General features: G+C 44.8%; 2 protein-coding genes and 1 long non-coding RNA gene across 3 annotated transcripts; 1 reads left to right on the top strand and 2 right to left on the bottom strand.

The window, feature by feature from the left end:
- Positions 1-444: 444 nt before the first annotated feature.
- GPR75 (G protein-coupled receptor 75) lies at positions 445-2,285 on the bottom strand. Its single transcript, XM_045011216.1, has one exon. It carries the CDS (start codon positions 2,145-2,147, stop codon positions 495-497), a length of 1,653 nt encoding a protein of 550 aa, XP_044867151.1. The 5' UTR covers positions 2,148-2,285; the 3' UTR covers positions 445-494.
- A 33,350-nt stretch (positions 2,286-35,635) lies between these two features.
- On the bottom strand, positions 35,636-265,900 carry PSME4 (proteasome activator subunit 4). Its single transcript, XM_045009566.1, has 47 exons — positions 265,673-265,900; positions 227,122-227,262; positions 226,425-226,541; positions 218,829-218,873; positions 215,865-216,014; positions 210,926-210,989; positions 210,166-210,240; positions 199,234-199,356; positions 188,468-188,560; positions 186,489-186,754; positions 184,594-184,780; positions 182,663-182,752; positions 180,793-180,857; positions 180,550-180,700; positions 176,794-176,892; positions 176,245-176,314; positions 175,589-175,656; positions 174,758-174,973; positions 171,611-171,768; positions 170,078-170,173; positions 145,978-146,033; positions 135,629-135,685; positions 135,298-135,353; positions 135,117-135,215; positions 126,734-126,796; positions 126,463-126,558; positions 125,627-125,758; positions 124,435-124,644; positions 123,503-123,639; positions 115,504-115,557; positions 114,510-114,639; positions 112,398-112,479; positions 110,598-110,751; positions 108,795-108,864; positions 106,142-106,267; positions 104,317-104,469; positions 97,491-97,595; positions 89,834-89,925; positions 88,666-88,797; positions 86,438-86,646; positions 85,970-86,055; positions 66,865-66,993; positions 64,938-65,093; positions 47,381-47,543; positions 46,291-46,424; positions 37,928-38,066; positions 35,636-37,339 (listed from the first exon to the last, which is right to left on the bottom strand). The coding sequence occupies exons 1-46, from the start codon at positions 265,879-265,881 to the stop codon at positions 37,932-37,934; spliced, it is 5,499 nt and encodes a 1,832-aa protein (XP_044865501.1). The 5' UTR covers positions 265,882-265,900; the 3' UTR covers positions 35,636-37,339; positions 37,928-37,931.
- On the top strand, positions 46,422-61,167 carry LOC123366279. Its single transcript, XR_006578009.1, has 3 exons — positions 46,422-46,765; positions 46,868-46,984; positions 60,672-61,167. It is a non-coding gene; the product is annotated as an uncharacterized LOC123366279 (long non-coding RNA).
- Positions 265,901-275,245: the final 9,345 nt, after the last annotated feature.

Below are 275,245 nucleotides of genomic sequence, written 5' to 3'. Positions count from 1 at the left end.
AAACTTTATATTTAAATTACCAAGATAAATCCTTAAGCATCACCCAATTCACTGGAAACATGGTTTTCTACGTTCTTAAAAATACAGCAAATATATAACAAACCATAATGTTGGCAAAGTCTGTTTTCTTTACATACTTTGCCACATGATGTAATAAACCTACACTTTCAACACTTACAGTGTTCAGCATAAAATTTAGTAACAAAACCACCCTAATATAACTATTCCAAGTACAAATCTAAAAGATGCCCTTTTTATTAATGGAAAATCATACAATTTCAAGAAAATATCATGGAAACAGCATTCTACTGCTTAGTTCAACTCTAAATAACTGAATATTAACAATAATAGTAATTCATAAATTGGCAACTGTATAGCAAAATCAGATATAATACTATACCTTTGAGTTTAGAATAATCATTAACAAAAACAAACAAGGGGAGACAGAGAACCAGATGAAGTGTGGACAAGTTTCTCTGACATCATCCTCCAAGTTAAACGGAGGGGACAGGAATCTGTTTAGCTGAAGTGCTGTCATAATCTCGCACCAAGTCATTAGTGGTATGATAATGCATGGCAATATAGGATTTGGCAAATCCAAAAGTAGACTTTACTGGCTGTAAGCTATTTGGGGTGCTCACTTCCTGGGAAGGGCTGCTGTTATAGATGCTGTAATAAGGTTCAATGCGGGTATTCATGGGGGTTGAGCTGCTCTGTGCGTAGTGCTGATGTCCAGCAGAAGCCTTGGGACTCAACACACTTTCCTTAGAATGACTAGGACCACAAGCTTGATCCACAAACTTTTTCTGAGGTTTTGGAGACAACATGTATGCCGAATTGGTTTCATGATGGGATGACTTGTTTCTGTTGACTTCCAAGCTCCCTTTGCCCATGGCTCGAAGCCTTGTCTTCTGCTTGCAGCAGAAAAAACCAAGGGCTAAATATTGGAGACACCAAAGGACTCTCCTCCTAAGTCCAGCACTGTTCCGGGAATATATAAAAGGATTTAATCCAGATTTGAAAAAAATGAGGGTAAATCCACACAACTCGAACTGGTAGAGGATGAAACTACCATTACTGGACAGCACATCCTGCACCAAGAAGATCCCCAGGGGGAGACAGCAAACTAAGACAGAGAGGACAATGACCACACACGTCACCACTGCTTTGGAGTCTTTAGCTGTGGACAAATTGACTGCAGACACCAGTTGGAGTCTGGTGGCTGCTGGAGCTGGCAGCTGGCTGAGATTCTTACTGTAGCCATGGGTCTGGACATGCTGCAACTTGTTGTAGTTCTGGTTCATGTACAAAGCAGGCACAGCACACTGTACCCCATCCACCCCTCCTGAAGCAGGAGGTCCAATGAAAGGCTGGGGTCTGGAGGCATCTACTGTGATGATGGGGGGACATTTCCTCACTTGGGCATTTCTCCTCAGTGCCTGGGCTATCATGATATAGGAGACTGAGACCACAGCTACACAGCAAATGAAATCACTCACATACAAGTAGAGGATGATCTTCCCTTCGCCACTGATCAGGCTGGACATGGGGAGGCAGAGGCGGGATTTACGGGTTCTCAGGGTGGCCAAGGTAGCCAGGGTGAAGCTGGTGGCCCACAAGAGCAAGGTGAGCAGGAGAGTGCAAGGGAAGGAGGCCGTTCGGTTGGGCTGCTTCCCCAGCACCATCCGCAGCCGGTGCAGGGCAATCACAGCCACTGTCTTGAGAGACATGATGATGAAGCCAGAGCTGGTGAGGTGGAAAGTGAAGCAGAAAGCATCAGGAACACCATTCACAGAGTTGAAAAACAGGACGAAGGCAAACATGGGGGCAGTTACCCCACAAATGAAGAGGTCGCAGAAGGACAAGTTGAGGATCATAAAGTCAAAGTTAGTCCTGAATTTCCTGAAGGCTGGGTCGAAGAAGGACAAGAAGACAATCAGGTTGCCATAGGACCCCAGGCAGAAGATGATGGCCAGCAGAAAGGTGCAGGTGACCAGTGTAGCTGTGTGGATGATCTCCTGGAGATCCCCCTGGAAAGAGGAAGAGGTGGAATTCCCACTGGGAGAGTGCAGCAGCTGTAGAGAGGTGTTGAAAGGATCCAGGCGCCTTTGTTCGGCCCAGTCCTGCAGCCTGTCTGTCAGGTTCATCTTCACAAAAATAAACACACTGCCACCCCCAAAAGGGGAGTCCAGTGCCTCAACTCAGAGGTTTGGGGCAAGGTGAGTCCATGGTGGATGAAGCCTGTACACACCTCCACCCAAAGAAAAAAACGTCAGAGCACAGAGATTAGCCTACAACAGAGCATGAGTCACTGAATGGCAGATGTTAGGAATGAGAGGGACCTAACAGGACACACACCTCATCCCCTAGGGGCTGAGGCAGGGCTCGTCCCTAAAGTACAGGAGCCCTCCCAGTCAATAAGGCATTTACAGAGATGGGACCGGGCCAGAGAGAGACCCCAGTCCCTGCACGCAGGGCAGACCTCCCCCGCTTGGTAAAAGAAGGCAAAGGCCCCAGTCAGAGGGCTCCCCCCCCCACCCCCCGCCACAGGCTCCTTGGTGAACAGGGCCATGTCGTCCCCCCCACCCCTCCCCGCTCCTGCAGCGCGGGTACAGACCCGGAGCCGCTGGGGCGGGGGCAGCGCTGCCCCGCTTGCCCCTCTCCCCCCCGCCCCCGGCAAAGGGAGTCGCTGAGCCTAGGGGGCGCCGGCGCCGGGATAGGGGGCGGCGCGCCCGGCTCCTGGCGGGTGGCCCCGGACTCCCCAGCCGGGGCCAGGCAGGAGCAGCCGGCAGGATGCACGCAGGGCCCCTGGCGCCCGGCCCCGGCGCTCCCTGCTCCGCAGGTGCCAGCGCCGCTGTGCGCGCCCCCCCTGCCCAGTTGTTTTCTCCTCCCAGATGTGAGCGCCCCCCCCCGGGCGCCGCCATCCGGGCAGCCAGGCGCGGGGACTCGGGCCGGTTAGTCCGCCCCCGCGGAGCCCCCTTACCTCGCTGCTTGCGGCGGCTCTGCCCTGGCTGCTGCGGCGGCGCCGGCCTGGCCCCCGGGCGGCCCGGCTCTCCGGCGAGCGCGGGGCGGGAGCCTTCCCCGGCTGGGCTGGGGGACAGGCGGCTGCTGAAGTCATCGCCGACGTGCGGGAGCGGATCAATCCCCTCACTGCCACCTGCAGCCAGAGCCTGGCCGCGCGCTGCACCCCAGGGCACGCACACACTGCATCCCCATCACACACTGCAATGCACAACTGCACCACAACCACATACTGCATCCCCTCCACTTACTGCATCCCCATCGCACCCTGCAATGCACAATGCACCACAACCACACACTGCACCCCCACTACACTCTGCAATGCTCAACTGCACCTTGCAATGCACAACTGCACCACAACCACATACTGTATCCCCGCTGCACACTGCAATGCACAACTGCACCACGACCACACACTGCATCGTCACTGCAAATGCTCAACTGCACCACACCATACACTGCACCCCCCATTGCACATTGCAATGCTCAACCGCACCACGACCACACACTGCATCCTCATTGCACTTTGCAATGCACAACTGCACCACAACCACATACGGCACTCACACTGCACCACAACCACATATTGTACAGCGGGAAGGATAGCTCAGTGGTTTGAGCATTAGCCTGCTAAACCCAGGGTTGTGAGTTCAGTCCTTGAGGGGGCCATTTAAGGATATGGGGCAAAAGTCAGTACTTGGTCCTACTAGTGAAGGCAGGGGGCTGGACTCAATGACCTTTCAAGGTCTCTTCCAGTTCTAGGAGATAGGATATCTCCATTAATTTATATATAGATTTTTACCCCACTGCACCACAACCACATACTGCATCCACGCTACACCACAACCACACACTTCACCCCAACATACACTGCAATGCACACCTTGTACAACAACCACACACTGTACCCCACCGCATACTGCAATATGCACTGCGCCACAACCACACTCCGCACCGACACTGCACCCCTACTACACCGCAGTGCTCCATACATTGCAACACACCCGCACAGTGCAACATCACCACACATTGCAATTCACACTGTACCACAACTATACACTGCACCCCCCTGGCATGTGCACACATACTGCAACACACATACTGCACCAGCACGGCACACTGATAATGCACCACTACGACATGCATAGTGCACCATCACTATATGCTGCACCACTACTGCACACACATTGCAACGCAACTGTGTGCACACATGCATGCATACTGCACCCCACAACTGTACCTGCACATATGCATACTGCACCACAACAGTGCACACATTGTAACACAACCACACATTGCAACACCACACCACACACTGGTACACACTGTGTGGCAACCACACACAGATCTACAAATGCAGCAACCCCGCCTCACAGAGCCACACAGACGTACGCTGCCATATACAGAAAGACAACCACACACAGCCCCATCACCCCACAACACAGCCCTGCAACCCTGTAATACGAGAGAGGCACTGTCACAAGACACTGTAACATAACCATACAACACACACATGAAACACACACAGAAACATGAGAAAGGCAGCAGCATCACACACGACTAGCACACACAGCAGCACAACATACAAATAGCAACACAGAAGAAGCACTACTACCACACACACAAACTCACAACAAAATACATCTCCAGACCACACAGTGTGTGACAGCAACACACACACACTGCTGGTGACATGGCAATGCATAAAATGCTACAGCAACAAAGTCTTAGAGCCACACATTGCGTCAGAGTCACAGCAGCACTCCCTATGGCTGCCTCCAGACTGGCAATTTTGGGGAAAAGTGTCCCTGTCCTGTGGATAGTGAGGTCTGTGTACTGACACTGTCTCCTTGTTACATGGCTGTACAGCGGCCAAGCAACAAGGGGCTCCAACCCTGGATTGGGAATCCTAGGCGTTACTGTCATATAAAATAAAATAACAACAACAGTGGGAATGCTAGTGTAGGTTGCCTGCTACCATTGGAAGCACACTGCCATGTAATCCTGCAGCTCTAGGTGCCATAGTGTTAAAAACGGGCCAGATGACGCTACGGATTCCACTGCTGCTACCAACCAGTGAAGAGCTCCGGTCTGAATTTTATCAGCATAGATTCAGCCCTAGTGTAGCCAGGACAAAAGTGTCTTTGCAGTGTTGCCAACTCTGGTGTTGTCTTTTTTTCCCAGAGTGATGGGATTTTTCTTAGAACTGGGCTAGTCTTGTGAAGAGGCAAGACACTCCAGCCCTCTAGCAAATCTGAGCCGGAGTGGCTGCCCATTCCACTTGCCTGCCGCCTGGGAAAACCAGAGTTATGGAAGGCAGAGCAGTCTCTCCCCCTTCCCCACTTGAAGCCATTCACAAAGGGGTGGGGGGGGGAAGAAGGGAGCAAAAGAGTCCGGCAGCTCAGGACAGCTCCATTTCCTCCTGCCCCCCCCCATCCTATGAGCAATACGGATGGGATGGTGCCCCCCTCTCCATCCCTCTGCAGAGAGGCACAGGGGGTGAAGAGCCCCATGGAGGTCCCCCCCCATTCTGGAAAGGGGAGATGGGACCCAACTTGCAGCCTCTCCCCCAGCCCTGGAGAGGAAGATGAAGAACCCTAGGAGGAGCAGAGGTGAGGCTGGGCAGGGGGTGGAGTGAGAGCTCTGTCAGCAGAGGCCAAAATCCCCTTACCAGATATATCTGGCAGCGTGGGCAGCACTAATTGTCTCTCACACATGGGGTGGGCAGGGGTTGTTCAAAAATCAAAAGACAGACCAAAAAACCCACAATATAGTAATTTTTTAAAAAATCTCATAAATTTGGGGTCCAATCTCATGACTGTTTGGGGTCCAACTCTTGTGCTTGGCAATAGTGAACCTTGACACCTGGTTTCAGCACTGGTCAGCTTCCTAGTCTTGATATAGCTACCGTGTCCCAACAACTCGGTCGCACAACAAGAATCCACGTGCTACAAATGGAAAGGGGGAAAAGACCTGTTAGGAATAGTACAACTGGCATCTGCTAGGGTGAGTGTCACACTGCAAAAGGGGCTTTTAGGGGTATTTCTGCAGAAAAAGGTTTGGTCTTAACCTGTGTTAGCTGAGTTGGGTTAAACTAGCGGTGAAGACACAGCAACTCGGCTTTTAACTCAGTTTAGCAGCTCAAGTTAAACCCAATGGGGCAGCTGCTAACCTGAGATAAAAGCTGAGTTGCTGTGTCCTTGCTGCTATTTGAACGCATGTTAGCTAACCCAAGTTAAGAATGCACCTCTTCTGCAGTGCAGACATACCCAAAGTGTCTGCCCAGGATGAGGCTCTGCTGCATGTTTGGTGTTTTAGCCTATAGCAGGGGGTGGCCAACCTGTGGCTTCGGAGCCACATGCGGCTCTTCAGAAGTTAATATGCGGCTCCTTGTATAGGCACCGACTCTCGGGCTGGAGCTACAGGCACCAACTTTCCAATGTGCCGGGGGGTGCTCACTGCTCAACCCCTGGCTCTGCCACAGGCCCTGCCCCCACTCCACCCCTTCCCCTGGTCCTGCAGTGCCCTCACTCCTCCACTCCCCCATCCCTCGCCTCCTGCACACCACAAAATAGCTGATCAGGAGCAGGGGCGGCTCTAGGTATTTTGCCGTCCCAAGCACGTCAGGCAGGCTGCCTTTGGCGGCTTGCCTGTGGGAGGTCCCCGGTCCCGTGGATTCGGCGGCATGCCTGTGGGAGGTCCGTTGAAGCCGCGGGACCAGCAGACCCTCCGCAGGCAAGCCACCGAAGGCAGCCTGCCTGCCGCCCTTGCGGCGCCCGGCAGAGCACCCCCCGTGGCTTGCTGCCCCAAGGACGCGCTTGGTGTGCTGGGGCCTGGAGCCGCCCCTTATCAGGAGGTGTGGGGAAGGAGGGGGAGGCGCTGAGTGGTGGGGCTGCTGTGGGCGGGAGGCGCTGGGAGCAGGGGCGGAGGGGAACTGATGGGGGGCTGCTGACGTATTACTGTGGCTCTTTAGCAATGTACATTGGTAAATTCCAGCTCCTCCTCAGGCTCAGGTTGGCCACCCCTGGCCTATACAGATGAACCTACTGGATACCTTCCCTCCAGCTAGGCGGAGTTGGAGGGAAAGGCATGGAAAGTGCTGTATTTTACTGTGGTTAATCTCCAGCCAGCGGAGGGCTCCATAATACAGGTGAACAGGAAAAAGAAATAACAGCCAGGAGTCAGAGGGCAGCAGGCTTAGGAGGATGCCAGCTAATCAGAGGCAGAGTGTGAGCTGGAGCAGCTGGCTAGCGGAGCTGGGACATAGGTACCGGAACTAGGAATGCAGGGGGTGCTGCTGAGCCTCATGACTTGAAGTGGTTTCCTTCATATACAGAGTTTACAATGTGGTTCAATGGCTCTCAGCACCTTCCCTATACAAATTGTCCAGCACCCCTGAGCTGAGAAGAGAGGCAAAGGTGGGACTGATAGGGGCAAGCTGGGTAGGGAAGCAACCTGTTGCTGGCAGTTGTAGTGGCAGCAGCATGCAAGCAGGAGGCATGGGATGGGCAGCAGGAGGAGGAGAGTGCAGAGCAGAGGTTCTCAAACTGGGGGTCTGGAGGTTATTACATGGGGGATCATGAGCTGTCAGCCTCCACCCCAAACTCCGCTTTGCTTCCAGCATTTTTAATGGTGTTAAATATATTTTAAAGTGTTTTTAATTTATAAGAGGGGTCGCACTCAGAGGCTTGCTATGTGAAAGGGGTCACCAATACAGAAGTTTGAGACCCACTGGTGTAGAGAGCCCCAATGAGACCCTGTTCCAGTTACAGCCCTGTACTGGGAGCTGGGCTGGGCTAGAAACCATGGGTTGATTTTTGTTGTAACCGTTGACATCACTGTGGTATTTACACTTCTTCCTTTTGCTAACCCAGCCAAGTAACCCCATTACGTATTTGAACTACTTGAATGTCAGTGGTGACCCTTGAGAGCTGGAACCTAGAGAGCCTGGTGCTCAGAGTGCCTGCAGCACTTGCCTCTGGGCTCATGGTACACAGAGGAGTTAGCAGCCACCTAGAATGGAGCGGTGTGCACAGCACTCAGCGCAACCCCTTGCAGCAAAGTGGGTGGGCTACACTCTGTCCATTGCCATTACTATCTGCAAGTTTCTACATAGCATGATGCACTCTCTCTTCTTCCGGCCAGGGCTAAGCAGGTTTCCTGCTTGCTTTCTGACAGAAAGTCTCCTGTTGTTTCTAACAGTCTGTGAGAACACTTCTCTAACATTCCTGTATATTTTGGACACTGGAGTAAAAAAGTCTCTTTCCCTTTCAATCTCGTCTCTGTCACTTTGCTCAGTTGTTCCCCTCCAGACCTGTACTGCATTGGTTTCCCCCAGTTTCCATCTCTAGTTTGCGTTCACTGATTGTCAGGCTGACCATATTTTCCCAAAGGGAAAATGGGACACAGTGTGGGGCTGGCCTGAGCCCCCCTCTTCTCCCCATATGCGGGCTTGGCCAGGCCCGAGTCCAAGCCGCTCTCCTGAGCTCTCCCTCCTGTGTGGGGCTGGCCTGGCCCATTCTGCTCTCCAGAGCTCTCCCTCCCATGTGAAGTTGGCATTGCCAATTGCCCCTCCACGTCTTCCTTTGCACCCCACTTTTTTGACAAAACTGTGCATTTGTCTGGTTTGCTCTTGTAACTGATGATCAGTTGGCCAGCGCAAACAGGACAAATGCCCAGTTTTGCAAAAAAAAGGTCAGGACAGCCAGCCGGGACAGAGCTTAAAAAAGGGAGTGTCCAGGACAAGATGGGATGTACAGTCACCCTACTGACCGTGTACTTGGCAGTTCTAGCAGGGATCTGTAGTAACTTAGATGTTTGTTTTTGATCTTTTCTTCCCAGTGACTCATATTGTTGTCTCCATATCAGCATCATAGCAACAGTCAAGCATACAGCCTCACACAGAAGGTCTACCTCAGCCGCACACAGACACACACACAGACACACACACACACAGTCTCTGTCAAAGATCTCCCAGCTCACACAGAGGGCAGCTCCATAATTCAGGGCTGCCTGTGAGGTTTAATGAGGCATGTGCTATAGAATGCAATGCAGGCTGCATATCAGTTGCCAAGGAAACTCACAGGATGTACATCCTAGAAGTTTTCCTGTGGGGAAAGAGGAGTCAGTTAAAGCAGCTTGGGGAAGTTTTGCTTGGAGTGAAATCAAAGTCCCAGACTCATCTGGAGAGTAAAATAATGGCTGGATATTTAGTTTGAAGGCTCGTTTGTCCCTGAGCAGTGGTCAGGCTGTGGGAGGACTGCTGAGCATACAACACAATAGCATCTACAGTTCTCAGGCTACATGTTGTGGGTAACAACAGAACCCTTATTTCTGATTGTAGTTAAGGTTGTGGTTCCTTAGCGCATGACTATTCACATTGATGGGCCAAAGTAACTGGCTAGTTGGGGTTTTGGGTGTTACCACGTGCACCAACTCATGAGCACTAAAAAGAGAGGAGAGACCCTCTGCTCATTGTGTTAAAACAATTCTGCTGATGTTTTAAACCAGGATGAGGAGACAATACTGGGCATGCCTGACCTCAGAGCAGCACTTCACTTTCCCCCTCTCTTTTCTTGGATCCTTAATGTAGGAACTGCTTTTCATAATGGGAGGATACTGTAACAAAGCAGCCTTTGGCGGGACACTACTGAGAGTATCAATTCAGGACAAATTGCTTAGAGCAGGGCAGTCACAGCCCAGGGCTGGGGGTCCTGTGCACACCAAACCAGCCAAACAGAGAGGACTCCGGTTTTACCCCACTGGCTAACCAGAAGTCATACAAGCAATTCCCTTAGACACTCCAGTTTCCCAGTACCACCACCAGCACCACTCCTTATGGGGGATGAATAGTTATGAAAACCAATACCCCAGTAAAAGAAAAAAAAGGTTCTCCTGATCCCAAAGGATCAAGCCCCAGAGCCAGGTCAATATACCAGTCAGATCTTACCCACAAATCACGCTGTTGCCAATCCTTTAGAATCTGAAATCTAAAGGTTTATTCATAGAAAAAAATATATAGATGAGAGCTAAAATTGGTTAAAGGAATCAATTACATACAACAATGGCAAAGTTCCTGGTTCAGGCTTGTAGCAGTGATGGAATAAACTGTAGGCTCAAATCAAATCTCTGGAGTACCTCCACAGCTTGGATGGGTCGTTCAGTTCTTTGTTCAGAGCTGGGATTGAAGACAAGATGGAGGGGATGCAGCTGCCTTTTATAGTCTTTTGCCATGTGGCCTGTGCTTTCTTTGTTTCAAACACAAACTGCCCAGCACATGGCTTGAAAGCCTCAGAGTTCTCTCCATAGGCATGTCCCTACATGCCTTGCTGAATCATAAGGTGTATCTGCCTTCTCTCAATGGGTCAATTGTATAACTGGTGGTCCTTAGTGGGCCATCAAGCAGGCTAGGCAGTGCTGATACCAAACTGTCTGAGGTGTCATCCAGAAGCACAGCACAAGTTTGAAATACAGACAGTATAGAGTCAATACTTATAACTTTAAATACAAAAATGATACATGCATGCAGATAGCATAATCATAACCAGCAAATCATAAACTTTTCATAGACACCTTACTTGACCTCCTTTGTAAAAGATTTGATGCAACTATAGGGCCTTGGTTGCAACAAGGATCTATACGGTCACAATTTATGTCAATAACATCACAGATACATTTTCCCAAATTGATTTTTAACCATTTCTCCTCCTTTTCTTGGGTCACTGAGCCCTAGACTCTAAGCAGGAAGTTCAACAGGGTACCAGTAGATAAGGTATTGATACAACTTCCAGGCAGCTGAAGGGCTTCAGTCTTGTGCTTTCCAACACACAATGTAGCCTGCTAACTCTTGTTCTGGTGTGGCTCTATTCCATGTTATTTTAGTCTGGTGTTTCCAACATATAAGTATCAGTTCTTATTGTATTTGCACGTGATGGTTGAATTCTACTTTCAAGCCTGGCTCAATTTTCTTTTCCTGTTTGGTGTTTCTAGCACACATTTACTTTGTAAAGACCTATAAGAGTTTTATCTGTTTCACCCCAACTTGCAGAGACCAGTTAATTTACTAGAACAGTAATATAACATCTAATATTGTTTTCAAAGCACTGTACTCAGTATTATCAGAGCTCTACTGAGAAGGCTCCTCAGCCCTATGTAAACCGTTAAAAAAGGATAATCTGGTAGCAATGAAAATGTAATTTATTTTGCTGTCTGTATAAAGAAGCACTAACCTGTGCTGTACGGCCATTTGATGGGCTAGCAATTAGAAGCAGGCTCTCAGACTCCCTCATTCTGAGGTGGGAATAGAATAGCAAAGTTTGGGGCCAGGATTATCTGACATGTTGGATCCTGCCTTAAAGCACCATCCCACGTCCTCAAGTGCAAACACTCTGGTATACAATCATGGACACACCACTGTTGTCACCAGTGCAGACCCCAGAGTTGTCGAGAGAGAGAGAGAGAGAACTTCAGCCTCCAACCTCCCAACAGTTATTGCAGAAAGGGAGGCAAGCTGCTTGTTCCTTTCAAGCCTAGCGATCAGTTTCCATCAAGCTATATTTTCAGGGCTCTTGTGAGGAAAAAGGCTAGAAATGTCCTTTCTTTAAAAAATGAAAGCAGAAATTGTCTGTTATATTTCTAGCTGTTCTCACTCTGCTCCACGGCTATTCTCAGATACTCACATGCCTACACAAAGGTGTCCACTCAACACCTGAAACCACATCTACAAATCGAGATTGGACTTTTTTTTTTTTTTAAAGATATGCTCTAGGAATTATTTTGCAGAAGTTCTATTACCAGTGTTATACAAGAGGTCAGACAAGATGATCACTATCTGTCCCTTCTTGCCTGGGAATCTATGAATATTCAAATCCATTCACTGGTTCCCCCTGAATTTCCCCCACTCCCATCAACATTATCAGAATGATCATGTCTCCGACAGTCACTTTCACCATCTTGTGAAGCAGTCAGGTTGCAAAGGCCATAATGTTCTCTCGTGTAGTCCGTCATTTTGACTATGATGTTTTCATGATCTCCCTTTTTGTGGATTCTGGAGTGATTCTGAAGTCCAAAGTGTGATTCGTATGCTTGTGAGTAGATCGGGCAGACAGAGTCATTGGTGAGCATCTTGGTAGCTATTGCAGTGGTATGATCCTTTTCTCTTGTAGCTAACAATCAATTATTTCTGTCCTGTTCAAAGGCTTGGAAAGCTCTGAGTGGTGTGTGTCGCCATGCTGATTTGTTTGACACAGCCTTCTCGAGATTGTCCAGTTTTATTGTATCAAAATGTATGATGTTCTTGATGCTGTCCCTGTAGCGCTTTCTGCGGTGGCCTTGATTCCGATTTCCTTGTGCCAATTTTCCATAGAAAATTTTTCTGGGGAATCAATGTCCAGGGAGCCTAAAGATGTGTACAACCCAGTGTAGTTGGGCTTTTATCAGCATGGCCTCGATGCTTGTGGCATTTGACTTTTGGAGAACCTCATGGCTGGTAATTTTGTCTTGTCAGTGGATCCCCATAATGGCAGAGACTGCATGTGGAAGGCATCTAGCTGTTCTAAAAAGTTTTAAAATACTTTCATCCCCATGTGTCAAGACCTGAAGAGAAAGTGTTGGAATGGGAACCAGCAGCAGCACATGGAATGCGAACTTCTCCATGAATCTGTTCCATTTTTTCAGATCGATAGTGAGAGGAAAGCCATCTTTTGAATGTCAATGGGGTTTGTGGTCCCAAGTCACGTAAGTTATGTCTACACTTAGGGCAGCATGTAGAATAACAGAGACTTGGTGGGATAACTCACATGATTGGAGTACTGTCATGGATGGATATAAACTGTTCAGGAAGGACAGGCAGGGCAGAAAAGGTGGGGGAGTTGCGTTGTATGTAAGAGAGCAGTATGACTGCTCAGAGCTCCAGTATGAAACTGCAGAAAAACCTGAGTGTCTCTGGATTAAATTTAGAAGTATGAACAACAAGGGTAATGTCGTGGTGGGAGTCTGCTACAGACCACCGGACCAGGGGGATGAGGTGGACGAGGCTTTCTTCCAGCAACTAACAGAAGTTGCTAGATCACAGGCCCTGGTTCTCATGGGTGACTTTAATCACCCCGATATCTGCTGGGAGAGCAATCCAGCAGTGCGCAGACAATCTAGGAAGTTTCTGGAAAGTGTAGGGGACAATTTCCTGGTGCAAGTGCTGGAGGAACCAACTAGGGGAAAAGCTCTTCTTGACCTGCTGCTCACAAACAGGGAAGAAATAGTAGAGGAAGCAATAGTGGATGGGAACTTGGGAGGCAGTGACCATGAGATGGTCGAGTTCAGGATCCTGACACAAGGAAGAAAGGAGAGCAGTAGAACAGAGACCCTGGACTTCAGAAAAGCAGACTTCGACTCCCTCAGGGAACTGATGGGGAAGGTCCCCTGGGAGAATAACATGACGGGGAAAGGAGTCGAGGAAAGCTGGCTGTATTTCAAAGAAACCTTATTGAGGTTGCAGGAACAAACCATCCCGATGTGTAGGAAGAAAAGTAAATATGGCAGGCGACCAGCTTGGCTTAACAGTGAAATCCTTGCTCGTCTTAAACACAAAAGAACAGCTTACAAGAAGTGGAAGATTGGACAAATAACCAGGGAGGAGTATAAAAGTATTGTTCAGGCATGCAGGAGTGAAATCAGGAAGGCCAAATCACACTTGGAGTTGCAGCTAGCCGGAGATGTTAGGAGTAACAAGAAGGGTTTTTTAGGTATGTTAGCAACAGGAAGAAAGTCAAGGAAAGTGTGGGCCCCTTGCTGAATGAGGGAGGGAACCTAGTGACAGAGGATGTGGAGAAAGCTAGTGTACTCAGTGCTTTTTTTGCCTCTGTCTTCACAGACAAGGTCAGCTCCCAGACAGCTGCACTCTGCAGCATGGTATGGGGAGGAGGTGACCAGCTCTCTGTGGAGAAAGAAGTAGTTTGGGCCTATTTAGGAAAGCTGGACAAGCACAAGTCCATGGGGCCAGATGCGCTGCATCCGAGGGTGCTAAAGGAGTTGGCCGATGAGATTGCAGAGCCATTGGCCATTATCTTTGAAAAATCATGGCGATCGGGGGAGGTCCCGGATGACTGGAAAAAAGCTAATGTAGTGCCCATCTTTAAAAAAGGGAAGAAGGAAGATCCAGGAAACTACAGGCCAGTCAGTCTCACCTCAGTCCCTGGAAAAATCATGGAACAGGTCCTCAAGGAATCAATCCCGAAACACTTAAAGGAGGGAAAAGTGATCAGGAACAGTCAGCATGGATTCACCAAGGGCAAGTCATGCCTGACTAACCTAATTGCCTTCTATGACGAGATAACCGGCTCTGTGGATGAGGGGAAAGCAGTGGATGTACTATTTCTGGACTTTAGCAAAGCTTTTGATACAGTCTCCCACAGTATTCTTGCCAGCAAGTTAAAGAAGTATGGGCTGGATGAATGGACGGTAAGGTGGATAGAAAACTGGCTAGATGGTCGGGCTCAACGGGTAGTGATCAATGGTTCCATGTCTAGTTGGCAGCCGGTATCAAGTGGAGTGCCCCAAGGGTCGGTGCTGGGGCCGGTTTTATTCAATATCTTCATTAACGATCTGGAGGATGGTGTGGACTGCACCCTTAGCAAGTTTGCAGATGACACTAAACTGGGAGGAGTGGTTGATACGCTGGAGGGTAGGGCTAGGATACAGAGGGACCTAGACAAATTAGAGGATTGGGCCAAAAGAAATATGATGAGGTTCAACAAGGACAAGTGCAGAGTCCTGCACTTAGGACGGAAGAATCCCATGCACTGCTACAGACTAGGGACCGAATGGCTGGGCAGCAGTTCTGCAGAAAAGGACCTAGGGGTTACGGTGGACGAAAAGCTGAATATGAGTCAACAGTGTGCCCTTGTTGCCAAGAAGGCTAATGGCATTTTGGGTTGTATAAGTAGGGGCATTTCCAGCAGATCGAGGGATGTGATCATTCCCCTCTACTCAGCACTGGTGAGGCCTCATTTGGAGTACTGTGTCCAGTTTTGGGCACCACACTACAAGAAGGATGTGGATAAATTGGAGAGAGTCCAGCGGAGGGCAACAAAAATGATTAGGGGGCTGGAGCACATGACTTATGAGGAGAGGCTGAGGGAACTGGGATTGTTTAGTCTGCAGAAGAGAAGAATGAGGGGGGATTTGATAGCTGCTTTCAGCTACCTGAAAGGGGGTTCCAAAGAGGATGGATCTAGACTGTTCTCAGTGGTAGAAGATGACAGAACAAGGAGTAATGGTCTCAAGTTGCAGAGGGGGAGGTTTAGGCTGGATATTAGGAAAAACTTTTTCACTAGTAGGGTGGTTACGAACTGGAATGGGTTACCTAGGGAGGTAGTGGAATCTCCTTCCTTAGAGGTTTTTAAGGTCAGGCTTGACAAAGCCCTGGCTGGGATGATTTAGTTTGGTTTGGTCCTGCTTTGAGCAGGGGGTTGGACTAGATGACCTCCTGAGGTCCCTTCCAACCCTGAGATTCTATGATTCTATGAATACAGACACAGCATACCCAACTATCATGGATATAAATAACAGTGTAGCTGGGGGAGGCACTACTTACTGAGTCCTGACACGCCTGAACCCTGTGGGTATGTAGCCTACACAGCTCTCTACACACGCAACCAGTGCCTCCCCTGTCTACGCTCTTATTTTTAGCAGTATAGTGTCCCACTTCTGGAGTCTTGCCTCTCTGCAGTGAAAGGCTCTGGAAGGGGAACGCAATGGGGAAAGGCTTCAGCAGCCAGTGCCTTTCCCCGCTGCCTCCCCCTTGCCAGAACCTTTCACTACCACATGTAGCTACACACCACAGTGTGGATGCAACCTGCTTTTCACTGTGGTATGTAGCTACATGCACCCTACATGCCTCCACAAGTGTAGACACGGCCTTAGACACGTTTGAAAATAACAACCTCTCATCTTTAACAAAGAATCCATCTCTGCTCTGTGCAGTGTCTTGAGAAAGAGATGTACAAGCGGACTATTCGTGTGAGCAATCACTACTCAGCATGAATAAAGCTTACAAATTTGGGACCCTGATGTTTGTGAAGTGCTTTGAGACTCTCATATGGAAGGTGCTATAGGATTAACTAATTAAGATTATAATTATTAAATAATCAAGATCATAATGATTGTAATTCTATTGAATTAGAAGTGATTCTTTAGTCCTCCAGATTATGTGTCTAATAATTCTATTCTTTATTATAGTTTCAACCAATTTGCCTGGTACTGAAGTTTGGCTTTCTGGCCTTTAATTTCTAAGATCGCCTCTGGAGCCTTTTTAAAAAATCAGAGTTACATTAGCTATCCACCCAGTCATCTGGTACACCCCTGACCCTCTCCCATGCACCAACCCCTTGCCCCAGCTCTGATCCCCCTCCTGCACCCCGGGCTCCTCAATTCTGGCCCCACCCCAAAGGCTGCACCCCCAGCCAGAGCCCGCACCCCAACCCCCAATTTCGTGAGCATTCATGGCCCCCCATAAAATTTCCATACCCAGATGTGTCCCTCAGGCCAAAAAGTTTGCCCACCCCTGCTCTATTGACACCTCAATCTGGGACAGTTCCTCAGATTTGTCACCTAAAAAGAATGTCTCAAGTGTGGGAACCTCCCTCACATCTTCTTAAGTGAAGACTGATGCAAATAATTCACTTAGCTTCTATTCAATGGCCTTGTTTTCCTTGAGGGCTCTTTTAGCACCTGGATTATCCGGTGGACCCATTGGTTGTCTGGCTGGCTTCCCACTTCTGATATATTTAAACAAAATTTGCTGTTAGTTTTTGTGTCTTTTCCTAGTCGCTCTTCAAATTCTTTTTGTTCTGCTTAATTAGTCTTTTACACTTGACTCGCCAGAGTTTATATTCCTTTGTATTTTCTCAGTAGGATTTGACTTCCAATTGTTCAAAGATGTCTTTTTGTCTCTAATGGCCTCTTTTACCCTGCTGGTTTTTTTTTTTTTGGTCCTGTAGGGGCTCAGTGCGGGGGCCCTCCCACTCGGGTCCTCAGGAGGCAACCCCGCCTCACTACATCACTGATACATCGGCTGCCGTGGGGAATGAAGCGGTCTCCGCTCGCAGCTGGGACCCAGACCTGTGCTCAGGCTGGGCAGGAAACAGTCAGTGGGCCTCAGCCCTGGATCAAGGCGGGGCAGCAAAGAGTCTGAGGCTCAGGTCTGTGTGCAGGCTGAGCAGCAAATAAGCAATCAGTTAGCCCAGGCCCTGGATCCAGGCGGGACAGCAAAGAGTCTGAGGCTCAGACTACTGGCCTGTGGAAGGGGAGACTGCCACCCCGAGGTTGGGCTGGCCGGGGGGACGCAGGCCCACCCACTCCACTGTGTCCTGGCCCAGGGCCCTACCAGTGACAAAGTGCTTTGTCACTGGGTCAGTGGGGATCCACGCCACAACACGCTGACTCACCCTCTGTTAGTGTTGTGGCCAGACAGGGGTCTGCTACCCCAGCCCACTTCCACACTCCCCTTCTTGGTGTACCTGTTGTTTTGAGGAGGGGTCGAGGTTGACGGTGGCTTCCAGGACCATGAGCAAGTCTTTGGGGGTCTGGTCCATCGGTCGTCCGAACCAGTCATCTTCTCCTCTGGGGTCAGGTCTGACGATGGTCCGGTCCAGTTGTCTGCTTCCTCCAGGTCTGAATCAGCTAGCGGCCCCCGGTGGTCCAGGCCAGTCCTCTGCTCCCTCATCACCCTCTGCTGCTTCCCAGCTCGGGAGGCAGCAAGAGGCGTCTGGTCTTTCTGGTGGTTGCCTCCCTACTGAGCTTTCTGGGCCGCCTTTTATACTTCCTGCCCATCCCTCCCACTTCCTGCGGGAGGGGCAACTAGGCCCTGGTTTCTCCCACTAGGGTTCAGTGCAGGGGCCCTCCCACTCCGGGTCCTCAGGAGGCCACCCCGCCTCACTACACCCCCCGCCCTTAAGTCCAGCTCCCGGTCTTCAGGGCTGGGCTCTTGGCTTTCCCCTAGGGAGGACAGAAAGTCCGCATTAGCATTCTGTTTCCCCACCTGGTATCGGATAGTGAAGACATACTGCTGCAATGTGAGGTACCATCTCATCAGCTGAGCATTGGTAGTTTTCATAGTACCCAACCACTTTAGGAGCTCATGATCGGTTATCAGAATGAAGGGTTTCCTGAAAGGGTAGTATCTGAGGGCCTCAATCACCCATTTGATGGCGAGGGCCTCCTTTTCTATAACCGCATAGTGGCATTCTCTGGGGAAGAGCTTCCGGCTAATGTAGAGGACAGGGTGCTCTTCCCCATCCACCTCCTGGAAAAAGACTGCCCATAGCCCCACCTCTGAAGCATCTGTCTTGACCAGGAACTCAGTCAAAATCAGGGCTGAATAGTACAGGTTCCCGACACAGGCTCTCCTTGAGGGTTTGGAACACCTCTTCGCATTCCACCAACCATCGTACTCGACATGGGCTGTCCTTAGTTAAGGGACATGAGGGGAGCCACAATGGATGCAAACTGGGGGATGAAGCATCGATAGTATCCCGCTATGCCCCAAAACTGCCGTACCTGCCGGCTTTGTAGTTGGCACTGGGCAGGCCTGCAGGGCTTGGACCTTTCCTACGAAGGGCCGTACAAGGCCTTGCCCTAGGGTATATCCCAGGTAGGTAGTTTCCTGCCATCCAATCTGGAATTTCTTTGGGTTGGCCATGAGGTCTGCTTTCCGAATGGTCCACAGGACTGCCACTACCCAGAGTAAGAGTTCTTCCCAATGATGACGATAGATAACAATGTCATCTAGGTAAGTAGCCGCATAGGCTATATGCGGACTCAGGAGGTGATCTATCATGCGCTGAAAGGTAGCTGGGGCCCCACGAAGGCTGAAAGGCATCCAGACAAATTAATACAGCTCCGTTGGAGTGGCAAACACCATCTTCTCTCTGGAACACAGGTCCAGGGGGATCTGCCAATACCCTTTTGTGAGATCAAGTGTGGTGATATAATTGGCGGTTCCAAGATGGTCGAGGAGCTCATCAATCCAGGGCATTGGATAAGCATCAAATTTCGAGATCACATTTACCTTCTGTCAAAGTTAGACTCAGGACACTCAGTTTGTCAGACCACTCTGTTTTACTAGCACAGCGCTCTGCTAATAACACCCAGATAATGTGAGCACCATGCAAGACACAAACTATCTTATTTATACAGATAAAAGGGCGGGAACTAAACAAAGGGACAAAGAGAGCAAAACTATAAAATTTACCTGGGGCACAGCATGCACATCCTGCTTCCTTACCAACTCTTATCGATCTAAGGCTAATACTTCACCAATCGCCCTTAAGTGGAGTAATTGTTTTACCCTATGTCTGCATTCCTGACACCTGGTTTGCAGCATTTAAGCTCTTTTGCTTAAAGGTACACACAGCATTTCTTTAATCCTTTCTATTTTTACAATATAATTCATTCTACTTTCACAATCCCTCCTTTTGGTCAAGCTACGCCATGACCAACATTTTACTGGGTTCCATATATTAACCATTCTTTATCTCTTTGTTCATCGGCTATATTCGAAATTATTATATTAGCACTCTGTTCTGGGGCAGTCACCTGGGTGACATCACTTACACAATTCTGGATATAACAGGAGATTAACTGAAAACAAACAAAAATCATTAGGATTCCAAAAAGGATAGTCAGGGCTTCCTGAAACAACCAGTTTTCTATGCCAGATAAATTGAACAGGTTACTTAGCCACTTCCATAAAGAACTTGGCTCTTTATGGGGAAGATATGTGATTTGTTCTAAGTGGCTAGCGCGATCTATTACCTCATTGGTGTTGTTTTCCAATGACAGCACAATACCTTCCTTTGGCCGCCAGCACTATGTCCAATGCCTGACGGTTTTGGAGGGCCACCTGTTGGATCGCCCCTGTTTCTTTGGGCAGGGCTCTTAAACTTTCTGCAGTTTTATTTGCCATTATTTTAACTACTGCTTGTAACCTTAGGAGCCTTTTTGCATGGTGTATTACTCCCCCAAGTGGGATAAAGGAACTGCCAATAGTCTCTTCCCAGGTGTCATTGCTGTTCCATATTGTGTTAAACGGACGAGGTCTGAGGAATTGAGTGGGATAGCCAGGACAGGAACCCCAGTTTGAGAGTGGGCTGGGATGTGGCTGCAGACCCAGCATTTAGAAATATTAAGGGTCTGAGCTATCCACACTTGCTGCTGGATAAAAGAATTGTCATTGTGGATTCCCCAGACCTTAAGACACCAGCAGCCGAGGAGCAGGCGCCACCAGAGGCACATGTTAGAGGCAGGGCCCTTCTGGTTCTGACAACCTCAACTGAGGGAACTGCAGTCACGGTTTTACATCCACCAGGCAGCGGGCGCTAGGCTCGCTACTGCTTCTTCTTGGGCCTTGCTTTAGGTCATCATTTGCTTCTGGCAACCCTTATGAGAGCGTAGATTGTAAGGTATTGCAGACTCTTCCTTTATGTCTTCTTGTGGAGTCAAAATTGACTCTGCGTGGTCCTGAGGTGATGGTTGGTTCGCTGGGGGTGGTGCATTCTTACACTGTGAAGCATGTACCCACTCTGCGATGCCAGACAGTTTAACAGCCGTCTGGGTAGTAAGCAGTACCTGATGATTCTTTGATGCTCTTTAAGTCTCTTTGCTTCTTTCCTTGACTCTGGCTATAACAATGGGCCTTCACACCTTCTTATTTCCTGATGCATACATTCCTCATTCACACAAACAGATTGAGAATACAAACAGCAGTATTTTATATCGAGCAAAAATGGCATTGCAAATTAAACCTTGCTAATTTTTACAATCAATAACCAAGACAATTTACACTGAGACCCAGGCCTTCAATGTTTCTCTAATTTACTTAACATAGACACAATAGAGAATCCTGTCTCTTACTAACTAAATCTTAAAACAAAGAGTTAGAGAGGGCCCAATTTGTAATGCATATGGGAAAACAGAATCTTATAGTCCCAGAGGGTCATTTCTTTCTACTATTCAAAAAGGGTGGCTAGCAGGATGAAATCAAATCATACATTAATTCTTATGGGACATTATAAAATCCTGCTCCTACATATCCCTCTTTTGACACTAAGATTATTAATCGCCAGCGTCACTTCTTATTTAGTCCGCGTAATAGAAAATACTGGGAGGTGATTTGGGCCTGTGGCTCTAGCTTTGCATACATTTGTTTTATCCAACAGCACATTCCAAACATTTCAATTAAACACATACACTTTAAAACCAAAAACAATTAGGGCTAGTAACATTAGTATGCCAGTAGTTGTGGGAGACTATTCAGAAAATATGTTATACCAATGGTAAGCTGTTATGTCTTTCTGCAGTGGCAATTCTTAACATGTCCCCATTTGCGTGTATAATATGAATGGTTTGGTTTTCCACATTGTTTTTTCTAGGAACTATGTTACCTTTTTACCTTTTAACAGGTGATTGGTAACTTTTTTGCCATTCAATGCCAAGATTGATAGAGAACTCAGCTAAATCAGTGCTCACAGTAAGCTGAGACTTTCTTTTTTTGTTGTTGTTGTGGCAAATAGTAAATGTGATTATTGGTAAACACAGTACTTGTATTACATTTACATTTGTCTACTGGTGTGTTGCTAACACTTTTTAAACACTTTTCCCCAAGAATTAACACATACACATAGCCCATTATACAGTACTTTGGATTTTCTGAAAGACAAAAATAACATTTTTCTACCCCTTTTGGGGTGGCATTGATTATTGCTTAAATATTCCGTTCTTTTACAAATACCCTTGCTGATTGCAGGCAAAACAGAGCAATTACCCCCATATTTTCCTGTGTTTTTTGTTTTATAGGCAGGCCAGGTTTTAATGGCTTCTACTTTTTAAGGGTTATGGGAAAATTATCCCACTGTTTAGTCATTAAATTCATGAGGTGGTGTACCTCAGTTTTTCTTCTTATATAGCAGACCAAGTTTGTAATGTTTTTCCTGCTGTGTTAAGCTTTAAGTTTATTCACAGGTAATAGCTGAGAAGCATCATTACCATATTACCTTAAAGGATTTTTCCAAAAATCATACACACTATACGTTGTTATGGGGGTACTTACTAACATTAAATTTATTTCAATGTTTAAGATTAACAATAACATTAGCGTTAAATCTATTAACGGTATCTTGTTATACCATGCCTTTTATTTAGGCAATTTGTTTGCTGACCAGGTATGTTTTTTATTTGCAGCTTCTTTTGTGCTGGCAGTTCTCACCTTTCTTTATCAGTTAGGAAATTTGCATCAACACAGGCTTGGCTTTTGGATTCAAAGCCATCAGCAGAGCTCAGAGACTCTGTCTTAGTTAACACACATATGCCAGCAATGCCCCTCTGCTATGTACATCGGCCAAACTGGACAGTCTCTACGGAAAAGGATAAATGGACACAAATCAGATATTAGGAATGGCAATATACAAAAACCTGTAGGAGAACACTTCAACCTCCCTGGCCACACCATAGCAGATCTTAAGGTGGCCATCCTGCAGCAAAAAAACTTCAGGACCAGATTTCAAAGAGAAACTGCTGAGCTTCAGTTCATCTGCAAATTTGACACCATCAGCTCAGGATTAAACAAAGACTGTGAATGGCTAGCCAACTACAAAACCAGTTTCTCCTCCCTTGGTTTTCACACCTCAGCTGCTAGAAGAGGGCCTCATCCTCCCCGATTGAACTAACCTCGTTATCTCTAGCCTGCTTCTTGCTTGCTTATATATACCTGCCCCTGGAGATTTCCACTACATGCATCCGACGAAGTGGGTATTCACCCACGAAAGCTCATGCTCCAAAACGTCTGTTAGTCTATAAGGTGCCACAAGACTCTTTGCTGCTTTTACAGATCCAGACTAACACGGCTACCCCTCTGATTCTTAACACACAGGGATCTGAAAAAGAAAACACAGCCTATTGCGGCTCTTTTTGGAGCTCTAATAGGATTTTAATTCAGTAGCATGTTTCATTTGTATTTCTTTTACCCCTTTTTACAATATACACTGCACATGTCCTAGGGAAAATGCACATTCCTTCTATACTATAACTTTTTTAAAACATTAGCCATATCAATTTTTACATAAGGTGTAACGGTTTCTTTTGTTCTTACACAGTTTTTAAGTACCCTTATCAAAGTGACAGTCTGATTACACAGAGCCAACTTAAGGCTCAGTGTTTTTAACATTGCTTCTTTTTTGTTTTGTGCACCTCACCTCTGCTGTTGCTTCAGAGGGGCACTGTTAATTTCTTATTCTTTCACTACAGCTCTTATCTGCTATTGTTACAAAAAACAACCAAACAAACAAAAGACTCCAGAATCTCTCCCTATTCTCCTGATTTTGACTGCCCTATTGCAGCCATGACTTGGTCTTTATTTAAAAACATTTTAAATTTTGTAAAGAATCAAGTTACCCCTTAAGGGTTAAATGCTAAATCCCAAAGCCAAACAACACTAATTAGCTGTGTCTTGCAAAAAGGTCTGTCAGTTTTGCAACTTTGAATTTAAGAGTCAAATGAACTTTTAGTGGCATTAAAAACAAAAACAAAACCAATTTATCTTACACCTACAAAACAGGAGTTTTACAAACCAGATGTGCTGATTTAGATTCTTAGAACTTTACATATTTTCACAGACAAATGGATACATACACATTTTCTTTTCCTTAACATTCCTTTACACTGTTTTTTTTTTCATAGCTGTATATATATTTGGATTATTTACAGGCATTCTTTTGGAAAAGGGCCCATTTTCCCTTCAGAATGGCTGCAAAGAAACCAAGAATTCTCTCTCTAACATGGTCCTTTTTAACATTTTCACAAAGTTTAACTGCTTAATTTTCTCCAGCCTCTGTAGAGTTAACTTTTTACTCTCTTCCCTTAAATCACTTGTTTATCTTCCAAAATGACACCTTCATGAACTCAAATTTAACTATTTTAAGTATTGTTCCAGGGGTTCATGCCTGCACTTACTGCTTTTCTTACTCCTGACACTATGCCCTTAGGGCTTCCAACCTGTTTTTCAGTTTCTTTATCTGTTGCTTGCCTGCTTGTCTGGGCCCAATCCTGTTTTTTCCAATGAACCAGTTGTGAGTGGTATTGTGGTCATTTCACAATTTTGAAATAAATGTTTAAGGAAAGGGACCAGGAAGGGTGGGCACTAGTTGAGGAGCCCACTCTCCTTGCTGAATTGGTAGTGGAACACTGAGGCAGACAACAAAGGGGAACAGAACAAGGGGCTTTTTGTCCTTTTTACAAGGAGATGGGAGTATGAAGGGGGTTGGATCGATCCGGGGTGGGGTTTTATTGAGAACGGGGTAAAGGGGAGCGCTCGGTCTGGTGGTGGGAGAGGAGGCTTTTAATAAAGCTTTTAACTTATTATTTGAATATTTGAGAGAGGCTAGTTTTGATTTTGTCCACCTACGATTTGCCTCTTCCCACCACTGCATGAAACAATTAATCTCTCCTTTAGCCAATTTAGTTTTAGGTTGGCCGAGTTTGTCCTTTAAGGCCTCCACTCGGTCTTTGTTCCAAGATTTTAACAGTGGCCACTGAGTTTTGGGATCCTCCTGAGTTAGCCTAGACCATTTTTCCAGAAATTTACAGGAGTCCGGACCCATCCTAAAATACATAAAATGAGCCAGCGTTCGTTTAGGGAACTGTCCCGACTTAGACGTCTGGTTACCCATACAGGAGGACTTCACACACCAATCGCACAAGAAGGAAATTCGGGTTCGTCAGAGTGATGCCCAGTGCAACACACAAAAGGAGCCCACAGGCTACTGCCTCAATCGCCCTTGCTTTCACACCAAAGGTTTTACCCAAGGTGTGGTGCGGCTGCGATTGTGCAGAGTTCACTCACTCGGACCGGGGGACAGGAACCCCTTGGTCGGCCAATCGCTGGATGGAGACGGCACCCAGACTCAAACACTCCACAGGGAGGACGGATAGACACAGAGACAGGACAGTCCTCAGTCCGGACAAAACACAGAAATAATTACCTGACCAGATTCATGATGTCAGATCCCGGGATCCCTACCAGAACAGAGTGGGAACCAATAGGTTCGATGGCGTAGACTTCACTGTGGTCATGCGCCTTTCCGTTCTGGTGGAGGACCGCTCGGGCCAAATGCCCAGGTGCCGGCTGCCACAGTCGTCCTACAAAAACGGTCAGGAATCACACGGCCCCAGTGAAGACGGTTGCCATCTCGGTGGAACCTCCAAATTGTCAAAGTTAGACTCAGGACTCAGTTTGTCAGACCACTCTGTTTTATTAGCACAGCGCTCTGCTAATAAACACCCAGATAATGTGAGCACCATGCAAGACACAAACTATCTTATTTATAGAGATAAAAGGGCGGGAACTAAACAAAGGGACAAAGAGAGCAAAGCTGTAAAATTTACCTGGGGCACAGCATGCATATCCTGCTTCCTTACCAACTCTTATGGATCTAAGGCTAATACTTCACCAATCGCCCGTAAGTGGAGCAATTGTTTTACCTTATGTCTGCATTCCTGACACCTGGATTGCAGCATTTCAGCTCTTTGGCTTAAAGGTACACACAGCATTTCTTTAATCTTTTCTATTTTTACAATATAATTCATTCTACTTTCACACTTCCAAAAGTTGATACAGAAGCAATAGCTCCCATCAGGTTTTGGGACCAGTACAATGGGGCTGCGCCACTTGCTTTGCGACCGCTCAATGACTCCCAATTCTACCATAGTTTGGGTCTCCTTTTCCACAATCTCTCGCATCTGCCATGGGAAGGGGTGGGTCGCTTCTTGGACCACCTGTCCCGGAGTTGTCTGGATCGTGTGCGGTATGACGGTGGTCTGGCCAGGGCACGTGGTGAAAGTCTTCCGGAAGGCTTACAGGAGGCACTGAGCTTGTTTTTGCTGATCAGCCGACAGCGTGTCACCCAATTGAGGCTCCTCCGTCTTGTCCAACTCAGGCACTTGGGGCCCTAGGCTGGTTCGGGTGGGTAGGGGCTATTAGCAATCCTTCCCAGGCATGCCAGGGTTTCAAGAGATTCACATGCTACACCTGTTTCTTCTTCCTCCAGTTGGGATGGTGAACCTCATAGGTGACAGGCCCCACTTGACAGACAATTTCGTATGGGCCTTGCCACTGAGCCAGGAGCTTTGACTCTTCTGATGGGAGGAGGAGAAGTTCCCAGTCCCCGGGTGCAAAGCTTTTTGTTCGTGCCCCTTAGTTATAGCACCACTCCTGGATCCCTTGGGCTGCCTGAAGATTTCCTCCGGTGAGGGTCCTGGCTGGGTAAAGCCAGTCTCGCAATTGAAGTACATATTGGAGGAGCCCCTAGGAGGTTGAGGGGGTGTATTCCCAGGCCTCTCTCATCAGATCCAGTACCCCATGGGGCTGGCGTCTATACAGAGTTCAAAGGGGAAGAACTTGGTGGATGACTGGGATGCAACGCGGATGGCCAGGAGCAACGGCAGAAGTAGCTGGTCCCACTGTTGCAGTTCTTGAGAAGGACATTTCCTCAGCATTGTCTTGAGCATTCTATTAAAGCGCTCGATGAGAAGCCTTAAAAAATAACATTAGTGTGACAAAGTATCGTTGGTAACATTTTCAAACAAGGAGACAAAGCTGTTAACTTTTCCTGCATGGTGATTCCCCAGGCTGCAAAAGCACTCTGTTTTGCATGGACCTGCTCAGAGCCTGAGAAGCACACAGTGTACAGATTGGCTGAGACAGTGGCTTTCCGGAGTCCCCTCACCAACAGAGGAGGAGGAATCAATACTCCTTAGTTAGATTAAGACAAAGGGTATTTCTACATTTAAAATGCTACAGTTGCGCCGCTGCAATGCTTGCATGTAGACATGACCCTATGCTGATGGGAGGGCTTCTCCTGTTGGCATAGGTAATCTACCTCCCCAAAAGTATCTAGGTCAATGGTAGAATTCTTTTGTGAGCCTAGTGTAGTGTTCTCTACACTGGGTTTGGTTGGTATAGGTACATCTCTCAGGGGTATGGATTTTACACACCTCAGAGACACTTAGCTCTACCAAAGCAAATTCCTAATGTAGACCAGGTCTAAGGGTACGTCTTCACTACCCGCCATATCGGCGGGTAGCAATCGATTTCTCGGAGTTCGATATATCGCGTCTCATCTAGACGTGATATATCGAACTCCGAACGCGCTCCCGTCGACTCCGGAACTCCACCACTGCGAACGGCGGTGGCGGAGTCGACGGGGGAGTCGCGGACGTCGAGCCCAAGCCGTGAGGACGGGTAAGTAATTCGAACTAAGGTACTTCGACTTCAGCTACGCTATTTGCGTAGCTGAAGTTGCGTACCTTAGATCGAACCCCCCCCAGTGTAGACCAGGCCTAAGAAATGGCTTTACAAATATGAAAAGCAGGAACTGCACTGAGGGCCTGGGAGTCTTTTCGTTGACTTCAGTGGGCATTGGCTGGGAGCTAACTACTAAGAGAAGTGGGTATTCACCCACGAAAGCTCATGCTCCAATATGTCTGTTAGTCTATAAGGTGCCACAGGACTCTCTGCTGCTTTTACTAAGAGAACTGTTCTAAATGAGTGAACTTTTTCAGGTAGTGAGAAAGGGCCAGATTCTGATACATTTACACTGACCAGTGCCTCACTCCACCAATAATTCCTCCAACGTCAATGAAACGACTTGCAGGGTAAGGTGCTACCTAATGTAAGGATACCAGAATCTGGCACCAAGACCTCAGTTAAGTATGTGCAATTAAGCACAGCTTGACTTTAAGTGTACGAGTATTCCCTATGATGAGGTGTTCACTTCCCCTCCCTCCCTCTCCCTCAAAGGGATGAAGGTGGCTCAGAAGGAGCTAATTAACCTAGTAGACTGGACCTGGGGAAGCCTTAGGCTTGACTGACAAGCACTAATTGAAACTGGAGCCCATCTGGGCAGGAGCTTGTCTAAAGCCAGGACATGGGAATAGAAGTGGCTGCAGCATGGAGATCTGCAGTTACACTCTGGACCTGGTGAAGAGAGAAAGAGGAAACCCAGTGGGGGAGTGGAAGCCCTGGGATCTTGACCCCAACGGAAGGGTTTACCCAGAGAGGTAGTGGTGAAGAAAACCTGCAGAGGGTGGAGTAGGAAGATGGACACGGCAGAGGATTGAGACAGTGCAAGCCTTGGCTGACAATTGTAGGGTCCCTGGGCTGGAACCTGGAGTAGTGGGCATGCCTGGGTTCCCCTAACAGCCTCTGGGAAAGTGGCACAATCTTGAACGGGAAGACTGCCTGGAATGGCACCCAGACAGCTGGCCGAGTGAAACTTCGTTACCTTGTAAGGGGAAAACCTATGTAGTGACCTGGCCATAGGGCTGAGTCACGAAGAGAAAGTACTGTGATTCCTAGAGCGCAAGAGGGGCCAGGTCACGAGTGAGTGAAGGAAGAAGGCATCCAGATGGACAGAGCTAATTCCCAGACACTGCCACTGGGGGATGCCAGAGCAGGGAATAGATCTCTCCCCTCCCCCATTACAGTCCCATTGAAGTCAAGTAGTCACATGCTTAAAGCTAAACACACACGTAAGTGCTTCACCGAATTGGGTCCTATGTGCACAAATATTATGATAAAATCAAACCAACCCTCCCCCCGCCCAAAGGTGGAGCATATTTCCAAAATGTTTTCTATATCAATTACATTGTAGTATTTAAACTTCGAAATACCCTGGAGTGTATTTAATAAAAAGAATGAAATCTCAAATAATATGAAATGGCATTGCAGAATCTGCTATTACATCTTTACTGTGAGCTGGAAATTAGCCAAAAGGGTGAATTGGTGAGGGTCCACTTGACAGCATTCAGTATTAATACTTTGCATTTCTTTAGCACTTTTCATGCAAATACGTCAGAGCACTTTACAAACATGAATGCAATCAGCCTCCCACCACCTCTGTGAAGACAGTTCATTATCCAAGGTTACCAATGGAGAAAATGTATCTAGACGGCTTAAAAAAATACCTCAGAAAACTGAATACAGTGTCTCCCTCATCTCGCTGTATCCACCTATTGTTGTCGCTTGTCTTATACGTATGTTTTGAGCTCTTCAACTTTTTGCTCAGTTTTGTACAGTGCCTAGCACAGCGGGGTCTTGGTCCATGACCTGGGCTCCTAGGTGTTACCACAGGACAACTAACAAACACAAATCGTATCTCATCCTTTGAATGCTACATTAAGTTACTTGCCATTCACAAAACATTGTGGTCAGTTTTCAAAGTGACTAGAGATTTTGGGTATCTCAATTTTTAGGTGCCCAATTAGACACACTTAAATGGGCTTCACTTAAATGGGCTTCATCTGCAGGAAATGCTCAGCACCTGCTCTCTGAAAATAGGCCCCCTCAAGGGGTCTCAAGTTAGGCATTCAAAAATTACAGCACCGAAAGTCATTAGTCACTGAAAACATATGGTAGTAATACACCCTAGATATTAACCAACCAAGATATTATAAAACCAAGAATATGGCAAATATTTTTGTTCAATAAATTTATGACTCAGTTCACCAGCCTGGCCAATGCACATTGTAGGCTAAATTCTCTTTCAGCTATTTTTCTATTGAAATTAATTATAGGGCTGTTCAGCAATGAGATGTCAGTCTCCTCCTGGAAAGGGCCACTGGCCTAGCCATTCTTATTAAAAGAACAAGAGACTCTTCTGGCCTAGGTGCTTGTTTCATGTTGCTGTTCTCAAGATATGCAGAATGGGGTTGCCCAAAGCATCAGTCGTGTCTTATTGCTTCAGATTATGCTTTTCTCAGCTGTCTTGTCTCTTGTTGATGTTCCTTGATCATGGTTCATTTATCTTCCTTGGGTGAAATCCTGGCCTCACTGAAGGCACTGGGAGTTTTGTCACTGACTTCAATGGAGCCAAGATTTCACCCCTTAAGTTTAGCTATAGACCTCAGAGAACACAATTATTGTATAATTAAACACAACTGAAAAATCATTCTCTGATCTTTTACTAAATGCAGAAGGGAGTTACTGCAAAGCGATTAATAATGTTCAGTTTCAGAGCCATTTAACATGCCTGGGGACTAACAGGATGATTCTGATAAATGCAAGACCAGGGGTTGTTTGTGCAAAACTTACAGCAGAGTGTGAATATTTTTGGTGCTGCTCAAATAACTTCTTTAAACTTTTCTTCTGCTATTATTCTTACAACAGCGTGGAGAAAACAGCTGGGTCACAGGGTAGGGCCCACTGTCTGGAGTTAGCAGACCTGGGTTCTGTTTCTGAATGTGCTATTGACTTACTATGTGACCTTCTGTAAGTTATGGAAACCCTCTGTGCCTCAGTTTCCCCATCTGAAGAGTGGAAATGATAACTTGCCCTTCTTTGCAAAGTACTTTAAGGTCTAGGGATGGAAAGTGCTGTATAAGTGCTAAATATTATTACTGGTCATATTTTCAAACTTGGGTGCCTACAATCAGGCTCCTGAATTCCCATTTGGGCACCTACACAAATGGGTTACGAAAAGGCTGCTCAGCACTTTGAAAACCAGGCTATTTATTTAGGGTAGGGGTTTTCCAAAGTGCTTAAGAGCTTAGGAGCACAAGTCTCATTGACTTCCTTAGTCACTTAGGCATGTCTGAACATCCAGCCCAGAGATGCCAAAATATGGACGTAGGAGCTTAGTTTTAGAAACCGTAGTTCGAAATTTTTTGACCATTAGAGGTGATCATGAAGGGTTAAAGTTTTGTGAACTGGACACTTTCTCAAAAGGAAAAAAAATGTTTTGCTAAAGGTAATAAATTAATTAAAATGGAAGATCTCAGAGGAGAGAGATTTTTTTCCAGTACTATTGTTACCAAAATGTAGAAATATACCTCTCTGGGCATAGCGCAAATGTTTCTAGTAGAAGTGTGGCAGCCTTTTAAAAATTTAAGTAGAAAGTTGTGTGTTCAAATGCTGTTTTTAATATCAGTCACCAAAATAAAACAAGCAGAGCACAGGACTATTGTACATAGTCTGCTGAGCTGCTATGAATATTACAGAATGTGGCATGCACTAGATAGAAGGGTCATTAGAACTCAGGTCTTGTATTTAGGAAGTGAAGAGATGAATTGAGGCAAAAAGGATCTCCATGGGAACAAGAAACAACATTGCACAATCCTTTTACACTGGCAACCTAAGTCTCTCGCTAGTCCTCCCTTTTAAAGAGAATGGCTGACAGCAAAATCAATTCATGTCTGTGAGACAGGAAACATGATAGCAATAATTTTTGCAGCATCTTTCATGAGACATTTGGATATGAACTCATTCTTTACAGTATTCTTAGAACATCCCTTGAAAATAAGCATTTCTAAAATATAACTGTCTTTAATCCTAACATTACTAAACTTCACACAAACCCCCTTTGGTAAACTACTACTCTAAGAAACTCGATCCCCAAGGCAGCTTTTCCAATGCAAGGCCAAGTCCTGTGAATATTTTCTGCACGAGGTTGGGTATTATTTTTTAAAATAATTTTAAATATCATTCCTCTTTATAACAGAGTGTGAGTGTTTTACAACTTTACTAAAAGAGCTTTAGACTGGAGCAGAAAAATATAAATGAAAGTGAAATGAAAATGAAAATAAATTAACTCAGCTCACCACTTGCAGAATGAAATTAGAATCATAGAATATCAGGGTTGGAAGGGACCTCAGGAGGTCATCTGGTCCAACCCCCTGCTCAAAGCAGGACCAATCCTCAACTATTTTTTTTGCCCCAGATCCCTAAATGGCCCCCTCAAGGATTGAACTCATAACCCTGTGTTTAGCACCACTTAGTTTTTTTAAAATTGACAAACTGCTATTAAAAGAATATTACAGAGGTTTAAATAAACTGGGATTCTATCAGAGAGGCAGTAGAACCAGGCTGAGTTAATTTGGAACCTACATAAGCAAAACAATGACCAATTGCATCTGGAGAAAAGGGATATAGGGGAAAAGTACATGAGAAAAATCTGGGTCTGCATTAGAAAAATCCACTGACATGAGCAGCTCCCTTGGCCATATTGCTGAAACTATGGAATGTTGTCATTTCGATCCTAAGTTCTGTCATTTTCATTGAACTGCTCAGCCTCTTGAAGTTTAACATGGCCCAAACTCTACTTCAGTTTCTTTATAGTAAGAAAGAAGCTGGGCAGAGTCCTGAGGGTCTCTCTTCAGACAGAGACAGCTTCTCTTACTTCCCGGTGCGCTATATCTGTTTGAAATTTGGCAACATCCCTTGATGCTGAGTAGCCTATGAAGGAGATTGGTGCTCCAGAGAATAACATACTGAAGTGTGTCCAGTATCCACCTGCCTGAAGTTGAACAGAACTAGGCAGATGAGTAGTGGGCCTCCCAGGCCTATTTCTGAACAAAGGGCCCAGGTGCATTCATACTGAGGGAAAAGTAGGACCTATTCCTTGACCAGGGCTGCCCTGTTGCTTCAGATCTTATCCCTGAAATAAGAGAAATCCCTTCTCTGGTACCTTTTCTGTGGGTAGTGATGAAAGGAGCTCCTGCCTGTGCACAAGGGCTTGTAGTCCTTGAATTTTGCCAGAGGGTGGCATAAATACCTTGGCTTGTCTGTGTTTTTGGCTGCCCGATAGAGCTGGGTAGGTGAGGTTCTGTGGGCTGCAATGCGCAGGAGGTCAGACTAGATCATGAGGGTCCTTTCTGGCCTTAAAGTCTATGAGCTCTTCCCCAAAAAGGATTCAGCTGGAGAATTCTGAGGCACAGAGGAATTGCTGTAAAATAATGAGTCACTGTCCAAAGTTTAAGATAGAGTTGGTGCCTGCTACTCTAACTTCCATGGCTCTCTCACTGGCTGCATCCTAGAGTCTATTTCAGACTTCAGAGAGAAATTGTTTATAGCACTGATATGAATTTGACATGATTGCAGATGTGGAGGTTTTTGTGTCATTGCGTCAGAACAATGTGGCTGCAGTGAAACGTGGTTGCCAGAGAGGCTTTAGAGCCCACTTCAAAGTCCCTTTTATCTTCTTTACTGTGGGGTCTTTGGGGAAGAATCCACCTCAGCTGGGATGTTCAAGTCAGGGCAGGCAGGGAGCAGTTGTGGAAGAGACCTCTTCTGCAGATCCTGAGAGGGTCTCCTTGCAGATGGAGCAATTCAGCTTTCTGCTCGCTCTGTTTAGCATGCCCCACCATGGTTGGGAGGAGACATAGAAGGCACTCTGGAGAGCAAAATCCACGAAACTTCTGTCCCCTAAGGGAGAGCAGAGACCAGGGGAAAAGACATTGCTTGCTACTGCCCGAACAATCAGCTTTAAAAGCTAGAATGGCAATGATAAGGTGAGAGCACTGAAACAGTCACTCAGAATCTGGCTTAAGTGCAGAAGGGCCAAGCCCACAAACAAGTGAACTGCCTCCAGTATCTGAGAGAAGAGAAAGAATCTAAATGTCTCAGACTGGGGGATATGTTGGGATTCAAAATAATATTTTATGGCTGAAACTGGTGGAAGCTAGTTAGAAATATGTTGGTGATTATTAGCTTTGGAATATCTGATTTAGTTGGGGTTGGTCCTGCTTTGAGCAAGGAGTTTGCCTAGATGACTTCCTGAGGTCTCTTCCAACCCTAATCTTCTATATGTTGCTTGAGGGAAGCCACAAAAGAAAATTTTAGCAATGAACAAAGATGGTACCCCATGAAATGGTTCCATAAGCTAATGTTTTGGCAAAACATATTGTAGTTAATCATTGGCTGTGTGTGTTCTTTCTGTGTGCTGTCCCAGCTCTGCGCAGATAGCCGACACAGCAGAACCTTGATCAAACTTCCCGCAAAGATCACAGACCTGTTTCAGTAGCGAAGGTGCTTGGCCACGGTCCTATAGACGCTATAGAACCACTAAGACATGTATGCCTATTACAATGGACCAGCTCAGTGAATGGCAGGACTTTCCATTCCCCCCTTGGCCTGCCAAAGACGCCCTCTAAGATCTCTCTTTATACACTGATACTACCCAAGTTATGTATTGCCCCTCTATCATCATTAGTTCACTTTTTACCTTGTATATGTTGGTTTGATCAAAACATCTCTATCCACCACCCTGTTACCCTGACTTTATCTTTAAGAGGGGTCAGTGTATCCTTGTATCATCTTCGGGAAGTGTGTTTACATGATAACCTTGTATTGGGGTGTTCTGGTACTACCCTTCTGGAATGTATTTGCACGAGTGTCCTGTGCCTGGTACTTTTTAGGAATGTCTGTGTTTTTGTAATGCAAGCCCTGTTCTTGCCAGGTTCTGTGAACTTGCAAGCAAGCTTGTTTTGTAACAGGGCCTGACTTCTGCTCACAATCTGACTTTTGCTAACTTCGCTTTACATCAGCAAGGCTTGACCACTACTGTAGTTCAGGCTTCAGGCCTCATACCAGGCCTCTTATACAAGGCCTCATATTTTAGGCTCTCTTTGTACTACACATATCATGCCCCAAGCCTAGGAGAGAACAAAATTAAAATGAGCCATGGAAGAAATAGTTAGACAAATTTGTTTGCACAATCACAAGTACATTTTTATCCTAGGGAATTTTCAAGTTGAGCAATTTACTATGGATTTGCAGAGCTCACCTATCATGGCCAATGCTAGTTGCTTATTAACCACAATACAGTTACTATTATCTTTGAAGCACAGGGTCATATTCTCAGCTTGCTTTTTATCCCAGTTCCATAATCTGGCTACAGTTTGCTATCTGAGAATGGGAATTCTCAACTGATGTAAAGTTGGTGGATCTGGCTCCTATGTCAATTGCCCTAAACCCAACATAGGGGGCATAGCAGAACTCGCTGCTTTCCTACATCAATTCTCAGCTGACGTGTTGTCCTTTAAACAGCCTAGTTTATTACATGTGCTTTCTACAATCTTTAGTGCTTTCAAAGTTAATTTTTATGCTATTGGAGAGATCTGAATTTCTTTGACTTTAGACAGCCGTTTGACTAGTGAATTCACTGTTGTGAAGGTAAAGCCTTTGGCCCTGGTCTCATGAGAATTCACAAGCTAAGGAGGGTCAGGCATCATTAGCACATCAATGCAAGGACAAAAGAAAACCTAAGGTCAAAACTGTAGCAGTACCGATTGAATATCTCAAGTAAGGTATTAAGGGAAATTTGCTGTTGAAATGCTAATTCTAGGAAATGTCATAAAACAGAGGTTGTGTCCACCTGCGGTTAAGTATTCCTAAAGAACTTTTCTCAATAGAATGGTGTTGATCTCAGTATCTTGACCAACTTCCATTTGTGTGATTACCTTGTGCCCACTTAAAATTATACCCACATTTCAAATGAATGCAGTATTATTCACTTGCTGTCTTTAACAGTGATGCTGTGTGATGTTAGAACAGATGCTGTGTTCTATCCCTGAGGTAGTGCATTTCAGTAATGGGTAAAGAGACTATTGTTTATACACAAAATTTTAAAATGGCAACCTACAGGCTGCACTACATAAACAACCTGAATTCACCTGAATTCCACAATGCATATAGATCTGATACAAAAACCCCATAGAAAATTGGAGTAGACAATCCTAAATTAGACTCGGAAAGTAGTGAACTTCTGCTCAAGAAAGACAAAAAATGCAGATGTTACAAACAATCCATTTATTGGGTTTTAAACTAGGTACACAACTGAAATAATTTTGGCACTACGCTATACAGTGGTTACATCTGTGTGCTGACACTTAGTAAATACTGTACTAGGAACACTGCTGTGCTTTAAAATTGTATTGAGTTACTCAATCAGCAGGTAGATATTTCAAAACGTATTGTAGTGTTCCTGTAAGGAAGACTGTACAGGTTGTGTGAAAGATGAAACACATCAACTTGTGAACTATTTCACTGTAGGAGGTACCTTGCATTCTGTAATCTTATCACATCAAAACATGTGATGTTAGCATTTAGAGATGGCCACAAATGTTGCATTAAAATCCTCTGTAGATGTAGTCATGAGATAAATGAAAACTAAAACAAAATAAAATTTCTACCTTTTAAACAAGGAACAATATTTTGCTAAAGAAAATAATTTAAAAAACACTAATGGCATTTGATTTGATACAAAAGCCAGAAGCACTATAGTATTAACATTGAAGTGTGAATTTTTACAAATTAATCTCACAATGATGTTATGTAAAAGGTTGCAAACTGTACAATGTCTTCCCAAAGCAATGCCTCTACAATTTATACAGTCTTTTACATCTATGTAATACATATTAAACATGTCGTTAAATAGCCAATAGATATCAGTCTCTGAATAAAAGTTGCAGGCAAAAAACCAAAACCAAAAACAGAACTTTCACAATCTTAGCAGTCTTCCATTTACGCAAGGTATGCTTCTCCAAATAGCGACTAATAGTCTTTTTAATGAGAATATTCTGTTAAAAAAATTCAGTGCTTTTACACACTGCACTTACTCTTCAGTCTCTGAATTAAAACATTGCTTGATAGCAAAAAATTCATATCTATGGGCTCTATTCATCTGAAAAGATCCACCGCCTTCCACCCGTAGGAAGCTGCAGATGGTCATGGGTTTAAGTTGTGCACCTGGTCAGATTACCTGCTAAAACTTGGCCAGACCATGGAAATTGCCCCACTTTCCATAGTACTGATCTCAGCTACAGAGGACAGAATGGATATTTACATTTCCATAGAAGGTAAGATTTAAAAGGGTAGTCCAACTCTCAGCTGGATTAAATGGTACAGCGTTTGTCACCTAACGGGTACTTGAATGCAAGCAGTGAAAAAAAGTCTTTTGAGAAAAATAGATTCCTGGCCTCTTGTCATGGGAGTAGGTGGGTTTGAGGTTCATAGGTACCAGCTCCTGCAGGTTGATCAGATAAAAATGTCAACCAAAACTGGAGCACTTCTCTTAGAATGTTCAGACTTGCAGTTGTGTGCTCTGCAAATGCACTGATGTAAAAAATGACTGGGCACATGGAATAAGAAAGAAAAAGGAGGAGATGGGAAGAGATGGGTGGTGTAAGCCAGTGAGTAGAGAGTGAAGGTGGTAAGGTTGTATAATGCAGGCCCATGACATTACGCTTTGAAACAAGTAATGATCTGGCCCCACAGATGCAGTAACGGAAAAACACAGGGTTCCCATAGCTACTCCCTGTGAAGTTGTAATTCGTGATGAATAGAGCTCTGTTAGAACCTAATATTTGTATTTAAAAAATGGTTTTGATTAGGCATCACAATTTCCAAGACTAAAAGTTCCATACACAATAAATTAGTTTTGAGTTTCCTTTATTTTTGCAGAAATGTTTCTAGGTCCTCATGTTTTCCAAGAAGAACCTGAAATAGAAATAATTAAAAACAAGATTATATCTTCATCCATATTCTCGTGATACTGCAAAAAAGGATGATTAAAAAATTCCCTTGCTGGCTGGCATAGTGGTCCAGTCACAACACATAGCATTCCCCTGCAAGAGATCAGGGTTCAAATTCAAGTCTGATTCCTTGTTCTGCAGGTCAACAAGTACCAGGAACACCGTGAATGTGGTATGCTCAGTCTCAAGGTACCTTGTGTCTCTCTAGTGATGCTCCTCTGACAGAAATGCAGAGGGCAGTTTATGGGCTGAGAAGGTTTGAGAGCAAAGGAAGTGTTGATAAAACTTCTTTTCTTCTGAAGTCCTAGCCTTTTAGTTTACTTCATTCAAACAAAAATAAGGGACTACACAATAAAGATAAACAGCAGGTCACTAAAAGCAGAGTTTTTAACCAACAGAAGATACCCCACTGAGCACTGATAGTGACTTTGTTTGGAGGGAACATTTTTCCCTGGATCTGGGACCTTCTTTCCTTCACTTTGACTGGATGGCTAGAGTGGATATCATAAAATGGCAGTGTTTTCTAATTAAACCAAAATAAACACAGCCTTACCTATTTAAGCATAATAGCATGGTGATACTAAGAGGTCTGTAAGGACAAGCAGCTGGTCATCAGTGAACTGCTGTTTGTGCTCCTGCCAGTTGTCATGGTGTGTCCTCCGGAAATTGGACAGTGTTTTCTTTACTGTCATCTGTATAGCAGGCAACAAAAAATAGATCTGTATTAATTTTTGATATATTTTAAAAACTGTTTCACATCTGTGGAAAGTCTCCCTAACTGGGGTAACAAATAGTCAGATGTAAGAGAGGGTTACTCACCTTGTGCAGTAACTGAGGTTCTTTGAGACGTGAATCCCTGTGGGTGCTCCACTTTACGTGATTGTGCGCCCTGCGCCTCTAGTCAGAGAATTTCGACAGAAATCTTGGCTGGGCTGCACATGCACTCTCCCCGTCTCGTGCCTGCAGCGGCGATTAACTAGTGCTGTGCAGCCCCCGCACCTCCCAGTTATTTCTCTACCGCAGAGGAATTAACTGGAACTCCAAAGCAGAGGGGAGGAGGGTGGGTAGTGGAGCACTCACAGGGACAACCATCTCAAAGAGCCTGTTACTGCACAAGGTGAGTAACCCTCTCTTCTTCGAGTGGAGTCCCTGTGGGTGAGCCACTTTAGGTGACTGTAGAGCAGTTCCCCTCAGGGGAAAAGAGGTAATTTGGAGCTAGGTCTGAATGGATAATAAGAAGGTGTGTCCCAGGTGAGTGTCAGAGGCTGACACCTGATCGATGATGTAGTGTTGAATGAATGTGTGAGGAGATGTCCAAGTAGCTGCGTTGCATATGTCGGTAATAGGCACATCATGCAGGAAGGCAACTGATGTGGATCCATATCTTGTGGAGTGTGTTCTAACCCTTGAGGGGGATTGTAGGTCATGTTGTCAGAAACAGAGCTGAATGCAATCTGAAATCCATCTGGAAAGTCTCTGCTTAGAGATGGGTTTGCCTTTGGAGCGGTCCGAGGTGGAGAGGAACAATTTAGGAGTTTTCCTGAATGATTTGGTCTGTTCAAGATAAAAGGCTAGCGCCCTTCTAATGTACAGGGTGTGGAAAATCGCTTCTTGCCTGTCCTTGTGAGGTTTAGGGAAGAACATGGGAAGATGGATAGACTGATTGATGTGGAAGGAAGAAAGGACTTTAGGCAAAAATTTGGGGTGAGGTCAGAGTGACCTCGTTTTTGAAAAAAACAAAACAAAACATATAGGGTGGTACAGCCATAAGAGCAGAAATTTCTTCTATGTGATGGTGACTAGGAAGGCCACCTTCATGGAAAGATGTAGAAGAGAACATGTGGCCAAGGGTTTGAATACGGCAGTTGTGAGAGATCGAAGCACTCAAGTCAGATCCTACAGGGGCGTTGGGGCTCTGAGTTCTGGGAAGAAGCTGCGCGTTCCCTGGAGGAATCTTTTGGCAATTGGGTGAGCAAAGACTGAAACGCTGTCCACTTTGTCACAGAATGTTGTAATGGCTGCCAAATGCACCCGCAGTGAACTCACTGAAAGGCCAGATTTCTTCAGGTACAGCATGTAGTCCATTACCACTGATATGGGAGAGGTGGTGGCGTCGATTTGTTTAGGCACCACAACTGGAATCTCTTCCATTTATGTATGTATGTAGCCTGTGTAGTGGGCCTTCTGTTTAGCAGAATGTCTTTAATATCCTCAGAACACGTTATCTCCTTGCCATGGAACCATTGAGGAGCCAGATATGAGATGGGGCGACTCCAGGTTTGGATGCAGAGTCTGACCCAGGTCATAAGAGAGGAGCTTTGGAAGAAGTGGGAGGAGACACGGGGGTATGATGACGTCTTTTTCAGGTATGGGTACCAGGTTTGTCTGGGTCATGCTGGTGCTGTCAGGATGACTTTGGCTTGATCGATTCTGATCTTGTTCAGGACGCTGGACAGCAATGGGGTGGGAGGAAAAGCATACAGGAGGGGTACATGCCACGGAATGAAAAATGCATCATCGTTGGATCCTGATCCCAGACCCACTCTGGGACTGGACATTTGCTGTTTCATTTTGTGGCGAATAGGTCTATCGTGGGGAACCCCCATAGTTGCAATTTGATCTGGATCATGCAGGTGTTGATTGCCCACTCGTGGTCATTCGAGAACCTTCGACTTAATGTGTCGGCTGTGATATTCTGAGACTCCGGCAGGTAGGTAGCTGATATGGTGTCTTTGTGTTGTATGTACCATGTCTAGAGTTTTATGGCCTCCACACATAGGGAGTGTGATCTTTCTCCTCCCTGTTTATTTATGTAGAACATGCAGGCTACATTGTCCATCATGATCTGTATGTTTTTGTCTTTGATCAGAGGCATGAAATGTGCACAGGTATTGTGAATTGCGCGTAATTCCAGTACATTGATGTGAGTGTTGATTAGGAAGGAGACCATCTTCTCTGTACTGTGAGCTTGCCTAGTTGGGCACCCCACCCTAGTAGAGAGGCATCCGTTGTGATTATCAATTTGGGAGAAGGCTGAAGGAAAGGAACACCTGCACAGTCGTTGTGTGGGTGAGTCCACCATTGTAGTGAGTCCTTGACCTTCATTGGCATACTCAGAAGTTTGTTCAAATTGCGTTTGTGTGGTGTGAATACCATCTTGAGCCAACACTGCAAGAGCGCATGTGCAGTCTGGCATGTTTCATCACGTATGTGGTCACTGCCATGTGATCTAGTAGCTGAAGACAGGTCCTTGGGCTGTGCAATATCCTTCGGCTGTGCACCAAGGTATTGATGAGGTTCGTTAGAGAAGTGAATCTCTGAAGAGGTAATGATGCTGTTGCTTCTAGAGAATTTAGATGCGCGCCGATTAAGTCCAGTTTCTGGACTGGCATTAATGTGGAATTTTGGACGTTTATTTGTAGACTGAGACTGGTGAAGAGTGACATTGTCTGGTGCGTGACTGTGATGGCTTCTGCCCAAGTGTGAGCCTTGATTAGACAGTCGTCTAAGTAGGGGTATATCATGACCCCGTGCTTGTGAAGGTGGGCTGCCGCCACAGCAAGGACTTTGGAAAATACTCAGGGGGCCATGGAGAGGCCAAAGGGTAGTACTGTATATTGGAAATGGCCCTGTCCTAGTACAAACCGAAGAAATTTCCTGTGCATAGGGCATACAGAAATGGGAAAATATGCATCTTTCAGGTTGAGGGCTGCAAACCAATTCCCTTGTTCCAGTGCTGGAATGACTGTAGCTAACACAATCATCCTGAATGTTGTGTTCTGATGAATTTGTTTAGCTTCCTGAGATTGAGGATGGGTCTCCATCCTTCAGACTTCTTTTGGGTTAAAAAAATAATGAGAATAGAATCATAGAACTGGAAGAGACCTCGAGAGATCTAGTCCAGTCCACTGCACTTGTGGCAGCACTAAGTATTATCTAGACCATTCCTGACAGGTGACCATTCCTGACAGGCAGAAGCCCTTCCCTCTGTGATGTACCAGAACTGTCTACTGCGCCCAGTTGTAGGAGATGCTCCTCCTCCTGTCTCAAGCAGGGCTCGTGAGAGGGGTCCCTGAAGAGGGACAGGATGGGAGGGTGAGGAGGAGGGATGGAGAGGAACTGGAGGGCATAGCCAGGCTTGATGATTTCCAGTACCCATCTACTGGAAGTGATGGTTCGCCGGTTTGGATAGAACAGTATTGGGCGATTGGTAAAGGGATGGCTGATGGGAGGTAGTGTTGGCAGCAAAAGTTGGAGGGAGGTCTGGTAAGCCCTTGACCAAGCCTTCAAATCTGCTGTTTAGAGGTTGATTGTTGAGATGTGGTGGGTTGGGAGGAGCTTAGTCTACGTCTGGACGGTCTCTATCTACACCTCTGGTTATTGTATTTCTTGGCCGCTGTGTGTACGATGGCCCTTGCCACGGTGTCAGTAGAGTCCAAAGAGGCTTGGAGGGCAGTTCTAGCCAAGAGCGGAAATGAGCAATGTAAACTGCTCTCTATTGACTACATACCAGAGGACAAAAAAGTCAGAAAATCTGGAATAGTTTGTATGGTCATACTTCGCCATAAGTGCTTCATAATTAGCGATCTGGAAGTGTAGTGTCACTGATGAATAGGCCTTGCGGCTGAGTAAGTCCAATCTTTTCCACTCTTTATCATAAGGGGTGGTTCTAGAGTTGTCATAAACAGATAGTTAAGGGTTAATGTCTCTTTTACCTGTAAAGGGTTAAGAAGCTCAGTAAACCTGACTGACACCTGACCAGAGGACCAATGAAGGGACAAGGTACTTTCAAATATTGTTGGAGGGAAATCTTTGGTTTGTGTTCTTTGTTTGTTCTCTCTTGGATCTAAGAGGGGCCAGACGTGCAACCAGGTTTCTCCAATCTTTCTGAAACAGTTTCTCATGTGCAAGATAGTAAATACTAGCTAGAAGGCGGATTAGTCTTTTGTTTGTTTTCTTTATTGAAAATGTGTATTTTGCTGGAAGGATATGTTACCTCTGTTTGCTGTAACTTGTACTTATGCTAGGGGGGAGGGAGTCCCTCTAGTCTATATAAGCTGAATACCCTGTAAGCATTTCCATCCTGATTTTACAGAGATAAATTTTACTTTTTCTTTTTCTTTAATTAAAAGCTTTCTTTTTAAGAACCTGATTGATTTTTCTTTGTTTTAAGATCCAGGAAATTGGGTCTGGACTCACCAGGGATTGGTGGGGGGAAAAGGGGGCGGGGGGGAGATGGTTAATTTCTCCTTGTGTTAAGATCCAAGGAGTTTGGATCTGTGTTCCCCAGGGAAAGTTTTGGGGGAACAGGAAGTGTGCCAGACACTGGAATTTCTGGCTGGTGGCAGCGCTATCAGATCTAAGCTAGGATTTAAGCTTAGAAGGGTACATGCAGGTCCCCACTTTTGGACGCTAAAGTTCAAAGTGGGGAACAAACCTATGACAAGAGTAATGCTGTTTGCCCCGTTCGTTGACTGCATCAATTACCAATGAATATGTCTGAAGGCGTGTGAATAGAGATTCCATCCCTTTTGAAGGGATGTAATATTGTTTGTCCGCTCTCTTACGTGTGGGTGGGATAGTATTAGGGGTCTGCCAGATGTTTGTGGCAGGTTCCATGATTGCTGAGTTAATCTGAAGGGCAATGTTGGAGAAAGTGACGTGAAGTATATCCAAGAGCTTGTGACGTGACTCGGAGATCTCCTCTAGGGTTATCTGGAGTGTCTCTGCTATTCTTTTGAAGAGCTCCTGGAAATTCCTGAAATCATCTCCAGCAGTCGGCGTAAGGGGTATAATAGTCTCACCCAGTGACAATGAAGTGCAGGTGTCAGGAGCTGCCTCCTGAGCTAAAACGTCTTCCCTTTCTTCAACACTCTGTTTGGGAGGGGCAGCTGGTAGCTCTGTAGACTGTGGTGAAGACTGCCTATGTACCTCCGTGGTGCCACTTAGGGATCTGGGGTAAAACAGTCTATAAGCTGCCCATTGGTCACAGAATGCCCACTGAAATGGGAAGGGAATAGGTGGGGGCTTCCAGGAGTAAGCATACCACCCTTGAAATTCAGACCCTGGCAGAGGCTAAGGGCATTCCTGATGTGCGGACCGAACACTGCCTTGCATAAGTGAAGAGTGTTGGGAGGAGAAAACTTCCAATCTTCTTCATCTTCATCCTCCTCGCTAGAGAAAGGAGAAGCGGCTGTAACTGGTGGAGTGAGTGGTAGCAAAAGTACCGAAGTAGTATCGGTACAGAGGAGAGATGATTGTGGTACTGGGGCAATTGTCAGGTTCTTCGGAGCAAGGAACTCTTGAGGCTGTGCTACCAATGAAGGCACCTGTGTGAACGGTGGTACAGAGAATAGTGGGAGTACCAGGGGACCTTGTGGTACCAGCAGGAAAGGAGCCGACAGTGAGCATGCTGAGGATGGTGTGGCAATCTGCGGTGCAGTGTCTGTGCTACTGAACAAAGGGCCAGCAGGTGGCACTATTGCCTTTTGTACTGCAAATTTGCTTGTTACGGAGCACTTTGTCTGTGCTGCCGGTGCCAAGATGGAGGAGGTGGTCTTCTGTCTGCCCTCCTTCTTAGAGCCTGCCTGCTTAGTGTCTGTGGCTCTGATGGTACTGGAGATCCCTGCCGACTCAAAGGTACTAAGCCGTGGCATGTTCGGTACCGATGTGGTGGATGGAGTTGGGGAACATTTCCTCTTTGATGCGGTCTTGGTAAGGGGAGTGTTAGCTCTCCTCTCTACATGTCCTTTAGGAGATAGGTCCCTTCCTTTCAGGGTGAAGGAGGGGGGTCTGTCAGAAGCTGCCTGCGGTGATAATGAAGCAGGAGAAGTTTGCGAGCCCGAGCCTGAGGTGGGACGGAGAGACTTCTCCATTAGGATAAGTTTCAATTTAAGATCCCTCACTTTCCTTGTCCGGGTCTTAAGACTGTGGCAATGGGTGCACTTCTGGGTCACATAAGTTTCCCCCAGGCACCAGACACACTGCGAGTGTTCATCAGAAAGCAGAATTGCCTCGTGACAAGAGAGGCAGTGTTTAAAGCCAGGCGACCCTGGCATTGTGAGGAAAAATAATGTCCCTTAAGAGGATGAAAGGAACATTTTTTATTTATTTTTTAACGGGGAGAAAAAGAAATAAAGGGTTCTTAACCAACTAACCTAATTACACTAAGCTACTTGACTAATTTAATTCAACTACATCTGAGGTAAAAGTGAGAGAGCGCACTGCTGGAGCTCCAACTCGGACCAAGGACGGCTGAGAAGGAACTGGTGGGTGAAAGGGCTGCACAGCACTAGTTAATTGCCACTGCAGGTGCGAGACAGTGAGAGTGCATCTGCGGCTCAGCCAGGTACTGCTATTGAAATTCTGTGACTAGAGGCGCAGGGCACACAATCACCTAAAGTGGAGCTCTCACAGGGACTCCACTTGAAGAACAACAGGTAGTTCTATATTTTGATGACACTCCTAAACTAGCATTTGTATACGTTTAAACAGTTGGGAAGTCTGGAATGGACCCCCAAAAGTTCATCCAGTCCAGGTCTGTCAGACTGTAGAATTTACAACTAGTTTTAAATTCTAATATAATTCTAATATCTCTAGATCAGTGTTGTCAAGGCTCTTACGTATGGTGAAAGAACCTTTGCCAGTTGGTTTTTTTTTTTGTTTTGCCAACTTTGGAGCCCTATGATAAATCCTTATTAATCTTGATCTTCTTCCCGCCTTTCCATTTTCAATCTTGTTCATGCTACTGTAGGGGCTCAGGCTCTACTGGGTTTTTCAGTGCTGGACAGACAGATGGTAAAAGGCTTAAACAATAATTTTTGTTCAGTCAAACACAACTTGCAAAATGGGTGGAGATCAAACTTTTAGTGTGTCACGTTCCAGAGATATCGTCTATTATTCCAGAGATATCGTAATTTTGCCTTTGAGGTGCACCAAATGAGATATATTAAATAATAATAGGATTGTCTCCTATTATTATTTAACAGATCTCATTTGGTGCACCTTAAAGGCAAAATAATTATATACACTCTCCAGATTTAATTTTTGTAATCCAGTAAAAGTAAGCCCTAGCAGAACTGGTTAGCTCTTTCCAGGAAATTCCCCTCCACAAAGTTTAAACACTATAGTTAATAACAATAGTATAGTTGGAGTGCTAGCAACAGCTACAATAATTCCTTGCTTAACATTGTACTTATGTTCCTGAAAAATGCGACTTTAAGTGAAACGATGTTAAGCGAATCCAATTTCCCCATAAGAATTCATGTAAATGGGTGGGGGGGGAGGGGGTTAGGTGCCAGGGAAATTTTTTTCACCAGACAAAAAACTATATATTATATAGATATATACACAGTATATATTTTAAACAAACAATTTAATACTGTACATAGCAATGATGATTGTGAAGCTTGGTTGAGGTGGTGAAGTCAGAGGGTGGGATATTTCCCAGGGAATGCCTTGCTGCTAAATGATGAACTAGCACTCGGCTGAGCCCTCAAGGGTTAACACGTTGTTAATGTAGCCTCTCATCAAGGCAGCATGAACAGGAGGGAGGGGAGACAGCATAGCAGACAGAGAGAGACACATACCTTGTGTGTGGGAGAGAGAGTACAAGGAGAGTAAGGGAATTTCCCCATTATAAATAAAACTCTCAGCTTTCTACTTAATGTATTTTTGGCTCTAGTGTAGAAATGACTGAGGCAGAAATAGAAATATGGCAAGGAACTGGCATGCTTTCATAAGGTGCCTTTGAGTTAAAGCAGGTTTGGATTTAGCAAAGTTATGAACTTTTGAAGAAAAAATGTCACACTGTGACACACATATTCCTTCACAGTCTTTCTTCAGGAAGCTAATGTAAGGATGATAGACATGTTTTAGATTAAAGAGAAAAAATAAATAGAATCAGACTATTTTTACCTCAATAGGCTGAGGATCGTTAAGGTGGGCACTGAGGTCCATCAGAAGCTGGGGCATCCAAGTGGGCACATCATAAGGGCTTGACAAAATACATGCACTAAGTCCAAGCACACCAGCATGGCGCTTAACCAAGTCTGCAATGAAAAGACCGTAATATACATGTGGCAGGATACAAATCTCTCAAAATATGTTTCCATAACACAGCCAGACTTGAAACTTCACTTTCAGTAATTCCAGCTATTTTTAACTTATGAAAAGTACGAAAATAAATACACATTAAATGTAAGTTGTCATGAGCAGTAAAGTGCAACTAACATCCATACTAGGGGAATTCTTAATCTCCACCTCTTATATCCATTACAGGCTCTTGTGAAGAATCAAAAAGGAGAGGTTATTTACCAGTTCAAGGGCTGCCTCTGCTAATCTACACACAGTGGACTCAAAAATGCCTACATCAGTGTTCTGTAACTTTCTGGTAAACTGTTCCTATTGGGGCTCATGTAAATACAGTCTAATGCCACTGAAAGTTCTAGGGAGGGCAAGCTCTAACTTAGTTCCTTTCTCTGGTGCCTCACAGGTGAAGGTGGATGAGGAGTGTGACTGCTAAGACAACCCTCAAAGAACTACACTTACTGGTAAAATAACCACTTCCTCTTTGACGAGTCTCTGAATACATGTACATTCATGGAGACTGGTAAGCAGTACACCCTAGGTATAAGAATAAACCACAAAAACCTATTAATCTAGCCATATAACTGCTCTGTAGTAGTATATTGTTATTTAACATTTGTATGTATCAGCACCCAAAATACCTAATTGGGATTGGGACCCCCCCATTGTGCTAGGAGCAATACAAACATACACGAAAAAAGTCAGATCTATAAACAAAACTATTTTGTCATGATGGTTTATAAGTATTATAAAATATTTGCATACACATCAGATCTGTTTCTTTATGTATATTGCTTGAAGATTCCTCCTTAACTGCAGAGCCTATTCTAGCCATCTGGGTTGTCTAAGGATGATGTAAATAAAGTAACAGAACCAGTTTTTTAATGTACAGTTTGCGTCTCTGAAGCAGTGTCTTTACCTGCGGAAGGAATGGTATCCACCACTGTGCCAAGGTCTCGCTTTCTCTTTTTTGGTAGTCTTGTCTTGCAGAGCTGTTCAAAGTGAGCCTGCACAGGGCTATCCATAGTGAGGAAGTTGCACTGTAGCAGACCACTCAGTGTGGTAGCAGCCATTTCTCTCACCTAGGAGCAGAAACATCAGCTACATCAATTTCTACAGCAAACATTCATGGCTGACTTTTATTACTGCCCTTTGGACTTATCAGCTGGATTACCTTGCCATACTGTGCTTGAGAAAGGTCTTTCAAGTTTTTATCACCTCATCTTAGTAGGTCATTAAATACAATTAGTATATTAAAGTGTCACATATAAAGCAATAAACAATATTCATTTACAATTTTAAAACTGTCTTTACACAGGTAGACAAAATTAGTGATCCATGACTGCAGCAAACAATAAAATTTCAGTGTCAAACTTGTGTTGTAAGCTAAAACAGCAACTGATTTTGAATTCTGAAAAATAGTCATGTGTGATAAATATATAATCCAGAACAATTTATAATAATGCTACTGTGCTTTTATAGAGAATATAAAAATAGTACAACTATTATAGAGATACCTGCTTTGTCCATTAATGAAATCGGTACACTAAGATCAGTTTACACAGGGGAAAGTATACCTTTATCCAAAGTGTTTTATTTCTTTCCTTGCTACATATGAAACCTTTATAATCCATAGCATAGGATGAACATCTTGGAGGTATGCAAGTTTAAGAATTTTTATATTCATGATATCCATTATCCTAGTTGAATCTTGGGAAATTTACCAGGCCACCCTGTATTAAGACTGAATTACCACAATACTCTTCATAATGCTGTAACTCTTGCTGATGTTTATAAGCAACGTTGGGTTATTAGTTCTGTAGCCTTCCAGTATTCATTTTACTGCCTTGAGCCTTGGTCAATCCATCAGTAAGCTGGCTTGTAAAAATAGATACGACAGAGACATGCACCGCTCTTTTGTAACTAAGTTACCAAAATTACAAGCCAAATCAATTTCAACTAATTATCCACAAATTCACAATGCTACAATCTTTTTAATAATTTCACCAGTTTAATTATATTTGAAGACAATTAAATTACCGTTTGCTTACAAAAACAGCTACGCCTAGTCAGTGTTACTACATCACTCCTAACAGGCCATTAAAATCAGTGAAATACACACAAAAAATTAATAAATTGTAGAAACATAGGTTCTGCCTTGTCATCTTAAATTTGGTCCGGTCATAATAGGCCCATTGCTATTAAAAACCAAGGTGTATGGGCTGACCATAAGAACATTTTTACATTTAAAAATCTGAAAGCCCAATTAGCTTATTAAAATGTTGGCAGCAGTTGCCTCATTTACTGATAAGTACATACTGTTACACTTACACTAAACAGAACACACATCTATCTAGAGTACAAACACCTACCAACGCTCTGAATCCAATGTAGCAGATTATAATAAATTACATCCTTGAACATAATGTTCTGAACCTCCACAAAGCAATAAAGTATAGCAGCAAGTGCTGTAATAATTAAACATAGTAAGTTAACAATAGGCTCTTGAGACTTCCTTCCATTTACATTTCCACAGCATATTATTCAAATGTGATCTTTGTTATTAATAGTGTAAAGTATGAAGTGAAATAGTCTGCCAGTACTGTTTATCAGCAATTTATGAGCCTCTTAAGGACTAAGCTATTAAATGAAACATGAAGTGCTAATGCAAGTCCCAGAATAGGTGGAAGCCTGGCTGTAAAGTGAGCAGGCTCACTAGGTAACTAATCATTTTCATCACTGTTCACTGTATTAGAATCCATTTTCAATATTAATCAATCTTACGAATGGCAATATTTTGCTGCAAGAAACACCTAGAAACAAAATCCTTAAAAATCACATTAATAAGGTATAATTTTATACATATATACTGCAATGCCCATTAACATCTCACATAGTTAAGAATCTATAAGCCATCAGGCCTATATGATGATCTAAAAGCTACAGAGTAGAAACATATTCAGTGGAATACTTTCCCATGCATCAGAATTTTCTAACTACACTTTTTTGTAGAGGAGTCAAACTGTAGCAGTTGGCTTTCTTGTTCTAAAAGTAAGTAATAAGTGTTTAATGACATAATGAAAATTAGAACAAAAAATTCAGACCACAATGAAAAGTTTTAGTGGAGTACTCCCAATGCACTATTTGCTGTAAGAAGCTAAGACGCAAGTTTCTTAAAAGGGAAATTGCATTGTAATAAAAAGATTTTAAGCAGTACATTTCACTATATAAATTACAAAAAAGAAGTAAAATATGAAGCTGCCATTTTGACATTTTCCTAAAGCAGATCAGGACTGAGAAAATTAAAGTCCCATTAAAAAACTCTATAAATTAGATTCAGTGTTGTAAAGGTAATAGGTAATAATTGGAGACATACCAATCTCCTAGAACTGGAAGGGACCTTGAAAGGTCATCTAGTCCAGCCCCCTGCCTTCACTAGCAGGACCAATTTTTGCCCCAGATCCCTAAGTGGCCTCCTCAAGGATTGAACTCACAACCCTGGGTTTAGCAGGCCAATGCTCAAACCACTGAGCTATTCCTCCCCCCTTGTCTTACAGTACATTATGTACTTTTTATATGTTTTGGTTCATTTAACAGCTGTTTTAACATTGACTCCATGAACAACTAATGAAACATCTTAACCCTTTAAGGGACCATTTACCCAGACTAGATGTTTCAATTTCACAGATTTTAATACCAGAATGGATAAGTTATAAACAAACTAGGCAGCTGCCTAGGGCAGCATATTCTGCCTAGGGAAACTGGGGCCAACCTGAGTGGCACTGCAACACCGCATGTCAGGTTACAATGCCATTAACTCAGATTTGGCCTACCTGTCCCTCCGTCATGATGGAGGTGCGTCTTGTCTCACTGCACACACCCATACCCCAATTGAGAACTTCTGTTCTGGGAATAGGAGGGGGATGGCAGACTGAACTTTTGCCCAGGCCAGCAGACTGTCTTGAACAGTCTTTAAAAATGGACCATGAAAATGATCTAGTTTGCCCTCCTACATAACACAGGCAGCAGAACTCCAAACGCTAATTCACATATCAAACCTAATTACCTGTGGTTGAACTAAAATCATTTGAAAATTACAATTAAGGACTTCAAGGGATAGATAATCTACCACATCCCTTGATAAGATGTTCCAATGGTTACTTGCCCTCACTGAAAAAATCTGTGCTGAATTTCCAGGTTTTTTTTTTAAGCTAACTTCAGCTTTCTAGTCACTAGATTTTTTTTTTAAATACCTTTGTCTGCTAGATTAAAGAATCCAGATATTTTCTCCCTGTAGGTACTTTGAGACCATGATCACGTCATGTTTAAGCTTCTCTTCAATAAACTATAGACTGAGGTCCTTTAGCTTCTCATTGTAAGATGTATTTTCCAGACCTCAAATAATTCTTGTAGCTCTTCCCTGAATACTTTTCATCTTTTCCCAACATCCTTTTTAAGTGTGGACACCAGAAGTAGATAGTATTTCAGTAGTGGTCTCACCAATGCTACAGGCAATATCACTTCCCTACTTTTACTCTATATTTCTCCAAGGATCCTGAGCCATGGTATTACACTAGAGTTTATGTCCCTTTGGTCATCTACCATGATACCTAAAAAAGATACGGTGGATGAGGTAATGTCTTTTATTGGACCAACTCCTGTTGGTGGAAGGGACAAGCTTTCAAGTTTCACAGAGAGACCATCTCGGGCCTTGTCTGCATTACAGAGTTTTGTCGACGCGAGTTAAGCCGACAATCAAAATGGGTATAATTATATTGCTTGTGCATGTTCACACTACGCTCCTTCTGTCAGCAGAGTGCATCCACACTTGGTACTGTAGCATTGACAAGAAGAGCAGTGCACGGTGGATAGCCATCCCATTGTCCTACTTGACACCTTCTGCAGCTAGGAGTTGTGGGATGGCGAGTTGATCGTCCCATGATGCAGTTCTTTCTGTCCCAGCATTCATGGGCTTCCAACTGCATTTTGCGGCATTTTTCAATGGCCCGTTTATTGTGCACCCGCCATCTTTGTGTGAAAGGATGGATCCCGCACCGTTCTCTACTGTTGTGGTCATTGTTATGAATACACTGCAGATGGTCATGCAGTACATCATAAACACCCAATCTGAACAGGAATCAGAGTTGCTTGACCTGCTTGTGTGTCATGGAAAGAAACACCACCAGATTACTTCTGGCATTCACGGAGCAGCTGAACACAGTGGACTGTGGAATGCGCCTTTGGCAGACTAAAAGTACGCTCGTGCTGCCTTTATGGCAGGTTATACGAAAACGAGGAAAACATTCCCATGGTCATAGCAGTCTGCTGATGCTCCATAATATTTGTGAGGCTAAGGGTGAAAAGTTTCCCCCGAGATGGAGCAGACAGATACCAGCGCTATTAGAGGGGCACAACGGGGGGCTATTCGAATCAGGGAGGTTTTAAAGCAATATTTTGATAATGAGCTTAGTAATGCAAGTCTTTCTATACAGCATTCTGCCATGCTTTGTTAACTTGCTGCCTTGCATGAAAATTGTGATGATTCCTGACTGGGATTTGTAGTCAGCAAATGATCACCACTATGTATTATTACCAACAGCAACCACCACATGAAGGAGACAAAGAAAGACTGGTTATCTTTCAGAGAGTTTGTTTTTATTAAATACCAATTAACAACACACATGAAAGGCTTGGTGGGAAGGCAGACAAAAATGAAGGGCAGTACAGACTCTCATAGCTGTGTGTAAGTCCAGCTATCATTTTGGAAGCTGACCGATGGGGGTGGCATGAACAGGGTACTGAAGTGTTCCGGGAAGTTGCAAGGAATTTGTGGGAAGAGTTTGGGGAGGGCATGGAAAGCAGTTCTGTATCGGCTGGGGTGGGAGGGAAACATGCATGTGTTTTGCCTGGAGAGTGATTAGGGACTTCAACATCTCTGTTTGCTCCTCCATCAATTTTATCATCTGCTCCTGGTCCTTTACAATGCACTCCTCTCTGTCCTGCCTTTCCATTTTAAATTTTTCCTTCAGGGTCTCTCTCCACTCCCTCCGTTCTCTTTTTATGGCTTCTGAGGATTAAAGCACCTCTTGGAACATGTCCTCCCTGCTCCGCCTTGGTCACTTCCTTATCTGTCGATGTGTGAATGTCACATCTGTGTATTGTTTCTTGTGCTTCTACAGAAGTATGATTGTTAGTTCACGCACAGCAAAGAAGTAAAATACATCTCTCTTAACATAACAAATCACTTTCTCACTGTCCCTGGGTGGAGAAGAGGTCCTGGCTCACCATGGTACTAGACAACCCTGTCAACTGTCCTACCTTGTCGTCCAACTCAACCCCCTTGTCCAGCACTTTGTCCTTGGGGTTGAGTTTGCTGTCCGTTGTCTTCAGGCCCCCTCCTCCCTCTGACAGTATCCCTAGGTCTCCTGCCAGTGGAGGTGGGGTCGCTGCCGAGGTGGCGCCCAGCTCCTTATAGAAGCGGCAGGTCTTCGGTGCAGCACCAGAGTGATGGTTTGCCTCCCTTGCCTTCTGGTACACCTGCCTCAGTTACTTTATCTTCACACGGCACTGATGTGTGTCCCGGTGGTAGCTCTTATCCAACAAGCCACGAGAAATCTGCCCATAGGTATTGAAGTTCCTATGACTGGAGCGGAGCTGGGACTGAACAGCCTCCTCTCCCCTAAATGCCAGCAGATCCAGCAATTCAGGTGTGCTCCAACCTGACTTTTGTCAACAGAACTGTGTAGTATAGACAAGGCCCAGGACATGGGTTTTATGGCCCATTACAACAACTTGTAACTCACCTTGCTGCCTAGGAACCCGCCATTGTCCTGCGACTGCAGAGGTGTTAATTGACCATTTCATTTTAAGAGGTAATCTACAAAGTGCTTATGCTAAGTCTGTCCCACCTTGCATTTAGCTTGAACATGCTAGACTCCTTTTCCAAACCTGAGGAAGAGCTCTATGAAGCCTGAAAGTTTGTCCCTTCAAGCAACAGAAGTTGGTCCAAAAAAAGATATTACCTCATTCACCTTGTCTCTCTCATGTCCTGGGACCAACACAGCTACAACAAAACTGCAAACGTGAGGGCTGGGCGAGAACTGTGGAAGTGATTCCTGAGGAACCCATCAGAAATACTAGAAATTTAAGAAGTCCATTAAGAGAGAGGCAAAAGAAGTGACGGGAAAAACCATCAATTTTAGCATTTTTACTTAAAATAACCTGAAAATCCACTTCAGAACTAAGAACTTGTCTGTTACGTTTCAGCCCAGAACAGAGAGACAAGGTATACAGACTATCAGAAATGAGGTTCTATACTGAAATCACCTTCTCATTAAACATAACACGATGAAAGCAATGCTATGGTAATTACAGAAACATACTGGAACTTGCCAATTCTTATAATGAAAAAGCAAGATTACTGCTACAGCAAAGTAAAGTTTCCATGGTAACAACATGATTGCAAGAGATTACTACACAAAATAGCTTTTGCTGATTTCTACCTCAGTAGTTCAAGGACATATGTTTTATCTAATTATTTGCAAATCTATTTAACTATTAAAAGTGAACAGCAATTTTTGTAAATTATGTAAACGGGGGATTATGTGATGAATGCTTTGATTAGTAAGGATAACAAGTTATCTAGGCTCACAGCTCTTGTTTTACTGTAATACTATAACATGTCGTGACATGACTGGTACCAAAGAGACCTGCTGGAGAATGGAGCCAGTGCACTGGGAGCAGAGGGTTAAAGTGCTGCTCTTTAAATACAAGGTGCAATCTCGCACAATTTAAAATATTCATTCTGTATTTATGTTTTAAAAATTTCTTGCAATTCACTTTTCACAGCTTAGATTGTCATAATAGTGAGACTTTTCACCCCAATTTTAAACAGATTTTACACAAGAGCATGACACAAGAGGGACCTCTTGCCCTTCCAGGAAGAGAAACACGTTACATGAAAATGCACTTTTAGTTAGGCATTATGGATAAGTTGTCCTTTGCAAATAAGACACAGAACGAAGTGGTATTTGGGGACCAGAGGTGAAGGGGCTCAGTTCTGGCTGAAACATTAACATTTCTCACTACGATTCTGCACTGTAAATTATATATATACACACACACACTATATATATATATATATATATATAAAAAACCCATGTGATTTCATAGAACACTTTTAAATATATCTAATACATTATTGATATAATGTTAATTTAAAAAGCTTTACTGAAAGGAAGAATTTCACAAATTAGAAGACCTGCTGATAAACACTCTTTGTAATGCACCTCGCATTCATGCCCACTAGTGTTCTCAAGAGCACACATACATTAAAATCACCATTTGAGTTTGACTTTCTTTGGTTTGTGCATCCTGAGCATTAGTAGTTTCCTAGAAGCCAAATTTCTCAACATTTTTAAAACACAGAGTACTGCTTTGATGGTCAGAATACTTACGGCCTATCTGTTCTCCAATGAGATGCTATGTTTACTCAAATCAACATCTGGCTTTTAAGCTGGATGCATTTAAGTTACTTAGGAACTTGAAAAAAATGGTTACTAATTTTCTGTAACTGTTGTTCTTCAAGATGTGTTGCTCATGTTCATTCCAACATAGGTGTCTACTCGCTCTGAACTCTGCTGCTGGAAAGTTTCCCTCTCAGAGGTATCAGCTGGGTTGGCTCTGGTGCTCCCTGGAGTCACACCTCAGAGTTGTGGTATATAGGGTCCCACCGACCTGCTGCCTCCTCAGTTCCTTCTTGCAAGCTAACTCCAACAGAAGGGCAGATGGGGGGCGGGGGAGGAAGAGGTTTGGAATGGACATGAGCAACACATCTCGAAGAACGGTAGTTACAGAAGACTAGTAACCGTTTTTTCTTCTTTGAGTGCTTGCTCATGTCCATTCCAATGTAGTGACTCCCAAGAAGCTGCACCAGTGGAGAGTTTGGAGTTCATTGGCACACTAACTGTAACACTGCTTGGCCAAAAGTCACATCGCCATCACCCAGCAAGCTAAAGACATAGTGGGATGCAAAAGTGTGGACTGATGACTATGTTGCTGCCCTACAGATGTCCTGAATCAGAACTTGGGCCATGAATGCAGCCGATGATGCTTGAGGCTCTTGTAGAAAGGGCTGTCAGTGGAGAAGCTGAGACCTTTGCTAGGTCGTAGCATGTGCGGATACAGGAAGTGATCCATGATGAGATTCTGTGTGCTGAGACTGGACGGCCTTTCACTCTGTCTGTAATGGCTATAAAGACCTGAGTGGATTTCCAAAAGGGTTTAGTCCTTTCTATGTAAAACACTAGTGCACACCTAACACCCAGTGCATGGAATGTCTGTTCCTCCCTGTTAGCATGTGGCTTCTTATAATGAATAGGATAGGAAGATATCCTGGTTACTATGGAATTGTGAGACCACCTTTGGCAGGAAGGCCGCGTGGGGCCGCAGGTGCATCTTGTCCTTGAAAAAGACTGTGAATGGTGGTTCTGAAGTAAGGGCTTGGATCTCTGAGACCCTTCTGAAGTAATGATGGCCAGGGAGGACACATTCCAGATAGAGCAGAGAGCACACTGCCAGCAGTTCAAATGTAGTAGAACCCCTGGCCCTCTTAGCTCTGGTGGAACCTCTTCCCCTGCTCCCACCCTTAGAAGCAACTGCACCTTCTGGGCCAGAAGTTGCTTGTGAGAAAGTCCTTGAAGAGGGATGGGAAGGAGGTGAACAACTGACTTGAAGGGTATATCCTAGTTCTATTGTGCATAGCACCCAGAGATTTGAAGTAATGCAGGCCCACGCCTGATAGAAGCACGCTTGTAATCCTAACCGGTCCACAAATACAGGAGAAATCAGATCCACACATTGTCTTGGTACATCCCATCAAAAGTCCTGCTTAGACCCCACAGATTGTCTCAGGACGGCACAGGGGAGGGGGGCACTGGAGGAGGAAGAGGGAGGCAGGCACCAGGGCAGACTAGGACTGGGACGGAGGACTTCTCTTATAGCCTCTACTCCATCTCCTGCTGTAGTCTTGTCTCTGCTGTGGTTGGTGGAAGTGGGCCGTCGATTGGGGCTTAGAGTGCTTCCCAGCAGGAGCCGGTATATGCAACCCCAGGGATTTCAGGGTGGCTCTGGAGTCTTTCAGACCATGCAGCTTCAAGTCCATTTGCTCAGAAAAGAGCAACTTGCCTTCAAATGGAAGGTCCTGCACTGTCTGCTGCACCTCACAGGGCAACCCCAAGGACTGAAGCCATGAGCTTCTTCTCATGATCACAGCTGAAGCCATGGATTGGGCTGAAGAGTCTGCCACATCCAAAGCTGCCTGAAGGGGACTTCCTTGCCACCGATTTCCCCTCTAAATCTAGGGCTGAGAACTCATCTCATGACTCCTGAGGCAAAAGCTCCTTGAATTTTGCTATTGCACTCCAGGAGTTGAAATCATATTGGCTCAGGCGGGCTTGCTGAGCTGAAGGCCGCCAGTTGAGTACACCTTCCTGCCAAAAAGGTCTAGTTTTTTGCCATCTTTGGCCTTGGGAGTCGGCCCTTGCTGACTTCGCTGCTCACGCTCATTTACCACTGAAACAACCAACGAGCCTGGTGGGGCATGTGTGTACAGAAATTCGTACCCTTTGGGAGGGACAAAGTACTTTCTCTCCATCCTCTTTGCAGTAGGTTGGAGGAACGCAGGAGTCTGCCTTGATGGGGTCCATAATGGTATCGTTCCAAGGCAGAGCCACCCGCGATGGCCCTGAAGCTGCTAAGATGTCTACCAGGGCATGGAAAGATTCAGAGATCTGCTCCACCAGGCTACGCTCCTGAGGAGCTCCTGGTATACCCTGTAGTGGTCCTGGGAAGGCTCCATACTTGTCCCCGCCACCAACTCATTGGGGAGGATGAGGATGCCTGTATCAGTAGGGGCCTTGTTCCTTGCCCTCTGCAGTGGCTGGGTCCTGTGGTGCTGGTTTTGCAGTTCGGTACCAGGCTCGGCACCAATGCTTGGTCCTTGCTCCAAGGTAGCTGGTGCGGGAGCTCTTAACTCTGATACAACAGAGTACGACCTCTGGGACTGTGGACCCTGAACTGGCTGAAAAGTCCAGAGATTCAAGAATGGCCACTGTAGTGGCATCTACCACTGCACCGGTGGCCAGGATGTTGGCAGGATACCCTGATTCATCTCAGCCATTGGGTATTTCCGATTGGAGTGGTGTCTGCTCCTGTGGGAGAACGGTGCCGGGAGGGAGGCGACCGATGCTGTGACATCATGTCCGGCTTGTCCTTTGATGGCACCTGGGGTCTTGGTACTGCGGCGGCCCTCGCCTCTGGTACTGCCAGTGTTAGCTCCCAAATGGTGGGAGATCGTGGTACCGGGATTGACATTAACTCCCTCGTTGCCTCAAATGCCTCCGGTGTGGATGGTAGCGTCAGGGCTGTCGAACTCCGATGACTCACTCTTGGTGGAGAGTCCAAAGGTGCTGGATTCAATGGCGCTTTTCTCTTGACTCCAGCCTCAGTACCTTATGCACTGCTGGTGTCTCCGAATGGCCGGGCACGAGTCGCACTCTGTCAGCATCAATATGCCCTGCAGACCTGGAGGTTGGGGAATGCTCCCAGGTCAATTTTTCTCTGATTCTTACTTGGTGTTGGTGACAGAGAGCAGTGTTGAGAGTCCTGTGCCAGAGTTGTCTTCCATGGCACTGGAGAGGAGTGTCAATGCTAGGAGTCCCAGCCCATAGTGGAATGGCACTGTATCACCCTTAAAGACACCAGGGCACTTCTTACTGAAGTGAAAGTATTCAGTGTTGGGTCAACATGACACAGCTCCGAAGGGGGACCAAGCGCTGCCTCTATAAGGAAGAACTTGATTCTATTGTCCCTGTCCTCCTTCATTCTGAGCCTGAAGCTCTTGCAAATCGTACAAAGCTCCTGAACATGAACCTCCCCTAGACACTTGAGGCAGCTGGAATGCAAGTCACTAACCAGCATCGGCTTATGCCAAAACACACAAGCTTGAACCACGGGGACTGAGGCATACCCGGTGCTGGGGAAGGGCTAACCCCGCTAAGTGGGGTCCGCTGCTAACTAACTGAAACTCAAGATAAAGAACTATTTATAGATAATCAACAAAGTCGACAGAGAGAGGTCCTTGCAGGAAAAACACAAGGACAAGCATCAGTTCCAGCGACTGTCATGGGCAGTAAGAAGGAACTGAGGGTGTGGCCAGGCCCTATATACCAGTGATATGAGGGCATGACTCCAGGAGACACCAGAGCTGACAAAATGGATACCACTGAGGGAAAACCTTTCCAGCAGCGGTGCTCGGGGTGAGCACACACCTACATTGGAATGGACATGAGCAAGCACTTGAAGAAGAAAGATTAATTTTGAGTCTGAAAATTCAGTCCTTTGACCAGATTTGACTCAGGCCTGGTCTACACTACAAACTTAGGTCGACATAAGCTGTGTTAAGTCGATCTAATAATTTATATGTCTACACTACCCAGTCCCTTTTGCCGACCTAAGGGGTCCATAAAATCAACTTCTGTGCTCCACCTCTGTGAGAGGTGTAGTGCTTGATCTGACATCCATGCGTCAACATGGAGATAGTGTAGACACTGCGTTGTGTAATTTGAATGAATTGGCTTCCAGGAGTTAAAGCCCCAGGAACTTTTGATTTTTCATTTCCTATTATCAGCATGGAGAGATCATGTGGAGAGCTCATGGAAACTCAAGGCCTCAAATGCACTCCAGCATGGAGTACACAGGAGGTGGTGGATCTTATTGCTGTGCGGGAAGAATAGTCTGTGTAGGCAGAGCTCCGATCCAGCAGAAGAAAAGCTGACATCTATGCCAAGATTGCGCAGAGCATGGAGGAGAAGGGCTACACCAGGGAAATGCAGCAGTACTGCATGAAAATAAAGGAGCTTTGACAAGCATACCAGAAGACAAGGGAGATGAACAGTCGTTCTGGTTCTTCCCCACAGACATGCCGCTTTTATGAGGAGCTGCATGTGATTCTCAGCAGCGAACCCACCACTACCCCAAAACGCTCCGTGGATACCTCCCAGGAGCCCGAGGTGACCTCAGGCAACAACGGGGAGGACACTGTTGACAGGGAAGTGGAGGATCTATTCTCCCTGATGGCCAAGAATGTTTTTAACCCTGGAGCCCATCCCTTCACGGGACCAAATGGCGGCAGAGCATGATATCAGGGAAGGCAACTTTGGTGACTACACATTGCCAATCAAACTGTAGGGGTAACATGCTATTACTTTTTATGTTTAATCTGAACAATAAAGTAGGTGTAGTGGGTATCGGTGGCCACTCCAGCTATGCGGAAAGCGCTCTCTGAAAAAGACTGTTTGTGTGCAGGGAGATGGCCCATAGAGTGTTCTAGGAAGCTTTCATGGAGGTACTGTATGCTGCAATCCTTTGCAGAAGGTTTCTGGGAAAGGCTGCCTTATTTCATCCACCACGGTAGGACACTTTCCCATGCCACTCCAGTACTAACTCTGCTGGCATCATTGCAGCACACACCATTGCAGCATAAGGACCAGGTTTGTACCCAGACGATTGCAGCATCTGCTCCCTTGCCACCTCTGTTACCCTCAGGAGAGTGATATCACATAGGGTCACCTAGGGGAAACGGGGGAAGTTTTCAATGCTAGCCCTTAAGCACAAACAATTCAACAAGTAATTCACTATCCCTCCTCCCACCCCGCATCCCCCAGTGAAATCTGGTTCACACAACAATGCTTTCCCAAATGTGCTGTGATTGTGGTTGGAAGGGATCACCACGTATTGCAAGCAGCATTGGAAGAAAAAAAAGAGTGTGTGTGGTGGCTTCCTGTTTATCTCCCTTCCCCCCGGTGTCACTTTGGTAAAATAACCCAACTATTTGGGGAGCTTTATACTGGTGCCTGTCCTCAAGCATCATCCAGGTTGCTAAGGGAAAGGAGGCTTTTCTCAAGTTCCACTCTGTGATTCCAAGGATGTGTCACAAAAGCAGCAGCACAACACCTCTCACCATTCCTTGTGGCCGTACTCACCATGGCTAGAGCAGCAAACCTACTCTTGCAAGAGCTAGCAGTTGTGATTACACTGCAGCTTGCAGTGAAGTGTACTGAGGGGTATTTTTTTAATAAAAAAAATTAACCTTGCATCAGAAACAATGTATGCATTGTCAATACTACCCTTGTGCTTTGCATTCCTTGCAGCTGAAACCTTGTCCATCGGCGCATCCTCCACACCGTGACAAAGACTTTCCCAGATTACAAGGCAGAAAAAGATGACTCGGGAGGACATGTTCAATGAGTTAATGCGCACCTCTGAGAGTGATAAGACAGAGCTCCGAGCATGGACGATTACACTGTCTGAGAACCTGGACGTGGACAGGGAGGACAGGAGAGCATGCAGGGAACAAGAGCGTGTCACACAGAAAGAGATGCTGCAGATTAAGACGGAGCAATCAGACATGTTAAGGCTCAAGAAAGGCAGATGGATGCTAGAGTGCCTATGCTGCCATCAGCACCCAGGTCTACATCCTCCTCTCCCAACCGTCCTATGAGGCGGGAGAGGTGGGGAGTTTGGTATCCATGGCACTCAACACCAGGAGAGGGTACAAGGACCAGGAGGCGCCCATTCCCACACCTTTGATGGTTATTGCAGTGCAAACTTTCCTTGTCCCCTCCCCCCCACACCCCCCCAGTGTTATCAGCCCTTTTGTCCCAGGTTATCTTACTTTTCTTAGCTGTCTGTGTGTGTTTGTGTGCATAATAAAACTTAACGGATTGAGGAGAATAGGCTCTTTATTCATTCAACACACAGTCGTTGGTGGGGTGGAGTTTACAGGGGAGAAAATGCAATGGAGGGGGCAGTTTGGTAAGAAACAACACATAAGTGTCACATTACTCTGGCTCATTGCTGAAACTGGTTTTCAAAGCCTCATGGAGACACAAAGCCCCTCCATGTGTCTGGCTGCTCAAAATTGGCTGCCAGACAATCTGCCTCAAACCCCACCCCGGCAGAAACTTTTCTCACTTTGTTTCACAGATATTATTGAGCACACAGCAGGCAGCAATAACAATGGGGATATTGCTTTCACTGAGGTCTAACCTAGTAAGCAAACAACACCAGTGACCTTTAAACGTCCAAAGGCACATTTGATCACCATTCTGCACTTGCTCAGCCATTGGTTGAATCGGTCCTTATCACTGTCCAGGCTGCCTGTGTACAGCTTCATAAGCCATGGGAGTAAGGGGTAGGCTGCATCTCCCAGGATCACGATTGGCATTTCAACATCACCAATGGTTATTTTGCATTTTGGAAAGAAAGTCTCTGCTTGCAACTTTCTGAACAGATCTGTGTTCCTAAATATAGTTGCGTCATGCACCTTTCCCGACTATCCCATGTTGAAGTCGGTGAAACCACCCGTGATCCACCAGCTCTTGTAACACCATTGAGAAGTCCCCCTTTCAGCTTATGTACTCTTTGGGAAGGTGGTCTGGTGCCAACATAGGGATATGCGTTCTGTCTATCGCCCCACTGCAGTTAGGGAACCCCATAGTGAAAAACAATCCACTACGTCCTGCATGTTGCCCAGAGTCACTATCTTTCTTAGCAGAAGTCTGTTAATGGCCCTGCAAAAACTTGGATCACAGCAGATCACACGGTAGATTTATCCACTCCAAATTGGTGCTCCATTGACTGGTAGCAGTCTGGCATTGCAAGCTTCCACACAGCTATCGCCACTCGCTTCTCCACTGTCAGAGCAGCTCTCATTTTAGTATTGCTTTGCTTCAGGGCTGAGGAAGCTCTTCACACAGTTCCTGGAAAGTGGCCTTACACAATCAAATGTTCTGCAGCCACCGCTCGTCTTCCCATAGCTGCATAACAATGCGGCCCCACCTATAAGTGCTTGTTTCCTGGGTCCAGAAATGGCACTCAACCCTGTCAAGGTGTTGCGTGACTGTCAACAGCAACTGTGAATTGCTCCACTCTATGCCTTCCAGCAGGGTTGGTTGCGTGGCATCACACTGCTCCGCATGGCGGCTCCTGAATGGGCTATGTAAATACTGCATGATAAGGCGCAAGGTGTTTGTAATGCTCACAACAACAGTGTACAACAGAGCAGGGTCTATGCTTATCATGCTATGCATCCGTTCGGGTAACCCAGGTTTACGAACAAAGATGCGAAAAAGGCTTGGCTCGTTTGCCGCTGATTTCAGGGAGGGATGGAGGGAGGGAGGGACGTAAGTGCATCATGGGAGGCTAATGCCATGTTCCCATAATCAACTGCGCCAATGTTTTGGTCTCATAAGGCATTGCAAGCCCAACCCAAAATTCCACTTAGCTACGTGCACTGTGGGATAGCTACCCACAGTGCAGTGCTCCATGTGTCGATACAAACCCTGCTAGTGAGGATGCACTCCACCAACACAATGAGCGTAGTGCTGACACGCAAGATCAGCTTACTTAAATCAGAGGCTCGATGTCAACTTAACTTTGTAGTGTAGACCTGGCCTCAGTCCGATTATACTTCTGGAAAATCCTAGTAACACCGATAATCTCACAAAACTAAAAATTATTTCAACAGTGGTGATAAATGGAAGATATTTAAAGTGCATTTATACTCTGAAAAGAAACTTTATAAAAAGGCCATTGTGAAGTTATGTTTCCATATTTCGGTGGCTTCCATAGCATATTTTTTCCATTTACAAGGTAAAAAAAAAAGTTTCTTCTAACATTCAGTCCTGCAGACTCAACCTAGAATCTGAGTCAGGCTTGGGTTTTTTGTTTTTTAAATTACTCATGCATCACACCAGTAATAACAGTTCTGCAAGACAAATTCTGCCCTCAGATGTGTGCAACTCCATTGTCTTCAAATTATATCTGTGCTACTCTACTGAAGACAATCAGAACTGAGGGCAGAATTTGGTTCTGCAATAGGAACTTACTTCTGATGTATGAGCCTAGACAGAATCCAGTTCACTTGCTCATAATACTGCAGAGCCAGTATTGCCAACTTAAGTCAAATGTAGTAAAAACTTACTTTTGTCACTATAATCAGCTGATGTGAATGAATACACACAGGTACATCAAGGAGTCCGGTGGCACCTTAAAGACTAACAGATTTATTTGGGCATAAGCCTTCGTGGGTATAAAACCTCACTTCTTCAGATGCATGAAAGCTTATGCCCAAATAAATCTTGTGGCAAATTGCCGGGACTATTATGATGGGTCCCGCGCTTTCTCCTCTTGTGGGGGTTCAGGGAGCTGTTTCTCACACCTGAACTGGGGTATCAACTGTCCCACTAGTGTCCCAGAAAAGGGGAGTGGAGAGGGATGGACCTGGGCCTGCCCTCTACTCTGGGTCCCAGCCCAAGGGCCCTAGGGATAATTATGAACAACTTGAGCTAGCGATTCCTTCCCCTGGGCTACTTCCCTCTCCGGCCCTTCAGCTTGTGGGGCTTCCTCCCCTCTCTCTGCTTGGGCCAAGTTTCTCCCAACCCCTTGTGTCTGTAGAGTCCCTCTGCTCTGCACGAGCCGGGCTTCCCTTTACCTAGGGTCTAGGTTTCTGGCCCGCCACAGCACTTCTCCAACCTGCTCTCCGCTCCAACACCAAACCACTCTGCTTCAACTCCTTCAAACTGCTTTCCTCCAAACTGCTCTCTGCTCCAATACCAAACCACTCTGCTTCAACTCCTCCAACTGTCTGACTGAAACAGGGGTTTTTTAATCAGGTGACTGGCTTCAGGTTCTCTAATTGGCTTAATTGGTTTCAGGTGCTCTAATTAATCTGTAGCAGCCTCTCTTCCCTCTACAGGGAATAAGGCTCTCATCATCCTGGGGCTTACATATCTCCCATCCATCACTCTCCTGCTGCCCTCTGGCCGTGCTATATCACAATCTGTTAGTCTTTAAGGTGCCACCGGATTCCTTGATGTTTTTGTGGATACAGACTAACACGGCTACCCCCTGATACTACACACAGGAACCACCTGCTGAGTAAGAAAGTGTTATTTTTACATAATCAGATTTTAGAGTGGAAATGCATTTTAAATGTGAAGGTTGGGTTTTCTACTAATAACCATGATGTCCTCAGTACTGTAATGATACTATCTCTGTTCCAATTGTATTTAAAACAGGACAGAAATCATTGTGAGGCTTGTGCCATTTTATTATTGCTAATGAAATGCCTTCTGGAATAATTTTGTTTTCCTGTTGAAAGTAGAATTTTATATAGAATGCAATTCTATACAAGTTAGCATTTTTAATATATTCAAGAAATTAAACAAATGCATTTTCTATTAGTGCTAACATGGAAAACTTTCTATTCTTTGTATGAAGTTACACAGTAAGAGGCGAGAAACTAGATATATAAAGATAAATATAAAAAACTTCAGTTCTGCTTCTTTTATTCACATTCAATGTCTTTCACTGAAAGTCAAAATACATGGGAATAGGTATAACTTCATGTTTACCTCAAGCTGTTCATCTTCCAAAAGCTTTATAACCAACCATCTTATGTCATTGACTGCTTCTTCATTGTTGAGGACGATAAAGAGGTTATAAAAGACCATAGTTTGGAGGTAGGTCAGTATTGTGTACTTCGCATGCCAAGAACTGCTTCTTGCTGTCTGTAAAGCAACAAAGATTAAACAGTTAGAATTAAAAACAAGTGCATGTAGACAAGCCATTTGATTTATTCTAAATATTGTCATACCCCATTACTTATACCTTTTGTGCTACTGTAGCAAGTTACTCATAAAAGTTGTTTCCCTCCTTATAGTTAGTTAGCTTTGTTTTGTTTTATGTTCTTTTAGGCTAAATTTCAAAAGCATCTAAATACTTAATATTTGTAGTACTGGATACAGAACTGAGAAACTAAACAGATCACACCTTCTAATTTGTTCATGACTTCAGATACCAGCCTTTTCCAAGTGGCCAAAAAGGTTAGTTATGCTCAACTTTGCATTGCAATTGTCTGTATAGTGGACTTGAACTATGAAAAAAATGCTTGTTACTGACAAAAGATATAAGCAATGGGTGAAAGTTGAAATAGTACCACCCCTTTGACTGCATCCATTGCTGACACCCATTTTCAGCAATGGGTGATTTTTCTAGAGTAGAAGAAGGTTGAAAGATTCAAGGAAAAAAATCTATTTGCTCTTTTTTTTTTTTACTTGTGCATCTGATAGCACTTTGTATACAATCAGTTTCTCCATTTCTCTGTATAGTCTGTTTTCCTTTTCATTTATGTGGGTCTTTCACAAAGTTATAAGTGGGACAGACATACATTTTAGCAGAAAAATACCATTGTAAAATCACAAAAAATAGGAGGGGGACTCAAGAGAACATGTCGCATTCTGAAACTACATTTCACCTTGTTTTTGAGATAGAATAGCTTTCCAGTTCACGACGTCTAAGGCTGCGAGTCTGCCACAGAGGTCCCCAGAGCCCTCTCCCAGCACCAGCAGTTCCCCTAGAACCTCCCAAGATTAAGTCAGGGGTATATAGTACAAGTCATGGACACGTCACGGGGCTGTGAATTTTTGTTTATTGCCCGTGATCTGTCCATGACTTTTACTAAAAATACCCATGACTAAATCTTAGCCTTAACTATGTCCCTTTCAAAGTGACATTTTTATTTTAAGCCGTCTTGTTACTAAACCCTTACTTATTTTTATTTCTTAAAATAAATTTTACACCCCATCTGGGTCAAATATTTGACAAATAAAAAAATAAAACTGGGAACCGAGCTTTTTTGTGATAGTATTTTGTTAGAAACAAAATGTGAAACATTCATGTATTCTCCCTTTACAGGATTTATACTCATAGGAACCTAAATGTAAATTTAAATATTTTTCTGCTTAAGATAACTATACTTTCAAACACTGGGTTTAATTTTTAGTGAGCAAACAATCCTTTCTTTATAAAGATTCCAATACATTATTAGTATGTATTTCTGCTTGGCAATAAATAAATAAATAAATAAATAAATAAATAATTGGAAGCTGATACAAAAGCCAATTTACAAAGTTCATTCTGTTCCAGATTATTGTTCCTGATGACCAAACACTAACATGGAATTTATTACACAGCAAAAGCAGTCAGCTTTTTTTACTGCTGCCTTTTTGGCTGGTGTACTGCAATCAAGGGTTAGTAACTAAGTACTTAAACATTCATCATGATTTTGGTGATATGTATGCCACTTCAATATAGAAATGAACGAATAAAGTAGTTATACTGGCAACAGTATCACTATACAGACTGCAGAAAACCTTTGTACATGTAGCACTGTCAGGAAATAAGAAATACTTTGTTTCATAATTGCTAACTCAAGTTACCTAGTATTAATAAGGTTTTAAAGTGATGTGCATTCATTTAAACAATGTAGATCAGACTCACTTGTTTTAGCACCTGGAGTACCAAAGGCACTTGTTGAGGATATAGCAATCCCTGAGACATTAGTGATAAACACATCTTAGCATCTCTTTTGAGTTCATCATAGCTATTGTCATTTTCTACTGGTGCAATCTACAAAATAAGAAGAAGTCAGGAAGAACTAAATATTTATTGCTAAAAAAAATCCTGAAAGAAAGAAAGAAAAATAAATAAAAAAAACTTCTTTGCATGAAATTAATATGTTATCCGAGGGGGAAAATATTTGTTTCAATAACTCAGTAGTAAAGATTAAAACTGGGTCAGTCATCAAGGGGTCCTATTTACTTCAGAGTGTGTCTAGGAAAGTTTAAAATTTCTATATTTTAACATGTGCAATTTATCTACCTATAAATGCTCAAGTGGTCTAAATTTGTTAAGTAAGGTAAATGAGTGTCTTTAAGATGTAAGGCAAAAGTATGAAAAAAAGTTTTTAACATTCAAAGGCAGGATATAAAGTAGATGGCTATTTAAACAGAGAGTTTTCCATACCCAGTTAAGTTTCTCTTTCATATCCTCTAAGCCAGTCCAGACACTTGTGTATAATTCCGCCCTGCCAGTAGATAAGCACACAAGAACTTTTTGTTCAGGTCACTACCTGTATAAGAAGGGTTTGCTAGCCCACAGAGGTCAGCTGTTGCTGTCTCCAGCAGTAGAGAAGTCCTTTGCGGGTTGATAGAGGAAAGATGGACCTGAGACTACAGAACTCTCTCAGTCTGGGTCACCCGCAGTGTGGGGTTTTCCCTTTTAGGCTGTCTGCTGAGAGGTTCAATATGTCCTACTCCCACCTCTGGGAACTCAAACTCCTCAGATACCAGGCTGTTTCCCTCAGAGGCTCTCTCCTTTTGCTTTGTACAAGGTTTGGAATGAAAATAATGGCTGAATTTGAAAACTGCTAGTTGCAGTACCATTGGCTAAACAGATGCACTAATAATTCACTTGACTGAGAAAAGATGACAATGTTTTAAAGGTTGTTCTTACATATGGAGGATCTCTTTCACTGAAGATCTCTGACACAGAAGAAGTTATTCACCTTACGCAGTAACGATGGTTCTTCGAGATGTGTGTCCTTATGGGTGCTCCACTGTAGGTATGTCTGAGTCCCTGCATTGCTGATTGGAGAACTTTGGTAGCAGCGTCCATTGGGTGTGCTGCTCCACGAGACTAGCCAGCATGTGGGGGTAACCGTCCTCAGTTCCTTCTTTACCATGGAGTCATAACGAGAACTCCGAAGCAGAGGGGAGAAGGGTGGGTTGTGGAGCACCGATAGGGACACACATCTTCAAAGAACCATCATTACTGCACCAGGTGAGTAACTTCTTCAAGTAGTGTCCCTATGGGTGCTCCTGTGCATGTGACTCCTGAGCAGTACTCCTTTTCGAGGGCTGGGACTTTAGAGTGGGGTCAGTTAGAGATGACAGTACTGTGGAGCCAAACATGGCATCAGAGGCAGAATCCAAAGTGATCGCATAGTATTCTGCAAGGTGTGGCCTGACGTTCATGTCTCCGCTCTGCAGATTTCCGAGACAGGGACATCCTTGAAAAAAGCAACAAATGAGGAGATCGATCTTGTGGAATATGTCCGGATCAAGTCAGGTGTGTGTGTGTGTCACATTACGAATTTGGTAGCACTGTCTGATGCAATTCGAGACCCACTTACAGAGTCTTTGGGCTGATATTGCTGAGCTCTTGGATCTTTCCACCACAGAGAGGAAAAGTCATGGGGACTTCCTGAAGGCCTTTGTAGAATGCTAGAGCTCTCCTAACATCTAAGGTATGTAGTATAGCCTCCTTATTGTCTTGGTGAGGCTTGCAGTAGACGATTGTAAGGTTGACTGATTCATGTGAAAAGGGGCGGTTACCTTAGGGATGAATTTTGGATGTGGCCTGACTGTAACCTTGTCTGGAAAGAATACTGTGTAGGGGGGATGTGCCATCAAAGCTGCTATCTCCCTTATTCTTCTAACTGAGGTAATTGCTATCAGGAAGGCTATTTTCACTGATAGGTACATTAGTGAACAAGTGGCTGTGACGGGTTTGATCACAGAAGCCCCCTTGGGACTGTCACCTGATACGCTGAGACTACCTCTAAGCCCATTTTCTCTGCCAGTTTGGGCCTCCAGAACCCTGCCTTGTTGAGCCAGACATGCTAGTATGCTGCAACACAGACGCAGGGTCTGAACCACATGCCCCAAAGGTGCAGACTTAACTGAAAACAGCTTAAGAAGTGCTCCTGTCTCCAGCATCCCGACCCCCAGCTCCCAATGGGCTCCAAACCCCAAATAAATCCGTTTTACTCTGTATAAAGCTTAATCAGGGTAAACTCATAAATTGTTCACCCTCAATAACACTGATAGAGAGATATGCACAGCTGTTTGCTCCCCCAGGTATTAATTACTTACTCTGGGTTAGTTAATAAGCAAAAGTGATTTTATTAAGTATAAAAAGTAGGATTTAAGTGGTTCCAAGTAATACAGACAGAACAAAGTAAGTTACCAAGCAAAATAAAACAAAAAACATGCAAGTCTAAGCCTAATACATTAAGAAACTGATTACAGATAAAATCTCACCCTCAGAGATGTTCCAATAAGCTTCTTTCACAGACTGGACTCCTTCCTAGTCTGGGCCCAATCCTTTCCCCTGGTACAGTTCTTGTTAGCTCCAGCTCAGATGGTAACTAGGGGATTTCTCATGACTTGAACCTCCTTTGTTCTGTTCCACCCCTTTATATAGCTTTGGCACAAGTCAGGAATCTTTTGTCTCTCTTGGTCCCCACCCCTCCTTCTAAACGGAAAAGCACCAGCTTTAAGATGGATTCCAGTACCAGATGACATGGTCACATGTCCTGTGAGACCCCAAGCCTGCATTGCTCCTGGCCTGACTCACAGGAAGTCTTGCAAGTAAACAAAGACATTTACAACCAATTGTCCTAGTTGATGGGAGCCACCAAGATTCCAAACCACCATTAATGGCCCACACTTTGATACAAGAATGAAACATTTATACAAATAGGATGACCACACTCAGTAGATTATAAGCTTTGTGATGATACTTTACAAGAGACTTTTTGCATGAAGCATATTCCATTTACATTATATTCACACACGTTAGCATATTTTCACAAAATCATATGGAGTGCAACGTCACAGTGGCCATGGGTTCAAAGTGGGGCCTAGTCAGCCCTTTCAGTACCAGGTTTAGGTCCCACGAGAGGGTAGGAGTTGAGATTGAGGGAAGAAGTTTATTATACCCTTAAGGAACCTTTTAGTGGTTGGGTGCGATAGTACTGAGTACCCTTCTATGGGTTATTGAAAAGCTGTGAAAGCTGCTAGATGGACCCTAAGAGAGCTTAGGGACAATACTGACTATAAGGGTCATGTGGAGGACTTTCTACTGTGTATTAGAAAAGACGGTTACTCACCTGTAGTAACTGTTGTTCTTCGAGATGTGTTGCTCCAATCCATTCCAGTTAGGTGTGCGCGCCGCGCGTGCACGGCTCTTCGGAAGATTTTTACCCTAGCAACTCCGGCGGGCCGGCTGGGCGCCCCCTGGAGTGGCGCCGCTATAGCGCAGAATATATACCCCAGCCGGCCCGTCCACTCTTCAGTTCCTTCTTGCCGGCTACTCCGACAGTGGGGAAGGAGGGCGGGTCTGGAATGGATTGGAGCAACACATCTCGAAGAACAACAGTTACTACAGGTGAGTAACCGTCTTTTCTTCTTCGAGTGATTGCTCCAATGCATTCCAGTTAGGTGATTCCCAAGCCTTACCTAGGCGGTGGGGTCGGAGTGAGACGTGGCAGAGTGTAAAACTGCTGAGCCGAAGGCTGCGTCGTCTCGAGACTGCTGCACCAACGCGTAGTGGGAGGCGAAGGTGTGGACCGAAGACCATGTGGCCGCTCGACAGATGTCCTGGATGGGGACATGGCTCAGGAAGGCGGCAGACGAGGCTTGCGCCCTCGTGGAATGAGCGGTGAAGCGGCCCGGGGGCACGCGAGCCAGCTCGTAGCATGCTCTGATGCATTGAGTTACCCAGGAGGAGATGCGCTGGGAAGAGACCGGCTCGCCTTTCATGCGATCGGCGACTGCTATGAAGAGCTGTGTAGAACGCCGAAAAGGTTTCATCCGCTCGATGTAAAAAGCGAGCACTCTACGGACGTCGAGGGTGTGTAGCTGCTGTTCCCGAGGCGAGGCATGGGGCTTCGGGAAGAAGACCAGGAGAAAGATGTCCTGATTGAGGTGGAAAGCCGAGACCACTTTTGGCAGGAAGGCCGGATGCGGACGAAGCTGCACCTTGTCTGCGTGGAAGACGGTGTATGGCGGACCTACCGTCAGCGCCCGGAGCTCCGAGACTCGTCTGGCCGATGTTATGGCGACGAGGAAGGCCGTCTTCCAGGAGAGGTAAAGAAGAGAACATGTGGCCATAGGTTCGAATGGTGGACCCATGAGTTTGGACAGGACGAGGTTCAAATCCCAGGTTGGGGCCGGACGCCGCACCGGCGGGTACAATCGGTCTAGGCCTTTTAGGAAGCGGGAGACCATCGGATTGGAAAAGATGGAGCGACCTTCCAGAGAAGGACGAAAAGCGGACACCGCTGCCAGGTGTACCCGCAAGGAGGAGACCGCCAGACCTTGCTCCTTAAGGTACCAGAGGTAGTCCAGGATGGTAGGGACGGGGACGACGAAAGGGTTGAGTCCTCGTTGGTCACACCAGAGCGCGAACCTCTTCCATTTCGCCAGGTAGGTGGAGCGAGTGGAAGGCTTTCTGCTCTCAAGCAGGACTTGCTGCACGGCCGCCGAACAGTCCCTCTCTGCGTGGGTCAACCACGCAGGTACCAGGCTGTAAGATGGAGGGACTGCAGGTTCGGATGGTGGAGTCTGCCGAAGTCCTGCGTGATGAGGTCCGGCCATAGCGGGAGGGGGATGGGATCCCGAACGGAGAGCTCGAGCAGCAGGGTGTACCAATGCTGTCTCGGCCAGGCCGGAGCCACGAGTATGACGGTGGCTCGATCCCTCCGCAGCTTCTGGAGCACTCTGTGCACGAGCGGGAAAGGAGGGAAGGCATAGAGGAGGTGAGTCTGCCAGGGATACAGGAAGGCGTCCGACAGAGAGCCCGGCGAGTGACCCCGGAACGAGCAAAACTGGAGACACTTCCTGTTCGCCTTGGAGGCGAAGAGGTCGACCCGGGGAAACCCCCACCTCTGGAAAATCGTATGTGCAACGTCGGGACGAAGGGACCACTCGTGGGAGAGAAACGACCTGCTGAGATGGTCGGCCAGCGTGTTCTGCACTCCCGGAAGAAAAGACGCTTCTAGGTGAATGGAGTGGGTCACGCAGAAGTCCCACAGGAGGATCGCTTCCTCGCAGAGGGGGGAAGAGCGGGCTCCGCCCTGCTTGTTTACATAGTACATCGCAGCGGTGTTGTCCGTGAGTACTGTTACACAACGGCGTTGTAGGTGGGAGCAGAAGGTTCGGCAGGCGAGGCGGATGGCACAGAGCTCGCGGACATTGATGTGTAGCGCGAGCTCCTGGGGCGACCAAAGGCCTTGGGTGTGAAGCTCGCCCAGGTGGGCCCCCCAACCGAGCGCTGAGGCATCCGTGGTCAGCGTGACGGATGGGCGATGGGGATGGAACGGGACTCCCGCACACACGACCTCCGGGGTGAGCCACCAGCGGAGGGAGTCGAGGGCCGTCCTGTTGACCGTGACCACCATGTCGATGGGGTCTCGATGAGGCTGGTACACCGTCGCGAGCCAGGACTGGAAGGGGCGAAGATGGAGCCGCGCATATGCGGTGACATATGTGCAGGAGGCCATGTGACCCAGAAGGCGCAGGCAGGAGCGCACTGTTGTGGTCGGGAAGGCGACGAGATCTCGGATGATGGAGGCCATCATCTGGTGCCGGGCGCGAGGAAGAGAGGCCCTGGCAACCGTGGAGTCGAGAACTGCTCCGATGAACTCCAGCCGCTGCGTTGGGAACAGAGTGGACTTCTCGGTGTTGATGAGAAGACCAAGGCGCTGAAAGAGAGACAGAATTTCTGCCATCTGTTCTATCACGAGCTGACGGGACTGAGCTCGGACCAGCCAGTCGTCGAGATACGGGTAGACGTGCATCTGACGACGGCGGAGGGCTGCTGCTACGACTGCCATGCATTTTGTAAATACCCTCGGTGCCGTGGAGAGTCCGAATGGCAACACGGCGAACTGGTAGTGGGCGTTGTTGACCACAAACCGAAGGTAACGCCGATGAGGAGGATAAATCGCAACATGGAAGTAGGCGTCCTTCATGTCGAGGGCGGCAAACCAGTCTCCCGGATCCAGGGAGGGAATAATGGTCCCCAGGGTGACCATACGAAACTTGGGCTTGAGCAGGTATTTGTTCAGCTCGCGAAGGTCCAGGATAGGACGTAGCCCGCCTTTCGCCTTGGGGATGAGAAAATACCGGGAGTAAAATCCCCTGCCCCGCCTGTCTTGAGGCACAGCTTCTATGGCCCCCACGCTCAACAGAGTCTGAACCTCTTGCAAGAGGACTTGCTTGTGAGAGGGGTCCCTGAAGAGGGACAGGGAGGGTGGGTGGGAAGGCGGGGGCGAAACAAATTGAAGGCGGTATCCCGACTGGACTGTTTGAAGCACCCAGTTGTCCGATGTTAAGCGGGACCACGCCGAAAAGAAATGGGAAAGGCGGTTGTAAAATAAAGGGGAAGGATCCGGTAGGGAGAGTGATGGGCCGTCCTCGACCGCCCCATCAAAAGGCCTGCTTAGCCCCCTGAGGGGCCTTGGAAGCGGCCTGGCCCTGGTTGCGGCGGTTGCCGGACGGACGACGGCGATTTTGGGCCGGTCGTCGGCTGACATAGGGGCGATAGCGCTGTTGGTAGCGGGAGGGCTGCGGCCGGAAGGGCCTGCGCTGCGTCGCCGGCGTATGCATGCCTAGCGTGCGGATGGCAATGCGCCCGTCCTTCAGGGTCTGGATCCGAGAATCTGTCTTTTCGGAAAACAGACCCTGGGTGTCGAAGGGAAGGTCCTGGAGGGTATACTGCACCTCCGGCGGCAGGGTGGAGGACTGCAGCCAGGAGATGCGCCTCATTGTCACGCCGGATGCCAAGGTCCGCGCCCCGGAGTCCGCGGCGTCGAGGGCGGCCGTAATAGATGACCGAGAGGACTTCTTTCCCTTGTCAAGTAAGGCGGAGAACTCCTGGCGTGATGTGGAAGGCAGGAGCTCCGTGAACTTCGCCAGGGACGTCAGGATGTCAAAGACGTACCTGGCGAGGAGGACCATGATGTTTGCGATCCTAAGCTGCAAACCCCCTGCGGAGTAGATCTTATGGCCAAGCAAGTCCATGCGCTTGGCGTCCTTGGACTTAGGCGCAGCGGCAGGCTGGCCGTGCCTCTCGCGGTTGTTAACAGATTGGACTACGAGGGAGTCCGGGGTTGGGTGGGAATAAAGGTACTCATAGCCTGATGGTGGGGCTGAGTACTTCCGCTCGACCCCGCACGCTGTGGGTGGAATGGAAGCGGGGGTCTGCCAGAGCGTAGTGGCGTTTTTTTGAATGGTCCGGACAAAGGGTAACGCCACGCGGACGGGAGCGTCCGCACCCACCACGTTGGTGATTGGATCCTCGTCCTCTTGGACCTCCTCGACGGGAAGATTCATGGACGCCGCCACCCTGCGAAGCAGGTCTTGAAAGGCCCGGAGGTCAATGGGCGGGGGTTCGCTGGCCGCAGCACCTGCCACCGCCTCGTCCGGTGAGGATGACGAAGATGCACCCTGCAGAACCGGCTCAGGCTCCACGGCCGGTGGCTGAGCCTCCTCCGAATCGTGGGGCATGGGTGATTGGCGGGCCGGATGAGCAGAGGGCTCGTGCGGAGGCGAGGGAGGCGGCCGGCTAACAGTCGCTTCAGGAACCTTGGAGCCGGTGGTCACATCCCTCCTGGGAAACGGGATACCCTGCCCTTCATGCTGCCCCCATGGGACCCTGTGGTGCCGACGGACTGAACCGCTGAAGGTGGGAGGCCCTGCACCGACGGTACCGAGGGTCGATACGCAGAGCGCCGACGGGACGGTGACCGGGAGCGTGGGCTTCGGCGGTGCCGGGAGCTCGACCGGCGCCGGGAGCTCGACCGGGAGCGGGATCCGCGGTGCCGGGAGTGACTCCGAGAGTCGCGGTGCCGAGACGACCTCCGACGGTACGGTGACCTGGATCGGTGCCGGGAGTGCGACCGGTACCGAGATCGAGAGCGGTACCAGGACTCAGACCGGCGTCGGGATGGCGCTCGGTGCCATGAAGAAGAGCGGCGACGAGATCCCGAACGGCGGGACGGGGACCTGCGCCGGGACCAGGACCGGGACCGTCTTCCATGCCGCTTGTCGATAGAGGGTGGTCTTGTCATCCTGGCTGGCTTGCCCAGAGAGACAATGGCCCGCACCGGCGGTGCCGGGGGCCGGAGGCTCGGAGCATCTATGAGCCTGATGAGGTCTCTCGGAGGAGAAAGTCTCCGGCGTCGAAGGCAGCCTTGGCTCAACCTCGGTTGGTGCCGGGGAGCGGGGCGGTGCCGGACTCGACGGCGCTTGCGGAGCCGGAGTCGAGGGCTCAGGGCCCGCTTTACGCACTGCCTCAGCCACTCTCGTGGCGGACTCTGTGCGTGCCTTCGCTACAGCCTTCGCCAGTCTCTGCTTGCGTGAAGGCGAGAGCGAGCGGTGCCGGGTCGTCTTAGGCGGCGGTTTGGGTACCGTGGCCACGGTGCCGGAGCCGGTCGGTGCCGCGGGTGCACTCTGCACCGAAGAAGCCCTCGGCGCCGGCGCTGACGGTGCCGCGGGCTGGAGGGACGCTTCCATAAGGAGCTGTTTGAGGCGACTGTCTCTGTCCTTACGGGTTCGCGGCTTAAAAGCCGAACAAATGGCACACTTGTCTGTGCGATGTGCCTCGCCCAGGCAACGGAGGCAGGAGCCGTGAGGGTCACCCACTGGCATAGGCCTCTGGCACGCGGCACAGGGCTTAAAGCCCGGTGCCTTGGGCATGAACCCGCACCGGGGAGGGGAAGGGAGGAAACACTCCCCCTATCCTTATCTAAAACGCTAACTAACTACTAAAACTAACTATACTAACAGTGAAGAACTATATACAACAACAAGTAGAGAGAGCTAGGGATGTGGAGGACTACTGAGCACTCCACAGTTCCGACTGCCGTCACGGGCGGGAAGAAGGAACTGAGGAGCGGATGGGCCGGCTGGGGTATATATTCTGCGCTATAGCGGCGCCACTCCAGGGGGCGCCCAGCCGGCCCGCCGGAGTTGCTAGGGTAAAAATCTTCCGAAGAGCCGTGCACGCACGGCGCGCACACCTAACTGGAATGCATTGGAGCAATCACTCGAAGAAGAACCTCTTGTACTTCCTTTGAACATCAACTTTCTAGATGCTGGAACCATGCAGGAGCCATGCTTTGAGGCAGAGAATCCCAAAGTGAGACGTAGGGTACACCCTTTATCTTGCGAGAGGAGATGTGGAATGGTTGGAAGGGAGATTGGAAGGCACATCGCGAGCTGGGTCAGGTAAGGTACCAGGTCTATCTTAGCCAAGTAGGAGCAATCAGGAACATAAGCTTAGTCCCTTTGGCAGTAGAGGAAATGGAGGAAAGGCATAAAGAAGGTCCTTGTCCCAGGGGAGAAGGGCATCACCCAGAGAGTGCTGTCCTTGAGCAGTAGCGTGGCCACTTCTTGTTCAAGGTCTGTGGATGGTGTTCCCCATCATGTGAAAAAGTCATGGAGTAATGATGGGTGCATCTCCCACTTGTGATCGTGCATGAATTTGCAACTGAGGTCATCCACTATCAAGTTCTGTGCGCCCAGGAGGGAAGCCATGGACAGGTGGTGATGTGAGAGATGCACCAATTCCATAATTTCATTGCTTCTGTGCATAGGGAGGGTGACCTGGCCCCTCCCTGGCAAATGTAGTATATGCAGGCTATGTTGTCTGTTAGGATCTTTGTATGTGATCCTGCTATCAACGAGAGGAAATAGGTGAAGGCATGCCTGACCACTCTCAGTTTGAGGAGACTGATGTGTAGAGATATCGCCACAGGTGACCATTAGCTAAGTGATGCACCAGTAGTAAGGAGCGATGATGGTGACATCTGTGAGAAGGGGATTCCTTCGCATACATTGGCTAGGTTCTTCCACCAGTCCAAGGAGTTTTTGATCATGGTAGGTAGTGACAGGGGCTTGTCCAGACTGTCTTTGTTCAGCCTGTAAACTGAACTGAACCATAGTTGGAGGCATTGCATGTGGAGTCTGGCGTACAGTATCACAACCGTGCCCACTGCCATATGCCCCAACAGTTGGAGGCAGAGTCTGGCTGGTACTGGAGGACTGCACTAAGTCGTGTCTATGAGTGAGACCAGGGAAAGGAACCTGTGTTGAAGTAGGAAGGTTTGGCCTGTAGAGCATCCAGGTCGAGCCCCATGAATTCCAGGTGTTGCACTGGCATGAGGGTCAACTTCTGGGTGGTGATCTGAAAGCCTAGTTCTGTAAACAAATGTATAGAAGTGTTGATGGCTCAACGAGCCTCCTGGAGCGATCGGGCTCTGAGGAGACAATCATCCAGGTAAGGGTATCATTATCCCTTGTAAACGTACATGAGTGGCTACCATTGAGAGAACTTAGAAAACAAGGACCGATGAGAGTCTGAAGGGGAGGACTCTGTATTGGTAATGGCGTATCCCAGAATGAATCTGAGAAATCGTCTGTGAGATGGTATTATTGAAATGTGAAAGTAGACGTCCTGTAAGTCAAGTCCTGAAAAACAGTCTCCCTGTCCAGAGATGGAATGATCGTCAATAAGGTGACCATCTTGAACTTCTGAGCTTTGACAAACTTGTTGAGAGCTCTGAGGTCCAGTATGGGTCTCCAACCTCCCTCCCTTTTGGGTATTAGGAAATAACAAGAATAGAACCCCTTGCCTTGTAGATGTGAAGAACTGGTTCTATAGCTCCTAACTGGAGGAGTCGATCTATCTCCTGTTGCAGCAGATTCTCATGAGAAAGGTCCCTGAAGAGTGACGGGGTAGAGTGTTGTAAAGGGGGTAGAGAGGCGAAGTGGATGGAGTACCTGGATCAGAAGATCTCTAGGACCCATCTGTTCAACATTATGCGTTTCCATGCATTTTGGAACCCTGCCAAATGGGTGCATGGTCATAGACAGCAGTGGGGAGTGGTCTTGTGGTGCCTCAACCTGCCCATCAAAAGTGGTGCTGAGAGGCAGGGGCTGGGTTGAAGATTGTGGACCAGATGGCTTATATGTTTTGGGATTTTTCCCTTTTTTCTTTGTAGCTCATAATGGTGCAGTGAAAGGAATTGAGATGAATAAGGTCTGTGTTGGGATTGGGGGCTAAAAGATCTCTTTTGTCCCAGCATGTAGATTCTCAGCGACCTGAGGGTGGCCCTGGAATCCTTTAAGGTGTGGAGGGAGAGGGTGGTCTCTCAGCAAAGAGCTTCACGTCCTCCACTGTGGTCTGCACCTCCTTTGGGAATACCAATAAGTGGAACCATGACACTTTGTTTAATCACCACAGCCATGGATCTGGCTGCCATGTCGGCGGTGTGGAGGGCCAACTGCAGTGATGTTTTTGCCACCAGTTGTGACTCCTGAATGATGGCCTTGAAGGATTCCCGATGACTCTCTGGCAACTTATCAATAAAGCCATTCAGTTTATTGTAATTTGTGTAATCATATTTTGCCGTGAGTGCCTGGTAATTGACAATATGAAACTGTAAGGTGGCTGAGGAAAAAACTGTTACCTACCTTTTCGTAATTGTTGTCCTTTGAGATGTGTTGCTCATGTCCATTCCATTCTAGATGTATGCACACCCATAGGCACAGCTGTTGGAGACTTTTGCCTTATTGGTATTCGTAGGGTCAGCTGTGGTGCCGTGTGGAGTGCCATGCTCATGCATCGGTATATCAGGTGCTGACGGCCCTTCACCCTCTTACTTCCCTCTTGCTGGCAACTCACAGAGGGGGCAGGTGGGCGGGTAATGGAATGGACATGAGCAACACATCTCAAAGAACAACAGTTATGAAAAGATAGGTAACCATTTTTTCTTCTTGGAGTGCTTGCTCATGTCGATTCCATTCCAGGTGACTCTCAAGCAGTATCCTTGGAGGTGGGCTTGGCATTCACAGATGTGCAACTTGTAATACTACTCTACCGAAGTTGGTGTCATCTCGGGCTTGCTGGGTAAGTGCATAGTGAGATGTGAACTTGTGAATGGACAACCAAGTGGCGGCCCTGCAGATATCTGGACTTGGCACATGGACCAGGAAGGCCGCCGCTGAGGCTTGCGCTCTAGTCAAGTGGCGATTAGAATCGCTGGTGGAGGCACTTTTGCCTGATCATAGCAAAATCGGTTTGGTCCTTTCGATGTAGAAAGGTGGCGTTCTCCTGATGTCCAGGGAGTGCAACCTACATTCCTCCTCAGACTTATGAGGCTTTGGGAAGAAAACTAGCAAAAATATGTCCCAGATTGTGTGAAACTGTGAAACCATCTTGGGCAGGAAAGCCGGATGTGGCTGCAGCTGGACCTTGTCCATGAAAATTACCGTATAGGGCTGGGTCTGAGGTAAGTGCCCTAATCTTGGAGACCCTTCTGGCAGAAGTTATTGCCACCAGGAATGTCACCTTCCAGGAGAGCAGAAGAAGGGAACAGGATGCCAAGGGGTCAAAGAGAGCTCTCATGAGCTGCACGAGCACGAGATTCAGGTCCCACCAAGGGACGGGTTCCGGACCTGGGGGTAGAGTTGCTCCAGACCTTTCAAGAAATGGATAGTCATGTTATGAATGAAGACCGACTGCCCTGGAATGCAGGGTGAAAGGCCGATATGGTGACCAGGAGGACCTTAACTGATGAAAGGGATAAGCCCTGGAGCTTGAGATGCATAAGGTAGTCCAAGATTGCCTGCAGTGAGGCCTGTTCAGGCCCAGCATGTGAATCATTTCCATTTGGCCAGGTAGGCTGCTCTAGCGGAGGTCTTTCTACTATCCAGTAGGACCTTCTGGACGTGGGCTGAACACTCCTGCTCTTTAGCATTCAACCATGCAGCAACCAAGCTGTTAGGTACAGAGCTGCTAGATTCGGGTGCAGGAGCCTGCCATGATTCTGGAATAGGAGATCCAGCCAGAGGGGCAGCTGCAGTGGGGTCATTACCGACAGGTCCATCAGCGTGCTGAACCAGTGTTGGCGAGGCCAAGCCAGGGCTATCAGGATAACTTTGGCCTTGTCCTGCTTGATCTTCATGAGAACTCTGTAGGAAAGCGTACATCAGAGCCCCCAACCACAGGAGTAAGAAGGCATCCAACACCGAGCCCCTGTCGATCCCCCAAAATGGGCAGAACAGGTGGGATTTCCTGTTCTGGTGAGTCACGAATAAGTCCACCTGGGGAAATCTCCATTTTCAGAAGATCCTGCTGACCGTTTCGGGGTGAGTGACCATTCGTGGCGAGATAAGAAGGCTCTGCTGAGGTGATCTGCTAATATGTTCCTGGTACAGGGGAGCTTCGCTGCCACAAGATGAATGGCATGCTGCACACAGAAGTCCCAGAGCCAGAGGGCTTCCTGGCAAAGGGCTGACGACCTGGCTCTCCTGTGTTTGTTGATATAAATAAAACATCATGGCGGTGTTGTCTGTCAGGACTTGAACCACCTTACCTTGTAAGTGGGACTGAAAAGCCTGACAGGCCAAGCGAACTGCTCTGAGTTCCCTGACATTTATGTGAAGGGAGCGGTCGACCCCAAATCAGCTTGTCCAGGTGGGCTCCCCAGCCCAGGTCCGAGGTGTTGGAAACCACTTAGCGATAGGGATGGGGCCTTCGAAGGGAACTCCCTGCAACACTTATGCGGGGTCCAACCACCATGCCAGTGATGACCAGATGCGGTCCAGCACCTTGACTACTGGTTTCTAGGTTTTGCCTGAACACTCATGCCAGCCACGCCTGCAGCAGCCAGAAATGGAGCCGGGCATGACAGACCACGTAGGTATATGCTGCCATGTGACCTAGCAACTTTAGGCAAATGAGAAATCACATCTGACATAGCTCAGAAATGGGCCTCCAAAAGGAAGGCTCTGGCCCATGTGGAGTCAAGGACTGCCCCGATAAACTCTATTCGTTGCACTAGTATGAAGGTCAATTTCTTTTCATTCACTAACAGGCCCAGATCATGACAGGTAGAACACACCAGATAGAGGCTGTTCTGCACTTGGATCCCTGATGAGTCTGCTCTTGATGAGCTAATTGTCCAGATAAGGCTAGTCCTGGACCTCTCCCCCGCAACGCATCAGGTAAACGGCTACCGGGGCCATGGATTTTGTAATACCTGCGGGGCCGTGGAGAGGACAAAGGGTAGTGTCGTGAATTGGAAGTGGTGCTGGCCCACCAGAAAACCAAGGAACTGTGTGTCCTTGGAAGATAGAAATATGAAAATAAGTGTCTTTCCAGTCAAAAGTGGCATACCAGTCTCCCGGATCCAGGGAGGGGATAATGGAGGCCAGTGAAACCATACAGAAGTTCAACTTCTTGAGGTATTTGTTGAATTGCCACAGGTCCAGAATGGGTCTTAGGACCCCTTTTGCCTTCCGGATCAGGAAACAGCGGGAGTAGAATCCTTTCCCCCTCATTTCCTGAGGGACCCACTCCATTGCCCCCAGTTGCAGGAGGTTGTCTATCTCCTGAACGAGGAGTTGCTTGTGAGAAGGGCCCCTGAAGAGGGACGGGAAAGAGGGGGCAGTGGGGAGGGTGGCTGAGAATTGGAGGGTGTAGCCCAGCGATATAATTTCTAGCACCCAATGGTCCAAGGTAACCCACGACCAGGCCGAATGATAGGGACAGAGTCGTTTGAGGAAAGAATAGGGCAGATCAGGAGAGTTGACTGGGGCATTGCTCTTGAGTGAATGCTGAAAATGCACTCTTCTGGCCCCTGTGGTGTTTTTCCAGACCAGGTTGCGTAGGTGAACCGGAGGAGAAGGGGCGGTGATGACTAAAACTAGTGTCTCTATCCCTTCTTGTAGACCCCTGTCAAGACTGCCACGACCTTGGTGGCGGTGTGGCCGGAACTGCTTCCTCGCCAAATGAGGCTCACCCTAGTGAACAGAGAGTGGCCCAAGTGTACTTCAGTCCGTGCAGCCTCGCATCCATTTGCTCTGCAAAGAGTCCAATCCCATCAAACGGAAGATCCTGGATCGAGGACTGCATCTCCTGGGACAGGCCTGTGGTCTGAAGCCAGGAACTGTGCCTCATGATCACTGCTGAGGTGACCACTCTGGTCGCCGAATCGACTGCATCCCATGCCATTTGGAGGGGAACACCGAGCTGCTGTTGTACCCTCCTCAACAAGGACACATCCTGGGGCATGGAGTCCTTAAACTTATGGAGGGAGTCCCATAAATTAAAGCTATATCTCCCCAAAAGAGCCTAGTAGTTTGTGATTCTGAACTCGAGACTGGCCGTTGAACAAATTTCTCTCTCGAAAAGGTCCAGTCTCTTGGCCTAATTTTTAGCAGTGGAACTAGATTGCCCTTACTTGTCTTTCTCGTTGGCCACAGAAACATCCAATGACCCCCAGGGCGGGTGAGTGTACAAGTATTTGAACCCCTTCGCTGGGACAAAATACTTCTTTTCAGCTCTCTTGAAAGTGGGTGGCTCTGGAGAACAGCCACTTCACTTGCCTTCTGTGAGGCTCTCCTGGCTGGCTTGCCCTCGAAGGGAGCCTTTGCCAGGTCCATCGCCCCCTCTGGTGCTTGCTGTGCTGGGAGAGTCCTTTGCTATCTGGGCACTGGGAGGATGTTGACACTGCCATAAGTCTGGGTCCCCTAGTTCTCCCCAGAGTTGGTGGTGGATCCCTTGGGGGGGGAGGGGAGACGATATGAGGTCCCCCGTGGCTCTGGTGTGGGCAGGCGGCCCGAACACAGCCCTTTACCCAATGCCCCTTGGTCCTTCTTGCTTGGTGCCAGGTCCTGCTTTTTAGGCTTCTTTTTGGGCACCGGTGAAGGGGAGCGGTGCCGGGTAGAGCCTGGTGGTGGGGGTGCACTATGCACCAAGGCCGAAGTGCTGGGAGTTTCATCCAGCTGGGGTGGCTCCAAGGCTGGGAAGAGAGCAGCCTCCATGAGGAGGGCCCTCAAATGAATGTCACTCTTTTTTTGTGACCTGGGATGAAAGTTCTTACAGATACAACACTTTTAGCTGCCATGTGTGTCACTAAGAGGAATAGGCGCAGGGCTTAAAACCTGGCGACCAGGGCATGCCCCGCCTGGGCAAGGTCCCTTGCTGGGACCTTAACTTCCTAACTATAGTACTTAACAGCTACTTACTAACTACAGTAAACAAAACTATTTATAGCTGTAATACATGAAGTCGGAAAGATAAAGAAATTGCTGACCATTTGTGAGGCAAGGGAGAGAGGCGCTTCGACCAACCACCATGGGCGGTAAGAAGGAACTGAGAGGGCACAGGGCTGGTGGCGCCTGATGCCAGGGTTTGCCACACAGTTTTAGCCAGATCTAAGATGGCTTCATTGATTGGGAGGGCGATCTTCAAGGAGGATGAAGAGTGGAATATACTGATGAGCTGATGGTGTCTTTGACCTCCTCCAGTGGTATGTGGGGGGATCTGCTACTCTTTTTGCCAGCTCCAGGAATAGATGGAAGTTGTCTGCCATGTACAGTGGTGAAGGCATGGCCGCTTCGTCTGGGAAAGAGGAGGACATGGTTTTAGGTGTTACCTTCTCCTCCGTGTCCCCTTCTTATTCCTCTGTTTCCTGAGGCTCTGAGGCCCTTGAAGCCGTGGTTGAAGGAGTGTGCCTGGAGGATTGCTGGGCAATGCTTGAAGCTCATGAGGCAGGCAGTTGTTGTGCTTCCCGAAGGGCCCAGTATGGCCATTTTGGTGGCACAGGGCCTGGTGGAGATGCCCATTGGTGGCTGTACCAAGATGGTGGTAGTGTCATCTGCGGGTACATTCCTGAATCCTGTTGATAGTGGGTCTCATATGGAGCTTGGGAGGAGTACTGTGAAACCTCCTCAGACTAACTATCCGACCCCTCACTTGACAGTGGAGGGACATGTTATGATTGTGGGGATATGCCCCATGCTTGGCAAAGGCTCAGCCTTGTGATATTAGCACAGAGGGGCATCGAACTGGGTGCGTGTATCAGGCCCAGGTAACTGACCTGGGGAAATTCTGCTGGAATCTATCAACCTGATGTCGGTATAGATGGAGACCTCATCTGTACCTGTCTCCCTGGTGCCGTGTGGGTTATTGTCGCTGGTGGTACGAACGTTGACTGTCAGTATGCAAATTTTAACAACAATTCTCAATTAAAAGATTTGGCCAATGTAGTTTCTTTCTCTTACTGAAGAAAATGTATTAGACTTTAGTATATCACATTTTCTGATGTAACCAAACACTTTGTATTCTAAATTGAACAAAACAAGTATCTGCATCTCAATCCAACATTTCCGCTTGATATCAAATCAGACCATCTCATGAAAATATTAAACACAACAATTCTGGCCACACAAAAAAAAAAACACAACAAGACAGAACATAGAACACACAACATAATTTTTTGGTGCTGGTAGTGCCAAGGATACTGAGCGAGATGGCAAATGCTTTCGGCTATTCCTAGGCTTGTTGAGGGGACTTCCCACTCTCTTTTTTGACTTGTGAGAGGAGTCCCCAGTCTATTTCTTCACCCCATTATCTTTCAAAGTCAAAGGTTAAGGGGAAGAATCACGCCTGCCGGAAGGTAAGGGTCAGAGAGTTGCCTCCATAAAGATAATTTTTGGGCAAAACTCTGCCCTTACGGGATCTCTGCCAGAGCTGTCTTTTAAAAAGACTCTCTGTCTAATTTACATTCAGTATGCTGGAATTAATGATGAATCCCTTGTGAATTCTAAATTGAATGAAATTTGCTGTTCTTTTTCATAGCCTTAACAGTTGTGAAAAAGCCCACTTTGTTGCTTTTTGTGAAGAAACTGCTGTCTATGAATTTAATTTGATCTTAATATAACTATAGGGACTGTTTCCACCACTGGAGAGAAAAAAATGTGAAGATGGTGATATTCCAAGTCTAAAGGTACTTGTGTCTATTCACAGTGACTTATGTCTCCACAGTTAGGACAGAAAATTCTGTTTGATTTGGGGATGTGCAGAAGAAAGAGGGAAAAGAGAACAATTAATAAACAAAGCCACACTTAACTGAGAAAGCAATCAGTTTGCAAATCTGTATTCTTATGATTCAGGATAAGTGCTACTCACTACAGAGAACTACAGACAGGCTGGACAGTATAATCTAGAGAAAGCCTGCTAAGAAAAAAAGGTTCCTTACATCAACTTCACATTTTAGGCCAAAGGCCAACTGCTGTCCCATTCTATGCAGTGGTGGTGAAATGAGCTGTCTCAACTTATGGATGGTAGGAGACTACAGGAGCCCACCAAGACCTACAGAATAATTCCATCTTCGAAAAAATAAGATTCTCACACCTGCCAACACTATCGTGTTGAAGTAACAGCAGAAGAAAACAGTTTAAGTGACTACACTCTGTAATCTTTTAGAACACTGCAGCTCAACAGCACTGCATAAAGAGTTTCTGAAGTATGAAACTGAATAGTGGTCTGCTGGACACTGCACTACTTCCTTTACCAAGTGTCCCCATAATGTCTCTGCATTCAGAAACTCTGGCCAAGTTCTGCCTGTTCACTGTAAGAGCATACACCTGAAGAATATCTGGATCTCTCTGCACTCTCTCAGCATTTTGAAACAGCTCAGGATTCCTCCATAAGATCAGTCATATATTTCTATGTGCAAGAATGGGAGGATGTATCAGAAAAAGGCTAGATCAATGGTTCAGAAGTACACTATCAGTTTCACACATAAGCAAAGGAGGATGTTGGGGCAGAATTTGGCCATTCATATATATGCACAGTTTTCTATTTAAAAAAAAATCAATTTTAACATTGCTTTTTATTCATTTATTTTTATAACCTGTTTTAAACCAAATGTGACTAAAAGCTCAGTAATTAAAACGGGTACCTTGAAAAACAAAGGTAAGAGTTGGAGTTGTTCTGTGACAGCTGTGGAGAAGGACCGACCTGCACTTGCCATCAACCACTTCAGGACTGTTTATAAAAAGACAGAAATACTTACTGAATAACAAGGTTAACAAGCAAAATGACAAATGTATGGGCCAAATTCACTACTGGCATATCCCACCAGATTTCCAGAGGTCAGTGAAGTTGCATCAACAGTAAGTTCAGCCCTGTATTCTTATGTTAGAGCCCATGAGTTTTCATTAGAATAATTATTATTCAAGATATGGTCATGTAATTTGGACTAAGTTACACATTAACACAGTCCAACCTACAAGAGGTACAGACACCTCTTTAGTATAAAGCAAATGTAACAAAGGCACATTGTAAGTAAGCCACTTGCAGCACTCAATCATAATTCTGTGCAGCCAAACATATTGTCTGTTTTCACAAGTTAAATTCCATAACTCACTGGTTTTCAAGAGTTTAATGCCCTGAGTTCGCTCATCTTGTTCACCAACTCCATTCTCTTCCATAACGTGGTTCTGAATTTCTTCATCCACTTCCATAAGAGGTTTGAGTTTTTCATGTATTCGTGTAGTGAACTCATGGACATGAGGAGACTTTGTTGGAGCAGTATTTGGCAAGGAAACATCTATCATGAATATGTAGGTCAAAACACTAAAAATAAATAACAGAAAGAAACCAGTTAAATGTGTTCAGTGGCTATTTGCTGCATTTTACTAGTTGAAATTTAATACTTTTCTGAAATTTAAAATTTCTTCCTGTAGACCACATAAAATAAATAAAACCAAATGCTATCTGAAACAGAATGCAATATCATTAAAAGCAGCAAAGAGTCCTGTGGCACCTTATAGACTAACAGACGTTTTGGAGCGTGAGCTTTCGTGGGTGAATACCAACTTTGTCGGTTGCATGTAGTGGAAATTTCCAGGGGCAGGTGTATATATATATGCAAGCAAGAAGCAGGCTAGAAATTACAAGGTTAGTTCAATCAGGGAGGATGAGGCCCTCTTCTAGCAGTTGAGGTGTGAAAACCAAGGGAGGAGAAACTGATTTTGTAATTGGCAAGCCATTCACAGTCTTTGTTTAATCCTGAGCTGATGGTGTCAAATTTGCAGATGAACTGAAGCTCACATCTCAACTGCTAGAAGAGGGCTTCATCCTCCCTGATTGAACTAACCTCGTTATCTCTAGCCTGCTTCTTGCTTGCATATATATATACACACCTGCCCCTGGAAATTTCCACTAAATGCAGCCGACGAAGTGGGTATTTACCCACGAAAGCTCATGCTCCAAAACATGTTAGTTTATAAGGTGCCACAGGACTCTTTGCTGCTTTTACAGATCCAGACTAACACGGCTACCCCTCTGATACTTGCAATATCATTGTGATTCAGATCTTTGCCTCAATTTACGGCATTACACCATAGGAGTAAAATGCACCAAGACAAATACCCTCAGTATACTGAGCCGCTTCACTATATATACACACATCTATACCTCAGTGAAAACATGAGGAAAACTATTAATTGAGGGCTTAAGAACTGTTTTCACTTAATGAGAGAGAAAGTGAAAGAATCAAGGGGGGAAAAATGCTATGGCTTCTACTTTTAATGAATTCACATTTGTCATCTTTGACAATGTCTATCTATGGCATTTGGAATCTTATTTGGCCTGTAGGTAACTTGATATCCTGTAGTAGAATTATTTTTCTTATTTCCGACAAACATGCTATTTTGCATACTGTACATGAAAAGATATGCTGTTTACTTATAACTCTTTCTGGAAGGTTGCAAACTGTGTAGACACACAAAATGAATCATACAGTAATAAATGGTTTAAAAAAAACTGGCTATGTTTAGTCTTGAGAAACAAAGACCGAGGGGAAACCTGATAACAATCTTCAAATATGTTAAGGGCTGTTCTAAAAAGGATGGTGATCAATTGTTCTTCATGTCCATTGAAGGCAGGACAAGAAATAATCACCATAATCTGCAGCACAGGAGATTTAAGTAGATATTAGGAAAAACTTTATAATCATAAAGATAGTTAAGCACTGGAATAAGCTTCCAAGGGAAGATGTGAAATCCCTGTGATTGGAGGTTTCTAAGGACAGGTTCGTCAAATACTTGCCATGTATAGTCTAGGACTGTGTATTTGGTTCTGTTTCACCATGTGGGGCTGACTAGATGACCTCTCAAGGTACCTTCCAGCCCTACATTGCTATGATTCTAGATTATTCTATGACTATAAAGATTTCTAGAAAAACCCACTCTAGCACATCTGAAACCCATTATTCATTAGTTATAGGTTCTACTTGTTACAATTTAATAGACTTTCACTTAGGCGCCTAGATGGTTTTGAAAATTTTACTCATTTGGTCTGGCTGGGGTTGGGTACAGTTCATTTGTTTCTAGAGGTTTAGAGCTCTTCCAGTGTGAAAATGAGAGGTCACTTGAGAATCAAGACATCACCTTATGTTTACAAAAAGTGCCTTTTAAATAGCAATTTATGGGTACGTTATTTTTGGAAGATATTATTTATTTGTATTCTGGTAGTACACACATATGTTCACATACCTAGGAAGACAGTCATCATCCAAAGAAAAAAAATAATACTTGAGTATTCAATGCATATGAACAGAACAAAGAAAGTTCTTCAGAAGAGAACACTAACCTTCCAATTCTTTCTCTGACATTTTTGTAAACCTGGGTGAGTTTAGGTTCCAAGTACTTTAGTAACCTGTGCAACAGCTCTGGTACTCTCCATTCTTGCTGTGCAAGGCCACCTTGCAATACGTAGAGTCGGCTAGAAATTGGAACACGAAGGCTTTAGTTAGCTTTATGGTATTGACAATTGCAACTTATTTTTTTCCAAGTCTTGTTTTTAATGATTTACATACATCCATGAACTACAGATACACAAGAGTATAAAAGCTTTTCAATCACAAAATGAGAGTAACGACTACAATACTGCTGTTACGTCGACACCACAGTTCCACAATAGTTATGGGTCTCAAACTTATTTAAATCGCCCCCCCCTTTCTTTGTGTCTGTAGTCATTCACGCCCCTCCCCACCCCCACTACATATACTGCCACCCAACTCTGAAGGCAGAGTGGAGAGCAGCGGCTGCTGGTCAAATGCCCAGCTTTGAAGGCAGCTACATGCCAACTGCAGCACAGAAGTAAGGGTGGCAATGTGAAAAGTGCTATTGACAAGTATCACTTTTCAGAGCAGACTTAGAGGTAAGGGTGCAGCAGTGCAGAATTAAGGGAGGAAATGTGAAAAGTTTTATTTGTCAATATCACTGTTAATAGCAGACTCAGCGTCCCATTGCCACCCTTCTGTGCTGCTGCTGCTGCCGCTCCGGGGCTGACCTCTTTATCCCTACCTCCCGGGTGTGCACGGCCCTTCTGCATGAGCCCCAGCCATCAGGGGCTGGCAGCCAGAGTTCTTAAAAAAAAAAAAAAAAACCCCAAAAAAACACACACACACAGCTAGCACCTTCCTTGACACATTCAGGAGATGCGCTCCATAGTTTGAGAATCGCTGTCCTAACTGAATCCAATTAATCATAGTGATGTGCTTTAAGCAATGTTTTTCCCCTCGGGGCCCTACTGTACCCATGGGGAACTACGGATAGGAGGGGAAGGGCATCACAAGGAACTACAACTAAGACAGATTCTTGTGTGGGATGTTCAAGTATAGGATTAGACTCTGTGCCCTTCCACCCACCTTGCAGTGGCCAATCACAATATACTCTGAGTGAACTTTATCCACATCTCTTACATTTGTTCATGCTTTACCCATCAACTCTAAAGCAGTTTGAAGGTAACATTTTACCATGCATCTACAAATGATCCTCCTTCACCACTCAAAGGAGACTCCAACAACAGCTCAAATAACCAGTGCAGTTTCCGAGGATCTCTGCTCTCCTGATAAAGAAAGTTACAAATCAGTAACTGGAATACAGAGGAATTCGGTGATTCTACTTTAAGCCATTTAAAAAGAAAGATAATTAAATATTTGTATTAAATGTTCTTTAGGTTCCTATGCATGTATTATTACATAAGTGAAGAGTGTTTTGCTTTTCTCAAAATTAGGGTCCAATCCAAGAAAAATAAAATCAGGATCATAGAGATATGTGGCATTCTAATCATATGTAGTAATACAAATATTTATTACAAATTGCTTGGTAAACTACAGTGATTTTAAAATGGTGTTATTTTAATTTCTATGGCATTTTAAAGGATGTAATCTAGTTATGAAAAACTATTAATATTTAGTGTAGAGAAACCTTACTAGATATAAGGTCTGGTCTACACTAGAAAAAAAAAAAAAAGGTTACCTACCTTTTCGTAACTGTTGTTCTTCGAGATGTGTTGCTCATGTCCATTCCATTCTAAGTACGAGTGCGCTCATGTGCACAGTCGTCTGAGATTTTTGCCTTAGCAGTATCTGTAGGATTAGCTGTAGTGCCCTCTTGAGTGCTGCGCTCATGCGTTGGTATATTAGGTGCTGCCAACCCTACGCCCTCTCAGTTCCTTCTTGCTGGCAACTCCGACAGGGTCAGGAGAGCTGATAATGGAATGGACATGAGGAATACATCTCAAAGAACAACAGTTACAAAAAGGTAGGTAACCGTTTTTTATTTTTCGAGTGCTTGCTCATGTCGCTTCCATTCTAGGTGACTCACACTGCTCAACCGAAGCCAGCATTGTCCCAGGCCTGCTGGGTAAATGCGTAATGGGATGTGAACGTGTGGACAGACGACCATCTGGATGCCCTACAGCTGTCCTGAATAGGCACTTGGGCTAGGAAAGCTGCCGAGGAGGCTTGCACCCTGGTTGAATGTGTGGTTACAATTTTCGGAGATGATCAGAACAGCAGTGAATACAGGCAGTGATACAAGAAAAAATTCTTTGAGTGGACACTGGATGACCTTTCATCCTGTGGGCCACCACGACGAACAATTGTGTCGACTTGCGGAATGGCTTGGTCCTTTCAATGTAGAAGGCTAGCGCCCTCCTAACATGTCAGGAATGCAATCTACGCTCCTCCTCCAACTTATGCGACTTTGGAAAAAGACAGGTAAGTAAAAGTCCTGGCCCGTATGCAACTGCGAGACCATCTTGGGCAGGAAAGCCGGGTGTGGCCGCAGCTAGACCTTGTCTTTGTAGAAGACTGTATAGGGTGGCTCCGAGGTAGAAGCCCTAATCTCGGAGACCCGGTGGGCAGATGTTATCGCAACTAGGAATGCAACCATCCAGCACAGGAGAAGGAGAGAGCAGGAAGCCAGAGGCTCAAAGGGGGGGGGGGTCCCGTGAGCCGTAACAGCACAAGATTCAGGTCCCATGGTGGAATGGGGTCCCTGACACGTGGGTAGAGGCGCTTGAGGCCCTTGAGGAACTTGGCAGTCATGTCCTGGGCGAAAACTGACCTACCCTTGAGCAGCGGATGGAAGGCCAAGTGGACCTTGACAGATGAAAGGGACAGGCCTCGGAGCTTGAGATGCAGAAGGTAGTTCAGGATCAACTGCAGCAAAGCCTGCTCGGGCCGAATAACTTTATCCAAGGTCCAACAAGTGAACCACTTCCAGATAGGTTGCTCTGCTGGAGGGCTTTCTGTTGCCCAACAGGACCTGCTGGACAGCAACCAGGTGCAGCGCCACCAGATTCGGACGCAGAAGACTGCTGTGGTTTTGGGGCAGCAGGTCCAGCCTGAGCAGCAGCTGTAACAGAGCAGCCAGCAGGAAGTCCAGCAGCATGCCGAACCTAAGCTGGTGCTATGAAGATCACCTTCACCCTGTCCTGCTTGATTTTCATGAGAACTCTGTGAATCAGTGGCGCCGGAGGGAAGGCGTACAACAGAGGAGGACCACAGGAGCAGAAAACTGTCTGACAGGGAGCCTCTGTCAATTCCCAGAATTGAGCAGAAAAAGTGGCATTTCCTGTTCTGCCTGAATGCAAACAGGTCCACCTGGGGAGTTCCCCACCTCTGGAAGATGAAACTGGCCAATAGAGGGACCATTTGTGGCGAGATGAGAAGGTCCTGCTGAGGCGATCTGCCAAAGTGGTTCCTGGCCCTGGGGAGGCGTGCGGCTACGTGATGGATGCCATGTTGTACACAGTAGTTCCAGAGCCTGAGGCCTTCCTGGCAAAGAGCAGATGACCAGGCCCTGCCTTGCTTGTTGATACAAAACATATCCTCTGTATTGTCCGTCAGGACCTGGACCATCTTGCTTTTTATGCGAGGTAGGAAGGCTTGACAGGCCAGGCGAATCGCTCTGAGCATCCTAATATTGATGCATAAGGAGCATTTGTGACTTGACCAACGACCTTCCATGTTGAGATCTCCCAGGTGGGCTCCCCATGCCAGGTCTGAGGCATCAGAGACGAGGGTCACCAACGGCGACGGAGCTGCAAAGGGAACCCTCTAACACTGATGCAGGATTCCACCACCATGTGAGTGACAGCAGTACGTGGTCCAGGACCCTGACCACATGGTGCATGCTGTTTCTGTTGGGGACGAGACCGACACCAGCCATGCCGGTAGGGGCCCGAGATGGAGCCGTGCATGCCAGACCATGTAAGTGCAGGCTGCCATGTGGCCCAACAATCATAGGCACGTGTGAGCGATGATGAGAGGGTGGGCTTGTATGCACGAGATCAGGTCCGCCATGGCTTGGAATTGAGCTTCAGGGAAGAAGATTCTGGCCTGAGTAGAGTAGAGGACCATTCCAATGAACGCTACACGTTGTACAGGCATTAAGGCCGATTTTTTTCTCATTTTTCCAGCAGCCTCAGGTCTCGACAGGTGGAGCAAACCAGATCGAGATACCACCGCATCTGATTCCGGGACCGGCTCTTCACTAGCCAGTTGTCAAGGTACGGATACATTTGCACCCTTCAGTGCCTCAGGTAGGCGGTCACTGGTGCTACGCACTTTGCAAACACTCTCGGGGCTGACCAGAAACTGAAGGGCAGCGAACTGAAAATGGCAGTGGCCCAACCCAAAACAGAGGACACACCCGTGCCCCGGGAAAATGGAAATATGCGTCTCTCAAGTCAAGGGTGGTGTACCAGTCTACCGGATCCAGGGAGGGAATAATGGAGGACAGCGAGACCATGCAAAACTTTAACTTCTTGAGAAGCTTGTTGAGGCAGTGCAGGTCCAGAATGGGTCTGAGGCACCCTTTTGCTTTGGGATTAGGAAATAGCAGGACAAGAACCCTTTTCCCCTCATGTCTGGAGGGATCTCCAGGTGTAGGAGGCTCTCAATTTCCTGAAAAAGGAGTTGCTCATGAAATGAGTTCCTAAAGAGGGACGGGGTAGGGGAGTGGGAGAGAGAGTCGGCCACGAACTGCAGGGTTAAAGCTGAAGATGCTATGTCGAGCACCCAACGGTCTGAGGTCAGCCACAACCAGGCTGACTGGAAGGGGTGCAGGAAGTTGAGAAAAGGGCAAAGGGGTGGATTCAGGGGAGTGACTGGGGTGCTGTCCTTGTGTGCATCCTCAAAACACCAGTTTTTGGCTTCCTTGGCCTCTAGAAGAACTAGGCTGGGCGAGGAATGGGAAGACGAAGGGTGACACGATTGAAATCCTTTGTCTCTTTCCTTCCTGTAGAAGCTGGACTGGGGGACGCCCCAGGACCTCGACGGAGGCAGTGAAGGAAGGAATGGCTTTCTAGCCTTCTGAGGGGTGTGAAAGCCCAGGAAATGGAGGGTGGCACATGCGTGTAAGGCCATGGAGCCAGGCATCAGTCAGCTCCCTCAAATGGAAGGTCCTGAAGGATACTCTGCATCTCCTGGGACAACCCAGAGGACTGTAATCACGAGCTCAGCCTCATGACCACTGCGGAGGCGACTACCTGATCGCTGAGTCTGTAGCATCTCAGGTGATCTGGAGGGTGCCTCTCGCCACTGCATTGCCCTCGTCCACCAAGACGGCGAACTCCTGTGCTTGGTCCTTTGGGAGGCCCTCCTTGAACATGCTGATGGAGTCCCACAGGTTGAAGTTGTACCTGCCTAGCAGGCCCTGATGGTTAGACACCTGAAACTGCAGACTGGTGGTCCAATAAATTTTCTTGCCAAACAAGTCCAGCCTCTTGGTGTCTTCATTTTTCAGTGTGCCACTCGCCTGTCCCTTTCGTTGCCAGCAGACACAACCAGGGATCCCCCTGGAGGGTGGGTGGCAGGTACTCAACCCCCTTTGCAGGGACAAAGTACTTCTCTTCCGCCTTTTGGAGGTAGGCGGGATGGAAGAGGGGGGTCTGCCACATACACCTGGCAATTTTAAGGACCCCTGGGTGGACGGGCAATGCGACCTGGGCCGGGGTAAAGGAGGTATAACATTAAAGAGGTCATTGGACCCCTCTGCTAGCTCCTCGACCTCCAAGTAGGGTGGCAGCCACCATTTTGAGCAGGGCCTGGTGCTCCTTGACATCATCAGGGGGGTGGGGGGAGCTGCTTGTTTGTGAGGGGCCCGCCATTGACTGCACAGCATGGGGAGGTACAGCTTCCCCTTGCTCATCTGGGGACGGCTCCTTGGGTGTCAGTGCCTGTGTTGCCCCTGCATCGGATTCTGCACCGTGCTCCGACTTGGGTGCCAGCTATGCCGAGGCAGCTTGTCTGATGTGGCCTGGGAGGAACGGTGGGAGTACGGGACCGGCATAACAGGTATACTCCACGGGTTCCAGTACTGCCACTGAGCGGACCATTGCCCCTGCCTTCACACCGCTGCTGGAGGAGCCGCGCCGGTCTCACAGGCCAGTGGCAATTTGCCTTTTATAGGTGAGGGGCGGAAATCCCCTTCAGACTCGGACCATTGCCCTTCTGCTGACCAGGGCGGAGCTGTAGATGCCTGAGTCTGCTGACTGACTCTTGTTGGCGACCAGTAAGCAGAGGGCGAGGACCGGTGCCTGCCTGAAGAGAGGTACTGGCAAGCCGGAGACCGGTGCCATGACTGGGAATGATCCCGCACTGGGGGGATCGACACCTAGGAGACCGCCTAGGCCATGGTGATCTGCGATGTGGCGAACTCTGGTGGGAGACCGGATGGTACTATGGGTACCTGGATCAGTGTCGCGACTCAGGTGTCCTGTGCCTTGGCATCAGGGACCTGTGTCTTCTAACTGCGGACCGAGGCTGTGGTGCCAGGGATACGGTGATGGGGACCGACGCCTGCAGTCTGGGGATCGGGGATGTTCCACTGCTTTAGGGGGCGGTTCCATAACCGGCTTGTCCATAGATGCCAGGGCCTTCGCCAGGTCCATCACCTTGGTTGGTGTCTGCAGTAGTGGTCAGCCTACTTGCTCTTTGGCTGCTGGGCCTGCTTCGGGCAAAGATGACCCTACTAGTGGCTGGGACCTCTTACTGCTCCTGGGTGTCGGAGGCAGGTCCCTGGCTGGACTAGGGGGGCCAACTGCAGCGGTTCTCCCGAGCAGCTCCGGGGCAGGCACGTGGCCTAACACAGGTCTTTGCCCAAAGCCCCCTTTTTCTGCAGTGCCAATGGGCCCGTCGACTTCGACCACTTCTTAGACACTGTGGAGGGGGAATGGTCCCAGGTGGGTTCTGGTGCCGTGGGGCATTGCACGCCAGTGCTGAGGTGCTGGGCATGGAGCCTGACCAAGAGGGCTCCGAGGTAGGACGAAGCGTAGCCTCCATGAGAAAGACCCGCATGCGGATATCCCGCTCCTTCTGAGTTCGAGGGTGAAAGCTTTTGCAGATCCTGTTTCTGTGGGACTCCCCCAAACACTTTAAACAGCTCTTGTGGGGGTCACTAATGGGCATCGGCCTGCTGCACAATGAACATGGCTTAAAGCCTGGGGAATGGCACATGCCCCGCTCCAAGGTGAAGTCCCAGCCGGGACTCTAACTCCTAAACAACTACTTTAACACTTAACTTACAGGTCTAAGTACCTATCAATTGACAACAAAGGAGACAACAATGGACTGTAAGAACTAACTAACGCTCTTGTGATGCAAGACAAGGCGCTCTGACCAACCATCACGGGCGGTAAGAAGGAACTGAGAGGGCATAGGGCTGACAGTGATTAATATACCAACGCATGAGCGTAGCACTCAAGAAGGAGCTGCATCCGACCCTACGGATACCACCAAGGCAAAAATCTCAGACGACTGTGCATATAGGCACGTGCACACCTAAAATGGAATTGACATGAGCAAGCACTCAAAGAAGAATTAAGTCAGCTTAACTACGTTGCTCAGAGGTGTGAAAAATCCATACATCTGAGCGGCGGTGTTAAGCAGACCTACCCACCCCCCACCCCGGTAGACCGTGCTAGGTTAATGGAAGAACTCTTCTGTCAACCTAGCTACTGCCTCTTGGGGAGGTGGATTACTACACCATCAGAAGAACCCCTCCCGTCGCTGTGGGCAGCCTCTACACCGGTGGTTCTCAACCTTTCCAGACTACTGTACCCTTTTCAGAAGTCTGATTTGTCTTGCATACCCCCAAGTTTCACCTCACTTAAAAACTACTTGCTTACAAAATCAGACATAAAAATACAAAAAAGTGTTCACAGCACACTATTACTGAAAAATTGCTTACTTTCTCATTTTTACCATATCATTATAAAATAAATAAATTGTAATATAAATATTGTGCTTACATTTCAGCGTATAGTATATAGAACATTGTCATTGTCTGTATGAAATTTTAGTTTGTACTGAATTCGCTAGTGCGTTTTATGTAGCCTGTTGTAAAACTAGGCAAATATCTGGATGAGTTGATGTACCCCCTGGAAGACCTCTGCGTACCTCCAGGGGCACATGTACCCTAGTTGAGAACCACTGCTCTACACTGAAGTGGTGCAGCTATGTTGCTGTAGCATTTCAAGTGTAGACAAGCCCTTAAAGGTCAAAAAGCCACCCTATATAATGTTAATCTGCACTTACTGTAAAATCTTGTACACTTTGCACTTTTTATTTTATAAACTGAGGACAGTTCTGTGGTCTGAGCTTCAAAAGGAGATCAAGGAAAAATTCAGCACTAATGGTACAAGATTTTACAGTAAGTGCAGAGATTAATGTAATCGACAGCTAGTTCTTTACACTTTGCACTTTTTATTTTATAAACTGAGGACAGTTCTGTGGTCTGAGCTTCAAAAGGAGATCAAGGAAAAATTCAGCACTAATGGTACAAGATTTTACAGTAAGTGCAGAGATTAATGTAATCGACAGCTAGTTCTTACATAGCTATCACAAAACTAGAAAGCAGATGAAAGTGTGAACTATACTTCCAGAAGAAAAAGCATCCACAATTGTGAATGAGAAAATGCATTTTACTCTTTTCTGTGGGACTACAAGGATTAGTATGTAATGCAATTTTTAGGTTGTATTTACTACTCTGAATTTAATCCTAATACAATAAATCTAAATATTTTCTTCATAAAATTCTTGTTTACATATTACCAAAAATGTGTGTTTCATTTATTTTAACATGAATAATGAGCAAAGCTAAGAAATATGGAGAACTTACACAGGAAGTTGCTATACATGTTCCCCAATCATTATATGTTTCCACGGTAATATTGGATAAAGCTGTTCGAAGTAGTGGGCACAAAAGCATCCAAAGTTTCTCTACCTACTCAACAGAAAAGCAAAGGTGAGATTATGGATTTTGCCATGTATGACTCCTACTTAACTTCTATAACTCCCAACCCCTCAAAGAGAAATTTGCTTCTTACAGTAGCTCAACATTATTAGGATCCTGAAAAAAATTACCAGGAAAGGCAACAATTCAAACTGCCAACATCTCTTTCTACTTTATTTACAGGGTGCTCTGAACTACTGCTCAGTCAAGTTCACACATATGCAGCCTCTTAGGTCATTTCAGTTTAAGTACAATACTACTACAGGATTGCACACTTTGTTGTTTCTGCAGGCTGAGTGCTTTGTGCACACCAGGGACTCCTTGCATTCACCTAGTCTCTCCCCACGTTCCTTGTGTGCCACCCTCCCATCCCCTTCTATTTCTGCAATCACCCACCCCATCCTCCATGCCGGGTCTCTGTGTGCCCCCCCATTCTCACCCCATGTCCTCCCATGCAAAGGTTCTGTGTGTTCCCCAATCCCTCCTTCCCTCCTGTGCCAGGGACTCTGTGTCATCTCCATTCACTCCATTCTCCGCACCATTCTTATTCTTTCCTCTCCCTTCCATCTTCTCTCTTTCAGGATGTCTACATTATAAAACTGTATTGGGAAGATGGGCAAAGCTGAGATGGGGTTTTTGTTACACTGAAAGGTGTTACTGGCTGCCATCAAACAGCTCTTTGATCTATAGACAATTATTTACTCCTGGGGGAATTCTGCACCACTGCGCAACGTAGAATTTTGCAGAAATTAATGTTGTGCACACAAAATTCACCCCCCACCAAATGGGCTGCAGAGATGTTGGCCACCACTAGGGGCCGCTGGACCTGGCGCAGCAAAACCCACAAATAGAAGACAAGGCCGGGGGGGGGAGGGGCCAGAAAGAGATCCAGAGGATTCCCAGCAACTGCAGTACTTAGCATGCCCTGAAGGAAGGAGGCAGTGGCATGCAGGAAACTCCGTATAAGCCCAGACCCAGCATCAGGCTGTTTCTCTCTCTGGATCCCTGGGCTCTGGGGAGTAGGGGGTATATGAGAATGTCTGGGCTGGACGGGGCCCACAGCTGGGCTCTGGGTGTAGCGGATGTGAGTGCCTGGGCTGGGGAGGAGGGGGCTGCAGCTGGCCTCTGGGGGGCAGAGGGTGAGTGTCTGAGCTGGGGCAGATGCCGCTGGGCTTTGGGAGGGGAGGTGTGAGTTGATGGGCTGGGGGCCCTCCGCAGCTAGCCTCTGTGGGGGTAGGGGATGTGAGTGTCTGGGCCAAGGAGGGCCCCATGGCTGGGCTCTGTGGGGGGTGGTGGTGAGCATCTGGCCCCCTGGCTGGGCTCTGTGGGGGAGGGGGCAGAGAAACAGGAACTGGGTTATTGTAGGGGTTTCTTTAACTCTATTTCTGGGGGAATTTCTGTGTGTGTCTGTATTGTTACAAACATACTTGCTGACAGGTATTTTGAAATAAATTACCAAAATAAATGAAACTGGCATGATTATACAGCTTTATTTTGACAAATAAAATTGTAGAATTTTAAAACCTTGTGTGCAGAATTTTTAATTTTTTGGCGCAGAATTCCCCCAGGAGTAACAATTACACAGGTGGTTTAAGCTGCTGGGTCTACTAACCAGATGACAGAGGCTCTGTGTGTTTCCCCCATTTCCACCTTCTGGTTTTCCAATTTTCACCAAAATCAATACAGTTCTGCCCATTGATGCCCAGACTATTCCCTGAGTGAGGTAATATCTTTTATTGGACCAACTTGTGTTGAGTGAGACAAGCTTTCAAGCCAAAAAAAAAGCTCTTTTTCAGGCCCAGACATCAAAAGCTTGTCGCTCTCATCAACAGAAGTTGGTCCAATAAAAGATATTACCTCACTCACCTTATCTCTCTGATATCCTGGGACAAACATGCTACCACTACACTACATAGAATATTCTCTGAAATTTTAAAATTGATTGAATGTGGCATTCAAAAGTTGTCTAAACCAGTGATACTCAGACCTCAGTGGTTCAGGAGCCAAATTGGCAATCAACATTACCCAAAAGAGTCTCAGTAGTGTGAATACACTGTTTCATTTACTATAGTACTATATAGTCATATTTAAGCAGTATGCCAGGGGAATTATTTAGTTTATTTTTATATATATATATATATATATATATAAATTCTCACAGCAAAATGACTGACCAACTATTATTATTTCATCAACTACAAGTGGTTAATAACATAGCAAAAGCATCCCAATTAGTTAACAACTTAGATTGGTTAATAATTAAATCACACAGTGTTTTAATATCATGTGCTGCAAAGAACCATAGGAGATACATTAAAGAGCCACTTGTGGCTCAGGCACCTCAGCCTAAGTATCACTGGTCTAAACAGAGATATGCCATCAAAGTAAGTGTAAAGCCTCACAAGCTCAGCCAAACCCCCAAATTCAGATCTGCAAAGTGTTTTGGGAAGCAGTTTGTATGAGGTGCCATAGAAGGGAAATATAACAGCAGCAGCAATACATTGAGATCTTTGAACAGAATATACGTGGAAATGCAAAGTGCTCACCAAACTTCAGTGAATTAAGCCTCACAATACTTTTGATGTAGGATAGGGAAGTGTTATTTCCATGAGGAAATTGAGGAAGTCAAATCACTTGCCCAAGGTCACACAGCTAATCCCTGGAAATCACTCAGTGCAAGAGGCACCAATAGAACCCAGATCTCCTGATTTATAATTGTGAGATATAATTCCTAATGTTTCCAGCTGCCATCTATAAACTGTAGCAAGTAGTCCCAAGAATGTGATTTGCCATGAGATCAGCCTTCAAGGCAAATCTTCCATTATCTTATGGATGAAATTATCTTACATTTATATGGTGTCTTTCATCCCAAAGCACTCTGAAATGTAGTGACCTATGTAAGGAGCAAAATCTAGAATGTATATTTTGTCGAGTACAACATTTTTTAATTAAGAGACTTGAATTACCTTTCCAACAATCTCTTAATTTCTTAAATACTTCAAAGACTGTTAATGACTCATTTTCTCTATTACTAGATGGTGTTGGGGTTTGGGTGTACGTCAAGCAGGGGCGGCTCTACATATTTGGCCGCCCCAAGCAGTCAGGCGCGGGAGACGCCCCGGAGCCCCGGGAGCAGCGGACCTCCCGCGGGCATGACTGCGGAGGGTCCGCTGGTCGCGCGGCTCGGCTGGACCTCCGCAGCTGTGGACGGTTGGTTGGTCCGGCGGCTCCCAGTGGAGCTTCCGCAGTCATGCCTGCGAGAGGTCCAGCTGAGCCGCGGGACCAGCGAACCGTCCGCAGACATGCCTGCGGGAGGTCCACTGGAGCCGCGGGAGGAGCGCCCCCTCCGTAGTCATGCCTGCGGCAGGTCCGGTCGTCCCGCGGCTCGGCTGGACCTCCCGCAGGCATGACTGCGGCAGGTCCACTGGACCAGCCTGCCGCCCCTGCCGGCAAATGCCGCCCCACGTGCATGCTTGCGCGCTGGGGTCTGGAGCCGGCCCTGACGTCAAGAGGTTCTACTTGTTTAGTACACTTTCCAGAGATTGATCAGTTGATTCAAGATATAACGACTCAGTATTCTACATATTGTTTTAGAGCACAAAGGAAAATCCCAACAAATGACAGGGCACTTTTGTAGTCTCCAGTCTCAGATACTTTATTCCCATGTTTGCAACACAGTACCCTTAATTTTTTTTAATGCAGTAATAAGCAATGTATAGCTAATTATGTTAAAATTCATTTAAGGTGTTGTTTACATTACAAAATTTTGTTGGCAAAAGTTATGCCACTTAAATTAAAACTGCTGTTGCATGTCCGCACCAGCCCCTTGTGTCAGCAGAGTGCATACACACTAGTTGCTCTTGCTTTGACACAGAGAGCAGTGCACTGTGGTAGCTATTCCACTATGCAACTGGCCACAGGGTGTTTTGGGAAGAGTTGCATTGTCTCATGGGGCAGGTTCAGCATCACAGGATGCAGGTTTCTCAATCCCATTGTTCCCTTCCAGGGGCATCCTAGTAGACTGTCAGTTGCTTTTTCAACTGAAGTATGTAGGGTGAGGGAGAGGAGAGTGGTGTGCCTGGGGCAAGGAAGACAGCAGGCTGACCAACCTATCCTGAGGCAGGGGGACACCCCGCCATGTCAGCCCCCCGCTCTGCTTGGCACAAGAGTCTTTCCCGAAGCAGCCCACTCTGCCTGCCTGCGGTTCTGTGAGTTCCTCAGTTATCCCACAGCCTCCTCAGATGTCCTGGGGAACATCAACGCAGCACAGCAGTCCTCTCCTCCCCCAACCCAACCCCACCTTGCTTCCTGCAGCAGCAGTCGGCCTGCCTCTGTGTTCCTAGTGAAGGGCAGAACAGGTGCTTTCCAATGATTTGCTCTTTGTTCCCCAAGTGGAGCAGCACACTGAGCTGTTAGATACTTCCTGGAGCTTTGAAAAGGGAAGGGTGCATGCCTGCAGCACGCCAGAGATCAAAACAGTGAGCAGAGTAGTCACGGCAGGCATTGTGGGATACTGGGGAAAGCCAGTTCTGTCAACAAAACTAACAGCAATGTCTACACTGACGCTTTGTCGCTTTAACTTTGCCGCAAAAGGTTTTATGTTGAGGTGATTTTGTTTTGCCACCAAAAGTAGCTTTGTAGTGTGTACACTTCCCCTGTTTTGTTGGCAAAAGGCAGCCAACAATGCCTTTTGTCGATGTGAGACAAAAGTTTAAAGTTAATTTGCAGAAGTGAAGATTCAAATTCTAGGAAACCTAAAAATACATTCAGCACTATAGCAGGGTGAATTTTTGGAAAAATAGCCTATTCACACAAAAATGAAATGTCAGATGACCCATAACTGTGAATTTGACTGATTAGTTTCAGCTGGGGAAAAGTTTTTCAGCAAACAGAGTCTGTCCTTTGACACCTTTAGCCTAGTGGTTAGGGCCAGGACTGACCTTAGAGTGGGCAACTGCTCAGGGTGCCATGGTAGAGTGGCTGTTAAGAGAGTGTCACATTAACAGCTCCCTGCCACTCTGATCCTCACAGCCGCAGCCCACGGTCCACCTCCAGCCTCGCTCTGCCCCCAACCCGTGCACAACCTGCACCTCCAATCTGGCCTGCCTCCAGCCCAGCTCCTCCCCCAGCTTTGGTCTGCCCTCATCCCCCGTTCAGCCTGCACTCCTGCTTTGCCCTCATCCCTGGCTCTGCCTGCACCTCCACTCCATGTCCTCGCCCCACTCCCAGCTCTGCCTCCAGCCCTGGTCCACCCCCATCCCCCGCTCCACTCCCAGGTTCGCTTCCAGCCCCAGTCCACCTGCACCTCCACTCCACCTGCAGCCGAGCTCCATCCCTCACCCAGCTCCACTCCCCTGCCTCACTAAGGGTGCAATTTAGGTAACGCAGGCCCTGATCAGGGCACTTGGCTGGGATGTGGAAGACCCAGGTCTGAACCCCTAAATCTGGAGCACGACTGGAACAAAGATCTGCCCCCTCAATGCCCCCACCTTACCTGAGCATCCTAACAACCAGACTATGGGACTGTTGTTCTTAATCTCTCCCGTTGAAGTTGTTCCACTTTGTAGAAACACTTAAATATTCACTGGGAAGAGAGAGAGCAACTCGATAGCCTGATGATTAAGGCACTCACCTAGGAGGTAGGAGTTGTGGATTTAATTCCCTCCTCTGAATCAGGCACAAAGATTTGAATCCGCATCTACAAACTGTAACAGCTTCAACAATAGAGAATAAAAGCAACACACCTATAGCTTGGTTATTAGGATGCTCATCTGAGACATTTGTGGAATCTGAGTTCAAATCCCTGCTCCAGAGTGGATTCAAACCTGGATCTCCCACATCCCAGGCAGTGCCCAAACCACTGGGCCATAGGTTATAAAGGAACACCACCTGACCCATCAAGTTTGCAGGCCCAAAATGGACTTTTCCAAATTCTGAATTATTTTCAGAACCAAACTGAATATTTTCCCTGCATTTTTCCACTTTCTGGCTGAACTGAAAAATCACCCAGCTCTATTCAGCACATTATTTTTCTTTGACATTTTAAAATGCTGTTTACTCTGAAAAGTGAAACTGGTACCTCCTAATTCATGTTTGCTCTGTGTATCCAGAGTTATTTCTGTTCATTTTAACAAATAAATCAGTGCTTATTTTAGCATTACTGAACCAACACAGCTAAGATTGAGCGACCTGGATTTTATTCTACCTTGCACATCAATGGCAATGTCTAAAGCTATGTATGAATGTATATATTTATGGAAAAGTTCCAGGCTATGGTTTTGTGCAAGTGTCAATGAGTATAATCAGCAAACTATGTAGTTGCTTAGGCATAAATGATGTACTTAATCTGGCCTGCAGAATCTTCATTACTGCTGATGAAGCATTATATGGAAAGAACACATTGACTTTCAGACCTCGGACTGAGTTTACAGGGCTGGAAGTTACAAAAAATATATTTTTTTCTTGCATACTGAGCACATTTAAATATGGAAATCACTGAGACCCAATTAACTTGGGATTCCACAATACTATGTGAAGAGAGTCACTTTTCAGAGTAGAAATGCATTTTTAAGATAGCACGTGAAAGTTAGTTTTTAAGTAATATGCTCAAAGACATTCAACCTGGTCATTCAGTTGATGAGCACATGCTGATTAAACAACTGGAACCGATTCCTTTACTTTTGCAGATCACTTAAAAATGTTACGTACACACCTTTTCAAATGTCCAATGTTTAGAGCCTCTTATCAGGCCAGCTATAATTTCAGCTACACATCGTTGGGTACTTTCATGAGAGTCTGCTACCAGATGTTCCAAGTGAGGCTTCAGAACTGGCAAGAAGGCATCATCAAAGTTTCTGAATATGCCCTGTTAAACAAGATTACACTTAAAAATGTTTCACTTAAAATATTTTTAACCTTTAACATTGCATACAATTTATATTAATATTCCCAGGCTAATAAGAGCACCAGCTTGTATTGCTACTGTCACTGAAAAACTAGTAGTGTTAATTCTGTATGGAATATTCCTTTTCCTATTTATTGTCCCAAACACCTCGGAATTTGGACCCATCTACTGCTATAGCAGATACAATATACAAATATGGATAGTACACATACATGATGAATCATTTTGAGTTGTACAAGTTTTTAATTATTTAACCAAATTTATATATATTAACATAGTGTTATTTAGTCATAGAAACATAGAACATCAGGGTTGGAAGGGATCTCATGAGGTCATCTAGTCCAACCCCCTGTTCAAAGCAGGACCAATCCCCAACTAAATCATCCCAGCCAGGGCTTTGTCAAGCCTGACCTTAAAAACCTCTAAGGAAGGAGATTCCACCACCTCCCTAGGTAACCTATTCCAGTGCTTCACCCATCCTCCTAGTGAAAAAGTTTTTCCTAATATCCAACCTAAACCTCCCCCACTGCAACTTGAGACCATTACACTTCTTGTTCTGTCATCTGCTACCACTGAGAACAGTCTAGATCCATCCTTTTTGGAACCCTCTTCAGGTAGTTGAAAGCCGTTATCAAATCCCCCCTTATTCTTCTCTTCTGTAAACTAAACAATCCCAGTTCCCTCAGCCTCTCCTCATAAGTCATGTGCTCCAGTCCCCTAATCATTTTTGTTACCTTCCGCTGGACTCTTCCCAATTTTTCCGCATCCTTTTTGTAGTGTGGGGCCCAAAACTGGACGCAGTACTCCAGATGAGGCCTCACCAATGCTGAAGAGAGGGGAATGATCACGTCCCTCAATCTGCTGGCAATGCCCCTACTTATACAGCCCAAAATGCTGTTAGCCTTCTTGGCAACAAGGGCCCACTGTTGACTCATATCCAGCTTCTTGTCCACTGTAACCCCTAGGTTCTTTTCTGCAGAATTGCTGCCTAGCCATTTGGTCGCTAGTCTGTAGCAGTGCATGGGATTCTTCCTAAGTGCAGGACTCTGCACTTGTTCTCGTTGAACCTCATCAGGTTTCTTTTGGCCCAGTCCTCTAATTTGTCTAGGTCCCTCTGTATCTTATCCCTACCCTCCAGCATATCTACCACTCCTTCCAGTTTAGTGTCATCTGCAAACTTGCTGAGAGTGCAGTCCACGCCATCCTCCAGATCATTAATGAAGATATTGAACATTACTGGCCCCAGGACTGACCCTTGGGGCACTCCGCTTGATACTCGCTGCCAACTAGACATGGAGCCATTGATCTTAACAATATTTTCTCCATAAGAGACATAGGAGATTGAGAAACAAATTTAAAGTTTAAGTATATAGTTAGGTAATGTTTCTCATATGTTCAAAATAGAATTATCCCCAAGTGTATATGCCCTCTCTATATCACCACTATTGGAGAAAAATATATTTGGAGAAATCAGAAGACAGTATAATGAGGTTGGTCGTAGTGGTGCTTAGGGCATACCTTCTCTCAACATTTAATATCAGTGATTACCTGGGTCACTGAATGCAATGCTTTTCACACTGATTTGATAATTATCTATAAAAGGGAAGTAACTTATCCATAAAAATCTAGTTACCTTGAAAAGGCAAAATCTGCGAGGATTAAATTTGTCTTTTCCTTTTCTGTCTTCTAGAGATAGAAACTTTATTAACTGCTCAACAAATTTTGGATCGGAAAAGTGATCATATATGATTTGTTCTGCCTGTAAAAGAAAACAGTGATAAGACTTAGTTTAAATTCAAGGTGCTTAACTATCACAATGATAAGAGTCTCATTTGGGAGGAAAAAATCTTTCCAAGTCTTAATTCTTTTTTTTTTTTTTTTTAAACTTTTGCCAAATCAGGAATCCAAATCATGCATGCGGTCTCCATTTTCCCCAAACAAGCATTAGGTCAACATCTTAGTGCCAAGAGGCTTTTACTCCTATAGTGATGTTGGGCCATCTTTCCTTCCACTAACATAATGCCTTCAAAGCGGCCATTTCCAATGGCACTGACTATGGTGCACCAGCTCTGTACTCATGACCACTCTCCTGATCACTTCAAAATCTTTATCATCATTTCATGAATCACTTATTAGAGAAACTATTGAGGCACTGACACGGTCACATTTTTAAGCAAAATGTATCCCAACTAATCTGAAAATTGGGTCCCCTGTATAGCAATTTTCCATAGTATTTTTTAAAATTTATTTTGGTTTCACACATTCAGTAATTTCTCATTTTTATTCTTTCCCCTCAAAGAAGCTCCAATTCAGTAAGGCACTTGAGAATACCCTTACCTTTAAGTCAGTGGGATTACTCACATGTTTAAAAGGGTGTCCACATATTGCATACACCTGGAAGTCAAATTCTATATTCCTATTTTATATGTCTCTACAAATCCAGACTATGCCTGACTGGAAAGGATTAAAACATCTCAGAAATACTTTGTTTCATAATGCATATACTGCTGTGAACCCACTACATAATTCTAGGTGCACCTACTTTTTTTTTTCTTTTTTTAATAATAGGCACCAACACCATCAGTAATTCAATCAAGTCTTTGCATTCCAAGGAAACTCCACCAGTCCACACCCACACCAGCAAATACATCAAACACTACAATGTGGCAGAGGCATCAAAGGCAACTGATTGACTTTTAGATTATCTGATCTTTGCTCGACATCAGGAGGAGATCGACTATCAGAACTAGCAGACTGGAAGAATCAAGATGATGGTACTGCAAGGCAGCTCTAGGACTCACTAACCTTTCTCAGAAGAGGAAGATTAGACTTGGCGCAACAGCTGCAAAAATATATATTTGGTTACATGAATTAAAAACAAATTGTAAGGCTTATTTAGCATGATAATGATAGACTAAGAAACTTTAGTTTCAGATAAAAGTAATGATTGTGAAAGGGCTGGTCTGATAGTGTCTGAGGCAGAAATCCTGTTTATCCACAGAACGGGAGTAACAGGCCTTCCCACACCATGTTGCCATTATGCATCAAATCTGTTCTGGAAGAGCCACCTTAGGGTAGAAAGTTCAGTGTCCATACTCACCTCCTTGCCGACACTACCAACTATAATCAGCAAAATTGGTAATTAGTAAGGCTGTCAAACGATTACAAATATTAATCACAATTAATTGCGAGATTAAAATAAATCGTGATTAATTGCAGTTTTAATTTCACTATTAATAACAGAATATCACGTAAATATGGGGGAAGCATGTTTGTGTATGAGAGACTGTGTGTGTGTGTGTGTTGGGTGAACATGTGAGACAGAGAGAGAGAGAGAGAGAGAGAGAGAGAGAGTATGCGTGTGTTGGGGGAGTGTGTAGGTGGGTGAAAGACAAACTGTGTGTGAGAGAGACAGTGCGTGTGTGTTGAGGGATTCTGTGAGACACAGTTTGTGTGTGTTGGGGGAAGTGAGTGTGTTCCGCACACTGTCTCTTTAAGCAGAGCACTCCCCAGCCTGAACCCTTGTTCAGACAGCAGCAGCTGCCAGCAGCTCCCACTCCTGACCCAGAGGCTCCCTGTCACCCCACCCCAGCTTAGCAGAGACCAGGTACACGGGCAGGAAGATAGGGACACCCCAACATCACCCTTCCCCACTCTGCACAGCAGACAGGCGGCTCCTGGTGCCAAGCACCGTGGGGTGGGGAATAAGAACAGTGGCAGCTGCAGAGCAGAGCACAGAAGTGGGGGGAGGAGAGGCACCCTGCTCCAGAGGCGCCCCGGTGCTCTGGGCAGTGGCCCAGCCTGCCCACCCCTAAGACTAGCAGCAGCAGCCAGGCTCCCTGTGTTCCCCAGCCCCAGATCAGCAGCAAACGGGTACACAGGGACACCCAGATACCACCCACCCCTCTGCTCTGTGCAGCAGGCAGGTTCCCTGTCTGGAGCAGCTTGGCCAGTGGCAGCTCCATGGGGGAAGGAAGGAGGAGGTGGGAGCAGCAGTGGAGTAGGACGGCAGGAGGAGAGGGCAGGCAGCAGCGCCCCCCTGAGCATGGCACCCTGGTGTGTGATTAACAAATTAATTTGTTTTGAGTTAATTGCATGCGTTAGCCATGATTAATTGACAGCCCTAGTAATTAGCCATTCAATGTGGCCATCAACTTATTTCAAATATTATCTTGATGATTGTTCAGTGCTCTGATGACTTAAAAGTCACAAATAATCTGTGCCAGTCTTGAAACAGAACAATCCAGACGTTCAAAAGAGCTTAAAAAAAATCCTAGCATGCTTACCTCTAACAACTCCTCTCTCCTCCTCCCAAGCTTTGGCTGTTGCTCAGCTGAAGCATAAACTACCATATTTCTAAATATTAGAGGAAATATATATTAGCATACTTCCCAAATAAATGAAAGAACAAAAAACAATTACGTTAATTCTCTACATTTTATATACTGATATCAAATTAAATTTGTGGACTCGAACACCAAAATCTAAAGCAAATTTCTTATTTCTTGCCACCACTATTTGGGGTTGGTGACGCTTATAGCCTTCTTCCAAAACACATGATTGTACACCAGGCTGTTGTGCAGACTGATCTCTTTGACATCTGCTGATATCCAGCGTCTTTGGTCTCCCCTTTGGGCATCTTCCATCCACACTCACTGCGAGAGCCATCTTACTGACATAACACTCTGGTCTCTGTTGGATATGCCTATACCAATGTATAATAGTCTTCCTAAACTTGTCTTCAGTTGGAGCAACCCACATTAAGCCCTCTTACAACCTCGTTCTGTTCCCTATCATGAAGTGTCCAACCACTGGATCATCCTGACATCTTCATTTTCATGGTGAAGAGCATACGGATTTCTTTTCTTGTGACTGGATAACTCTCTCTTCTGTAGATTAAGATGGGTCAAATACAGTTTTATACACTTTAACAGCATCTTTTTGTCACAGAGAACTGGAGTCAGCTCCCACCATTTGCACCATACAGCTTTAGTGTAATGCTGGGCATCACTCGAGGGTACTATCGTCAACAACAAGTAATCCTAGGTATTTAAATTGTTTCACTCTTCTAATCTCTCTGACTGCGTTCTCCTCTATGGTGAGTCCTTCTCCCTCAGTCTTACTGACATTGGTGCTAAGCCCTGCCTGCTCAAAACTATGCTGTCACTGTTCAAAACTGGCTTGCCAGGTCTCACAATCTTCCACACATATTACCAAGTCATCAGCAAACATCATATTTCAAGCTGGTTCCAACTTTGTATATTCTCATCACATCCATAACAACTGCAAATAAAAAGGGGCTCAATGCTGACGCTCAGTGTAGGCCACTGTTTACTGGAAATTCTCTACGGTAGCCCAATTTAGTTTTGACTACAGTAATCACTCCTTCATACATATCCTGGTTTAAGTGGACATATCTTTCTGGCACACCTCAGTCACAAACTTTAATCAGATGAATGTATGCCTGCTTCAAGTCCACAAAGATCATACCCAGTTGCTGTCTCTTTTCTCTGAACTTCTCCATGAGGATTCATAGAGCAAATATGTCACTAATTGTGTCCTTCCCAGCATGAATCCATACTGACCCTTTCACATTTCAACCATTCCATGCACACGCTTTTCAGTAATCTTCTATACTTTCATACCATGTGACATGAGCTTAATTTGATGACAATCAAACACTTCTCAAACCTAATGTTAAAAAAGGGCATTACTGGGGCAAATTTAGACCCCCAATATTTTTGTGATGATTGACTGTAAAACAAGCTTTTACAAAATCCAAGACTAAGAGATGCAATTCCAACAGAAATAGTTAAACAAAAAATATTCCCCACAATGTTTGCAGCACACAAAAAGCTCATATCACAATTGGCTGGAAACTGATTTGCAATAAACATGGAAATGGAGACTATTTTCATTGTACACGCCTGGAGAAGTGCAAAAAAAAATTCAGTTTTAATTATAGTTAAGAAAATTAAAAATATTATTTTTAATCTAACAGTGTCCCTTTAACTTCAACGGTATTAGTCAAACTTTCTGTTTTTCTTATACAATTTTGCCCACAATGCACATAATTTAATAGTACTCACTGAGGCCAGGTATAGTATCCCCAGTGTGTTTTCTCCACAAAACAACATGACTCCCAAGCTTGTTTAGTCTTTGGTAAACTTTCACTATCGAAATGCAGCCACTGGTTATCAGGTCTGTCACCAGCCTGAATGCTGGAAGGCTTGGGGACTCCACCTATTTTTAAAGATGAAATAATGTTATATCAGATTTGCTCACAAGCCCATACTTGTTAAAATACCCTCACGGTTATAATTTACTGTCAGCTTTTTCATGAGAGAGCCATTTCAAGAGTCTGTGTGTCACTTGTAGAAATTCCTCCAGATGAAATTTTCCACAGAAGTTTAACAACAATATCTTTGTACAAATAGGACCTGCTACACTAGAGTTTTTAGTTCTGTTCTAACTAGAGCTAACTGATTGGAAATGAAGTGGAGTTGGCTAACACAACTGTAAATGCAAATATAGACACTTCATGGCTAGGAACAAGTGTTGTCCTGGATAGGGTTGCTACCTCCGAGGTACAAAAACAACAGGACATCCGGGATGATCCTGAGCCCATAAAACTGAACAGCTGGTAGTGCATACTGAGTACCCTTGCAGATTGCCCAGAACTTATACATAAAAAAAAATAAAATAATCGATTATCCTTCAAAAACATGTACAGTAGCAACCTCAGACATGGAGCACATACTTGTGCTTACAATCATATCAGTTAACTAGAGTCACAACACAACCAAGAAGTCTAGTCTAGACAGGACCAATATCTGTAAAATTTGTTTGGGTGTTTAGTTCAAAAGACAAACATATTTTCTTTCAAATACTTTTTTGAATGCTGCTCATCCTCCAGCAGTTCTGCTTACATTTATCTTCCAGCTTCCAGTTCATTTTCTATATCTCGTTTTTGGGAAGGTTTTGGTCACAGGTGGTGCAATACAGAAAGGGATAAGCACGTAGTTTGAAGTAGAGAATCAAGTTGTTAGCACATCAATTTTTTAAACAAAGAAAATTTGTTACAAAGATACTATTAAATCACAAGATTTACAACTTTAACTAACCCCTACTAATATTAAGAAGAGATTTGATTTTTCCTTCATGTGTGGTGTACTATGAAGCACCACTGAGAGAAGTCAAAACAGCACACTGAAATCCTGTAGTAAAAATGACTTAAACAACACTCGAGCCTGTGAAGTTTTGTTTAAGGTACAGGTGAAGTTTTCTGCCTGTTCCTATTTGTAATGCATGCACAAAAAGGGAAAGAACTTCCTGAACTCAGGTTTAAAATGTTTAAAATAACTTAATGTTGGGTTCATAGGACCCATGGAACCAAGAAAAGTAATCTGTCCCACGGACAAATACAGAAATAATATAAAAAGAATGTTATTTAATATTTGTTTATACACAGTGTTCATCATAATCTGGATGATAAAAGGAGTAAGGAATGAACAGAAAGCAGAGGCACCTAATGGCATACGCAAGTCTGATCTTATTCTCATTCAAGTTAATTGCAAGGCTCCCACTGTCTTCAAAGGGAGAAGGATCAGGCCCTGTGTCTATATATAAAATGTGTACACATACACACACACGACCCTCCCTACAACCAGCTGAATAAACTACAAGTACACATCTACTTGTTAGATGTGAATACATTTTGTTTTAAAGGCAAGTGAAAAATGTTTTAGTTAGGTTACCCATTTTGTTTATACCATAATAAGAGAGAACATGTGTTTTCTATTGGTAAGGTAGGTGAGAAAATATATTTCCTGAAAGCTTCAGGATAAATTTAGGTATTTAGGATCTGAAATCTCTTATTAAATACTTACTGACTTCATAAGGGCAGATGGACACCTTTTTGTGGGTTCTCTTCAACTGCTTGAGGATGCCAGCAACAGCTGAGATAGCCATCTAAAAAGGAGAATGAGGATTAATTCATCCATTTCACATTTTCAGTGCAAGGATTTGTCTAGTCATTCACATCATAGTCATAAGAACATAAGAACGGCCGTACTGGGTCAGACTAAAGGTCCATCTAACCCAGTATTCTGTCTACCGACAGTGGCCAATGCCAGGTGCCCCAGAGGGAGTGAACCTAACACGCAATGATCAAGTGATCTCTCTCCTGCCATCCATCTCCATCCTCTGACAAACAGAGGCTAGGGACACCATTCCTTACCCATCCTGGCTAATAGCCATTTATGGACTTAACCACCATGAATTTATCCAGTTCTCTTTTAAATGCTGTTATAGGCCTAGCCTTCACAACCTCCTCAGGTAAGGAGTTCCACAAGTTGACTGTGCGCTGGGTGAAGAAGAACTTCCTTTTATTTGTTTTAAACCTGCTGCCTATTAATTTCATTTGGTGACCCCTAGTTCTTGTATTATGGGAATAAGTAAATAACTTCCTTATCCACTTTCTCCACATCACTCATGTGATATCCCCCCTTAGTCGCCTCTATTCCAAGCTGAAGAGTCCTAGCCTCTTTAATCTTTCCTCATATGGGACCCTCTCCAAACCCCTAATCATTTTAGTTGCCCTTTTCTGAACCTTTTCTAGTGCCAGTATATCTTTTTTGAGATGAGGAGACCACATCTGTACGCAGTATTTGAGATGTGGGCGTACCATTGATTTATATAAGGGCAATAATATATTCTCAGTCTTATTCTCTATCCCCTTTTTAATGATTCCTAACATCCTGTTTGCTTTTTTGACCGCCTCTGCACACTTTTGACCGCCTCTGCACACTAATCCTCATCCTCCCAAGTGCATGGTGAATAGCACTCTCTTTAAAGTCAGTCAACATCATCATGTGGCACTTAGTCACACCAGCAGATGAAATTACTTCCTCCACAGCCATCTCAGCCCCCTCATCACAGAGAACACAAGACCTAAATTCCCTCTAAGCTGCACAGCCGCACAGCAGCCCATTAAGCGCCGCGCAGGCGCTCAGGGCTGCAGCGGGGAGAGATACCTCTCCCTCAGCTCCCGGACCTGTCGCGATGGGGAGAGGCGCCCCTCTCCCAGCCCCAACCCAGTCCAACCCCGGAGCTGCCATGGCGGCGAGAGGAGAGGAGGGACACTCTCCCCCAGCCCCAGAGCTGCCGAGGCCGGGGGAGATGCACCTATCCCGCAGCCCCAGCCCTGGAGCTGTCCCAGAGGGGAGAGGCGCCTCTCCCCTCCCCTCCCCCCCCCCCCAAGCCCAGGTGCTATTGCGGGGAGAGAGAGCTGCGGGGAGTCCTCTCTCCGTACCATAGCTCTGGGGCAGCCTGCACCCCCACCCCAGAGCTCACACCCCCAGCCGGAGCCCTCACTCCCCGCTCCACACCCCAACCCCTTGCCCCAGCCCAGAGACTCCTCCTGCATCTCAACCCCTCATCCCCAGCTGTAGCCCTCACTCCCCCACGCCCCAACCCTCTGCCCCAGCCCTGGGCCCCCTCCCACACTCCGAACCCCTCGGCCCCATCCCTGCCACATGAATTTTGTTATGTGGACCAATATGGAGGTGATGTGTCACATATCATCTCCATACTGGTCCACATAACAAAATTCATTCTGCACATGTGTGGGGAAAAAATTAGAGGGAACACTGCATGAGACTCAGAATTAAACCTCTTCCGCATGGCATGCCATAGCACGAAGCCTGCCATCTATTGTCCTCTTCCCCGCAACCCTCCACAATGCTCAAAGTATTTCCAAGTCTCACCAAAAAGCAGGATGAGCAAAAATGTGTACTATTAATTTTGTTTATTTAAAAGCCCTCAGATCACCTGCCATTGCCATAGGACTCCCAAGATCATATGCAATTTGGGGGATGGACTTTTGTGTGTGTAAACAGGGTCCTGCTCCCTAACTGGAGCCTCTGAATAACAAAAAACAACAAACATTTGATCAGGGATTGGAAAAGCAAGAGAAATTGTAATCAATTTGCCATCTTTACCTTGCGAACCACTATTGCATCGTGGTTGAGACACTGCACAAAGAATCTTATGGCACGGACAGGCAAAACCTTATCATCCCTCAGGAGGAGAGACAGAAAGCCAATGCCTATGTGTTCGAATTTCCAGGGGCTAAAAAACAACATATACAATGAATAGTGGAGTGCTGCATGTAACACTGTTGTCCAAAAAAGGTTATAAAAATATACTTAAAATCAAAAAAACATCTGTTAAGCAGGTCTATCTAACCACCATAAAACTAATGTTCTATTCTACCACCACACTATACGGGCTTCAGTCTTATTAAAAGAAGGCCCCTCTACATCACTTGGGGAGAGAAAATGGGCCTTGAAGTGGGTGCAAACTACATCCACTTAAAGGCTCTTTACACTTGCAGACTGGTGTAAAATTACCTTAATGCAACTGAGAATTAGACCTCACATCTCTTTATTTAGTTGGTAGTATTTTAAAAATAAATTACCTGGTTAACAGTAATTTAAAAGTACTTGAACTTCATTGTCATCTTTATGCTAGACAAATAATTGAACTCAGAAATTGTTAGGAATGGACAGAGATATTGAAAATAACAACTATTAATTACTATAAGGCCACATTCACCTATAATTCAGGCATTGGATGGATGACAGCAATGCAGGATTCCCCATGTTGACCTGACCTGACACTTCCCTGTTCAATTGGGAGAGACAGTTGAACATCCCTACAAATGGCCCTTCTCTGTCCCTATATCCATGCCAACTGATGTTGATTCTTGTCCATTAGAAGTAGGCCAAGGCCAAATGTTTCATGTCAGACAGTGAGATGTCAGACAGTACAACTTTTTGATCACTACTGATCTAATCTGCATTTTAACCAGTTCTGTACGGGTAAGGCTGCATATGTTATTTCCAGTCATCTAAGCTATCTATTTTACTGTGCATTTTTTTAATTCAGAAAAACTAGCACAAAAAAAAAGTTCAGAGAAAGGCAAAAACTTACAGATTTCTTTGATTCACACAATCTAACAGCATGTTGACCAAATTTTCATAGTTTCTGAAAAAACAAAAGTAAAATGAGAACATAGACTTGAAGTATACTGTCAACAACTAGACATCATGGAGAGAAGTGTTTAAAAGAATCTTTATATAAACAAAATAAGGCATTATATTTTCTCTTCATTCTCACAACGGATATAAATAGTACAGACAATGTCTAGTAATTAAATTAACACTACGGATACTGTGTATATGTCATGTTAATTTTTTGAGAAGAATGGATGGAGGGGAGAGAATTGCTGTTGAGTCAAGGGAGGAATATTAGGGTGATTCCTCCACACTGTGTCTTTGTCTAGACTAGGATTTCAAGGTGTGATGTTGGATCATGCTAGTCAGCTAAGTCTAATTAAAACCCTCAAAAACTCGAGTCAAAACATGGCAAGCTATACTTTAGCATATACTAAAAGGGTTGAGTTTAAGTTTTAACTTGCCTTGACTTGACTAGAAGTTTTAGAGTAAGTTAACTAACGTGATCCAACATAGTACAGACGCTCCCCGACTTATGCAAGCGTTCCATTCCAGAACGCCTTGCCTAAGTCAAAATTTGCGTAAGTTGGGAACATATACCCGACAATTACGCCAAAAAAAGAAAGAAAAAAAAGCTCACGGAACTTTTTCCATAAGTGCAGATTTGCGTAAGTTGAGTTTGCATAACCCAGGGAGCGTCTGTACCTTTAAATTTTTGTCCAGATAAGGCCTTAAAAGGCAGCTAGTTTGCCCAGCTGAGTGGCATTTTCTACACTGTGTTTTGGAGGTGTGAAAATCAGGGTACCATTTCCTTAGAATGCACCAGTTGGTCTCTATCTAATTAGATAAAGTTGAATATTTTGATGATATGCAAGTCTCAGTTTTTGACATTACTGACAAGCTCACAAGTTCTGATTCACCTTCACACAGACTAGTAGAAAGCAGGAATAACTCCACTGGGGTAAACAGATTTTCCTGCCTAAACCTGGTATAAGAGAAAAGAATCAGGAGTACAGAGCCTCATTTTTTATGTACTTTATAATCTGCCTGGATACACACTATGCTTTGCCATGCCAATAAAAGGTGCTCTATTTTAGATTCTTCAGTATTGTCTGGCCATTTTGCAAAGTGGCCAGATTCTGGCTGTAAATGGCCTATCGACAATCCCCATGTGAAGGGGAACTTTCTGCGGGTGTGTAAACGCTTGATGATGAGGATCCTTTGCCAGACCCCAGCCCTGGCTTAAAGCCATGCCGGGGAAGGTAGAGGACATAATGGGAGTGGGCTAGTGCCAGATGCCGGACCAATGCACAATCAAGAGTTGTAATCAGCTTCCTACTAGCCACTTTTCCCTTGCACCAGGGAGAAATGAGCTCTACAACTGTTTTCTTCTCTTATGTCCCTTCATTTAACAACTCCTTTTTTTTTTACTTAATAATCTTCTAGTACATTTTAGTGAAAAATTTAAGCCACCTATCTCACCCTTCAGAGTCCTCTGTGCCCAACCAGTTTTGTTCCAGCCTTCCCCTCTCCAACCCAGATAATTTTTCCATACCAAGAAATCAAGTCTTTCTCCCTATCCTCTCAAATCAGGAGAACATTTTGTCTTATCCGTGGATTTCTATTCTAGGGCTCTCCTTGGCAGACAAAAATTGGATATAATACAATCCCCTCCAAGAAAGGGTCAGACTGTATAACGTGGAATGTCCTAGAATGAAAATTCACAGGTAAGGCTGACTTTTCCCTCTCTCAGTTCCCTCCATGTCAGATAATCTTCCCAGTGGGATGTAGAAAACAGTAAGTCATCCCTAGGGGGAAGGGTTCAATTTACCCATGCAAAAATGAAAAGGAACATAACAGTTACTGGGAAACCCTGTTCTGTAACATCCTTCCACGAAATGCTGCCTCAGCAAGGATGAGGATGTTGACTACAGTGTTTGAAAGAATGTGGCTGGAAGGTCCTGTAGTAGCTTTATAGATCTTCTCATAAAATTTGTGTGATCTTTCCAAAAAATCATTGCTTTTTCCACAGAATGAGTGGTACATGGTAATGAGGAGTTTGTACCTCTGGCTCCAAATGCCTCCACTATATAAACCTTTATTCTTATATAGGCTTTGTTCACCTCTAACTTATTAATTTTACTTCCTTAGGATGTTTGGGTTCATCCAGGATAACAATACCACTTCCTATTATATAAGGAAGATTGCTGTTACATTGGAGGTGTGGTTAGTTCACAGAACTACCATGTTTGATATAGCATATAACTGAGACTTCATTGAGAGCACACCAAGCTCCAAAATCCTCTTCGTACCAGGAGGGGGTGAGTAGTCAAAATACTTTCAGGGAGAGGAGAAAGAGACCTACCAACTATGAAGATGAAAGGCAGTTTTATTAGGATTTGTAGCATGCAGCCCAAGATCATGAAAGGAATCTGTGTTTTGACTGAGGACTGGTAAGAATGGTGGTCCTCAGCCATCTGTTACGTGCTGGTGAGGAGAGATTCTCGTGGGTTTCTTTACAGTGCAATATGCCTGAAGTCACTGACTTGTCCACGTGTCCACTAGTCAGGCTATCTTGTAAAAACACCAGAATATCCTTAGCTTTAGCAGACTTTCCTCTGATGCATGTCTCTTGTAACATCAACATCTAAACCTCAAGTGATATACAGACATAATCTGTGAATCTCCTCCAAGATGCTAGGAGGAGGTTTACCACTTTCTCAGAAAGAATGACTGATTTCTTTCCAGGTGATGGGTTAGGCAGCACTGGATTTTGATTCAGTATCAGCCCCCGGGGGGGGGTGTGTGTGTGTGGGGGGTGGTGGTTTGAGAGGAGGTTCTCATTATGTTTAAATTGGGTCTGAGAACCAAGATCTGGGAGTTAATGAGAAGGCAGTTACAATTACTGTGGCCTTGCTCCTTCACAATCTGCTTTATCATCTTTACGATCGGGGCAGAGGGAAGAGCATAAAGGAGGCCATTTAGCCCACTTCTGAGATAAGGGGACCACAACCTACATTTTGGTGTCTCTTTCTCACATAGCACCTCTTGATATTCCAACTGGTCTGGGATGCAAATAGGGCCATCAATAGACTTCCAAACTGGCCTGCAATGCACTGAAAGGCTAACTGATCTAGATGGCATTCCCTGGGTTCTTCATGTGTCCTGGTGAGCTGGCCAACACTGACTTTCCTTCTTGGTTCAGAACTTTGAGTAACAGAGTAGGGGCTTATGTCCAGGACACGAACAAGGCTACTTCTCTAAGTAGTGCTGAACGTTTAGCTTCTTAGCAATTGTACACAAATACCATGTTTCTGAAGAATCATCTGCTGGAAATGGAAGAGTGAGCTTCATGGTCCATAGCATGAGACAGTGCCGGTTCATTTTAATTTACTTTGGGAAAATGATAAATATTATCTCAAGCATCCTTTTTCTGAGTGGTTCACTCCCAGATGAGGGCCCACCCTGAAATGCAACATCCCTCACCCAGATTTCCTCTAAATGGCAAGGGGGAAATATTCCCAGACTCAGGAAACCCAAAAATCAAGAGCAGCTTTTGGAGTTGGATTGTTTTCCAACAAATCGTGGCCTTTTATAGCAAAAGCCTCCTCCTAATGTGCAGGAACCTGCAAGAGCAACAGCTTCAAAGGGAACACTTGCTGAGATGAGGTAGATTGAAGATTCTCTCACTGGAACAATGGAGGGACCAATTCCCTTGTCTAAAGCCTCAGTGACTGCTTTGTCTCTATTCTCTCCAAAGTGCTTATCAACAAAACATGTAGAAGGATAATAGCATTAGCTTGCAATTCCAATCTCTTTGAGTGGAGCTATAGCTGTCTTCCCAACACATATTTGGAAGTTCTGAATGTGCAGCAAACAACAGTCAGGAGAGGCATCAGTCCCATAAAAGCTGCTACAGAAATCTAGTTTAAGGTATATTTTATGTATGGGTTGTTTTGTTTTGTTATTTGGGGTGGGGGTTATCTACCCTCACAATGGCCTCCCAGATGAACACAGAACTGCACAATCAGAGACTGCAGCTAATAGTCCCAGTGTTGACCCTGCTATATCTAAGTTTGGCCTGAGTAATAACCTTATTCTCATCTGTGGGTTTGAAATGCTCCCTCAGCTGGTATGATGATACCCTTTACTTAGGAGGTTGCAGCAGGCTTCATCTTAGGCAGATTAAGTTCTTTTACTTTTTAGTTACAAATCTTGATATGGAATTTCCATTCCACCTTAATCACACCCTCCTAAACAAGGCAAGAACAATTACACAGAACAATTACAAATTGCGATTCAATTTCTACACAAGGGTATTCTGCGCCAAAAAATAAAAAATTCTGTGCACAATACTTTAAAATTCTGCAAGTTTTATTTGTCAAATAAACGTGGAAGCTCCAGCATGGTATTGGGGAGTACAGGCCACTGGCTGCACAGAGGTAGGAGATCACTCTGCAGCTCCTGCCTTGGAACATGGCTCAGCAGTGAGGCTGAACCCAACCGTAGCACAGCGCAAGGACCGAGCCTGCCCCAGAAACACCCCAGGGCCCTGCCCCTCTGTGCCAACTGCACCAGGTATGGGCAGGCAGGTCAGCAAGGCAGGATCCAAGTGTAGAGAGGCTTAGTGTGGGGGGATCCAGATGTGGGTTGAGCGGATTTTGTGAGGGGCAATCTGGGTACAGGAGGTGCTCTGGATGCACAGGGGCTTGTTAGGGGGTTTCTGGGTGCAATGATAATGGGAATATGCAGGGGGGGTCCAGATGAAGGTGGTTGGGGCTCAGCGGTGCAGTTAGATCTCCGTTCATGCACTCTGGGAAGCTTAGCTGGGCAGCTGGAGAGTGGCAGCTGCTGGCCAGGAGCCCATCTCTGATGGAAGAGCCACTGCCAGCAGCAGTACAGAAGGGTGGCATGGTATGGCATTGCCACCCTTACTTCTGCGTTGATGCTGGCAGGGCACTGTCTTCAGAGCTGGGTGCCTGGCCAGCAGCTGCCACTCAGCTGCCGGCCACCCAGCTCTGAAGGCAGCACAGAAGAAAGGTGAGCATGGGGTGAGACCAGATTTCACGGTCCGTGAAGCATTTTTCACGGCTGTGAATTTGGTAGGGCCCTACTCATTGGTATCAAATGTTCGAGGAGCTGCCCACTTTCATGGCAGCTGAGCCCTTGCAGGTAAAACAGCTTGTGGGAAGAGGGATGCTTTGCAGCCTTCTCAACCATCTCAGCATGAACCTTACTTGCACGCTGGCTGGGAACAGGAATTTCTTCCTTTGGATTACAAATGATGTCTCGTATCCCAAGATTCGAGAGGCTCCAGTGAACCTTTCGCGCTTGCTCTGAAAGCTGTGGGAAATGCAACCCTCATTCCTAGGAGAGAGCTGAGGGGAGAGAGGAGCAAGGGGGAGAGGAGTTTGAAAAAAAACTTATCCCCAGTTCCATGCCACTGATTCTGGCCTCATCTCAGTGAAGGGATATTCCATGTGGCCTACTCAACTGTCTCACTGTGGACCTTGCCAACATGCTAGCTGGGAGCTGGGTTCCTGAGATGTTCTGTATCCCATTTCTAAGGGGGAAGGGATGATAGGTGTTGTCCTTCAAACCCTCCTCAGAAAGCAAAAATATATATATATATATATATATATGTTGGGACTAGATTTAACAGTTTTGAGGATAAAAACCTCAAAACCAATGAAGAAACAGAGCATTTATTTTTTTTTTTTTTTTTTTTTTTTTTTTACAAATCCTGTGAAATCTCTGCTACAAAGGGAGTCCTGGAGCCTGCAGTGTGTGATTCTTGGAGGCATCTTCCTGAGGAGAGACCCTTAGCCCAGGTCCTGAGCAAAGATCTGGTCTGCTCCCAGTTGCCGTGGAGACAGGGAACACTCCGGCATTAAGGTTGTCTGACATGGAGGGACTGGGAAATTGTTTCTATTATTCCAACCCCTCCACACCACACTGCCCCCAAGCCTCCACTCTATATGAATTTCCAAACCAGATGTCAACATCATTGCTTTAAATCTGATCCATTCCTTCTCTTCTATTGCAGCAATATTCCCGGGGAAATTCTAAGCCACTGCGCGTGCACATAATTCATGTGGTGCGCATAATTTTTTTTCCCCCCACAGAAAATAACTTCTGCCTGAAAGTTGCTGCAGTTATGCCTTTTGCCCACCAGGGGATGCTGTGGTGCTAGAACAGAGCAGATGCTCCCAGATAAGGAAGAGAGGAGGCTGCCTTCCTGGCAGTGCTCTACCGGTAGGGCCAGCTCAGGAGAAAGGAGATATGGGGGGGGACAGACATAATGGGGCACATGGGGCAGCTGGGGGGTCACAGACTGGGGTTCATAACTGCTAATGGGGGAGGACAGACTGCGGCAGGGGCTGAATGGGAGTGGAGGCACAGAGCCATAGGGGGACGGGGAGGGGCTGCAGGGCCACATGTGGGAAGGAGAGAGGGGGCTGGCTGAGGGGGTGCAGGGCCACAAGGAGGGAGGGGGTGGCTGAGTAGGGGCACAGGGACACATGGGAGAGGGTGCAGGGACACATGGGGATGGGGCTGGCTGAGGGGGTGCAGGACACATGGAGATGGGGTGCAGACACATATGGGGGGTGGCTGAATGGGGATGCAGGGCCACATGGGAATGGGGGGACTGGGTGTCTGAGTGGGGTTGGAGGGACACATGGGGACAGGGGGAAGGGGGTGCAAGGACACATCAGGGTGCACGAACACATGGGGACAGGGGCAGATGTGCCTGACTGAATGGGAGAGGCTAGGGGTCAGCCAGGGTCTGCACGAGGGAGGCTCCCTAACAATCCCTCCCCGCCCCACTCAAAAAACCTGTTCCATACGTCTCACACCCACACCCAACAACCCTCCAGGTTCACTCCCAGGCTCCTTCCCTCTCCTTCAACTCCTCCTTTACTCCTGACTCCCCCAAGCCTTTGCACTGCTTCTGAGAGGGGTGGGAAATACGGTTCTGTATTGTAGTTTAAATTAATTATTCAAAGTTCTGCATTAATATGCCTAGTAAGGCATCTATTTGTCAAAAAAAACATTTTCTGAATCTTTTTTGTTGTCTGTACTGTTACAGACATACTTGCTGACAAGTATTTTGAAATAAATTACCAAAGTAATTGAAACCGATGTGATTGATTATATTGTATTATTTTGATATGCAGAATTTTAAAAATATTATGTGCAAATTTTTTTATTTTTTGGCGCAGAATTCCCCCAGAAGTAAGCAATATTCCCTTATTACTGCGTTGTCTCATACTCAGGCACACTGCTCTTCTGTTTCAGCTTCACTGTTGCTGTTATTGGTGAGCACCCTCTTGAAGACCTCACGGAAGGGGTACATCAGCACAAACAAAGTGACTGAAAACAAAGCAGTCAAATGCACAAAGTAAAGCAATTGAAAAAAAATGTTTTCATTGGTCTGAAGTATTGTTATCTTAATAAGTACTTGTAACTATAACTGATACAAAATATTGAGATGAAGTGCCATTTTGTGAACACACTACCGGAAAGTGCTGAGGCACTATGGTGATGAGAATGTGGAATATTCCATTCTATATAGGTTCTCATACAAGTCAATGATGTCCCTTCCAATACAGTTAGGGATTACTGAAAGACAGCTGCAATAAGAAATTAAAAAGATGCAATAATGGAAAGAAAAATGGTTGGAGTTCAGTGTCGCTTTTAGGCTAACGTATCAAAAAAAAGGTTATGAAGAAGAGATTACTTTTAAACAGCTTCATTTTTGCTAGAGAAAACCTTACACACAGATGTCACAAATAATTATTAGCCTCAAAACTCAGAAGCAAAATAGCACATCCTCTTGGAATATTACATTTAATGTACAATTTTAGATGAAATTTACATCATCGCTCATGAACTGTATATGTTTATCGACTAAAAACTATTATGCACTACAACTTCTGTAGTTACTGAAATCTACATAGACCAATCTAACTTACTGCAAGGCCTCAGCATTCTTTTCTTTCTGTCGTTGAATTCCTAACTGAATCTCTTCTGAACTAAGCATCATCCCGCTGGCGCTTGGGTTTTTTGCTTTTTGCATTAGAATGGCTATCTCAACACATTTCTCTGGAACCTGTTGAGAGAGAAGGGAAACATCTCTAACTGAATAGCAGCCAAAGAATGTTAGTCATCCTTTTGGAAAAGGAGACTCCCACAGAGGCAGTCAAATGAAGTGTGCATACCGTCCCTTCCACATAGATATGAATAAGCCTCCCTTTATATTTTCCAAATTCCCTAGAGAGTTACTCCTTTGTTATTTGACAGGAATCACTGCTCCCAGTAGTCTTGTTATGATGAGATGGAGGAAAATTAAGTAGAGCTAGATAGAGCTATGATTACATGCTTATATTTTAAGGCATGGAGTAAACCATGCATAAATTCTGATTTTATGGTTAAACAAAAATGCTAAAATATTTATGGCAATGGTTTCCGTCCCCATATTTCATTTATTAAGTAAATTTAAGTGTAAGTGTTGTTAGACTAACAACAGAACAGATACAACACAAGTACTGACAGTGCAAGCTTCCCCACACTGTCCTACAAGTGCACAGTAACCTTGATTAGGAGAGACCACACCTAACAAGAGCTAAAAGATCAGTAATTTTTCATTCCCATTGCACAACTCTAAAAATTGAAAAAAAGTGTCAAATTCTAATAATCAAACTGAAATCTATAATATTCCAGTCTTCAATATATTTGTCTATATTCTTGCATACTGGAAATCAGAATGAAATCAATATATCAGTATTAGTAGTCAAAGCTAAACCAAAACATGTAAAATTTATTAAATGACTGACTTATTTGATCAAATACAAGTCAAACAGCCTCCAAATGTGATATTGGCTTTTAAGTGATTTTTTTTGCTTACTGAAAAGTCCAATCCAATTGTCTCATACTGTCTGTGGATCTTTTCTGCTAGGTCATCAAAGAGTCTCACTATAGATGGCTTTTCCAGAGACATAGCTTTGCTAAGTCCAGAGGAAACAATTGCTGGCCAAGTCTGTACAATACAGTCCCAATCATGAAGATTTGCCAGGCATACTCCACTGTGGTTTCCAAGAAGACAATACAAGGCACCCTAGAGTAAACAAGAGTTGTAATACTAAAAGTTACATAAAGCAGTCTTTCATATAGAAGAAAAATTAGTTGCTCTATAGTTTACCGATTATTATTAAATTGTAACACGAACTGAGATTGAACCATCCAGTTTATCACTAATATATACAAGATATTCCCAATAATTCTTGACATATTAAATATTTGTTTTAGTAGTGTGTGCAAGTAGTACAGACTAAATGGATTCCTCTTTCATAGAATGGTTGTGAGGGAACTATTTCCAAAGAACACATTTCAATAACCACAATGAATAAACAAGAACCTGGCCTTTCTACAAACCTTTTTATGGTAGTTTAAATTACAAACTTGTGTTTCTTAGGGTTGTCTACACTGCCCTGCAATTCGAACTATGGGTGGTGTGAACAGAAGTGTGCAAAGTGTTGCGCTGTAACTCCGTTGTGTGGACATTGCAGGCACACAAAAAAAAAAGGTTCCTAGTTTGCATTAATGTAATCCTCTTCATACAGGATTACACTAATGTTGCGCACTGCTATTCACACCTCTGTAGGCTGAATTGTGGAGCAGTGCCTCAGCATAACATTTTCTGCTGATCAGCTCTTTTTCCTTCCTTCCTCGCTTGGCTAGGGTTGCTAAAAAACTACTGAACTAAGAACAGTTCGCTGAGATTTTATTGCTTTGTACTGTTTTTTTGTTTTAATTGGGAAATAACAGTGAACAGCTATTAGCAGAAAGCATTCATAATTCCTGAGGTCCTGATGAAATGGAGTATATTCATGAAGGTGGGGGTATGGTATAAAAATATTTTTATGGGCACTTTTTTGGGATGACTGCCTAAGTCACTTTAGGGTTAGCTATTCACAAGTAATTCAACCATCTCAAAGTCATGCTAATAAAATCTTTACACCATACCACATGTATTTTAACCATAAAATTTTTACACACAAACTGAAGACAGATCTGAAATTAAGTAACTGAGATAGTACTTTAAACTGCTGCTGAGTAACATCGTGTCGGTCTGGCCGCAAAAACTCCAAAACCAAAGGAATGATATCTCTGCAACAAAAGTTGTATGTTCCCAGTGCTGTGAAGAATGCTTGCTGAGCTTTATTTCTGACCTGTAGAAAGACAAGCACATCTTCAAGTACACAAAAGGATATACAAAGCAATGATATCCCAGTTCTCTTCAATTACTAATGTGCAGGTCTTATGAAGGTGAGTCAGTGCACAGAAATCTATCCTGTTTTATTTTAAAAGATTAGCAGCAGTGGACACGGAGGCTCAACTATTCTCACGATTTCTCCAAATTAGGATTTAAGCACACAGGGGGTATGGTGTGGAGTAGCTAGTCTTGCCATGGCCCATGATGCATCTGTTCTGTGAATTGAAGACTTTAGTTTCCACAACTGTCAATCTGGCACGTTTTCGAAACACTTAATACAAATGAGATTAAAATTTAATAAATAACTCAAAAGATTCTATGGGCCCAATTCTGGTTTTGGATGAGTGTGTGCGGATGCTACTGACTTTAGCAAGTCTTTAATTCATTGGACAAAACTCACTTTTGCAAATTTCAAAAGTCAGTCAAATTTTGGGCCTAACCAGGATTGGAATTTCCTAACCTGGAAAGAATTATGTGAGTAATTAAATGTTTCATACATTACTGAAGTCTGAAATAAAAAACAGATACTGTGACACTGAATTCTACCAAGGAATTAAAAGTGATATTATGTTACATTTCACTGCAAATATCAAGTTGAAAATAAGCTCAGTAAATGAAACGCATGGCTGCATTAATTTAGCATAGAAGACATATTCTTACCTGACCATAGGAACTTGTAGACAAACACAGAAGATCCCTGATCATGTCTTGGTGTATATTTTTATATTCACAGCCTTCAACAGTTAGAGTTCTCAGCTAAAGGAAGCAGAAAAACCCCAATTAGAGACAGGCTTTATTTGCAATTTTACAAATCTAAGAGAGGAAATTTATTGCAGAGACTGAGAATGCTTTTAGTTAAATAAGATGTTACAGACTGACATTTACTAGTATAGTAGTGAGTAAAAATTGGCAATATAGAAATGTACACTACCTCATGCTGCAACATGACTCTGTCAATGAGCAAGGCTCTAATATGCTGCTTCTTTCCTTGAAGCTGCAAGGAAAAAATCAGAGTAATTTGATTCAAATCTCAACACTGACTTCAGCAATGTAAATATGAACTCTCGCCTCTTACATTTTCGATACACAGTATATATTATCAGCAGGTTCTACAGTGAGATATTCTGACTGTTGGGCTTCTGTTATACAAAGGATTTTTTAAAAAAACTTCTGGCACAGTCACAACTGGTGTCAGTGGATATTGATCCATGTCATGTGATGGAGTGAAAGTGTAACCCTGACCCATGTCATATATCTGGAGATAAGAAACAATGACCAGTCTCTTGCATGTCACTTGTTTATTACAGAGTGTTAATCATGGCATGAATTTGCTTAGATATTTGTACAACTGCCCTCAACTTTCTTAAGAAAATAGAAATTGCTATATTGAATCAGACCAGTGACTATCTAGTCTAGTGTTTGGTCTCTGACAATGGCCAGCAAGGTATGCTTTAGAAGGTAGAAGAGAGACTGCATATCCATCTACCTCAATTACCAGTTCATAATGAAAGATTTTTCTCTAACCCCTCAGCAATTTGAAGCTGGCTTATGCCTCAATACGTAAAAGTTTATATCTCGTGCCCAGCTGAATTTAGCATGTGCCCTTCATAACTAACTTTAGTCAAAGAAATCTGGCATTTGTTTATGGTCAATTTAAGATTATCTTCTTTGGTATGCTACAGAACATTGCTTGCTCTCATTGCGGTGTTGATTATTTTTGCCCAACATCAACTGATAATCAAGTTCTGCCACACCATCCACATCTTCAAAGATTTGGGACATGAGGCTTGGTGACGAGGCAATCCCAAAGGAAACTCAAACTTAAACAGATCTACTAAAAATGGAACTTAAAAGGTGAACAATTTTGCACTTCTTATTAAGTCAGACCTGCCAAAACCCTTGGCTTGCATGCAAAATTGATAATACCCTTGCATTTTGAAGTTTCAACATCACCTCTTCAACCATTCTCATGGGCTGGTGCTTGCATTTGGTGACACAAGCTTTCTGGGGCATATGGGATAAAAATCAATGGTGTTCTATCTGTAAGGTATCCCAGTACATAAAACATCTTGGTTAGTAAACGATTTTGTTCGGTAAACATCTTATATACCCATTTGATGACAACATTTACGGATTGTTCTTCAACACAAGTCCACATAGTATTTCCTGTTGCACTATTTCAAACTCTATGGAGGAGATCTGCTCTTACACAGATACACCAGTTTTGTTTTGCCATTGGGGGGGGTCAGATTGTGCTCACCATATTAAACAGTTTTTAATTTTAACATTAAGCAGTCACCAAACTTTTGGTATTTGTGGCAGTGTTTATGATGCACTCAGTGCAAGAATCTATTTTGAAATTCATGGTTTATTTATTGCCAGTACCACAAACCAATCTGTTGCAGAACCTTGCTTTATAACTTTACTAAGAAACCTAAAGAAATTTGGACTTGATACACTTTTATACTAGGGCTCCTTTACAAGACTTTGAAATAGTAAGAAGGCCTTGCAATAGGACTAAGATATATGTATTCTCACATTAATGCCCCTTTACATTGCCAGCATATATAAAGAGACATTAGTGCCAAGGAGAATCATGCCCTTTGTTTCTGCATCAGAGCTATGTTTATGAATGAAATTTGCTTTTGTAATTCCTTACAACTTATTCTGGTAATGACCTCTTCTGGAAAATAGTTGCGTTTACTGAATATATGACATAGAGCCCCATGTAAAGGGCACCTTTGCATAGTGTTGTGACTGTCTCCTCATTTAAGTGCAAAAATCTGGTTTCTGTCATTTGCTAGAGCAAGAATGTGAAAGTTTCAGAAAATCTCTAGTGAAAATATGGCTTTAGTATCTTAGATGGAACTTCTGATCAATCTAATATCAAGAGGTTAATAGTGTTGCTGCCATTTTGTTATAAACAAAACCCATGTGGAAGATGGGAGACTGTCTATATATAGGCATTTACTGCATCCTTATCTTCCAGTCCAATAGGCAGGATTATGAAGCATTTTTATTTCATTATGCCCTTTCAGAGGCTAAAAAAGTACTCTATTGTTTAGCAAACTTCTTCCCTTTTGTATCTAACGGAGTTTGAAACTAACACAACTCTTGTTTACATCCTTGTTTATGTATCAGAATAGGAGATCTGTTAGTCTTTAAGGTGCCACAGGACTCATTGTTGCTTTTTACAGATCCAGACTAACACGGCTACCCCTCTGATACGTGAAAGTTAAGTGTTACTTAAAATTCCATCCAGGACATACCACACGATCCATTGTCTATAGCCAAGCTCTAAGATACAACTCCATTTGCTCCAATCCCTCAGACAGAGACAAACACCTACGAGGTCTCTATCAAGCATCCTTAAAACTACAATACCCACCTGCTGAAGTGAAAAAAACAGATTGACAGAGCCAGAAGAGTACCCAGAAGTCACCTACTGCAGGACAGGCCCAACAAAGAAAACAGAACGCCCCTAGCCATCACCTTCAGCCCCCAACTAAAACCTCTCCAGCGCATCATCAAAGATCCACAACCTATCCTGAAAGACGATCCCTCACTCTCACAGATCTTGGGAGACAGACCAGTCCTGCTTACAGACAGCCCCCCAACCTGAAGCAAATACTCACCAGCAACCACATACCACAGAACAAAAATACTAACCCAGGAACCTATCCTTGCAACAAAGCCTGATGACAATTCTGTCCACATATCTATTCAAGTGAGACCATCATAGGACCTAATCACATCAGCCACACCATCAGGGCTCGTTCACCTGCACATCTACCAATGTGATATATGCCATCACGTACCAGCAATGCCCCCCTGCCATGTACATTGGCCAAACCAGACAGTCTCTATGCAAAGAATAAATGGACACAAATCTGACATCAGGAATCATAACATTCAAAAACCAGTAGGAGAACACTTCAACCTCCCTGGTCACTCAGTAACAGACTTAGAGGTGGCAATTTTGCAACAGAAAAGCTTCAAAAACAAACTCCAACGAGAAACTGCTGAACTAGAATTAATTTGCAAACTAGATATTATTAACTTGAGCTTGAATAGAGACTGTGAGTGGCTGGGTCATTACACAAATTGAATCTATTTCCCCATGTTAAGTATCCTCACACCTTCTTTTCAACAGTCTAAAATGGGCCATCTTGATTATCACTACAAAAGTTTTTTTCCTCCTGCTGATAATAGCTCATCTTAATTAATTAGCCTCTTAGAGTTGGTATGGCAACTTCCATCTTTTCATGTTCTCTGTATGTGTGTGTATATATAGATAGATATATCTATATAGATATCTATATATCTTCTTACTATATGTTCCATTCTATGCATCTGATGAAGTGGGCTGTAGCCCACGAAAGCTTATGATCAAATAAATGTTAGTCTCTAAGGGTGCCAGAAGTACTCATGTTCTTTTTGCGGATACAGACTAACACGGCTGCTACTCTGAAACCTTAAAATTTTTGAACAAGACAGTTTAAAGTTGTGAGTTCTCCTTTATTGGGGTAGGTAGCAGAGCAGTACCATGAGAGGAGTAGAACAGGAAGAAGGCAGAATTGAGACCTTTCAAAGTTTTGGCCCAAGTGAGGGGGTATGGGGGCGTCATTTGAGCTCCCCGTCTCAGGTGCCAAAATGTTGTGGCCCGGCCCTGCCACTCTCCCAAGGGCTATCCCAGATGACTTCTCAGAGAGATTACGTAGACAATGGAGACTGCTTGACCAATTTGGACTGCCTGATCCCCATGTCAAAAGATCTTTCCGGCAAGCTGGAAGAAACTATAAAAGAGGGAAAGTGACATCATCACTTGGCTGCTCCCCCTGCCCAACTCAACACCTGGAGGACAAAGACTTTGAACAAGGGAAGGGTGGTCCAGGCCAGGAAAGAGTTTCCTCCTGTGTTTTCAGGATCTGTAATCTGTTTGTACTATCTGTCAGGGTGAGACACTGCTTGATTCAAATCCTGTTTAGTCTGTAGAAATCAAGACTACAAATTTAATTTTATTTCTTAGGCAACCAACTTTGATCTCTACACTTGCTACTTCTAATCACCTAAAATCAATCTTTCTGTAGCTAATACATCTGTTTTATATTTTACCTAAAACAGTGTGTTTTGTTTGAAGTACTTGGGAAATCTCAGCTCAGTTTACAAAGGCTAGTGTGTGTCCTCTCCACATCGAGGGAGAGGCGGACTGGGGAATGAACTTACACTGACCAGGCTTCTGACCAGTGCAAGAGGGTACAGTTCTGGGGTGCAAGGCTGAGGAAGTGGGGGGAATTGGCTGGAGCCTCTCTCTTGTTGGTTCATTAGTGGCTAGACAGCATTCATGTAGCTCAGTTGGGTGTGTCCCTGCCTGTGGATGTCTGTGCAAGTGCAATACCTGCAAGAGGTTTGTGGCTTGATACAGTGTAAGGAGGCGGTGTGGTTCCTCGCCGCCCCGGAGAGGGACGAACCCCCATTAACCCTCTCTACACACAGCACCACAGAATGAGAGGGATACCAGAGTCCAGGTTGCATCCCGGGGATCCCGTCATAGGCAATGAATGAGAAGACTGCTAATAAGGAAGGACTTTGATACCCCATCAGGAGGAAACACACAGTGACCTTGCTGGAGGGACAAGTCACAAAGAAGGAGCCTCTGGAGTTGGAGGGAGGGAGGGACGGAGGGGGAGAGAGAGAGAGAGAGAGAGAGAGAGGGGCAGGCAGGCAGGCAGGAGAAGGGGGCCCTGGAACTGGAAAGAGCTAGTCCCTGAGCGGCCAGGAAGAGGCACACCTGTGGTGAGTGGATCCTATGACAGATCTCATTGCTTCATCAGTCTTCTTGTGGAAGAGTGAGCAGCCCTCAAGTGGCAGGTCCTCAATAACTGTTTGAAATTCTTCAGATATGCCTGCCAAGGCCAGCCAGGAGGAGCGGCGTATTGCAACTGTTGTTGCTATCGCCCTGGAGGCAGCACCTGCATGTCCAAAGTGGCCTGCAACACAGTTCTGGCTGCCACATGACCTTTCGCCAGCTAGACTGGAAGTCAGCCCTGCAATCGTGTGGCAGCCTGTCAAACAGCTTTAAGCTACAAGCAGCTGATGTGGTCGCATTTTGCCAAGACCACCTGGTAGTTCAAGAGCCTCATCTGGAAGCTCGAAGTGGAGTAGGATTTCTGGCCACCACGTTTTAAGTGCTTCACTGTCTCATCTTTAGAGGTCGATTTCTGGCCGCTCTAATGGGATTGCTCATTGGCCACTGGTACTAGATGCAAATAGAACTCTGTTCATATCCAGTAGCCAGGACCTGGTACCATCTAGTTGTCCATTTGGATGTCAGTGCCAATGATGCTGGTGTCTGCCATAAGGCTTTCATGGGCTCAAACAGACCCTTGTAAATCAGGATAACTATGAGTCCCAGTACCAAGTACAGGATATTGAGGAGTTTGTGTGGGATATCCCACACCACCTGCATAGGTATCTCTAAGGCCACTGATACCAATGTCCCATGAGGTCTTGGAAAATCTTCTAGTCCTCAAGAGTAGCAGCTGACTGTTCTGGAACAAGGGCATCATCTAGAAGAGCTCATGGTCAGTACTATCTGACCCTTGCACTGGATCTGCTGCACTGAAGCCGCCTACTCCTGGTCCCATGGATGCTGCAGGGACAGGTCCAGTCTTTGTCACAGGGGTGACTGTTTGCCTCATAAGTGTGGTGGAGAGGCTGGTCCTGGATAGTACTGCAGTCCCCAGGGGGCCCACATGCCAGGATCATATGGCACCAGGCCCCACGATGTTTGATCCCAGTGATCCCAGTACTCGGCTGGGTTGGTGCTGCCCTCCACCACAGGTACATGCCTCTTATCCCCCAGATGAGATTGATACTGCTGGGTACCAAGACCTGACCAGGGATGACTACTGGCTTTCCTTTGAGTCAGAAACAATCCTCTGGGAAGGATGGTGCTCAACTTGTGGGTATAGGGGGAACCTGACTAGACAGTGGAAGCATCAAAGTCCCTGGGTCCAGAAATCTGGACAGCATCATGGTGAATGCAGCTCCAGCAGCTGCACAGGTGTCAGCCATGTCAGCATGGCCCAAAGCACTTGATCACCAACAGATTGCCCCTAACCAAGACAGAACACTGTGCATTCATTGTTCAGAGGCATGACTGCTTCACAGAGTGGGAAGTTCTTAAAGCCCAAGGATTTGCCATGGTCAGCCATAGCAGCTGGTAGTGCCAGCAACCACAGGGGGAGAACCCTTTCCCTTCACAGCGTCCTGAAGACCTAACTAAACTGAGACTAATTAATTGAGACAAAGTGGATATACATCCTGAAAAGAGTCACTTTGGGGATGAAGAACAGCTGGCTCTAACCGAATCCAGTGAAAGCAGCAGTGATTGTTGATAGGAAGGAGAATCCTTGAAGAATTAATAAAACCATGTTGAGTGCATTTGCCCCCGCCTTCACCCCTGGTTATCAAGGTAGCATGCAATCTCAGGTTCCTGGTGAATATTTCACTACTCAAACACAGAAATAGCTGTAATGGTTGGAAAGGCCTTGGGCGAACTAAGAGACTACATACTCGAATACAGACTTAACTACTGTGTCACAGTTTGGGGCAACAGCACCTGTATTTCCCCTCTGCAGTCCAGCAAAGGCATCCACTCTAGGTTCCCAGCTCCTGAGCAGTAATCTCTATTGGGTCGAGACCTGCATCTCTTTTCCCTCTTGACCAGGGTTTTTCCAGGCTGCACAATTCCCAGCAAGCCAGACTACCTAGACAGGCCTGCGTCCGCACTTTGCCTTCTACTCAGAGGCTATGGTTATAAGTTACCACACTGACCTTTCTAAGCAAGCACATCTACTCTTAAGGTGAAAGCATTACAGAAAAAACACATGAAAAACAATACAAGAACCTATGTGCATGCTAATTAGTTTATCAGAGATCACCCTCCCTCCCAACTCCAGGAGGGCTCCAATCAGAGTCAATCTTTCAAACCTCACCAAAGGGTTTTTTCTGTGGCTTCAAGTTCATAACAGTCTCAGCTCAGAACAAGCACCCGAATTGTGCAGACCAGCCTGTTTCTTTATACAGATTGGAACTCTGATCTCCAACCTTTGGGAGCAGGTAATCAGCAGACAATGGTTCTCTCCTCAGGGCATAGCTTCAAAAGGCTGGGTTTCTGCATAACTGGTGGAGGGCATTTGCATGCATCTCCCCCAGGCTACTTCCCAGGAATTCCACTTGACAGGTATTGTCCCAAAAGATCATGCTTGTTTGCTGCATTGTTCAATATAGTCCTATGACCGTGCAGGCCCACAATAATACATAATCTTTCCCTTTAATACAATGGACTCCAAAATATTTAAATTTAATTCAATATGGTTTTCCATGGAAACTGCCAAATCTGTCACATATCTAACACCTTTGCCACCTCAAAACAATATCTCCTTAAGTTATTTCAGGATGTTCTCTCATGAACTAATGCAAAAGACTAGATGCAACCTACAGATGGTTTAACATGCAGTAGCCACATGCTACTGGTGTAGATGTCTATGACTGACAAGAGCACATTCTCACTAGTGATCATGATGTACATTTGCTGCTGGCCCAATTTAAGATCTTGGTCCTTATCTTTATTGTTTTAAATGTGTGAGGACTTAACTACCTCAAAGATTGCCTTCTCTGCTCTCTACCTCAGCAGCCATGTTCAATAATCTAGATTTCACTTCTCATAACATTGGCAACTCATTTAAACTCTTCATGCCTCAATTTCTCAACCTGAAAAACGTAGATATTAATGTTTACCCACTTTCAAGAAGTGTTTGGAAATCTAATGATGAGAAGTGCTAAATATTATTTAAACGAAGGGAGGGGAGTTTGGTTCCTACATGCTTCTCAACTTAATTGGCATCTATGGTTCTATCATCATAAGTGCTTCACAAGTGCTAGCAATAGCAGCAAGGACCGTATTATTTCCATGCAGTTAAATCACCAAAATAAAAAATCCCAGCATGTAGTTTCTTAGTGACTAGCAAATTAACATAAAGAGCTATCATTAATAGCATCAATATTCAGTATATAAAAAGAGATGTTATGAGGCTTAACTAACATTTGTGCAGTGCTTTGAAACCTTTTGAAGAAGGGCACTTATTGTAACAAAAAATATTCTAATGATATATCAGCCCACTGTAACTTATATCAATTTCACTAGGAATGCATGCAGAGTTCCATTAAGACATTAAGGTCAAAAAACAGTGAAAACTAAAACTTAAAGTTGTTTTTTCCTAACTAAACTATGTAAACAAGATACTGACCCTGTTCTCCATCGATTTCTTCACTAAGTTAAAGCTCTTCCATCGGGAGTCAAACTCATGTTTGTGAGACCCTTGGAATTGTAAGAGATCACCAATGATCTAGAAACAAATGGTTTTACATTATGTAAAACAAGTCAACCCATTCAAATTAAAATAAAACATATAAAAATTACTATTATACCTTTATGATTAGAAACAAGGACTTGGTATCATCTTCTGAGTTGTCAAGTATATAGTCTACCGTTGGAATGGAAACAAAAACTGTGTTATCTGATATGAAGCTCAGTTCAAAGAGTTAACTATACTCAATGAAATATTTTATCTACTTGTGAAGCTCAAAACTTTGTGTCATTTATGTTGCCATATAATTCATGACAACAGATTTTGCCTCTTTGCTTTGCTCTACAATACTGATACAGTTAGAAGCCCAATAAACTGACAACATTTAAAGCAAATCTTTGCATATGTACTAAATACAGGAATGAGAGCGAGAGACACAAAAATGTACTTACGCAGCAGTTTCCTTATGACCCTAGCCATGGTTTCTCTATGGTTCTCTCTTGATAAATCTACACAAGATAATAAGAACATTCATTATATGAAAGTATATTCGCTAAGTTACACAGTGTTATAAAATACAGAGAAGCTTAATTGAAAAAAATAATTAATGGAAACTCAGACTATAACATGCAAAAGCTCAAAAACAGATCAGAGTTTCTTTACATTCCTCAAATCATGAGGTATGGGACTCTATAAAGGGGATATAAAAAGACTTTGGAAAAATATAATATTTTTATATACACACACACAACTTTAATAGAAACAGTCTTTAGCATCTCTTTAACAAATTTATGGGGTACCCCACTCAGTTTTCCACATCACGCTGAAATCCTATGTTACAGTCACCATCTATCAGACCAAATTCCGAACAGGACATCTTTCAAGTTCATCAACCTTGTTCACTAAATGAGTACAATAATGGTTCTTCAAGCAAAGGGGCATGCAGGTTGGGACATGCTTCTGTTCTGCCACTCAGGGTACATCTGCAATAAAAAACCTGCAGCATCGAGTCTCAGAGCCCAGGTCAGTTGACTCAGGCTCGCGGGGCTCAGGCTGCTGAGCTAAAAAGAGTGACAATGTTTGGACTTGGGCTGGAGCTTAGGTTCTGAGACCCAACCCCTCGCGGGGTGTCGGAGCCCAAACATCTATACTGCAATTTTTATACTGCAACCGGAGTAATGGCTGTGCTGCGGGTCTTTTATTGCAGTGTAGACATACCCTTAGCAGAGTTAGTAGTGGTCAAGTGCTTTGCCTAAGGTGAGGGAGAGCAAAATAGGAGTTTGGTTCTGTGCAACATCAGAGTGGTGCAGAGTGCCCATCATATCACAAGCTCTGAAGAGTACACCGACTGGGGTGGGAAAGAAGAGCAGAATGCTCAAGGGGTGGGACTTTATCCTTCAAGCAATTAAGAAGGGGAGAGAATGGAATTTCTATTCTCTTTGGTTGCTTGGAGGGGAGGGGAAAGTAGTACTTTGCCAATCCTGGCAATGGGAATGGTAGAAGGAAGAAAGAGAAAGAACTTTCCATCCCTTCAAGCACTGAGGACAGTGGTTGGAGATAAAGTTTTATTCAAAGAGAGAAGCTTCACCTCTGACAAGAACCTTTCACATGCCAGGTTAATCCTGTGCTGCAAGAAGGAGAGCTAGGCGCAAATCCCTGTTATACAAGAAGCCTGTAGTGTCACATTGTGCAACTCAGTTTCTCTGCGCCTCAGTTCCTCATCTGTAAAATGCAGATATCAGTACTTCCTATACACATTTCTCTTTACCTTTGTAAGCTCTCGTCAGCCAGGTTAACCTCCATCACTGGGTTCTGAGAAGCAGACTGTCCTGCTTGCAGCATGCTCTCTCAGTCTGTGTGTGTCTCCTTGTCAGGTCTTGCTGACTCCCTAGGCAGGCTCTGGCAACTCATTCAACCTCAACCCTTTTCTGTGGTCCTCTAATGATTTGTTATCTTTTGATCCTAGGCTTAGACTTGTGAAGAGTAAGCCACTCTTAGCCTGGCTGTAGTCAGGTAGAACATATTTCCCCAAAACACCATTCACCATTGTTTCTTCAAGGCTTCTTATCCGAGTCACCGTTTTACTTTTCCTGCTTGGTTCCTTTAACAACTTGTTTTGATCTAACTCCATAGCATAACCCATCATAAATACACACACGTAGGCATGCATCATATTGAAAAAAATAATACAGATATTTCCCAGTTGGTCCCCAGAACCTCTCAAGTGCCTAAGACAGCTAAATACAAGACTTGGCACAAGTCTTGGTGTGACTTGAAGCTGAGAAGCACCCAAATTATGAGACATGAAAAGAAAGAGGTTATGAACTACTGGGCTACATGATAGACACCTATATAATAGCTGCTCTTCTCCCTCACGCTATGCAATCTCAGAGCTCAGGGTAAACATGGCAGAGACTCAGGTCTCACATGCCAATCATTTACTATAAAAATACAATTAAATGCAACTTTGTTTGTAAGTAGCGTATTCAGTTTGAATATCTGCCCCCTTTAGTAAACTTCTGGAATATTTTTTTTATGTTTTACTAATATGAAAACTAAGGCTTCCGATTTCCCCTTCTGTGAGTCATGGCTTTTTCACTGTGGCCTAAGTGTTGCCAAGCTTTTCTGAAGTTTTCCTCCCCTCCTCTGTACCAACTGTTGTAACTGCTACTGGCCTAACTGATCTCAAACTCCACCCCAACTACACACAGATAGGTTCTCTGAAATGTACAGGACTGATCACCACCCTAAATAAAGGACAGTTACCTGTTCCGTAACTGGCGTTCTTTGAGATGTGTTGCTCATGTCTATTCCACAGTAGGTGTGCGTGCTCGCCATGGGCACCGGTGTTGGAAGTTTTTCCCTTAGCAGTACCTGTACTGGGGGAGCACCACAGTGACCCCTGGAGTGGCGCCTGTATATCACGCTATAAGGGGGACCGTGCACTTCCCCCACCCTCGGCTCCTTGCTGGACAACTCCAACAGAGGGGAAGGAGGGCAGGGTGTGGAATAGACATGAGTAACATCTCGAAGAAAGCCAGTTACGGAACAGGTAACTGTCCTTTCTTCTTCGAGTGATTGCTCATGTGTATTCCACAGTAGGTGATTCCAAGCCATGCCTGTTGGAGGTGGGTAGGAGTTCACAACAGGCCAGGATGCAGTACTGCCCTGCCGAACCCGGCGTCATCCCTAGACTGGGAGACGATTGCATAATGCGAAGTAAACATGTGAACAGAGGCCCAAGAGGCTGCTCTACAAATGTCTAGGATAGGGATATGGGCTACGTAGGCAGCTGATGAGGCCTGAGCCCTCACAGAGTGTGCCCTGACGATCGGTGGAGGGAACCCCTACCAGATCATAGCACGTGTGTTATGCACAAGGTGATCCAGCGGGAAAGACGTTGCGTAGAGATAGGTTGCCCTTTCACCCACTCAGCCGAGGCAACAAAAAGTTGCGAAGATTTCCGGAAAGGTTTGGTCCAATCCAGATAAAAGGCCAACACTCTACGTACATCGAGCGTGTGGAGGCAGCGTTCCTCGTTGGAGGAATGGGGCTTAGGACAGAGCACGGGGAGAAAGATGTTCTGTTCCATATGGAAGGCGGAGACCACCTTCAGAAGGAATGCTGAGCGTGGGTGAAGCTGGACTTTGTCCCTGTGGAAGACTGTATGGGGGGTTCCGAGGTTAAGGCCCTGAGTTCTGAGACTCGTCGGGCCAACGTGATTGCTACAAGGAAGGCTACCTTCCATGAGAGGTGAGACCAGGAACACGTGGCCAGAGGCTCAAAGGGAGGACCCATGAGTCGGGACAAAACTAGGTTCAGGTCCCACTGTGGCACAGGGGGTCTAGTGTACAGGAATGAACGGTCAAGGCCCCTCAGGAAAAGGGAGGTCGTAGGGTGGGAAAAGTCGAGTGCCCTTGCACCAGCAGGTGGAAGGCCGATATGGCTGCCAGGTGTACCCTGATAGAGGCGGGTGCCAGTCCCTGGATTCTAAGGGACAGGAGGTAGTACAGGATAAGCTGGAGAGGTGCGGAGGAAGGGAAGACTCCCCGCTCACTCACCCTCTTGGAAAACCTGGACCACTTCACCATGTACGTCCAGCGGGTGGACAGCTTCCTACTTTCCAGGAGGACCCGCCTCACTTGCTCTGAACACCTGCCCTTCTCCTCGTCTAGCCACGGAGCAACTATGCTGTCAGGTGGAGCACAGCTAGATTGAGATGGTGGAGGCAGCCCCCATCCTGGGAGAAGAGGTCTGGGTGAAGCGGCAGCGTCCTCCGGGGGGCCACCAAGAGGCGAAGGAAGGCCCACGCCAGGGCTATAAGGATGACTCTCGCCTTGTCTGCTTTTACCTTTTGTAGGACTCTCTCAATGAGTTGGAACGGCGGGAAAGTGTAAAGGACCTGGCCTGACCACTGCAGGAGGAACACATCAGAGGTCGCACCCTTCCCCACTCCTCCCTGGAGCAGAACCAGGGGCAATGCCGGTTCTGGTGAGTTGCAAAGAGGTCGACCTGGGGAACTCCCCACTCTCGGAAGAGCCGGTGAACGACCTCTGAGTGGAGTAACCACTCGTACTGGGGGGAGAAAACCCTGCTGAGGCGATCTGCTTGCGTATTGTGGACGCCCGGGAGGTGTGCAACCCCGTAGGGAGATATCGTGGGAAAAACAGAACTCCCATAAGCTCAGGGCTTCCCAGCAGAGGGCTAAGGAGCGAGTTCCACCTTGCCTCTTGATGTAGTACATGGCGGCGGTGTTGTCCGTGAGGACCCTGACCACCTTGCTGTGAAGGTGCGTGTGGAAGGCCACACATGCCAACCGTACTACCCTGAGCTCTTTGACATTTATGTGAAGGGACAAATCCAGGATTGACCACGTCCCCTGGGTTTGCATGTTCCCTGTGTGGGCTCCCCAACCTAGGTCCGACGCACTGATCACCAGGTCCATAGATGGGTTGGCATCCTGAAAGAGAACCCCTTGCAGCATATTGCTTGGGTAATACCACCGTTGAAGGGAAGGCAGTATCAGGGACGGAATTGTGAGAACCTTGTTCAGCCCATCCCAGGTCTGGGAGAATTGGGAGGCTTGCCAGAGTTGGAGGAGCCTCATTTGGAGCCTGGCATGGCGGACCATGTATGCACATGCTGCCATGTGCCCTAGAATTCTAAGGCATGCCCTTGCCGTTGTCACCGGGAAAGCTGTGACCGATGAGATGAGACCTCTTAGGGTCTTGATCCTGTCCAGGGGGAGAGAGGTTATGGCCCTTGAGGAGTCCAGCAGCACCCCAATGAACTCTATGCGCTAAACTGGAACTAAGATTGATTTGGCTTTGTTCACCACTAGGCCGAGACCAGTGCATGTCGAAAGGAGCAGCTCTACGTGGGTCTTTACCTCGGAACGAGAGTCGCCCTTGAGAAGCCAAACTAGGAAGTGGAGGAAGTGCCTGTGCCCCTCGAAAACATGGATGTGAAAATACACGTCCTGGAGGTCCAGGGCTGCATACCAGCCCCCGGGGTCCAAGCAGGGGATAACAGAGGCCAGGGACACCATGCAGAACTTGGAGCAGGCGAGAAAATGGTTTAGGTCCCACAGGTCCAGGATGGGCCTGAGGCCCCCTTTGGCCTTCAGAATCAGGAAGTACCGGGAGTAGAACCCTTTGCCCTGGAATTCTACAGATACTCTTTCCACCGCCCCTAGGAGCAGTATACGGTCCACTTCCTGCCCTAGGAGGTGTGCCTGCTCTGGGTCCCCCGGGCCTACAGGGGAGGGCGGGGTGCAACCCATGATGGTGGTTGGAAATGGTGCTGAGGACCCACTGGTCCAATGTTACGGGGGACCACGCCATGCGGAAGGCAGACAATCAGTTGCAGAACACAAACTTTATTAATTGGGGGAGTCTCCCTGGCAACTGGCCCTGTGCCTCCCTGGCAAATAGTCAAAACTGCCTCTTTCCCTGTCTCTTGCCCCTAGAGGGCCCAGGCTGAGGGCCGGAGCGGGACTGCCACTGAGACCGGCGTTTTTGGTCTCTCAGTCTCTTATACAGGGGCTCGTATCTGCTCCTTGCAGGTTAAGCCGATGGTTGCGATTTGGCCTTGTCCTTAGCTGCAGGGACGTAGAGGCCCAAGGTCTGCAGGGTGGTGTGGGAATCCTTCATCCCATGCAGTCTGACATCCGTCTGGTCCGCAAAGAGCGCTTTCCCATCAAACGGGAGGTCTTGCATAAGGGATTGGGCCTCCGTCGACAGTCTAGACAGGAGGAGCCATGACGCCCTGCGCGTGGAAATCGCTAAGGCCATCGAGTGGGCTACAGTGTCGGCTGCGCCTGACGCCGCTTGCAGGGCCACTTTAGCCACTGCCGCCCCCTCTTCCACTAGAGCCTTAAAGTCCTTCCTGTCCCAGTCTGGGAGGAGAGGCTCAAACTTAGGCAGAGACTCCCACAGGTTAAAGTCATATCTTCTCACTAAGGCCTGGTGGTTGGCTACCCTGAGCTGGAAACTTGCCAAGGAATAAAATTTTCTACCAAAGAAGTCCAGTCGTCTGGCGTCCTTATTTTTGGGGGTAGGTGCAGGCTGGCCCTGTCACTCTCTGTGGTTTACCGACTCTACCACAAGCGAGTTAGGTGCCGGGTGGGAATAGAGGTACTCATGGTCCTTGGCTGGCACAAAGTACTTCCTTTCAGCCTTCTTGGAGATTGGGGCCAAGGAGGCAGGAGTTTGCCACAGGGTGTTGGAAATGTTGGCTAAACCCTGGTGCTGGGGCAGAGCCACATGGCCCGGTGCCAAGGGAGATAACACGTTAAAAAGGGAATTGGAAGGGCGCTCCATCTCCTCGGCCTTCAGTTGGAGGCTGGATGCCATCCTTTTTAGCAGGTCTTGGTGTGCCTTAAAATCCTTCTGAGGGATTGATGGTGGAGGAGCCATTATGGTGTCGTCCGGTGCCAGGTATAGAGCCGGCATGGAGCTATAGGCTTTGGTCAGTACCAGGGGGTCAAGCCCCAGATCCGAGTCTGGGCGTGGGTCCGGTGACTCATGGTCCATCGATTTGTCTCTTAGGCGGCCAGACGAGGCTAATGGAGCCTGAGACGCTCCAGCGACTGAGCAGGCCCCCATCTGGGCAGGCATCAGCAGCCACGGTGCCCATTGGCACCACTGTCCCTGCCACGGGGCCCCTTGCCACTGACCCGGTTGAGGGTCCAGTGGAGGTAGTTGTCCCAGCTGAGCCGCACGGGCTGAGGATGGGAGGCTGGGTGCTAAGGCCGAGGTCACCGTTGAGCACACAGTCTCATGGGAACGGTACGAGCGGCGGTGCCTGCGATGCCGCCTCCCTCGGGACCTGGACCTCGATGTCGAGGAACGGTACCCGCCCAAAGTGCTGCTTCGGTACCCATTACAGCATCGCGAGCTCCAATGCCTCTGCGCCGAGGCATCGTGAGGGGAATCTCGAGTGCTATGTCTAGTTGAGTGGGAATCGGAACGAGAACGACGACGTGTATCCCGTTGAGACTGGCTGCGGTAGTCACGTCGCGAAGGTAAACGTTCCCGGTGCCTCTCTCAATGCCTGTGCTCGTTGGAAGTGGCATAGAGGGTACCCCAGATTCCTGTCCGGGTGGTGACTGGGATGGCCTGGTCGGTGTCGAGGGAGGGCGAGAGCTGCCGGACGACCGGTCGCTGCATGCCGAACGGTGCGGGGAGCGGTCCTCGGACTGGGAACTGCGACCCGCAGGAGAGGTTTGATGGGCATCCTATGGAGGCTTGCCGCAGGACCGGGGGCCCGACACGGGCTGCGTGCCTGGAACCGGCAGACTCATGATGTCTTTTGCAGCCTGCATCACCTCCGGCGTCAACAGCATCCGCACCGGTGGAGGCCTTGAGCTTGTGGGGGGGGACCACGGGCTACCTGAGGTGGGACCAGCCTCCCCTCTTTCCTTGTCTCGGCACCGCTGCAAGGTAGGGCTCTTTCCCTGTTTCTTGGAGGAGGAGCGGTGCCGGCTGGTCGAGGGGGCCTAACTACACACCGGCGATGCGGCGGCGGGTGCCGAGTCCACCCGGCGTGCTGGAGTTGCGGCCAATGCGATTCCATCAGGAGAACATGGAGTCTAATGTCTCTCTCCTTCGTGGTCCGCGGCTTGAATGACCTGCTGCTCTTACAACGTTTGCTGATGTGAGTCTCACCCAAGCAGCGGAGACACTCAGCATGCGGGTTACTCCTAGGCATAGAACAGCAACAGGAGTCGCACGACTTGAAGCCCCAGGCATGCCCCGAGCCCACTCTAATAACTGAAGTAACAATTCCACGAATGGTACCACTAAGGTCGGGTAGAAGAGTTGGAGCACAAAGTTCCAACTACCTTCACTGGCGGCAAGAAGGAACTGAGGGTGGGGGGGAGCACACGGTCCCCCTTATAGCGCGATATACAGGTGCCACTCCAGGGGTCGCCGCGGTGCTCCCCATCCGCCCATGGGCACTCCTAAGGGAAAATCTTCCAACACCGGTGCATGTGGCGAGCATGGACACCTACTGTGGAATACACATGAGCAATCACTCAAAGAAGAACCAGGACCACACTGCACTTAGGCACTCAAACAGGACATACTTTGCAGGTGCAGCAAGATTAAAAGTGTTAGCCAAAGTATATGTTATACGTATTGCACACCATATCAATATGTATTACACATTATATTAACATTAGCACAAAGTCATGCTAAACTGCATTCTGCTCACTCAGGCTGAGGTATATAGCCCACAATACCCTGCACAGCACAATTATGCACTTCGCATAGGTGGATGCAGAACTTGTCAAAACCAAGACACATGAATGCTCTGCCCTGGTACAAGCTTGGGAGGTGCCTTCACAGGCAATTGGTATTGGAATGTGTCCAAAAACAGAATAAGGAAAAATGATACCGGAAAAATAAGGTACACATTTATTTGGTAAATTTTAGTCCTGGATGATGTACAGAGTGTTTTTAGCTCGTAAACAGTTACAATATAAATACAGACAGTTTTGGGAGTGTATTTCGGAGCACAGCTTCTGTGTAAAGTGAACTAAATGCTGGGACTGCTTCCCAGAAGGAGTGGTAACGTATTACCGTATGTACTCATTCATAAGCCGAATTTTTTTAATAAAAAAAAGGGAAGCACTGGAGAAGGGGGTCGATTTATGAACGGGTATAGAGAGGGAGAGGTGGGACACAGCCCCTCCCCTCAATAGAGGGAGCGAGGAGAGGCAGCACAGCCAGCAGAGACAGAAGGGAAGAGGTGGGGCCAGAGTCTCTCTGCTTCTGGCCACTCTGCTCTCCCCCCAGCCTCTGAAGCAGCTGCAGCTCCAGGGCTGGCAGGCTACAGCCGCACCACCCGGCCCGGCCCGCCAGAGCACGCTGAGGCTGCGGCCACACCGCCCAGTCTGGCCCGCTGGAGCAGGCTGTGACTGCGCTGCCCAGCCTGCCGGTGCAGCTCTAGCCAGGCCAGAGACATCCTCCCCTGGCCCTCCCCAGATAAGGTGGGAAGGGATGGGATGGGGAGAGTGTGGGGGGTCCTGGGCTAGGGGTCATGTGGGGGGTGGTCACAGGGGTTACTTCCCTGACCCCCAGCTTCTCCCCCACAAAAAAATTTCCCCACCAGTTGCTGTCCTGGCCTGTCAGGGTAAGCAGCTGGCACGCCCCAACACTTTGTTTACTTAGGTTTATCTCTGTGTCTGCGGATGCTCGAGGTAAACAAACCATCTTGGCCCGCCAGTGGCTTATCCTGATGGCCCAGGAGCCATCTGTTTTCCTTAACCAAAAGAAGGTTGAGAGGAGATATGATTGCTCTCTTTAAATACATCAGAGGGATAAATACCAGGGAGGGAGAGGAATTATTTCAGCTCAGTACTAATGTGGACACAAGAACAAATGGATATAAATTGGCAGTCAGGAAGTTTAGGCTTGAAATTAGACGAAGGTTTCTAACCATCAGGGGAGTGAAATTCTGGAACAGCCTACCGAGGGAAACAGTGGGGGCAAAGGACCTCTCTGGCTTTAAGATTAAGCTTGATAAGTTTATGGAGGGAATGGTTTGATAGGATAACGCGATTTAGTCAATAGGTCAATAACGTGCCGCCACTGGTAATTAGTACCGAGGGTCAATGTTGGGATATTGAAAGTCTTTTTCCCGAGTGTCAGGCTGGAGAGTCTTGCCCGCATGCTCGGGGTTCAGCTGATCGCCATATTTGGGGTCGGGAAGGAATTTTCCTCCAGGGTAGATTGGCAGTGGCCCTGGAGGTTTTTCGCCTTCTTCCGCAGCATGGGGCAGAGGTCGCTTGCTGGAGGATTATCTGCTACTTTAAGTCTTTAAATCAGGATTTGGGGACTTCAACAGCTGAGTCAAGGGAGAGAATTATTTCAGGAGTGGGTGGGTCAGCTTTTGTGGCCTGCATTTTGCGGGAGGTCAGACTAGATGATCATAATGGTCCCTTCTGATCTTAAGTTCTATGATTCTAGGAGCCAAAGTTTGCTGACCCCTGAATTATAGGGTGGGCTTATGAACGGGTCATAATTTTTTTTCCATTTTTACTTATCCATCTGGGGGGGGGGGGTCGGCTTATAAATGAACCGGCTTATGATTGAGTATATATGGTAACTCTTTCCTTTCTATATTGTACTGCTTTGTCTTTAGACTATAAGTTTGGCAAAGCTTGGTTAGTTGGTCTCAAACATTTTTAATAATGAACCACAAATGTAATCAAATCAATTGCCTATGCATTAACAATAAGAGTATGAAATTAATTATCTTGTGACTTGATTTAACAGAGTTAGGATTGACCTACCATAGTTAACGCCTGTGTAAAGTTTTGTCTCTTCCAAAGACACCAGACTTGGAACCCTGCATAAAGACAAAATACACTGTATTACAAGGTAAGGAAATCTGTCTAACAAAATGAGTTTTATTGACAACTAATTTCTACTTACAATGTAAGGTTGATGCTAGTGGATGACCAAGAAGGTTTAATTTACTAATTTTGTTATTTATCTTTAACATTCTGAAAGCTAGGAATACATACTGGTCAGGTGGTTTGCCTTTTTTGAGAGCGTGAAAGCCAAGGCAAAGCCACCTTGAGTATAAAATCTTAATCCAGTTCCATTTAACAAGAGTTAGAAATGACTCATTTCTTCCAATGCATGTTCACATCAGCATGACAATGAGGGACAGTGGCACTGATACAGCCATTTATTGGATTAATTGCAGGTGAATCAGATTACTGGATAGCAGGGAACTGAATAAGAGTCTCAGGAAAGGCAGAATATATAAATTCAATAGCTTATTTTTCCCTCACACCTGTGGTCCTTCCTTTAAATAAAGAAAATGGTGTGCAATGTGCCTAGGCCCAGCTGTTAATGCTAGTCTCTGAAGCCCACCACTAATAATAACCATGCCAAGAGAGTATATAATAGTCAGAACAATACAGCTACGTGACAAGTTTTTTCTTATAAAGAAAAGCTTAACCAAGACAATGATTTGGTTATGACTTGATTCTACTCTGCATTTTTAGTCCTTGTAAGATGTGGTTTTTGCACATGATTGCATAAATAAAACAGCAGACTGTGACATTGCATGCCAATGTATCTAATGGCAAGACCAAGTCATTAGAATATACATTAAATTTTATTTCCTGTTTTGTTTCTAAAGCTACATCATAGACACTAAGGGTAAGTGGATTCAAACCCTGAAGGAAAAACCACCAGGATACTTTTCAAAGAAATTCAGGAGCTACATAAATACTGCACTAACATGTTGCAAGAACAGTATCATCCAACGGTCCATACTGCTAAATATAATTTTCTTGTAGAATTGAGGATTGTATCAACAGTGGAAATGGTGCAAAAAAAGTTAGAGAACTGGGAAGAGGAACAATATCAGTCTTTTATTGTTATAGATGTTTGCCCACTTGGCAAGAAGTGCTTATACATGTAGCATCAGCACACACAGTCCTAACACAATAAAATGAAACAAAGCTCAACATTTAAATTGGTGGATTGAGAGGTTAACTCGCCAAGACCAGAACTGAGGGTTATATTTACCCCAGAACAATAATTGATATCACTGATACCTAAAACAGAACAGAAAGCTACAGTCATTACATTAGGTGAGGTACTGAGGATGTCAACAACAACTGCAGGAAAATCCCAACATCCTAAATCCTAAAATAAAGTCTTGTAGGTAAGAGACTGATTTTATTGTTTTTGTAATGTTCACATCTACACATTAATCTAAATCCCAAATCAATTAAAAAGGAAGGCATTTTAGTTCAAATTTTAAAAGCTCCCAATTTAACCAAAATAATAAATAATAATAATAATGTTTTCAGTTTATTTTCCCGTCTGTGCTTCTAATAGCACTAAATAAGAAGCTTGAAAACAAACACCTTTCCATACTAATAACTTTTCATTTATTTTTCCCTATGAAAAGAACTGATATTAATATGGGTGCTCCAGTTATAATGATTTGTTTGGGTACTAACACTGATTCCCGAGCAGCTCCAACATTAAGGTAAGATAGCCGTTCCCTCTAAAAGAAGACACTAATGGTGCTAGATAGAAAAATCTATTTTTCGAAAAATGCTGGCTAATTAGCATAAATCCTTCTTAAAAACAGATGTGTATATTTCTCTAATAGATATTTCCAATTTGGAAGATATTAACAACATTAAAGAAATGAAGATTACTTATTTATAACCAGAGTTCTTCAAGACGGCTCTGCATATTCCCACTTATGGGGTACTGCACCACCTATTGGTGTTTAACGGTAGAACATTCTCCAAGCAGTGTCAGAGTGCTCACACTCTTACACCTCCCCTTAGCATCTCCGAACATTTTGAGGATGAGGCTATATAAGGGGATCCAGAGGCCTCTACCACCTCAGTTCCTTCTATCACCAATCCAGAGACACAGAACAAGAGGACTCTGAGAAAAAGACGGGAAGGTGGGAGGGAAGTGTGAATATGCAGCGCCATCTCAAAGAACTGGTTACAAGTAGTGATTTTCATTTCTTCGAGTGACTCTGCATACTCCCACTTATGGGTAGTTTGATCAGCAGTGCTGAAAATAATATGGAGGAGGGAACAGAGTCCTAACTGAATAGAGACTGAAACACCGCTCTACTAAATCTAGCATCAGCCCTGGAAGCCAAATCACGAGCATAATATTTACTAAAGCACATATAAAACTCCAGGTTGCAGCCCTGCATATTTCTGAAACAGGGACTTGCTTAAGACACTGCCACAGCTTTGGTGGAACAAGTCCATACCATTATAGGTATAGAAACTCCTGAAAATGTATAACATTCAACAATACGTTGTTTAATCCATCTAGAAATAACCTGGGGAGATATGGTATAACCCACATGACTGTTAGCATAAAACATGAATAATCTACGTGATTTTTTAAAACTTTTAGTCTTTCTTAAATAACATGCAAAAGCACTTCTTGCATCCAAAGTATATAAAACAGATTCCCCCTTATTAGTAAGCAGCTTTGGGAAAAAGACTGGCAAATTAACTGTCTGACTGATATGAAATTCAAAAACTACTTTTGGCAAAGACCTGGGATCAGGCCTAAGAACCACCTTATCTTTATGAAAAGACATAATTGGAGGATCAGCTATCAAGGCATTTAATTCACTCACCTTTCTGACTGATGTTATTGCAATAATGAATGCGGTTGTAAGAGATAAAGAATAGTCAGCCAACGGTTCAAAAGGTTGTTTCATGAGTGTAAATAAGACCGAGTTAAGATCACAAGGAGGGACAGGATTTCTAAAAGGGGGATACATATTAGCTAACTTCATAAACTTCTTACTCATGTTATGCACAAACAGCGATCTACCATCAACCAAAATACGGTCAGCTGAAATAACTGCCAAATGAACTTTCAAATACGAGTTAGATAACACCTCAGTTTTTTTGTGCATGAAATATTCTAACGTACAAGGTATGGAAGCTGAGACAGGACAATCAGATTTTCCCTGCATCCAAGCCACAAATCTGGACCATTTCAAAGAACAACCTCAGCTGGTAGACAGCTTTCTAGAACTAAGTACATTCTACACCGAAGAGGAACATGACTGTTCAAGAGTAATCAGAGTCAAAATCCGACTGCCCAAGACATGAGTTAAAGTGACTGAGGATCTAGATGAAGAATCCTGCCCTAGTTGCTGAGATGGAAAATCTGGAGACTGAGGAGAACATATCAATACACTGGTGGACAGTTGAAGTAGATTCATAAACCACTGCTGATGCAGCCAAACCAGGGCAATGAGAATTATCTTTGATCTGTCCTGATATATCTTCCTTACCACTCTCTGGATCAATGGAAAAGGGAGAAAAAGTGTACAGATGGTGGCTTCCCCAGTCCAGAAGGAAAGCATCCAAGATGGATTAACTGTCCCTTCCTACTCTTGAGCAAAAGACACGACATTTAGTGTTGAACCTTATAGCAAACAGGTTGACATCTGACTGAGCCCAACTGGAAAAGATGCTCTGAATCAATTCATCCTTCAGAGGTCATTAGTGCATTTGAGAACTGTCTCCAGTGAGATGATCTGCAATCACTTATTTTCTCCTGCTAAATGCAGGGCCATCAAATAAGTATCATGGAGAATACCCCAGTCCCATAAACTGATTGCTTCCGCACAGAGCTGAGCAGAGAAAGCACCGCTATTTGTTGGCCTAATACAGACTTGATGAATTATTCACTATCATTTGCACAACCCTCCTGTGTAAATGAGAGAAAATCTGAGGGCCAGATGAATGGCTCTTAACTCCAACAAGCCAGACAGGCTTTCCTGCTATCAAGTCCAATATGGAGACTATGAATAAAATTCCTCAGAGTGGGACAGAGATTCAATTTTTTCACATTCAGAACCAGTCCCAGGTCTGAAAAAAGAAAAAAAGATGTGGCTGTAAAAGCAATGTGGCTTGCTAGATCCTCATGAATAGCAGCATTCAGCAGCCAATAGTCCAAATACAGGTAAATACACATAGCCTGCTTTCACAAATGAGCCGCTACCACAGAGAGGCACTTTGCAAAAAATTTTAATGCTGTGGACAGGCCAAATGGAAGTACCTTGTACTAGAAATGGCATCCTGCCATCATGAAATGAAGGTACTTTCAATAACCGTGTTGAACAGAAATATGAAAATACACGCCCTTTAAATTGAGACCCGCAAACTAATCCATAGTTGAAAATGAAGGGATTATAGAGCCATAGTTAACATACGAGACCATGTGTTGCTCTGTACCTCGGCGGAACACCCAGTACCCCCATGTTCATCCTTGTAAAATGATTGTGTGGTATCCAATGCAAAGTTTGTCATGTTGGGTGTCTTCGGAAGGTTCATGATGCACTGAGCATGGTTGTTATAGTGATGTTATAGTAATGTAACAGGTTATAATTTCGTGTATGTAGTTATGAGGCTGAAAATGCATCCTCATGGCTTAGAACAGTGGCTCTCAAACTTTTTTTTTTTTTTTTAAACTGGTGACCCCTTTCACATAGCAAGCCTCTGAGTGAGACCTCCCTTATAAATTAAAAACACTTTTATATATTTAAACACCATTATAAATGCTGGAGGCAAAGCAGGATTTGGGGTGGAGGTTGACAGCTTGTGACCCCCCATGTAATAACCTCGTGACCCCAAGGGGTCCCAACCCCCAGTTTGAGAACTCTCTCCAGAAGCAGAGGGGCAATTCACACCTCATCAGGGCATGGATGGGATAAACCCAGACCAGCCTCACAGGAACAAATGGCATTGGCCTAGGCGGCAACAAAAGAATCCGTTAGACTCTCCAGGGAGTCACCTCCCCACTTCCTTTGGTCAGTTTGGAACTGCGATGAGGTAATGCTCACCTGACTCAGAAGGGAGGGAGGGGACGAAAAGCCAAGAGGAAAGAAAGAACATGATAAAAGGGAGAGACATTGGCCATGCTTGCTCTCTCTCTTCCACCTACAGCTACAGATATCACACCAAGCGACTGAAGAGCTGATCAAAGGGGAGAGCCTGGCTGAAGAGCAAACAGCCAGCCTGTGGTGAGAAGCATCTAGGTTTGTAAGGACACGGAAAGTGTTAAGATCAGCTTAGAATGCGTTTTGCTTTTATTTCATTTGACCAAATCTGACTTGTTAAGTTTTGACTTATAATCACTTAAAATCTATCTTTATAGTTCATAAATCTGTTTGTTTATTCTACCTGAAGCAGTGCATTTGGTTTGAAGCGTGACAGAGACTCCACTTAGGATAACAAGCCTGGTACATACCAATTTCTTTGTTAAATTGATGAATTCATATAAGCTTGCAGTGTCCAGTGGGCATAACTGGACACTGCAAGATGGAGGTTCCTAGGGTTGTGTCTGGGACTGGAGATACTGGCTAGTGTCATTCAGTTGCACAATCCAAGGAGGAGTTTACATGTCAGCGGCTGTGCGTGAACAGCCCAGGAGTGAGGGTTCTCACAGCAGAGCAGGCTAAGGCTGGCTCCCAGAGTCAAGGATTGGAGTGACCTAACAGATCACCGGTCCAGAGAACACCAGAGTGGAACATCACAGACCAAAACTTGCAAATGCACTTGTTCAGGTTTCTTAAATCTAAAATTGGATGAAACTCCCCCATTCTTTTTCTGCTCCAGAAAGTATCTTGAATAAAGCCCCTTGTCCCTCAGGAGTTTGGATATCTCCTCGATAGCTGCTATCTGTGCACTTCTGAAAGAACAGTCTCATGAGATGGTTCCCAAAAAAGAGAAATGTAGGGGCAACTGAAAGGGGGTAATTTCTCAAACAGAATGGCATAGCCCTTCTCTGTAATTTCTAAGACCCATTTGTCCAACATAATAAGATTCTATTTGCTGACAAAATGTGGTAGCCTGTCTCTAAACAGAGGAAGGGGAGGATCCTCGCTGACTGGTTCAACTCAATTCTCACATCAAATCTGAGGTCTGGTGTTCAACGAAGACAAGAGGAAAGGAGCAGACTGCTTAGATAGGCCTCAATTTAAAAGACCTCTTTTTGCAGTGGCTCTGGAAGCACATTGTCAACAACAGCAATAGTAGGCTTTTTTGATTTGATGAGAAATAAGCCAAGGGAGATTGCAAATAATACTGTCTCTGAAAATGGAAAGTAGGTCTCCTCTTAGAAGAAATCAAGCCCAAGAGCGAGCCATCGATCCTGTCTCCATCTTTTTTCAGAAGCGCATCTGTCTTTTCACTGAAAATACCTCCCCTTCAAAGGAGAGATCTTCCATCTTAATTCTAGTATCCAGAGCCAGAGTAGAGGGAAGCTAAGCATGTTTCCTCAGAGTAACTGCAGAAGCCAGTGTTCTATCAGAAGAGTCCGAGGCACCAAATGAAGCCCTGAGAGCATGTTTTGCCATATTCTGGCTCTCCACTATGATCACAACTGCAATCTTCTTTTGTCATCTGGCAAAACCTGCACAAACAATGACATCTTTTCCTGCAGGTGGAACTGATAGAGAGCCATAACTGCTTGGTAAGTTGCAATCCTAATACCAAGAAAGGAAGAAGAGAATAACTTTCTTCCTAGGAAATCAGTCTTTTTCCCTTCCCTATCAGCAGGAGTGGAATGTGCTTGTCTAAAATTCAAACAGCCACCACCAGAAGCAAATTAGGTACAAAATGTGTGTGAAAATAAGAAAACCCTTCCAAAGGCATCTGAAATAATCTGTCTCCTAGGCTTGCAGGCATGGATAGTTTTAGCAGGCTGTAATAGACCATCAAGGACTGGAATAACATCCTACTTTTGGAGGTAGCCCTAAGAATGTCAAACACCGAGTGGTAGGTTCCCTCCACAGATACTGAAGGTAAGTTCACTGTGGATACCAGCTGATCCAGCAGGTCATGAAACTGTAAAGCATCCTCAGAAGGGGAAGAGGCAGAAGCCATTCCATCATGCCTGTCTGGTGACAAATCAGGATTGTAGTCTGTGTCCGCACACTCTTGATCAAAAAAAAAAAAAAGAGGCGATATCTCATCATCTTCTTCAGATAGAGTATCAGGCACCATTGTCAGTGAAATCAGATTCAAGGATTTCTCTGCTGCCAGACCCTCTACAGATGAAGCATCACCTCTCTATCCATACCTATAATAATGAAAAATTACTGTAATAGCCCTGTAAAAAGCTATGAAGCCCAGGACCGCCAATTTCCCCAGAAACTGGGATTCCGGAACATACCCATAGGAGGGGGACCAAAACTAGGCATGAACAAGGAGGAAACAAGTTTCTTTATTCATCTTCTAGCCTCCTCTGGATACGGATCAGGCCTCAGATTCGCAATGGAACACAGTGGAGACAGCAAAGGATCTTGAGGGAGGACAAAGAAATAGAGAGCAAGCTCTTTGAGATGATCCTATAGGAGTTTTAGGAGGAGGAGGTATAGACAGATCAAGAGAAAGCATAATAATCTCCCCTGCTCTCCATTTTTCCAATGAAAATGACAGAGACCTCAGAACAGGCAAAACAAGTCTGTTTCTCAAGATCTTCTGTTTCTCAGGCCTGGTCTACACTTTGAGTTTATTTCAAATTTAGCAGCATTAAACTGAATTATCCCTGCACCCATCCACACAACGAAGCCCTTTATTTCGATATAAAGGGCTCTTAATATCGATATCTGTACTCCACCCCGACGAGGGGAGTAGCGCTGAAATCAGTATTGCCATTTCGAATTAGGGTTAGTGTGGCCGCAATCTGACGGTATTGGCCTCCGGTAGCTATCCCACAGTGCACCATTGTGACCGCTCTGGACAGCGATCTGAACACTGGCCAGGTAGACAGGAAAAGCCCCGCAAACTTTTGAATTTCATTTCCTGTTTGCCCAGTGTGGAGCGCTGATCAGCACAGGTGACCATGCAGTCCCAGAATCAAAAAAGAGCTCCAGCATGGACCGTACAGGAGATACTGAATCTGATCTCTGTATAGGGAGATGAATCTGTTCTATCAGAACTCTGTTCCAATAGACGAAATGCCAAAACATTTGAAAAAAATCTCCAAGGCTATGATGGACAGAGGCCACAACAGGGACTCAACACAGTGCTGTGTGAAACTTAAGGAGCTGAGACAAGCGTACCAGAAAGCCAAAGAATGAAATGGACACTCACAGAGGGAGGGGCAACTGACGACTGTAGCTATCCCACAGTTCCCGCACTCTCTGAAAACCATTTGAATTCTTGGCTGAGCTCCCAAAGCCTGAAGGGTCAAAAACATTGTCGCGGATGGTTCAGGGTATATGTCGTCGCCCGCCTCCTCCCCCCACCCCACCCTCCGTGAAAGCAAAAGGAAAAAAATCCTCTCTCACCTTTTTTCAATGTCACTGTATGTCTATTGGATGCTGCTGGCAGACGCGGTGCTGCAGCGCTACACAGCAGCATCCCCTTCCCTTCCCTTGCAGACGGCAGATGGTACAGTAGGACTGATAGCCGTCATCGTTGTCCTGTGAGTGCTCCTGGCTGGCTTCAGTGAGGTCGGCCGGGGGCGCCTGGGCAAAACTGGGAATGACTCCCAGGTCATTTTCTTCTTTAAGCTTTGTCTAATGGAGATTCGCTCCTGCCTGGAATATCATAGAAGCTGGAGGCTGGCCTCCCCTTCCCCCTTTGATCTCTGCTTGCAGAGGCAATAAAGTCAGTGTTGTTATTCATGCATTCTTTATTACTTCATCACACAAATGGGGGGATAACTGCCACGGTAGCCCAGGAGGAGTGGGGGAAGAGGGAAGCAACGTGTGGTGTTGTTGCAGGAGCACCCCCTAGAATGGCATGCAGCTCATCATTTCTGTGGGATGTCTGGGGCTCTGACCCAAAGCGGCCATTTGTCTCTCTGGTTCTTTAGTAGGCTTGCCTGATATTCTAGGCAGGACTGACTCTCCATTAGACAAAACTTAAAGAAGGGAATGACCAGGGCAGTCATTCCCATTTTTGTTCATGCGCCCCCGACCGACCTCACCGAGGCCGGCCAGGAGCACCCATGACAGCAGCAGATGGTACAGTGTGACTGGTAACCGTCACTGTCAACTTGCAAGGCAGCAGACGGTACAGTAGGGCTGGTAACCGTCTCTGCTAACTTGCAAAGGCAAAGGGATGCTGCTGTGTAGCGCTGCAGTACCGCATCTGTTAGCAACATCCAGTAGACAAACGGTGACAGTGAAAAAAGGCTGAATGGTTGCGTGCTATGGCGTCTGCCCAGACAATCCAGGGAAAAGGGTACGAAATGATTGTCTGCCGTTGCTTTCACAGAGGGAGGATTGACTGACGACATTTACCCATAACCACCCGCGACAAATTTTTGGCCCCATCATGCATTGTGATCTCAACACAGAACTCCAATGGGTGGGGGAGACTGCGGGAACTATAGGATAGCTACCCACAGTGCAACGCTCCAGAAGTCGACGCTAGCCTTGGTACATGTACACACACCGCCGAATTAATGTGCTTAGTGTGGCCGCATGCACTCGACTTTATACAATCTTTTTCCAAATATCGGTTTCTGTACAAATCGGAATAATCCCGTAGTGTAGACATACCCTCATTTAGATCCGAGGAAAGTTCAGACATCAAATGGTGCACATAAAGCACCAAAGTAAAAATCCTCTTCAGATCAGAAGATGGACCAGAACTGGAGCAGGGGTTGAGGCTGGAGCCAAAGACTTAGATGGCAAAGGATCTGGTAAAATACTCAAATCCTTGAAACTGAAACTGGAACCAGACTTGATTTTTGGAGCCATAGAGGCCCTGTCAGAACTGGATGGTTCTGACATGTGGAATCCAACTCTGCTAACAGCGGCCATCTTTTCCCAGTATTCTTCTTTGGAACTGACACAGTCAGAGCCAACAGCATAGCTCTCAATTCTGTCACAGGTGACCTTCCCATCTCCATTAATGGTACCTTTCAAAGACCTGACTGCTTGAGAAGCAGAACCCCGGAGCTGGACTTGATGAAGGTTCCAACTGGAACCTTTAAACTGCTCTACCTTGCTGGAAGAACTCAAAGGAACTGAAAATGGCCTCTTAGACATTGGATCCGACGAATGCCTGGATCCAGAGGTTTTAGCCTCAAGTACCTCCTTAAGGAGAAGAACCTGCAAACTGTTCTACCACTCCTTGCAAGTTCTGGGCATGAAAGTCCAGCAGATGGAACACCCTAAAGGAGGGTGGCCCTTTCCCAAGCACTTGAGGCATGTAATGAGGTTCTCCAACACCAGGAAGACAACAGGGCATAAAGCACATCTCTTGAATCCCCAGCTTCTTCTTTTGATTTGGTTCCACCATAATCTGGAACTGAGCTACTAACTTAATTATCTATACTTATCACTAAACTACAAACTATGTTAAACAATTAACAAAACACAAAGAATGGATTTATTTGGTATTGGTCCAGTTTTGAGCAGGGAGTTGGACTACATGACCTCCTGAGGTTCCTTCCAATCCTAATCTTCTATGATTCCATGAGTGGGAAAAGAACAGATCTGAATGGACCAGAGAGGTTCACTTCCATCTTTGGCACATGGTCAGAAGAATGTTAGGCAGTAGAGGGCTCTGTACCCCTTTACATAGCTTTCCCTCAATGTTCAAAGACACTGAGCGGAGAGATAGCAGAGGGCATGAAAGTGCTCTAACTGGATACTGCTTGGAGAAGGTTCTACTGTTAGGCACCACTAGGCAATGTAAGACCCCACAAGTGGGAATATGCATAGACACTCGAAGAAAGAAGATTTCTGGTTTCAGCTAGACTAACAGTGTCCCCAAACAAAAGACAATCTGCTCTCTGACAGGTAAGAAAGTAGTACCCAATAACTTGAATCAGTTAAAAAAAACCAAAAAAACCACAGATGTTAGGCTATTAGCTTTCTTTATTACAGTACGTTGGGGATAACGTCAACTACTAAGTTAGCTCAATTACAAGGAAAAATATTTCTAAGATATAAAGAAATCTAGTATTAAAATTAATACTTTAGCTGTTTCTCCAGCCACCAATGGACAAGATAAGTCCATAAGTAGCAATTCTACTCAACGCAGTAAAAAGGATTAAACTATGATTATATAGGCACAGGAGTTTTTCCTGAACTGGATTTATTTCTTCCATTCCACTGATTTCAGGCAGAAGTCCACCAGCAGAAGAATGCATCATTTTCTGCAAACAAGCCATGTTCTGCAGCAACATCTCTAAATTATGAAGCAAGGGAAACGGACATTTTACGCCTCTCAAGTCTGTATACTTCACACTTCAGGATCTGGACACCATTAATATAATCTTAGCTCAAACAGTATAAAATAATCAAGGACTAGATTGGAATACCCTTACTCACACAGTATTATCTTACTGTACAAGCAGTCCCAATGACCTCAGTAAGCCTACTCATGGTGTAAGGTTCTATATTCAAAACAAAGAAAGTTATCATTCTTGTCTTTATTAATACATAGCACTAAAGCTCAGCTACTGAGTCAGCAGCTTTGTTTTAACTATTGAAAAGCAAGCTTTTCTAGTATATACACTATCAGGGGCACATGGCATTTTTGTTATATTTACAGCTGATGCTGAAAAGCAAGATCCCCTCAGACACACTTAAATAATTTTAAAAAAAAGATAATACTTCCTTTTATATACAAAGCAAGTCACACCACACAACAAAGCTAAATGTTATCTCATGTGTTGTACTCCATTTCATTCCATACTAACTGCATCCAATACACAGGGATTAGCTAAAAGAACCTACACTTTGTGTAGGCTGAAAACATGTAAATCCAAATTAACTGAAGCCATCATGAGTAATTTGTTAGTTTATTCTCCACACTACCAACCCTGAAATCTCCTTTATAAATAGTAAATGTAAGGGTTTTTTCCCCTAGTTTGAAAACATTTCACTATGTGCCTTGCCCAATCCTCTATAGATGTTCTATGCCTATCACAGTCCAGTCATCAGATGCAGCTTCAAAAACAAATGCCAGTTGGCTTCACTCCATTCCACCAATTGAATGGAAATTTTTCCTAAATGCAAATAAGTATCTTGCCATGTTTAGGATTAGGTCATGGGCCAAACCAATTATTTTTATGTTTAACATACTTGAGTCAAAGTCAAAGAAAACAATTGGAAAGTGAAACAAGGAGAAAACAGGGTTACTCACCGTGGAGTAGTAACTGTTGCCTTTTCTGTGTGCAGCTCCCCCAGCAGAGCTGGGTAGTTTCCTGGAGATGCCAAGAGAGGTTAGCTAGCCCTGCCCCTCATTGTATGACATCACAACCTTACACATACAAAAGAACTGGTCCTCTCTCATCCCTGACCTTCAGAATGTCTTGAGTGAAAAAGATACTAAAGAAGCTCGTACAACAGTTGTGTCAAAGAGGGAGGAGCGATACATGTCCTAATCAAGCTGTATTTCAAAAGGAAAAATGAGGTCTCAGTGAGTAACCCTGTTTTTTGCTTTCCCAAAAGAGCTGCTACTCTTACTAAGTACCATAGTAGTACTTAGGCTGTGGAAATGGGAAGCTAGGGAGGAACACAACTGAACAGCAGTGAAAGATGTCTTGACCCTTTAACACTTGAGAGCATGATAAGTAGACTGTACTGGAAAATTCTGATTTATAGCACCATGAGCTTACATAAAAAAGGAAATTAAGTTATTTATAACCCCTAACAATGTTACAAAGACCCCATGAGCACAATAAGAGATTTAGTATGTAGAACTGTTATGTTCACAAATACTGTGTGTGAGGATAACCATCACACAAAATGTTATATTTCTGCAACCAGGGTATAAACCACAAACCACTGAAGATTTTGACTAACTATTCAGGACCCTAACTCACCAGCACTACAGAGATACTAAATCCCTCAGGATTTTTCACTCAGCCACAATACTCCTGTGCTAGATGGAGTGAAAGCTGCCCAGAACACCACCTTCCATTTTCTATCTGGCCTGGAGTAGAACTCACAAGTCACCCCAGTCCATCAAAGTCAGATCAGTAACTATTTTTTTTCCGCTTACATTAAAAGACTAAGAAATATGAATAAAAAGAGCATTTCTGAAACACTAACTTTACCAGATACAAAGAACATTTCAGAGGGAGAAAGTAGCAGACGCTTGTTTAGGCCAATGATTCATAAAATCCACTACTCTGCCTCTAACATTGGCCTATATCTGGCACTTCAGACGAAAGAATGGAAAATCCCTCCCTCCTGCAAAAAAGTATGTTTCAGACAAAGGAGAAAGAAAGATGCCTTCCTGTACCCATAGCAATCTGCTTACAGCCTGAAGCCACTTACTTGCATCTCAGCTAGTGTAACTTCCATAAATGGTGGCCATTAATTTATCTACCTCTTTTTTAAACACAGAAACAGTATTCAACTGACCTCCTGCAGTCACGCATTCTACCTGGCAAATACGATGTGCATTAAGCAGCAGTTAATTTCCTTTTATTTATTTGAAAAAATTACTGACAGGTAAATATAAAACACCATCTGCTCATGTATGAGACAGATTGTGCAGTTAAAATGGAGTACCCAGTATTTTGTTTTTACTTAGGAAGGGATTTCAAACATGCCTAAGTGATTTAAATCAGGGGAAAGTCAATGGGACCCGTGCTCCTAAGTCATGGAAGGTGCCTTTCAAAATTCCATTCTTAAAACTATAAGCAAAGGAATTACCTAGTTTTAGAAAAGCAAGTTTAGGAAAGTGAGATTATTATAGGACCGAAACCATTAAAGCCTGAGACCACTAACTAGGTGAGGTACCCTCTTCAGGCCCTTCACACCAGCAGATAATCAACTCACAAATCAACTGATGCTCCAAGCTACATGTTGGCATCGGTGGCCTTTTTTTTTTTTAAACCAACCCTGTAGTTGAAAGACAGGTGCTACTACAGTCATTAAAGGATAACCAGGGATAAAATAAGACAAAAACTGATAAATAATCAGGCATGAAAAAAAGGCCATGGATTCTGAGCCTATGAAATCAGACGAACACTTAATACACCTGATTATTACTCCTGGGTGTTAAGAGTATAGTTTGAAGTCACTAGGGTGCTTCTATTAACTTGACATTGAGAAAAATAAAATCAGAAACAGAACTAGACAAAAAACTCACAGCAAATTAAGATAACTGAAAATGGGTCATAACAGTTTTCTCACAGAAAACATTTCAAAACACACAACTCATTTCTAGAAAGAAATGACTTGCAATAACTATAAAAACAGTGTTTTAAGAAACATCTTTTAAACAAGCTAGGATGTTGGTATAATAGAGAGTTTCACCCATCAACAAGCAAAAAGGAATTATGCGTTAATAGGGTCCACAGTAACTCATTCTCATAGGACAGCTACTGGGGAAGAGTACTCCTGAAGTCAGGGAACCAAGAATAGGAATCAATCCTAAACACTTGCAATGCGAGAGGAAAGTCTTTTATCTGTCTAGCCAAATAAAATATTAGTTTAAAAAACAAGACAAGTGAATTTATTAAGCCCTAAACCAATTTTTCTTTGTAAAAAAGGTTAAGCAGAACTGCTTACAAGTGTTATTTTAAAGAGGTCAGTCCTCTAGATAACTACTATTTTTGCACAACAAAGAATTAAAAGTTCATAGTAAGAAAAATTTCTCACATGTAAAACCTGGCAATTGTATATGAAAATAAAGGGTAATTATAACAGGCAATTCTGACCTTATTGCAAATGGCTGCTCCTTCTGTTACAGAGCCTATGACATTTTTATCTGGATGGATGATTTATAATTTTTATAATTAGTTTTCCATTTTTTACCTTTATTTAATTTAAAAATTTACTTCCTTACACAATTAGAACTCCTCTTTTTTGTAACACTGATAGAAATATGACTGATTGAATTATATTAATGAAATTTAAGAAAGCATGGCTCAAATTAATTAGCAATACAATAAAAACATAAGAACAGACATTTTGGGTCAGATGGATAGTCCATCTAGCTCAGTATCCTGCCTTCCGACCGTAGCCAATGCCAGATGCTTCAGAAGGAATGAACAGAACATGTAATCATCAAGTGATCCGTACCCAATAGAAAAGGTAATTGGAATGTAGAAAAGAAGTGTATTTGCTTAATGTAGACCCGGAACAAAGGGAACATTTGTGAAAACAACAGAGATACTAATGTAGATTAAGGATCGAAGATCTCTTCACAAGATTGTAAAATTGTATTAGTAAACAGGCACAATATGAAAAGTGTGTCAACCACAAGGTAAATACCTATAATAGACACCTAATGTACCATAAAGAGATGTTAAAAGAATACCATAACCTAGGAGTGTCCACCAGGCAAACAAGTAATTATTTCTGGTATGTTCGCAAGAGTCACACTTGAGGGTCGACATTAAATCTTAGTCAAAGTTGTTGGAGAAATTAAATGGCAATTTCTGTTGAAATAAAACAGATCTTCAGGCTTGCTTTGAGACAACTTTTGTTTGTCTCCAAACACGCTGAACCCCTAAAATCACCAGGTACCATAGGTCCTCATTAGAAGATATCTGGTAAGCAGTAAATCAATCAATATAAGGTTCTTGGTGAAGTCTTCAACTTTTCTGAGTTAGGTACCATCAGCCTAAGTGCCCCTTTTCTCATTTTTGCAGCGTAAAAGCCAATAGACCAAAGACAGATTTCTAACAGTAATACTATAATCTAACTGACAGGCTTTCCTTTTGTACCTACCTAAAGTTCAGATACTACCTACAGTTCTGAACATAGAGCTATGGGTTAAATTTTATGAAATATTCAAGTTCAAATAGGTATAAAGTTTAATTGCAGTTAATGTTATTGTTTTAAAGTTGTTTAGTATTAGTAAGATGTTACGGTGCGTATACATGCTCATAAGTACAGAAGAAACATGTTTTAATAATTGAGTATTAAATATTAACCAAGTTGTTTATTGTATCAATCTTGGTTAATGCAGAAGTGTTTGATTTGAAATGGAAGAGACTATTTTAGTGTTTGGAATTGGAATGTTGATTTGATAATGAACTCTGGAAGTTGTTTTGTGTAGAACAAAATTGGGGATAAAGTTTCCGATACTTGAGGCTGGAATAAACTCACTTTGTATTAAAGTTAGCTATAAGTAAATGAAAAATAAACTTTAAGCTTCACGATCAAAGGAACTTAAGAGTATTGTACATATACACACACAACAGATTACAAACATTGACAGAAAACAGAATTAGATGATTTAGAATAATTCTGTTGGCACTGTGTTTTCAATTAATAACAAGAATCATGAAATTATAACAAGGATTAAAGAATCAGCTGAAAGATAAAAGCAGCCTCACTTGAAGATCAGATCCTGAGCAAAGAGCAGTGTTAGTCCAGATCCAGGCAGCAGCTACCCACTTCCTATAAAAGCAGTCCTGAAACGTAACCTTCCTCTCACCAAGAGAAGAATATTTTTAACCAAGTGGTACTAGTCCCAAATCCTAACCAAAACTACCTTCAGAAAGAGAGACTTTCCTGAAGATTGAAGACACCAACACGCAAGCAAGCAAGACTACCTTATCCTACCTAAGCAAAGCAATATTTGTCACTCAAATTCCATAGGTAAGCCCTGTACACCAAGGGAGGGCAGGATTTTGGCTCAAGAAAACAGAAGGTGCTACTTTTCTAAATGGTTAGAAAAATTGGAATTAAAACCTTTGTTCCATAAACCAGGCCATTGTGCTGATAAGATCTACATTCTAGAGGGAACAGACTTAATAACCCAAGCAACTTCCATAGTTCCAGATAAGAAAAGAAAAGTTGTACTAAATACAAGAAAGAAAAAATTGTATTTAATAGCGTTAAGATCAGAAAATGTTTACTAGGACGTGGTTTCTACTTAAAATATAGGTTGATATAACTACGGTACTCGGGGAGGTGGATTTTTCCAACCTAATCACCAGTGTAGATACAGCTGAGTTGAAAGAAGAATGCTTCCGTTAACCTATCTACCCTCGCTCAGGGAGGTGGTTTTCCTACAGTGATGGAAAAAATCCTTCCTTTGTGTAGACTGAGTCTGCACCAGGGGGTTATGCCAGCATAGGTACGGTGCCATAGCTATGATTATATAGTCTCCATAGTGTAGACATGGTCTAGGACAGAAATATAACTGAGTCAGAGGTTCTGAGAATTAAGTTTTTCTATGCATTATTTAATTGCTGTTTTTATAAACACTGTATTTCATCGCAGAACCTGCTCATCTTTTGGTGTTTTTTAAAACCAAGTTGGCTACCACTGAGCTCTTAAAGTTAGGTTGGTTAATTGCTTAGAATAACATTAATATAAAGTCCATATTCATTTTGCTGTATGTTACATACATTTAAATTGTGATTTGCAGCATTATATGTATTGTGACAAAGTTCCTCCTCTACCTTGGTGGGTCCTGCGCTTATTGGCAGATTTTGCTCACCTTAGTGATCTTCCCCACAGTCTGGATCAACTCCTCCTGTGTCTGATCAGGAGTTGGGAGGTTTGGGGGGAACCCGGGCCCGCCCTCTACTCCGGGTTCCAGCCCAGGGCCCTGTGGATTGCAGCTGTCTACAGCGTCTCTTGTAACAGCTGCATGACAGCTACAACTCCCTGGGCTACTTCCCCATGGCCTCCTCCAAACACCTTCTTTATCCTCACCACAGGACCTTCCTCCTGGTGTCTGATAACGCTTGTACTCCTTAGTCCTCCAACAACACACCCTCTCACTCTCAGCTCCTTGTGCCTCTTGCTCCCAGCTCCTCACAGGCACTTCCTCTCCTCTGGCTCCTCTCCGCCTGGCTGGAGTCAGCTCCTTTTTAAACCCAGGTGCCCTGATTAGACTGCCTTGATTGGCTGCAGGTGATCTAATCAGCCTGTCTGCCTTAATTGGTTCTAGCAGGTTCCTGATTACTCTAGTGCAGCCCCTGCTCTGGTCACTCAGGGAACAGAAAACTACTCATCCAGTGATCAGTATATTTGCCCTCTACCAGACTCCTGTACCCCACTGGCCTGGGTCTGTCACAGTATGGTGATAGGTTATATTGCTTTTTTCTTGTTAAATTGTTTTGGAATGCCAATGAGATATTAGCTTCATTGATCATTAATGCCTTTTTGTTTTAATACACTAATATAATTTAATATTAATATTTTTACTTTTGAAACATGTTAGGTTACACACTATGCAATTAATATGGTGTAACCTAAGAGTTATTGGTATCCATTTGGTCTTGTATTGTAATCAATTTTGACTACTGTGTTTAGTTTTAGAAAGTTTAAGTGATTTTATGAGTTACTATACTGAACTTTCTTCAGTTTACTACTATGTTTGTGATACTGATTTTCAATCACGGTGTTAAATTTCGCTTGTAACATTTGATTGTCAATTGTTTAAATGAATGTTTTTAATCAATTTTTCCATTTCTTTACAGAGTTTTTATATTTTTATAACTCAATTATTTACCTTCTATACTGTGTAAATCATTTGCATATCTGTTACCATTTAGTTAATTTTAGAGGGATCTTTTTTTCCTAAATAATAAGCCTTATTTCAAAGTCACATTTCTGTGTTTATCTGGTTGGGATCCTCTAATCCAATGTGGGACCATCTCTTTCTGGGAGAGTCACAAATTAATGATCAGATAGCTCCATCTGCTGATTTTCTTTTCCCGGAACTAGTCCTAAGAGTAAGATGGTTAATACTTTTATTTAATCATTTATTGCTTCTCCCAATTGCCAACCTTGATAATTTTTGGTAATTTTAATTTTAAAACTACCCGGTACTCAATATTTTGAAAACCGCCACTTTAACCTCCACATTACACTTGGTTTTTTGTACCAGTATAGCTACATCAACTTAGTTGCCTTGATGCTGAACTGGTGCAAACTTCTAATGTAGACAAAGTGTGCCAGAAAAAGAGTGGCTTGCAATAGTACATTACCCTGTTTCAAACCCTAGTAAGGTGCAAAATGCCAAATCACTTTTTACACCAGTGTAGCACTGCTTCACTATAGGTCCGCACCAGATCAGCTTTACTGGCACAGAGCATCTCCAGTGTAGACAAGCTCTTGGAAGCATTGCAGACAATATTTTTATTCTCTCTGTAAAATGCCATGCACAACTACAGATCTATACTAAATATTAGGCAGGCCAGTACAGAAGCTTAAGTTTAGGATGATGGCCATGCATGTGCTCACCTTAATATATACATTTTGTGTTGAAGGACTTCTGAACACTGTGATATTACAATAAGGAATCCACTAAGCCAGTTTGTGTATTTAAAAGCATCTTTGCAAAAACTTACACCAAATTTTTCAGATACAAGTGTTGCAAACAGTCACTGAAGTTTGTATGAAGATACATATGTGGCCTGATCTTCAAAGCTGGTGAAAGGAGCTGAGAGTGCTTAGCACTGCTGGGGAAAAAATAAAAGATCAGGCCACTTCTTTTGGTCCCTCTATCTTGACACATCCAAGTTCAAAACCTGACAATTACTTATAGCTTCAGTGACTACAGGCTTTCCAGCATATTCTAAACAATGTGATCAATAACGTTATTTCAAAAAGAAAAACAATAATGAACTCAATGCAATTATGACTGAACTTTTCACTGTTCTTGGCAGTTAGCCTAACATTAAGAGTCTTCCTGCACCCAATCTAGATGCAGAATTGCAAAGAGAACATGGGCCAGAAGAGACAGCATCAATACAATCTAGTGTGCAGAGCTGTATGTTGCCTCAGCTATTCAGATCATTCTCCTCCCTAAAGGAACCAGACCCTACAGATGTTACATCTCCAAATTCTGTTGTCTGGTTTTTGTTTTGGGTTCCTTTTTGGTAGGCCCTCTTATTCACATAAAATATCCTAGTATATAAAAATGCATATGATGTAAAAAAAAAAAAGACATAGAAATGAAAGCTTATTATTATTTATTAACTTTATGTGCATTCTGGTATACTGAAATACTCTTCATGTCTTTCTTCTGGGAACAGATAAATGTATTTTGACATGAAACTAAAACTAAAATGATTCCTGTATTTCTATCAGTCTTCGTCCTTCCCCAGAAACCTGGATCACATTTAGGATACTAGTGCACAGCATCAATCTCTCAGCTTTTATTAGTTAAAGTGAAGGGGAGAATTATATGGGCTATTTAGATAAAGGAAGGGCTGATTTTGGAGGGCAGACTTCAAGAGCTCTAAGTTAAGCCTTGAAAAGAGATGATTGAGAATTGTCTTAATCATGGTTTTAATAAGACTCAATGGGATCATACAAGGATCTAGGGATAAAATCTGTTCACATGACAAGGCAAAGGTGTCACCTGAGGTCAACTAAAGGAAAAAAGACTTAGATGAAATGTCAAAAGCAGTCTCTTCATAAGGGTCATCAATATGTGAAATAGGCTGCCAAAAGAGAGAGATAGCATGAAGGAATTTGAGACTTGACAGACATACAGAATAAACTAGTTACATTTACTAAGTTGTAAAATTCAGACACTGTGATGCAGAGACATCTGGGATATCTGATTTCTTAGGCCACCAAGTGTTTATATATGAACATTTTAAAAACTTATATATTAGTTAACAATGCACACTTGTTAAACCAGAACAGGAAAAGGCAAAGCTTCCAAAAATATTGCAATAAACAGTAATTTAAAATTTCACTGGTAGACAGGTAATAATTGGAGATATACCAATCTCCTAGAACTGGAAGGGACCTCGAAAGGTCATCGAGTCCAGCCCCCTGCCTTCACTAGCAGGACCAATTTTTGTCCCAGATCCCTAAGTGGCTTCCTCAAGGATTGAACTCACAACCCTGGGTTTAGCAGGCCAATGCTCAAACCACTGAGCTATCCCTCCTGCCCTCATCTGATTTGAAAGAGGCAAAAAAGCAAATATCTGATAAGAAGAAAATCTCCCAGCAGGGACTTACAGTTATTGCCTGTGACAGAATGCATTAACAGGCGAGCCTGTGCTCTGATCATTCTGACACAAATTAGCTTCCCCTCAGAGGGCTGACTGGGGCATCAAAATGTACTTAGTTAATCAGGATAGCAGGCTGGGTGAGCTAAAGGATTAATTAGCCCCTCACCTGAGGACTGATAAAAAGGCACAGGAAGGAAGTGTAAGGGAAAGAGCAAGGCTAGATAAGCTCAGAGTCAGAGAGCCCTCCAGGAAGGGAGACCTCTACTCCTCGTAGGCCCAGGGAGAAGCACTGAGGATACCAGGGCCATTGAACCTAATTACTGCTGCACAAAACTGTAAAGGTCTTGGTGGAGGGATCTGAAATAAACAGCATGGTGTGGATATTCAACCAATGGAGTCTGAGCAGGTTTCTGTGATGCCAGAGAGCAGGGATATAGAACCGCCCTGTTTCATTGGCCAACAGTACTAATTCCAAATCAGGAGAGACTAAACAATCAACTGCAATGTAAAGCCAAAAAACAGCCTTTGTCCATTTTCTGACCAACCAGTGTTGGCCTCAACTCACTAAAGATTCTACTGAGGATCTTACCACCTAATAAAAGAAGCTTCCACTTTGATGGTGAATCAAATTAAAGCTTCAATTCTAGAAAAAAGAGCAGGGCCTAGGTATTAGGTGGGAGGGACGGTGAACAACTGCCCAACTGAGTTTATTTTTTATATATTTATGTATCCCACAGATAAAGAAGTTCCACTCCTGTGTCTATTTGACATCTTGTGGACTAGATTATGGCTAATGCATAATAGTGGGGGAACCACTTAATAGGTCTTTCTTCCTCTTCCATGACCCTGTGCAAAAGGCAGCCTCAAATTCAGGCCTTGGCTACACTGGCGCTTTACAGCGCTGCAACTGTATCACTCAGGGGTGTGAAAAAACACACCCCTGAGTGCAGCAAGTTACAGCGCTGCAAAGCGCCAGTGTAAACACTGCCCCAGCGCTGGGAGCGCGGCTCCCAGCGCTGTAAGCTAATCCCCACGGGGAGGTGGAGTACCTGCAGCGCTGGGAGAGCTCTCTCCCAGCGCTGGCGCTGCGACCACACTCGCACTTCAAAGCACTGCCGCGGGAGCGCTGTACGGCTGCAAGTGTAGCCATACCCTTAGTACCTGCACTCCTGGCAAGTGTCTAGTACTGAAGCACCTCAAGGAGGGAGGACAGCAACAGGGTGTGGTGGGATCCATGGGACCCTGTCCTCCCACACTGGCCAATAGAATAGGACCAAGACAATTCCACACCTTCCCAAAGGGTTCTGTAGCTCCCATTCTGGCATGGACTCCCAGGTCCACCCAGAGGATTCAGGGGGTCTGGGGTCTTCGGCGGCGGGGGTCCTTCCACTCCGGGTCTTCAGGGCACTTCGGCAGCGGGTCCTGGAGCGAGTGAAGGATCCGCCGCCAAATTGCCGCCGAAAACCCGGAGCGGAAGAAGCCCTCGCCGCCGAATTGCCAACAAAGATCTGGAGCGGAAGAAGCTCCAGGTCTTCGGTAGTGGGTCCTTCACTCGCTCCGAGTGTGTTCGGCGGCACTGAAGGACCTGCTGAAAACTCTCGTGGGGGCCCGGGGCAAATTGCCCCACTTGCCCCCCCTCTGGGCAGCCCTATGGACTCCCACTCCCAGAGGCTTGCTGTTTGTGCGGAGCACCTCAGCGCTCACTTTGCAACCCAGTGCAAGGTACAGGTATAAAAGCCAGAATAGAGCCCTACGTGTTGAAAAGAGTTCTTTAGCCTCTTGTGATAACAGAAGGAACACATTTTAACTCATAGTTATATTTAAATTTCCATATTTCAACATTTTCAAAAGAGAGGAAATGATCCCAACAATAGCACAATGAACAGATTTAAAGCCTGAACTACTAACATGCAACAGGAATAAATTCCTTCCCTAGTGAGAATATATATTTTCTGAAGTCCATAGTATACAGGTGCTGGTAGCCAGGTTAAATAAATAATAATAATAGGAGATATACCAATCTCCTAGAACTGGAAGGGACCTTGAAAGGTCATTGAGTCCAGCCCCCTGCCTTCACTAGCAGGACCAATTTTTGCCCCAGATCCCTAAGTGGCCCCCTCAAGGATTGAACTCACAACCCTGGGTTTAGTAGGCCAATGCTCAAACCACTGAGCTATCCCTCGCCCCTTCTGGTCTTACACATTTGCATGGGTATTCAGTAACCTAATCGGAATGGAACTAATCTGCTCTTTTAATGTAATAAAAGACCTCAAAATTCGATTTCTGACCTTTTCTGAAGTTAACATCCCATTATAAAGACTGTGGGAAGCTCAGAGCCCTGATGCCTTTGTTCTTTCAGGTTGTCTGATAAGAATCTGAACAAGACAGGAGTATGCTGGCTTACATTGTACGTATTTTCTTTGTGATGAGGCAAGACAGAAATATTTTAAATGAAAGTCTGAATACTGAACAATGAAGTAATTTTGACAGGAGGGAAACAGCTCGTTTGATCCAGTGTGTGCGCGCTTGGGGGAGGGGAAGAGTCACAACCTGAGAGCCAGCAGATCTGCTCTCTATTCCTGACTCTACCACTGTCTCACTATATAATTTTGAGCAAGTCACTTAGCCTCTCTGAGCTTCAGTTTCCCCATATGTATAATGGTGACAATGATACAATGCTGATTACCTGCCTTCATAAAGTATATTAACATCTATGCATGAAAAGTGTACGTGTTAGATATTTAAGATGTGAAGTAATACCTAAGTATTTATATAACCACAAACCTGAAACAATGCATTTTCCTTAGTGCCATTAGATAAGTTTTTTTTCCAAAGAATTCACCGGAAAAAAAAATCTGGCTTAGAATTCACTGTGCAATAATAAAAATAAGAATAGGAATATTAAATTAAATATTTGTTTAAAAGTATAGTACTAAAAATATATTACTAATAATATTTTAATACCTTATTCATAAACTACATGTAACAGAGCTTACTTACAGGTGAGCTATCCTCTCTCCTTTTAGAGGAGGTAGAATGTTCCCCGAACCAATTAGGCAGTTGTGCACTATAGTGAGACACTGCTGTACATCATCTCTGGAAGTCAAAGAAGTCAACATTTAAGTAAAAAATTTTAATGTTAGAAAATTTTAAGCGAAGACTATTTATTTTCTTTTTATCAATTTTTTTTAATAAAGATGTTTTTTCTTGGGTAATCTTAGAAGCTTCTCCCCACTAGAGGTGCTCTGCAGGCAAGTCATTCATTTCTGATCCTCTAATTCATAATCTTAAAGACCATTTCATAAAATAGCCTTTCATGAAACATCTCCTTTCACAAAACCCTAACCCTCAACAGTTTATTTTTCTGAATTATTTATTTTGCATACCATCGTGAAATAGTGAGGGAAATCATCTGCAGCACAAGATGAAGAGTCTAATTTAATGTACAGATAATACTGATTTTTCCAAACCCCAAATATTATCTGAAAATTTTATCTGGTCCTATATTAAAAGTCTGTACTAAAACTCACATTTCTTTCTTTCTTTCTTTTTTTTGGGGGGGGGGGGGAGAGGGAGGGAAATTCACTCCACTGTGAACAGGAGTCAGTGAAAGAAAGTTTTCTTCAGTACATAAAATGTTCTATTGTGAAGGGGATCATTTTCCCAGGAAGATTTTTTAAACAGTGTTAATGTTTTGATATCTCTGTGCTACTGTAGATTTTGAAGAGCAAAATAATTTTTTCTTAACTATTGGTAATGAGTGGCCTCCTAAAATCAAAACTTAGACCGCTTCCATCATATAGGGGACCTGTGTATTACACTGAAAATTTACATTAGTTACAAAGTTAGTCCTCTGTCCTTTTATTAAAAAGGCTTGTGATGAGTCTGAGTGGGGGTGGACACATGGGGACTAGGGGTGCAAGGAAACATGGGAACAGAGGCAGATGTAGCTGACTGAATGGAAGAGGCTAAGGGTCAGCCTGGATCTGCATGGGGGAAGCTCCCTAACAATCCCTCTCCCTCCCCAAACCTGTTCCATTCTTCTCCCACCCATACCTAACAACCCTCCAGGTTTACTCCCAGGCTCCTTCCCTCTCCCTCAGCTCCTCCATCACCCAACTCCCCCAAGCCTTTGCACTGCTTCTGAGGGGTGTGGGAAATATGGTTCTGTATTGTAGTTTAAATGAATTACTCAAAGTCCTGTCTTAATATGCCTAGTAAGGAATCTATTTGTCAAACAACTTCCCTGAATCTGTTTTGTTGTCTGTACTGTTACAGACATGCTTGCTGACCGGTATTTTGAAATAAATTACCAAAATAATTGAAACTGGTGTGATTACTTGTGTTATTTTGACCAATAAAATATGCAGAATTTTAAAATATTGTGTGCGGAATTTTTAATATTTTGGTGCAGAATTTCCCCAGAAGTAGCCTATGTAATAGATGCTAGCCTATGAACATAAGAAATGCAACGTGAAGCTACTAATATATATGGCTAGAGTCACCTAGTGTATCCCACATGATACTACTGACCTGGACATTTCTTGTTTTCCATTTGTATAGTGCTCTAGCTTGGTGAGCTCCGGCTGAAGAAAAGAATCCAGTAAGTAATAGGCAAAGGTTATTTCCTTAGACGAAGGAACATGCCATTGGATATTCAGGTTCCACAAGTCACCTGGTTTACCCCAGTCCTATAAGAACAAAAACAAAAAGCCATTTCCCCTTAGTAAAATGTGAAACAAAGATTCATTAAAAACTTAACAGATGTGAATAACAAATTCCAAATATACGACTACCCATAAGTAAAAATAACTGCCAGTTCAAGGAGTTAAATTTATACTCAAATCTAACTGGCAATTCAAGAACAATATGAAATCTGCAACAAATATCTAGAATATAAAAGATATGCTTGCAAGGAATAACTCACTGACAATTTTGATGTTCTCACTGAAGTAGATTGTTGCCATTTGACACAATCATCCATTTACAAGTCTCAGATATACAAAATACCCCAAATGCTAACTCTGACTTTTGATCTTTCCATCAGAGGTCACCAAAAGATTAGCCTATTTTATCAGTTTTCAATCACTCACTCTTTTAAAACAATCCTGAAATTTGGTATACTGGTTCAATATAAAAAACAAATTTAAAATTTGACATTCCCATCCCAGATCATCAAAATTTAGTCTAATAATTTACAAAGCTTATTTGAATTCCCCTGTGGTGCAATAATGTTGTGTCCAGTTTGGAGAAATTAAGGTAATCTGAGGTCACCCATTCTAATTACCCAGATTTTAGCCAAGAAAGTTATCAAATGCAAATAAGTGAAGTCATGTTAACATAAAAGAAGGACACCTGCCAGCTAGTGTGACCTGAGAGATTTTGTAGGACCCAAGAGCCCCAGCCGTGGATTAGGCCCCACTGTGGTAGGCGCTGTATAAACACAGCCCCATACAACATAAAACCTAAGTTATCTACCTACAGAAGAGATGCACAACAGACAATGACAGCACAAGATTCCTCATATTCAGCTCAATATTTTTCTGGTGAAACCACTGTTAGGAACAAGAGGTTACTTCAGGCTCTATGCTCATTTATTGTCTGACCTCTTGACCAAGAGAAGACATTCTAACAAGGGTCCCAAATGCAATGTGGATATGTCCACTGGGGAATCCCATCTTATTTCACGTAGAGCAAATAGCCATCATATTATAATTACTTTTAGGTCAGAACGGGTATGTATGTTTAATAAAGAAACAAGTATTTGCTGAAATCAAGATAAAAACCCTCAAAAGGCTCAGGAATTTGATACTCAGATTTGGAGGATAGTTCTGCAGTTAAGTTTTGCATTAACACATTTTGGGATGACTCAGCAGATTAGAAGAGCTTTGTGCTGCAGCAACTCATACCTGAGATAGGAAGGGACCCGTTATTTTGTGATTTCTAGACAGAGTTCAGACATGGTACAGAATCAACGTACTTAAACACCTGTCTTTCCTTCAAATTCACAGACACCTGCTGATATCTGCTTATGAGAGCAAGAGCTCTAAATCAACTAATAGTCAGATCCTTGGCAACTCTTCGCAAACACCGTCTTCATCTCCAGTTCTTGCCTATCTTCATGGTAAGATTATATTCTTAACTAACTGCATATTACTTCTAAAGCTTTTAGTTTGGTTGACCTCAGAAACAATCAGTAAAGAGGAAAGTTAAGATTATAGGGATTGTCCATTTGTAAAAAAGAGCTTGCTGTTACTTGTCATCTTTGGAAAATATCCAAGTCTTCCGTGGATATTACTTTGTAGAATGACAAGTTAACACAGAAACATTACAAGAAGCATATGATAGATTTTTATGACAATTAGCAGTTGGAATAAAGTGTCTGTTTAGAAAGCATGTGGTTTGCATAACTAACTCTGAAATACTGGGTTTTCTCCTCAGTTTCAGGACAAGTATTCAGAATAACAGGTATATATATATTTTTTGAGGTATGCATATAATGGAAGTAACAAGTGGTAGAAAGCTACATGACCTGATTTTCATATAAATATATACAACAAAACTGCACTAGCTTTGCACCAATGAAGATGACATCCACTACCATTTCAGAGTTTTTCAAAACACAATCTGATTAAGTAAAATGTAATTTTATTGCTAAAAAAGGCTCTCTTAATAACCCAAAAACCAGCTGACAACTTGCTCATCGTTGTATATTAGTATGTCAACACAAACAAGATAAAAACCAAAGGCCAGCAAAATATTCAAGTTGCAATTTAATGTTTTGTTACTATTGCTGCATCTATTTATATTTTAACTGAATTTTAAATGTGACAGTGTAATTTCACTGTACATTATTCTGATTATATTTCTTTAAATATAGCTCCTAAAATATTTGTCTAATATTTCTCTGTTCTGATCCTTTTATAAAATGGTCTTGTTTCCCAACCACTTTCAACTGGTATAAATGATTAAACAAAGGGCAAGGCAGTGGAAAATCAGGTTTAAAAAAACCCATATGTTCATATTTACTTATTTTGCATACATTTTCCACTGTTCATGAAATCATACGTCCCATATGTGGGGAAGAGGAACCAGGAAGAGCTATAAGTCTGACTCATCAGATACGGAGGTGAGGTAATGATGCTTTGGGAGACTATATCAAATATGTTAATATTTTCTAGGTCTAGACTTTTTATTAATTATTGTTATTATTATTAAACATAAAAAGAGGGTTGGTGGAGTGTTGAGGAACCCAAAACTTTGCTGCTCAACTTTAAAGCTAACAGCAATTTGTACCACTGCATCTCATGATTGTCAGGTCTCAAGTCAGCTCATCATAAATTGCTACATTTAGGCATAATACAAAACTATGATCATCTGCTTTGCTTTACCACTATTTAAATATAGTAGTGTGAACATCAGCAATACTAAGTGTACTCCATGTCATTAAGCTATTCAACATAATATTTAGCATTAATCTTTTCAGCCACTAGCATAAGTTTATTTCAGTTAATATAGCTACTAATTTGCAATGCAGGTTTCAAAGTTTAAAGCATCTTTCAATTACACTTTCCATATTCACTGTATTGATCAATCTTGAAATAAAAACAAATAAAATAGAGTAGCATTTTTAAAAAAGGCTGTCAAATCCTCTAATCCTAAAAAAATGAAAATCCTTGCCTTGATAGGAAAGTATTCAGAAAGAGGCTTGTCAAAGCCACCTGGCACACTGCAGTATTCTGTGGGGTAGATAAGTGTAGTAGAACGAAGAAGATGGTGCAGTAGGTTACAAGACAGAATGTAACCCTGCTTACAGGTTAAATGTAGGGTTCGCTGCAGAATCTTCACAAGCTGCTCCCTGTATGGCAGCAACTTCTTTCCATCCACTCGAGTGATCTAATAAAAAGGTAGAAACATTCAGAAGTAAACATAACCAATAAAGTTCAAGAGCTGTAGCATAGGATAATCAAGCTAAACACAAGTCCACAGTACCTGGTATAAAACTCTCTCTTAAAGTAGTGCTCCATTAAATTTGTATACAAACATCAACTTCTGCTGCTACATGAAACAATATCAACTTGACTACTGCAACAGCAACTCCTGACTCTATGGCCTCCCCAAGTCCCAGTGCTGTCCAACCTCCATCATGTGCAAGATTTCTGCCTTCACCAGTGGATCTTTTCAAGTTTTATTTTAAAATATATATCTTCTCTTGCAGAGTTTCATCCCCTGTCCATTACTGATACTAGAACCAAAGACTTTAAATTTATTTCCCATATAATTAAGACATTCATTTTCTGTAATGTATATCATCTATTACCCACTCTTACTTAATTCTGCAGTCTTTAGGAAAAAGACTATATGAAATCTTACATATTAACTTTAAGTATAATAGTGCAATAGCAAAAATTAACTGCTTTTTTATCCCCAATTGCACTAAAGTTGAGCCAATGATGGAACAGACATGCAAAGAGACAACCAGAATTTAAATTTTAACATTCTTTGCAATACCTCTGACAGAAGCTGAAGGTTCCAGAGTAGCTCCTTATCTAGCTCTTCATCATGCAAGACATCATCATCTAAAGAGCAAAAGTGTTAAGCGCTACTGTTACTATATGGAAGTTAAATGTTCATATCTGAAGGTTTGCCAATTTCAAAAGTTAAACCCACTTGAGTATTACAAATCAGCTCAGCCATTCACACCCAGCGTTCTACATTTATGAATGTTTAACCAACCCCAACCTTCAAATTCATATGTAATTCCCACCCACCAGATGCCAATGCAGTCAGTGTGATCGTCAAGAAGTAAATGCATTTATTTAATACTAACTCAGGAATCAGAGAGTCAAACCTATTCTTATAAGTACTTTTATTAAACATAGCAGGCGAAAAGTTTGTTAATATTTATCTCTTGAAATGACTTTTGGAAACCATGTTTCTTTAGAATTTGTTTACAAACAGAATCTTTCTACACATATCCTAATAAAAGCACTCTCTTCCCACTTATTCTTTCCTTGTCTGTCAGATGATTTTAATTTATAAAAGAAAACAGAATATTCTCCAAAGAATAGATGCTGATTTTAAAATTCCAATTCTAAGTTTTAGATCAGCAATACTCCATCCTGTATGAGGCTAGTGGAATACAATTTGAAATCTTCTGAACTTACTGATGGTAAGATGAGTTACAACACTGCAGCAATGGGGCACAAAGAGCTTCAGAGATTCCTCAGGGCAGCACTGAAAACATTGTCACAAATAATCAATTTAAACAAGGAGATCTTATGGTGATAAACATGAAGCATAATCAGCATAATCTCACAACATTATTTACAACAGAAAAGTAAAGAAATAAAAACAGAACCTTACTCAGCTCTGGCTGTTATACAACCTAAAACTTTTTGATGGTTGGAGTTTGATTCCATACTTTTAATTCTCAGCAAGCACAATGGCATATTTAAAGTGTAATACAATCTGCATCTCAAACTTGCAGTCCTATGGATTTTAAAATTATACTCACATATTATTTAACCTGTTACATTTTCATCCCATTACAACTATCAGATTTTAAGCAGGATAATTACAGATAGATTGTAAGACAAACCTAAATTTCCAATCACATTTAAAGTTTTCCACAAAAGTAATGCAGGTTCAATAAGTAGTAATAGTCTTATATGTAAATTAAACTCTCAATGAAATAAAAGTGCTCTCCTTCTCACTTTTACTGCAGCCCGGCACATGTCAGCAACCATCCGACCAGCAACTCTTGTCTCAAATATATTTGAAACAGCAAAGTTAAAAACTTTTTCCAAGGCAACCTAAGTGGAATACAGAAGAGGAAAATAATTTATCTCATCAACCATCTTTTGAACAGAGCAATGTACTGCAAATTGTCAGACACATAGATAAACAAACTCTTGAGCAATAGTCAACATGGTTTCTGTAAAGGGAAATCGTGTCTTACTAATCTATTAGAATTCTTTGAAGGGGTCAAACAAACATGTGGACAAGGGAGATCCGGTGGACATAGTGTACTTGGATTTCCAGAAAACCTTTGACAAGGTCCCTCACCAAAGGCTCTTACGTAAATTAAGCTGTCATGGGATAAAAGGGAAGGTCCTTTCATGGATTGAGAACTGGTTAAAGGACAGGGAACAAAGGGTAGGAATTAATGGTAAATTCTCAGAATGGAGAGGGGTAACTAGTGGTGTTCCCCAAGGGTCAGTCCTAGGACCAATCCTATTCAATTTATTCATAAATGATCTGGAGAAAGGGGTAAACAGTGAGGTGGCCAAGTTTGCAGATGATACTAAACTACTCAAGATAGTTAAGACCAAAGCAGATTGTGAAGAACTTCAAAAAGATCTCACAAAACTAAGTGATTGGGTAACAAAATGGCAAATGAAATTTAATGTGGATAAATGTAAAGTAATGCACATTGGAAAAAATAATCCCAACTATACATGGGGGCTAACTTAGCTATAACGAGTCAGGAAAAAGATCTTGGCGTCATCGTGGATAGTTCTCTGAAGATGTCCACGCAGTGTGCAGAGGCGGTCAAAAAAGCAAATAGGATGTTAGGAATCATTAAAAAGGGGATAGAGAATAAGACTGAGAATATATTATTGCCCTTATATAAATCCATGGTACGCCCACATCTCGAATACTGTGTACAGATGTGGTCTCCTCACCTCAAAAAAGATATTCTAGCACTAGAAAAGGTTCAGAAAAGGGCAACTAAAATGATTAGGGGTTTAGAGAGGGTCCCATACGAGGAAAGATTAAAGAGGCTAGGACTCTTCAGCTTGGAAAAGAGAAGACTAAGGGGGGACATGATAGAGGTATATAAAATCATGAGTGATGTTGAGAAAGTGGATAAGGAAAAGTTATTTACTTATTCCCATAATACAAGAACTAGAGGTCACCAAATGAAATTAATAGGCAGCAGGTTTAAAACAAATAAAAGGAAGTTCTTCTTCAAGCAGCGCACAGTCAACTTGTGGAACTCCTTACCTGAGGAGGTTGTGAAGGCTAGGACTATAACAATGTTTAAAAGGGGACTGGATAAATTCATGGTGGCTAAGTCCATAAATGGCTATTAGCCAGAATGGGTAAGAATGGTGTCCCTAGCCTCTGTTCGTCAGAGGATGGAGATGTATGGCAGGAGAGAGATCACTTGATCATTGCCTGTTAGATTCACTCCCTCTGGGGCACCTGGCATTGGCCACTGTCAGTAGACAGATACTGGGCTAGATGGACCTTTGGTCTGACCCGGTACGGCCTCTCTTATGTTCTTATGTTCTTATATTGCAATACTGCACATATGAATGGAGTTGATGCATGTGTGCAGCAAATCGTGTCCTCATCGTTATTCTGTAAAATGTTACTGTCAAAAGTACATGTCAAATAAAAGCAGAAGAAACATGGACTCGGAAAGTCAGAAATAGATATTCTGCAGAATCATTTTAAATACTCAGAATGCTTGAAAGTTTAATATGGAGAGGCCACCCATTCAATTCGCTTTAGTTATAGATGTTGTGTAGTGTCTGGGGGGGGAAGGGGGTGCTAAGTGTTTTTTTGTTTGTTTGGTTGGTTTGTTTTTTTACTGACAGAGAAAATCCTGCATGGTTCCTTGCTGGTATGGCATGGCTGGCTTGTTACAGGAAGCTTCTGCAGTCTACATGAAGTTCAGTGCGTTGGAAGATAAGGATGCTACAATATGGCAATATGTTTGGGGCAAAGAGCTTCACAGTCTGAGAACATTTTCCCACAAGTAACTTTTACTTTGTTACAACATGAGAAGAAAACAAAAGCTCACGGCAAAGAAATTTTGCAGCAACAGCTACAACTTAAAAAATAAAGGGTGGGCATCAACACTGAAAATGCTTCATATACAGGAAACTCTTATATTTTGCACGGCAATATTTTTAAGCGGTTGATTTTTTGTAAGGTTGTATTTTCTCATTAATAAAGTCAGGGGTCCGACGACACTGGGGGTAGGGAAAAAACACCACCACACATAAGTAGTGCCCCAGATGATACCATATTGGGATACTGCCCTCAATATGGGCAGATATACTCCTTGGGGGGTCCCACATGGGAATGAAGGCAGCTAGAGGAAATCAAAGACCTACTGCTGGTTAGCAGGGGAAGTCAATATCCAGTTCAGATTTGGAATCCTTCCGAAAAGACACAGTGAGGACAAAAAGAAGAGCCTTTCATCAAGTAAGCCATAGAACTCTTCAGAAAAGTTTCTCACTCCCTGGTAGGTTCTCACCTACCTCCCTCTCCCTCCTCACAACGGAGTGGCCAAAAACACACATTTTCCTGCCACCATATTAGGTGAAAGGAGCCAGTTCCTAGCAATGGTGCTGGGCCAATTCTGGAGCAGCTGCTTTCCCCACCTCCACTTTGGCTTTTCAGAAGGTTTGCAAACTGGAGGTTCAGTTCCCATCCCCATATACAAGCTTCTTTACTTTTCCTCACATCCTATAAGCTGGACCCATAGAACGGGGGAGGGATAGCTCAGTGGTTTGAGCACTGGCCTGCTAAACCCAGGGTTGAGAGCTCAATCCTTGAGGGGGCCATTTAGGGATCTGGGGCAAAAATCTGTCTGGGGATTGGCCCTGCTTTGAGCAGGGGGTTGGACTAGATGATCTCCTGAGGTCCCTTCCAACCCTGATATTCTAAGGGGAAGAGCCTCAAACATTTTGTTAAGTGACATTTAAAAGAAAAGAGCTTAATTCTGTCACCCATCTGCAGGACAAGTTAGATAAAATGCAGTGCAGCTTGCAGGTGACTAGTCACTATCCAAATTATGAAACAATTAACCCATTCAATTGGAAGATATACAGATTAATACTTTATAACAGCAACAACACTTAGAAGGTTTATATTAAACCAAAAGAAGCCATACACACCACTATATTTCATGAATGGTTGATGAAGCAGATTAATTTTTGTATGTTAAGTGTCCAAACGTACATGAACTGTTATTTAAATATCATAAGGCCAGAGTTTTTACTATAAGATTCAGGGAAGGATTTGCTTATAACACTGGTGGGCAGAGAAGCCACAGTAATAGCAATTTCAAACCTCTGAGGAGAGAAGGCGGTATCTGGGACTTCAGCAGTCACCACTAGCAGATGAAGGGGGAACCTTGCTAAACCAAATTGACCTCTACTATTGTTTTCTTATCTATTAGTAAGAGTATTAAGTGTAGAGCATACACTTTAGAGTAAGTTTTAGCTAAGAGTTTTGTACTGAGCAAATCACTGTAGTATCTGACAAAGCAGACACCATGAAGCATTTAGCTGTTCTTTTCCAGGTTTTCAACAGAAGTCCAAATGTGCGGCCATTATCAAGAGAGGAAGACTCAGCAAATGTACAAGCACTTTGCTATCATAGACAGAACAAAACCCTCCTTGTACAAAACTGAAAACATTTTCTTTTTTCAGTACAAAAGTTCCACATACCTTAAATATCTCTTTTGAACACTGAGTGAGGATTGTACTGAAAGTGGAAGAGAGACCTAATTCCACTAAACTCTCTAGATGAGTCATCTTCTCAGTTTCAGTCTCCTCTCTAGTTTGTTCTAGTGTGCTGCTTTCTATGAGTCCAAAACATCTACACAATTGGAACAAATCAATATTTAGTAAATGAATAAAAAAGAATCTTACTTTAACTTCAGCATGAAAATCTTAAGTCTATACAGTTACCTGTCCATAAACTGCAGAACAAAATCTTCAAATTCAGCAGTAGCAGAGCACAATTCTCTCTCCACCTAGTTGTAAATAAGAAAGACGAACATTTAACTATCCTAATTAAATAAAATTTATATTCCATAAATTAATACCTTTTAAAAATACTTTCTAAGTAACGTTAGCACATGGATCAACAGACTGAAGAACTTAGCACTGCAGTCCGTTTTTATCTACCGTCCAAGTAAGGAGCCACAGTTCAATCTTCTTTATACTGTCCTACCAGCATGCCTGGTCCTGCAGTCTGGTGGTTTAACCTCTGAGGGTGAAATTAGTTCATTCTCCATGGCCATTAAATCCTTGGCCTCACTGCTATCTCCAACAAGGATGTCAATTAGTGCTAATTGTGATGGTAGATTTTCATGTTATCTGTCCACTAGGAACTCTGGGTGCAAACTCTTGCTATATTTTCGTGAGTGCTGTGATTTTGTGGTATTAAAATTCATCTCTGAATGAGAAGTCTCTGGCAGCTCAGAATTTCTGCCTGAGCTGTAACTGATGGTACAGTTCTGAACACAGCCATCAAGGGCCACTGCTCAGGTACTAAACTGCAAGTACTGGACTTCAGCTGCCACCAACAGAGGCCGGTGCTACATTTGTAGAATCCATCTGCACCCCAGCTTATACTGTTTGTGTCAAGCGTGGGAACATCAGACTGTGGGGCAAGCAAAGAAGCAGCGGGGGGAGGGGGGAGTAGAGGGTGGTACGGGGCAAAGAGATGGATCAGAGGGCAGCTCCTACCCAATCCTCTCCTCTATTCAACACTAAGTGGGGAGAGGAGGTGACACAGAATCAAAGGTGAGCGGGAAGTGGGGGAGCACAGCAGAGAACTGTTTCCAGGCATGGGCGCTGGATGGCAGCAGTGTTTAGGGGACGCAGATGGAGCAAGAAGGATAGTGCCCAAACGGAGGGAAGGGGTATCAGAGGACAGAGCAAAGAGTTGAGATCAATGCGTGGGGATGGGATGGTTTTGGATAAGTGCCCCACCTACCCAATAGAAGTGAATGGGAAAAGGTCCCCCAGTTAATGTGGTGTATTTCAGGATGACCACTGAAATGATCACACACAAAAAGGGTGATTTCCCCTAAGAGTTCACAACTGATGGAAAAAAACAAAACAAAACAAAAAAAGAGCACAGTGAGGCACTTGCTGGCCTTGATTTTTAAAAAAAAAAAAGAAAGAAAGAAAAAAAAAGTTTCCATTTTTGGATCTATGAAGGTGGCAATAGTGGGAACTCAATGTTCAAACTCCTTTCCAAGAGGCTACCAAACAGCCAAATTATTAATTTTAGTCAATACCAAGTTGGGCCAGATTTGGACTAAAAATGAGAGGTGGTCTATCTCATTAACAAGTCTTCAGTCATCTACAAGCTTTGTTGGATTTATTGTAAACACATTAAAGGGGGACTACCTGTGGTTTTATAAAACCTAATACTAACAGAAGGCTATGATTTTTTATTTATTTATTTATTTTGAGCATCAAATACACTTTGGATTTAAAATATCTCCAAACACTGCAATATTGTACTAATGTATGATAACTGAAAAGTCAAAAGGGATCAATTTTCATTGCTCAGTTCAGTAAATCTAAACAGTGAAACGATTTAAGATTTTGAAAATTATTTCTCTTATATTAAGCTATTACTAATAGGAAGTATGTTGTTTTTAACTATACAGGGCAACGTTCTCAGGATGCCCCTCCAAGACTCTTGGTAACACACTTTTACTAGAAGGCCGTTAAATTGTATTCTTGTAGCGAGATCACTATTGTACTACGAGAGTAAGCAGTGCTTTGTAGCTTATATTTTATGTCTAGGAAGCATTCTTACCTCTGTGAGATCATCTCTCTCTTGCAGCACAGATGAACAATCTACTAAAGGCACCAGAGTAGAAAACGTTGCAATAAACTGGAATGTGATCTGTTGGGAGTTGCAAATATGTCTCAATGCATATTATCACATTATATATATTAAAAGCTGATGAGACTTTAAACAATCTATGGGATTTAAAGCTTGAGGCATTAATTATTACAGGAAACCTTTACAAACTTTCCGTAAAAAAATGAGAAATTGTTTTTGAAACGTTTATTAATATCTTTAATTCAAAGCAGAAAACTTCTGTATTGGTTACTACCAAAATCAAGTACAGAAAATAATTCCATTTTCAGTAAGATTGTCTTATTTTGTATAATTCAATTATGGAATTTTAAGGAAGAGAGACTTCCAACCTAAAATGTAAAATATGCATAGTGTGATAAAGCTCTGTCCTTGTCTCCGTGGGTCCGTTTCCTGGCAGATTTCGCGAGCCTCAGAGGCTGACTGTGACCCTCCATGTAGCCCCTCCCTTTCTAGAGGCAAGGGACACAGCCTACTGAGCCATTTTCAATATATGTCAGCAAGGGAGGTGAGGAGAAGCTACCCTCGCTTGCACAGTCTCTGTTGTATCCCAGTCTCAGTGATTAATCAGGGATGAAGAGGACAGGAGCCCAGATCCATCCTCTACTCCAGGCTCCAGCCCAGGGACCCTAATAGTATCAGCTATAGTAGCTGACTTTTTAGAAACAGGACACGTACAATTCCCTGAGCCACTTCCCCTCAGCAGCCCCCAAAATTCCTCAATATCCACTTCACCCTTACCTCAGGGCCTCCTTCCTTGTGCCTGATATTGTTTGTATTGCTCAGTCTCTCCAACAGCAAGGCTTCCTCCTACACTCCTGACATGTGCGCTCACCTAATTGGGAGGCTTTTAACTAGTTTCAGCCAGCCCCTGATTGGCTTCAGGTGTCCCAATAAACCTAGCTGTCCTCCCTGCCCTCTGGAAGGATCATAATTGCCCCCAGGTGTCTTAATTGACCTGGAGCAGCTGCCCTTTGCTTATCCTGGTAACAGGGATTTGTTTAGCCTGTGCCTAATAGATCTGTCTCCCGCTACTTTACTATAGCCATCTGGCCTTGCCCAGTCACAATAGGTATGCTATACTGAAAGATGCAGCAAATGTGAAAGTGACATCATTAGGTGTCAAGTATACATGATTTAAATACTTGATCAGCATGAGTCCCTAAGATATGGGCATTTAAGACCTGACCCAATGCCCACTGAAGTCAGTGAGAACCTTTCCATTTACTTCAATTAAGTTTAGATCATACCCTTAGGATATGTCCACACTGCAAATTAAGATGCAACTGGAATGCAGGTAGGGGCACTTGTGCTAGCTTTAATCTAGTTAGTGCAGGTGATAATAGTAATGAAGATATGACAGCATAGGCTTCAGCATAAGCTAGCCAACCCATTGCAAGCCGCTCCAGCAGCGGCTGGTATGGCTGTCCCAGGAGCCAGCTACTTGGGCAGGACTGGGATCAGACACCTGCAGAAATCACTGAGGTAACAGAAAGTCACAGAATCCGTGACTTCCACGACCTCCATGACAGACACAGAGCCCTAATTACGGGTGATTTTATAAATGGTTAATCAACTGTTATATTTTTATGGAGGTCAATAAATTGCTTATAATCTGTACATTTTACTGATGCACTGATGGTTATCTATGTACACACACTATTCATATCTGTAATATGTTTATAACATCTATTAATCATTTATTAATCTTTTATAAATGGAACCTTAATATGAAGAGTGACCTAAAAATCCTTTGGAAACAAACTCCATTTACTCGGAGATGAAAATTAAAGAGCCTTTGACGTAATCTTAAATAGGCAGACTGTATTTTATACTTTAGAAAAATCTGAGATTTATATACTTACCATGCATTTACTAAAGTCATTTGGATCCACACCAGGCAATGCTCTCATCAACAGAGGTAGCATGTGTGTTGGACCTTCAGGAAACCACTTGCCTCCAGACACCAGGCTACGAGCTACTCCAATTACGCAGCTTAAAGTAGCTGTGAGCTGATGAGGTTCTGTCAATGTCTCTAGTGCAGGGTATGTTCTACACATATTGAAGAAAAAGCCAGATTAAAAACAGCTAAAAATTTTAAACTTCTAAAAGAAAAACCATATCTGATGAAATTAGATAAACAATACTATGTCAGTTTAAAGTGTTCCTTTTAGAAATTATCCAATAGTCCAAACCTTTTGTTGTATTTCACTGTACAGTCAATTTAATAACTCCTTTCTTTTAAAACATGCTCCCCATCTGAACAGAAATGTTCACCACCAGGGTCCCACGGAATTATTGTTGGATAAATTATGGGTGATTCCAGTACATTGTCTGGACTACATCCAGGGCTATAAAATTTAAAACAAAACAAAAACTAAAGACTGACCATTACAGGTGCTATGGGTCAGTCAAAAAAGCCCATATTATTAAAATACTATCTAGATAAATGGTTCGGGTATATTTAAAATATGAAAGCCTTAAGGATTTTAAAAATTATATGTAGGACAAAAGCTTGGTCTTTATTGTCTCTAAATATGGAACATTTAATAGTTTTATATTAACCCATTAACTGAAGAAAGCCCTGTATTTGAAGACATCTTGCTAAAAATTAAAGCTCACATTTATTACACAATAAAATATTGGAGTTGAATTTTATCTGTCCTGTGCCTGTTTATATCGGGCATGTTTTTAGCACCCCATATAGTGAGAACTGTGAAATAATTCCTATTATTGTCACGACAATTCAAGTACATACTGACTCACTGTGTCACATCTGCACTATTTCATTCAAAACACACTAAATTACAAGTCTCAGATGTGCCTACACAGAACAGAGCATTGCATTAAGTGTATTGAGACAATAGCATTTAGCAATAAGCCTTATTATGCTCCACCACTCAATTCTGCAGTCATCCCTAACACAGAATAAATATATTACCACTGTTGCCTTACTTAGAAGAGCAGTTATGTTATTTTTATATATGTAACAAATGTAGCAAGTAAATAAATCTATATGTACACATGACTCACTGTAAGATATGGAATGTGGGAGGTTAATTTTTCAGACACTGCAAAGTTCAATTATTTTCTCAGGAAGGGGATAGTGCAATGCCTTTAACAATTTTGATCATTTGGAGAGAAATGTTAAGAACAGTAAAGGGGATCATGTTGTTGCCAGTTCATTTGATTTTTATAGTGAATTTCAATTATAGTTGGGGCCCAAAGCATTCCAGGTGAGTGCTATTTTTGCAGTTTACTTGTAAAATCAAAGGCAACATCAAATCAAATGTTTTACTTACCTGTAACAATACAATCTATCATTTGTCAAAGAAAACTGAAAAATCAATATATGTATGTAATATATTACACCCTTTTTGCTATTCAAATAACATTAAATATACTTATTTAAACTTTGGCCCAGATTTTGAGCTGTGACAAAGAGCTCAGCACAGCTCAGGAGTGAGGGGTACAAAAACAGCTCACAGTTGACCCTGAAACTGTCTGTTTACAGTCTCCATCATAAATTAGAGCAGCCTGAACGCAAAAACTAAAAAGAACTTCCTCCTTCACTTGGCAACTCCCCAACTAACCTAGTTGCAGGGATGGGTGTGGTATGCGATCTAATTCAATAGCTCCCCCAGTCCAAGTATTCCCTTTCATCAAGGAAATACTTCTGTGGCTCACTATGGCTGCAGGGGGGGCAAGCTCTGAACTTCTATTTGCAGTAATGTTTCTTCATTGTTTCATTATAACTTACTTTTCAAGTACAGGTGGAATTACTAACTCAGGGCGCATTAGTGCAAGATTTTGTAGGGCTTGAGCAGCCTCTAGGCTTCCAGTTTTACTAAACATAGCCAAAAGGACAGGTTGAATAATGCATTCTACAAAGTCTGTAACATCTTGATCAGTAAGTTTATGGCTATCAGGCACAGGAGTTAGCCAAGTCTTCTTCTTGTAACGCTCACGATGCAGTCTTCTAATAACACTACTTGGTAACCTTTGAAGCAGTTTCATCAGCTTGTTCTGTTGGATATATAACCAGAGGAAACAATCAATTTCAAGTAATAGGCAGCGAGAATGGACAGTGGCAAAAACCTGATACATCCTTCCTACACCAGGAACTCAAAAATAAGCTGTGTTAACTTCAGGACAGTTGCTCAAAATGGATTAGAACCACAGGAATGTAGTAAATCTAAATGTTCAGAATTCACTATGAGAATCCAGTTCCCAGAACTTTACAAGCTCCACTGTATTTGTCATTCCTAATCATTTCTATAAACATTTAAAACTCATGCTTACATACTTTGTACAATGACTAAATTAGCTCTAGAAAAAATTCAGATAAATGAAGATTACTTACTAGCAATGGAGATCTTCAAGCATATCCTCTGCACATTCACATTTATGGGAATACTCTGGAATATGTAAGCCACCCTTGTGATCTTGGAGCTGCTCAGGAATGAGGCAGGCCTCTAGCATGAGTTAGCGCAGCCTTCCCACTAACTTGTGCCAGCTACCAGGGAGATGCCCTGCACTGCCTGGTAGAGCATCCACTACAATACCTCTAAGCCATCCAAGGATCCTCTGGGGGGTCAAGACACCCAGCTTTAAGATTGTTAAGGGATCTATCCCACTTCATGGACTGTATTTGCAGAGCAGGTTGGGAAAGGCACCTGCCCTTGTGTCCACTATTCACATGTGGAGAAATATCTATTCCCAGTGACAAAGAGTTAATGTAAAACACACCTAGAAAGACTGACTAAGTTAACCTGGTCTGTGATCCAAACCTAATTTATGACAGTACTGCTGGAATTCAGTGCAGCAAATTGTTCACCAGTAATATCTGCACCAGAAATATCTGCACCAGTGATATCTGCACCAGTGATATCTGCAATAGTAAATTGCCTTTCAGTAAACTCCTTTCTGCCCTAACTTACACACAAGAAACTCCCATTCATGAAAGTTGTCTGAAGCCAGAATTGGACCCAATAATTTTTCATGTGTTTTTCTAGGATACTTCTAATTAAAAATAATTGTTGGAGATTAAAAAATACTCATTTTATTTCCCAACAGTACTGTGCAGTGAGAGATATAGAAAAATCCAGTTCTGTTGAGAACTGTAACATCAACTTTAACTGTGAAAACTGTCTAAATTCAATACTAAATATTAGAACAAAAATAGCATAAATGTTAAATAGTGGATGTTCAGCTGTGCTTTTAACAAAAGCTCAGTTCATGTTGATTAATCAAAGTTAGATTCCACTATACTTACAAAATGTAGGACAACACTGTATCATATTCTCTTAACTAAGAAAGTGTGCTTCAGACATTAGAATCATACTATCCATTATTCAAAATCAGGTTTTACTAGGTGCTTGAAAAACTGACCAACACAATACAGACTAGCAGCAAGTTTAATCTGACATGTTCATTTTCACATATTGTACTGTAGACAGTTAAAAAACAATCCATGTTTTCTTAACATATAGTGGTGTATTTCTGGTTCCTTTTCAGTTTAAGTTCACACATCACACTAGTGTTTTCTTGGAAGTTTATTTTCTAAGGATATATACATAGTCCATAGTAATCTATTATGGGATGAAATTGTTTGCATAAAGCAGTATACACTCTTTTATTAAAAGTGAAGAGCACAGTAGAGAAAAATTCACGATAAAATTATAATCCCACTCCAAATTTAAAATCTTTAGTCTTAAAATAAAAGCATAACGAACTCACCAGCCAGCGACCATTATTTGAAGGATGGTAAAAAGATGCAATGCTGTTGAATAATCCACACAAGTGCTTCTGTACTAGTTTGCTTGGTCCGCCCTGTCCAAAACCAAAATACATATATATTTAATCTACTTAACAGGAAGAGCACGAAAAAGAACACTGTCGAGGTCAGAAAACAAGTTTAACCTACCCAAAATAGATTATTCAGCGTCATGAGACAAGTTAAAGATTAATATAATATCCTTCCATAACAAAGGCAACATGGTTTAACTAACAAACAATTAACTCAAGTCACTGGGCTTGTTTTTGGTCACAGAAACATTCTATTATCTCTCTATGCTTTTCTTCTGTTCTTGTGAACAGGAAGAGTTTTAAAGTTTACAAGAATTCGCCTTCTGTCTTTCTTAAGTATCTTTTTACATATTACAAACGCTATGCAATATTATGTTCTGAGGAAGATGCGCAGGGAAAAGGAAACTGCAATATTCTGGTAACGTTTTATTGAAGACAAATTCAAATTACTGTGCAAAGGAGACTGAACTTTTATTCAGCTTTTAGTGAAGAATGACAATGTCACTAAAAATACCTAAGACCAGACATAGGAAGCCTAATAATTAAAAGAAATACACATAGGCTTGGAAGGATTAGATTGTTATTGGGTTATATTAGTTTCACCATCAACAAATCAATGAAAAAATATTTCCATGAATGATCATCAAAATTTACAGATAGGCTAAGAAAGAAAAATACTGCTTGAGAACGTAGAGTTTCGTATAAGAAAATCTGCTTTGCATACACTGAGGTGATGTTGACAACTTGTGTTTTACCAGTTATAAAGCTTTAATTTTACTAAATCTCAATGTCTACTCCCATTACATAATTATTGTTTGACACCCCCTCCCATAATTTCTCAAAACTGTGAAAATTTAAATAGATTTTAAAAAATTAAAATGCTTAAAAATAAACATCAATATTATTGGTCAAAATTATAAATAAATACAAATCAAATTTTGCCAAATCTAAATATACATTATTATAAGTGGGGTGGCTGACTTCTTAGAAATTCATATTCAAATTTCTATATATGTTGAGAAAGTTAATAGGATGGATCTTAACACAGTATTAAAAGCAGCACAGCTGTAAGTCAGTAAGAATAAAAAGCAAGTTACTTGAGATTTGAACCTGTGTTACAAATGTGAGCACACATGGGGAACGCCCACTAGACAGAGGACTCTCAGTCTAGATGGCTGGGCTGGGAAAGGCCCATTCAAGTTAATGAACCATTAGGGAGAACAAGAAGCTTATTTTGCACCTGGGGTGCCTTCCTGAGGACGCTACAAACAGCCTTGGACTCATGGCTGCTATGACACTACAAGGACATGTGACCATTTCACCTGGTGCTGGACTCCATCTTGGGATACGAGTGTTTTTCCACTGACTGGCATGGGAACCAAGCTTTGAAACAAAGGGTTCCTGCCATATGCAAAGGCTATTTAAGGCAGGAGAGTGACATCATTGTGGTTCTTCACTGACTCCCCACCCAAAGAGACTCCTAGAAACACCTGAGGAACTAAGACTGAACTGGGGGAAGTGCTGGACCCAAGCTAAAGGGACTTTTAGCCTGTGAATGGAACACCTGGGGATTCCAAGCTGTAAGCTAGTGCAGCTTGCCTCATAAGAATCTGCAGCCTGCTTATATCATCACTTAGGGTGAGGATTTGCTATTCATATCTGATCTAGTTTAGTTTGCATGTTTTGTTTATTGCTAGGTAATCTGCTTTGTTCTGTTTGCTATCACTTATAAACACTTAAAATCTAGCTTTTGTAGTTAATAAATTTGTTTTTGCTTTGTCTAAAACCGGTGTGTATGGGAGTCATAACTCAGGGGCAGAAAGCTGTTGTATATTCCTCTCCACATTGAGGGAGGGGACAAATTTCATGAGCTTACACTATACAGTTCCCTGTGCAGTGCAAGACAGTATAATTTTGGGTTTACATTTCAGAGGGGGTGTTGAGTAGCTGGGAAGTTCCTTAGCAGGACCTTTCCCACACAGAGCTGATCACATCATCTGCATGTAACTGCAGCTGGGTTTGCCCCTATCTGTATGTGTGCTGGTGAAAGTGCAGGTTGGTCACAGCAGTACAGTGTAAAGGGAGCCCAGACTGGTGGTTCAGGCGGGCTTGGTGTTACCCCAGTTCCGGGTGGCACCCCAAGGGGAATCCGTCACAACCACCCTTAGAGAGGAGTTGCCAGTGTAGTAAGAGGAGGCCCTAAGATATAAACCTTGGTATCAGAGGCCTGGTATGAGGCCTGAGGCCTAAACTAAAGTAATGGTCAAGACTTTGCTAACATAAAGTCAAGTTAAGCTGTGAGCCAGAGGCAGGCCCTGCTCACAGAAGCTGGCAAGGAAAGGGCTGATGCTGCAAGAAGATACGTACCTAAAAGGTACTGAACACTAGATATCAGAACATTTACATACTTGCACATTCCACACAGATAACAAAGAACAGGCTGGCCCATCCCAATGACAAGGGCAAAAGGGTAATATAATGGATAGAGTTGTTTTGATCGAACCAACATGTACAAGGTGAGAGGTGGCACCTTGCTACGTAGAGGGGTTGTACCTTGCTACGTAGAAAGACTGCTCACTGCTCTACCCCACCCGAGGGAGCTAGAGCATCAGACTGTTACTGCTTGTTTGCCTCTGCTAGGCATCTACAGAGCTGTAGACTTCTCACTGCTCGGCCCCACCAGCAGGACCCGAGCCCGAGTGCTGTTGCCGAGTGTTGTGTTGTACCTCAATACATCCGGTGTGATGTGTAACTTGTTTGTATCTGTGTATAAGAATGCATCCCTGGGGCGGTGTCTTTGTCCGGCCTAGGGGGCAGTGGAAAGTTCCGCCACTGACTGAGCCGGGTCCATTGCCAAGAGGCACTTTCTCGTAGTATGCCCTGAGTTAGGCTAAGAAACCTACAGGGAACTGCAATTGTGTCCGAGGTCGCAATAAACCTAGCCGACGTGGCTTTCCATCTTACTGGACTCTGTGGTTATTGGGGGTTCTCGTCGGGTCTGCTGTGTCAGCTATCTGCAGAGCTGGGGCAGCACACAGAGGGAACTCACGCATGCAGCCAAGTGATATCAACAAGGAGAAAGCAGAGCACCACACCGGTACCACTCTGACAACACTCTGACAACAGCCAGCACTGCTGTGCATAGTGTACCCTGAGGAGACAGAGAACCCTTGGACTACAGAACCCCCTCTCCAGACTGTGATAGGAAGTAGCCATGGGAAACCAGACTTTAGTCTGGTTTGGTTCACAGAGCAGGGGTCAGCGTGTTGTGGCTGGATAACCCGCTGACCCAGTGGCAGAACACTCCATCACTGTTAGGGCTCTGGGCTGGGACTCAGTAGAGTCGGATGGGTCCGGGTCCCCCTACCGCCTCCCCCTGCACCAACCCCATTCCAGGGATGGCGATGTTTGCAGCCCTAGGCCAGAAGGCCTGTGTTTGGCTTGTGGCTTGTCCCCATCAGGAGACGGTGAGGCTTAGCCTGTGTGTTTGCTGGCTGCCTTATCTAGGCGGCTTAGGCTAAAGCCTGCTCCCTGCTCTGTCCCACACAAAGGGCCAGAGCCCTAGACTGTTAATTACTGCCAGTCCCAGCCAGAAGGCTATAGGCTAAAGACTGCTCACTGCTCTACCCCACCGGAGCTAGAGCATCAGACTGTTACTGCTTGTTTGCCTCTGCTAGGCATCTACAGAGCTGTAGACTTCTCACTGCTCGGCCCCACCAGCAGGACCCGAGCCCGAGTGCTGTTGCCTGACATAGCTAGGCAGAGTAACTTCCCTCCCCCTTGAGAGCAAGGGACCATTACAAACCTAAATGTATGCTTCCTGAACAGATACTTCCATTTAGAACATGGCTGCTACTTAGAATGATTAATTCATTCCATGTAGTAATGTTGGCAGGCTATAGCATAATGCTAGAAACCTTCTTTTTGTAAATGTTATTGTTGGCATTTCTTTACATTCTTTGATGAAACAACGGAGCTCCATTTCAGTGAATTTCAGCTCCGTTTGTAACGTCACCCAAAATTACATTCATGATTCTTTAATTATCCTTACAGGATGCGAGGTAGACACATGAACATTTGGACTGTAAACGCTGAGCTAAGTTGCAACTCTAGTAACAATAAAACTCTAATGAAACAGATCTGAAGTTTGTTTTATTTCAATACAATGTACTCTGTCCTGCAATGAAGCTATAAGGAATTTATAATATTTTATAGTAACAGACTGACGACAGAAAACAGGATTAGGATTCCCCACTGTACTCTAATGGATGAGGCATTTATGGGGTGGGAGGGTGGGAAGGTAGGTTACCTACCTTTTGTAACTGTTCTTCTTCAAGATGTGTTGCTCATGTCCATTCCATTCCAAGTGCACGCATGCCCACGTGTCTCCCCATTGGAGATTTTTGCCTTAGGGCTGGTTGTGGTGCCCTCTAGAGTACCGCACTTATGCCATGGTATATCAGGCGCTGCCAGCCCTACACCCTCTGTTCCTTGTTGCCGACAACTCCAACAGAGGGACAGGAGGGTAGCTAATGGAATGGACATGAGCAACACATCTCCTCGAACAACAACAGTTACAAAAGATAGGTAACCTTTTTTTCTTCGAGTGCTTGCTGATGTCGATTCCATCCTAGGTGACTCACAAGCAGAATCAATGGAGGTGGGCTTGGAGTCGACAGTCTTACAGCTTGCAACGCTGCTCTGCCAAAGCCAGCATCGTCTCGAGCCTGCTGGGTCAGTGCGATGCAAATGTGTAGACGGACGACCAGGTCGCAGCCCAACAGATCTCTTGGATTGCCACCTGTGCCAGGAAGGCTGTTGATAACACCTGTGCCCTAGCTGGATAAGCTGTCATGATCGCTGGTGGGGGCAACTTTTCCAGCTCATAGCAGTAGCCGATGCAGGTCGTGATCCAATACAAGATTCTGTGGGCTGACACTGGGCAACCTTTCATCCTGTCAGCGACAGCAACAAACAACTGTGTTGATTTACAGAACAGCTTTGTTCTATCAATGTAGAAGGCCAGCACCCGTCTGACATCCAGAGCATGCAGTCTGCACTCCTCATCTGTCGCATGAGGCTTTGGACAAAGGACTGGTAAGTAAATGTCTTGACCAGTGTGGAACTGGGAGACGACCTTGGGCAGAAAGGCCGGGTGTGGACACAGCTGGACTTTGTCCTTACAGAAGACCATATAGGGCAGCTCTGACGTGAGCGTTCTGATCTTGGACACCCTATGGGCTGAAGTTACAGCGAACAAGAAGGAGACCTTCCAGGAGAGAAGCAGAAGGGAGCAGGAAGCCAAGGGTATGAAGGGAGGACCCCTGAGCATGGACAGCACAAGATTCAGATCCCAATGGGGGACCAGGTCTCAGACATGTGAGTAAAGGCGCTCCAAACCCTTCAGGAAGCTCCCTGTCATGGGATGGGCAAAGACCAACCGGCCCTGAAGAGGAGAGTAGAATGCTGAAATGGCTGCCAGGTATACCTTGATCCAAGATAGCAACAGACCCTTGTGCTTAAGGTATAGCAAATAAACCAGGATGTCCTGCAGCAGGCCCTCTTCTGCACGAATGTGTCGGTCTGAGACTCAACACATGAATCGTTTCCACTTTGCCACATATGTAGCCCTGGTGGACGGTTTTCTGCTGCCCAGCAGGACCTGCTGGACACCAGCAGAACACCCCCGTTCATCCGCAATCAACTACGCAGCAGCCAACCCATCAAGTGCCAGCAGCCAAGCCGTCCAGGTTCGGGTGCAGCAGGTTGTGCGAGGTTCTGGGACAGCAGATCCGGCCGAAGAGGTAGCTGCAGCAGGGTGGCTGCCAAGAGACTCAGCAGCATGCCAAACCAGTGTTGACGAGGCCACACCAGTGCAATGAAGATGCTTTGCCTTACTTTACCTTTAGCAGGACTCTGTCGATTAACTGCACCGGTGAGAAGGCAGTATTGGACTTTAGCGTACATCACTGCCTTTGTCCCTGCCCCGCAGAGAACAGAACACGTGGCACTTCCTTTTCTGTCTGGACCTGTGGAAGATCAGGCTGACCACCTCTAGATGGTGTGACCATTCGTGGTGAGACGAGAAAGTCCTGCTGACACAATCTGCCAGGATGTTCTTGGTTCAAGGCAGGTGGGCAGCTACCAGATGAATGGCATGTTGCACATAAAAGTTCCAGCAGCAAAGAGTCCTGTGGCACCTTATAGACTAACAGAAGTTTTGGAGCATGAGCTTTTGTGGATGAATACCCACTTCGTCGGATACACAAAAGTTCCAGAGGCTGAGCGCGTCCCGACAAAGGACCCAAGACCTGGCTACGCCCTGCTTGTTGATGTAGTACATCGTGGTGGTATTGTCCATCAGAACCTGCAGCACCCTGCCCATCAGGTGGAACAAGAATCCTGGAAGACCAATCAAACCGCTTTGAGCTCCATGACATTCAAATGAAGGGCCAGATCGCTGTATAGCCAGTGGCCCTGGGTGTTGAGCTCACCCAGATGGGCTCCCTAGCCCAGGTCAGATGCCTCCGAAACCAGGGTAAGCGACGGAGATGGGGTCACAAAGGGAACCATCTGCAGCACCGACTCTGGATCCAGCCACCAGTCCAAGGACAAGAGAGATGTGGCTTGGCACAGTGACCACTTGGTCCAGGACGTACCTGCTGGGGATATAGATCAAGGCCAGCCATGCCTGCAGAGGTCATAGATGAAGACAGGCATGGCTGACTACGTACGTGCACGTGGCCATGTGGTAAGCTGTGGTAAGCGGACGGCTCTTCACATGGGCAATCAAGTCCAACATGGCCTGGAAGTAAGCTTCCAGAAGAAAGGCCCTCGCTCGCGTAGAGTCGAGAACCGCTCCAATAAACTCTATGCATTGGACCAGCATTAACGTGGACTTTTCCGTGTTTATTAACAGGCCCAGTTCGTTGCAGATGAACCGCACCAGGTCGAGGCTCCATCAAACCTGCTCTGGAGACCTGCCCTTGATGAGCCAGTCATCGAGATACAGGAAGAGCTGGACCCCCCGATGTCATAGGTAAGCCGCTACCAGCGCCATACACCTTGTGAGCACCCTGTGGGCTGAAGACAGGCCAAAGGGTAACGCCGTGAACTGGAAGTGACGCCTGGCCACTATGAAACGCAGGAAACACTTGTGGCCCAGGAATATGGAGACATGAAAGTAAGTGTCCTTCAAGTTGAGAGCAGCATACTAGCCCCCCGGATCCAGGGAACGAATGATGAAAGTCAGGGAGACCATGCAGAACTTCAATTTCTTGAGAGACACACAGGTCCAGGAGGGGCATGAGGCCTCCTTTGCCCTTTGGGATTAGGAAGTAGCGAGAGTAGAATCCTCTTCGTTCAATGTCCTGAGGACCCTTCTCCACAGCCCCCAAGTCCAGGAGCTTCTCTACCTCCTGAACAAGTAGTTGCATGTGAGAAGGGTCTCTGAAAAGAGATGAGGAAATGGGGGGGGTGAGAAGGAAGGGCAGCCAAGAACTGCAGGGTATAGCCCCAAGCCACTATGTCCAGGACCCAGAAGTCCCACGTAACACACGACCAGGCTGAGCGGTAGGGGGAAAAGTGGTTGAGGAAAAAGTGGGTAGGATGTGGTCGACTGACTGGGGCGTCGCTCTTGGGCACACTCTCAAAACCATCGCTTCTGGCCCCCTGGGTGTTTGGCTGTCCCAGGCTGGGCTGGCGAGCAGAAAAAAAAAGGGCAATGACTACTAAAACTAGCATCCCCTTCTCCTTGTAGGTCCCCAACGAGGCTACCAGGGTCTTGGCGGTGGCCGGAAGGGCTTCCTGGCTGATTACAGCATATGCATGCCCAACAAGCAAAGGGTAGCAAGCCACTCTTGCTGTCGAGTCTGCCGTGTTCCATGTCATTTGCAGGGATCATCTGACCACCACCATACCCTCCTCCACCAGAGTGCCAAACTCTTGGGCCAAACCCTGAGGGAAGGATTCCTGGAACTTTTTGAGACTGTCCCAGAGATTAAAATTGTACCGGCCCAGCAGGACCTGATGGTTTGCCACCCGAAATTGCAGGCTGGCAGTAGAATAAATCTTTCTCCCAAATAAATCAAGTTTCTTAGCATCTTTGTTTTTGGGAGTCGAGGAGGTGGGGACCTGCTTGTCTTTTTTGTTGGCCACAGATACAGCCATCAAGCCTGGGGGTGAGTGGGTACAGAAGTATTCAAAACCTTTGGCCGGCACAAAGTACTTTTTCTCGGCCTGTTTCGAGGTGGGCGGGATGGAGGAGGGGGTCTGCCACAAGGCCCTGGCTATATGGAGGACTCCCTCATGCAGGGCGACCCAGGCGGGTGTAGAGGCTGAGAGGACGTTGAAGAGGATGTCCTCCTGCTCCCTCATCTCCTGTACCTCGAGCCCCAAGTGCTCAGCCATGCGCTGGAGAAAGACTTGATGTTCCCTAAAGTCATCGGTGGCCTAGCTCTGAAAGGTCCCATGACCCCCTCGTCTGGGGAGAACGGGGAAGACTGGACCGCCAGTGGGGGTGCTGCGGTGTTGACCACCATCGGAGAAAGAGGCTTTGGGGATGAGCACAGGTTCCTTCGCCCCGACCTTAGAATGGGCTTCTGCTATCGGGTCTGGTGCTGGTGGAGCCACCACCCGATCTTCTGCCATGGCCACTGAGGAGTGCTGTGAAGGAGGCATCACCACAAACAGTACGCCCCATGCACCCCAATAAGACCACCGTGCTGGCCACTGGTCATGGTGCCGCAGATGAGGGAGTGGGCTCCAGTGCCCAATTGGCCAATGAGACCTTGGCGATCAGCTGAACTGGCCCTCCGTACCAGAGGAACCCTCTTCCGGCAACCAGGGAGGAGCTGTCAATGTCTGCGTTTGTTTGCTGGTCATGGCTATTGGTGATCGTTGCCCAGACTTAACTGAAACATAACTATAGAGTGGAGAGTGGTACTGGTGCCAGGGCGACCGGTACTGGGACAGAAACATTCCCACCATGCCAGTGATCGGGACCAATGCCTAGAGGATGAGCATCAAGAAAGTGAGCAGTGCCAGGAATAGAAAGGGGAGCATTGACCCCATGCTAGACAGTAGCACTGAAGGGATCTGGAAGCTTGCCTGGGCGACCAGCGATGCGATTAGGATCTGCCCCAGGATTCCCGACGCAGTAGCAAAGAGTGATGCCTTCTGTCCGGCGATCAGCATTGTTCCCCTGTCCTCTGAGGGGTCTTAATGGTGGGCTTGCCCTCTTGGGGAGCCTTAGCCAGGTCCTGAGGCACTGGGGTCATCATCAGAGTAGGTGGAGATCTGTGCTCTCTCTGCGCCAAGGGAGCCTCAGATGAAAAGGTGCAGGCAGGAGTGTGGGTACCATACCGCTCCCAGGAATCAGTGATGGACCTTTAAGGGTGCCCCAACCGGGGAGGCACGATCGTGTGGCTCCGGAGCAGTTTGATGGGCAGGCCTGGGTCCCTTGGTAGATGACCCCTGGGCCTTCTTGCTCGGTGCCAGGCAGTGCTTCTTGGGCTTCCTCTTTGGCACAGGTGATGGCTAACAGTGCCGAGAGGAGCTGGGTGCCGGCGCACAGACGCTGAGGCACTCGGTGTGACCTGCCTGGATGGCTCAGAAGCCAGGAGGTGGGCAGACTCCATCAGGAGAGCCCTGAGGCAGATGTCCTGCTCCTTCTGGGTGTGGGGCCAAAGGTTTTTTCAGAACCGGCACCGCTCCTTAACGTGTGACTTCCCCAGGCACTTAAGGCAGCTGCCATGGGGGGTCACTCACAGGCATAGGCCTGCTGCAGTGTGAAAAGGGCTTAAACCCAGGAGACCGAGGAATGCCCCGCCTGGGGCAAAATCCCACTGGGACGCTAACTATAACTAACTAACACTTAACAAGTACTAACTACTTAGCACTAACAAAAGCAAACTATGTACAATGGCCTTAAGGCACAAAGTTCAGAATGGTAGACAACGGCTAGCTCTTGCTAAGAAAAAAAGGTGCTCCGACTGACCACCATGGGTGGTAAGAAGGAACTAAGAGGGCATAGCACTGGCGGCACCTGATATACCACGTTCATGCCACGGTACTCTAGAGGGCGCCACAGCTGGCCCTATGCGTAGTGCTAAGGCAAAAATCTCAGAGGGCCGCGGATGTGGGCACACGCACACCTAGAATGGAATTGATATGAGCAAGTACTCAAAGAAGAACTAATTTTCTGTAACTAAGGACTTGTATAAATAAAGGATACAATACCCAGCGGGACTGGAAAGTGATAGTAACAATTGCCACAACCAGCGCCTCAGAACCACCCTTCCCCCCACCCAAAAAAAAAAGAAGCCCAAATCCTTTGGCTACAGAAGTTCTCCATGTCTCACAATGGGAGCTCAGGACCCAAGAATGAGAATCCTGTTTGTTCAGCATCTCTGAAGAACATCACAGTGGAAAACTTCATGCTTGTACTGGACTTTAAATCAATGAACTGGCAGCTCATTTCCAAAGTGCAACTTAGAGCAGCCCTGAAATAAGCCTTATGTCCCACATTCCCAACCAACCGTAAGGCACTACTTTTAAATAAACATTGGGCAAAGAAAGCCTCAGAAATAAGCACCTGCTGAAGCTGAATACCCAGACACTTTAATCATTTCAGCTACATAGCTGTTCAGAGCTTTTCATTACCAATTTTTAATATACTATATAAAAAGAATACTAACCATCATGGCTGTGATCCACATTACTGCATGTCCTATATCATAAGCATTTGTTAAGAATCTTGGAACTAAAACTTGACCGCTGCCCACTGGAAGATTCAAACTTCTCAAAATCCTTGTAAATATCTGTTAAAAAAGTTAATATTATTACTTAATACTATTTATAAGAAGTTTTTGTACAATACTTTTAATGGGGCAACAGTTCCTGCATAGTTGTTATTAATTTGCTAGAATAAACATCTGAGTAACAAAACATCACATATGCCTTTAGTCATTAGCTACTTGTAGTTACTGCAGGTTCCATTCTTAGCAGTGGACATAACAATACAATTTTAGGTCCCAGCATCAAGGGGTTACTCTGAGACAAAAACAGTTTTCACATAAAGCTAAAATACATTTAAATGCATGATTGTAGGAGAACTACCATGATACTAAACATCCAGCAATCAGATTCAAACTGCTGGTACTGGAGAACTAAAATCAGATTAAAAATTATGCAATAGTTTGGTTATCGTTAAAATTTGAACTTCTACCTAGTACAGTATTCCAAATGATTTGTGTGTACTGTAAAACAAGAGTCAAGTATCAGAGGGGTAGCCGTGTTAGTCTGGTTCTGTAGAAGCAGCAAAGAATCCTGTGGCACCTTATAGACTAACAGACGTTTTGCAGCATGAGCTTTCGTGGGTGTCTTGCATCCGAAGAAGTGGGTATTCACCCACGAAAGCTCATGCTGCAAAACGTCTGTTAGTCTATAAGGTGCCACAGGATCCTTTGCTGCTTCTGTAAAACAAGAGTGTTTTCCAAGAATTGCTGTGGGGCACTCCAACCGCAACTTCTTTTCAGTTAGAAAAGGTACCATAGACAAACAAGGAGTTATTTATTTTTATTCAATATTTTTGTTGATGTTATAGGTTTGAGAGGGAAAATGGGTGCCAGTAGCTTCTTCCATGCACCTATAGTTTGTGTAGATGGAAGGAAAGTTAGTTTTTAGTGTCCTATCCCCACATACTACTTCTGCACCAGCTTGAGGATGGGGCATAAGTCCTTGTATCCATCTCCTTATAGTTGGCAACTAGGTGTTACAGCTAATAATGGAGATTCAAACCATACCAATGTGTTTGGGGATCTTAGATGAGGCAAAATAGAGAAATGCGAGAACAAAGAAATGTTAAGTTGGAATGAAAAAAACAAAACACAGGCAAGTATGATTCAAATGCAGTTCCATAACCATAAAAAGGAATATGAAATTAAAGAGAAAATTCTCAACCCACTGGGTTTAATAAACAACAAGATTAATAATGCCCACCACTTTTTTTGATGGAAGCAATACAAAAGAACATGAGAGATAGTATAGCAGTCCACAATACAGCAGCAAATCCAGCAGGAGAGGAGAGCATGCGGCCCCAATAACGGTCGGCAATGGCGATGAAAAGGCAGGAGAAAAAACAGTTATCCACCTTTTAGTAACTGTTGTTCTTCAAGATGTGTTGTTCATGTCCATTCAAAGTAGGTGTGCGCGCGCCGCGTGCACGCCAGCCTGAAGATTTTCCCCTAGCAGCGTCCATAGGGTCGGCCCTGGCGCCCCCTGGAGTTGCGCCACTACGGCGCCCTATAAAGGGACCTGCCGGCCCTCCACCCCCTCAGTTCCTTCTTGCCGGCACTCCGACAGAGGGGCAGGACGGTGGGTATTGGAATGGACATGAACAACACATTTCGAAGAACAACAGTTACTAAAAGGTGGGTAACCGTTTTTTCTTCTTTGAGTGATTGTTCATGTCCATTCAAAGTAGGTGACTCACAAGCCTAACCTTAGGTGGTGGGGTCGGAGGTCACTGCTGACTGGAGTACTGCACGACCGAAGGCTGCATCATCCCTAGCCTGGTGCGTGATGGCATAGTGTGACGAGAACGTGTGGATGGAGGACCACGTGGCCGCTCTACAAATCTCCTGAGTCGGGATCTGAGCCAGGAATGCCGCAGAGGAGGCCTGTGCCCTAGTGGAATGGGCCGTGACCGGAGGGACAGGGGTCTTAGCTATACGATAGCATTCCTGGATACAAGTCGCGATCCACGAAGAGATGCGCTGAGAGGAGACCGGGAGCCCCTTCATCCTATCCGCCACTGTGATGAAGAGCTGAGTCGAGCGTCTAAACGGTTTGGTACGCTCGATGTAAAAAGCCAAGGCCCTGCGGACATCCAGGGAATGTAACCTCCGCTCCTCATTGGAAGAGTGTGGTTTCGGATAAAACACCGGGAGAAAAATATCTTGACCCATGTGGAACTGTGAGACGACCTTGGGTAGGAAAGCCAGGTGAGGTCTAAGTTAGACCTTGTCCTTACAGAACACAGTGTACGGGGGCTCAGATGTTAACGCCCTGAGCTCCGACACCCTCCTGGCCTAGGTGATCGCCACCAGGAAGGCGGTCTTGTACGACAAGTACAACAGGGAGCATGAAGCCAGAGACTCAAAGGGAGGCCCCAAGAGGGCGGAGAGGACCAGATTCAGGTCCCAAGTAGGGGTCGGCTGACGAACATGTGGAAATAGCCTGTCCATACCTTTGAGGAAACGCCCGACCAGCGGGTTCGCAAACACCAAGGTACCCCCCTCTCCCGGATGGAAAGCCGAGATGGCCGCCAAGTGAACACGAATGGAGGAAAGGGAGAGGCCCAGTTGTCTTAGGTGGAGCAAATAGTCTAGGACAATGGGGATTGGGACCCCCAGCGGATTGTGACCTCGCTGACCCGACCATATGGAGAAGCGCTTCCATTTGGCTAGGTAGGTGGCCCTAGCTGACGGTTTCCTACTACCGAGCAGCACTTGTCTGACCTGCTGGGAGCACTGCATCTCCACCAGGTTCAGCCATGGAGCATCCATGCTGTGAGGTGAAGGGACTCGAGGTTCGGGTGGCAGAGGGAGCCCCGGTCCTGTGTGATCAGGTCCGGGAGCAGGGGCAGCATCGGGGCACCTGAACTGACATGTGCAGGAGTGACGTGTACCAATGCTGGCACGGCCACGCCGGAGCTATCAGGATTACCCGCGCATGATCCCTGCGAATCTTCAAAATCACCCTGTGTATCAGGGGGATCGGAGGAAAGGCGTAGAGCAGACCGTCCCCCCAAGACTGTAGGAAGGCGTCCGACAGAGACCCCCGACTGCGGCCCAGGAGGGAGCAGAACCGTCGGCACTTCCTGTTTTCCCTCAAGGCGAACAGGTCTAACCGGGGAAAGCCCCAGAGCTGGAAAATTGAGCGCACCACATTCCATCGGAGGGACCACTCATGACCCCGGAACAATCGGCTGAGGGTGTCCACCAAACCGTTCTGCTCCCCCGGAAGGTAGAACACCGTCAGGTGGGTAGCATTGTGGACGCAGAAATCCCACAGCGCGAGGGCTTCCCTGCACAGGGGAGAGGAGCCTGCACCCCCCTGTTTGTTGATATAAAAGACTGCCGCCGTGTTGTCCGAGAGGACTGAAACACATCTGCCGGCCAGGTGGGACCGGAAGGTCAAACAAGCCAGGCGAACCGCTCTCAGCTCCCTGACATTGATATGCAACTCGAGGTCTGACGACGACCACAAGCCCTGCGTCCTGAGGTGTCCGAGGTGCGCTCCCCAACCCCGATCCGAGGCATCCGTTACCAGGGAGAAGGAGGGCTGAGGGGCAGCGAAGGGGACACCCATGCACACTTTCTGCGGGTCGAGCCACCACCACAGCGAGGTTAGCACCAAGCGGGGAATGGACACCACTGAGTCCAGGGGGTCCCTGGCCGGGCGATCAACTGTCGCTAACCAGGACTGTAGCAGGCAAAGCCGGAGTCTGGCATGGTCTACCACATAGGTGCACGCCGCCATATGACCCAACAGCCAGAGGCAAACTCGCGCCGTGGTAATCAGGACGTGGTGCAGCCCGAGGATAAGCTTGGAAATCGCCCGAAACCTGGATTCTGGCAGGTATGCTCTGGCGTGGGTGGAGTCCAGAACTGCTCCTATGAACTCTACTCGTTGCGTCGGAGACAGAGTGGACTTGGCTTCGTTCAAAAGGAGGCCGAGATCGAGGAAGGTCCGCCTGATGAACAACACCTGGGTCTCCACCTGCTCCTTGGAGCGGCCCTTTATGAGCCAGTCGTCCAGGTAGGGGAATACCTGGATGCCCCGCCTGCGCAGGAAGGCCGCCACGACTGCCATGAACTTCGTGAAGACCCTTGGAGCAGCTGACAGGCCCAACTGGAGCACCGTGAACTGCAGATGGGCGTCGGCCACGACAAATCTGAGGTACCGACAGTGCCGGGGAATTATGGCAATGTGGAAATAAGCATCCTTTAAGTCAAGGGCGGCATACCAATCTCCTGGATTCAGGGAGGGAATAATCGAGGACAGCGAGACCATGCGGAACTTGAGCTTTCGCACAAGCTTGTTCAGCCACCGCAAGTCTAGGATGGGTCTCAGGCCCCCTTTCGCCTTCAGAATTAGGAAATACCAGGAGTAGAAGCCTTTGCCCCTGAGCTCCCGAGAGACTTCCTCCACCGCCCCTGCCTCCGTGAGGGACTTCACTTCTTGAGTTAGAAGTTACTCGTGAGATGGATCCCTGAAGAGGGACGGGGTGGGGGGGGAGGGAGGCTGGTGGGGCGGGAGGGAGGAGAACTGGATAGAATATCCCCTCTCTATTGTGCGGAGCACCCAGCTGTCCGACATGATTCGGGACCAGGCACGGTAGAAGGGGGCAGACGTGACCCAAAGGTAGGGGTAGAAGGATCCAGAGTCTCGATAGGTAGGTCGCCCTCGACCATACCATCAAATAGGGGGTCTAGGCCCCGATGGATTGACCGGACGCCTGGCCGGAGAGGTGGCGTTGGTGACGCCTCCTGCCATTTCTGCCCCGCCTGCGCCCCAGCTCCTGACGAGTCTGTGGCTGGTATGGGCGTGGGGCCGTCTGCAGCCTAAACTGTCTGCGCTGGGCCGTAGGGGTATGCAATCCCGGCGAGCGAAGCGTGGCCCTCGAGTCCTTTAGGCTATGCAGACGTTTGTCTGTCTTTTCTGAGAGTAACATCTGCCCCTCGAAGGGGAGGTCTTGAATTGTCTGCTGGACCTCATAGGGCAGGCCCAAGACCTGGAGCCAGGCTCCCCGCCGCATGACCAGGCCCGTGGCCAGGGTGCGCAAGGCTGAGTCCTCCGCATCTAAGGCAGCCTGGAGAGAGGCTCGGGAAATCAGCTTCCCCTCCTCCACTAGGGCCAAAAACTCTGACCTCGAGTCCTGGGGAAGGAGTTCCGTAAACTTTGACATGGCTGAACATGTGTTATGACCATATCGGCTTACAATTGCCTGTTGGTTGGCAAGGTGGAGTTGTAGGCCCGCCGTGGAGTACACCTTTCTACCAAAGAGCTCGAGTCTTTTAGCGTCCCTGCTCTTTGGTGTTGACCCCTGAAAGCCTTGGCGCTCCCACTGGTTGGCCGTGTCCACTACCAGGGAGTCCGGGGTGGGGTGGGGGGGTGTACAGGTGTTCGTGCCCTTTAGAGGGGATTAAATAGCGCCGCTCCGTTCTCTTGGCAGTGGGGGCCAGTGAGGCTGGTGTTTGCCATAAGGTGCAGGACGTATCCACTATAGTCTTTATCAGCGGGAGAGCCACCCTGGATGGCCCTGAGGGAGCCAGGATGTCTACTACAGGGTCCGCGTCCACCTTGATTTCCTCAGCTTGGATTGCGAGGCTCTGAGCTGCTCACCGGAGCAGTTGTTGGAGGATTCGAGTGTCCTCTAGGTCCGGTGCCGCAGCCATGCCTGCGACCGCTTCGTCCGGGGAGGAAGACGAGGAAATTACATGGATCGGTCCTTCCTCCGGTGCATGCAGCCCTTCAGGGTCCTGCGGCACACGGTACTGTGGTTGCGGTGCCGGTTCCGATCCTAAATGCAGCACCGCGACCGGTACCAGGGTCGCCAGTGAGCGGCTTGGCGTATTGGGCAGTGCCTGCGGAGCCCGAACTGAAGTCGCTGCCGGTGCCGGTGCCCGGCTAGGGGGTGCTGAACTTGGAAATGGCACACCCCTGCCTGGCGACAGTGCGGGTGGAGGAGGCAGCTGCGCCGGGGCCACCGACGCCAAGGAGACAGAGGCCGACCTTGATCGAGGACCAAACGCCTGGCCTACCGACTGGTGGTAAGCCCAGGGAGTCCAAAACGGCCACTGCGAGGGCGGCTGCCATTGTTGCTGCCACTGTGGCTAACGCCGGTGGCTCACCCTTGAAACTGATCTCCTGCTCCGCGACCGGCTGGAGCGGTAGGAGTCTGCCTCTGAGTCTGAGGTCTCTGAGTACGAGGACCTGGGGGGAGCAGCACCTGGTGCCATTGGAGAGTGGTGCGGAGGCAGCGGGAAGCCTCTTATCTGGTCCGGTGCTGCTTTAGCGGCGAGGTGTGGGGAGGGAGGCGACAGCATGGCCGGCTTGCCCCTTGATTGTACTGGGGGACAGACCACGGTAGGCAACTCCCTACAGTGCAGGGAGGCTGGCGCCGGGAGCCCCATCAAACCTGAGGCCGCCTCGAATGCCTCTGGCGTCGAAGGGAGGCACAAGTCTCCGCTGAGGTCCGGGGATCTAGGTTGGTCCGGACTCGACCGCCCTCTCTGCGGTGCAGGAGTTGACGGAGCCGCCGAGGGCTGTAGCCCAGCCTGTCCACTTGCACCCGCGGACAGTGTCGGCCTCAGATCCTGGTGGGGTGACCATTCCCTCACCAGCTTTCTCTTCTTGGCGGGCACCGGCAACGGTGAGCGGTGCCGCACTGAGGCCGACTTCCTATGACCTGACTCCGTCCAGTGCTGGGTCTTTGACGACTTGGGCTGGGCCCTAAGTCCTGATGCCGGTGCCGGGGCGCTCCGCACCAAGGAAGACGTGCTGGGCACCACCTCGGCCGGTTCCGAGTCCGAGGGTGGCCTCAGGGCAGCCTCCATCAGGAGGACTCTAAGTCTTTGAGCCCTGTCCTTGAGAGTTCTCGGGCGGAAGCCTCTACAGATAGAGCACCAGTCTTTTTGGTGGCTCTCTCTGAGGCACCTCAAACAAACCGAGTGCGGGTCACTCTTGGGCATGAATTTCCCGCAGTCCTTGCAGAGTTTAAACCCGGGGGACCCAGGCATGCCCCAGCGGGCGATGAAAACTTGGGGGGGGGACCCCCCAACTACGAAGAACTATATACAACAATCTAAGTAAGCTAACTATAATGCAACTATATACACGGACTATACATAAGGATAGGACACTGCAAACTTGCTATGCGCAAGAGAAGTTCCAGCTATCCGTCACCGGCGGTAAGAAGGAACTGAGGGGGTGGAGGGTCAGCGGGCCCCTTTATAGGGCGCCGTAGTGGCGCCACTCCAGGGGGCGCCAGGGCCGACCCTACGGACGCTGCTAGGGGAAAATCTTCCGGCTGGCATGCACGCAGCACACGCACACCTACTTTGAATGGACATGAACAACCACTCGAAGAAGAAAGCACAGAAGCTGCAGGTGTGCTGAAGGTAGAATGCCAGCACCGTACGAATGTCCAGGGAATGAAGCACGTGGTGTCTGTAGGTGGTTTGTAGTTTGGGGTAGAAGGTGGGGAGATGAATGAATTGATTAAGGTGGAATGGGGATGCCACTTTGGGGAAGAATTGGTGGTGGAGGTGGAGGGAGACATTGTCCTTGTGCAAGACAGTGAAGGGAGGGTCTGCCATCGTGGCCATCAGTTCACTGACGCATAGTGCAGAGGTAATGGCCACCAAGAAGATCACCTTCATGGAGAGGTGGGTGAGGGAGCAAGGGGTGAGAGGTTCAAAGGGTGGCTTAGCAAGGATGGAGAGGACCAAGCTGAGGTCCCAGGTAGGGGTCCACTTGCGGATCAAGGAAAAGGCATTGAGAAGGCCACGGAGGAAGCAGACAGTAGTTGGGTGAATGAAGACAGAAAAGCAATCCACTGCGGGGGAGAAAGGCACTGAGTGCCGCCAGGTATACATGAATGGAAGAGTGGGCGAGGCCAGAGTACCAGAGGTGGAGGAGGTAGACTAAGACAACAGGCATGGAGATAGCATCCAGGGAATAGCCATGGTCACACATCCAAATGGTGAAGCAGCACCATTTCACCTGATAGCAAACTCTAGTGGACAGTCACCTGCTGTGTGTAAGGATGTCGTGGATGGAAGCAGAGCAGAGCATGCCGTGCGTATCCACGAGCTCCATCCAAATACCAGCCCATGAGGTGAAGAGGGCTGGGGTTGGGCTGTCGGATGCAGCTGTGGGTTGCGTCAGAATATTGGGGAGGCGAACTGGGGGGCAGATGGAAAGAAGGAGGTAGTCTGTAAAGCAGTACTGATGAGGCCAAGTGGGGGACCACAAAGACAACGGTCGCCTGATCCCATTGTATTTTGCATATGACTTGTGGAAACAGGGGAATGGGCGGGTAGACACAGTGGAGGGAAGGTGGTCCAAAGAAGTAGAAGGGCTTCGCCCTGAGATCCCGGGCTGAGGGCTCCCCTGGAACAGAAGAGAGGAAGTTTGAGATTGTCTGTCATGGCGAAGAAATCCCAGCGAGGTGTCCTCCACAGGGAAAAAACAGAGTGGACTGTGGGGTCATGGAGTTTCCACTCGTGGCTGGCATGGAAGGAGCGACTGAGAGTGTCCGCCAGAGAGTTACTCGTGCCAGGAAGATGCACAGCATGGAGAGTGATGTCGTGTTTGAGGCACCAATTCCAGAGGAGGATGACGTTTGCACAGCAGGAGGGGGAACGTGCCCCACCCTATTTATTGACATAGACAACCGTTGCATGTTGTCGGAGAGCACTTGTACATGGCAGGAGCGGAGGAGTGGCAGGCGCATTCAGCAAGCTAAGTGAATGGCGCGAAGTTCAAGAACGTTGATGTGCATTCTTGCCTCTCTGGGCGACCAGAGGCCCTGGCTGCGTCTCCGTCCACATGCGTGCCCCAGCTTGCCAGCTAGGCGTCAGTGGTGGGGGTGGTGCATGGCACTGGAGGCATGAATGGGATGCCCGCCAGGATGGGTTGTACCACCAAATGAGGGAGGTGAGAACAGAAGTGGGGAGAAGGACCGGTTTGGTAAGAGGGTCACACTGCAAGTTGTAGGTCAAAAGGAGCACTACCCTAGAGGCTAGGGAGCAGGAGACAGTGTCATTGGAGTCCACTGCAGTCTGAAGGGTGACTCTGGCCACCAACGTGCGGGTCAACAGATGGTACTATGAGCAGTTCCGGCTCTGGCGCATGACGTGAATGTGCACCCGCAATTGGACTCCACATAGGGATCATCACTCGAAGAAGAACAAGTGTTTATATTACGAGAGAAATTGGATTTAATCTTTTCATGAGAGACCAAATTTCAGCAATAAAGCACCCAAATTATTGAGGAGACTGATGAAGTTAATATTTACCCTAGATGAAGGATTCAAAATTTAAGTGATAATCATTTAGAAGTGAGGAGACTAAGAACATAAGAACAGCCATACTGGGTCAGACCAAAGGTCAATCTAGCCCAGTATCCTGTCTTCTGACAGTGGCCAATGCCAAGTGCCCCAGAGGGAATGAGCAGAACAGGTAATGATCAAGTGATCCATCCCCTGTCGCCCATTCCCCAGTTTCTAGCACACAGAGGTTAGGAACACCATCCCTGCCCATCCTGGCTAATAGCCATTGATGGACCTATCCTCCATGAACTTATCTAGTTCTTTTTTGAACCCTGTTATAGTCTTGGCCTTCACAAACTTCTCTGGAGAGGAGTTCCACAGGTTTCCTGCATTGTGTGAAAAATACTTCCTTTTGTTTGTTTTAAACCTGCTGCCCATTAATTTCATTTGGTGACCCCTAGTTCTTGTGTTATGAGACTAGTAGCTCTCTGGATATTTATTTCATATGTTTAATATCCAGTGAAAAAAGCTGTGTCTGAATTCCCTAAAATAAATAAAGCAAGCAATATCTAAAAGTATCAGTCACACAATTTCACTTGTTTTCTCAGTAAGAAGGGACAGGTGACTATATGAACCAGCAGTTTAAGAGACATAAAAATGTTGGCCAAAATACTCTTTCCAACTTTTTGGTATTCTTACAACTTACACTTAGCCTCACAAAGCCATTAATATGATCCTTCTCAGTACCAATATGCAACTGGACTATTTCCAAGGAAGCTGGCCTGAATTCTGTAGTGTTCAGACCATTGTGACAACAAAGAAAAAGCAAACATACCACTATATCAGTATTAACTCCAATTTGGAATTGTGTGAAACAAAAATAGCTTTGGACTTTTGAAAATGTGTATGCTACCTCAAAATCTGATCCAAGTTGGCAAAATCTGGTTTACACCAGAAGATTTTAATATACACCTCTACCTCGATATAACGCTGTCCTCGGGAGCCAAAAAAATCTTACTGCGTTATAGGTGAAACCGCATTATATCGAACTTGCTTTGATCTGCCGGAGTGCGCAGCCGCCCCCCGAGCGCTGCTTTACTACATTATATCCAAATTCATGTTATATCGGGTCGCGTTATATTGGGGTAGAGGTGTATTAAAATGCTATGAACAGCTTGAAATCAAAAGTCAGAGATTCAGCGCATATGTGCTGTGCATCAACTAATTCAAAAGGGGTTCCATACTTGGCCTCATTCTTGCAAGTGGGATTACTTATGCGTTTAAAGTTATTCACATGCATAATTGTTTACAGAAGGGTGGTGCAATACAGTAATACCCTTTTGAGTCAACTGATGAAGGCTGCCAACTCCCAAAGCTATACACAGAGAATTAATTCAGATTTTCAACTGCATATACCTAGCTTGAAAATATGGTTATACGAGGCCAAAACAGAGACTACAGAGAATATTTATGTTTGGTATTGGCCTACACTGAAATATATCTTCAGGGTCAGTGTAATATTATTGCAGGGTAAACAATATCACTTGTAAAAATAATAGATATTACCTTTGGTACATATGGATCCCAGTCTATGTACCCTATGTTGTCAGTGGCCAAGCGAGCAAAAAGGTTTACTAGATGCTGGGGGGGAAAAAACAAAACAGATCAATATTCCATAGCATACATTTTTAACAGAAGAACTGTAGGCCCATTTCATCAGTGGCCACAGAGGCAAAATATCAGTTCACCTCAGCAAGAGAGATTTTAAGATCACATTCACCAATGTCACACGGAGCATAAATAAAGAGTTAAAGAAGCCGAATGTAAATATCTGAGAAATCATTACACTTCCTGCATGGAGATCCTCACCTCACTTGTTACTTCTTTTAATATTCATGATTAAAATACAAACAAAACTCTACCCCCATTTATCTTTCATATTAGGGATACTGAACTATGGGATTCTGTTATATTGGTGGGATTTCATGGAACTATAAACTGTATCACAATAGCCCTTTGCATTCCCATAGGGATTGACTGGTAGTCTGGAAAATGCTAACATTCCAAAGGTTAAAAAGGAAAGCTGCATGAGAGAGCAATTATCAACTGCCCAACAAGCAAAACTGCTGGCTTGTTTACTCAATCAGCAACAGCTTGTTGGGGGTCATGGAATTACCACCTCTTTCCCCCACATTAGAGAAAAGGGAGGAAAAATGGAACTTGATGTGACAGTGTTCAAGTTAAATAGTTCACGTTTATTTACAAGCACATTTCAGCTTTATTTATATACTGCTACTCTACAAGATTAGGAAAAGTAAATACTCACCCCCTCCCATTGTGGAAGATTCTGAACTGAAAACCAAAGGCCTATAAATTCATCAAACCAAAGCCTGCAAGAAAATGAAATCAAGCCAGTCATTTCAGCACTGCACCAACCTCTCCTCCTTCATCAGGCACACATTTCATCTCCACTCTACTAGGCAGTTTCAAGCACTTTTTCTCCTCGTCTCATTTTCACTAATCCAAGTATTTTTCCCCACTACTGACTGGCATTGGTGTTAGTCCTGCTTTGAGCAGGAGGTGGACTAGATGACCTCCTGAGGTCTCTTCCAACCCTAATCTTCTATGATTCTATGATATGTAAATACACAAAAACACAAACATTATCTCCCATACCTCTTTAAGGGTTGAATTTGAGTCATTCATCCTGTAGGATGTTTAACCCTTTCTGGTCATGCATCACAGTACTACATTCAGGAAGGAAAAATCAAATGCACAACTACTAAATGAGGAACAAATGGCTTGGTGGTAGTACAGCTGAAAAAGATCAGGGAGTTAATAGTAGATCACAAATTGAATATAACCCAACAATGTGATGCAGTTATGGAAAAGACTTGTATAGTTCTGGGGTGTATTAACAGGAGTGTTGGAGATAAGATACGGGAAGTAATTGTTAGAGGCCCATATAGTTTTTGCAAAGGCAAAATAACAAAAACAAAACAAAACAAAAAACCATAAAAAACATAAAATGAAAAACTCAACCTGCAGTAGCAGCTCCTGCCTCAGGTGGGCTTGCTGGGCTCCTGCTCTGGGCATTGACACCTGGTGCACAGGGTCCACAGCACTTCTCAGGTTTGGCCCAGCCACCTTTCCAACATTACCAGGGGAGGGGAAGAGATCAAAACTGAGTGACTGCCTGAGCCCAGGCAGCCCAGTGGGACAGAAGCAGCAGCAGCAGGGTGAGTGTGGGATGGTCTCACTTGGCAATATCCCACCCAGGCCTCCCTCCGGCCCCTCTCAGGGGCATAATCACACCCCCAGCCTCCAATCCAGTCACTACGCATGGAGCTCAGCCCAGCTAGTCCTGCAGGACAGGAGCTGCAGGAGCTGCTGCTGTGGGATAAGTGCAGGATGGGTTCACTCTGCAACACCCCCCACCCAGGCCACCCAGGGAATATCTGTGGGGAGATAGGAAAGGAGTTCTTGAGACTAATGGGGGACTTGCTCAATAGGGAAGGGGGAATATTTAAAAGGGGGGGCAAGGTTCAGAGGGGGAATTCATAAAGGGAACCTGGGCATACTGGGGTTGGAGGCTGGAGAAGGAAGCAGTGGGGGTTGGGAAGATCTGTGGTGTCCCATGGAATCTGTGTAATTGACTGAGGATGGAGAAGTTGGGGGTTGCAGTAAATTTACTAATGTGAATGTAATAAAATCCTTCTTCTAAAGCCCATTTAATACATGCACATACATTCATATCTCTCATATCTCTCCAGGTCTTCATTATCTCAGGCTTCCCAAATTTGTAACTGCCATACCTTTAACCAACTACAGAGGAATTACTTCATTCAGCTAGTTAAGTTTAATGAGGTGAGTGAGTGCATCTTAGAATACGTATGAACAGGAGAAGCCACCATATAGTTCATGTATTCATAAGAAATATTACAGGTGTAACTTAATTAAGCTACATTTTAGTCACGAGTATTTTTAGTAAAAGTCATGGACAGGTCACGGGCAGTAAACAAAAATTCACGTCCCGTGACCTGTCCATGACGTGTACTATATACCCCTGACTAAATGTTGGGTGCTCTGGGGCAGAGGGGGGCGACACAGCCTGCGACTCCTGCAGCCACTAGGCGGGTGGGGGTGTTGGTGGGACTGGCAGGCTCCCTTCCTGGCTCCACGCAGATCGCCAGAAGCAGCGATATGTCCCTCAGCTTCTAGGCAGAGGCATGGCCGGGGGGCTCTACGCGCTGCCCCAGCCCTGAGGGTTGGCTTTGCAGCTCACATTGGCTGGGGGAACCACCTGCAGGTGGAGACAGTGCGTGGAGCTGCCTGGCCACACCTCCACCTAGGAACATGTCACCAATTCCGGGGAGCTCCCTGAGGTAAGTGCCACCCGGAGCCCTCACTCCTTCCCGCACCCCAACCTTCTGCCCCAGCCCTGAGCCCCTTCCCACACCCAAAGTCTTGCTGCTGCTGGGGGGGGGGGGGCAGGGAAGCCGTGTAGCAGTGCACGGTGCAGGACCCCCGCTGCTGCTGGGGGGCGGGGAGGTGCAGTGGCCCGAGACCCCTGCTGGGAAGGGGGGGGGCATGGCGGCCCGAGACTATCCCAGCAGCAGCCCCCAGACCAGCCGCACCAGCTGCTGCAGAAGTCACAGATGTCCCAGAAAGTCATGGAATCCATGATTTCCATGACAGACTCGCAGCCTTAAACTTAATTTATTTTCTAGCAAAACAAAAAGGTTGTTCTTCTAATGAATCATTCTTCATCACTTTTTCCACACTATCAATAGCAAGAGCCTCCTCTCTCAGGATTGCACTTTTTATTAAAACCTACAGAAAGGAGGAGAGAAAAGGAAGGAGCAACAACGAAGTAGGAAAGGAAACTTAAGAGTAAGGAGAACTGGAAGGCTTGGAAGTGACTCAAAAAAAAAAAAGCTAATTATCTATAATTCTTGTTCTCTGAAGGCATTTACAGTATAACTGATCCCCGCCCTAAGCCTTCTAGGTAATAATGTGAGTCATAAATTACCATAACACAAAATTCTAAACCACTGGCTTCTAAGAGGCAGTAATGCATGCCAACTCTGCTGCTGAAACTTAGCTAATCTTAGTGTTTCATAGACTTTAAGGTCAGAAGGGACCATTATGATCATCTAGTCTGACCTCCTGCACAATGCAGGCCACAGAATCTCACCCATCCACTCCTGTAACAAACCCCTAACCTATATCTGAGTTACTGAAGTCCTCAAATTGTGGTTTGAAGACCTCAAGCTGCAGAGAATCCTCCAGCCATTGACCCGTGCCCCATGCTGCAGAGGAAGGCGAAAAACCTCCAGGGCTTCTGCCAATCTGCCCTGGAGGAAAATTCCTTCCCGACCCCAAATATGGCGATCAGTTAAACCCTGAGCATGTGGGCAAGACTCACCAGCCAGCACCCAGGAAACAATTCTCTGAGGTAACTCAGATCCCACCCCATCTAACATCCCATCACAGACCACTGGGCATACTTACCTGCTGATAATCAAAGATCAATTGCCAAATTAATTGCCAAAATTAGGCTATCCCATCATACCATCCCCTCCATAAACTTATCGAGCTTAGTCTTAAAGCCAGATATGTCTTTTGCCCCCACTACTCCCCTTGGAAGGCTGTTCCAGAACTTCACTCCTCTAATGGTTAGAAACCTTCGTCTAATTTCAAGTCTAAACTTCCTAGTATTCAGTTTATACCCATTTGTTCTTGTGTCCACATTGGTACTAAACTTAAATAATTCCTCTCCCTCCCTAATATTTATCCCTCTGATATATTTATAAAGAGCAATCATATCCTCCCTCAGCCTTCTTTTGGTTAGGCTAAACAAGCCAAGCTCTTTGAGTCTCCTTTCATAAGACAGGTTTTCCATTCCTCGGATCATCCTAGTAGCACGTCTCTGTACCTGTTCCAGTTTGAATTCATCCTTCTTAAACATGGGAGACCAAAACTGCATGCAGTATTCCAGATGAGGTCTCACCAGTGCCTTGTATAACGGTACTAACACCTCCTTATCTTTGCTGGAAATACCTCGCCTGATGCATCCTAAAACCAATATTCTCTGCTTTCATCGAAAAAGTGGAAAGATTAATAAATGACTGAAGTGTACTTAATTTACAAGATAGTTGAAAAATCCAATTCTGAGGTGGCTGAGCGGAGATCAATATAACACAAAACACCTTCAGAAAGAAAGAATTACAAGAAATTCTCTTATTCAATAGCAGCTGCCTTACAGTAGATCCATACTTTTAGATGCTCAACAACAAAAAAGGATGTCACTATAGGTGTAAACACAGAACTATATACAGAGACCCAGATCAGCAAGGTCTGGAAAAATAAGGTACACCTCTGACCCGATATAACACGAATTCTGATATAACGCGTAAAGCAGTGATCCAGGGGAGCGGGGCTGCGCACTCTGGCAGATCAAAGCAAGTTCAATATAACGCAGTTTCACCTATAATGCAGTAAGATTTTTTGGCTCCCGAGGACAGCGTTATATCAGGGTAGAGGTGTAATATATACTTTGATAACAATAATAACTTTAAAAAAAAAAAAGGCTGTCCTACATATTCTTCTGGTCAAGATCTGTTCAGAAGCTGGTTGGAGCAACAGCTTTAATATGACCTTGAAGTGGTAGGCTTGAAAAAGCATAGCAATGAGATGTGCAATCCAACAGCCATTTAAATGAGACTTCCAGTGACAGCCTGAAACAGCTCTGAGATACGAGTATATGGTATTTTATATAAATTCAGAAAAAGGCACTCAATTTATTTTAAGTTAAAAACTTTTTTTTTTTAAATAACGGCAACAAGATACCAAGAAGCATGTGGTGTAACGAAGGAAGAGCTGAAAGGACAGAGTAGTGATCCTGGGGAGCTCTTCCCATTTTTCGTATGGAGAAAGGAATGGATGGTTGGAAACATAAGTAACAGCTGGTGTTCTACAACAAAGGTACCTCCTACTTCCCTACCCTAGAAGTCAAAGTCTTACAATTTTCAACGCAGCAAAATTACAACTGTTAGATGCACTCCTAGAATGACGTTCATTACAATGCAATTTCAAAAGACGTGAGTACCAGATATACTTATTTATCAGAACCGATATATGAATCTACTTGCATGATGTGCAACTTCATAAACCACCAATTAATAGGCAATGCTTTGGCCATGTAACGTGGTATTACCCAACAAAGAATAAAAATAAACTTTAAAATTTTGAGATATACTTACTTAAAACCTTTATGGTGAAGTTCTGGAGGAAGGGAAGTGGGTAGAAATAATTCAAAATAGGTGATGGCCTTTTGCATGGTAACATCAAATGGGCACATTAAAGGCCGCCATTCATCTAGCATCTCCATGGAGGCATTTTCTGGAAAATACCTAAAGAAGGGAAAGTCTTAATTTGCACTTTATTTATTTATTTTTGCAATGAATTTTAATTTTAAAGCTAAACTGTGCACTGAGATGTTATGGTGTAAGGGCCATATCGTTATAAAGAAAGAGATAAGAACCAGACCAGTAACCCAATAAATGGGTTACTGGTCTCACTCAACCCAGCCTTCAAAAAAAAATAAAATAAAATAAAATAAAAAAGTCTGATGGATGAGATGACTGGAAATATGGATCATTTCTACAAAGCATGCAACTGTAATAAAATTTCTTACTCTTCTTACAACTAAAAAAATCCTCATGATACAGAACTGCTTCAGTGTAAACGCTGTGTGAGACAAACAACTGATATTTACATTGAAGTCAGACTTTAATGGAAATAGAGCTAATGTTTTGATTCCTCCTAATAAAGTGCGTCTGGAAGACTAGAATAGCCCTATAACAAATATGGAACGTTTCTAAGAAGGAGCTGCTTACTCATGTAAAAATTAGCATTTACAATTTGTTCCGTAGTAAGAATAGGCATTAGTTTATATTAAAAAGTTAATGCAGATAAAATATGGCTACTTAAAAGCCATACCACCAACTCCTTCAACCTCACCCATGCAAAATTTAGAGTAAAGAGTTTCCAGAAGTTAAATCAAATTTCACATTTTCATTTTGAAATAAAAACATACATAATATATTAAGTGTAAATTTGATGCTAATAAAAGATGTCAAATTGTCAGCAATGTTCCCTCTAATTTTTACATCCATGTGCGGAAGGAATTTTGTTATACGCACCAATATGGAAGTGATGTGTGACACATCACCTTCATATTGGTGCACATAACAAAATTCATGTGGTGGGGGTGGGGCCGAGAGGTTCGAACTGTGGGAAGGGGCTCAGGGCTAGGGCAGAGGGTTGGGGTGTGGGGGGATGAGGGCTCTGGCTGGGGGTGCGGGCTCTGGGGTGCGGACGTGGGCTCAGGGCTGGGACAGACTGTTGGGATGGGGGGGGCTCTCGGGTGGGGCCAGGGATGAGGGGTTTGGAGTAGAGGCTGTCCCGGGGCTGCAGTGGAGAGCGAGGACTCCCCCCAGCCCTCTCTCACTGCAGCATCGCCAGCCTTGAGGAGAGGCGCCTCTCCCAGACCGTGGCAGCTCCGGCATGGCTGGGCTGGGCTGAGGGAGGGGCTCCTCTCTCCCGGCAGTGGCAAGTCCGGGGCAGGTCCCCGCTGGGGCTGGTGGGGAGAGGCGCTTCTCCCCACTGCAGCAGGTCCGCGCTTTGGCAGGCGGGGAGGGGCACCTCTCCCCACCAGCTCTGGTGGAGCTGGGCCAGGCCGAGAGAGGGGCTCCTCTCCCCTGGCTGCAGCAAGTCTGGGGCAAGTCCATGCTGGGGCCGGTGGGGAGGGGTGCCTCTCCCCACCGCAGCCCTGAGCCCCTGTGTCGGGCTTAATAGGCAGCCGTGCAGCTTAGAGGGAACTTAGATTATCAGCCTTAAAAACCAAATTCCTTCATTTCTCACAAATTAAATAAATAAATAAAAAATAAATAAATAAATGGTACTGCACAACCAGCATCAGTGCAGAATTCCCTCACCCTGCCCTGCCAATGCTTCTCAACACCAACCTGGGGTGATTACCTCTAAATAGCCATTCAAACCTTGGTCTCTCTGCCAGTAATACTTAACAGATGCCAAATGTGGCAATGGTTTTATAATGTGGATCACCTGCTCACAAGAAAGTGGACAGTGAATATCAATATTTCACATAGGCCAGAAAAGAGCTACCAGACCTCTCAACTGCGTTCCTTGTATATCTCAGACTCCTGTAAGTCAATTAGTATAGAGCACTATAGAAAACACTAGACCAGGGTGAGCGCATATGCACTGTGGATAGTGGATATGACTGAGGTGATATGGAAAAAGGCAAAATCATGGCTACATATTATAAAGATTGGTTTAGGATTTATCTAACGATATCCTGGCCTTTTTTCTTTTTTTTTTAAATGCTATGTGGCTTTCCGCTTAACTTTTTATTAGTTTTCAATTAAGATTTCAGCTTAGAGGAAAAGATAGTGTATTTTAAAACACACACACACACTTTGTTTTGACATTGTGAAGAGTGCTGCCCTTAGTTATTGCCCTTTTGATTTCACTTTAAACATGTTACTATAAAAACATACCACAGGAATCTCAGGCTCAAACATGTGGTTGAGGAAACGAAATAAAAAATCTCTCCCAAAAGTAAAAGATCACTCAAATTGATACATTTGAGACAACAAATGTAGAAAAATGACTGAGGATTCAAAATTTATCAAAACAATGTTTTACACTCTTCTCCCTCTTCCCACCTGCCCCACTCCCTTCCATAAGTTGGCCCAAAAGTAGGTCTTTTAATGTTAAGCAGATAACGCACACACTTGAAAGATTGTTAAACAATATTTCCAGAGAAGAAATAATAGAAACTTGATGTATTTGCATCACTTCAGCTCTAATTAAAAAAAGTGTATCATGTGGGTTTCAAATGGTGAAATAAAATTAGTTCCATAAAACAGGCTTGTCCAGAAAATATTAACAAATGATTTTTCATTAGAACAAAAGCTTTTACCAAATATAAGTTACCAAATATAGTTCAACTTTGAAACTTCAACTATAAATGCTAAATGTTATGTTGGAAAGAGGAGGGAGGGGTGGATCAGAAAGCTTACACTTTTAAGAAAATAGCACAGACAGTACAAAGAACCCCCCAAGGAGCTAACACGTTCCAGAAAAGAAATACTAAAGGCATGTACTTCAGAAAGATTGGAAAATAGTTAAGAACTTACGGTCGACAGCTTTTCACAAGTGTTTTTAGAACGCTTTCTACAGAACTGAAACAAAAACAAAAAAGAAAATTATATGCTGTACTTGAAATAGACTAATGTAATTACAACAGTCAGTTTATGATTGTTTAAAATCTAAGATGGTATTGATGCAATTAGACACCATCCGTGTACATGCAGTGGCTAATCCTTCTGTTCCATACAGACCTAATCACAAGGATTAAAACTGCTTTAATTTCTGATTCTAACTCCTTACTCCTCTCTAGTATTCATTGTACTTCAGTCAAGAGTGAAAAATTAGTACCGTATTGAACAGTAATATCTTGCATTCTATTATGGACTAACAAGCAGAATCAACAAAGTTTTTATGGACACTTGAAACTATAATAGAAAAATCACATAAGAATCGGTTAAGTTTTAAGATAGATGAAGAGCAGTATATTTCAGTACATTTCAGACTCCAAATCCTAAACTGTTTTTGTTTATGCACAATTGAATCCAATGCATTTGTATACATTCCTAACCAAACAAAATAAATGAATTAACTGTAACTCACTAGTTATTTCTACAGCTTCCCTGACACTTAGCAACAGCTAACTGAACAAGTTTTCCTAGCTATGGGTAACACTGTTTTTATTAGAGTAACAATGACAGTTTTTAATAGCGATTTTCACATGAAAGCTTCACATGTGTAACATCTAATTTTGTCAAACCATTTTTTTTTAAATTGAAGCAAAATAGTAACTGCTTTCAAAACGATGAAGAAGGGAAAATCATGCATCAATGGCACGACAGGAAATCTATTTTCACTTTTTACATGGCTTTGTAATTAACATAATGGTAGACAGTGGCTAGATTGCATTTTGGTCAGAGGCCATTCTCTGAATAAAAATATTCTATGAAGTCAGAACATCATTGTATTGTAATAGTTTACCAACTGCTTAAAAGTAAAACAAATACTGCATCCCTACCCTCACGATACCAAAAAATAAGAGAGAAAAGTGGAGCCTTGCTCAGGATAAAGAGAAGACTGATCAGTGTCCACTAAAAGGTCTGATGTCCAGCTAAAATACCTTCTGTTATCTCCATGTAAACACTATACTGTACATCTGAGAAGTCCTACACAAAAGAAATAAGACTCCACTTAAATTCACAGAAAAGAATATAAAATGGATAAAGCACTTTTTCCACAGTGAAGCCTTTGAAGTATCTACAGTCCTGCAACACTACCTCTGAGTTCAGTGCAAATCAGCAGTTTCTCTCACCCTCTCCCCAGCAACAGGAATGCATTTTAAGCAGCACTCTGTAGAAGACAGAATTTTGCAGATTTTATCCAGAACTGACAAATTGCCAGAGTCCATAACATCCCTGCAAGGTAAGCTGGTGACTTACTAAACAGTTTCTAATAGCCACAAGAAAAAGAAGAGACCAACCACCTTTTGCAAATAATGGAATAAAGTCAAATTGTCAAATTCTGCTAATACACAAAGACTTTGGACTGAAGTGCCACTGCACTTGAAAAATCAAATTGTTGAAACCTGACAGTTTTCCATTATATTAGATGACAGCAGTTCCACCAGGCAACAAGGAAGGCCTAGATCAGCAGCACTTCTGGATAATTTTATACTAAGCTGTTGAAGATTGACGTTAAAGATTATTCACAGTGTGGAAAATACCACCACATTGCACTCAAGCAAAGGAATTGCAATGGAGAATTTTGAGGCTGGAAAAGGGAAGCAGGGAGAAGAGGAGATGAGACTCATCTACTGATGCCAGAAATCACAGACCTGTCTTGCTGGCCCACAAGTTTTACATCAGATCTTAAGTAAGGATAGGTGAAGATTTTAACCTTACAATCATAGCTTTACAACTCAGGCTAAAAAGAATGAACTAGAGGACAGCAGGGAGACACGAGCTTCGGTGCAGCCGGGCTCCTAGCGGGGAGCCAGGACTCCAGGAGCAGCCTGCCTTCAAGCAGGGAGACTGGGCAGCATCCTGGCTGGGAGCAGGGAACCAGGAGCACAGGAGGCAGCCCAGCTCAGAGCAGGAAGCCTGGGCAGCCATCTGGCTGGGAGTGGGGAGGACTTTCTCGTCAATTTCACAACTGCAGCATGGAGCCATGAAATTGATAAAAATGACAGCCAACAGCTAAGTGTAAACAACACAGTGTCTACAGGGACACTGCATTGCCCTAACTATATCAATATAAGCCCTACGCCTTTCATGGAGGTGGAGTTATGTCAGTGTAATGGGGCACTTACATCAGCGGGAGCAAGGCTGTAGCATGGAAACTGACATAGTTAGGTCAACATAAGCTGCCTTACATCGACCGAACTGTATAACAGACCCCAGGGCAAAGGCTCTGTAATGAAGACTTAAGGAATAACTTCCTGGGGAAGTTTCTTCCTAACTCTTCTTAATAGTTGGCTAATGTCTTGAAGCATGAAGGTTTGTATCCTTTATAAATATCCCATATAAAGTTAACTGTGGATATTACCCATATAAATCTATGATCATTTTTTAAATCCTACTAAACTTTCTTTGATTTTTTTAAACCAGTCCTTCTCTCCTTCCTCATTACAAAAAGTGGACAGACTTGCTTATTATTAGCAGTCTTGTAACGTATCTACCTTTAAAAAGAAAAGCCAGGTAAAGCCCTACCCCTGGACATGTTTTAAATACTGTAGGGTTTATTTTCTTTATGTGGAAAAGGATATATGATCTCTCTAACCTGGAATATCTAACTTTTATATACTCTTCCAAGACTGAGTGTACATTTATTTAAAAATAAAAGGAATTGGTTAAAAGCCTGATATTGTCTATATTTTACTAATTATCAAAAACAGTGAAATACACTGCGAAGTAGGGAAATATAGCCTAGATGAACCTACTATAAGATGGATGCACAAATGGTATGACAACAGTACTCAAAGAGTAGTTATCAATAGTTCAGAGATAGGCTGGAAGAGCATGTTGAATGGGGTCCCACAGGGATCTGTTCTGGGTCCAGTTCTACTCAATATTTTCATAAGTGATTTGGATAATGGGATAGAGAGTACACTTATTCAGTTTTCAGACAATAAGCTCGGAGGGGTTGCAAGTGCTTTGGAGGATATTCTAAATGATCTTGACAAACTGGAGAAATGGGCTGAAATAAACAGGATGAAATTCAATAAAGACAAATGCAAAGTACTACACTTAGAAAGGATTACACAAATATAAAATGGGAAGTGACTATGTAGGAAGGAGTACTGCAGAAAAGGATCTGGGGGCTATAGTGAATCACAAAGTAAATGAGTCGACAATATAATATGATTGCAAAAAAAAGCCTATGTCCATTCTTGGATGTATTAGCAGAGCGTTGTAAACAAGACTCAAGAAGTAATTCTTCCACTCTACTGAGCACTGATGAGGCTTCAATGGGAGTACTGCATCCAGTTCTCAGCACCACACTTCAGGAAAGAGGTAGACAAATGGAGAAAGTCCAGAGGAGAGCAACAAAAATGACTTAAGGTCTAGAAAACATGACCTACAAGGAGAGATTGAAAATCCTGGGTTTGTTTAGTCTGGAGAAGAGAAGACTGAGGGGGAACATAAGTCTTTAAGTACACCTCTACCTCGATATAACGCAACCCAATGTAACATGAATTCAGATATAACGCGGTAAAGCAGTGCTCGGGGGGGGGGGGGTACTCCGGTGGATCAAAGCAAGTTCGATATAACACAGTTTCACCTATAACGCGGTAAGATATTTTGGCTCCCAAGGACAGCGTTATATCGAGGTAGAGGTGTATATAAAAGGTTATAAAAAGGAGGGTGATACATTCTTCTCCTTATCCACTGAGGACCAGACAAGAAGTAATGGGCTTAAATTGCAGCGAAGTGGATTTAGGTAAGATATTAGCAAAAACTTCCTAACTGTAAGGGTAGTTAAGTACTAGAACAAATTACCTAGGGAGGTTGTGAAATCTCCATTATTGGCTAACCCAAGGATGGCCAAACTGCAACTCGCGGGCCGCATGTGGCTCTTTTACAGTCAAAGTGCAGCTCACAGAGCCCCCCCAGGCTCTCCCCATTCTTCACCTGCCAGACTGGGCGGGGGAGAGGCTTAGCGCCTCTGCCCTGCAGCAAGAGTGATGGGGCTTGAGGCTTCTGCCAGAGATGACTCGTGCCTGCTGAGAGTGGAAGACATGTGCCCCCCTCCCAACAGCTTGAGTCATGCCCCCCCAGGCACATACACCCTCTTACCTTCAGTGGTCCCTCCCTGCAGCTCCCAGGTGTTCGCTCCCCATGCAAAGGTAGCAGCAAAGAGCTGGGAGCGGCAGGGAGAGGCCACTGCTTTAGCTCCATGGGGAGAGGCAGCAGCAAAAGCAGCAACTCTCCCTGCAGCTCTCAGCTTTTGCTGCTGCCTCTCCCCATGGCCGCAGCTCCCAGCTTGCTGGCTCCAGCAGCTGCCTTGAAGGGAGGAGGCTGGTAGCACCACAAAAAAAAATAAAAAAATCTGGGGTCACGTGTGACCCCCATGTGTCCCCTTCAGCTTCTGCTCAGTGGGGAAGGGGTCTTGGGGCTTCAGGCCTGCGAGGCACACCTGAAGGGGCTTGGGGCTTCAGGCCTGTGGGCCGTGCCTGCTGGGGTTCGGAGCTTCAGGCCTGTGGTGCCTCCCAAGCCCCAGCAGGCACGCCCTGGCTCTCACACGTCTGAAGATTGTCAGATGTGGCTCAGATGGTAAGTTTGGCCACCCCTGATCTAACCCAGTGGTTTTCAAACTTTTTTTCTGGCAAACCAGTTGAAGAAAATTAATGATGTCCATGACCCAACGGAGCTTGGGATGAGGGGTTTGGGGTGTGGGAGAGGCTCAGGGATAGGGAAGAGGGTTGGGGTGCAGGGATGAGGGCTGTGGGGTGGGGCCGGGAATGAGGGGGTTGGGGTGCAGGAAGGGGCTCCAGGTTTGGGGGGTCTCAGGGCTGGGGCAGGGGATTGGGATGCGGGGTTGGAGCACTGGTTTACCTCAGGTGGCTCCCAGTCAGCTTCTGGGGAGGAGTGCGGTGTCAGAACAGGGAGGGTCTAGCCTGCATTAGCCACGCAGCAGCACAAATGGGACTTAGTAACTTGTTCTTAAAATCCTACAAGCACCTGTCAGAGATGGTCTAGATCAGTGGTTCTCAGCCAGGGATCCAGGGCCCCTTGGGGGGCTGTGAACAGGTTTTAGGAGGGCCACCACGCAAGGTGGGCATTAGACTCTCTACTGCGAAGAGCATAAAGCCAAAGCCCCACCGCAAGGGACTGCAGCCTAGGACACTGAGCCCCACCACCCAAGGCTGAAGCTGAAGCCTAAGCAACTTAGCTTTGCTGTGCCCCCTATGATGTGGGGCCCGAGCGCCCTGCTTCCTACCCCTAACATCCACCCTGGCTTTTATATGCAGAACAACAGTTGCTGTGACACAGGTAGGCCATGAAGTTTTTATTGCATGTTGGGGGGGCCTCAGAAAGAAAAAGGTTGAGAACCCCTGGTCTAGATAATACTTAGTCTTACCTCAGTGCAGGAGACTGAACTAGATGACCTATCAAGGTCCCTTCCAGACTTACACGTCTATGATTCCTCAGAGTAAGTAATACCGTACTGAAATTTCTTTCTGAAGGTTACTTGTATTTTATACTTAACATATGTACAAATGATTTCTACATTTTTATAACCTGTTTTAAAAAATAATTTTCACTAACAAAAATCCATAGAAGCCAAAATTGTCAGGCTGCTAGGCGCATTTGTTTCATACTGCCTTTTCTACTTTTTTTTTCTCCTTAATGTGGTTTCTGGTACCACTATCCTTGCTCTCAACCACTTTCCACAAACTTCAATGTTTTGTAGTAAAGTTAAATTCATTTAAGAGACATGCATTTCTAAAGCTATGTAAATACACATTTTGTGCGTATTCCAAGTAATAATTATTCAAACATTAAAAAAACCTAGTGTTTTACCCTTTGATGTTTGTTGGTTAAAATAATTAGCAGATAGCCATTTTTCTCAGCCACATCACACACAGTATATTTTTCCACAATTAGAAAGGTTTAAATACAGTGCGACATTCTCATAAATAGTGGTGTAATGTTAACATTGGTTTTCCAATACAATTATTTATGCAGAAAGTTACACCTGTGTGACAAGTGTTACAGTCTAACAGAACATGCAGAAGATAACACATCGGCCAGAGCTGAACAAAAAAACATTATCCTTACCACCTATGTAAAACATTAAGCACAAATGTTTTAGGTGAAGACAAGCCTGGTCGATATGAACTGAATGTAAAAAAGAAAGATGTAAAACATGACATGGAAAACAACAGTTCTATCAACAAATATAGTGTAAGAATAACTCTAAAGGCAGAAAATATTTAAATGATCCTGGCAATATTTAAATAATTATCCCTTCATAGACAGCAAAAGGAATTCACTCAAATTTGAAAATTTCAGCAATGTTGCAAAAACACCATATGAGAACACATCGCACTGCATAGTAAACGGGATGCCATAAACTTCAAATCTAGTCAATTACAAGCAAAAGTCAATATATCACCTCCATTTGGAATCCTCCTTCCAATTTTTGTGCTTTTACAGCCCCCCGCCCCTCCAAATTTTCTCTCCCCCGTTATTGTGTGGGTTTTTCACAAAGCAAAGGAAAAACTCGACTCAAAGGGGTAAATTGCATATAATCAGTTTCACTAGGTGTTGGTAATTCCATAACTAATTATATTTTTCCTCTGACTTTTTAAATATAGTAATCCTTTAGGTATTACTTGAAAAAACAGTAGATAAACAATTTTCAAAGAGAAGAGCAAATTTTTAAATTTGGCCATTTCCCTTTAATAATTATATATAGTCTGAAAAAAATATTCTATCAGATCTCAGAGGGAAGTCTTCCCTAATATAATTACATCAATAATTTGGTTGTTTTTTCTTCATGACACACAGATCATAGGCAGGGTTCTTTTCTAAATTTATGGAAAAGTGTGTGTCATTTACAACTATCATTGATCAAAAAACTTTTTTCCTGTGAAAAATTTCAAATGAGAATTTTTAACTCATAAATGGAAAAATTTCAGTTGAAACTGCAGTTTTTATTTCAATTTGGTTTTCAAAAACTTTTTTTTGTCAAAAAGCTCTGAATTTGTTTTTCCTCCTTCCTCCCCCTCATTTCTTTTATTCCTAACTCTTGTTGTGAGATGGAATTAAACAAAGGACATTTCATTAAAAAAAATAAAAATGTATCACTGAAGTTTATTAGACTGTGGTTTATTTTCCCAATGGAAGTAGTTGAAGACGCATCACTTGACATACTTAAAACTGAACTTGATAAAGTACATGAAAAATAAAGAAATATCATAAATAATTATTCACTGTCAGAGGGATGTGCAAGATGATATAATGTCTTTTTTTTACCCTTTATTTCCATGAATGTATAAAAAGTCTGGATATATATTTGTTCGTTTCTGGTATATCAAGATCTAAATATTAAAAAATAATCTTCAACCACATTGTCAGTGTTCTAAAGACCCCTTTAACCAAAGCAATTACTTCAATAAACTACAATAAAATAAAACTTACTTAGGAAACCAATTTAATCCAAGGTGTTCTGTTTTGGAATACAATATCCTCTCCAACATTTCATAAAGTGGTCTCCATGGTAACTCCAAATCATCTCTTGAAAGAAGTTCTTTTTTCCTAATTTAAGAAATGAAGTGCACTTTGGGATTAAACATTCTCCTTACCAGCACTCATCATACATTAGAATACCTAAAAACTGAACAGCAGAAAGTTATTTGAACATATGTCTTTTTTCCACAATTACTACTAATGACATGTCAAACACTATTCACTTACAAGCATTCTTTCTGGGATTCAAGACATTCATAATGTCTCTACAAAAAATTGCCAAGTGCAGTTATATTACTCATTAATAAATACTTTCAATGACATGTGACACACGCATCCCTTAATAGTTCCTCTTAAACTTTAGTTCTGAGACCATATTATTTTTGGAGCTCTCCATCTTCTTATAGGATTTCTATAGCAAGAAAAACAAAACTAACATATGATATTTAGCTATTTGATCAATATTGAAATCAAGCCTCAAAAGGGACCATTTTTCTCAAATTTCCCTCCATTATCAAAGATCTCTGCAGGGTAAGAGGAAGTGAAGTAATTTGTATGATGCAGTTAACTATACTGTAGGTCAAGGATCAAATGTTCTATTTATGGATATAAATATTTAAGTAGAAGAATGTTAGCAAAATGTACTTACTTTAACAGGTTTATCAATAGACGTGCAAATCCTTGCATCATGCTGATCTCCAGCTTTGGAATTGTTACTAACTCGTACAACAACTTGATAAAAAGCACATGATCTTCTTTGCTAAATTTTCTCCCATATAATCGGATATACCTAGAAGCAAAACATAAGTCAGTGTTGTGCGCTGAGCATATACATCCTACCAAAGAATTGAGCCAGTCCCCATCTAGGAACCTTACTGTGCAACCAGGAGGACCAAAATAAAAACCACCCAAGAGTTTTTGCAATAAGCACAAAGTCTGGTCAATATGCTACACAAAGAAAGAAGATCCTGATGCAGGCAACTAGCTGTGCAAAGAAAGGAACTGAGGCAACTGAGGACCACATGATCCTTTATAATTCCTGCTCCAAGTGTTCGGTGCCAAATAAGGGCATTCATGCAGCCCCAATGGGCACTGCTTTTTTCAGATAGTTCCTGAAGCTCAGGAGCAGCAAGGGTCATATCCCACAAGAGGAAATATGCATAGATCACCTCAAAGAACACGACATCATTCCAACAAGTTCCACCATTCCTATTTTTTATTTATATATATATATTTTTCCTGTAACAAAACAATCTATAAAAGCAAGAGCCAGTATGAGAATATTCATGGCCATCTGGAATGGATACATCCCAGAAGGTCATGGATACTGGCTCACTGAAGGGACAGCAATCTAGGTAAAATGTCATCCTGCCACAGAAGAGTAAAATGCCCCTAACCTCTCACTCAGAAAAGTTGATGACAAGTGCAATTTCTTGTATTTAATTAGTATAAGGCAATTCACGTTTGTTCTTCCTCCTACTCCTCCAGTGTCTATCTCCCTTATCCCTCACCAACACTGGTATGATGGGCTGCAAGCATGTATCAGCATGGGCAACTGTGATGACCAAAGAGAGCATGCATTAATCTGCATGCAAGGGATAGTTAAGAGAACAAGTGAAGGTATGATGGATGGTGGTGGGGTCTGAACGGGTGCACTTTCTCTGACACATTCATGCTTACTCGCTTTCTCTACCCACCCACTAAGAAAGAAGCATGTGGGAGAGGAGTCCTAGGGGTCAGCAAGTTGGGGAGGGAGGAAAGGAAGTTCTGGGAGCATTAAGAGAGAAAAGCGGAGAAAAGCAGGGAAGTACTCTCAGGTAGCTGGTAAGCAGCTGCTAGAAGCAAGGATGGATTGGAGGCTGTTCTGGCAGCAGAACATGAGGTCGGGGAATAAGAAGGGGGTGAGGAAGCTGAAGGACTGTGGAATGGTGTTGGAGGCTATATGAGGTAGCTGAGCTCTGGCAGTGCTGTTACTTGCTGAGTCAGCAGACAGGACTGACAGTGAGGCAACCACCTCCCAATGCCTTCCCCTAATGACAGGCCTGACAGAGATGCAGCACTCAGACTGGGAGGAAGATCCAATCCAGAAACCACATTTTTCAGTTTATTTACTTTATACATATGCACCTGTGATGATTTGGGGACGCTACATACAACTTATGAATTCTGGTTGATTTTAAATAAGTTTTTATGAAGTTGTTGCTATGAAAAATGCTGTACCATGGAATCCATCTCTAGCTATGCATATCCACCATAGGCTAACAGGACCTGGCATGTACCCACAAGATAATGGACAGGACATAACTTTACCAACTGTGCTTTGACCAGACAATAGATATACTAAGAAGGTTTGCTGGAGCTAAGTGAAGATACTTCCTCCTACTTGTGTGTAGGGAGGAGGGAAATGAAGATAGGGAAAGTTACCAGCAGTAGGACAAAAAGGAAGACGTGACAAACCAGAAATTTAAAAAAGTCTGGGAAGTAGGGGGAAGATGGAGACACACACAGGATGTGTGGGGTGCAGGAGAGAGGAAGGAAATGGACCAACAAAATTCAGAGAAATTGAGCTGGGGAAGAAGGCTCTATATTTCAGAATTGAAGCCATGCACTGCAGCAGAAGGTCCCTGGATGTCCCAGATAATTAGGGCCCTACCAAATTCACAGTCCATTTTGATGAATTTCACGGTCACGGGATTTTAAAACTTGTAAATTTCATGATTTCAGCTATTTAAATCTGAAACCTCACAGAGTTGTAACTGTAGGGGTCCTAACCAATAAAGGAGTCGTGCGGGGGTCATAAGGTAGAGGCGGCTGCGGTGCTGCTACCCACCCTTACTCCTGCATAGCTGTTGGTTGTGGCACTGCTGTCAGAACTGGGTGGCGAGAGAGTGGCAGCTGCTGGCTGGGAGCCCAGCTCTGAAAGCAGGGCTGCCCACAGCCAGAGAGTAAGGATGGCAGGGTATGGTATTGCCACAGTAACTTCTGCGCTACTACCTTCAGAGCTGGGCCCTTGGTCAGTGGCCCCCACTCTCTGGCCTCCCAGCTCTAAAGGCAGCAGCGCAGAAGTAAGAGTGGCATGGTATGATATTGCCACTCTTACTTCTGCACTGCTGCTGGCGGGGCGCTGGCTTCAGAACTTTACAATGTGATTGTAAAGCATGTTTTGACTTGTTAGTGCATATTTAAAAAAAAAAAAACATTTAAACAATGGCTCAAAAAGGCTTTAAAAATTACTATTCTTGGTAAGGATTTTTGCCAAGTATCTTGACATACAAAGGCTTTACCTTCGCTACAAAAAAGTGTTTTTACCACAGGATAACTAACATGCATAGCTATTCTGATGTAAACCCCCTAGTGGAGACAAGACACTGTAGTTTTTGCCACAAGATACCCTGGCAATGTCAACACTATACTCCACCTGTGGTTCATCTCGCCTAGGTACCTCAGTGTAAAACTAGTGCCTTCTCTCCAAGGATGTTATGCTGCCAGACCGGATGGAAGGGGGATGAGGGGAAAGCAGTGGACGTATTATTCCTTGACTTTAGCAAATCTTTTGATACGGTCTCCCACAGTATTCTTGCCAGCAAGTTAAAGAAGTATGGGTCGGATGAATGGACTATAATGTGGATAGAAAGCTGGCTAGATTGTCGGGCTCAACGGGTAGTGATTAATAGCTCCATGTCTAGTTGGCAGCCGGTATCAAGTGGAGTGCCCCAAGGGTCGGTCCTGGGGCCAATAATGTTCAATATCTTCATTAATGATTTGGAGGATGGCGTGGACTGCACCCTCAGCAAGTTTGCAGATGACACTAAACTGGGAGGAGTGGTAGATATGCTGGAAGGTAGGGATAGGATACAGAGGGACCTAGACAAATTAGAAGATTGGGCCAAAAGAAATCTGATGAGGTTCAACAAGGACAAGTTCAGAGTCCTGCACTTAGGAAGGAAGAATCCCATGCACTGCTACAGAATGGCTAGGCAGCAGTTCCGCAGAAAAGGACCTAGGGGTTACAGTGGACGAGAAGCTGGATATGAGTCAACAGTGTGCCCTTGTTGTCAAGAAGGCTAACGGCATTTTGGGCTGTATAAGTAGGAGCATTGCCAGCAGATCAAGTTACATGATCATTCCCCTCTACTCGGCATTGGTGAGGCCTCATCTGGAGTACTGTGTCCAGTTTTGGGCCCCACACTACAAGAAGGATGTGGATAAATTGGAGAGAGTCCAGCGGAGGGCAACAAAAATGATTAGGGGGCTGGAGCACATGACTTATGAGGAGAGGCTGAGGGAACTGGGATTGTTTAGTCTGCAGAAGAGAAGAATGAGGGGGGATTTGATAGCTGCTTTCAACTACCTGAAAAGGGGGTTCCAAAGAGGATGGATCTAGACTGTTCAGTGGTACCAGATGACAGAACAAGGAGTAATGGTCTTAAGTTGCAGTGGGGGAGGTCTAGGTTGGATATTAGGAAAAACTTTTTCACTAGGAGGGTGGTGAAGCACTGGAATGGGTTAGCTAGGGAGCAATCTCCTTCCTTAGAGGTTTTTAAGGTCAGGCTTGACGAAGCCCTGGCTGGGATGATTTAGTTGGGGATTGGTCCTGCTTTGAGCAGGGAGGTTGGACTAGATGACCTCCTAAGGTCCCTTCCAACCCTGATACTCTATGATTCTATGATCCGTCTAGCACCTGAAATATAGGATGAAGCTACACTCCAGCACTTCAGTATCTACACAGATTTTTATTTCTGAACTTTTTCGAATTACAGAGGGGTATCACTTGCACCCCCAGTGATACAGTCTCTGGGCTGGCTCCACGGCAAGCACTGCCGACTCTGCTCACTCCCCAGGGCCTTTGTCTCTGCCAGGGCTATCAATGCTGTGCCTTGGCCACCAGTAGGGGGCACACAGCTCTCTGAACATCCTGTCTGCTCGCCAGGGGCAGAGCTGCCTGAGCTGGGCAGTAGGCTCTGCTGAAGCACTAACCATGGGATGCAGGGGTTCACCGGGAACAAGCAAGGCAAAAACAGCCTGCCAGAAACTTGCCTCCATGGATTCTGGAGGGATTGCTGGGTTCAAGGAGAACAGGAGCTCCTGGGAGACAAGAAGGAGCTTCCCTGGGCTTGGGGAAGCAGAACTCACTGGGCTCAGGGAGGGATGAGGGTATTGCTGGGTTGAGGCCACCTCACAGCCAGGCCAGTCCCTGCCTTTTGTAGCTGGGCAGGCTCCCAGAGCCAGGAGCTTCCTCTTCCAGGAAGACCCCATTGGGAACAGGCTGGGCCCTGGGTAGGGGGTGGCAGTTCCTGGCTCAGCTGTGCTGTGCCACCATTGCTGGTAGTGGAGCAGATACTGCAGACTGAAGCGCTGCCAGGAGGCTCTCACAGGGACTTCATCAGCTGCCACCTCACTGGCTGCTACCCACAGCACAACCAGGACTGAGTGGTCCAGAGCCCTGTCACCAACCTGGACACCCTGCTGGGGAGATCCAACATCCCTGACAGATTAAGTACTCCAACCCATCCCCCTGACCTCTCCTTGTAGACCTACCATGGGGACCCATTCCCCCATCCATCTCTTGCTGGCCCACCCTGTCCTCCTAATCCATCACACAGACCCATCCCTCATCCCACACCATGTCCCAGCTCCCCTCACTCTGCAATCCCATACACTTGCATCAGAAGCCATCTCTCACTCTCTGCAGGGCCAGTGTTGGCCCTTGCTGCAAGGGAGGGAAGTGAGGGGGTTCGTAAGGCCGGTAGGTGCTGTGTCTCTGGCAGGCGGTACACTGCCTGGGGCCTGGCCTAGTGTTTTGAGTGGGTTCAATGTGGGGAGGATCTGGCTGCCACATGATTTTGTGCTCATTCATCACCTACGCCCCACAAATAAGCCCCAGATAAGGCCACCCAGCCAGACACAGCTGCTTGCAGAACTGCTAAGCAGGAGCCCCAAACACACTTGAAACCAGTGTGGGCATGTGGGACTGGCTGGGCTCCTAGGGAGTTTTTCAGATGGTGCCAGGACCCCTGTCTGGGCAGCCATACCATGCTCCTAGGGCTGAGGGTGAGGTACATGGTGAGGTTACACAGCCGAGGGGCAGGCAGGGGGTAAGGCGAGCATGGGATGCTTACACAGCCAGGGAGGTGGGAATGGCAGGAGAAAGACAGAGCACATGGGGAGAGGTTAGCATCACGGGGGGTTGGGGGAGTCTGAAGGAGCTGCATACTCAGAGTGGCTTTGTGGTGCCATATTGTTATTTGAATGCTGTGACCAACATTAAAGGCTAGTGCAGGGACAGGGCCTAGGACCAGATTAAGCCCTGCCAGCCTGCCATGTCACCCACTGTTTTGGCATGGAAGTTGGCCCCAGCAGGGTGATGGGAACCAGCACCCAAGCCAGGCCTATGCCACGTCAGGCACCTGGTCTGGTGTTCACATGCGGAACAGACTTGCTGCCTTTCAGAGGAGATCTCCCTCAGGCCTTGTCCGTGCTGGCCACTGCATGATGCTGCCATTGTCCCATGGCACTCGAGATGGGTGGGCAGCCAGGCAAGCCATTACTGCCAATTGCTCTCTTGTGCCGGTGAGGGTGACCCTGCTGCTGTGTATAACTGGAGGAAGGTGAGGGAGGGAAGAACTAGCAAGTGTCCCCATACAGTGAATCTCTGCCCACCCAGTGATCATTTCTGCTGGGCTCCAGCACTATAACATTTAGCACTGCATCACTGCCTGTCTCCCCTATGTTCTTACAGTAAGACAGCTAATGCATGTTACTTATCTCATTGTAAAAAACCCCACATACCTAACAAAAAACTTTGAAGGTACTGCTAATATCATTAGGGGGAAAAATACATTTTTAAAACTGTAAACTATATATGTAACAGAATCTTATCAAGTCACCTCTGACACTGCTAGAAGGAATGCTTCTAGATTTAACGTTTAAATAATCCTATGGGTATCACTCTAACAAGAAAATGAAATTTATAGTTAAGGGGAAATGTGCGGTGAAATCCCAGACCCAATGAAGTTAATAGCAAAAATCCCATTGATTTCAATAGGAGCAGGACTTGACCCCCACAAATTTAATTTTCCCTATTTAAGTAGGTATTGCAGCATTGTCTGGATGCATCTTGGAGGTGAATGCCTGGCTGCAAAGATGGTGTCGCCAGGAGAGCTTCGGCTTCCTTGACCACAGGATGCTGTTCCAGGAAGAAGAACTGCCTAGCAGAAATGGGGTCTGCCTACGGAGGAAGGGGAAGAGCGTATCTGGATACAGACTGGTTAACGTAGTGAGGAAGGCTTTAAACTAGGTTCGAAGGGGCAGGTGACCAAAGCGCACAGGTAAGTCAAAAACAGAGAGACCTGGGAGAAGGGTCAGAATTTGCAGGGAGCATGGGCTCTTATAGCAGGAATAAAGGAGAGACAAGTGGAGGGAGCAGGAAACAAATCAATACCTTCTATACTAATGCAAGAAGTATGGGGAATAAGCAAGAACTCCTCGAAATGCTAGTAAATAAAAGTATCAGAGGGGTAGCCGTGTTAGTCTGGATCTGTAAAAGCAGCAAAGAGTCCTGTGGCACCTTATAGACTAACAGACGTTTTGGAACATGAGCTTTCGTGGGTGAATACCCACTTCTTCGGATGCAAGTAGTGGAAATCTCCAGGGGCAGGTATATATATGCAAGCAAGAAGCAGGCTAGAGATAACGAGGTTAGTTCAATCAGGGAGGATGAGGCCCTCTTCTAGCAGCTGAGGTGTGAAAACCAAGGGAGGAGAAACTGGTTTTGTAGTTGGCAAGCCATTCACAGTCTTTGTTTAATCTTGAGCTGATGGTGTCAAATTTGCAGATGAAATGAAGCTCAGCAGTTTCTCTTTGAAGAACCAATCCATGCAACAAACCTCGATGTCAACTCTGCCCACATATTTACACCAGCGACACCATCACAGGACCTAACCAGATCAGCCACACCATCACCGGTTCATTCACCTGCATGTCCACCAATGTAATATACGCCATCATATGCCAGCAATGCCCCTCTGCTATGTACATCAGCCAAACTGGACAGTCTCTACGGAAAAGGATAAATGGACACAAATCAGATATTAGGAATGGCAATATACAAAAACCTGTAGGAGAACACTTCAACCTCCCTGGCCACACCATAGCAGATCTTAAGGTGGCCATCCCGCAGCAAAAAAACTTCAGGACCAGACTTCAAAGAGAAACTGCTGAGCTTCAGTTCATCTGCAAATTTGACACCATCAGCTCAAGATGTATTAGCAGGAGTGTTATAAGCAAGACACAAGAAGTAATTCTTCTGCTCTACTCCGCGCTGATTAGGCCTCAACTGGAGTATTTTGTCCAGTTCTGGGCGCCACATTTCAGGAAAGATATGGACAAATTGGATAGAGTCCAGAGAAGAGCAACAAAAACGATTCAAGGTCTAGACGATTGGGGAAGATTTGAAAAATTGGGTTTATTTAGTCTGGAAAAGAGAAGACTGAGACGGGGCATGATAGCAAGTACATGAAAGGTTGTTACAAGGAGGAGGGAGAAGAATTGTTCTTCTTAACCTCTGAGGATAGGACAAGAAGCAATAGTCTTAAATTGCAGCAAGGATTAGGGAGGTTTAGGTTGGACATTAGGAAAAGCTTCCTAATGTCAGGGTGGTTAACCATTGGAATAAATTGCCTAGTGAGGTTGTGGAATTTCCAATCATTGGAGATTTTTAAGATCAGGTTAGACAAAAACCTGTCAGGAATGGTCTAGATAATACTTAATCCTGCCATGAGTGCAGGGGACTGAACTAGATGACCTCTTGAGGTCCCTTCCAGTCCTATGATCTCTGCTACATCCAGTGGCAATTTGGCAAATGAAAGAGTCACATAGTAGTGGGGAGGGCCAGAGAAAGAGGAGTAGTACAGTGTGACACCTTCTTGAAGGTGTGACACTCAAGTAAAAAAAATCCTAAACAATACATTTTAGAGTCCTCCCCTTCTCAGCCATATACAAGAGAACAAGACACCTCTGTTCACCATATTCATGATTCAGGAGGTGAACCAAGACTGTAGCATGCGCCCTCTCTTGCAGGCCAACATCCAATTCTATGCTAGCTTTCCCAAAGAAACTTGCAAAAGAAAGTGCCACAGAACACTATCAGCTACATTTGAAGTCTTTAAATTGAGTAATTTACAGACACAGTTAAGCTGTTTGTCATATTCCCCTGGGAAAGTTTCTGAGTCCATAAGCTTATTCATTACCAAGGCAAAAATGAAATAGTTCTTCATAAGTATCTTGTTAAGTAAGTTACCTCCACCAAGTATGCTTTCACAATATTTGAGGAGCCAGTATGCATGCATATGGCAAGGTAGGAAAAGGAAGGAGAGAGGGGAATAAACTCCAGACACAGAGGAATCCCTCCACATGCCGTCAATTTTAACATTGTATTACTCAGTTTCAAATCACTCAGGTTTTTGGCATGGCAAGCTATACGAGCATCGCCACACTGTATTACAGAGAGAGATCTCTCATGTCCGCTAATCAGAAGCTGCTAAGATCCACCCAGTTTATGATTTCACACTGTGCTTGAGATTTGGATCCCCCGAGTCCATATGTCATTAATGTCCTTTCCTGATCCAATGGTAGGCTGCTACATAGTGCACTGTTCTCTCTGCTGTCTCTCTCCTTGCTCATAGGGTTAGGAACAATTTTTCCCTCCTCACTTTTTTATAAGAAGTCTTAGAGATTTCCTCAAGTTACTATGAATTCTTTCTTCCACTCCCTCATATTTTGGACATCGGAGTATAAAGTGCCCTCTGGCTCAATCCTTCTGTCGCAATGGTTGCATAATTACTCCTCTCTAGACTTGGTCTGTGTCTTGCACCTTCCAATTTCCATCTCTAGATTACAATTATTGAGACTGCATTTGGCAAGAATCTGCCACAGGTTTTTCACATATCACTGTAGTGAAATAGTCTGCTAATGATAGTTCTATGCAGGGATCTGTAGCAGTCTAGTTTGTTGCTAATTTTGATTTGTTATTCTCAGCAATATATTGCTGTTTTTTATGCTGGTCTAGCATCTTGAGCATTTTTTTGCTTGTAGGAAGGGGGGTTATTTGCTCCACTGGTCACAAGTTTAAGCTGTTAGCCCTGCAAGAGGTAACTGTACAGGACCAGATCATGTTTTCATATGGATTTCAGTTTTGATCTGCTAGTGCTTTGCAGTAAAGGAAGTGTTGCCACTTTAGCTAAGATTGCATTAAAGCTGTACCTGAACTATGCTGTGTCTATTGCAGCATCACCATACATCTGTCATTGCACAGAACTTCGCTTGATCTCCTTGCTGCACACAAGCTTTTATAAAGCTGCCTTTGGTTAACCTAGAAGTGACCTTTAAAATGTTTTTAAAGAAAAGATTACTTGGTAACACAGAAGTCTCCCTCCATCTTCCTCACAATAATTTGGTAGCTAGACAGGACTTTTAGCCTTTTCCCCGCCCACCACCAGCAAAACACAAACATAAGTACTGTGGAGGCATCATGATAGGAATCTACATGTCCAGCAACATGGACTCATCTTGCCTACACATAGACGTTCCATCAGTTAATCTAAAATAGGTTTAAAAAAGCAATTTAAACCATATAAAACTCTGTGTGGCTACAATTCTGATTTAATCCTAGTAAGGGCTTGTCTACACTTGAAACATTACAGCAGCACAGCTGCAGCTGTGTCGCTGTAGTGCTTCAGTGTAAAAACTAACTACACCAACAGGAAGGGTTCTCCCATTGGCATAGGTAATCCACCTCCCTGAGTGGCAGCAGCGGGGTCAACAAAAGAACTCTTCCATCAGCCTACACCCAGGGACTTAAGTTGGCTTAACTACATCAGGTAGTTGGGTTAATCTAATTTTTTATTGTAGACCAGGCTTAGTTTTACTAACAAGCAAAACTGGTACAAATCTGGTTTAAACCAAATTACATATCCACACAGGGGTTTGCACCAGTTTAACTAAAGAGATTTAAAAACACAGCTTTAATTAAACTGTGTGTGTAGATAGACCAGGCCTCCCTCCAATCTCTCCTTGAAGGGAATGATGCTACAAAGCAAGATTGAGGACAAAAGGAGGGCCCGAGTTTAGTGGGCCGCCTCACCCAAAAACTTGGGAGGGCAAAAAGGAGAAATATTGTTCAACAGACGTTAAGCCTTGCTAATCTCCTTCTATAGTAACAAAAGCATTTATAGCAAGCTTTATAAGTGTAACCCTTCTGCCCACTCTGAGTTGGCAGCAACAAGGGCCGGGTTCAGTATCCAGGGGTTCCGTTTCAATAACACAATGCAAAACCGGCTCGAGCCCCCACCCAGTGACCTGGGACAATTACCTACCACCCCCCCGGGCGCCTCCAGGAGGCAATACTTCCCCACTCGCAAGCACAGAGTCCGAGTGTAGCAAAATCCTTTTAATAAAGGAGGGAAACAATGCGGCATCACGTTGGAGAGACACCACAAACAGGACTATACACAAACCATAAGCAAAAAACCCACCTCCAAGTACATTTGGCACTGTCCTTTCCCCCTTATTGTCTTAAGTCCAATAGCCCCAAAGTCCAACAACCCAAGAGTCTCTGTCTCTGGTCAGTGCCACCCCAGAGTTCAAAAGTTTATCTGCAGAGTTTTACCCCCCCCCAGCCTGGGTGGAAATGGGGGGGGGGCACACACAGGGTGTTAAGGGACACCTTATGTGGGCCAGGGCCGACTGCCCCGCTTCTCCGTGGAGTTCTGCTGCAGCCTTCACCACGACTGGCTCCACTCCATCAGCTATGCCGCTCCTCCAGCCAACCCGTGAACCGCATCAGCCGTCCCCGCGAACCACTCCACACTGCTCACTGTTCCACGGGCTGCGCCAATGTGCTGCAGACTGCTCCGCTCTGCCAGCCGCTTAGCGATCGATCTTCAGGCTCCCCCACTCAGTGATCTCAGCTCAGTAAGCTTAGCTCTTTTAGTGATTTCAGCTCTTAATGGTTTCAACTTGTAGTAGAGGAGCTGCAGTGCCACCTTGGCCCAATGTGAGCTCAGGTCAGCAGCCTCCAGATGGACTCCTAAAGGATTCAAAATTAGCTCTACTCTTTAACAGTGGAGAGAGGAGGATGTGCAATTGGTGTTCCAGGCCCTCAAAAGGGGCCCATACCATCAGGTACACACACCAGTCCCCAGCCTCTCTCCCCTCACTGGGTTTTGGAACCCATGTCCCTTGTCTAGCAAGTACTATTTAATGTAACATAAGAACATAAGAAAGGCCGTACCAGGTCAGACCAAAGGTCCATCTAGCCCGGTATCTGTCTACCGACAGTGGCCAATGCCAGGTGCCCCTGAGGGAGTGAACCTAACAGGCAATGATCAAGTGATCAAATGTAGGTTGAGTCATTTCTGTCATAAAGCAGTCTCATAGTTCCTCATTCACATAATTAAGGTAACAGCACTTTTTTTTCCTTCCTGCCCCAATAACAAAGAAATTGGGGATTCCACAGTGTGAAAATAACCATCCCATGCTGCTGTGTGTTATGCTAAGTGGAGTGGGTTTACCAATGCAAATGCACATTCCAAAAATTCCTTTGTCCACTCCTCATAATGTACCACCAGATGTCAGGGTAGATCTCATCCTGACTCTGCTTACATCAGTAAAGAGCTGCCTCAACAAATATCTACCACAGGTAATGTCTTAATGCCAATCTACTTCATAAAAATAAACCATTTTTGGAGGAACAACTTGAAGTTTAATCAGTTTTAAAGACTGATTTAAAAGTAATTTCAAGGTACACCTGCCAATTTGTGGTATTAGACGTATTTTCCTTTTTTTTTTTAATTCTCTCCTGTTGAGAAGATCCACACATACAGCAAAAGATGCCTATTTAGTGAAAGATTGAGACTTAATTTGAAAGTACTTATGTATAGTCAAAGTAAAGAAACTGGAAAAAATATGTATTTTTCTCTAATCTTTCAGTTATAGTAATTTTAGGTTTCACTCAAAAGTAGATTTCTTAGTTGCCAGCATCCCTTTAAATGTGGCTGTGGCCTCCACATTACACATATTTTCCTCTAGTAACAAACTACTGCAGTTTCAACTTCCAAAACTGATATCTTTACCTGCACTATTGCTCTATTTCTCTCTTTGTACAATGAATTAAGTCTGCCTTTGGCAGCAGAAACACACATGATTTATAACATGACTTATGACATTAAGAAAATATTCTTTCCTCTTAAAATAGCCTAGTTTCATTTCAGGGGGAAAATGTCATATCTCATAAATAATCCATTCAACTTTGTGTGCAAGCAAGAACAAAAGAGTTACATCGACTGTATTGTGTCAAAAAAAATCTGATACCAAAGATCACAAGTTTAATATAAATATGTTAAATTGTTCAAAAAAAGGTTTGAAAAACCTTCTTGCCCACTCACCAATAGCGGAAGGGAAAATTTCCTGGCGGGGGCACCCACCATCAATTTATGCAAAATTTAAGCTTCTATTTAAATAAGTTATTTTCAGCCATAAGAGATATGAGTGCATTTGGATCACATTTGGAAAGTTAAAAGATGCAGTGATGCCCACAACTTGAAAAATCCGCTCACCCAGGTTTGTAGAAGCTAATGCGTCATTAAAATAAAATAAAAGACTAAAAAAGGTATGTGGCTTTTATGGTTGCAAAGAAAACCTTCCAAACATGAACCAATGCAGTGAATCAAGTCCACGGACAAACAGCTCCAAAGACAAACAAGCAGGTAGACAACGTGGGAGGAGAGTTTGAATACCATAACATCAGTTTAGCTGGGGGGTAGCCCGGCATTAATTGGTGTAGTTAGGGGGAAATGAGCAGCAAGATTTTTTGGGAGCACAGAATTCAGCTAGCAAGAGACAAGATCTTCAGGCTTACTCTCTTCTTTTGCTAGTCAGAAAGAAGGCAAGTGTGTCACAGTTCCCTCCCCACTCTAAACTCTAGGGTACAGATGCGGGGTCACGCATGAAAGACCCCCTAAGCTTATTTCTACCAGCTTAGGATAAAAACTTCCCCAAGGCACAAATTCTTCCTTGCCCTTGGATGATACGCTGCCACCACCAAGTGAATTAGACAAAGATCCAGGAAAAATACCACTTGGAGTTTCTGTTTCCCCAAAATATCCCCCCCAAGCCCCTTCACCCCCTTTCCTGGGAAGGCTTGACAGTAACTAAGGTAAAGCACAGACCAGACCCTTGAGTTTTTAGGACACTAAAAACCCCAATCAGATTCTTAAAAAACAGAACTTTATTACAATGAAAAGAAAAAGCAGCACCTCTGTAAAAATCAGGATGGAAGGTAATTTATAGGGTAATCAGATTCAAAACACAGAGGATTTCCCCTCTAGGCAAAACTTTTAAGTTACAAAAACAGGGATAAACCTCCCTCTTAGCACAGGGAAAATTCACAAGCTAAAACAAAAGATAATCTAATGCATTTCCTTGCTATTATTTACTATTTCTGTAATATTAGATGCTTAGTTTAGCTATGGCTTAGGGCAGTGGTCCACAACCTTTTTTGTCTGGCAGGCGCCAGACGACGAGCCACGGAGGACCGTGGCGGCAGACGAGCATCCACTGAAATTCCGCTGACAAGCAGCAACATCAATAGGCGTCGCCGCCGAAATGCCGCCAAGTAGCATCATCCAGAAGCATCAAATACCACCAAAAATCGGCGTCATTTCAGCGATGAGACCTCTGGATGACGAAGCTTGTCGGAGGCATTTCGGTAGATGCTCGTCTGCCGGCCAGTACACGGGCGCACTTAGATGCCCCGGCGGGAATCATGGCGCCCGCGGGCATCACGTTGGGGACCCCTGGCTTAGAGAGATGTATTTTCCTTACCCTGGTTCCTTGCTGACCCGGAGAGAACACAAAGGAACACAAAACAACACCCCCCCCCCCCACACACACACACAGATTTGAAAGTATCTTCTCCCCTTATTGGACCTTTTGGTTAGGTGCCAACCAGGTTATTTGAGGTTCTTAACCCTTTACAGGTAAAGGAGGGATTAACCCTTTACAGAGTAAAGAGGGATTTTATGCTAACCTTAGCTGTATGGTTATGACAGAGTGGCTCAAGATACTAGTGGATTTCAGCATGGTGAGTAGACTTAGTCCTTGGACTAGCAACTATTGCGAACATATTTCAAGCCCTTGTGATGTTTTCCTGAGTCTGCATTCAGTTCCGATTTCTCTGCTGCTGTTACTCATAACTAAGGCTGCGAGTTTGTCACAGAGGTCATGGAGCTGAGGCAGTCTCGGGCCTCTGCACCCTCTCCCCCACACTCCCAGCAGCTGCAGAGTTTGGGTGTGGGAGGGGGCAGGGGGTTGGGGCACGTGATGAGGTGAGGTGGGTTCTGGGTGGCGCTTACCTGGGGGGCTCCCCGGAAGCGGCGACATCCTCTTCACTCAGCTGCTAGGCAGAGGCATAGCCAGGCAGCTCTGCTGGTTGGCTCCACCCAGAGTGCTGGCTTTGCAGCTCCCATTGGCCAGGACCGCTGCCACTGGGAGATGTGAGGGCGGTGCCTGCAGGTGGAGGCAGTGCGCAGAGCTGCCTGGCTGCATCTCAACCTGGCAGCTGGGAGTCCCCCAGATAAATGCCACGCAGAGCACACCTCACCCCGCCCTGTGTCCCAACCCCCACCCACACAAAAACTCTGCTGCTGAAGGGTAGGGGAGGCATGGAGCCAGGTAAGGAGCCTGGCCACTAGCATCCCCCCAGCACCAGCAGGTGTCCTGGGCCACGCACCACCACCCATACCCCCTCCCCGAGCAGCCAGGCTGCCCTCCCCAGCACCCGCAGGACCCCCAGGCAGCCACACACACTCCCTCCTCCCCCACGCCCCGTTTTATTCACTGGTATTTTTAGTAAGTCATGGACAGGTCACAGGCTGTGACTTTTACTAAAAATACCCATGACTAAAATGTAGCCTTACTCATAACTTTACCAAGCAGCAACAGTGTGAAATTATTACACTAGTCAGTTTTGCTGCTGTTATATAGAAATCTGTGAACAGCTGTGAAACTGTCATTAATCATGTCCGTTTCAGACAGCTGCTGCTTTTGCAAGGTCACAAGAGCTAGGAAACACTGGAAGGGGAGCTAGAAGGGTGTGAAGCTTCAAATGTATGGGATACCTACTATCCAGAGGCTAGTACAAAAGATGGAGTCCCTAAAGCATAGTCCAAAGACAACAACATGGTAGAAATGCCATGTGGGGGCAGTGAAGCTGGGCTTCTCACTTAGGCATTACCACTGGGCCTCAGTCTTTCATATTTACTACAGTAACTCCTCACTTAAAGTTGTCCCGCTTAACGTTGTTTCATTGCTGATCAATTAGGGAACATACTCATTTAAAATTGTGCAATGCTCCACCCTTACGTTGTTTGGCTGCCCGCTTTCTCCACAGCTGGCAGCCCCCCTACATCTCCCCTCTCCCCACAGCGCCTCCAGCCCGCCGGCAGACCCTGCAGATCAGCACCTTCCCCCTGCCTCCCGAATGCCGCAAGCCAGCTGACTGCCCCAGGCAGGAAGGGGGGGGGGGAGATAGGGGGAGCCTGCATCAAGTCCTCACTCCTCCCCTGTCCCTCCTGCATCAAAAACACTACAAGCCAGCTGATTGCCCCAGGCAGGAGGGAGGGAGGGAGGAGGAGCGAGGACTTGGCGTGCCTTCCCCATCCCTCCCCTGCCTCCTGCCGGGGGCAATCAACTGGCTTGCAGCATTTTGGAGGCAGGAGGGAAGGGGGAGGAGCGAGGACTCGGCACGCAGGGTCCCCCTCCCTCCTGCCTCCAAAACATCGCAAGCCAGTTGATTGCCCTGGGCAGGAAGGAGGGGGGAGGAGCGAGGACTTGGCGCACCTCCCCCCTCCCTCCCCTGCCTCCCGAATGCGGCAATCAGCTGGCTTGCAGCATTTAGAAGGGAGGGGAGGGAGGGGGGAGGAGCCAGGATGCAGCCTGCAAAGTAAAGGGGGAGGAGGTTGGGGGGAGAAGAGGTGGGTCTAGGGTGGGGGCTTGGGGGAAGGGGTGGAGTAGGCAGGCTGATGGTTGAGCCCCCCACCCCTGGTGCTTGCAGAATAGAGGAAGCTGCCCTGGAACCTAACCCCCCCCCCCCCTTTACATTAATTCTTATGGGGAAATTGGATTCGCTTAACATTGTTTCACTTAAAGTCACATTTTTCAGGAACATAACTACAACGTTAAGTGAGGAGTTACTGTATTATAGTATAGCTTTAGTCCCACTATTGGCAGATAGCCGGTAAAAAATTTCAAACCCTGTCTTTAAGTTTATATTACAAAAAAGGGAAATTCCAACTAAAAATATTTGCACTAGCAAAACCCATAGAACAGTCTCTACTGTGAGCTTCTATAGGTTGCACAGCTATAAATTGCTATGAATACAAGGAACATGTTTTTCTTCCTTGTTAGTGCTCCAGCTATTCTGATTCTAGTGGTTTCATGAGAAATACCAATAGCATTTTCTATTTCTGGTGTGTCTATTTGATGAAGCATATGATAAAGATTTGCTCTGAAAAATGATTTTGGGGGAAGCATTTTTATTACATCTGGTAAAAGTTTAATAAGAGTCAGTTGATTTGATGCTACATAAACACTAGTGACACAGAAGGGTTTCATCCTACAATCAGAAAAGTGACAGATCTTATACTATTTGTTTGATGGACAAAATACTTGGGTGTATGAGGGATCCTGCAATAGCCTCACACTAACCTATAATTGTGCACAAACATCCTTGAAAATGTGAGAGTGTAGCATCCAGAGAAATCTTTAAAGAGGCATCGGTTATTGGTGTAAAGGTTCAAACAGCAAACTAGGTATCCTGAGTTCTGGGTTCTGTTTCTAACACTGAGTCATTCTGTGCCCTTGGGCAATTTTAAACTCTCTGCTGCTGTATTCCATCTGCCAAGTAAAATGAACATACCACCACTTTCCTCAGAGAGGCATTGGTAGGGAGATTAATTTTCATTTGTAAACCAAATTGAGATCTATACATGGAAGCATACCTCACAAGTGCTCTGTCTTCTGCAGAACACTCTGGATTTTGAGTTTGTTTGTTTTTTAAAAGAACATGGTCTGATTGAATCAAAACAGCTCCAAAGCTATAGGGATGCGAGAGTGCGGACAGTAGGAAGCAGAAAGAAGCAACCGCTGCCTTTTTCATAGGAGAAAAGGGGAAGGAAAAAGCAAAGCTGCTGTTCCTTTAAGGGTGGTCAGGCAGGGAAAGCAGTGTTGGAAGTGCTGCTGTTTTCATGGAAGAGCAGCTGGGGTACATAGAGCAAACTGGTCCAGATTCAGGAGGAGGTGGAAGCCAAAAGTTTCCTGTGGCATCTAGGAGAGCAGCACAGCAGCAGGTTTTTTCAAGGAAATAGGAGGGCAGCAATAATGAACTTTGAGAAGGGAGGCACTGAGGACAACTGAAGCTGGATACAGCTGCCTCCTCTGCCCCTGCTCTCAGTTCGGCTCCACTGCACACAGGACTAAGGCCTGGTCTACAGTACATGGTTAGGTCCACATAAGCTGCCTTGCACCATGGCTATGGAAGTGTATTCACTTGTATCCCCAAGCACCACAGAGTCACGGCCGATATAATTAGGTCAACACAGTGTCAATGTAGACATTGCGCTGCTTATGACGACTATTACTGGCCTTCAGAAGTCATCTCACAGTACCCCACACTGATAATACAATCAACTCAAGCGCTCCCAGTGAGGACATGCACCACCGACACAAGGAGCTGTGTGTACACACACACACACGATTTAATAACTGCAGTAGCTCTATGTCAACATAATTAAGTCAACATAATGTTGCAGTGTAGACATGGCCTGAGAGAAGACAGATCCCCTCTGAGGTGCCTCAGAGCTTCTGTAGAATATTTGGGTTGCTGTTCAGAAACTCCAGTTTCAGTTGAAGAACAGTGCTACCTCCCATGGTGGGAGGGCAGCCTGTACTATGGATCTCCTCGCCCATTCCGAGGGCTCCATGATCAGAACTAAGGTCGTGAGGGCTTCTTTCATCTCCTCACCCAAACCCAAGCTACTGCTTGTGCTTCAGACTTCTCCATTAAGTGTATTTGTTTTAAAAGAACCACCACCACCACTTTCTTTCATCCTTCAAGATTAAGTGAGAATTGTATGCTTTTCTAGTCCCTGACTACAGATTTGTGGTCCCAGCTACACACATTTAACCTTTCAGGGGTTGAGCTGTAGGTAAAAATGCAAAGTATTCCTGAAAGAGAATTAAATAAAAGCTACCACAAATTAACTCTTCCACAATTACCTGCACCATTAGTGTTAACAGGTACCATGACTTGTGTCTCCCCACCAGGTCTCAAATCTCAAGAGATGTACAAACACTGTACTAGGCAAATTAGTTCACTGTTCTGTCATTACGCACTCCATTAACTATATTATTGAAGATTAAAATATACCATCACAAGTTGTGTGCTTAGCACAATTAGGAGTCCTATTTCTGGAAGGACTTTGGTGTAGAGCAATCACTGTCTTCTACTTTTATTAGCAAGTCAGTTAAGACTAAGGGAAATAGTTCCTCCTTGGTCTACCATCTCTCACTGGCTTTTTAACTGGAGATGGGGTGCACACAACTCTGTATCATATCCCTATATACCATAGTTATAAGTCTCTCTGTCATTTGATCACCAGTTTAGCAAATTGTGTCTTGAGTACTTGGTCTTTGAGAGCTAGAACTGTCTATTCCATGAACATACATGTGCCACTTGACAGTTCTTCTTTAGTCTGTGAAATGAGCTGGTTATCCACCCATTTTGAACAATTTGCTGCTGGCCTTCTCCCCTATTTGGTCTTCCCAAACTCCACCCAGGTTTTTACTCATTGATTACTTACTTCCTCAAGTACTTACTGAACTTCCGTTAGTTGTGGTCTGTTTCTAAACTCCCACTTCTATTTATTTGTTCTTAGCTAATTCACTTAATCATCTTGTTCCTGAACTCCCATGCGGACAGAGAGCCCCCTTTTATACCTAGTTGAGTTAGGCAGAAACAACAAAAACTGCTGGTTTGTCTACCTGTTTTAAAAATATCTTTATTATCATAGCCACCCAGCTCCTCTGCTGCAATTCAGCTCACTAAGCCTGCAGAATCACCTCAGTTCATTGCCCATAGTCAGTCACTCCACAAATTTAAATGAATTCTCTTAAATTTCTCAATAATGGAGTAAAAAATTAGGGAAAGAGGACTTTGTTGTGTTAGAACTAGGGCAGTTGATTAATGGCAGTTAACTCACGTGATTAACAAAAACATTAATTGTGATTAATTGCAGTTTTAATCGCACTGTTAATCAATAGAATACCATTGAAATTTATTGAATATTTTTGAACGTTTTAGTACATTTTCAAATATATTTGTTTCAATTACAACACAGAATACAAAGTGTACACTACTAACTTGATATTATTTTTATCATTTTTACAGTGCAAATATTTGTAAACAAAATAAATATTATTTTTCAATTCACCTCATACAGATGCTCCCCGAGCTACGTAAACCTGACGTACGCAAATCCGAGTTTACAGAAAAAGTTCCATAAGATAGAAATAGGAAGGATTTGGGGGGTTTTTTTGGGCGTAATGGTTGGAGTTACGTTTCCCACTTACGCAAAATTCGAGTTATGCAAGACGTTCCAGAACGGAACGCTTGCGTAAATTGGGGAGCGTCTGTACAAGTACTGCAGTGCAATCTCTTGATTGTGAAATGTAGGGGTTTTTTTTTTTTTTTTTTTTAAACAAATGTAGGGTTTTTTGTTACATAACTGCACTCAAAAACAAAACAATGCAAAACTTTAGCACCTACAAATCCACTCAGTCCTATTTCTCGTTCAGATAATCGCTAAGACAAACAAGTTTGTTTACATTTATGGGAGATAATGCTGCCCACTTCTTATTTACAATGTCACCAGAAACTGAGAACAGGGACATTTGTAGCTGGCATTGCAAGGTATTTACATGCCAGATATGCTAAACAGTCCTATGCCCCTTCATGCTTCGGCCATCATTGCAGGGGATATGCTTCCATGCTGATGACGCTCGTTAAAAAATTTTTTAATTAAATTAATTAAATTTCTGACTGAACTCCTCGGGGAAGAACTGTATGTCTCTGGCTCTATTTTACCCACATTCTGCCATTTATTTCATGTTATAGTACTCTCAGATGATGACTCAGCACATATTGTTCATTTTAAGAACACTTTCACTGCAGATTTGACAAAACTCAAAGAAAGTACCAATGTGCGATTTCTAAAGATAGCTACAGAACTTGATCCAAGATTTAAGAATCTGAAGTGCCTTCCAAAATCTGAGATGGATGAGGTATGGAGCATACTTTCAGATATCTTAAAAGAGCAACACTCTGGTGTGGAAACTACAGAACCCGAACCACCAAAAAAGAAAATCAACCTTCTGCTGGTGGCATCTGACTCAGATGATGAAAGTGAACACGCGTCGGGCCACACTGCTTTGGACTGTTATGGAGCAAACCTCGTTATCACCATGGACACATCCACAACCATCAGCAATTGAATAGCTTCCCCGCCCCCCATCTAATTTCCATCAGATATTATTATATAACTCTTCTTTAAATTTAATATCATTATGGATGCTCCTCCATCTCCAGACTTTCTACAATATCCTAAAAAAGCAGAAGCTGTCAGGCAGTCCTCTTGCCAAAATAACTGACTAAGAAGAGGCTGCCCCTCTGAGACTACATGAAATTACAGACTAGCTAAAACAAGTCTCAAGTGAACAGACTATCTTGAAAAAACTGAAGATATAAGTGAAATAAAAAATATTACTAGTACATATCAAGCTAATTTGCAAGTCTTGGCATCAAGACTGGAGGAAGCTGAGAACAGAATCTTCTCACTACAAGACACAGAAGGAGGAAAGAACTATTAAAGCATGGCAGGAGAAGGTTAATGATCTCAACGGAAGACCAAGGAGAAACGATCTGAGAATTGTGGGTCTTCCAGAGGGGATGGAAAAAGGGAGGCCTACGGAATTTTTATCCACCATGCTGCCGATGTTTTTGTCTCTGGCCCCTGACCAGAATGAAATATGGAGAGAGCCCACCACACCCCTGCACCAAAATATCCCCTCCAAATGCAAAGCCCATGGCCATAATTGTAAGATTTTTATTTTATTGAGGAATATTGAGGAACTAATTTTTACAAAAGCCCATGAACTTACAAATCTAACATGGAAGGGACACAGGCTGATGATTTTCCCAAATTACACCAAGAACATGGGAGAAAAGAGGGGTAAAGGGCTGAGTTTGGACTACTTAATTTCTTTTCTTGCTTCTTTCAGAGTTAAAACAGAAGGCAAGATGTTTAGTTTTCTGACAGCAAAAGAAGCTGAAAGGTATCTGATCTCACTATGGTAAAAGACCTCACAGAAGACACAGACAGGACTAAAACAACTTTACCAGATCAGTCATGGCAGTGCTGGAATACAGTTCTCAGTCTAGAAACAAACTGTACATGGCAAATTTACTGATTTGTCTCCTCCCTTCTCCTCAGTTTTATTTCCTTGAACTTCCCTGGTTTCACCAATGAGGGAGCTGGTTGAGAAGAGACTGGGTGGGGAGAAGGATCTCATCTCTGATTGTACTTTGACCCTCCAGATCTTCCATGCAGACCCAGGAAGCAGCTCTGGCTGCTACTGTTAGCAGGCTGAAGTAATTTGGACACTCCTGTATTGCCTGCACTGCCCCCCTCATGATTCCAGTCCACCTGGAGCATCTACGCATCACCACCCCTGGTGATCCCAGTGCACAGGGACCACATCCACCTCTGAGATCGTGACTGGAAGCAAATTGCTTCACCAGACCTGGGGACTTTTTACACCCATGAACAGAGAACAGAGATGTGTGATCTTATTTACTATCTAAGACACTCTCCCCTCATAGTACCTCTTCCAACCTTCCCCTCCATCTCTCCCACTTTAAAAAAAAAAAAAAATCTTCTCCTTCCTCCCTGATGATTTTGCTTTGTTTCATCCCTATCTAATTTCCTAGATTCTGGTTTTATAGTAAACCTGGAAATATTCAATCCATTTACCCTTAATGCACACTTATAAGAGATACCAGATTTAAACAATATAATGAGGATATCAGTTTAATGATGAATCTTTTCAATACACCTGTAAATAAATCTGACCTCCTAAAATCCTACCCAAAAATAATCATTATTGCTGTTTATGATTCAACAAATTATTGAGAATGTGTTAATATGAGATTGGCAGCTGTTTTTTCAGTAATATTCAGGTGCTCTTCTTTAATTTCTATTAAATGAGCTGAAATAAGTGTTATGATGATTTACATTGCTAATGTAACTACTGAGCAGTGGCGTTCACACTAATTAAGAGTGGACAAGGCTCTAGGGGAAAAGTTTACGCAGAACTGTTCTGTCAATGAACCCTTGTCTGTAATGATCCAGTTATATTAGAATAAGGTTATCTAAACAAATCATGTAACTTCCTTATATATCCACTGTAGACTTGTTCTTAAGTTTAAATGCTAGCCTTCTTCCTCCTTTTATGTTGTGAATAGTACTGAAACCATGCACTCCCTTAGACTACCGGTATTTCTTCTCTATGAAGTTAGAGGGAATCCAGTTATACCCCAAATAGGTGTTTTGAGGAGTGAGGGGTGAGTCATGAGGCCACCCCCTTGAAAACCTCCTGTACTTAGGTCCTATTCTGGTCGGATAAGACTTGGGTATTTTTAAGTGATCCTTGGTCAGTTTTGAACATTTCATTTCTTTTTCTCATTTTTTCTCTTTTACTTTTCCTAGTCTGCCTTAACCTCTTCCCTTTCCCCTCCATCTCATGCCCCAGGGCAGTGAAAAGGAACTCAGATATACCATTCCTAGATCTCGAACTAACAATGGCCTGAGCAATTACACTATTCAGATGTCTAAAAATGAGATATTTGACCTAAACACTCCATATGGCTAATATTATATATTGTGTTTCCTGGAACATCAAAGAAATGAATTACGTGAGAAAAAGAAAAAGAATTATCTCCCATCTAAAAACACTTGAAAGCAGATATTATCTTCCTTCAGGAAAGAGAAATTCAGAAGGGATGGATGGGAGAAGAGGTGTTTAACAATTTCTTCTCTGCAGCCAAAGATATAGAAATTTTGTTTCACAAAAGACAATTTACAAATTCTAGTTCTATGATTCTTTGAGGAAGGTAGATTTTTGCTACAACCTCTGACTCTATACAGACCTTGACTAATATATATGGCCCCAATAAAGATGATCCACATTTTTTAAACAAGTTTTTTCCCAAATTAATTAATATCCCACATGAATCAATCATAGGAGGAGATTTTAATGAGACGTTGGACCCTTTTTTAGACAAGTCAGGCAAACCCCAGCATATACACTCACATGTTAGAAACATTACAAAATATTGTATGGAAGAAGTATGGTTAAAAGATGTACAGAGATTACAAAACCCTACAATGAAGGATTTTACTTTTCCCCTCCTCACATTCCACATATTCACAAATAGATTTCTATGAATCTGGTGGACTCAGTGCTTAATAATTAAATAAAATCTATCACGATCTCTGATCGTGCACCAGTGATACTATAATTTTCCCCACCTGAGACAAACTGGACTTGTAAAAACTGGAGACTGAACTTCTGTCTTTAGAAAGAAACATTTTCAGAACTATGTCATTGAAGTTCGGTTTTTCTTCAAAACTAATCACACACCAGAGATATCCAATCCACCCTATCAGATACACTAAAAGCTTTTATTAGGGGCAGGATCATTTCCTACTCAGTGGGTAGCAAGAGGGCTAGCCAGGCGTGGCTCCTGGAATTAACTGAACAACTTAAAAGCTATGGATTTAGAATGTGCAAGCTACCTCTCCAAGAAAATCTTAAAAAATTAATCAATCAGTCTTTGGTATGAGGTAAATAGACTGACTTCAGCACAAGCCAAATGTCCTCTTTTTAGACTTAAACAAACATACTGGGAATGGGGAGAGAGAGCAAAGAAAGTTTTCACATACAGCCTGAAAATGAGAGGTTCAAGATCCTGAATAATATCACTCAAATCAGAACAAAGGCAGATTAGAAATAATCAAAAATAAATCAATGATCTATTTTTGAAATTCTACCAGCCTCTGTACAATAAATAATGGTTCTCCACCTGACACAGAAGAACTGAATAATTTTGTTAAAACTCTTAGGCTGTGTCTACACTGCCACTTTCAGTGCTAAAACTTTAGTTGTTCAGGGGTGTGAAAAAACACGCCCCTGAGTGACAAAAGTTTTAGTGCTGAAAAGTGCCATTATCAACAGTGCTTTATTGCTGGGAGCCGCACTCCCAGTGATAAAGCTACCACCCCTCGTTCGGGATGGTTATTTTTTTAATCACCAGGAGAGCTCTCCCCCAGCAATAAAGAGTTACTACACCGCCCACGTTACAGTGCTGCCGTGACCACAATTTAATGTGAGCAGTGTAGACATACCCTTAACCTCCCACAAATCTCACGAGAGCAGCAGGCAAGGCTAGCCTCTCTCTTGCAATCAGAGGATATAATCAAGGCCATCAAGGAAATGAGTCCAGGCAAGACCACCAGGCCTGATGGCCTACCAATAAAATTCCATCAAAATACCAAAGAACTGGCTCCTAAGCTGTTATAATTTATGAAGATGCCCTAAAAAAAGCTATGTTACTTCCTACTACGAGAGAAGCCATAATTACTGTACTACTTAAACAAAGTAACGATGTGCAAAAGTGTACTAGCTATAAATCCATCTCTTTAATACAGGCATTCTCAAACTCAAGTGAGATTTACTAATAAAAAAGGCACAGTTCTGATAACACACGTCCGTTGATCAATGTAATGGCATTCCACTAACATCCTAGAAATTCCCATGCAAGCATTTCACTCGATGCAGAAAAGATTTTGACAGTGAACTGGAAATATCTGTTTCTGACCCTGGATAAGTCTGAGTTGGGGAAATCCTTATTTCATGCATAAAGCTGTCATATTCCAATCCCAACTTTTGCATCCTGACAAATAGCACAATACTCCCACTCTTTGATCTGTTTCAAGGAAATAAACAGGGATGCCCTCTCTCCCCTGTCATTTTCAACTTAGCATTAGAACCATTTACAAGACTAATTAGGGAATACTAAGGTATTTAGTGGATCAAATCAGGGTCTCAGGAGACAAAAATCCTTCTCTCCTAATCCTAATATATTTAAAAAAAATTCAGGTCAATCAATATCCTACAAACAGGTAACGTTGCAGATTCTCTGGCTACAAGATAAATTGGGATACATCAGAAACAATGAAGATCCACTGGATTTAGCTGGAAGTGGCTCTTCCATAGGGACATTTAGATGGCAGCAGAAAAACCTCAGATAGCTTGGCATCCTATTCCCTAAGAAAATTAAAAACACAGTCAAGGTTAACCTAGCTCTATTAATCATGCAGTTATCAAATGATTTAAATAGATGGTAGGTACTACCTCTCTCCCTTTGGGGAAAAATGATCATTAAAATTAATGCCCTTCCCAGGTTCCTTTTCATTCGGACCTCCTTCCCACTCCATAGTCCTCCTTTTTATTTTATTACAATCGAAAACATGTTCAGGTCCTTCTTGTGGGGTGCTGATAAACTCAGAATCTCCTTTTAAGGATTACAAATTTCTGTCAAAACAAGTGGTTTCAGGTTTCCCAGCTTTAAAGTTTATCATCAGGCAACAATTCTTAGCCAACCAGCACAGTGGCTCATTCCCTCAAGCTGTAGAGACCCGAACTGACTCCACATGGAAGCAGAAGTGGTTGCTCCTTTACTCTTTAACAAAGTGCTGCAGTAGGATTATTACCGGATTCCCTAAAGAACAATTAACAACTATTGTGGCAACCATAAATACTTGGCATACGTCTATTAAATTTAAAAGTCACCCCCTCCTGCATACCAGGGCCTCTATCTGGAATAACTCAAAACTCTGTAAAGCAGGCAACCCCATCATTTGGCCAGACTGAATTAGGAAAGGGATTTTGATCTTCCTCCCTTCTACAGTATTAAAAGAAAGGTTCAGTCTAGAGACTAAGAAGGAGTGGCAATATATCCAACTTAAACATGCCATCCAGTGCTGTAACAAGGGTGAGGCGAGTGAGGCACTTGCCTCGGGTGCACAAAGCCAAGGGGCACAGAAAGCGGCAGAGGAAAAAAAAAAGCCGCAATCAGCGGTGCTTCAGGACCCACCGCCGAATTGCCACATCAGGCATAAAAATACCTAGTTACGGCTCTGATGCCGTCTCCTGTCTGCTTGGCTCCAAAGCCTGTGCTACCCCAACCCATCTAAAATGCTTTAATTTCTTAAAATATTACCCAAAGTGCCAAGACCTATGGCAACACTGTATGCACACTTGGCTGGAAAATTTGAATTAAACATGGATTGCCTAAAAGAGAAATGAGAAGAGGAACTAGGCAAATTCTTCTATGCTAACCAATAGAAATACTCCAAACTGTTCCTTGGACATCTGTTTTAAGATTAATCCAGCAGAAAATCGTTTGGATGATGCACTGGACCATCCTCTGACTGTTCAAAAACAGGTGCTGCTAAAACAGACAAATGTTGGTGCTGTGATTCAGCAGGTGCTATCTTAACCCATACACTCTGGGAATGCTCCTATACCCATATGTTTTGGGCAGAACTTAACTGGAGAGTGATTTTTTTCATATAAAATAAAATTGTGTTACAAGCTAAACATGTAATCTTAAAGCTAATAGATGTTAATTGGAAGCTGAATAAATCTGAAAGACTTCAGCTAAGCAGAGCACTAATAATTGCTAAAAGACTCATACTACATAAGAACTGCCATGCTGGGTGAGACCAAAGGTCCATCTACCCCAGTATCCTGTCTTCCGACAGTGCCCAATGCCAGGTACTTCAGAGGGAATGAACAGAATGGTCTAAAAAAAGTAGAAGTCTAAAAAGTGACCAATAGTTGAAGACAGGAGCACAGACATCATAAGAACCATGGAAAAGAACTGTACACCATAACAGAAATACCTAAGAAAAATTCTCAGAGATATGGGATTCAGATACTTCCAGGAGAGTAAGATCCTATTAAATGTTTCCCCCCACCCACTCACTTCCCCCTCCTCTCTCCCCACTTCCTTCCCTCCCAATCTCTATTCCCCTCCTCTGAACCTTTCTTCTATTCTTGATCTTAATTTTTCTTTAATTAGCTGGATTTTTATAAACTAATTAGGTTTGTAAATTGTGTAATACAAATACTAATTTATATTTTAACCATTCATATTTTTTATATACAGTGAAATCCCGCTATAACGCGACATTTGGGGTCCAAAAACTTCCATCGCGCTAAATGCGGGGTCGCAGTATAGTGGGGTTTCAAACCAGTCAGTTTGTCAGTGGTCCCCAAAACGGTGCATTGATGTGCACCGCCTAGTGCCCACTGCCCAGCAGGGGAGAGGAGCCGCGGCCCCCCCACCTGCCGGGGACAGAGAACTCTGAGGCTGTGGGCACCGGTGCTCTCTGTCCCCAGCAGATGCGGGGCCGTGGCTTCTCTCTGGCTTCAAAAGGAGCCGGGGGCCCCCGCCTGCCGGAGACAGAGAGCACTGGCGCCTGCAGGCCCGGAGAAGCCGGAGAGAAGCTGCGGCCCCGCACCTGCCGGGGACAGAGAGCACCGGCGCCCGCAGCCCCGGAATTTTCTGTCCCTGGCAGGCAGGGAGCCACGGCTCCTCTTGAAGCCGGAGAGAAGCCGCGGCCCCGCGCCTGCCAGGGACAGAGAGCACAGGCACCCGCAGCCTCGGAGTCCTCTGTCCCTGGCAGGCAGGGAGCCACGGCTCCTCTTGAAGCCGGAGAGAAGCCGCGGCCCCGCGCCTGCCAGGGACAGAGAGCACAGGCACCCGCAGCCTCGGAGTCCTCTGTCCCTGGCAGGCGCGGGGCCGCGGCTTCTTTTGAAGATGGAGAGAAGCCACGGTCCCGCACCTGCCAGGGTCAGAGAGCACCAGCGCCCGCAGCCCCCGAGTTCTCTGTCCCCGGCAGGTGGGGAGCCACGGCTCTTCTTGAAGCCTGAGAGAAGCCGCATCCCCGCGCCTGCCGGGGACAGAGAGCACTGGCACCCGCAGCCCCGGAGAAGCCAGAGAGAAGGTGCAGCCCACGTCTGCTGGGGACAGAGAGCACCAGCACCTGCAGCCTCGGAGTTCTCTGTCCCCGGCAGGAGCAGGGCTGCAGCTTCTCTGCCCTGCCAAGGTGTTGGGGACCACTGGTACTGTACAGTACTGTGAAAACATTATCTAAGCTGTATCTGCCTTAAAGGGGAGCCAACCTATGATCGCATTATATGCGATTTTGTGTTATAGCGGGGCGGGTTACAGCGGGGTTTCACTGTAATTAAATGTTTCAAGTATAGGTCAGGTTAGGTAGCAAATGGTTAATATATTATGAGACGTTTATATATATATTTTATATTTTTTGTATGTATATTTTTATAAAATGTAATAATAAGTTAATAGGAAAACAAATATTACATTCCATATTATCTACTACGGACAGCACACCAAACTTCATTTATTCCAGTCTGACTGTGTGCGCTTAGATTTACCTCTTGTTGGCTTCTTTTGAGCAATTATAAAAACATTCTGCAGAACACCTCCCTGGAGAGAGCTTACTATGCACAATTTTGGCAAACAGAAGTGCTTCCTTCTATATACTGAGAAGAATATATAGCATTTCAACAGGTTGACACTGAGAGACTTGGGGGAGGGAACAGGTGAATCAATAAAAGCCATAATATTTCCATTTGAGCTTTATGTCCAAAGAAAACAATAATGTACTTAAAAAAACACCACTAAAGGAAAAGCAATTAAAAGGATATAATTCGGTTAGGCCTCAAGAAAACCAAATTTCATTCCGCAACTTTTGAGGAAGACTGTACTGTGTTCAGGAATTTGTGTTTTTGTTTATATCCATGGAAAATTCAAGTTTTCCAGTATTTATGATCACACCAGTGGCCAGAAACCATCACTTTGATTTGATTTAAGCCAATGACAAGACTTCACCCTTGCTGCCTGGCGGGGGGGAGGGGGCAGAGGGGGAGAAAAATAGGGAGAAGCTCTAAAGCAGTGGTTCTTAACCTGGGGAGCACACCCCCCCCTGGGGGTGCGAGATGCCCTTTCTGGGGGTGCGAGACATGCCAGATTTTGTTAGAAGGTAAATCACTGAAAACACAAATTAAGCACAGGCACGTAAGTATAACTACTTTGTTTCATCAAACCTATGCATTTATTAACATTATACATTTTTTAACGATTATTGTAATGTACGAACAAAAAAATTATTTTCAAGTTTTAAAGCTAATTTTAGTGAAATTATCTCGCTACAAAATACAGTGTACCACCATGTTGCGGGGTATTTCTTGACGCATGCACAGATGATGATGTGGCAGCGCCGTGGCTTTGTTTGAATTCAGTTAGCCGCTATCTCTTTCATTCTATAGTTATGTATATCTAGGTTTAAAGAACTGACCTACTTCAACGATTTTTGATAAGGGGTGCGAGAACATATTTTGAGAACCAAAGGGGTGCAGGCTACAGTAAAGGTTAAGAACCACTGCTCTAGAGTCTTCCTTGAAAACTTTTAATTCGTCATTAGAAGTGTCCTTTACAGCTATCCCATTCCAGAAGAAGAAAGAGGTATTGTAGAGAAAGGCCAAGAGGATTTGCAGTTGCGTGTATTCAAGCAACCCAAATCCTGTTAGTAAGATCATTATAATTAGTAAATCCTGAAGGTTCAACAGATGAAACAATTTTGGACTTCTGGAAGGAGGAGTTGGAGTCAGAAAGATGAGAAAGTAACTGAGGCACTAGGAATCTGAGAAAAAGGATAGCAGCTGGTTGGGATGGAGAGTCAGTGCCTTTGTTAACACTCATGGCATTATAACAAAATAGAAAGACATTAACCAATTTCAGAAAATGTAACAGCAGTTTGTCAGAACTAAATGCTGTTCCTTTAAGAAACAGAAGGGGAAGAGAGTATAAGAATACACAAGTCTCCAGAGCATAAGCATATCACTATGCACAGGAAGCAGAACTAGACAATGAAATGGCTTCTGTTTTTACAGCTTCAAAAAGATTTCTTTATGTAAATGGAGGGAAAAAACAGATTTTTAAGCTTCTAAATCATTTGTCTTCAACTAATCCAACTGTGCATCAAGACACTAAAATACTCCCTCCTTTGAAGGGGCTGAGCAACCTGCCCTCAGCAGCACTTCAAGATTAAGGGAGCCAAAACTAGTAACATCAACATGAAACTTTTAAAGCTTTCAAAGCACCCTAAAAATTGTTTCCAAAGAAGGAACACAGTATTACAGTTAATAAGGAGAGTGCGTATGCAGGGTGTCCCACAGGATTCTTGGGAATCCACATTTGAGAATGTGTATTTATTCACATGCAGGAAATATTAATGTGGAATTAAGGTAGTTGGCACTCAGTACTGCCCTATTCTCCTTGTGCCATTCCAGGACATTTGAGTTTAATTTCCAAAACTCAAATATTGGAGAACCAGGAAACGTTCAAGTTAAAGTCCCCTGTAATAAAGGTTAATATTATGTGAAACAAATAGGCAGCTTTGGACAACCATAAAATACTGAGTTATGTGACTCTTCCCACACAACCTTAACTGCCCCATTCAATTCCTGCTTTAAGGAGTCCATCAGTGACATCACAGGACCCTACTCCTCCCTATGCCCTTGCCAGCCAATTGCAAGTATCCCCAGATTAATGGTGCTGCACAATGAAGGTCCACTGGACTGGACTGTATGATAAGGGGTTCTGATTTGGAGTTTAGTTCGGCACTGAAATCGGCAGGGTTACTTTTCCCATTCTTATTGCCATCCCCATGCAGGCAGAGTTAACTTTTACTCCTCACATAGTACAGTGTCACCGTAGCTCTCAAAGACCAAATTTAAAAAAAAAAAAAAAAGTGTCCATATTCCTATGTGGTGTATACTAGTCCCTCATTTTACAGTTCGAGTACATGGCTTCCTCATATTTATTTTTAGAAAATGTACTATACTATCAAATAAACATTCTAAACTGTACCAGAAAATTATCTGTATTAGAGAAAGGTGGACGCTCTGCCATGGTTAAGACTGAGAACTGCTTTCACTTATAAATTTAGGAACTTTTCTAAAATCTTCCAATGTTTCCAATACAAATTTTTCATGTGTAGCAGAGGATAGTTTTCTGTCCAAATCTACAGGGATCCATAAAAGCCGTTTTTGAAATATGAGATGCAAAAATAAGTGTTAGTCATGATTTGTAAACCATTTAAACTACCTTAATTTTTTTAAATTCTTCTTGTGTACCTTTGAGTCCCAACTTTTGCCCAGGAAAAACGTGATTTCTTCACAGACAGAATAGGGAGTAAAGGCAAAACTTATAATGAAATACCGATTGCAACCATACAGACAGATCTCCTACTGAGTAGATTTCATTCATTTTAATTTTGTGCAACCTGTAATTCAAAAACAGCTGAATCACATTTTTCATGCATTGGCATCTGCCTGCATTCTGCAACAAATCTGTTGCTACTAACAACAATAATTACCTCAGCTACACAAAACTAAGTTGCTAGGAACAAATCTTGGTCCTTTTGCTCCAAAAATATAGGCATCTACCTCTACTAAGGCAGGGGTCCCCAACCCCCGGTACGTGGCCTGGTACCGGTCCGCGGCCTCTTAGAAACCGGGCCGCGAACCGACCCAGTGGAGCTTCCGCAGGCACGCCTGCGGGAGGTCCAGCTGAGCCGCGGGACGAGCGCTCCCTCCGCAGTCGTGCCTGCGGGAGGTCCACTGCTCCCGGGGCTCAGCTGGACCTCCCGCAGGCACACCTGCGGAGGGTCCGGCAAACGAAACCGGTCCCTGGACCTAAAAAGGTTGGGGACCCCTGTACTAAGGGATAAAGTTAGAGAAAGACCCATATGTCCTTCCTAAGCTGCACCAGCCACCAGAGAATAAAACTGTTTGTCATAACAATTACAATAAGAACTTTAATAACTTGTTTAATTTAATTACAATTTATATTCGTTAAATAAAGAATATGCACAAGTTTTCAATGAGATTACAATGTGGAAAAACTGATGTGATACTAGTAAAAAAAATTTGAGCTAGAAACAGACTATAGTCAAAATTTTTAGATCAGAATAATTTTGTGATGACTTGTAACTTTAAAAAAGTGTTCTCAAATTGACTATAAACTTTTCAAAAAGATTCTCTTTTGCTTTCAGAATAAAACTGGCAATTGTCAGGACAAATTAATTTGCTAGCCAAAGCTGGAAGGTCATTAAAAATAGGAGTTTATAATGGAACCTAGTCACAAATTTATACCCCAATTCTTCAAACACAAGTATAATTTTACTCATATTAGTCCCATTGAAGTCAATGGGACTACTCACATTGAAGTCAATGGGACTACTCACATTGAAGTCAATGGGACTACTCACATGAGTAAAGTAACTGCAGGATTGATGTCTTAATGGAAGAGAGAATTCTCTCTCTTTATAGGATGTGTACATGGTACAATTAAAAGAGTCCATTTACTTCACTGGAAATTGTGAGTGTACAAGGAATGAAGCATCAAGCCCAAATACATTTAAAAAGTGACCTGAAAGGCATTTTACCTGATGAGATCTGATTTCAGCATTTTGTGTTTCTTCTAAACAACTGATGACATCATGGACATCTGAAACAGCTGCATTTCCAAAACCACCCTGTGTATTAGTGATGTTCTCAGCTGTTGCACAATATGCAGTAAACAAGATCCAAGATGCAGTTGTCAGCAAGAACTCAAGTAGTAAGTGATTTTCAACTATTTCAGTTGAAACTATATTTAGGTATGATCTTGTACTCCTTGTGTACCCCAAACACTGTATACACACAAACACTTAAAAACGTGTATAATAATACATATAAAATATTTAATATGTCTGTAAGTAGTAAGCGCATATATTTTTTTATTTACTGTTTGTGCGTCTTTTGTTTTCTGTAGAGTTAATTGCTTTATGAAATATTATGAGAATACAACATTTTAAAATTTGGACATCTGCAATAAAACTAAACAATTTTACCACTCTGAAGATTCTGCCTTTTTGTCTGGTTTTGGTTATAGAAAATTAAGTTCATACAGAAAACCAGAGTGCAACTTATGTAGGACAGCTGGAGAGGGAATAAAGAGTTAACCTCCACTTCTCCCTCGGTATTTTTTTTAAGCAAATGTGTTCCAATATCACTGCAATGCATTATAGTACCACAGAAATCTTGGGATTAACTAAAGGGCATTTTTTACCCCTTCGGTAGAGAGAACCTAACTGCATCACACACACAGTGAATTCTATCTTCAATGAGGAGGTGGCAAAACATACTAGTCCTGTCCCTTTTGTGATTCACAGAGCAGCACAGAAATTATTCTAGATGGAATGCACTTACTGCCCTACTGACTAAACTGTTACAGTAGTTGCAGTTTACAGTATGATATCTAATGGTTAGTTCAACATAGGCACTGTCAAACTGCAAAGAGCCTAACTCCGGCAGATGAGCTGCCAAAGTCACGCTACCTTCAGAGGCAGTCCTTCCTGTAAGCCACTGACAAATGTCACAACATGTTTTGACAGCATTAGCATATGAACCTCTGCCATAAGACTAAAAACAACAGGCATCCCTGTAAACAGTATGAGTTAGCAGATGGCTAGGGAGAAAACAGTACCAATCAAGTTCAAAATACCTCATAATGCAGTCATGCGAGTCATTTTGCACCTACAAATGTAATGCTATCCAAGAATACTCTTTGGTAAACACAAGGTCACTTGCACTGACATTAGTCAAATCCAGATTTTTAATTACCACACATGTATTAAATTCCCAACAAGTGTTCAAAAATACTATTTTGCCTTTTTTTAATTACATAGGTGAAGAGCCACTTTACAATAAATTTAGGAACCAGACTACCAAATGCAGTTGTCACAGATCTCTAAGAAACTGACTTACTCATTAGTCTCCATTATGTAGCAAATGTCACTGCTGTAGAGATGCAGAGTGCTTAGCAAAGACAGAATGTTATTCATATAGATGTGATACACTGATTAGAGGACTGCAGCAGTTGCCATATAAAAATGGCATCATATACATGGCCAGGCAGAACAACAGATCATTAGAAAATATGAAACTGGCTATGTTTTTTAAAATGTACTTACACATTTCTATAATGCCCAAAACACCCTCCAACTTTCATCTACATCAGAACATTTAGAAAAAATTCCCACTGGTGTTACCACCAGACCCATCATCAGCACCAGCAGGAGCCCTAATATAGACAAGGGTCTGGCAGCTGTTTTTAGCCATCATAGGACTTTGTTAACACAGTGGCAAAAATGCTAGTAAATGCCAGAACCTAATCTATGCTAATGCTCCCACCAGTAAAGAACCAGGGGGAGCACTGATGCAATTATTGTTAATGAACTGTTTTATAATACTTAAATACTGCACCTACAAATGTGTTTGCTATGGAGAAGGGACTGTTAAATTTCAATTTTGAAATTATGCCCCTTTTGGAAAGGCAGCACTTCAGTACTTTTGATGTTCATAAGATACACTGGTTTGAAAGCACTGGAAACTGAATTTCAACAGTGTAGCTACAATATGGCTAACAGAAGGGCAAACTTACCCAGAAAGCTCTGCCACCTCTGGGTGGAAAGGCATATGTTTCATTTCCATGCCCATTCAGACCTTGGACTGTGAATAACAAAAAGTGGCCCCAGTTTTGATGTGTGTGTATCCAGTAGTGAAACTGGACTGAACCCATAAACTCATTTTACATAAACCAAACATCCATCAGTTGGTAACAATAGCTTTTTGTCATCATACACCCAGGATAAATTAATATGGGATTTTTTCCAAAAGCACCTAAGGCTGACATTTTCAAGAGACTAAGGGAATTAGACACTTAAACCCTCTTGAATTTCTAGTGGATTTGGGTCCCTAACTCTTTTGGGAACCAATGAAAATCCCAGCCTAAGGCACCTTTTGAAACTCCCACTCAAGACCCAGCAACCTGGATGTAAAAGGGACCTGGTAATGGAATATGGAGCCTGAGCAACCCATATGACCCAAATGGTTTCATTAACTGTGGGTCCAAAGGATAAAATCTCTTCAAACCTGTTTCCCTCTCAATACTGCAAAATGGTTACAAATTGAATCAATTTCTTTAACAAGGAAAAGGTGAGAGAGGAAGCAGATTTTCACATCAGGCACTTAAATATACAAAATTAACAGTTTCCCAGTAGACAAAGATGCCTTTGTCAATGAAACATCCCCCTTTGCCCTTACTTCTTATTCCAAAGTACACTTTGACTGTTTTGTATCATTCATGGTGACACAACATTAGATACATTTGCAGAGACAAAGAGTATTTTGTGCCAGAGAAGAGATTGAGGTTAAACTCAACAAGTTACTCACTGGGTCTGTTATGTATTCCAGAGTCTAATTCAGTTTCTCTGAAACTGAACCTCTCTTTGGAAAGTAGAACTACTGCCCTATCACAGTCTACTCTCCCCACAAAAGTATACACAGATGTGCAAGAAGAAACCACTTTACAAAAACGTGGGTGCTACTTTTGGCAGCAATGACTAGTACAAACTTATTCCCAGGAGAGATGGAGCAGTCATGTACAGTTTCTGGCTAAATAACTGAAGGCTTAGTGAGTAACTACCTTCATTAAAGCCAATAAAATCCTTCTTCCACAGAGACTAAGAGGCTAAGCAGCCTTGAAATGGGAGTCTAGTCTCTATTGCAATATGAGCCTACAGTGGAAATTGCACCAGTTGGGGAGGCAGCAGCAGAAGCTACTCAGCTTCCCCCAAACAAGACCAGTAGCTCCCAGAGGCACTATCATCAGTCCCAGCTACTTTAAAGACAGGGTTTAACCTGCAACAATCTAAAACCTGGCTCCAGTCCCAGCTCCTGCTGGTGTCACCTTTAAAAATAGCCCCAGACAAAGGTCCTGCTGGCTCTTGGGGGCAGAAGGGGATGAGGGCTGGAGTTTAATGGACACAGGACAGACTCACTGTGCAGGAGTTGGGGGCCTCTGCACTGTCACATGCTAAAGAAAAGGGTCTCCGCTCACAGCCTGAGCTGCTTTCACTGATCCCCCTTCACAGCCTGCAGACTACTTGGCCCACAGGGACTTCCCCCCACATTAATGTTGAGCAAAAACTCTGGGGAAATAAAGGGATAGAGGGCAAACGGCACCCATACCAGTGAGGTACACACATACAGGCAGCAGGTACAGATGACAGCGGAGCAAACACACACTAGGTGGCGGGTTATAGAGAGAAACCTGGCACCCATATGTGCACGTACACACACACACACACGGAGGCACAGGGAGGTTAGAGGATAGCCAGGTGCACACACATTGGGGTGGGAGTAATAAAAGGTGGGTGCACACCACCTGTGTGTGTGTAAATAGAGGATAAGTACACACACCTGAGGGGAAGAGTATTGAGTGCAGGTACACCCCCACTCCCTGGGGAGTGTTACTGAGAGTGGGTACACACACACACACAAAGGGAGGAGTATGGAGGACAAGTACACCACTGCAAGAAGGGTTAAGAAGGATGGGTGCACATAATCCTCAGGGAAAGTACCAAGGGAGGGTGTGTACACACACGCACGCACAATGACCAAAGGCAAGAAAGATACCAGGGACAGATGTACATACACACCCACACACCCCCTCGGGGAGGGCGGAGATCCCAAGGTTAGGTGTGTACACCCCTTGGGGTGGGAGGATACCAAGAGTGGGTGTGTACACATGCACGCACACACCCTGCAGGTGCCAATGGCGCATGTACACTCACTCCTCAGGGGCAACGATGGCACATGTACATACAAACACACACACACCCTGGGGCACTGATGGCACGTGAACACACATCCGTGCACCGGGGAAGAGGGGACGACACACCAATAACACGTATACACACACACGCCAGAGGGACCGATGGCATATGTACATACAAAATTACACACCAGGAGTACCAATGGTGTATTTACATACAGGCATGCACGGACCAGGGGCATATGTACATGCACTCACCAGGGGCACCGACGGCGGGTGTGTGTATACACACCCACACACACCCCCATGCCCCGGGGGCACCGACAGCGGGTATGTGTATACACACCCACACACACCCCCATGCCCCGGGGGCACCGACGGCAGCACACACACACACACACACCCATACCCCGGGGGCACCGACGGCAGCACGCACACACACACACACACCCATACCCCTGGGGCACCGACAGCAGGTGTGTGTGTATACACACACACACACCCATACCCCTGGGACATCGGCGGGTGTGTATACACACACACACACCCCCATACCCGGGGGCACCGACGGCCGGTATGTGTTACACACACCCATACCCCTGGGGCACCGACGGCCGGTATGTGTACACACACACACCCATACCCCGGGGCACCGACGGCCGGTATGTGTACACACACACATCCATACCCCGGGGCACCGACGGCAAGTATGTGTACACACACACACACACACACCCATACCCCGGGGCACCGACAGCAGGTATGTGTACACACACACACACCCATACCCCGGGGCACCGACGGCGGGTGTGTGTATACACACACACACACACACCCATACCCCGGGGCACCAACGGCAGGTATGTGTACACACACACACCCCCATACCCCGGGGCACCGACGGCAGATATGTGTATACACACACACACACACCCATACCCCGGGGCACCGACGGCAGATATGTGTATACACACACACACACACACACACCCATACCCCTGGGGCACCGACGGCGGGTGTGTGTATACACACACACACCCATACCCCGGGGCACCGACGGCGGGTATGTACACACACAACCACACCGACCCCGCAGCCCTACGGCCGAGCTGGGCGGCCGGGGCCGCTCTTCCAATCCCAGCTGCCCCGGCCCGGCTTGCGCTCGGCGCCCCGCAGGGAGGCGCTGCCTCGGCCCGGCCGGCGGACTCACGTGGAGAGTTTCCTGGTCCAGAAGAGCCCCCCGGGCCACAGCTCCTGCAGCTGCACGGCCCGGCCCAGGTTGCCTTTGATCTGGGCCAGCAGGCGGCTCGCCTCGGCCTCCAGCCGGTCCCCGTACGGCAGCAGCTTGTTGTAGGCGATCTCCTTCTGCGGCACGAAGCCCGGCGCCTCCCCGGCCGGCCCGCTCCCGCTCCCGGCCATGGCTGCCGCCGGCGCCGTCCCCTGCCGCTGCAGCTGCCGCCGCCCTCTGCGCCCGGCTCCGTCCTAACGAGTCACACAGCGGCTCCTGGTGACGAAGCAACCAACCGAGCGAACGGCCGCCTCCCGCTCGGCCAGGTCACTTCCTGCGCGGGGGCGGGGGGAGCGGAAGCGGGAGGTGGAGGGGCTGAGAGAGCCGCGGGCAGGGGACTGGGGGCTGGGTGGGGAAGATGCTCGGGGAGTGGGAGAGGCGCTTTGGGGCCGGCACTCTGGGGCCCGAGGGGGGCAGGGAGGAGTGGGGCAGGCTCTGGGAGCCGAGGGAAGTCAGGGGTGGCACTCTGGGGCTGAGAGGGGCAGGGAGGAGTGGGGCAGGCTCTGGGAGCCGAGGGAAGTCGGGGGTGGCACTCTGGGGCCCGAGGGGGGCAGGGAGGAGTGGGGCAGGCTCTGGGAGCCGAGGGAAGTCAGGGGCGGCACTCTGGGGCCCGAGGGGGGCAGGGAGGAGTGGGGCAGGCTCTGGGAGCCGAGGGAAGTCAGGGGTGGCACTCTGGGGCTGAGAGGGGCAGGGAGGAGTGGGGCAGGCTCTGGGAGCCGAGGGAAGTCGGGGGTGGCACTTTGGGGCCTGAGGGGGGCAGGGAGGAGTGGGGCAGGCTCTGGGAGCCGAGGGAAGTCAGGGGCGGCACTCTGGGGCTGAGGGGGGCAGGGAAGAGTGGGGCAGGCTCTGGGAGCCGAGGGAAGTCAGGGGCGGCACTCTGGGGCCCGAGGGGGGCAGGGAAGAGTGGGGCAGGCTCTGGGAGCTGAGGGATGTCAGGGGCGGCACTCTGGGGCCTGAGGGGGGCAGGGAAGAGTGGGGCAGGCTCTGGGAGCCGAGGGAAGTCAGGGGCGGCACTCTGGGGCCCGAGAGGGGCAGGGAGGAGTGGGGCAGGCTCTGGGAGCCGAGGGAAGTCGGGGGTGGCACTCTGGGGCTGAGAGGGGCAGGGAGGAGTGGGGCAGGCTCTGGGAGCCGAGGGAAGTCGGGGGCGGCAGTCTGGGGCCCGAGGGGGGCAGGGAGGAGTGGGGCAGGCTCTGGGAGCCGAGGGAAGTCAGGGGCGGCACTCTGGGGCCTGAGAGGGGCAGGGACGAGTGGGGCAGGCTCTGGGAGCCGAGGGAAGTCAGGGGCGGCACTCTGGGGCTGAGAGGGGCAGGGAGGAGTGGGGCAGGCTCTGGGAGCCGAGGGATGTCAGGGGCGGCACTCTGGGGCTGAGAGGGGCAGGGAGGAGTGGGGCAGGCTCTGGGAGCCGAGGGGAGTCAGGGGCGGCACTCTGGGGCTGAGGGGGGCAGGGAAGAGTGGGGCAGGCTCTGGGAGCTGAGGGAAGTCAGGGGCGGCACTCGGGGGGTCGGGGAGTGTGGTAGGGAGACTTCAAGGTGAGGGTTTGAGGAAGGAGGTTGGGAAGAGGCAGAGCTGAAAGGAGCTCTGCAGGGAGAGGCAGAGTTGGGTGTCTGAAGGGGTGGCAGTAGTAGAGGCTGAGACAAGTGTGGTGGGGATTGTGCTGGAGAGGGACAAGAGAGAAGGGGCTGAGTCCCTGGCTGCCTAGCAGGGCTGACCTGCCCTAGAGCTCTGTCCGGTTTGGATTCATTCTGGCAATATTTAAAGTCACTCTGGCTTGTTAGGAAGGAATTTGCTGGGCATTTGAATGAGGTCATTTAAAATTTCACTTAAAAAGAAATCTTCATGCAAATTGTCCCACCCTGACAGCCCTTGACACAGGGTGTGGGAGAGGAATACTCATTCCTGCTTCTGCGGCATCCACGCAAATATGGTATTAATGACAGTGTAAAACTCTTACCCTCATCTTCGTGGCAAGTGAGGCAAAAGATAATTTTCCTAATTACAAGCTGTACTGATATTTTTGTGCCAGAGCTGAAGGGAACAAGGGGATGGAATTTTGACTGAATGATCACACAAAGTATATTTTTAAGAGAGTTTAATTCCAACCAATATAAAGAGACATCTAAAAATGAAATATGCTAGTTTGAGGACAGTCTTGCTATTGAGGAAGTCAACATCAGACATTGTAGGGCTGCAGGATCCATTCACAGTCTGTAGTAAATAGAGAAAGCTGTGCAGTTGTCTTAAATGGCCAAGAGGTGTAATCACCTAGAGAATGTGACTGCTCTAGTAGTGGTGGGATTTCACCAGTGTAAGAATCAATGGTGCTATGCATCCACACTAGTTATCCCATTTTGGATGGATTTGTACCCCATGCTTACACATAGCATTTTAATCAACAATTGCAGTTTCATGACCCTCTGGGTATCTGATCTACAAGTTCTCAGCACAGCTCCCTGAAGCAATGGCTTGTGGGATATTTGTAAAGGCTTCTGTGTGCTCAAGAGAATTGTGAGAAAAGGGGGAACCATCCATGTAAGCACCTAAATAAGACTGATTTTCAGAAATGCTAAGTGCCTGTAACTACCACTGACATTCAAAATCCACTTTTTGTAGCTTCATGGTTTACCAAAAAGTTATTTAGCAAGTTTACCCTGATGTGAGGGCCAAAGTCACATTTATTCTCCAACTTCTGTGAAATTGTTTGGGTTCAAAGGGGAATTAAATATTGGTATTTCCCAGAAAGTATGAATTTTAACTAGGAATTGGACATCCAAATCCATTAGGCATCTTTGACTTATAGTGTCCTCAGGCTATTCACTGACAATGCAGAAATCCTGGGTAATAGTTCATACTGTAATAATTCACAACCTCACAGGAGATTTTTCTGACAAGACTTTGATCAAGTCCCCCTAAATAAAAGAGGTTGAAATAATTTTGTTTTTTATTAAGACAAAATAAAAAGCAAGTCTGGTATGGGGAGACACTAGTACAAAATGGGTTGGATTAGACATTGATCTGCTGTGATAGGTGTTGTCACAGCATAAACTGGCCCTTTTGGGGTATTTGGGCTCAGCCTTACTTTTCCCAGGTGATGGATTTGAGCTGGTGGTTGAGTCAGGTGACCAGTCATCATGGGGAATGGGGGTGCTTCCTATAAGAGGAAGCCTGCTAAGTTAGAAGGAAAATTAAATAAAATTAATTTTAAAATAGTGTATTTAGGAGGCACTGGTCTAGTAAAGAGCTAAAGAAGGTCTTTCCAAAGCAAGAGGCCTGGAGTGGGACCAGCTGAGATCTCTTGTTCAAAGGGAACTAAGGTACTGAGAGAGAGCGAGAGAGAGAGATGGTCCTTACAGCTCTGATACAAGGGTAGTTGAAGGAGCCCTAATACAAACGGAATTAGTAGGCCTTGAGAAGGGTTGATCCAAGAGGAGGTAGCATAGCCTGAACAGGATAGTATGAACAGTAGAAGGAGTTGACGCTCATGCTTGCTTAGGGGCATGGGCTTGGGGTTCCAGCTAGGGTATGAGGAGAAAGTCCCACTTCTGTTGTCAATAGAGCAAATGGACTGCTGAGCCCAAGGGGAGGGTCTAGAAAAGGACCTATATAGACCACTGAGGACAAAAGCATTGTATAGACTTGAGGTTTGATCCAGATGTCCTAAGGGGACACCCAGTATGAATTCATTGGATGTTGGTCTTATTTTGTGGGACTTCTGGTTCCATTTCTCCCTATGTCCCTTCCTTGCCCTGAAGTAGGGGTGGACTTTCTGATTTGGCTGGAGAGCTAACTCTACAAGAAACGTGAGAATTTGCCTATCCAAGAGTAGCAGATTGAAGTAATAGAAGACCTGCAGAAAATGAGACAGTGAGTTAACTAGAGTGAAGAAACTGAGGCAACAGTAGGGGTCTAATGTCAGATCAAGTAAGATTCTGTTACAGAGGTCCATTAATTATTAACTTCTTCAGTCATTAAAGTGGAGTTCAAATAGTGCCTGATTCTGCCACTGACTTAACGAGTGTAGTTTGAAGCCTACATTGAGTGTATGACAGAAGTAACTGGTAGCTGTTACAGCTAGTTGTCTCCTAAATATAATTAATTGAAATTCCTTTCAAGAATTACATAATTACCAGGCAGCAACTACTGATTAGATTTAAAGCTACTACTAAAGGTAAATTCAGTTTTCTGATCTTTACATTTGTACTAGTTCTGCTTATAAAGGAAAATGGCTGGTTCTGAATGCTGAAATGATGGGCAACAATTGCATAGGTATCGATACTGGAAGAAATGCAATAGACAACCTTAATTAAACATAAAATAAAACTATGATACTCAGAGATTGCTGTTTAATTTTCCAGAAGAAAAAAATCACACCGAATCCCTTCCTGACCACTCTTTTAGCTTTGTAAATTTTTATTTACTAACACTCCACAATAATAAAACAAATAGGTGCAGCAAGAAATGGTGTGCGTCATGTTCACATATGTATCTGTGACCAAAGAAGAAAACTCTACTGGTTTGGCAAGGTCAAAAAATCAATGCAAGCACTGTTCATTTCTTTTAGAGAGAACTACAGACATGTCAGTACTGTCACACTTTTCAAAGCATGCCTGTTCCTATAATCATAAGTATATAGGTCAACACTTTCAGACATGAGTGCCAAAAAGTAGGCATCTAAATCCATATTTATGGAAGTTCAGGGTGCTCAGCACCTCTGAAAATCAGACCACTCTATTAGGTGCTTAAATTATAGGTGGAACTGATAACAATGGCTACAGTTAAGACTACCTAACACTTTCTATTATAAGCCCATCTTTTCATTTGCTTATAACTTTTCCAACTTTAACCATTTGGAATGAAATTTTCCATGCTTATTCTCTGCCTTAAGAGAATTTTTTTTAAAAGCTTCAGTAAAAATGGTTTGTCCACTTCAGGGAATGAGGTGAGGATAAAAAATATTTTTGCCACTTTTAAATCAATTTTCAACCATTTATTTGAAGAGCTCTAGTGCCTCTGGGGCTTTTGTGTGTGTGTGTGTAGGTGGGGGGAATCAGAAGTATCCCCACATAAGGCAGTCCTGTGCTTAAAGGTGTGGTTTCTACTAGAAAGAGCAGAAGAGAGTGATACTAAACAAACCAAGTGATTTATTTCTTTTCCTTATTAAAAATACTTTAATAATTAACATTTGCTTCTCTTTAGTCATGGGATGTCTACTTAGTAAAAACTTCCTGTGACTAAAATAATGTGTGTGGTGGGGAGTCACATCCCTGAACTGGCATTAAGAGAAAATTAATATTCCATCTACCATTCCTTGTTTCTCTGGCTTGTAATTTGTAGTAATTTTTGGTAGAAAATGGGTTGATGTTCATCATATTAATACATCCCTTTCTCTCACACAAGATCTTGATTCTGTTCAGTAAAGGCCAGTATTACCCATAGATCAGCCAACTCATCATACACATTACTACAAAACAAGTGGTAAGCCTTGTCTAGTCTAGAAAAATAACACACTGCTGAAAAAGGAAGACAGCAAAGGATGCAGCTGAATACCATGGTGCTAAAACAGTATCGCTGCAAGTTTAGACAAATGGCGTTCCATACTCATTCAGAAACTGAAGTTAAAAGCTGCATTCTAATGTTTAAGTATGAATCTAGTTAAAATGTAATTAGGTATTTTAAGAACTCTTTGAAGTTTAAAAATTAAAATGGTTCCTTTATGTCTCTCTCCCCAATTGTGATACTCTCCTTAGGAAACCCAAAACCATAATACCTGTCTGCTTCAGCAAGAGAGAGTTTTGCTGGGGCTTAAACTGTGTCAGTTTTTTGCCACACCAGTCTGTCCACCTCATCAACAAACTGGAGATTTTGCCCATCTTCAACTTACCTTGCAGGTAACATACAGTGAACCCTAGTTCCTGAATTCCCCAGAAATGTATCTCTGCAGAGTCCAGTCCCTCTCACTGGACACTCACAGAAATTAAGTTTGCTGCTTCCAAAGAGGCAATGCATGTACCAGCCTGTTAAGTTAGCTGAGGATGAACACTTGACTTTAGTATAGCAGCACTGAGATGGTTTACATAAAACTAAGAATGTTTATTAATAAAGAACATAGATTTAAGTGATACTCAGTAAGAGTAAAAGAGACAGATATGGTTACAAACAAAACAAAGTAAAACATGCTTTCTAGTGTCCAAGACTTAACGTTAGCAAGCTACTATCTTTGCCTAAGCAGCTTTCTCACTTATATAAAATTACCAACATCTCCAGCCCTTCTAGCAAGAGGATCCAATGTTCACAGAATTAGAGGTGCTGTCCCTTTTGTTCCCGAAGTGATGGATAACTACAATGTCTTTTTGCTCCCCTTATATTTCCCAAAGTTCATTGTCTTTGCCTCAAGAGTCAGAAAGATCCCCTGGGGGTTCAGACTTCAGTACACACACCCCCATCACTGTGCTCACCAAGATGTTTCCTCCACCACTCATTAGTTTGAGTTCTTTGTTTACCTTATATGTAAATGTACTTTCATTGTCCTCTGCCTGTGATCAAGCCAGGCAGATAGGTAATTCCACATTCCTTTGTCTAGGGCAAGCTTGGTTTATTCACTGCCGTCAAAACATGTTAACAACATATTTCCAGCATACATAAATAACTCTTTGAACATACATCACACAATGATATTCATGGTCAGCGTGTCACCGGTTTTTATGATACCTTACAGGACATTGGCTAAATATTCTGACAAGTGTGTTAGGCCTGATATGAGTTACAGTATAGTGGGCCTTCTGCCAGTTGGCACTGAGGGACTTGGTGCCACAGCAATTAAATTACATAATACGACAGTCAAGAATATAGGTAGATTGTGACTGGTTTATGCAAGAAGCAGTTTTCAGTGCAAGATAATGTTTATGACCTTTGAAAACTAGACATGATTTACTCTCAATGTTTGGATTTGAACTATAATTTTGATTACATTTTTGCTATTGGCAGGTATTTTCAAGTTAATTTTAAAATTGTATTCTGTTACTTCAAATTAACAATATCACTCTACATAGCTGTCTTTGAAACTAGAATTAAACATTATTTTATCCATCGTACATCAACATACAACATACTGTGATAAACTCAGGACAGACAGTTGCCAGAGGGGGGGGGAGGAGTCAGTCCCAGAGGGTTAAAAGGCCCTCCTCCTTATCAACTGAGAGGCAACTACAGGTCAAGCAGGTTCAGCTGAGAAAGGGTTACCAAGGTAGCAAATTAGAATCAGCTGTGGGGAGCTACCTGAGGGTAATTAGGATCAGCTGGTTCCAACTTGGAGCTGCCTGAGACCTTTTTAAACCCCTTCCTGGGAGGAAGGAAGCGGGGGGAAAGCAGAGAGAGAAGGAGCCTGGCTACCAGGAGTGTTGAAGCAGCAAGCCTCCCCAGGCAGAGCGGCAGGACACTCTCCTACAAGGCAGGGTAAAAATACTCTAATTAAGACTGGTGAGAAGACAGGGAACAGACTTCCCCTGAGTCCTAAGGGGGACTGCATTACCCTAGCCGGTCTCTCCAGAGCTAAAAACAGCAGAGGCTGGGGAGACTGAGACGGGACTTTGCCACACGTGGTGTCAGGAGTGGGATTTGAGTGAGACTTCGCGGCAAACCGTCTCAGGGCAGGGTAAAAGCACCCCAAAAAAAAAAAAATATGGAAGATGTAGTGAAGGCATTGGTGCAGGCCACTGCGGCCCAGCAAGAAGCTACCAGGGTGCAGATGGCTGCCCAGCAGGAGGCGGTATGAATGCAGCAGGAGACAAATCAACTCCTGATGAGCCAGGCGGCTCAGGATCGAGCCACCTTGCATGAGGTTGTGAACCAGCTAAAGGCCCTGACCACCCTAACGCATGGGCCCCATGGGACTCGGCCCCTGCACGCCAGCCGCTACTTACAGAAGATGACAGTGGATGATGACGTGGAGGCGTATCTCCTTGCGTTTGAGAGGACGGCCCAGCGGGAGGCCTGGCCCCAAGACCAGTGGGCCAGTATCCTGGCACCTTTTCTGTGTGGGGAGGCACAGAAAGCGTATTTTGATATGGCAACAGAAGCAGCTTCCGATTACTCCCAGCTAAAGGCGGAGATCCTGGCAAGGTCGGGCGTGACGACAGCTATAAGGGCGCAGAGGTTCCATGAGTGGAAATACCGAGCCAACAAAGCCCCGAGGTCCCAGCTGTTTGACCTGATCCATCTGGCCCGGAGGTGGCTGTGCCCCGAGACCCGCCGGCCGGAGGAAGTCGTGGAAACCATAGTTGTGGACAGGTACATGAGAGGGCTACCGCCGGACATACGAGGATGGGTCAGTCAAAATGATCCCTCCTCCTATGATGAGCTAGTTGCCCTTGTAGAGAGACGTCTAGCAGCACAGGAACTCTCTCGGACCACTGGGGAAGGGAGGCGCCAGGATAGGAGGCAAGGCTACGTACCAAGGGCCCGAGTTGCCATCGCTCCAGGCCGAACTATGGCAGGGAAGAAGGAGGACGAAGAGCGGCCAAAGTACTCAGAGGGACCTGGGGACTGGGAGAGAGAGACTCGGGGGGTAAGGCCCCACAGCCCAAAAATTAAGGGGCTGCCCCGAGGAGGGTACCGATGCTATGCATGTGGAGAGATAGGGCATATAGCTGCCCAATGCCCAAACCTAGAGGAGCCCATGCAATGCGACCTGGGAAATCTAGAAGAGTCATGTGACCTGATAAGCCTAGTAGGAGTAGCGACGGTCCCTCATAGATATACTAGGCAAGTTAAAATGAATGGTATAAAGACCACCGCGTTAGTAGACTCAGGAAGTGCAGTCACGCTGGTCTCGGGAAAGCTGGTCGGGTATGATCAACTATCCCGGGCCAAGCGCACAGGGATATCCTGTGTCCATGGGGATGTAAATTACTATCCGACCATCCGAGTGAAAATAGAGGTCCAAGGAAATCCCACTAAGGTGATGGCGGGGGTGGTCCCGAAACTCCCCTACCCAGTCCTCATAGGGCGAGACTTCCCAGGGTTTGGCAGACTACTTCCTGGAGAGGAGTCAGAAGAAGGTAACACCCCAGAGAGCAATGGGTGGCCTCAATAGTTAGCAACCCCCCAGCCTTCCAAGAATTTGCCCAGGACTTATTCGCCCCCTGGGAAAACCAGGAAGACTCGGCGAGAAAGGAGGGCAGATAAGAGGAGGGGAACGAGCATCTTGGCCCAGAATCAGAAGCCTATACTCGTAGGGGAGAGAGTTGGCCCAACGGACGAGGGGACTAGGCAGGAGGTTGGGGAGCCAGTAGCCGGGCCCAGTTCCCCAGGGACCTCCCTTGAAGGGGAGGGGGAGATAGAACCCTCTGAGTTTGGGCAACTTGGAACTTCACTAGAGAATTTTGGACAGGATCAGGCCAATGATCCAGTATACCAGAACATTCACAAAGAAGTAGTGGAGGTGAATGGGGTCCCTGTGGAAGGGAGAGCCAAGGGCCCAAGGCCGTATTATATGATCAA

The sequence above is a fragment of the Mauremys mutica genome, chromosome 3 (genome assembly GCF_020497125.1).
Source record: "Mauremys mutica isolate MM-2020 ecotype Southern chromosome 3, ASM2049712v1, whole genome shotgun sequence".
NCBI lineage: Eukaryota > Metazoa > Chordata > Testudines > Geoemydidae > Mauremys > Mauremys mutica.
The sequence above is the reverse complement of the archived record's forward strand: the minus strand, read 5'-3'. Positions and strand labels throughout refer to the sequence as shown.

Coding starts and splice junctions, on each gene's coding strand:
- PSME4 (XM_045009566.1), bottom strand. CDS start 265,881: ATGGCCGGGAGCGGGAGCGGGCCGGCCGGGGAGGCGCCGGGCTTCGTG. Junction 180,701..180,792: donor GTTCTGCAGTTTATGGACAG/GTAACTGTATAG, acceptor CCAATTGTGTAG/ATGTTTTGGACTCATAGAAA. Junction 146,034..170,077: donor GGAGAGAGGATAGCTCACCT/GTAAGTAAGCTC, acceptor GTCTTTATGCAG/GGTTCCAAGTCTGGTGTCTT.
- GPR75 (XM_045011216.1), bottom strand. CDS start 2,147: ATGAACCTGACAGACAGGCTGCAGGACTGGGCCGAACAAAGGCGCCTG.